Source organism: Salvelinus namaycush, chromosome 16, assembly GCF_016432855.1.
Source record: "Salvelinus namaycush isolate Seneca chromosome 16, SaNama_1.0, whole genome shotgun sequence".
Lineage (NCBI taxonomy): Eukaryota > Metazoa > Chordata > Actinopteri > Salmoniformes > Salmonidae > Salvelinus > Salvelinus namaycush.
This window is the reverse complement of record NC_052322.1, coordinates 4,820,701-5,048,187: the sequence shown is the minus strand read 5'-3', so window position 1 is coordinate 5,048,187 and position 227,487 is coordinate 4,820,701. Positions and strand designations below refer to the sequence as shown.

Below are 227,487 nucleotides of genomic sequence, written 5' to 3'. Positions count from 1 at the left end.
TGACGAACCCGCCACGATTGTTGCCTCTGCCTGTCGGAGGTGGAGTTCCAGAGCTCATAGGTGTACCTGACATGGATTGTGACTCCATCATCTCGTCCCTCACCCTCGTCAACGCGTCATTCTCCACCTGACTCTCCGTATCGCCCGTAGCTCTGGAATGTGTAGCGCCATAGAAAGAAGCTGGCTTGCTGAAAACTATGTCCATTCCATCTGTTCTCTTTGGTCTCAATGGAAAAATTTGGAGATAAGCTGATACTTTTTTTTAATGGTAACTGTTAAGGGCAGAGTTAAGGGTGGGGTGAAGGAGTACTGGAAAGGTGTGACTCCAGGTTACAATAGGCCGTAAGTATACAGCAGACCTCCCACGTCCTCACTTTGATTATGCTGTAGCACATACTGTAGCTATGATGAGCGATCTCTCTCAAATGCAGACAATGACTCAAAACACACTGCCACCTAGGTTTGCATTGCAAATGAGGGCATAAACTGGGTCAAGACTCCAGCAGAGTAAGTAAACCTACAACAGCACATTACTCAACACTAATGAGACTCACCTCACCTACAGTACATCTAGAAAAAAAAAAATAATCTCTACATGTAGGTCTCCTGATTTAAACCCGATCAAACTTGTTTGGCATCATCTGAAAACATGAATCCATAACTCTGCCAACCGTACAAGCAAAGGTGAACTGTTGCCATCAAGATGTTTAGGCGTGAGAAACTGACGATACAACAATGCAACAAATACATTGATCATCTCAGCAAGGTTTTACCTGTGGTTGTGGAGCTGGGGGGGAAGTGCATCTAAAATGTAGTTGAAATAAACATCTGCATTTTGAACGAGTCTTATTATTTTATAAACGAAAACATAAAGATGTTGATGAACAAATACTGTAAATGAGTCTTTTGGAAATATAAAAATCATTACCTATTATAAGGTTGATTTGATTATTATGTGGATTACAGTAAATTGACATATTTGTAAGTGGTTGATGCATTTTTCTTTAGGGCAAAGCAGGTCTGTGATATTGATAACTTTAGTCTTGTATCAGATTAACTGTTGTGTCCTCACATTTGATCTGATGATTGCCCCATAATCTCAAGTGTTCTTCGATATATATCATTCATTCGTTCAAGCATTTTATTTATATTAAACGAAATAACAAAGGGAGCCTTGAATAATTAAACAATAAATGAACCGCAACGTGAGTCTCGTGTTCATACTGTATTTCACAACCTCTGTGGGCGTTTGGAGTTGCCTATACTGTATGCGATGGAGCAAAATAATAGGCTCTTGTCACGGCCGTTTAAAGGAGTGAACCAAGGAGCAGCGTCTTGAGCGTACATACTTTTTAATTTACCGATGTCGCCCACAAAACAATAAATCGACACGTGACGCCAACGTAGTGCTCACAGGCAACTAAACATGGACAACTACCCACAAAACCCACATGGAAAATGTGTAATAAACAGCTGTCTCTGATTGGGACCCCATTTAGGCCACCATAAACCTACCTAACCCTAGACAACACAAAATCCCCATAGATGACCAAAAAACCCTAGACAATACAAAAAACTAAACAAACCACCCTTGTCACACCCTGACCTAACCAAATAATAAAGAAAGCAAATATAACTAAAGTCAGGGCGTAACAGCTCTCTCATTTATTTAGGCTATATTATTCCATAGCCTAATTGTAGTCTAACCAATATCCTAACGGAGATTCAGTGAAAAGCAAAAAACCTGACATTGACATTAAGGGTGGATGGCTTCTTTTGTATTCCAATTTATTGGCAGGCTGCTAAACCGTTTCCACCTGGCCCACAGCGTTGTAGCGTACTTACAGTACAGAACACTTTCACTCCATGCTCCACCAGATGCTCCACCAGATGCTCCACCAGATGCTCCACCAGATGCTCCACCAGATGCTCCACCAGATTCTTTCTATTGTTGTTATCTATTCAGGAACATTCCACAAGTGTAATGAACACGATGGGTGACAGAGAGCTGGTTTCAAGCACAGGGCACAGCAGGTGTTTATTGCAAATGGTAGCTGGGTCCAGGGGAAGGCAGAAGGTCATACACAGGGGGTCCAAAAAGGGCAACAGTACAGGCAGGGAAAAGGCTAGTAACTTCGTCCGGGAGATCAGGCAATAGGTTGATAACAGGAAATCCGATAGGCTAATGTACAGGCAGGGAATAGGCGTCGTTAGTGAGGCAGGCAAAATCTATCATACACGGGAGGATTAAATTATGAGCTCCGAATAGAAGTGTGTCACAAAACAAACAATACCTCACAATGATGGTGTGCAAAGAACTGAACTGAACTAAATAGTGTGTGGTAATGACATACAGGTGTGTGAACAGGTGATCAGAATTCAGGTGATTGGGATCTAGAGAGTGAGCTGTGTTCAGGGGATCTGTGTGTTTGAGAGTGTGAGTTGGAAGCAGATGTTACAACAAGTAAATGTAATAAATTAAACAAATCAATTAAATAGCTCAGGTCTTGAAAATATGTGAAACCTTTTTTGAGTTGTATTTTATCTGTGCCTAGTAGCTGAGGCCATATGACTGCGCCATCAACTTGTATATTTAGCAGACATCACTTGCTGCTGATATTCAGTCAACATATATTTTAAGAATATCATGGAATATAACTGAACATTTTCATTTCACTTAGAACAAAAACCTTAGTGTAACAACAGTTTTAATAATTAATATGCTACAGTCAAGTTACAGCTTCTTCTGACGAAGTAGAAACAAAAAAAGGGTATTTTTCAGGTGTGCCTGCGGGACAGGAATAGCAATTCTTACACTATTGTTCTAAATTCAATCACCCTCTTCTTCTTCTTCATCCTCCTCATTCAGCTAATTCAAATTCAATTGTGAAGTTGTGCACAATTATCAGTTTCTATTTGGTTTATATCGCCCATTCATTGACAGCATTCATTCAGACATAGTAGCACCTTGGGACCAACACTTTACACTGTACCCAAAAGCATAATCAGTGCTCTAACGCCCCCTTGCGGTGGTCTGGAGCAATGAAGCAGTGACGCAGGGTACCGTTCTAAACCACAAATTACCTCTAAATCCAGCAGCATAATCTCAAAACCTTTAATTGAGGAATTACTGTACGCATGCACACGCCAGTGAGAAAAATGATGTTGAAAAGTCACTTTTATGGACGTTGAAGTCACGTTCATTTTCAGTCTAAGTGAAAGTTGAAAAGAAGTCTTTTACAGATGTTGAAAATGCATATTTTTTGGGTCGTGGTTTCAACGGACAAATTTCAAACGTACATTATTTCACTTCAACATTTTAGGGATTGAAGTATAGTACAGTATATTTATTGAGGAAAATTAAATGTTCGTTTTATTGTCAGTCTGTATAATGGGTTATGTAATGAGATTGTACATTTTTCTACTAGTTGTCTACTGTGAAATGTGTTTTTCCAATGTATGCATTGTATATAGTTCCTTTTTTTGCTATTTTCTGAATATGAGAGAGAGTGATTAATTAGATTGTTGTCATTATGCAGGTCCCAAATTATGCGGTATGGCATGGCTATTTAATCAACTCTCTTCCATTGTGTACTACAGGGTTTCCCAAACTCGGTCCTTGATTTTACTTCACAGTACGTTATTTTAAAAATCTGATATTGACAAGATCAGAGATGTACTATATTTAACAAATCAAAATGTATTAGTCGCGTACACAGTTTAGCAGATGTTACAGCAGGTGCAGCAAATTGCTTGTGTGTCTAGCTCCTACAGGGCAGTAATACAAAATAACAACACAATACCAATAGCAATGCAAATAATCCAGGAAGTCTAAAACAAGAAAGAAATGTATCCCCAGTACAGTACACATTTATCCAGAAGGAAGTGGCTGGGGTATTCTTGTTGGGAGGGGGGGTTAAAACTACTTTACAAAAATTGCATTTGCCTATACAGAACTGTAATACATGCCATTTACTTAGCAGACATTTTTATCCAAAGTGCCAACCATCCACACATTTTGGTATGTGACCCCAGTGGCAATCAAACCCACAACTCTGGTGTTGCTAGTGCCATGCTCTTATGAACTAAGCCATGTACAGGACCACTACAAAACATAAGTACAATACTGTAAACTACAATACACGATTACAATCAGAGAAGAGCAGTATTTCTGTTACATGTATATATTTTGTAATTTGTATTACACTGGGCTGAACTACACTCCAATGTATTTTGTAACAAGATACTTTCGAGAGCTGTAATTTGTATTTTCAAAATACTTTTCTATACCATTTTTTATAGCGGTTCACAATTCTGTGGCCCCTTTTCACCCTGCATTGGTATCAGAAGTCTGATGGCACGTTATGGTGTGATAAGACTATCTGCTAAATGAACAAAATATAATTGTACACTGAATGTACAAAACATTGAAAACATCTTCCTAATATTGAGTTGTATCTTACATTTTTTGCTATTGGATTAAGTGGTTGTTAAAATAACTAAGTTAAGAAGTTATCATTATGTTGTGTTTTGGTGATTAAACCTATGTACTCATTATATTTCACAGAAAACTTTGGATTTTGAATCAGCGATTGTTTGATGAAAGGTGTTAATAAACTAAATGAATGGACAATGAAACGTTTTCAATGTAAGACTGACTGTGTTACAAGTATTAACAGTTTGGAGTTTTGTACTAAGTGTTTAGAAAATTTACCACATACTTGTTAAAATAGTAGTACCAAAAACCAAAACGAAAATGTATATGCACCAAATCTGAACCACTCGTAGACATCTGTTTTCGGGGCAAATCAAGGCCGATTAGGACTGAAAAATCATGGCCAGGGCGGACTGACCAAAGTTCAACAAATGTTCAATGTCCATGGATGACCTGCGACAGTCATTGCTCGCGTGCTCGCATACAAACACACATCTTTCCTTACTGGGCCTATACCCTGTGAAACAGCCATCTTCATCATTATTGGGGATCCTGAGTGGCGCAGCGGTCTAAGGCACTGCATCACAGTGCTAGAGGTGTCACTACAAAACCGGGTTCGATCCCGGGCTGTATCACAACTGCCCGTAATCGGGAATCCCATAGGGCGGCAGAAAATTGGCCCAGCGTCGTCCAGGTTAGGCCGGGGTAAGCCGTCATTGTAAATAAGAATTTGTTCTTAACTGACTTGCCTAGTTCAATAAAGGTTCAATAAAAATGTGCATCACCATCATCATCAGCACCACCACAACCTTCAGTAAAACAAACATGTTTAAAAAAAATAAAAAAAATAAACATATTTAAAAAAAATAATAATCATATGTTGGGCTCATACACATTTGAACTGAATGACTCATTATGGGCTAACCTTTGTGTGCGATGCGCATGCCATGACGTTTGGTCTCTTCTCTAGCGTACTCACAGTTAACACAAGCAATTTAACATAGCTGAATAAAATAGAAAGGATATTTTCTCCAAACGATTTCCAAGGAAGTGCGCACTTGCGGCTATTCTGTGTTGAGCAGATAACAAAGAAGCAGGCTCTCCTATATGCGACACTAGGGGGGCGCCATTTCGACTTTGTAAAAATTCGTTCCCAAATTAAACTGCCTCGTACTCAATTCTTGCTCGTACAATATGCATATTATTATTACTATTGGATAGAAAACACTCTCTAGTTTCTAAAACCGTTTGAATTATTTCTCTGAGTGAAACAGAACTCATTCTGCAGCACATTTCCTGTCAGGGAGTGAGATTTCAGAAATCGAGGTCCCTGTTCTGAGGTCAGTTTATAAGTCCCCATGTAAGCCATCGGGCTACATGCACTGCATACGCCTTCCTCTAGATGTCAGTAAGCGGGGAGAATTTGAATGGAGTGGATTGCGCAATCTGGGGCCCTATATAAGACCGTGGAACGGAGGTACCGTTCTTTTCAACGGGGCGCCTGGCGCAGCAGGGACATCACAATGGCCTCCTGCAAAGCTTTCGTTTTAGCAGTTCTATATCTCCGGTCATGTTTTTATTCGTTATAGTTGTTAAAGACATCATAAGGTAGTTAATTTAAACCGACTTATAGCAGTTTATATCAGTTTATTGCGATTTTCCTGGATTTCTTTGTGATGCGCTTTCACGAGTTGGACACCTCTCCAGTGGGTGGCTATCGTTAGCTGCTATTTCCACATGAGAAGAGGACATCTTTCAACCAAAAGACGATTGTTCTGGAGAAAGGACACCTTGCCCAAGATTCTGATGGAAGCTCGGCAAATAGTAAGCAATCTTTATGTTGTTAATTCGTATTTATGTTGACAAATGTCAAATAATAATTCCGCCATGAATTTCGGTGCGGTCTCGCTTTAGCGCACGCTGTATTGCGCAGTAACGTTCATTTTAAAAATGTAACACAGCGATTGCATTAAGAACTAATTTGTCTTTCATTTGCTGTCCAACTTGTATTTTTTAGTCAAGTTTATGAATAGTTTTCGATTAGAATAGGTGCCTCTCCAAGATGGCGCCGGACAGATTGCTTGAAGTTTTGGCCACTAATCACATTGTATAACCACAATTTGTGCCGCTAAATATGCACATTTTCGAACAAACTCTATATGCATTGTGTAATATGATGTTATAGGACTGTCATCTGAAGAATTCTGAGAAGGTTAGTGAAAAAATTAATATATTTTGGTGGTTTATACGTTATCGCTATTTTTGGCTTGAATCAATGCTGTTGTGATGTTTGCTATTGTGGTAAGCTAATATAACGCTATATTGTGTTTTCGCTGTAAAACACTTAGAAAATCTGAAATATTGGCTGGATTCACAAGATCTGTGTCTTTCATTTGCTGTACGCTGTGTATTTTTAAGAAATGTTTTATGATGAGTAATTAGGTAATACACGATGGTCTCTGTAGTTATTCTAGTCGCTTTGGTGAGAGTTGTGATGGTGGCTGCAATGGTAAACTATGATTTATACCTGAAATATGCACATTTTTCTAACAAAACATATGCTATACAATAAATATGTTATCAGACTGTCATCTGATGAAGTTGTTTCTTGGTTAGTGGCTATTTATATCTTTATTTGGTCGAATTTGTGATAGCTACTGATGCAGTAACAAAATGGTGGAGTAAGAAAAGTGGTGTCTTTTGCTAACGTGGTTAGCTAATAGATTTACATATTGTGTCTTCCCTGTAAAACATTTAAAAAATCAGAAATGATGGCTGGATTCACAAGATGTGTATCTTTCATCTGGTGTCTTGGACTTGTGATTTAATGATATTTAGATGCTAGTATTTACTTGTGACGCTATGCTAGGCTATGCTAGTCAGCTTTTTTACTGATGGGGGTGCTCCCGGATCCGGGTTTGGGAGGAATTAGAGGTTAATTTAGTTATTTATACAACTTTAGTTGTGATAAAACATATAGCCAAACGTTTGTGATGATTAATACATTTTAAGGCTGCATGATGCGACTCTAATGATGGTTTGAAAAAAGTTGCATGAAAAGCATGAGCTCTGATTTGTTTGTTGCGCAGGCTGCACAGACTTCATCAGTCTCTCATTCACAATTTGACAAGCACTTGATAATATTCACACCAGGCCTTTAATTTCCTGGCGGCATCCCCCTTGTGTGGCTGTAATGCCCCCTAAAAAATGCATGCCTTTTGTGGCCATTGTGCCTTTGGGCTGAATATAATAATTATAATTCCCTTCCCTCAGCTGCCGTGCTCCGAAGCACCTCTAACTCACATGGCTCTCTCAGATACATCAATTCTATTGGCCAATGCCGTTACGTGATCGGGTCCTTTTCAGAGGTAAGAAGTAGGCTACAAGTGAAGACCGACACATCGGGGACGCAACCATGTCCATCTTATAAGAATCCAAGGCGCATATTGAAGATATTAGAAGAACTGTCCACATTTAGCCTACTTATCGTCAGCCAACAACATGAGTAGGCCTAACAAAGAGCAACAGCACTAGCCTATGTCAATTTACTATCGCCCATAGTACAAAAATGTACCTATTCTATTGGTCAACTTGTCCTTCTGTGCAACAAATAAATATTCCAAACATACAGTACCAGTCAAGAGTTTGGACACACCTACTCATTCCAGGGTTTTTATCTATTTTTACTAATTTCTACATTGTAGAATAATAGTAAAAACATCAAAACTATGAAATACCACATATGGAATCATGTAGTAACCAAAAAAGTGTTAAATAATTCAAAATAGATTTTATATTTGAGATTCTTCAAAGTAGCCACCCTTTGCCTTGATGAGAGCTTTGCACACTCTTGGCATACTCTCAACCAGCTTCATGAAGTAGTCACCTGGAATGCATTTCAATTAACAGGTGTGCCTTGTTAATTTGTGGAATTTCTTTCCTTCTTAATGCTTTTGAGCCAATCAGTTGTGTTGTGACAAGATAGGGGTGGTATAGAGAAGATAGCCCTATTTGGTAAAAGACCATGTCCATATTATTGCAAGAACAGCTCAAATAAGCAAAGAGAAACAACAGTCAAGTGTGTGTGCAAAGCTGTCATCAAGGCAAAGGGTGGCTACTTTGAAGAATCAAAAATATATCTTGATTTGTTTAACACTTTTTTGGTTACTACATGATTCCATGTGTGTTATTTCATAGAATATAGTAAAAATAAAGAAAAACCCTTGAACGAGTAGGTGTGTCCAAACTTTTGACTGGTACTGTACGCTGGGACTGTTGTGGGACGCGCTAGATCCCAAATTAATACAAACACTCGAATCCAAAAAACTGTTAAAAGCAATGAGGCTGATGCAACAGATCAGAATGTTTAGCTTAAAATGTTGATGAACTATTAAGCTATTTCTTCACATTAAAAGCACGGCAATGCGCACATGGCAGTAGGCTATAAGCGCAAATGGTCTAAAATCAATTAGAGGGAAAACACTGTTCTCAAAAGTGACCGCAAATGTGATTACGCATGTAATGCTTTATTATAAAGGTGCATTATGGTGAAAATGATCTTCCTCAAAATTGAAACTCACGTGTCACCTATTTATACCAGTTAGGCTCTTCACCGGTTGTAAAGCGGATTAGTGTGCTTAATTTTTAGAAGGCATTTGGCCACTTTAGTTGTGATACAAGCCTTATCAAAACATATTGGCCTATGGGCTAGGCTACATGATGTGTGCGACTATGATTTGAAAAACTCTTGCCTTACTGCACACGCTGGGCATCATTCACAAGTGATAATACATCATTCACAAGTGATAGGCTAATATTGTCACCCATCAGACTATTCTTAATTAATTTAATGTTGTCTTTACATATACTAAATAATATATGTGTGAAATTAGTTTGATTTCGTCACAACATATTGGAGCCCCCGTGCGAGGAATCTAAGATAAAACTAGGCCTTACTGTTGACTTCTGTCTTTATGAATTGTGTAGCAAATTACGTTATACACCAATAGTGCTGTAGGCAGGATTATTGTTGAGAGTGGGGTGTGTGGATCCTTTTCATCCAGATACTAGGGAGAGATTGAATCTGGTGTTGTATATCTGACGAAGGGTCAGTGTGTAGGGTGAATTACTGAATGCCTATGAGCCAGGACATATGGGCCGGCCGATTTAGGAATTCTGAGAAATATACCTGTTGTGCCAAAGCAAAGTATTATTTCTGTCTCTCGTGCTTAACGAGCGAGCAGACTCGGTTAGTATGAGGACATATGGGCCGGCCAATTAAATACATTTGAGAAGATATGTTCGTTTGATCGAAGTGAAGTTAGAATCTCTCGCGTTTCAGTAGCGTGAGTAGATCATGGCGAGTATTTCTTTATGTTACCGCGAGTTGCAGAAAATTGCAAGATTATGTTATAATACTTTTATTGCATCAAATGGTTGTTTTATGCAACAGAATAGAAGATTCTTATAACTATTGTGTGTATGTTCTACTGAGGATGGGCCTCTGGGAGCTAACACTGACAGAGGAGATTTATGATGTCTTTTGGGTGATAAAACCTAAAGAGCATTCCAGAGCATGAGTTAATGTTTCTTTTATTTTACCTTTATTTAACCAGGCAGGCAAGTTGAGAAAAAGTTCTCATTTACAACTGCGACCTGGCCAAGATAAAGCAAAGCAGTGCAACACAAACAACAACACAGAGTTACACATGGAATAAACAAACATACAGTCAATAATAAAATAGAAAAAGACCAGTGAGCTGAGATAAGGTGGGGCTTTACCTAGCAAAGACTTATAGATGACCTGGAGCCAGTGGGTTTGGCAACGAATATGAAGCGAGGGCCAGCCAACGAGAGTGGTGGGTAGTATATGGGGATTTGGTGACAAAACGGATGGCACTGTGATAGACTGCATCCAATTTGCGGAGTAGAGTTTGCTCGCCAAAGTCGAGCATCGGTAGGATAGTCAGTTTTACGAGGATATGTTTGGCAGCATGAGTGAAGGATGCTTTGTTGCTAAATAGGAAGTCGATTCAAGATGTAATTTTGGGGTGTAGCGGGCATGTTGTTGCGCGGCCAGACCTCACTAGTCGCAGGATGTCATCTGGAGAGAGAGGGGAGAAAGAGGTCAAGGCATAGGGTAGTTCTGTGTGAGTGAGACCAGTGGACTCAATAGGCTGAGTGAATGACTAGCGGATGTCGTCAACCTTCTTTTCAAAGTGGTTGACAAAGTCGTCCGCAGAGAGGGAGGAGGAAAAGGGAAAGGATGGAGGATTAAGGAGGGAGGAGAAAACTTTCCGAGGGTTAGAGGCAAAAGCTTGGAATTTATAGTGGTAGAACATGGATTTAGAAGCGGATACAGAGGAAGAGAAGATAGAAAGGACAGAGTGAAAGGATGATAGGTCCTCAGGAAGTTTAGTTTCTCTCCATTTTCTCTCAGCTGCCCGCAGCCCTGTTCTGTAACACCACAATTAGTCACTCAGCCACGGAGAAGCAAGGGAGGAAAGGGCACAGTGCGAGTCATACTGTAGGACATGAAAAGGGAGGATAGTAGGGTCAAAAGAGGCAGAATCAGGAGACAGGAGGGAGAAGGATTTAGAAGGGAGAGATGATAGGATAGAAAAGGAGAGAGTCGTGGGAGAGAGAGAGAGCAAAGATTGCGACGGAGCATGGCCATCTGTCTACTTGTCAGGGACCAGTGGTGTAAATCGATCCTGGTAAGAGAGAGACTCTGTAGCCCCGACATTGAACTGCTGTCTGTATCACTGCGACCCTACTAGAGTGAGTTCCCCCAATTGTTTGTTACCGTTGTGTACATTCAACCGAAAGCTAATATAACAAAGGCATCAGAGACTATTTATAATCTGTCACAGAAACTGGAATCTATCTCCCCCGACGCACCCAAATGTATTTTAGGGGATTCTAACAACTGTACTTCGCACAAAGTCCTGCGCGCATACCCACCAGTATGTGAAATGTCACACTAGGAAAAACAAGACTCTTGGTTTGTGCTATGGGACAATACCAAATGCGTTCTCTGCCACCACCAGACCTCCCCTGGGGACATCAGACCACAATGTTGTCTACCTCCGGCCAACCTACTGTCGCCTCCTGGAGAGGGAGAAACCCTGTAACTTGTTTGTTTCATGGGATTGTTCTTGCTGGCTTGTGATGTCTGGTGCCTGTATTGTTATGTACGCTCCTCACTGCTTGCCTAGATTAGACTTGCAGATTGACTCGCCACCACACTGTTTGGAGCGGGAAAAGACCAAATGAGCACATTTATGGCAGAGTGCCTCCTACAATGGTTGTGTACTCTTCCTAACCTGCTGATTATTATCGAGTGCTTAAACCTCTGATTGTGTTTATGCTTCACACAAATCCCACCATCCTGCTCTCTGCCGTCCTCCGCAGTTTTGAGCTTTCTCCATTGATAATGAATGAAGAACGACTGCTTATTTCATCTGAGGCACCGCATGCACCGCGTTTTCCAGACAGAAATGCAATATATAGATCTGTACTCAATTCTCTATTCTACACGGCAAAGGATCTTGGCTGTTGTAGGTGATGTATTTCTATGTGAATTGCCATGTTGGATGGCCAGTAGATACTCTGCTGCTTAATTCATCTACAGGAGAGCAACCACCCCACACGACCCGACCCAGCCTACCACGCTTCTCCCGCTGTCACAGAGGGTCTTTCTCATGGCTACCCATGTATTTCCATGGAAATATAACGTTAATTCTGAAAGTAATAAATATATAGATATTTTTAAAAGCATCCATGATTTGCATAAATGTAATATACTAACTATTACTCTTGTTAAAAATATGAAAAATATTACATTTGGTGAAGAGCACATTATGACTTGTTTAGGACTCGAAACTCAAAGTTTAGGACTTGAGACTTGACTTGATACTTGACGGTCTTGACTTGGGACTTGAGTGCTAAGACTTGAGACTTACTTGTGACTTGTAAAACAATGACTTGGTCACAACTCTGCCATTCTTAATCTCCTCAACAAGGTCTACAGACATCTAGAGGGTGCCAAATCCCATGTCAGGGTATTGTTTGTTGACTTTTCTTCTGCCTTCAACACAATCCAGCCTTACATTCTGGCACAGACTCATTCGGGACTTCTCCTTAGATGGGGGGCTGGTTTTGTGGCTGTTGGACTTCCTGAGCCAACGGTCACAGCGGGTCAAAGTAGGTCCCCACGTGTCGGACATACGCAACACCAACACAGCCTCTCCTGTAAGTCCTGTAGGTCTCCAGGCTCTCTCAGAGATGTGTTTTGTCCACACTCCTGTATATCTTGTACACTAATAGTTGTACTAGTTCCCATCCTGACAGACACCTCGTTAAGTTCGCTGATGACACTGCCTTGATCAGCCTGTTGCATGATGACGAGGAACACCAAGGCCCGGTCCTAAATAACTTTGTAGAGTGGTGTGACGAATCACACTTGGTCCTTAAGACCAAAGAGATGTGCATAGACTTCAAGAAGCATGCAACACTTACCTCTGCAACATCTATCAGAGGTCAGAATATAGAGATTGTAGAGGAATACAACTACCTGCGTGTCCTCTTGGACAATAAGCTTCAGTGGAGTAAATGTACAGACCTGATCTACAAAAAGAGTCAACAGAGACTGTACTTTCTCAAAAAGCTTGGATCTTTTAATGTTACGTGTACTATACTTACTCTGTTTTACAAATCTTTCATTGAGAGTATTTATATTTTTTATATTGTTTGTTGGTTTGGCAATGCCACTGTCAGCCAGAGAAATATGCTGAGAAGGATTATCACCACAGCAAGCAAGGTACTTGGAGTCAAACAGACAGGCCTGGATGAGATCTTTAAGGCCAGGGCCCTCCGTAAGGCTCACAGAATAATTTTAGACCCAAGCCATTCCCTGTACCCGGACATTGAACTACTCCCCTCTGGGTACAGGGATAGGGCATCCATCAGCAGGAAAAACAGAACTAGACAATAATTTGTGCCAAGTGTGATATCCCTCCTAAACAGCTCGGCCTCATGTTCCTATAGACTCAGTAAGACCAGCAGGCTAATGTTCCGACTAATGTTCCTACCGACCCAGTAAGGCCAGCAGTCTAATGTTCCTATCCACCCAGTAAGGCCAGCAGTCTAATGTTCCTATAGACCCAGTAAGACCAGCAGTCTAATGTTCCTATAGACCCAGTAAGGCCAGCAGGCTAATGTTCCTATCCACCCAGTAAGGCCAGCAGGCTAATGTTCCTATCCACCCAGTAAGGCCAGCAGGCTAATGTTCCTATAGACCCAGTAAGACCAGCAGTCTAATGTTCCTATAGACCCAGTAAGACCAGCAGGCTAATGTTCCTATCCACCCAGTAAGGCCAGCAGGCTAATTTTCTTATCCACCCAGTAAGGCCAGCAGGCTAATTTTCCTATCCACCCAGTAAGGCCAGCAGGCTAATGTTCCTATAGACCCAGTAAGACCAGCAGTCTAATGTTCCTATAGACCCAGTAAGACCAGCAGGCTAATGTTCCTATCCACCCAGTAAGGCCAGCAGGCTAATGTTCCTATCCACTCAGTAAGACCAGCAGTCTAATGTTCCTATCCACCCAGTAAGACCAGCAGTCTAATGTTCCTATAGACCCAGTAAGACCAGCAGTCTAATGTTCCTATCCACCCAGTAAGGCCAGCAGGCTAATGTTCCTATAGACTCAGTAAGACCAGCAGGCTAATGTTCCTATCCACCCAGTAAGGCCAGCAGGCTAATGTTCCTATCCACTCAGTAAGGCCAGCAGGCTAATTTTCCTATAGACTCAGTAAGGACAGCAGGCTAATGTTCCTATAGACTCAGTAAGGCCAGCAGGCTAATGTTCCTATAGACTCAGTAAGGCCAGCAGTCTAATGTTCCTATCCACCCAGTAAGGCCAGCAGTCTAATGTTCCTATCCACCCAGTAAGGCCAGCAGTCTAATGTTCCTATCCACCCAGTAAGGCCAGCAGGCTAATGTTCCTATCCACTCAGTAAGACCAGCAGGCTAATGTTCCTATCCACTCAGTAAGGCCAGCAGGCTAATGTTCCTATAGACTCAGTAAGGCCAGCAGGCTAATGTTCCTATCCACTCAGTAAGGCCAGCAGGCTAATGTTCCTATCCACTCAGTAAGACCAGCAGGCTAATGTTCCTATCCACCCAGTAAGACCAGCAGGCTAATGTTCCTATCCACCCAGTAAGGCCAGCAGGCTAATGTTCCTATCCACCCAGTAAGGCCAGCAGTCTAATGTTCCTATCCACCCAGTAAGGCCAGCAGGCTAATGTTCCTATCCACCCAGTAAGGCCAGCAGGCTAATGTTCCTATAGACTCAGTAAGGCCAGCAGGCTAATGTTCCTATAGACTCAGTAAGGCCAGCAGGCTAATGTTCCTATCCACCCAGTAAGGCCAGCAGGCTAATGTTCCTATCCACCCAGTAAGGCCAGCAGTCTAATGTTCCTATCCACCCAGTAAGGCCAGCAGGCTAATGTTCCTATCCACTCAGTAAGGCCAGCAGGCTAATGTTCCTATAGACTCAGTAAGGACAGCAGGCTAATGTTCCTATAGACTCAGTAAGGCCAGCAGGCTAATGTTCCTATAGACCCAGTAAGACCAGCAGTCTAATGTTCCTATCCACTCAGTAAGGCCAGCAGGCTAATGTTCCTATCCACTCAGTAAGACCAGCAGGCTAATGTTCCTATCCACCCAGTAAGGCCAGCAGGCTAATGTTCCTATCCACCCAGTAAGGCCAGCAGGCTAATGTTCCTATAGACTCAGTAAGGCCAGCAGGCTAATGTTCCTATAGACCCAGTAAGGCCAGCAGGCTAATGTTCCTATCCACCCAGTAAGGCCAGCAGGCTAATGTTCCTATCCACTCAGTAAGGCCAGCAGGCTAATGTTCCTATAGACCCAGTAAGGCCAGCAGGCTAATGTTCCTATAGACCCAGTAAGACCAGCAGGCTAATGTTCCTATCCACCCAGTAAGGCCAGCAGGCTAATGTTCCTATCCACCCAGTAAGACCAGCAGGCTAATGTTCCTATCCACCCAGTAAGGCCAGCAGGCTAATGTTCCTATAGACCCAGTAAGGCCAGCAGGCTAATGTTCCTATAGACCCAGTAAGGCCAGCAGGCTAATGTTCCTATAGACCCAGTAAGACCAGCAGGCTAATGTTCCTATCGACCCAGTAAGGCCAGCAGTCTCGTCTTTTTTTATCGGTATGTAACTGTTATGAAAGTTGTATTGTCAATTTGTTTTGTTATTTAAACGCCACTTTAAACGTGTACATGACACTGCAACAACATTTCCCCAAGGGGACAATAAAGTCAGTAAAGTAAAGTAGATGACAATAACGTTAATCTTAAGAGGAGAAGTGACAGTGACGGCATGGAATTCAAATGAGGAGATGGACAGGTGAGAGAGGGAGAAAGAGAAGATCTCCAGTTAGGAGAATGAGTAGACATGTGCCACCTCCGCGACGACCAGATGCTCTCAGACTATGAGAGAAAACGTAGTTAGATGAAGAGTAGCAGTGTTCCCTGGGTTGATCCATGTCTCCATCAGGGCCAACAGTCAAGGGACTGAAGGGCAGCAGAGTCTGAGATGATCTAGGCGTTCTTGATAGATCTTATCTATTAACATTTATTCTAATTACATCATTTCTTTCTTTCTTTCGGGACATGAATACCGAGCATGTCCACTTCACCATCATTGGTAAACTACACAGTAATGCAAAATATATTATTTTGTGATCCAATACGTAATATACTTATACTTATTTCACCATTTACCATAGTGAGATACAAGTTTCAATTATATTTACCACAATGTGTTTGTAGACTTACCATTAAAAAGTACCGTGATGAGTGGGTGTCCATATAGCTGTACCATGTTATTTGTTCTGCTACTGAGTAAACCTTCAATTGTTCTCCCCTATTCCACCTGCCAAAACCTCCCCCCATCCCACGTTGGGTTGTCTTCCCAGTGACTGGCAGACCACCACTGTCCACCTGTATCCTAGGGCCTATGAGAGATTGGGACCCATCCTTTAAAAAGAGCACACAGTGCCATCTACACAACAGAAGCATATCAACTGCCAAAGAATTTCCAACGTTGATTGTATTGTATACAGTCATTTTAAAAAAAACTATTTTTGGTGTTGTTGCATATATTCATTTATTTACACAATTAACAAATAATATACTTAATGTTGGCAGTTCATGCAAAGGAATGTTACATATAACCAGGATTGGCATTACAAAAATTACACTTTTGGCAAGCAATTATTATTTTTGCAAACAATTATTGTGGTTCATCCTGTATTGTCCCTAACATCATTACCCCAAAGCAACAGATGTGGGATACACACACACACACACACACACACACACACACACACACACACACACACACACACACACACACACACACACACACACACACACACACACACACACACACACACACACACACACACACACACACTCCCCACAAACAACCATCAGCTCAGATGTTCAACAGTTGTTCCATCCCTGAGCCCAACTCAAGAGAAGACTTAATGTGCAAATGCATACAGTTGTAGCTGTTTGAGAAGGCATGCAAAATTGAGCAAGAATGGGAAGATTTCATTAACCAATGTCAAGTCCTAGCTGATGGCGCTTAGATACACCCCCCTACCCGGAGACACAGACACACTGGTCCCCCGTTGTGACCATTTTCCCAAGCATCTCTGTGCAGTCAGACCTTTTGATTATTTTGTGCCACCAGGGCCACAATGATTGTCCGAGTGTGACCCACTTTCCAGCACCGCCACTCCCTGGGTGGGGGCACCCCACCGGAATCCCCACCGGCTAGGTACAAGGTCATCAGCGAGCTAGGACGAACGTAGTCAATATAACTATTTATTCAGCACTTTAGAAATGTACAGCGACAGAATTCAGAACATGGGCTGTTCTTACAGTATTCTCCCGGTACACCAAGTCAGAACTGTAGGATAAGTTAAGGGGGCATATAAGCAGACAATGAAACCTCTTACAATATTCAATGATTACATGTCTCTAAAACAGGCTATAGGCTACATGTGCACCACCAAGTCAGAACAGTAGGCTAAGTTAAGAGGGGAAAAGGGACCAAATTATTAGGGTGAGGCACATGGGCTACTAATAGCTTACCACACAACATACACTTAGTATTATTTTCTTAGCTACAGTATACATATCTCCCTGGCATATTACATCATTATGCAGCAGCATACAATACATTTTTGGACTCACCTTGTTGTTCTGTGCTCACTTGAACAGAAAGGTGGTGTGGTGGTCCATCTTGTGGGCAAATTTTGTCATCAAACTTTGAACAAAGTCTGGCATTTTATGGATTTATGATGCCTTCAAGCATGACTTCTGACGCCTTCAAAACAACTGCAAACTCGCAACTGGGAAATCTCAGACAACTGGGAAAATAAGTTTTCAATGGTCATCCAACTCGGAATTCCATGTCGGGAACTCTGGCATTTTTCTAGAGCTCCGAGCTGAAGATCACTGACGTCATGATTCAACCTTGTTTTTTTCCGAGTTCCCAGTTGTCTGAGATTTCCCAGTTGTTGTCTGAGATTGTTGTCTGAGATTTCCCAGAAGTCATGCCTGATTGACATCATGGCCAATGTATTCAACCTTTTCTGGCCCATGGTGTTGTATGTGAATGTTTATCCTTTTAAGCTTGGAAAAGAGACCCTTAAACCCAGACTTGGACCACATACCCACTCCACTGAATAGCAGGTTATTGATTGCTTTGCAACACTTGCAGTTAGCCACTGATTCCTTCCAAACCACTCATTGTTGAATTTGCGATTTCCAATTTGTTGTGTAATGTCTAATGACTGCTTGTCTAGCTTGCTAGCTAAGATTTTGAAAGTATGATGTTGACATGATTAGTCCAATCAAAGCTACAGTAGATATAAAGTGATTTGACGTCATTTTATCTGTGGCCAATGACCTTGAGCCTTCTTGGATGGGCACTTCTAATTTAAATCTATGGCAGCACCCAAGGGGCTTGAATTGTAGATTTTGTAGATGATGTAGATTCTGTAGATTTTGCAGTGATGTAGTGTCCCGATGAGTGACAGAACACTGAGCCAATCACAGCACATACCAACCCTTATGCTCCATATTTTCCACTGGCTGCCCCATCACCACTAAAAGCACTGAGCTAAGGTGAGCGGCCTTACTCAAGAAAGCAAAAAAAGAGACCATGTTTGTATGCTTTTTTAAATTTTTTACATTGTCTGCAAACTGATATGTGACATCTAACTTTGCTGTTTTAAGTATAGACACCTGAGTTGCCTCACCCGTTCACGCGATTGGTTAATTCGAGGTTCCTAGGGTCTCCACCGAGCTATGTGAATCTGGTTTTAGCTTTATTGCGTACCGTTGGAACAAAATGTACAATTCATTTCATCTTGATGTTCTGGTGCCGTTCGGGCAATTTAAAGTATTGATTGGGAATTTATTTGTGGAGGAATGATTTGTGATGTTTTATTTGTGCTTTATTTGTTTTTGTATTTTAATATACAGTATGTAGTGTTTAATGTGTATTTTATATTGTATTATACAGGGCTAAAAGAGACCTCGGTCTCTATGTCTTCCCTGTCAAAATAAAGGTTCAATAGGCTGTACCCCTTTTAAAGCCTTTAAAATGTAACATTTGTTCTTTAATTGTTAAGATACTAATTTGTTAAACAGATCAATATGCTTCAAATAAGTGTCTGTGAAACGTTTCAAGGGTGTCAGTAACTAGAACTGCTTTCTTAAAGTGCAGAGTACTTCTATTTTGTGACACCCTTTCAACAAATAATTTGTTTGGATGATTTGGCTGGTTCAACAAAATGTGGAACTCACTGTGCAGTGGGATGCCCAGGGGAACTCCCCTCCGGTTGCCTAAAATCAGAATATTAACCTCCAATACTGCGTAAAGTATGAGAACCTGCAGTGTGGTTCCTTTATCTGCAATTTATTGAATTGGGGCCTAAGTGTTACCAGACACCAATCAAAATTATCCAAGGAAGGGTGCATTTTAAAAAGGGGAGAAGACTGTTCTACAGTCAGTACCAGTCAAAAGTTTGGACACACCTACTCATTCAAGGGTTTTTCTTAATTTGACTATTTTCCACATTGTAGAATAATAGTGAAGACATGAAAACTATGAAATAACACATATGGAATCATGTAGTATCCAAAAAAGTGTTAAACAAATCCACCCTTTGCCTTGATGGCAGCTTTGCACACTCTTGACATTCTCTCAACCAGCTTCATAAGGTAGTCACCTGGAATGCATTTCAATTAACAGGTGTGCCTTGTTAAAAAGTTAATTTGTGGAAATTATTTTCTTCGTAGTGCGTTTGAGCCAATCAGTTCTGTTGTGAGAAGGTAGGGGTGGTATACAGAAGATGGTATTTTACCAAATATGGATAAGTCTATATTATGGCAAGAACAGCTCAAATAAGCTAAAATAAACAACAGTCCATCATTACTTTAAGACATGAGGGTCAGTCAATCTGGAAAATTTCAAGAACTTTGAAAGTTTCTTCAAGTGCAGTCACAATTAACATCATGCACTATGATGAAACTGGCTCTCATAAGGACCGCCACAGGACCGTAAGGACCGCTCTCATAAGGACCGTCTCATAAGGACCGGTGTTTAGTGACACCGGCCCTATTCAATGGGTGCTGAGCCTTAGTAAATTCGTCAGTTATTTTGCGCTCTGGCACACAGACGAGAATGCTCTGAAATCGGAGTAGATAGCCAGAGTGAATTTACAACACACCCCATGTGTGTGCTGAGAGAATACATAATCCCAAGGGCCTTGTTAGTCATTGATGCCAGCAAAGGAAAGGACAACACACACAAAAGGCTGATAAAATATGGTTTTATTACTTTGTCCTTGTTACATTGCATAATAAAAGAAACCAGTTTGTAAAAAGCGCTGCCCTTGGAAAGTATAAAAACACACATGCCGGCCAGACAGCACTGGGGGTCTGAGGTGAAGCTGGGAAAGAGAAATCAGAATCCCCATTTACACCTGATACTAACATGCGTCCTTTGTCCTGATCTTGTCCACATTCCGATTGTGCCCAAAATGTTTTCAGGTGTAGCCGATTAAAAGACGCATTGTGATCCGATTGTGATCAGATATTCCTGACCACCTCTGGAGGTAGGCCTCATAAAAGGCATTATGAGTGCTGGTAACACTAACGCTGAAGGTAACACTAACGCTAAGCCCTCACTTTAGATTAGGTACAAACTAATGATTACTAAATGGTTTATAAGGACCTATATTAAACATCTTATTAATTATCTTATGAATCATTAATACATCAGTTAAAATATAAAAAGTTTATAAATGTGTGAATAACTTGGTTACTAACATTTACAAATGTGGGCGTAATGACTAAGTGTGAGGAAACTGTTTGTAAATGCCTTATGACAAAACCAACAGGGCAAAATTGGTTGAAATTTTATTTAATTGTAACCAGTTTTGCCAGCGCTGAAGTATTATTTAAGTAAGCAAGTTGGCTGGCACAAATCCAAGCCAGTCAGCAGACACAGTGCTGTGGTGGACATAAGTCTATGAAAGGTTTTCTAGAGGTGTTACGGAGTGCTTATGAATGTATTATGTAAACCTTATTTAGAGCCCACTTGTTTTCCCCCATCCATAAACACACAGTGAAGAGGAAGACGATACATGCACTTTGGTGCTGACATCTTGTAAAATAAAGACAGGGAATACTTGTGCAGAGAAAACCATGCACTCCCTCATGTGACATATAATAGTGACCCAATTCCATTTCGACCCCAAGTCTAGTTACCCTAATGCCCACCTAACAAAACGCTTCCCCTATATCTTTACTGGGAAGAGTTAATGCAATTAAAATGGTATTTCTCCCTCAACTGTTATACAGTACATATTTATTTATGACGAAGTCCTTTAATAATCAACTGGACTCGATTATAAACCCATTTATTTGGGAATTCAAAGCACACAGGATAAGTAAAAACCTTTTAAAATCTAAATTGGAAGAAGGATGACGCTGCTGTATTGTCCTGCTGGATTGATATGGAGTGCGAGGACTGCTACCCCTACCCAATTTGTGCAGTGATTATGTTCCCTATACGCCTTGAGACATCGGTTTATAGACCCGATCCCATTGTATATAGAACACAATCCGTATCTGGAAGCAAGTTAAGGTACATTTTGACCTCAGACTAATGTAATTTCTACTCCCAATAGTGGGAAATCCTTCCTTTGCACCCTCCAACGTAGACAAGAATTTTATCGCTGGGCAGAGGTTGGGATCCATAACATAGGGAATTTATACTTAGATGGGGTCTCTGCCATAGGCCCAGCCAATCAGAATGAGTTTATATCTACAAAAAGGGCTTTATTACAGGCAGAAATACTCCTCAGTTTCATCAACTTTCTGGGTGGCTGGTATCAGACGATCCCGCAGGTGAAGAAGCCGTATGTGGTCCTGGGCTGATATGGTTACATGTGGTCTGGGGTTGTGAGGCCGGTTGGATGTATTGCCAAATTCTGAAAAATGATGTTGGAGGCGGCTTATGGTAGAAAAATTAATGCTCTGGCAACCATTCCTGCAGGCAGCATGCCAATTGTATGTTCCCTCAATCTGTGGCATGGCGTTGTGTTACAAACTGCACATTTTAGAGTGGCCTTTTCTTGTCCCCCAGCACAAGGTGCACCTACGTAATGATCATGCGGTTTAATCAGCCACACCTGTCAGGTGGATGGATTTTCTTGGCAAAGGAGAAATGCTCATTAACAGAGATGTAAACAAATTTGTGCACAACATTTGAGAGAAATAAGCTTTTTCTGCATATGGAACATTTCTGGGATCTTTTATTTCAACACTTTACATGTTGCGTATATATATATTTATATATATGTTTGTTCAGTATAAGAAAACATCTACCTGCATTTGAGAATGTCAAACCTTCCATGTTTGATGGGTGCATTAAACTGTGCTCAGGATCAGACAAACTGATATCTCGTTTATATGACACATTTCAGTCCGTCTACCCACCCTCCACAGATCCTACTAAAGCAAAGTGGGAGGAAGAGCTGGACACCGAAATACCTGTGGCAGACTGGGAGGTTACCTTAAAATACATCAATACCCATTCAATTTGAGGGCTCCTGAGTGGCGCAGCGGTCTAAGGCACTGCATCTCAGTGCTAGAGGCGTCACTACAGACCCTGGTTAGATTCCAGGCTGTATCACAACCGGCCGTGATTGGGAGTCCCATAGGGCGGGCGCACAAATGGCCCATCATCGTCCGGGTTAGGGTTTGGCCAGGGTAGGCTGTCATTGTAAATAAGAATTTGTTCTTAACTGACTTGCCTAGTTAAATAAAGGTTAAATAAATCAAAAATATATAATAATTTACTCCAGGCATTGTTTGATACAATTTAAGGACTTTAAACTTTTTATTTATTTATTTTACCAGGTAAGTTGACTGAACACATTCTCATTTACAGCAACGAATTGGGGAATAGTTACAGGGGAGAGGAGGGAGATGAATGCGCCAATTGTACAGTACACTTATCTAAGACAAAGTTACATAGGATTTACCCCGAAGGGGACGGAAGCAAGTAGGGTGGGTGGGCTTATCCTTTTTGGGGGTATCCAAACTTCTTTGTTTGTTAATTGAATTAAGTCCGGGTTTGACCTTTTCTTCCCCTTTCCATACTATTTATGATATCTACTTTGTTTAAACATGTCAATCTGATAAATTATTTGTTACTGTTATCATATGTGTTCAAAAGGAGCTATCAAAAGGATTTGTACATTTGTAAACTTGAATCTTCATTTAAATATGAAACATATTTGAAACACAAAGCCCCAACGAGAGGGAAGGGCTAGAGGCTTGTTAAGTTAGAAGGCATGAGCCAGCGTCACGGTAACCGAGCCCTTCCTGGGTGTAGAGCCTATCTGGAGAGGTTGCGTGAAGGAGGCGGCTTTCATCATACAAGCCCCACCTCCTGCCAGACAGCAGTAAACCCAAACACTCAGGGTGAGGGAGGGGCTGGCCTCTGTCGCCTTGAGAACCGTTGGAAGTATGGCAGGGATGGAGAGGGGCTGGGAAAGATTTGGGATGTCCCCGGTCACCACCTGGTTCTCTACCAACCAATCGTTACCTGTACAACACAGGAAATAGTTAGGCAATATCCTATTTAATGGCACACATACAGTCAACTCATCATAGAATAATATAATATATAAAATAATGGATAACAAGCACACATTTCACTCTACCAAGACATAATATCTTAACACAACATAAATGGTAGTAGTATCTGTCGACAGACTGGGAAGCAACGACAATTTTTCGTCCCTAATAATTTGGACAAATCACGAATCACCAGTCATGCTTCTAAAATGCGCCACCATGTTTAAACAAATTCACCCTCAATCTGCATGTTAGTGTCAAAAGACTGTCGTTGACTCACTGTTTGTGATGGCTTATCAATCAAATTGAACGACTGCATTTAAAAAGCCCTACCATCCACTGATATTCCCTCAGAGAGCGAGAAACAAAGAGAGAGACAGAGATAAAGAGAGCTGCCTGACTTGCTGGCTGGCTCTGCTGAGTAATATACAGGAAATGTGGTGGGCTGTTACTCTATAGGGCTGAGTCACAGGCAGAACTAAACCTCCATACTTTCTTGGGCATGTGAACGCTCACTGACTATGTTCGCGTCCCAAATGACATTACTTTTGACCAGGGCCCATAGGGCTTTGGTCAAAAGTAGTGCTACAGTATACAGTGCATTTGCAAAGTACTCAGACCCCTTCCCCTTTTCTCCATTGTTACTTGACAGCCTTATTCATCAATCTACACACAATACTGCATAATGACATTGCGAACAAACAGTTAAAAAAAAAAAATGTTTGCAAAGTATTGAGGCTTTACTATGAGACTCAAAATTGAGCTCAGGTGCATTCTGTTTCCATTGATCATCCTTGAGAGGTTTCTACAATTTGATTGGAGTCCACCTGTGGTAAATTCAATTGATTGGACATGATTTGGAAAGGCACACACCTGTCTATATAAGGTCCTACAGTTGACAGTGCATGTCAAAGCAAAAACCAAGCCATGAGGTCAAAGGAATTGTCCGTAGAGCTCCGAGACAGGATTGTGTCGAGGCACAGATCTGGGAAGGGTACCAAAACATTTCTGCAGCATTGAAGGTCCCCAAGAACGTAGTGGCCTCCATCATTCTTAAATGGAAGAAGTTTGGAACCACCAAGACTCTCCCTAGAGATAGCCGCCCGGCCAAACTGAGCAATGGGGGAGAAGGACCTTGGTCAGGGAGGTGACCAACAACCCCATGGTCATATTGACAGAGCTCTAGAGTTCCTCTGTGGAGATGGGAGAACCTTCCAGAAGGACAACATCAATGCAGCACTCCACCAATCAGACCTTTATGGTAGAGTGGCCAGAGGGAAGCCACTCCTCAATAAAAGGAACATGACAGCCCGCTTGGAGTTTGCCAAAAGGCACCTAAAGGACTCTTAGACCATGAGAAACAAGATTCTCTGGTCTGATGAAACCAAGATTAAACTCCTTGGCCTGAATGCCAAGCACATTTATGGCCTGAATGCCAAGCTTCACGTCTGGAGGAAACCTAGCACCATCCCTACGGTGAAGTATGGTGGTGGCAGCATCATGCTGTGTGGATGTTTTTCAGTGGCAGGGACTGGGATCGAGGGAAAGATGAACGGACCAAAGTACAGAGAGATCCTTGATGAAAACCTGCTCCAGAGTGCTCAGGACCTCAGACTGGGGCGAACGTTCACCTTCCAACAGGACAATGACCCTAAGCACAGAGCCAAGACAACGCAGAAGTGGCTTCAGGATAAGTCTCTGAATGTCCTTGAGTGGCCCAGCCAGAACCCGGACTTAAAACCGATCGAACATCTCTGGAGAGACCTGAAAATAGCTGTGCAGCAACGCTCCCCATCCAACCTGACAGAGATTGAGAGGATCTGCAGAGAAGAATGGGAGAAACTCCCCAAATACAGGTGTGCCAAGCATGTAGCGTCATACCCTAGAATACCCGAGGCTGTAATCACTGCCAAAGGTGCTTCAACAAAGTACCGAGTAAAACAAAATACATTTGCAAAAATGTCTAAAAAACGGTTCTCTTTGTATTGTGTGTAGATTGATGAGGAAAGAAATCAATGTAATCCATTTTAGAATAAGGCTGTAACGTGGAAAAGGGGTCTGAATACTTTCCAAATGCACTTTATGTAGGGAATAGGGTGCTATTTGGGACGCTCCCATAGTCCCTGGGGACTCAAGCAGAATCTCTGGTGGTAGCATTCTACCCACAGGTTCCTGCAGCAGCTAACAAATTATAGGTGCTGTGTTCTTTCATTTGTCATTTCAAGTTAACCACTGTTCATACAGGTTGTGCTTTTAAATGTCCTCAGGCTCCCAGTGGAGACATTTAGAGGGAAATGGGATCTAAAATACTTGTTTTGACGCTGTGCATGGCTAACTTGACCGACTGTGATTCCTGTTCCATCATTGATCCAATAAATAGTTTTTTTTTTTAACCTAGATCGTATATCTCATAGACAGCAAGGCTTCTCCTCTTATCAAAATGAGCCTTGATGTCATTGTTGAATTCAATTTAATTATGTGGTCCCTTGTATTCTTGTGGTCGTGAATGAAGTAAATGTATGCATTTAAATCATTAGAACCTGAGGTGGCATTTGCAATCAATTGAGGGCCACAGAACCTCAATTACTTTATTACTTTTGATCAAAGCACAAATTATTGAACTTCACAAATAGTGGAAATAATTGATCAAGTAATTGACAAAGGAAAATGAGGTGTCCCGTCAATCCAACAGGATGGAATATCATTGACACAAAACCCCACTAACGCTGGTAGAACATCACTTTAACTCAGAGAACTGACGATGGGAGTAAATAAGGCCATTCACCGATGCAGTGAACGCTTCAAGGCATAGCCACGTTAGGCTATTTTGCCCAGCGGCACATTCCAAATATAAAAGATTGGAGTTTAGGCATCATTCATTGTAAGGGACGGGGCCATTGAACATAAGCTAAACAAATGCCTGGTTAGAGACAGCAGGAGCGGTAGAGATACTCTCAATGATCGGCTATGAAAAGCCAACTGACATATACTCCTGAGGTGCTGACCTGTTGCACCCTCGACAACTACTGTGATTATTATTATTGGCCATATTGGCCATATTCTGTTACAATCTCCACCCGGCACAGCCAGAAGAGGACTGGCCACCCCTCATAGCCTGGTTCCGCTCTAGGTTTCTTCCTAGGTTTTGGCCTTCCTAGGGAGTTTTTACCTAGCCACCGTGCTTCTACACCTGCATTGCTTGCTGTTTGGGGTTGTAGGCTGGGTTTCTGTACAGCACTTTGAGATATCAGCTGATCTAAGAAGGGCTTTATAAATACATTTGATTTAGAGAGAGACTGAGAACAGGAGTGCTTGAAGCTAAGGGTATGTCTGGAAAGAGGGAACAAAGCGAGAGAAAAGATGCAACTACATCAGTCAGCATGTCAATTTGTATTTCAACATATGGTGTGAGAGAGTGTGTGTGTGTCTGCTGCCTGGGACAATCTGGCACCATTTCTAAAATATCCTTCACTCCTATCCCAAGGGCTAGGCTGTTGTTTAACCATTTTAAAAAGATGGGTGTCGCCTGCCAGTGGGTTAGGTGGAGCTATTGAGAAGGCACGGCAAAAAGGGCCTAGGGATTGGGATGCCCCTACGACCTCCGATGTAAGGTTTATTTCATATCCAGGTTTGCTTTGACCTTGAATGGGGGAGTGGAAACTATAATGCCCCTCAAACCACAGCAATTTAACCAGAACATTCACTGGAGCCCATTACAGAACATTCAGATGAAAGGGAATGTTTTAATAATACTCTCTAACTTTTTCCAGCTTGAGGCATGAATGGGAACAGCTTCACAGTCACGTGAACAAGGTTATGTTTCAAAATGTTGACAACATTGTGCTCTACTGAACGTTACACTGGTGTAATTTTCATTACCTTCTGCTGACAGGGTCCAAAAGCTGGGTGCGTCTTCAGTGAGCTTGGTGCCCTCTGGTAGCGATAGCACCAGCTCCAAGTTGACAGTCTGTCCTGGTGACACTGCCAGTGGTGGCATCTTCACCCTTGAAGCAGATTTGGGGAGCTTGGGGACTTTACAAGGTCCAGAGGACTTAGTTGGTGCAGAGTCTACCGCGTCCTCCACTGAAATGGGGAACTACAAGAGAGGGAGAGAAGAGAAACACGTTTCTTTGGTGTTTCTAAAAGAGAAGCTGTATTAAAGAGTCAAAGGAAAAGCAAGCCCCATAACATCTATGGCTTTCCACTTGTTCTCTCTTAAAAAAAGTTTTCGAGCAGAGGTCCGGTAATTTCAAACCAAAATGTTTTCGGGCAAACGGTACTTTTTTTAATATGAAGGCTTCTGAAACAGATAGATAAATGCTTATTCACACACACAATAATGCTCTTTCTGTCACACACACCCCTCACCAGTGACACGGTCTTGGTGTCCAGGTCCAAGACTTTGAGGTGGTGGTTGTTGGTGTCAGCTACATACAGCACCCTGCCCCCCTCCCCGACACACAGGCCACCAGGCTCATTGAAGCTGGACTCAGTCAAGCTTGGCCCTAACACGTCACCAGCTTCCCCTGTCCCAGCCACAACCAGACACTGCCTGGTTTTTGGGTCCACCACTTTGATCTGAAACAAACAAACACAGCAAGGCTAAGAGGGATTTGATTTGTGAGTACTCTATACAACCAGTCCAAACATACATACACTCTGCCCTGGAGGCCTACTGTCTTCTCAAGAAGCAATCTCCAATCTCACAGCAGAGAATATGAAGGCTTTACATATGAATTGTCTATTGGCTGTTTCAGCGAAAACATCCAATGACACCCCACAAGCTCTTCCTCTTGATGCCTTTGTCACCGGATACTGATGTGAAACCACATGTCCATAAAATACAGTGTAAACATTACGTCTGAAAAACGGACCTTGTGGTTGTAGGAATCCGCCACATAGAGGAGGCCTTGGTCAGGAGCCCAGGCCACACCGAGAGGGTGCTGGAGCTTTGCGTCCACTCCTTTCCCGTCCACGTCCCCAAACGCAAACAGGTTCTGTCCCCAAAAAACACCACATGAACACCATGAGTCACGTTACATGTTTCAATTCATTTCAATGCCACTAGTCATCCATCCATCTAGGGCAGGGGTGTCAAACATACGGCCCAATTGGAGGGGTTCCAATCCGGGCCACAGATTTTTGGGGATATTTTGTTTTTGGGGGGAGGGGGACGACTCAATATACTTTCAAATAACTAAACCAAAATTTAAACTGTGTAGGAAGAATAATAGACCTACATTCATACAGTTTCTTGACTGTCCAGCTCGCTTAATAAATTACTCAAATGAAAGCATTGAAAAGTCACCAAACTATGGATAGAGGAAATGTTGCCAATTTTCAGTTTGAACCTCGTTGAAGAGTGAATGCGGCCCCTGGGGAAAAATTTGTTTGGCACCCCTGAACTAGGGCCAATTTCGATTCAGCAGCCTTGCCATTTCTCAGAGTATTAGGAATCTGAACTGAGTCAACTATTTGTTAAATGAAGCCTTCTGATTGGCCAGAGTATAAAGATTGACTTGATGATGAAGCAGTGCAGTCCTCGACGAATCATCTGAAGTTTCTAAAGACAGATTACTCTCATATGTATAAAACTGAAGAAAAAAAACATTGAAAACAATGCTCTGCTTGAGGGAGGTTAGTGTAGGTGTGTATTCATTGTGCACACCATGTAAAACATTTTGCAACAGTTTGCTAATGAAAACGAGTGTTTCTTAAAAAGGTCCAATGCAGATGTTTTTATATCAATATCAAATCCTTTCTGGGCAACAATTAAGTACCTTACTGTGATTGTTTTCAATTAAAATTGTCAAAAAGAAATAAAAATAGCTTTTTGGCAAAGGGCAATTTCTCTAGCAAGAATTTGGCTAGGATTGTCTGGGAGTGGGGAGGCGAAAACTGAAAATTAGCTGTTATTGGCAGAGAGGTGGAATTCTTTCTTATTGGTCTATTAACTAATTTACCACATGGTGATGTCACCATGGAATGCCAAAAGTCCATCCCACCAAAACAGGTTGAAATTTCAGGCAGTCTTTTCAGAAATATCCTACAAAATGTTATGCTGTTTTCAAATGAAACACAATACCTTGCTCTTGTTAAAGGGAGACCCAACCCGTTGCTGGCAGCAGTGCGATAAGGGACAGAGTGAGAAATGATTGCAGTTAATATGCAGCCATTGTCAATGGTAGAGGATGTCGGCTTCAATACCCTAATGGCATATCTAGAACCAGAATACAAGATGCCATGTTGAAAAACCGTGACGGCCATGATGGAGAAATTGTACAATGATTGTTCTGCATGTACAAAGCGCGAGCCATCAACAAAAGATTGTTGGACGTCTATGAACATCACTGCAACGAGCTTGGAAAATTCCAGAAAATGATGTCATGGCTTCTGATAGGCTAATTTTTATTTAATTTTTTTATTTTACCTTTATTTAACTAGGCAAGTCAGTTAAGAACAAATTCTTATTTTCAATGACGGCCTAGGAACAGTGGGTTAACTGCCTTGTTCAGGGGCAGAACGACAGATTTTTACCTTGTCAGCTCGGGGATTCGATCTTGCAACCTTTCGGTTACAAGTCCCACGCTCTAACCACTAGGTTACGCTGCCGCCCCTGGCATCATTTGAGTCAATCATTTGAGTCAACTGTGGATGTATTTCAAGGCCTACCTTCAAACTCGGTGCCTCTTTGCCTGACATCATGGGAAAATCAAAAGAAATCAGCAAAGACCTCAGAAAATAAATTGTAGACCTCCACAAGTCTGGTTCATCCTTGGGAGCAATTTCCAAATGCCTGAAGGTACCACGTTCATCTGTACAAAAAAATAGTACGCAAGTATAAACACCATGGGACCACACAGCCGTCATACCGCTTAGGAAGGAGATGAACGTACTTGGTGCGAAAAGTGCAAATCAATCCCAGAACAACAGCAAAGGACCTTGTGAAGATGCTGGAGGAAACAGGTACAAAAGTATCTATATAACCACAGTAAAATGAGTCCTATATCAACATAAGCTGAAAGGCCGCTCAGCAAGGAAGAAGCCACTGCTCCAAAACCGCCATAAAAAAGCCAGACTACGGTTTGCAACTGCACATGGGGACAAAGATCGTACTTTTTGGAGAAATGTCCTCTAGTCTGATGAAACAAAAATAGAACTGTTTGGCCATAATGACCATCATTATGTTTGGAGGAAAAAAGGGGAGGCTTGCAAGCCAAAGAACACCATCCCAACCGTGAAGCACGGGGGTGGAAGCATCATGGCATCATGTCACAAAATAGATGGCATCATGAGGGAGGAAAATGATGTGGATATATTGAAGCAACATCTCAAGAAAGTTAGATAAAGTTAGTCAGGAAGTTAAAGCTTGGTCGCAAATAGGTCTTCCAAATGGACAATGACCCCAAGCATACTTCCAAAGTTGTGGCAAAATGGCTTAAAGACAACAAAGTCAAGGTATTGGAGTGGCCATCACAAAGTCCTGACCTCAATCCCATAGAAAATTTGTGGGCAGAACTGAAAAAGCTTGTGCGAGCAATGAGGACTACAAACCTGACTCAGTTACACCAGCTCTGTCAGGAGGAATGGGCCAAAATTCACCCAACTTATTGTGGGAAGCTTGTGGAAGGCTACCCAAAACGTTTCACCCAAGTTAAACAATTTAAAGGCAATGCTACCAAATACTAATTGAGCGTATGTAAACTTCTGACCCACTGGGAATGTGATGAAAGAAATAAAAGCTGAAATAAATCATTCTCTCTACTATCATTCTGATGTTTCACATTCTTAAAATGAAGTGGTGATCCTAACTGACCTAAGACAGGGAACTTTTACTAGGATTAAATGTCAGGAATTGTGAAAAACTGAGTTTAAATGTAGTTGGCTAAGGTGTATGTAAACTTCCGTCTTCAACCGCAGTCCGCATTGTGTACATCTGTCATGTTTCCGAGGGGATCCATTTTAAAGAGCTATCATTGATAGCGTCGATGTGGATGGCGAGGTGCTCTCTCTGTCGTTTCCTGAAGTCCACTCCACTCCTTTGTCGACATTGAGTGAGAGGTTATTTTCCTGGCACCACACTCCCAGGGTCCTCACCTCTCGGCCTCATCATTGTTGGTAATCAGACCTACTACTGTTTAGTTGTCTGCCAACTTGATGATTGAGTTGGAGGCGTGCGTAGCCACACAGTCATGGGTGAACAGGGAATACAGGAGGGGGCTGAGCACTCACCCTTGTGAGGCCCCTGTGTTGAGGATCAACAAAGTGGTTGGTGTTGTTTTCTACCTTCACCACCTGGGGGCGGCACATCAGGAAGTCCAGGACCCAGTTGCACACGGTGGGGTTCAGTCCCAGGGCCCCGAGCTTAAAGATGAGCTTGGAGGGTACTATGGTGTTGAATGCTGAGCTATAGTCAATGAACAGGATTCTTACATAGGTAGCCCTCTTGTCCAGATGGGATAGGTCAGTGTGCAGTGCAATGGCCATTGCATCGTCTGTGGACCTATTGGGGCGGCAAGCCCCTAAGTGGGTCTAGGGTGTCAGGTAAGGTAGAGTTGATTTGATCCTTAACTAGCCTCTCAAAGCACTTCATGATGACGTAAGTGAGTGCTACGGGGCGATGGTCATTTAGTTCAGCTACCTTTGCTTTCTTGGGTACAGGAACAATGGTGGACATCTTGAAGCAAGTGGGGACAGCAGACTCGGATAGGGAGAGATTGAATATGTCCATAAACACTCCAGCCAGCTGGTCTGCACATGCTCTGAGAACGCGGCTAGGGATGCAGTCTGGGCCGGAAGCCTTGCGAGGGTTAACACGCTTAAATGTCTTACTCACGTCGGCCACGGAGAAGGAGAGCCCACAAGCGGGCCGCGATGGTGGCACTGTTATCCTCAAAGCGGGCATTTAGCTTGTCCGGAAGCAAGACCTCAGTGTCCCCGACGTGGCTGGTTTTCCTTTTGTGGTCCGTGATCGTCTGTAGACCCTGCCACATACGTCTCGTGTCTGGGCCGAAGAATTGCGACTCTACTTTGTCTCTATACTGACTTTTTGCCTGTTTGATTGCCTTACGGAAGGAATAGCGACACTGTTTGTATTCTGCCATATTCCCAGTCACCTTGCCATGGTTAAATGCGGTGGTTCGCACTTTCAGATTTGCACGAATGCTGCCATCTATCCACGGTTTTTGGTTAGGGTAGGTTAATAGTCACAGTGGGTACAACATCTCCTATACACTTCCTGATAAACTCAGTCAGTGTATCCATGTATTCGTTGATGTTATTATCAGAGGCTACCCGGAACATATCCCAGTACGCATGATCAAAATAATCTTAAAGCGTGGATTCCGATTGATCAGACCAGCGTTGAATCGTTCTGAGCACGGGTACTTCCTGTTTGAGTTTCTGCCTATAGGAAGGGAGAAGCAAAAGGGAGCCGTGATCAGATTTGCCGAAGGGAGGGTGGGGGAGGGCCTTGTAGGCATCCCAGAAGTTGGAGTAGCAGTGGTCGAGTGTTTTAGCAGCGCAAATACTACAGTCAATGTGTTGATAGAACTTCGGTAGCGTTTTCCTTAAATTTGCTTTGTTAAAAACCCCAGCTACAATAAATGTCGCCTCAGGATATGTGGTTTCCAGTTTGCATAAAGTCCAGTGAAGTATACACGGCTGTGACTATAACCGAAGAGAAATCGCTTGGGAGGTAATACGGTCGGCATTTGATTGTGACGTATTCTAGGTCGGATGAACAAAAGGACTTGACCATGAGTGGCTAATCGTGAAACATACACCCCTGCTTTTCTTCTTCACGGAGAGTTCTTTATTCTTGTCTGCGCGATATACTGAGAACCCAGCTGGCTGTATAGATAAAGACAGTATATACCCAGAGAGCCATGTTCTCATGAAATAAAGTATGTTACAATCCCTGGAAGGAGATTCTCGCCCTGAGCTTGTCTACATTTGTATCCAGAGACTGAACATTAACTAGTAATATACTCGGAAGCAGTGGATGGTGTGCGCGTCTCGTTATTCGGACTAGAAGTCCACTCTGAATACCTCTTCTCCCCCGGCGGTAATTTGGAATCAGTTCGTATTCCCGGTCGTAATGCTGGTGAGTTACCACCGCTCTGATATTCAAAATGTCTTTCCGGCAGTATGTAATAACAGAAACAATTCCCTGGACTAATAATGTAAGAAATAACACACACAAAAACGAAATACTGCAAAGCTACTTAGGAGCTAGAAGCAGAGCTGCCCTATCTGTCAGCGCCATCTTTATATTTAAATGTTTATTTAACTAGGCAAGTCAGTTAAGATCAAGTTCTTCTTTACAATGACGGCTTAACCCGGACGACGATGGGCCAATTGTGCGCCGCTCTATGGGACTCCCAATCACGGCCGGTTGTGATACAGGGTCTGTAGTGTCGCCTCTAGCACTGAGATGCAGTGCCTTAGACCGCTGCGCCACTCGGGAGCCCCATCTTGCTTTATTAACCATAAAGAATCACTGCTGTCATCGCTGCCAAAGGTCCTTTTACAGAGTACTGACTCAGGGGTGTGAATACTTACAGTACCAGTCAAACGTTTGTCTGCACCTACTCATTCAAGGGTTTTTTATTTATTTTTACTATTTTCTACATTGTAGAATAATAGTGAAGACATCACAACTATGAAATAACATATGGAATCATAACCAAAAAGGTGTTAAACTAATCCAAATATATTTTAGATTTTTCGAAGTAGCCACCCTTTGCCTTGATGACAGCTTTGCACACTCTTGGCATTCTCTCAACCAGCTTCACCTGGAAAGCTTTTCCAACAGTCTTGAAGGAATTCCCACATATGCTGAGCACTTTTTGGCTGCTTTTCCTTCACTCTGTGGTCCAACTCATCCCAAACCATCTCAATTATCAGATACTCTTCCTTGGGTCCAGCAGAATTAAGGCAGTTATACAATTTTAAAAACAAACATTAAAAACAAAAACAACTTTAGAGTGTTTTCTATCCAAATCTACCAATTATATGCATATCCTAGCTTCTGGGCCCGAGTAACAGGCAGTTTACTTTGGGCACACTTCTCATCCAGACATCGAGATACTGCCCCCAAGCCATAAGAAGTTAATTATTAATTAATAAATCCTCTACAGGATCGGTGGGTCCCCCATGGGACAGTTGAGCTAACGTAGGCTAATGCGATTAGCATGAGGTTGTAAGTAACATAGACATATCTGATATTGGCAGAAAGCTTAAATTCTTGTTAATCTAACTGCACTGTCCAATTTACAGTAGCTATTACAGTGAAAGAATACAATGCTATTGTTTGAGAAGAGTGCACAGTTATGAACTTGAAGTTATTAATAAACCAATTAGGCACATTTGAGCAGTCTTAATACAACATTTTGAACAGAAATGCAAAGGTTCACTGGATCAGTCTAAAACTTTGCACATACACTGCTGCCATCTAGTGGACAAAATCTAAATTGCGCCTTGGCTGGAATAATACATTATGGCCGTTCTCTTGCATTTCAAAGATGGTAAACGCATGGTTTTTGCTTTGTATTATCTTGTACAAGATCTAATGTGTTATATTCTCCTACATTCATTTCACATTTCCACAAACTTCAAAGTGTTTCCATTCAAATGGTATCAAGAATATGCATATCCTTGCTTCAGATCCTGAGCTTTGGGTAGATTTGGGTATGTCATTTTATGCAAAAATTTATTTTCATCTCCTGCTTCAGAAAACAAGAGTGACGCAACAAAGAAATCATATTGGTTTGACTGTAGTGGAATTTGGGGAATTTAAATAAATAGCCATATCTCCTTGTGAGCATGCTCAATAAATCAAAATTATTGGATAACACTCCCATTATAAAAATATTAAACATTTCAAAAGATTTGGAAACTTTCCACGACTGTCAACTAAACTTACAACAAATGTTACATGGCGCTAGTAATGCTTTTCAAATCTTGTCACGACAGATGCTGTAATAATTCAGTCACTGCTCCAATTAAATCGTAAAAAAACTCCCTAGTTGCTTGTTTTTTGTAGCCCCTACGGCACAATGATATGGTTTGTCCTTCCTTTATAAAGAACCAGATCTGTGGGGAGGAAGACAAAGTGCTGAGAGAGAACACTGCCTCACAGAGCACTGAGCGCTGAGCCTGTAATCAAGTTCTCCCTCCACCAGCCCCCTGCACCCTCGCCCTATTTAGAGAGAACAAGGCCCATAGGTGCCATTTGGGATGCGCCCCTACTGTATAGTGTTTGTCGGGCTCAGGAGAGAACAGCCTAACATCAAGGATCAGCTTAAAAGTATAAATCTTCATCTTTAGGTGAAAGGGGGTCAAAACTGCTCTGACCCTGGATCAGTGTCTAGGGGTGGCGTCATTCTACTAAGTGTGGGGAACTGGAACTGCAACTGCAACACTTGAACCATTGAGAGTCCCCAGTTGACATTGATACTAATATATTGATGATAAATTGAGATACAAATGTACAGCGGATTCCTTTGGGGTTGCAACTAGATTGTGCCCAGAAACATTGGTTTGGATTTAATTTTGGATTCATGAGCAAAAAACAAAACATACAACCCAGTGTCCCAATCCTTGACACTCAGAAATACCTCTAAGAATAAGTAGATGCTACCCCATAGATATAGATGACTATTGTTCTTGCTATATTGTCTATGGGTTACCCCTAACCATTGATACGGGCTCAGATATTTTTTCCTCCTCCTAAGGGTTAAGGTTAAGATTGGGGTTATGGTATTGTGGTGTGGTTAGGGGAATCTTTTACCTTGAACCCCCCCCCCCTAACCGTTCTATCACAGGACTGACTCACCAGGGGGTCTCTCTCGCCCCCCACCAGCAGTTTGACGGCGCCGTCCTTCAGCGCCAGGGAGCGCACAGTGCTGCTCTCACTGTCGGCCACGTACAGACACCCCCAGGGCTCCTCTGGAGCTGGGGCCAGGCCCGAGGGCTGGGCAAAGCCGGCCTTGTGGGGGTAGGCGTTGTTGCGGTTCTCCTCGTTGCCACTGCCGGCGAAGCGCACACACGTCCCCGCTTTGGACTCGCTGGAGGGAGTTGTCATGTTGTTAATATTGTCATCTGTGTGTATGTAGCCTATGTGATCCAGTGGTTAGTTCCGCGGAACCTGGCACATATGTATACCAGTCGGCATGGGTTCGAATCCGACCCGCCCGGCCTTTCTGACTCATAACATCGCCTAACTTTCCTGTCCCCTCTTCACCGTCCTCTCTCAATGAATACATAAAACCCTCCAAAATAAAATGATCATCCATCACAGCATTGGATGCAAATTGATAGGCACTAAAGCTTACAGTCAAATCTATGGAATGGTGAAATATCACAACATTGGTCTGTAAACCAATCCTAGCCTCAGGAGCCCCATCGTTTGATCCTAAGGAACTGGATTGGTGTACTTAAGCAATATGGTGCAAGCTCCCCTGACAGTGGATCTGTCACATTATTGGGTTCTCGTTCAGATTTGAAAACACCAAAAGGGTAGATAGAAGCTAATATCCTACTTGATTCTAGACTGAATATATGGAACAACAACATTATCTGGCCCTGAAACAGTTGCCAGTGCACAAAGCAATTATGTGCCAGTCGCTCACCTTCTTTTAGGCAGCTTCCCATTTTCCAGGAACAGAGCCCAGATCTGGTGTGTCCCTGCCATGGCCACCCACAGCATGTTATCCTCCTCACCACCTGGAAAGTAACACAGAAATAACACAGAAATACCCCTTTCACAGCTATACTGTACTGCTCTGGCCTGATCACACATCCACCTTTCTTTACCAGATCCATTGACTTGATCTGAGATTACCTCAAATAACCAGGAAGGATGGATGGATTTAAAAAAGTTTCAGGGCATATACCAGGACCATACACTTGAATATTTTAGATCTGCAATGAAACATTGAGTACACAGGACCCAAATATTTCAGAGCTTGTACAGATGCTATTAGTCATTGGATACAGTCCAAAATAAATCCTTTATATTCAAGCAAAACATCTCCCCTATACTGACATGCTACCCATATCAGCTTAAACAGAGTAATATTTTGCTAGCAAATCTCTATGGGGTCAATTTCACACCTTAAGTATTGAATTCAAAATACAGCCTGGATTCAAACCAGGGTGTCTGTATTGACACCTCTAGCACTGAGATGCAGTGCCTTAGACCGCTGCGCCACTAGGGAGCCCTTTATTAATCAAACCAGTTCTTTAAAGATGCTAAATGTGTTTTGTTTCATTCTCTTGATACATTTTTGTTGGCTAAATGGTAGAGGCACTAGCAGTTTCTTGATAATTGCTGCAATATAGCCTGTTCAAAACTTTGTGAAGGTTTAAAACCAGTTCAAGTGTTGTGTTTCATTCTGTTGAGCCATTTTCTTTGGCCAAATGAAGTCCAACTGTAATGTTGTATTTGTCACAATATACTATCCAGTTTATATTTTTCCTATCAGATTGAAAATGAATGAATTAGCCTCCTTTTGTAGCCTACGCCTATATCTGTTTAGCAATAAGTTTAAATAAAGTTTAGCCTATCTGACAAGGATAAAAACTGCATGTCGGTGTCGTAGCATGCCGCCGGCATATCTCTTGCTCTCTGGGGCCTAAGCTTCTCTTCCTTTTATATTTATTTTTTAAACATTAATATCATATAGTGCACGCCTAAGTCTATGCATGCAATGCCCTGATGCATTTAGTGCTCAAATCTCCGACAGCTGAACCAGGACATGGACAATTATTGTTTTAGGAAAGTAAAAACCAACAAAACAATAGTCTATAAAGTTTAACATATGCTACACATTGAAACAAAAAAGTATTTTTGTAATTTGTTATAGGCCATTAAGGACAAGAAAATGGGGCTCATTTGGCCAATATCCCTTGTTTATTGACGGCGCTGGCTGTGTGGGTGGATCCCCTAATGGGTTATGCACCCAATGCATAATAAAAATAAACTCATTTCCATTTTTTAGGAACACAAGCTGACAAGCTCTATTTAACTTCAAGTTACTTCTAGGGATGATTATTTTTCCGTAATTATTTTTTTTAAGGACAACTGAGTTCTGAACTCATGTGCTTTTTTTGTTGATAGAATAGTTATAAGGAAGAACGACAACGTAGGAGGACATACGGGTAATACGCTAAATAAGGACAGGGACAGCTGGCCGAACCAAGACCAGACTCCGACACCTAGGGATGCTTCTAACATGCATTGTAAAATGAACTATGCTGCATTCGAAAAGGGATATGCAGACTAATTCAGGCCATCAGTGGAAATGGTACAAGTAGTTCTGTCCCAGAAGCCTTTGTTTGATTCCACTCAGGTAAGGCTAGCAAGCGACCAACGTCACCATTAACATAATGGCCATTGACAACCAACAATAGACCATTTTCTACTAAACAAAGCGCCAAATTGTCTAGTGTCTATCATAAGTGTGTAAATCAAAACCCACATGAAAACATATTTAACAAGATGAAGGATCTAAGAACTTCAAAAGAAAAGGGAGATACAAACTTCATATTGATAACCTAGATATGGTGAACTTGATGCAAATTATAAAAAAGAAAAAGGAACTTAACTTGCCTCAAGGAGAATAATGAAAGCAAAGTATTATGCGAGGTATACCATTTTTTGAGGCTACTTAAACAAATTTAAGGAAGGGAGTGACTAAATTAGAAGTTGTAGCTTTACTTTGTTACACAGTCCATAACAATTGACTATGTGCCAAATCCCCACTAAACTTGAACTACACCCACATCTCACATTTACGTCCTTCATCTACAATGGCACTGTTGGAGTCATGGCCTGTTCACCCCGCTACCATCTAGAAGGCGGAGACTGTACAGGTGTGTCAAATCTGGGACGGGGAGACTGATAAACAGCTTCTATCTCCAGGCCATCAAACTGCTTGTTAAACAGTCATCACTAGTCGGCCTCCGCCCAGTACCCTGCCGTGAACCTTAGTCAACTGTTACTAGCTGGCTACCCAGCACCAGGACTGCTACCCTATGTACTGTACATAGTGTCATTGAACACTGGTCAATTTAATAATATTTACATACTGTTTTACCCACTTTATAGACACTACCGGTCAAAAGTTTTAGAATACCTACTCATTCAAGGGTTATTATTTTTACTGTTTTCTACATTGAGAATAATGGTGAAGACACCAAAACTATGAAATAACACATATGGATTCATGTAGTAACCAAAAAAAGTGTCAAACAAATCAAAATAGATTATGCAAATAATAATAATGAGCAAACAAAGTAGCCACACTTTGCCTTGATGACAGATTTGCACACTCTTGGCATTCTTTCAACCAGCTTCATGAGGTAGTCACCTGGAATGCATTTCAATTAAGAGGTGTGCCTTGTTAAAAGTTAATTTGTGGAATTTATTTCCTTCTTAATGCGTTCGAGCCATTCAGTGGTGTTGTAATAAGGTAGGGGGTGGTATACAGAAGATAACCCTATTTGGTAAAAGACAAAGTCCATATTATGGCAAGAACAGCTCAAATAAGCAAAGAGAAACGACAGTCCATCATTACTTTAAGACATGAAGATCAGTCAATCTGGAAAACCATCAAGTGCTATGATGAAACTGGCTCTCATGAGGACCGCCACAGGAATGGAAGACCCAGAGTTACCTCTGCTGCAGAGGATAAGTTCATTAGAGTTACCAGCCACAGAAATTGCAGCCCAAATAAATACTTCACAGAGTTTAAGTAACAGACACCTCTCAACATCAACTGTTCAGAGGAGACCGTGTGAATCAGGCATTCATGCTCGAATTGCTGCAAAGAAACCTCTACTAAAGGACACCAATAAGAAGAAGAGATTTGCTCGGGTCAAGAAACACTAGCAATGGACATTAGACCGGTAGAAATTTGTCCTTTGGTCTGATGAGTCCAAATTTGAGATTTTTGGTTCCAACCGCCGTGTCTGTGAGACGTGGTTTGGGTGAACGGATGATCGCATGTATATTTCAAATTGTAAAGCATGGAGGAGGCGTGATGGTGCAGGGGAGCTTTTCTGGTGACACTGTGATTTGTTTAGAATTCAAGTCACACTTAACCAGCATGGCTACAACAGCATTCTGCAGCGATACGCCCTCCCGTCTGGTTCAACAGGACAATGACCAAACACACTTCCAGGCTGTGTAAGGGCTATTTTACCAAAAAGGAGAGTGATGAAGTGCTGCATCAGATGACTTAACCTCCACAATCCCCCAACCTCAACCAAATTGAGATGGTTTGGGATGAGTTGGACCACAGAGTGAAGGAAAAGCAGCCAACAAGTGCTCAGCATATGTTGAAACTCATTCAAGACGGTTGGAAAAGCATTCCAGTGAAGCTGGTTGAGAAAATGCCAAGAGTGCGCAAAGCTGTCATTAAGGCAAACGGTGGCTATTTAAAGAATCCCAAATAAACACTTTTTTGGTTACTACATGATTCCATATGTGTTATTTCATAGTTTCGCTGTTTCACTATTATTCTAATGAAGAAAATAGTGAAAATAAAGAAAAAACCTTGAACGAGTACAGTGGTTCCTCCTTTAAACATTTTGAGATTATGCCAAGGGGCTAAGAGGTAATTTGTGGTTTAATACGGTGACCTGCGTGACCACTTCATTGCTCCAGACCAGCGGAAGGGGAAGTTAGAGCACTGATTATGCTTTTGGGTCCTACTGTGTCTCTAACTGACAATGAATGGGCGACATAAACCTAAACAGGAACTGATAATTGTGCACGACTTCAGTATTACTTACTAAAACTGTTGTTACACTAAGGTTTTTATTATTTTATTAGGATTATTTTGCTCTTACTGAAGTACTGTAGGCCACTCCCGACCGGTTACGTTGTACAGCGCCTGAGTGGCACAATGCATTGCAGTGCAAGCTGTGTTGCTACAGATGATGGTTCAATACCCGTGCCGGCCTCGACTGGGAGACCCATGAGATGACTGTAGGTTTTTAGTTAAAAATTGAAATAAATCATTCAAAATAACAAACGGGCTTTATTTACAAATGAGTAACATTGTCTCACAACATGTTCAAGAATGGCTCATTTTACGTTATCTGAAAATGAAATCTCCAAAATATGTAAGGGGCATTGCACTAATAATGGCGCTGTTCTTAGTGCCAGTCTGCACCTTCAAACTAAAACAATGTAACTAATAATGGCATCTTTATGCATTCATTAATAAAATAATGATAAAAATCCTCTTTCAAAATGCCAATGTTTATTTAGTTATGGATCCATAACGAATTACCATGGGAATAAATATCACTGAATTACAGAAATATCCTCCAATCCTCCAATATTGGCAGGGAGTCAGGTCATATTTTTCGATATATTGTAGACCTACCGTAGGTGACATGAGTCTCACTAGTGTTGAGTAATGTGCTGTTAAAAGTGGTGTAGGTCTTATTTATTTAAAGAGCATATTGAAGTTAGAAGCAATTGGATTTGAAGCAATAGCCTACAACTATTTTAGCACCGTTTCGCGCTGCTCTGAGACAAGCATGGGGACTGGTCTTTTATAAATCAATGAGATTTTTATTTTCACTTAATCTCCGTTTGGGTATTGGTTAGACTAGAATTGGAAAATTAGGGTGTACAAATGTTATGCTCTTAGTGTACCTTCATTTAACTAGTCAAATTCTTATTTACAAGGACAGCCTACTCCTTCCTCTCCGTCAGGGAACTGAGCCCCGGTCTCCAGCAGGACACTGGATTCTTTAGCTAAATAGCCCAGTACTGTACTCCCGACTATCACGTTGTATTTAACTAGGCAAATCAGTTAAGAACAAATTCTCATTTACAAGGACAGCCTACTCCTTCCGCTCCGTCGGGGAATTGAACCCCAGTCTCCCGCGTGCCCGCATTCTCTAGGACAGCCATTATTGAAGGTACTTGAGGTCACCGAGAAAGTCTGGACATGGCCTTCTCTCCCTTATGTAAGGAATTAGGCACTTTCCCATGTTAACTGCAGTAAATATGTTTACTTGTCAGACTGCACAGTAGCCTAATAAACAAATGCAGGTGGCTTATATCTTCAAAATGCTTTATTATCCAAATGTAAAGCATCTTTATGCTTTCATTGATAAAAATACTCTTTCAAAATGCAGATGTTGATTTAGTTATGGATTCATAACGATTTACTATGGGAATAAATATCACTGAATTACAGAAATATTGGAACAAAGTTGGCAAACAAATTGTTGCTTACTGGAAAATACTCTTTCAAAACACACATGGTCACGTTGTACAGCGTCATTATGGCTATTAGCAGGGCTATATTTTGGACTTCAGAAATATTATTTTGGCCTTTATTCAGATAACAATCGACAAGTCGTTTTAAAAAAAACGAAATAATCTCTAAAATATCGTTATATATAGCCTTCCCGCTGTGAATGTCTATTTCAGCACCATTTCGCGCTGCTCTGAGACAAGCATGGATAAACAAAAAATGTTCAACTATATTCCATTTATATATTCCATCTTGTCAAATAGCTGTCATATACGGCCATTATAAATCGCTGCCAGGTGGCATACCGCTACACCGGTTGACTGAGAAACAGTGGGTTTGAGGCCCCCCTTGCTTCAAGCTTTTTTATTAAAGGGGAAAAACTGTTCACTGCTAGTCGTGGATGCGCGATTCAAATAACACAATGTGACAAAGTGGATGATTATAATAAAGTACATGAAACGTAGTACATGTAAGTATAACAGATATAACACCACTAAGTGGTGTTTTTGTTCTAACAGTAACGTTATACTATGCTATTGTATTCGGTATGTTAGGCCTATGTAGAATACTAATTAATCATCAAGTGATATTGCTAGACATTGATTCAGTTTTGATCTAAACTTTATTAAACAAGCACCATTCTAAGAAGTGGTGGAGTGTCGCTCCGGTACCACTAACGTTAACCTGTAGCAATAGCCTGTGTCGGCTCCTCATGAAATATATTTGTAATCTCCATTTACAAGGTTTGGCTGCACTTCCTTTCGCAACACACTATCACAATAAATATAATTGTACATTTCACTGGAAAAAAACAATATCTCACCTGGGCCGCAAACGGCGAAAAGTACCTGGAGCCAGGCTGTGAGCTATTGGTTCAGTTGAAATTTGGCGCGTTTTAGTAACTTTGAATAGCATATCGTGCCGTTTGACTTCTGTTAAGGCCATTTTCATTAAAAGGTATTTGATCACGTCCACATTTGTAATTAAATGATGCAGAATGTGTTACCAGACATAATCACTGCCATCTGGTCAGGTTAGCATAAGGCTAAATGAGCCAGGTTATGTAATGGGAACAGCTAACATGTAGCATTTTATCATTTGCAAATACGTCCAAAGACGTATGACGTATGACGTATGACGTAAAGGTAACGTAAGGGTAATGGCGGACTGAAGGGATTTATGTAGAGCACCTCAAGATAAAACATAATATTCGAAATATCTGCTAAATTAGACTAAAATATTAGCACTACTTAATCTGGTGAGTGATAACCTTCAATCTGGACAATAACACAAAACAAATCCTAAAACTAGAGACATTTATCGACAAATATTACGAAAACAGGCAACAACCAAACATGACGGAGAGTAAGACAGGGGAACCGATTACAAAACGAAAACGTGACTCTTCTACAGACACTGATGATTTAATATTCTCACCACCGGGAATGGTAAAGGTCGAAACCGATCTGTTAAAATCAATAAATGACAAACTGGGTATACTTGAATTAGTTAGTAAGGATATAAAAGAGTTGAAGGCAAGCCTAGAGATGAGTGATGAAAAAGCTGCGACATTGGAGAAGCAAACACACGCGCTAAAAGGGACAGTCAATAAGATTGAAACCGAAATGAATGGAATTAAAAAGGAGAACACCGTTCTGAAGGAAACCTTACTGGACATACAAACTAGATCCATGAGAGAGAATTTGGTACTTACAGGTATCCAAGAAAAAGAAGGATAAGTTCCTGAATCTATAGTTAGAGAGTTCCTCCTTACAGCGCTTCAGATTCCACGCGAAGTTATCGACAAAATCCAACTTGAACGCGTTCACCGCTTCGGACAGAGAGGGCAGAGGTACGAACGCCCAATCGTTGCCAAATTTGCTTCATTTAAAGATAAAATAATGGTTAAAAGCCTGGGTAAAAGACTTGCTGGGACCAAAATTGGCATGAATGATCAGTTTCCGAAAGAAATTGCAGAACGGCGCAAAGTTCTGTATCCAATTTTCAAAGAAAATAGATTAAAAGCGAAACGAGTAGCTCTCGTCGTTGATAAACTATATATTGATAACCAGTTGTTCAGAGACACAAAGACTACTCCATGGTTATTTTAAAAATTACAAAGTTCTCATAGATGAGGAAAATAAACACAATTCAAGCCCGGTTATTGATTGTAACAATACAATACAAAATATAGCTTTTCTATAAATCTTCATATATAACTAATTGAACACAAGCACTATTTCTACATAGTGAAGATAAAAACTAAGTAAACAGAAGGCACAGTATGTGTGGATGGTGTGGTGTGTGTTTATTTTTATTTGTTATGTTTGGAAAGTTGAGTGCGGTCCATGGCCCTATACCCTAGACACCCACATGAATGGCCCAGATACTAAGGAGAAGTCCCTAACTGTTTTATGTGCATGCTGTAAGCGGTCTGTATGCAGCCAAAATGAGGTCAGGGACCAAGAGCAGCACTGCCCCCTCAAGATTCTGAGCCTGCTTGGCAGGGTTGGTCCTGCAAAGCCAAAGCCCCCTAAAGGGAGAGCATAATAAACAAGGAAATTCTCAAAGCTGCTAATGAGAACCTTGACGACCTTGTACCTAGCCGGTGGGGATTCCGGTGGGGTGCCCCCACCCAGGCAGTGGCAGTGCTGGCAACACTAGCTGCAGTAACCCATGGGGAGGGGGTCACACTCGGACATTCAGAGAGGGGGTATATTATTGTGGCCCTGGTGGCACGAAATCAAGTCGGACTGCATGGAGATGCTTGGGAACATGGTCAAAATGGATGACCGTATTGTGGGTGTTTCAGGAAGAAGGTGTACATTTGACCTCCATCATTTAGGATGTGACAATGGTAAATAAATCTCTACATTTATGCTCATTTTTTGCGCGGTCTTGCAGGCCTTCTCATGCAGCTGCAACTGCAAGTACATTTGTAAATCATGATCCATCTTGAGTTGGGCTCTGGGATGGTGCAATTGTTGAGAGGGTGAGCTTATGGTTGTGTGGGGGTAAGGGCTGAATGTGTGTGGGTGTATGTGTGTATCCCACAACTGTTGCGAAGGAAGAAGTAAAAGATGTTAGGGACTATAGAGGATGATTCACAGCAATATGTAATAAAAATAGAGGTGAGGGCGATGGAAATGCATTTGGCAATGGATCTGCTTCGGTTCGGTGGATGGCGCTGTGTGCACTTTTCGAAGGATGGATCCCAGTCGGTCCGGGGCTGTGCGATGCGGGGGGTCGGGGGTGGTCTGCCGGTCATTGGGATGACAACCCAACTCGAGATGGGGGCTTTTGGCGGGTGGAATAGTGGGGACCAATTGGAGGTTTGCTTAGTGGAGATGCAAATGTCATGGTACAACTATATAGACACTCAATCATTATGTTACTTTTTAATAGGACGTTTACAAACATATATTTTGATAAAAATAATTGAAAGGTGTGTCTCATTATGGTAAGTGGTGAAATAAGTATAGCCAGTTACAATTGTAATGGCTTAGCAGATAATAAGAAAAGACGATCAGTATTTACCTGGCTAAAAGAGAAGGATTATAATATCTACTGTTTACAGGAAACCCATTCGACAGTTTTAGATGAAGTTTTGTGGAAAAAGAACTGGGGGGGGCGAAATATATTTCTCCCATGGGCAAAGAAATTCAAAAGGGGTGATGGTTTTAATTAATAATAACTTTGATCCAAATGTGCAACTTGTCCAAACAGATCCTCAAGGTAGATGGATTATTTTAAATATGTTATTGGACAATAAACATATATGGCTTATTAACCTATACGGTCCGAATAATGATGATCCAAGCTTCTTTGACAATATATATAAGAATGTATCAACTCTACAAGCAACACTAGACTCTATTATTATAGTGGGAGATTTTAATACGGTCTTAAATACCTCTATGGACCGGAAAGGAAATCACACTACAAACTATCACCCTCAGGCACTTAAGGAAATCAGGAATGTCATGGATATATTGGAATTAGTGGATATATGGAGACTTAAATACCCTGACCTAGTGAGATATACATGGCGGAGGCTTAATCAAGCTAGTCGCCTTGACTACTTTCTTATATCATTCTCTCTGGCACCAAAAGTTAAAAAGTGTTTGATAGGGGACAGAATGCGGTCGGACCATCACATAATTGGCATATATATTACTCTTACAGAATTTCCACGTGGGCGAGGATATTGGAAATTTAATCAAAGCCTACTAGATGATAAATTGTTTAGAACTAGGACAGAAGAATTTATAACTGACTTTTTTAGACATAACATAGGTACAGCAGATCCCCATATTGTATGGGACACTTTTAAGTGTGGCTTTAGAGGCCATGCAATTCAGTACTCATCTATAAAACAAAAGCAATTTCGATCAAAAGAGTCCATATTAACAAAGGAAATTGAAGGACTAACAGTACAGTTAGATAACAATAAAAACGGTACCATAGAGGCACAGAATAAGTTAGAGGAAAAACAAAAAGAAATGGAGGAACTTATTCAAGAAAGATCCAGTGTAATATATTACAAAAATAAAGCGAACTGGATGGAATATGGGGAAAAATGCACCAATTTTTTTTTCAATCTTCAATATAGAAATGCTACCAAAAAAAACGTATTAAAACTTGTTACAAATGATGGAGTCACGCATGATTCACCAAATGATATTTTGAAAGAGGAAGTAAAGTACTTTAAGAATATGTTTTCGTTTCAGGCTCCTCCATCTCCACTAACTGAAACTAATTGTATGGATTTTTTCCCTAATAATAATGTAAAATTAACATCTGTACAGAAAGACTCATGTGAAGGCCTAATTACAGAGGAGGAACTACTTGATGCAATTGGGGCCTTTAAGGATGGGAAAACTCCAGGACTGGATGGCATACCAGTGGAAGTATACAAACATTTTTTTGATATACTCAAAGGACCATTATTAGCTTGTTTTAACCACTCCTATATAAATGATAGATTATCAGACACGCAACAAGAAGGTGTGATATCATTATTACTGAAACAGGACCCAAGTGGTATATATAAAGATCCAGTCCATTTAAAAAATTGGAGACCTCTTACACTTCAGTGTTGTGATGCAAAAATCCTAGCAAAATGCTTGGCACAGAATAAAAAAAGTTTTGTCATATTATTCATCCTAATCAGACAGGTTTTTTACATGGACGATACATTGGAGATAATATAAGGCAAGTACTGGAAACAATAGAACACTATGAAATATCGGGGACACCAGGCCTGGTTTTCATAGCTGATTTTGAAAAGGCTTTTGATAAAGTACGACTGGAGTTTATATATAAATGCCTAGAATATTTCAATTTTGGGGAATCTCTTATAAAATGGGTAAAAATTATGTATAGTAACCCTAGGTGTAAAATAGTAAATAATGGCTACATCTCAGAAAGTTTTAAACTATCTAGAGGAGTAAAACAAGGTTGTCCACTATCGGCATATCTATTTATTATTGCCATCGAAATGTTAGCTGTTAAAATTAGATCAAACATTAATATTAAGGGATTAGAAATCCAGGGCCTAAAAACTAAGGTGTCATTGTACGCTGATGATTCATGTTTTCTTTTAAAACCACAACTAGAATCTCTCCACGGCCTCTTAGAGGATCTAGATATATTTGCTATCCTCTCTGGATTAAAACCAAATTATGATAAATGTACCATATTACGTATTGGATCACTAAAAAATACACATTTTACATTGCCATGTAGTTTACCAATTAAATGGTCTGACGGTGATGTGGACATACTCGGTATACAAATCCCAAAAGAAAGAAATGATCTCACTCCAATAAATTTTTATAGAAAGTTAGCAAAAATAGATAAGATCTTGCTACCATGGAAAGGAAAATACCTGTCTATTTGTGGGAAAATCACCCTGATTAACTCTTTAATCATATCACAGTTTACCTATTTGCTTATGGTTTTGCCTACACCTAGTGACCTGCTTTTTAAATTATATGAACAAAAAATATTCAATTTTATTTGGAACGGCAAGCCAGATAAAATTAAAAGGGCCTATTTATATAACGAATATGAATTCGGAGGGCAGAAATTATTAAATATTAAAGCATTAGACCTCTCACTAAAGGCATCAGTCATACAAAAGTTATACTTAAATCCAAACTGGTTCTCTAGTAGATTGGTACGAATGTCTCATCCTATGTTCAAGAAGGGCCTTTTTCCCTTTATTCAGATTACACCTGCTCACTTTCGGTTGCTTGAAAAGGAAATAATCTCCAAATTATCTTTATTTTTTAAGCAAGCCTTAGAAAGTTGGTTGCAATTTCAGTTTAATCCACCTGAAAGGACGGAACAAATAGTACAACAAATCTTGTGGTTAAATTCAAATATAGTAATTGATAAAAAAACTGTATTTATCGAAGAAATGTTTAAAAAAGGTATAATTTTTGTGAATGATATCATAAATAGGACTGGTGGAGTAATGTCACACATGCAGCTAACGCAGACATATGGAAATGTCTGCTCTACCCAAAATTACAACCAATTAATTGCAGCATTACCACAAAAATGGAAGAGGCAGGTGGAAGGGGATAAAAGTAAGGAACTTGTATGTCGGCCTTATATTAAAGAACATAAATGGTTAAAGAAAAGTGTGATAAATAAAAACATATACCAATTTCATTTAAGGACCAAAAAACTTACAGCTGTGCCATATAAATTGCAAAATAGTTGGGAAGAGATTTTCGATGTACCCATTCCATGGCACATGGTGTATGAATTGATACGCAAAACAACGCCGGATTCAAAACTTCGAATTTTTCAATTTAAATTATTGTACAAAATTCTTGCAACTAATAGAATGTTATATATATGGGGGATACAATCTTCCCAGCTCTGTAGATTCTGCTGTGAGGAGGCAGAGTCATTAGACCATTTATTTTGGTATTGTCCGCATGTAGCTCGTTTTTGGTCACAGGTCCAGGAATGGTTGAAGAATTGCAACATTTGCGTAGAACTAACGCTACAGATAGCAATACTGGGGGATTTGAAAAGCCATAGTCAATCAATCAATAATATAATAATTATTTTAGCAAAAATGTTTATTTTTAATTTACAATCCGTGGAAGCTATGAGAATAGGAAGATTCAAATCTTTTGTGAAGCATCACAGCACAGTTGAAAAATATATGGCAAATAAAAATCCGAAATGGATGATGTTGGAAGATAGATGGGAAAGGTTGAGTGGAGCTGAAGGGTGGGACTAATAACAAGATAAACAATGTAGGGCATACGGGATCTGTGAAATGTGTATAGGTGCGGAGCTATTGTGAAATAGCACAGTTACAAGTGGAAATCAAACTGGATGGACAACAGAAATAGAGGAAGGACTAAGAACAAACAAGAGAGAACTATTATAAAGTAGACTGTGTCTGTAAAATGTGTATAAGATGTATAAATTGAAGGTAAAAACAGAAATGTTTATCAGTTTACTCCAATTGGGGGATCGGTGGTAGGGTTTGCGGGGAATAATAATAAAGGTATACTCTTTAAAAAAGTATGTATGTCTATGTAGGTATGTGTATGTATATATGTGTATATGTATGCATACGTGAATGGATATATATATTTACCCAAAAAAATATGGGGGATTGGAAATGATGCAGACAATTACATTGGAAGCAACATTCTTTCCGCAATATTAAGCTGATCCACCCCCCAAAAATAAAAAAAAAAATAAAAAAAAATAATAATAAATAAAAAAAATAATAAAAAAAAAATAAAAATAAAAAAAATACGTCCAATGATTGTGATTGGTTGATGCGCATTTTGAGATGAAAAAAAAAAAAAAACGAATGTTCACAAGTATAGACCCACTGGTTCTGATTATGTTGTATTTAATTTGGTACTTAGTCACCCCAAGTTGGATCAATTTAAATCCATTCTAAGTGGAGACCTACCAGTAAGTTGGCTCTAGACTTACCTGCAGTCCCAAGGGCCAAGTCCCAGGGTGAGCTGATAGGCTGCTGGGGTCCCATGGCCCCTCCCTCCATGTCTGTGCCTTGATATCCCACTCCTGCCAGGGTGCTGACCTGTCCCTTCAACAAGTCAATCTGAGAGCGAGAGATTGGACAGTAATAAAGATTAAAGAGTCTGAAGAGGTTCTATTTGGAAGTACTTAGGATCCATTTACACAGGCAGCCCAACTGCGATTTTTTTGGCCATTTATTGGTCTTTTGACCAATCAGATCAGATCTTTAGCCAATAAAAAGGCAAAAGACCATAATTGGGCAGCCTCTTTCTTACCTTTCTGATCAGATGGTTTTCAGTGTCGGCCACAAAGACAGTATCTCCTTTGATGACAATCCCCTGTGGGGAGCAGAAGGTTGCTTCGTCGAGATTACCGTCTTTCCTACCACTCTCAGGCCCTGTGACGTCACAGGATGACAGGTATGGAAGACTTCATTTGGGGTGCATGTCAATAGTCTAAAAGAGGCCTTTTAAGTTAGTATTTCCTTCATTTGCATTGACATGTCAATATGTCAAAGACCTGGGCAGGTTGGACAGACCCTTGCCTCCTAGCTAACAGACTATACATACGATTACATTTCTATACAAACACAGCATCTGGAATTCTGGATAAACGTGCGTTGCCATCACATCTTTCATTAGGTAGCAGTCTAGTAAAACACAAGGTTAACAAAATTGAATATTACCAATAAATAGACAAATGGCACTTACACGTAAATGTAAGTAAATGACCCATGAGGACCAACATATAATATCAGATTGGGTGTCAAAATGAAAACCAAGAGTCTATATTTTGGGGAAATTAAGGCATATATACATTTTCCAACCATTTTCCATTTTAGAAAATAGGAATAAGTAAAGGCTTTGATCTAAGACAACATATACCAGACATTCTAAAAATGTATTAGAAATGCATATTAAAACACAATAACATTGAAGTATTGACCCGTGCAAAACAATATCAACACTCAATCAACACTCAATCGTTAGTTTTGGAGAAATGATTTGCCTTCTGTAAGTTTAAGAAACTTTGCCTTGTGTCTTGTCATTTCATTACCAAAACCCCACATATATCTTTAAAGCCCCCATGAGATCTTTTTTTATTGCAATTTTAACTCATGTCTAATCAATCACTGAGTGTGTTTATTTATTGAATAACTCCAAAATATATATATTTCTTGACTCCTTTTTTTCTCCCCAATTTCGTGATATCCAATTGGTAGTTACAGTCTTGTCCCATCGCTGCAACTCCGATATGGACACGGGAGGCGCAAAGGTCGAGAACCATGCGTGCTCCGAAACACAACCCTGCCAAGCCGCACTGCTTCTTGACACACTGCTCGCTTAACCCGGAAGCCAGCCACACCAATGTGTCGGAGGAAACACCGTCCAACTGGCGTCAGTGTGCATGCACCCGGCCCGCCACAGGAGTCGCTAGAGTGCGATGGGACAAGGACATCCCGGCCGGCCAAACCCTCCCCTAACCCAGACGACACTGGGCCAATTGTGCACTACCTCATGGGTCTCCCGGTCGCGGCCGGCTGCAACACAGCCTGGGATCGATCCCAGGTCTGTAGTGCCTTAGACTGCTGCGCCACTCGGGAGGCCCAAAATATAATCCGGGGTGAAACAGTTTAATGAAAAAAGTAGAGCGAAGGGAAAAATAAAATAAGCAAAGCAGCAACAAACTGCACAGCAGCATGGAAACAAGTCCCTGTTCACTACTTTGTTTCCTTTTCTGTCTCCCTTTCCTCCAACCCTAACCACTCAGCCCCTACCCAGATAGTCATGTGCTTTCGCAATCTTCGCTCTCTCTCTCCCGCTACTCTCTCCTCTATCCTATCATCTCTCCCTTCCGCTAAATCCTTCTCCCCAGTCTCCTGATTCTGCCTCCGCGACCCTACTCTCCACCCTTTCCACATCCTATGACTTACACTGTCCCCTTTTCTCCCGGCTCGGCCCTCCCCTCTTGCCACATGGCTGAGTAACTCACTGCGACAGAACAGGGCTGCGGGCAGCTGAGGAAAGAAATGGAGGAAAACTAAACTTCTGGAGGCCCTACAATATCATTATTTCACTCCCTCTACCTTCTCTTCCTCTGTGACCGCTGCTAAAGCCATTTTTAACCACTCTAAATGTCAAGCTTCTGCCTCTAACCCAAGTAAACTCTTTTCCACCTTCTCATCCATCCTTAAACCTCCTCCCTCCCTGCGGACAACTTTGTCAAACACTTTAAAAAAGTGTTCAGTCCACTGGTCTCACTCACACAGAACTACCCTATGCCTTGACCTCTTTTTCCGCTCTTTCTTCAGATGAAATCTTGCGACTAGTAAGTTCTAGCTGCCCGACAACCTGCCCCATCTTCTCCTCCCTTCTCCAGACCATCTATACGGACCTGCCATTCCTCATCAGCTCATCCCTGACCCCTGGCTGCGTCCACTCTGACGACTTCAACATGGCCTGAGTCGCTCCCCTCCTCTAGAAATCAACACTGACATCAAAAACTATAGACCTGTATCCCTTTCTTTTCATTCAAACACTTGAGAGCTCTGGCTCTGAATTTTCTTGTTATCTCTCTCAGAACCCTAACCAGTCAGGCTTCAAGACGGGTCACTCAACCGAGATCGCTCTTCTCTGTCAGGGAGGCTCTCTGCACTGCCAAAGCTAACTCTCTCTCTTCTGTTCTCATCCTCCTAGATCTATCCGCTGCCTTCAACACCATAAACCATCAGGTCCTCCTCTCAGGGCTGGGCGTCTTAGACTCTGCACAGGTGACGTGGAGAGGATCTGTGTCTGCACCACTTACTCTCACTACTGGTGTCCCCCAGGGCTCGGTTCTAGGCCTTTTCTCTACACACCAAGTCACTCAGCTCTGTCATATTGGTCTTTGAGTGGGTCTGTGGACTTTTCCATGTGAATATTAGTCACCAAAATGTTTTATATTATCTGCCATCACTACAGGGTCTGTTGTCCTGAGTCTGCACAACACTGCCAGGACCTAGGATCAAGGGAGACACTCAAGTGTTTTAGTACTATATCTCTTGACACATTCATGAAAATAGTCATGGCCTCTAAACCGTCAAGCTGCATCCTGGACCCTATTTCAACTAAATTACTGAAATAGCTGCTTCCTGTGCTTGGCCCTCCTATGTTGAACATAAGAAGAGAAGGACACCAAATTCAAAACGAGCAACAATGTGTCTGTCGGCGTAATTAAACACTTGAGGCAAGAGGGGCGCAACAAAGCTGACCACTATTGAAAGGATACATATGGTATGTAAATGTTAGCAATCTAGCTAAATCCCTCTAATGTACCCTGACAATATAAATCGGTAGCTACAGTTGAAGTCAGAAGTTTAAATACACCTTAGCCAAATACATTTATACTCAGTTTTTCACAATTCCTGACATTTAAACCATGTAAAAATTCCTTGTCTTAGGTCAGTTAGGATCACCACTTTATTTTAAGAATGTGAAATGTCAGAATAATAGTAGAGAGAATGATTTATTTCAGCTTTTATTTCTTTCATCACATTCCCAGTGGGTCAGAAGTTTACATACACTCAAATAGCATTTGGTAGCATTGCCTTTAAATTGTTTAACTTGGGTCAAACATTTTGGGTAGCCTTCCACAAGCTTCCCACAATAAGTTGGGTGAATTTTGGCCCATTCCTCCTGACAGAGCTGGTGTAACTGAGTCAGGTTTGTAGGCCTCATTGCTCGCACACGCTTTTTCAGTTCTGCCCACAAATTCTCTATGAGATTGAGGTCAGGGCTTTGTGATGGCCACTCCAATACCTTGACTTTGTTGTCCTTAAGCCAGTTTGCCACAACTTTGGAAGTATGCTTGAGGTCATTGTCCATTTGGAAGACCTATTTGTGACCAAGCTTTAACTTCCTGACTGATGTCTTGAGATGTTGCTTCAATATATCCACATAATTTTCCTGCCTCATGATGCCATCTATTTTGTGAACTGCACCAGTCTCTCCTGCAGCAAAGCACCCCCACAACATGATGCTGCCACCCCTGTGCTTCACGGTTGGGATGGTGTTCTTCGGCTTGCAAGCATCCCCATTTTTCCTCCAAACATAACGATGGTCATTACGGCCAAACAGTTCTATTTTTGTTTCATCAAACCAGAGGACATTTCTTCAAAAGTACGATCTTTGTCCCCATGTGTAGTTGCAAATCGTAGTCTGGCTTTTTTATGGCAGGTTTGGAGCAATGGCTTCTTCCTTGCTGAGCGGCCTTTCAGATACTGTGGATATTTATACTTTTGTACCCGTTTCCTCCAGCACCTTCACAAGGTCCTTTGCTGTTGTTCTGGGATTGATTTTTTACTTTTCGCACCAAAGTACGTTCATCTCTAGGAGACAGAACGCATCTCTTTCCTGAGCGGTATGACGGCTACGTGGTCCCATGGTGTTTATACTTGTGTACTATTGTTTGTACAGATGAACGTGGTACCTTCAGGCGTTTGGAAATTGCTCCCAAGGATGAACCAGACTTGTGGAGGACTACAACATTTTTTCTGAGGTCTTGGCTGATTTCTTTTGATTTTCTCATGATGTCAAGCAAAGAGGCACTGAGTTTGAAGGTAGGCCTTGAAATACATCCACAGGTACACCTCCAATTGACTCAAATGATGTCAATTAGCCTATCAGAAGCTTCTAAAGCCATGACATAATTTTCTGGAATTTTCCAAGCTGTGTATGTAAACTTCTGACCCACTGGAATTGTGATACAGTGAATTATAAGTGAATTAATCTGTCTGTAAACAACTGTTGGAAAAATGACTTGTGTCATGCACAAAGTAGATGTTCTAACCGACTTGCCAAAACTACAGTTTGTTAACAAGAGATTTGTGGAGTGGTTGAAAAAACGAGTTTTAATAACTCCAATGCAAGTGTATGTAAACTTCCGACTTCAATTGTATATCGGCCTAACTATTAGCTAACGTTATTTTGTCTTATATATTTGAGGTACACATAAAGACCCGATGGGAGTGAACACCCTCGCAACACTGCAGCCAAAGATCTGTAAAATAGCTGGCAGATGTTCATTTTTATTCCACCTTTTTTTAACTAGGCAAGTCAGTTAATTAAGAACAAATCTTATTTACAATGACTGCCTACCACGGACAAACCCTCCCCTAACCCGGACGACGCTGAGCCAATTGTGCGCCGCCCTATGAGACTCCCGATCACGGCCGATTGTGATACAGCCCGGGATCGAATCAGGGTCTGTAGTGACACGTAGATGCAGTGCTTTAGACCGCTGCGCCACTTGGGAGCACAAACCACTGCCTCCGAACCACCATTATCCAGAAACAGTTGGATGCTTGACTAGAGGCAGGACAAATACTGTATGTCCGAGTACACAGAGAACCTTCCAGAAGGACAATCATCTCAGCAGCACTTCACCAATTAGGCCTTTATGGTAGGACTGGCCAGACGGAAGCCACTCCTTTGTAAAAAGGCACATGACAGCCCGCTTGGAGCTTGCAAAAAGGCACCTAAAGGACTCTCAGACCATGAGAAACAAGATTCTCTGGTCTGATGAAACCAAAATTGAACTATTTGGCCTGAATGACAAGCATCACGTTTGGAGGAAACCTGGCACCATCCCTACGGTGAAGCATGGTGGTGGCAGCATCAAGCTGTGGCGATGCTTTTCAGTGGCAGAGATTGCGAGAAAGATGGACAGAGCAAAGTACAGAGAGATCCTTGATGAAAACCTGCTCTAGGCGCCCAGGGCCTCAGACTGGGGCAAAGGTACACCTTCCAACCAGATAACGACCCTCAGCACACAACCGAGACAACGCAGGAGTGGCTTCGGGACAAGTCTCTGAATGTCCTTGAGTGGGCCAGCCAGAGCCCGGACTTGAACATTTCTGGAGAAACCTGAAAATAGCTCTGCAGCAACGCTCCCCATCCAACCTGACAGAGCTTGAGAGAATTTGCAGAGCAGAATGGGAAAAACTCCCCAAATACAGGTGTACCAAGCTTGTAGCGTCATACTCAAGAAGACTTGAGGCTGTTATCACAGCCAAAGGTGCTTCAACAAAGTACTGAGTAAAGCATCTGAATACTTGTGTAAATAAGGTATCTGTATTTTTTATATATTTGCAAAAAAAATTATAATAATCATGTTTTGCTTTGTCATTATGGGTTTTTGTGTGTAGATTGATGACAAACAATTTAATGAATTTTAAAATAAGGCTGTAAAAAAAATGTGGAAAAAGTTAAGGGGTCTGAATACTTCCCGAATGCACTGTAAATCATAACTGTAACTCGGCCACTCAGGAACATTCAGTGTCGTCTTGGTAAGCAACTCCAGCGTAGATTTGGCCTTGTGTTTTAGGATATTTGAAAGTTAAATTAATCTCTCAGTGTCTGGTGGAAAGCAGACTGAACCAGATTTTCCTCTAGGATTTAGCATGTGCTTAGTTCCAGTCTGTTTCTTTTCTATCCTGAAAAAATCCCCAGTCCTTAATGATTACAAGTATACCCATAACATGATGCATCCACCACTATGCTTGAAAATATGGAGAGTGGTACTCAATAATGGGTTGTATTGGATTTGCCGGAAACATAACACTTTGTATTCAGGACAAAAAGTGAATTGCTTTGCCAATTTGTTTGCAGTATTGCTTTTGTGTTTTGTTGCAAACAGGATGCATGTTTTGAAATATTTTTATTCTTTACAGGCTTCCTTCTTTTCACTGAGAGATAAGGTAGTCATTCAAAACTCCTGTTAAACACTTATTACACACAGAGGGTGTCCATGCAACTTATGATGTGACTTGTTAAACAATTATATACACCTCACATGCGTCCCATAATAAGACTATGCAATTACCGTATCAAAATGTTTCTGACAAAGATTATTTAGCAATATGCAAGAGACTATAGCTGAGATGTTCAGATTTAGGGAGAGGCAGACCGTCTCGATTCTACTTGCAGCAGAGGGTAGATTTGGAGCTTTCTCCTAAAACTTAGGATGTTGATTATTTTATGATGACGTGTTAATAATTTCTTCCTTTACAAATCAGTACTTTCTACACTGAACAAAAATATAAACGCAACATATAATGTGTTGGTCCCATGTTTCATGAGCTGAAATTAAAAATCTCAGATTTTCCATATGCACAAAGAGCTGATTTCTCTCAAATGTTGTGCACGAATTTGTTTACATCCCTGTTAGTGAGCATTTCTTTGCTAATATAACCCATCCACCTGACAGGTGTGGCATATCAAAAAGCTGATTAAACAGCTTGATCATTACACAGGTGCACCTTGTGCTGGGGACATAAAAAGCCACTTTAAAATGTGCATTTTTGTCACAACACAATGCCACAGATGTTTCAAGTTGAGGGAGCATGCAATTGGCAGAAGGAATGTCCACCAGAGCTGTTGCCAGAACATTTAAATGTTAATTTCTCGAACCCTAAACTGCCTCCAATGTTGTTGGCAGTGCGTTCAACGAACCTCTCAACCGCAGACCATATGTAACCACGCTAGCTAAGGACCTCCACATAGTAGGTGGGCCTAACTGCCAAGTGTGTGGGCCTATGCCCTCCCAGGCCCACCCATGGCTAATGAATTTATTTAAATTGACCGATTTTCTTAAATGAACTGTAACTCAGTAAAATCTTTGAAATGCATGTAGCGTTTATATTTTTGTTCAGTATATCACAGGAGGTTAGTGCCACCTTAATTGGGGAGAACGGGTTTGTGTTAATGACTGGAGAGGAATATGTGGAACGGTATCAAATACATCAAACATGGTTTCCAGTCGTTTAATTCCATTCAATTTGCGCTGTTCCGGCCATTTTTATGAGCCGTTCTTCACTCATTTGCCCCCTGTGCAGTATATATCCATTTGTGATGGCTACATAGGTTACTTTTGTGAATGTGCTTTATTGGATGTATACAGACTGCTAGACAAAATGTAATGGCTCCTGTTAAGAGACAAAGCAGTTTGTTTTCCCATGTGTAGTGCATATGGCCATCTAAATGTATAGATGTGTGTGTACTATGAGTAAAGTAATTGCCTTGTTTTCCACAAAATGGGCTTTCACCATTGGTATGTTAAAGTATTGTAAACTGAGATGATAACACACATACTTTTCTAATTGCTTGTGAAACCAGTTGCTTGAAAGTTGTGTTTATTTGACTTCGAGAATTGTTCTTGATTTTTTTTAAATTATGGTTATTTTGTTTATTTTCAAGGCAAATTTATTTTCTCACCAATGGAAGAGAGCTTTATTTTCAAATATACTGTCTTTTATGATGCAGTGATCGTTGATATAAACGCAACATGCAACAAGGAAATCAGTCAATTTAAATAAATTGATTAGGCCCAAATCTATGGATTTCACATGACTGGGAATACAGATATGCATCTGTTGGTCACAGATACATTACCTTAAAAAGGACATGAATCAGAAAACTAGTCAGTATCTGGTGTGTACACAATTGCCTCATGCAGCGAGACAGAATTGATCAGGCTGTTGATTGTGGCCTGTGAAATGTTGTCCCACTCCTCTTCAATGGCTGTGCGAAGTTGCTGGATATTGGCGTGAACTGGTACACGCTGTCGTACACATTTATCCAGAGCATCCCAAACATGCTCAATGGGTGACATGTCTGGTGAGTATGCAGGCCATTGAAGAAATGGAACATTTTCAGCTTCCAGGAATTGTGTACATTATCATGCTGAAATATGAGGTTATGGCAGTGGATGAATGGCACGACAATGGGCTTCAGGATCTCTTCACGGTATCTCTGTGCATTCAAATTGCCATCAAATAAAATGCAATTGTGTTCGCTGTCCATAGCTATGCCTGCCATACCTTAAAAGTACACAGAGAGCTAACATTAATGATATGCATGTCAATCTCTCATGGCTCATAGTGGAAGAGAGATTGACTTCATCATTACTTGTTTTTGTAAGAGAAGTTGACAAGCTGAAGGTACCGAGCTATCTGTTTAAATACTAGCACACAGCTCAGACGCCCATGCAAATCCCACAAGACATGCCACCAGAGGTCTCTTCACAGTCCCCAACTCCAGAACAGACTATGGGAGACACACAGTACTACGTAAAGCCATGACTACAAGGAACTCTATTGCACATCAGGTAACTGATGCAAGCAGTAGAATCAGATTTAAAAAGCAGGTAAATATACACCTTATGGAACATCGGGGACTGTGAAGACACACGCATACATTGTGATATTGTTGTATGTTGGTATTGAACATTTTGTGTTGTGGATATGTGGTGGTGTGGGGATGTTATATGATGTACCGTTTTACCTTTAGCTCATTCAGTACAAACATAGTTCACCGTTTTATATGTAATGTGGATTCTTTGGTGTGTTTCGACCCCAGGAAGAGTAGCATTTGCTTTGGCAGCAGCTAATGGGGATCCATAATAAATACAAATACCATGACCCCACTGCCACATGGGGCACTCTGTCCACAACGTTGACATCAACAAACCGCTCGCCCACATGACGCCATACACAAGGTCCACGGTTGTGAGGCCGGTTGGACATACTGCTAAATTCACTAAAATGACATTGAAGGCGGGTTATGGTAGAGAAATTAACATTCAATTCTCTGGCAACAGCTCTAGTGGACATTCCTGCAGTCAGCATGCCAATTGCACACTCCCTCAAAACTTGAGACATTTGTAGCATTGTGTTGTGTGACAAAACATTTTAGAGGGGGCTTTTATTGTCTGCAGCACAAGATGCACCTGTGTAATGATCATGCTGTTTAATCAGCTTCTTGATATGCCACACTTGTCCACTTGTGGGAGTCGTGGAGCAATTTTTTGTGAGGTCTCATTGTCTTATTAACACCGCTGTAGCTGAATCTTTTACCGCGGAAGTGCAACATCGGCAGATGCGGTGAATTGAACCGCATCCAATGCAAAAAAAACAACATATCTATAGCTTAAATTGATGGATTTTGATTTTTTATGTTACGTAGATTGACACACCAGTGCGTCATTCGACTCTAGGGGGTTAACAATTCTTTAACACTGCTCCATTTCTTATTCCTGATTTCAAAGCAGGGGTTAAGGTGTTGTTGGACATAAAAATCCCCTAATAGGTTGGCTACATAAATATGTCTAAGATTCTTCTGACACCCCACCCTTCAACTGGGTCAGAAAATACAGTTCTATTCCCCACTGGTATATTTGGATTTCTCACAACAAGCTCTGTCAAGCTTCGAGGCGATCATAAAATTAGGATGTGTAAAACAGGCATCCCCATTCATCTGATTTATTTTGAGGCGATGCTCATCCAGCCCTTACCTCCTATAGAGTAAAGCACCAGCCCAATGCTGGACACCACCAGTACCCGATGATGGCCCGTATCTGCTATAGCCAGTCTCTTCCTACTGGAATCCACTGCTACCTTCCCAGGAAAGGAAAGAAGCGATGGGGGCAGAGAGTCCCTGTAAAGCTTGGTCCCCACGAGGTGGCCACTGAGCAGGACCTGGTCCCTGTAGTGTCGAAGGGAGGTGTTGGTGAAGAGCGCTAGGCGCTCACGGTGGCCCTCTCCCACCAGCGAGAAGAGCAGGTTGCCCCTGGGCCCAACGAGCACCAGGGTGGGCCAACAGGTCACCTCCAGCTCATGCCACAGCCGAGCGTCTCCATCATTCACCACCGGGTGGGTGATGTTGTAGCGGAGCACAGCGCTCCGCACGTTCTGCAGCACCTTGAACAGGAGGTCAAATCCATTCCACTTAGTAAAACATTTTATGGTTAATGGTATAGTTGACTTGATATTACTTGCCGTTTCCACACACACAGACTTTGGATTTGTTTACCTACTTAGCTACTACCTCCAACAACTAACATTTCAATGTTATGAAATTAAGATTTTCCTACCATTCACTTTTATTGTTTTTGTTCAGTGCCAATGTTAGCAAATAGTACTTGTGACTATGCATACACACCCAGAGTGTGGATTGCAATCTGGCTTGGTCCTGTTCCAGAGTAGTTTCGAGGCAAGGAATTTTTAAAGTACCATGACTTAAATATGTGTGTAAACTATCCCTTTAATAATGGAGAAGCTGTGTTGCAATATTAATGAAGAATGTAATTATTTAGATCACATTTCAAATAAAACATGACAACGGCTTACCTTTTCGTTGGGGAACTTGGCAGAGTGGACACCCACGATAACAAGCCCATCTTAAAAGAGAGAAACAGATGGAGGGGGGGGAAAGAGAGAATGAGAAACAGAGGGAAAATAAAATCATATCAGGATTGGTCATGAACAGTTATATGCCTTTTATACTGAAACAAAATCCCGCAATCTTTATCATAGCGTCTTCCTTACAACGCCTTTTCTTTATATCTGAAAGGTGTAGCCGGGAACCAACGCGGTACATTAAATTCCGCAAACGGCTCTGAAAACCGAGCCTTAAAAACATTTCTAGGCTTTGGGACGACGCTCAATTGTGAGCCAATCACAAAGCTTCACAGAAATGCTTTTAATGCATTTAATCTCTCCTTTTAAATGTAAACTCATCAAAAAAAGAAACGTCCTCTCACTGTCAACTGCGTTTATTTTCAGCAAACTTAACATGTGTAAATATTTGTATGAACATAGCTAGATTCCACAACTGAAACATAAACTGAACAAGTTCCACAGACATGTGACTAACAGAAATTGAATAATGTGTCCCTGAAAAAAGGGGGGATCAAAATCTAAAGTAACAGTCAGTATCTGGTGTGGCCCCCAGCTGCATTAAGTACACACCAGATACTGACTGTTAAACTTGTTCAGTTTATGTCTCAGTTGTTGAACCTTGTTATGTTCATACAAATATTTACACATGTTAAGTTTGCTGAAAATAAACGCAGTTAACAGTGAGGACGTTTCTTTTTTTGCTGAGTTTATTTATCTTTTTTTTCTTTGTATATATTTTTAATCTCATTTTCCATCTACGGACTGCACATACTCTCTTGCAACCCGCCTCACCCGATGTGGTATCTGGGATCTGCTATTTTTAACACTTTAGAACCGGAACCCAGTTCAGACGCTAGCCAGCTAACTAGCTCGTAGTCAGTTAGCCACTGCTAGCGGTCATCACCGTTAACTCGGACATCTGCCAGCCAGGTCAACTCTTGCCAGCCTGCACAGCGCGATATCAACCAAGAGCATATCGGACTGCTTTTTCTCTACCACATCTCCGGATTCCTACCACAAGCTCTGTACCTTTACTCCGGATCATCGCAGCTAGCTAGCTGCTATCCGAGTGGCTACTCCTGGCTAACGTCTCTGTCCCGAAGCAAGCACCAGTTAGCCTGGAGCTAGCCTCGAACTAGGCCTATCTCCCGGCTAGCCGAAGAGATCCATCAAGCAATTCCTGGGCTTCAATTACCTCTTTTGCCAATTGGCCTGGTCCCTTTTCTGCCTACACGGAGCCCCGCCGATCCATCACGACTGGTCTGCCGACGTAACCGTCTAAGGGGGTTTCAACAGGCTCTCCCATTGCGACGTCCCCCTGAGGGCCATCTGCTAGCCTGCTGCTAGCCCTGGCCTGCTAGCTGTGACCTTATGATCACTCACCTACACATGCCTCTCCCTAATGTCAATATGCCTTGTCTATTGCTGTTTTGGTTAGTATTTTTGTCTTATTTCACTGTAGAGCCTCCAGCCCTGCTCAATATACCTTATGTTCCACCCCCCACACATTCGGTGACCGCACCTGGCTTAAATGGTGCCTCTAGAGACAAAACCTCTCTCATCGTCACTCAATGCCTAGGATTACCTCCACTGTACTCACATCCTACCATACCCTTGTCTGTACATTATGCCTTGAAGCTATTCTTCCGCGCCCAGAAACCTGCTCCTTTAACTCTCTGTTCCGAATGCACTAGACAACCAGTTCTTATAGCCTTTAGCCGTACTCTTATCCTACTCCTCCTTTGTTCCTCTGGTGATGTAGAGGTTAACCCAGGCCCTGCAGCCCCCAGCATCACTCCCATTCCCCAGGTGCTCTCATTTGTTGACTTCTGTAACCGTAAAAGCATTGGTTTCATGCATGTTAACATTAGAAGCCTCCTCCCTAAGTTTGTTTTACTCACCGCTTTAGCACACTCTGCCAACCTGGATATCCTAGCCGTGTCTGAATCCTGGCTTAGGAAAGCCAACAAAAATCCTGACATTTCCATCCCTAACTATATCATTTCCCGACAAGATAGAACTGCGAAAGGGGGCGGAGTTGCAATCTACTGCAGAGATTGACAGAACTCTGCAGGCTTACTATCCAGGTCTGTGCCCAAACAATTTGAGCTTCTACTTTTAAAAATCCACCTTTCCAGAAACAAGTCTCTCACCGTTGCCGCTTGTTATAGACCCCCGTCAGCCCCCAGCTGTGCCCTGGACACCATATGTGAATTGATCGCCCCCCATCTATCTTCAGAGTTCATACTGTTAGGTGACCTAAACTGGGACATGCTTAACACCCCGGCCATCCTACAATCTAAGCAAGGTGCTCTCAATCTCACACAAATTATCAAGGAACCTAACAGGTACAACCCTAAATCCGTAACCTTGGGCCCTCTTAGATATTATCCTGACCAACTTGCCCTCTAAATACACCTCTGCTGTCTTCAACCAGGATCTCAGCGATCACTGCCTCATTGCCTGCGTGCGTAATGGGTCCGCGGTCAAACGACCACCACTCATCACTGTCAAACGCTCCCTAAAACACTTCAGCGAGCAGGCCTTTCTAATCGACATGGCCTGGATATCTTGGAAGGACATTGACCTCATCCCGTCAGTAGAGGATGCCTGGTTGCTCTTCAAAAGTGCTTTCCTCTCCATCTTAAATAAGCATGCCCCATTCAATAAATGTAGAGCCAGGAACAGATATAGCCCCTGGTTCCCCCCAGACTTGACTGCTCTTGACCAGCACAAAAACATCCTGTGGCGTTCTGCAATAGCATCGAATAGCCCCCGCGATATGAAACTTTTCAGGGAAGTCAGGAACCAATATACTCAGTCAGTTAGGAAAGCTAAGGCTAACTTTTTCCAAACAGAAATTTGCTTCCTGTAGCACTAATTCCAAAACGTTTTGGGACACTGTAAAGTCCATGGAGAATAAGAGCACCTCCTCCCAGCTGCCCACTGCACTGAGAATAGGAAACACTATCACCACCGATAAATCTACGATAATCGATACTTTTTTTATTTGACCCCTTTTTTCTCCCCAATTTCGTGGTATTGGTAGTAGTTACAGTCTTGTCTCATCGCTGCAACTCCCGTACGAACTCGGGAGAGGCGAAGGTCGAGAGCCATGCATCCTCCGAAACAATACCCAACCTAGCCGCACTGCTTCTTGACACAATGCACATCCAACCCGGAAGCCAGCCGCACCAATGTGTCGGAGGAAACCCCGTACACCTGGCAACCTGGCCAGCGTGCACTGCGCCCCGGCCCGCCACAGGAGTCGCTAGTGCGCGATGAGACAAGGATATCGCTGCCGGCCAAACCCTCCCTAACCCGGACGACGCTCGGCCAATTGTGCGTCGCCCCTTGGACCTCCCGGTCGTGGCCGGCTGCGACAGAGCCTGGGCTCGAACCCAGAATCTCTGGTGGCACAGCTAGCACTGCGATGCAGTGCCTTAGTCCACTGCGCCACCTGGGAGGCCTGATAATCGATCATTTCAATAAGCATTTTTCCACAGCTGACCAAGCTTTCCACCTGGCTACCCCTACCCTGGCCAACATCTCAGCACCCCCTGCAGCAACGTGTCCAAATACCCCCACTTCTCCTTCACCCAAATCCAGACAGCTGATGTTCTGAAAGAACTGCAAAATCTGGATCACTACAGATCACCGACCATTTCGAATCCCACCGTACCTTCTCCACTATATGCAATCTGGTTTCCGAGCTGGTCATGGATGCACCGCAGCCACGCTCGAGCTCCTAAACGATATCATAACCTCTATCGATAAAAGACAGTACTGTGCAGCCGTCTTCGTCGACCTGGCCCAGGCTTTCGACTCTATCAATCACCGCATTCTTATCGGCAGACTCAATAGCATTGACATCTCAAATGACTGTCTCGCCTGGTTCACCAACTACTTCTCAGATCGAGTTTACTGTGTCAAATCGGAGGGCCTGTTGTCCGGACGTCTGGCAGTCTCTATGGGGGTGCCACAGGGTTATCCTGTTTAGGATTGGTGTTCCGCTAGCGGAACTCCTCCCACATTCCACTGAAAAGGCAAAAAATATTTTTGAGAAATATTTAACTTTCACACATTAACAAGTCCAATACAGCAAATGAAAGATACACATCTTGTGAATTCAGTCAACATGTCCGATTTTTTAAATGTATTACAGCAAAAACACCACGTATATTTATGTTAGCTCACCACCAAATACAAAAGAGGACAGACATTTTTCACAGCACCGGTAGCATGCAGGTAGCATGCACAAAGCCAACCTAACTAACCTAGAACCAACCTAACTAACCTAGAAACAACTCCCTCAGATGACAGTCCTATAACATGTTACACAATAAATCTATGTTTTGTTCAAAAAATGTGCATATTTGAGCTATAAATCAGTTTTACATTACTGCTACCATCATAGCTACAGTCAGAAATAGCACGGGAGTAGCCAGAGTAAATACAGACACCAACGTCAACTACCTAATTACACATCATAAAACATTTCAGAAAAATATATGGTGGATAGCAAATGAAAGACAAAGATCTTGTGAATATAGCCAATATTTCCGATTTTTTAAATGTTTTACAGCGAAAACACCACGTATATTTATGTTAGCTCACCACCAAATACAAAAGACAGACAGACATTTTTCACAGCACCGGTAGCATGCAGGTAGCATGTACAAAGCCAACCTAACTAACCTAGAACCAACCTAACTAACCTAGAAACAACTCCCTCAGATGACAGTCCTATAACATGTTACACAATAAATCTATGTTTTGTTCAAAAAATGTGCATATTTGAGCTATAAATCAGTTTTACATTACTGCTACCATCATAGCTACCATCATAGCTACAGTCAGAAATAGCACGGGAGTAGCCAGAGTAAATACAGACACCAACGTCAACTACCTAATTACACATCATAAAACATTTCAGAAAAATATATGGTGGATAGCAAATGAAAGACAAAGATCTTGTGAATATAGCCAATATTTCCGATTTTTGAAGTGTTTTACAGCGAAAACACAATATATCGTTATATTAGCTTACTACAATAGCTATCACAAAATAGCATTGATTCAAGGCAAACGTAGCGATAGCACAGTTCGACAGATATATGAAATAGCATCCCAAATTGGGTCCTTATCTTTGTTGATCTTCCATCAGAATGTTGTACAAGGGGTCCTTTGTTCAGAACCGTCTTTGTTTGGATCCAGAACGAACTATTTCCCTCTTGAAATAGCATGCGCACTGGCCATGCGGCGCTAACCTCTCCTTCTTGAACAAATTCCTCCAACGCATCACGTCTAAAGTCCCGAATAAATTTCAATAATATAATTAAACTATATTGAAAAAACATACTTTAGGATGATATTGTGACATGTATCAAAAAAAATCGAAGCCGGAGATCATATTCACCTATAACGACGGTTTTCCAGGAGGCGATTCCAGGTCCAACTTTGCGCCTTCCAAAAAAAAATAATGGCGGACCTCTCACTCCAAGAGGTTGTATTCAATCCCAGAACGAGATAATCAAGTCATTTCTGCTCTCACTTCCGCATGACACCCAGGGGAAGGTGTATGACGTGTTTCTACAGTCATAAGTGACATGCCCTTTTATAGACAAGCTCTTGAAGAGAGACCTCGCTTTTGGAAATCTCACTTCCGGATAGGAAATGGGCTGTAAAAAGAGTTCTGTTTCACTTAGAGAAATAATTAGAACGGTTTCAGAAACTAGAGAGTGTTTTCTATCCAATATTAATAATAATATGCATATTGTACGAGCAAGAATTGAGTACGAGGCCGTTTAAATTTTGAACGATTTTCCCCAAAAGTGTAAACAGCACCCCCTGTCCTTAATTAAGAAACTTTGGTATGGCAATTTTTTGCCTTAGCTATTGCAGGCCTGTGAAGGCAGTGAAACCAGCGCTCCAACTGTCTCCGACAGTTGAACTTGAAGAATGATGTTTTAGGCCTACCAGAGCTACTCCTTTAATCTAACAATATAATGCTGATTGAAAATGTATGAATTAGCCTCCTTCTGTACACCTATATCTGTATAGCAATAGTAGTCTGACAACGATAAAGAAATGTATGTCAGTGTCAGGAACATGGCGCCGGCATTCTTTCTCTCGGTCTCTCTAGGCCGGGCTAGGCCTAAGCTTCCATTCCGTTATAGACATTTTTTGGATATTAATATCATACAATGGACGTCTACAGGCCTATATGCATGCAATGCCTCAATGCATTTGTGTTCAAATCTCCGACAGCTGAACCGTGAGGTGGGCAATTTGTTTTAAGAAAGTAAAAACCAATCAAACAATAGGCTATGAAGTTTTGAATATGCAACACATCGAAACAAAACAAATTGTTTTTTGGGTAATTTGTTAAAGGCAGTTTAAGGACACGTAATTGTGGATAATTTGGCCAATATCGTTTGTGTATTGATGGCGCTTACAGCGCCCAGTAGGAGGTCTCTTTCTACTCTCGGATCCGAACCGGTACGGGCCTGTTTTTCCACTGGCCTTTTTGAAAAGGGTCTGACTGTCCTCGGGTCCATTTGGAACGTGTCCCCGTTTTGTGAAAATGTATTTATGCATCCAGGTTTGAAAGCCACGGATCCATTTTGGACCGCTGCCCTTCAAATACGTCACTCATTGCTTTAAGCTATAGGTCTTCACGGGTCCAAAAATTGAAGACCTCTAGCTTGAAGCAATGAGTGACGTATTTGAAGGGCAGCGGTGCATTTGGAACCCACGACCCAACCCCTCCCCACTACCCAACTGGTTGTTCATAACCGTTTGTTTAATTACTTCTTTTATTTTCTAACTGAACGCATCTCTGGTGACTTTCTTACTCCAACATTTATTTAAATAAAATGGTGAAACCATTCAAATATTATTTACCCCTGCAAAAATAAACGTAACAATAAACTGGTTCATATCAGGCTGGTGTTTTATTTATTTTTATTCAGGCAGGTTGCCTCTGACTGGGGAGAGAAACAGGCTTGCTTGAGCCTACTGCCTGAGGTTCAGACAAACAGCCCTTCTCTAATTCTGTAGCCTACTACAAACCAGTTGTTTCAAAGTTTATAATATTACCAAAGTTGTCTTTGAAATTACAAAATTTAGCCCAATTTAACCGTTACCAATTATCACTAATTTGTCACATTCGTCACTTCGCAATAGAAACCCTCTCCATTTGAAAAATACTATTTTTCTATATCATTCTTATTCGTGAATTTACGATGTTAAATGTGACTGTACTTCTTCATTGCTTACAAGTTAGCACACAAAATGAAGGGTTTTGTTCAGAAGAGAGAGAAAGAGAGGAGATATTGCTCTGTTCTCCTTATAAGACCTGTGCAACTTTTTCCCCTTTACAAACCACAGCCTCTTGAGGTCCAGGACAAACCAAGCATAACTGGCGGCGGGGGGATCCAATCATAAAATGTGGAATTGTGTAGTGTAAAGCCACCGAAAGCCAGTAGCTACGGTGGGAAAATAATTTCCAATCTATCATGGTTTATTATTGTTTAGAAATGTATCACATTATAGCACAAGGGAGTAAGCACAACGTGCTTTGGAACTTGGTCCCAAAAAATACATATAGCCTGTTTAAAAATTCAGTGCAATTAGGAGTTAGTAGCAGTGACATTGCCTAAAAAGCTTGTAATAGCATACCGTGCCAATAGGATAATATTCTAAACTCAATATATGGGGTCATTATTGTGCATTGTAAAAAGAGGGGGCAAGAACCAGTGTGTGTGTGTGTGTCCACCAGCAGCAGACATGAGTGCTGCAGCTCTGTGCCAAAACATGGCAATCTACTAACATAACTTCAGCACACCTGGTGTAAGTACTGTCGTTAATGCAGTAAAGGTCTGACGATGTTTTGGACACATTCGGTACAGATGTGTTTTGTATCCTTAAGTGTCCAAGAACTTTGACATGTTTTAATCCTTCTTGATGTAACAGGATTTGTGGATTCAAATAGTGTGTGTGTATATGTGTGCATATACCTTTGACAGAGTGCTTTTTCTCCAGCTGATGCAGGTCAGGTAGGATATGGATGCAGTTTATGCAGCAGTAAGTAAAGAAGTCCAACACCACCACTTTACCAGCAAGCTCTCTGGTGAAAGAAAGGGGACCTTCTGTGTTCAGCCATTCGAGACCTGCAGAAAAATATGCATTACCAAACAGTATCATTACCATTTCACAACCAATGGTATAATGACATTGAGCTGTTAAATATTAAATCAAGAAAGATCCTGTAGTCGCAGTGTTTGCATACTAGACGACAGTGAGAGAATGAAAATACAGCAAACATCGTCTGAGGCCACATTCTATTTTAGGCTACAATGTTGCAAGAAGAGCAAAACCTATGCATATTGCTTCATGTCAAAATATGCAGACCATTCAACACTGATTACAAAATGTGCAGCAACTGCCTGCCCATATACAGTTGAAGTCGGAAGTTTACATAGACTTAGGTTGGAGTCATTAAAACTTGTTTTCAATGACTCCACAAATTTCTTGTTAACAAACTATAGCTTTGGCAAGTCGGTTAGGACATCTACTTTGTTCATGACACAAGTAAATTTTCAGTTTACAGACAGATTATTTCACTGTATCACAATTCGAGTGGGTCAGAAGTTTACATACACTAAGTTGACTGTGCCTTTAAACAGCTTGGAAAATTGCAGAAAATTATGTCATGGCTTTAGAAGCTTCTGATAGGCTAAATGACATCATTTGAGTCAATTGGAGGTGTACCTGTGGATGTATTTTGAGTGTATGTAAACTTTTGACCCACTGGGAATGTGATGAAAGAAATAAAAGCTTAAATAAATCATTCTCTCTACTATTTTGACATTTCACATTCTTAAAATTAAGTGGTGATCCTAACTGACCTAAGACAGGGAATTTTTTCTAGGATTAAATGTCAGGAATTTTTAAAAACGGAGTTTAAATGTATTTGGCTAAGGTGTATGTAAACTTCCCGACTTCAACTGTACATACAGAACTAGTCAAAAATTGGACACACCTACTCATTCAAGGGTTTTTCTACGGTTTTCTACATTGTAGAATAATAGTGAAGACAAAAAAAACTATAATATAACACATCATGTAGTAACCAAATCAAAATATATTATATATTTTAGATTCTTCAAAGTAGCCAGCCTTTGCCTTGATGACAGCTTCACACTCTTGGCATTCTCTCAACCAGCTTCATGAGGTAGTCATCTGGAATGCAATTCAATTAACAGGTGTGCCTTGTTAAAAGATAATTTTTTGAATTTATTTACTTCTTGATATGTTTGAGCCAATCAGTTGTGTTGTGACAAGGTAGGGGTGGTATACAGAAGGTGGCCCTTGTTTGGTAAAAGACCAAGTCCATATTATGGCAAGAACAGCTCAAATAAGCAAAGAGAAATGACAGTCTATCATTACTTTAAGACATGGTAAGTCAATCTGGATCATTTCAAGAACTTTGAATGTTACTTCAAGTGCAGTCACAAAAACCATGAAGTGCTATGATGAAACTGGCTTTCATGAGGACTACCACAGGAAAGGAAGACCCAGAGTTACCTTTGCTGCAGAGGATAAGTTCACTTTTTTTGTTACTACATGATGCCATATGTGTTATTTCATAGTTTTGACGTATTCACAATTACTCTACAATGTAGAAAAGTCCAACTGAAGAAAAACCCTTGAGTGAGTAGGTGTGTCAACTTTTGACTTGTAATCTCCAAATACACAACAATATATATCTTCAGACTGCGCAAATGCTGCGCCAGCCGACGCTCGACAATTCTAATTTGAAATAACACCCAGCTTGCTGTCATTAATGTACATTTTCCTAACCTTCGTCAAAATCGGGAATCCTTAAGTCATCGTTGTCGTCTAGTTTTCTCAAGTACTGGTAGACAAGGTTTTCTTTCTCTTGTTGGTTCGTAGCGTTGTCCAGGGCGTTGTCCAACTGGCTCTGGATTGGAAATAAAGCAGAAAGGTTGCACTTGGACGCCATCTTTCCAACCACAATTTCATTGAGTAAAGCCAATGCTACATTCTGCACCAGTATTTTTCAACCGTGACAAAATTTGCAATATTTAGTATATGGAATTAATTCATTCAAAAATGGTGCTCTCATTAATATAGGATATCTTGGATACATATTTATTTTAAAAGTGCATTTATATAAAAAAAAATAACTATAATTGTTTGGAAACTGCTGTTGTAATTCCTAACAACAATAGACGAGGGTGTCGTCAATAGTTGCCACAGTCATAAACCCCATCTAATTTCTGTAATTTATCTTCTACAAATATATATATTTTAAACCTAACCTTGGCAGTGTGGTTAACGTTATGCATAACCGTAAGCACAAGTTAAGAACAAAAATACGTAGGTTTTTTTCATAAATATTTTGTGGCTGTGGTAACTAGTGGAAAACCAGGGCGAGCGCATCACCGTGATGTATCACGGGTAAATTGTGACTGACTGATGTACAAATAATATTTAGTAGTTATTCATGATGCACGGTGATATATAGATCAGTCAGTCTTGAATCGCCTTTAGTCGGATACGTTTCATACATTTTTACGAAATAGCAAATGTTTAGCATTGCATTGGCTTTAGGTCTGGTTGCTAGAGTTTCTTGTTGACAGGTTATTATTTAGAAAAAAATGCTAACACAATTAGCTGTTTTGATTTGGTGATTGGAGGGGATGCAACTTTTCCAAAACGGTATGGAATGACATCATTTGACTTTTTGCAGGATGTTACAGAAAAGCGCGGGTAAACAGGCTATATTGTAGCAACAACGAGGTGTTTTAAAACATTGTGTCATTTTTTTCTGCTGCTTCAAATGTCAAAGAAAGATTTGGAAGATGACATATGGGAATATAAGCCTCTCAAGAAGAAGAAAAGAAAGGACAAAGACACACCTGAAACTTTTAATGGACCCATGACTAAGTACAGACAAGCCTCAAAAAGTTTAACCAAAGGAGACACTTCTGTCCAAGTGAAGAACACAGTCAGAGATGTGAAGCTCACCAAAGTAGCTCCAAATAAAGCCCTCGGTGTGAAGGTAAATGAGTCTATTCAAAATAAACGTTCAACTCAAAATGTCGCCTTTCCACAGTCAACACAGGATAATGATAGTACACTTACTGCTGGAGAGAACGTGCACCAGGCATCTTCCACTGGAGGAAGTTACTGTCCGATCTGTCAGATGCCATTCTCTATATTGGTGGTGCAATCGCAAAGATGGCATGTCGCAGAATGTCTTGACACTCCTGGGGATGACCGCAAAGGTACAGTATTGTTGTTTCAGGTTGCGACGTGAGACGTTCCTCAACAAACTGGAACTGGATTTTTCTGAAATTCGATAGGCCTACATGAAAGGGCTTTTATTTAGAGTTGGATGTTTGGTATATATTTGACATTTGTATGTAAAAGTATTGTTTAGAAAAAAATTATTTAACAGGAATATTTGTAACATTTTCCCCTTACCCGGCCTCTTTAGTGCTGCGTTCTTAACCAGGTGGGAATTGACCAGTTGTGAAGTTTTTATTTATTTCATCACATTCCCAGGTGGGTCAGAAGTTTACATACACTAAATTAGTATCTGGTAGCATTGTCTTTTAAATTGTTTAACTTGGGTCAAACGTTTCGTGTAGCCTTCCACAAGCTTCCCACAATAAGTTGGCCCATTCCTCCTGACAGAGCTTGTGTAACTGAGTCAGGTTTGTAGGCCTCCTTGCTCGCACATGCTTTTTCAGTTCTGCTCACAAATTGTCTATAGGGTTGAGGTCAGGGCTTTGTGATGGCCACAAAGGACTTTGTCCTTAAGCCATTTTGCCACAACATTGGAAGTATGCTTGCGGTCATTGTCCATTTGGAAGACCCATTTGCGACCAAGCTTTAACTTCCTGACTGATGTCTTGAGATGATGCTTCAATATATCCACATAATTTTCCTACCTCATGATGCCATCTATTTTGTGAAGTGCACCAGTCCCTCCTGCAGCAAAGCACCCCCACAACATGATGCAGCCACCCCCGTGCTTCACGGTTGGGATGGTGTTCTTTGGCTTATTTACCTTTATTTATTTACCTTTATTTAGGCTTACAAGCCTCTCCCTTTTCCCTCCAAACATAACGATGGTCATTATGGCCGAACAGTTCTATTTTTGTTCAATCAGACCAGAGGACATTTCTCCAAAAAGTACAGTCTTTGTCCCCATGTACAGTTGCAAACCGTAGTCTGGCTTTTTTAATGGCGGTTTTGGAGCAGTTGCTTCTTTCTTGCTGAGCGGCCTTTCAGGTTATGTCGAAATAGGATTCGTTTTACTGTAGATACAGATACGTTTCTACCTGTTTCCTCCAGCATCTTCACAAGATGTGGTTGAAAAACGAGTTTTAATGACTCCAATCTAAGTCTGTCAACTTCCGACTTCAACTGTATATACAGTACCAGTCAAAAGTATGTTGGAGATTCCTCAAAGTAGCCACCTTTTACCTTCATGACAGCTTTGCACACTCTTCTCAACCAACTTCATGATGAATGCTTTTCCAACAGTCTTGAAGGAGTTCCCACATATGCTGTGCACTTGTTGGCTGCTTTTCCTTCACTCTGCGGTCCAACTCATCCCAAACCATTTGAATTGGGTTGAGGTTGGGTGATTGTGGAGGCCAGGTCATCTGATGCAGCACTCCATCACTCTCCTTGGCCAAATAGCCCTTACACAGCCTGGAGGTGTGTTTTGGGTCATTGTCCTGTTTGAAAACAAATGATACTCCCACTAAGCGCAAACCAGAGGGGATGGCGTATCGCTGCAGAATGCAATGACCCTTTGAAGAATCTAAAATACATTTGGATTTAACACTTTTTTGCTTACATGATTACATGTAGTTTTGATGTCTTCACTGTTATTTTACGATGGAGAAAATAATGATAAACCATTTTTGACTGGTACTATATGTCTTCCATGGAGGTATTGGAATTCTATGGGAAGGTCTGCTCAATCCAAGATTACAAACAACTGATAACAGCACTACCCCAAAAATGGAGGAGGCAGATGGAAGAGGTTAGGAACTGGTCTGTTTGCCCAATATAAAATATCAAATTTGGCAGAGGAACAGAATAGCATAAATAGGAAAGAATACCAGTTTCATTTGAGGACCAGGATGTTGACAGCTGTGCCATACAGATTGCAAAATAACTGGGAAGAGATTTTTGATTTACCGATTCCATGGCACAGGGTGTCTGAGTTGATATATAAAATGACGCAAGATTCAATATTTCGTGCTTTTCAGCTAAAATGATTGTACAGAATTCTTGCCACCAACACAATGTTGAATATTTGGGGCATAAAATCATCGCAGCTCTGCAGATTTTGTTGTGAGGATACAGAATAGACCATTTGTTCTGATATTGCCCTCAGGTAGTCTGTTTCTGGTCTCCGGTTCAGGAATGGCTGAAAGAGCATAATATTAATCTAAAATTGACCCTAGAAATAGCATTGTTGGGAGATCTGGAGAGACCTGGTCAGTCAATTACTAATATTCTTAGTAGGGATGAACATATCGGTGTCGGCCCGATGTCTAGTTTAATGCCAATGTCAAAGATGCCGTGCATACCTATATGACGTAATAACGCCACGTAAAGTTTTGCGCTACACATGCAACAACATTCCTAACCTAGCCCACACAATGTCTGCTGTGTGGATCGAGCAGTCAAGAAGTCGAGCAGTCATTTGAAAGAGTAAGACAACTTCAGCGAGACAACTCAAAGACGAAATCCATTAAAGCCAAGATAATGGAATTCATTGCCCTTGACAATCAATCGTTCTCTGTTGTGGGTGATGTTGGCTTTCGCCTACTAGTCGTGCACCGGTACACACTACCAAGTGCCCTATTTTTCAGATGTTGCCCTACTAGAGTTACACAGTAATAACGTCACTGCTATTGGCTTTACGACATACTTACTATTGAATGCCGTTTGGGACTTTGCTTGTCAAAAAAGATACAGTAGCACTGTCAAAGCTGTGCAAACACCGGCCACGAACGATGTGTTTACAATACCGCGTTGGTAATAAAGCATAATTTGTTCGACCGCAACTTCTGGGGTAGCTAGCTTTAGCACCAATACAACCAGCCTGAAAACAATGACCAGTAGAAACTGCAGTCATTTTCATTATTCTAGTTTTAGCTAGGTTGCCACTTGTTGTTCACCTATTGAAATTGAACTTCAGTTCATGAAAATAAATAGCTAGCCAGCTACTTAACCCTGTTGCCCAAAGCTAACGTTATAAGCAGCCAGTTAGCTTTATCTGGCTAGTGACGCTCGACCGGACTGCATTATGTGTTGTGAAGCTAGCCACAATAAGGATTAGGCACAATAGTGTAATTTGCGGTTTGCCTTCAAAATTAAATTATGACATTGACAGTGATGCAAATTAATACAAATAGTAGAATTATGTCATACTTTTATTTTGAAGGCTAACTGCAGAGTCCACTTGTGGCTAATCCTTATTGCGGGTAGCTTAACATAGATGGGTCCGACCACCAAATAAGAACTGTCTTATAAATTATGCTTGTTTTAGAAGATGACACCTAGCTATATAGGAACAGGTGTCGTTTTGCTATGTTTTTGGGGGAAGAACATTGTTTGCATCCATGAGCTAGCTAGATTTTTTTTTATGACCAGCACTGTAGGTGCGTGAGACAACTTTTCCAGCATCACAGCACACGTATCGATCAATCGTTGTGACATATGAAGTACGAGTGATGGTGTAATAACTACGTAAAAAAATGTATGAACGCGTTAAATTATTATGTGACGTGCAGTCATATTCAGGTGAATAGTAATATTCAGGTGAATAACCTTGGTCAACAAGGTTATTTGACACGTTAAATAGTGTTATTTGACGTGTATTTCTTTGACACGCAAAGACCCAAACGGCGTTCTGTAGAAATCCTGTTTGAAAATGACTGAACAACGAAACAGCACAGCAAGTAAGTGAAAGAAATTGAGGTTTTGATTATGTTTTACTGGTAACGGGGACAGTAAATGCAAATAAAATAGCTTGTGTGTGTGTGCTCTTTATTTAACTCGGCATGTCAGTTGAGAACAAATTCTTATTTAAAATGACGGCTACCACGGCCAAACCCGGACGACGCTGGGCCAATTGTGCGCCGCCCTATGGGACTCCCAATCACGGCGGATGTGATACAGCCTAGATTCGAACCAGGGACTGTAGGTACGCCTCTTGCACTGAGATGCAGTGCCTTAGACCTGTGTGTGTGTGTGTTAAATTCTTACGGCTGAGATCCCGTTAACAGGATCGACTTGACAACAGCCAGTGGAAGTGCAGGGCGCCAAATTCAAACAACAGAAATCTCATAATTAAAATTCCTCAAACATACAAGTATTTTACACCATTTTAAAGATAAACTTGTTGTTAATCCCACCACAGTGTCCGATTTCAAAAAGGCTTTACGACGAAAGCACGCCATCTGATTATGTTAGGTCAGTACCTAGTCACAGAAAAACACAGGCATTTTTCCAGCCAAGGAAAGGAGTCACAAAAAGCAGAAATAGAGAAAATGAATCACTAACCTTTGATCTTCATCAGATGACACTCATAGAACTTCATATTACACAATACATGTATGTTTTGTTTGATAACGTTCATATTTATGTCCAAAAATCGTAGTTTACATTGGCGCGTTATGTTCAGTAATGTTTTGCCTCCAAAACATCCGGTGATTTTGCAGAGAGCAACATACATTCATTATGCAGATAACATAATCAATCATGTCTAATATAGCAACAGGAGTAAGTATATTTCAAGTTATAACCCAACAATTCCAACTTCAATAAATTATTGTATTGAATTTCAGAAAGTTCCAAAAAAGCATGTCCTTTTTTTCCAGTTTCATGATGTCCCATGTCTATTTTATATTACATGCAAATGCCATTCTTAACCATAATCTCATATCCCTTGTAATTCCTAATCCTGCTCTGTCTTTGTGTTTTATGTCATGTGTGCAGAATGTCCCAATGGTATCCAGTGCTACTCCACCATTCTGAGCCACTACCAGAGATACAGCCACTCCCTGCTTGCCCACAGCCGAGCAACCAATGAGGCGCCCTGCCTCAGCTTGGAGTTGGTAACCAATGGCGGGGCCAATTTAAGCTTGGAGAGCTCACAGGACAGCCAGAGTTCTTCTCCTATTAACAGACACAGTGGAGCTACATCCCCCACAAAGCCAAATGCCCTTCTGCTGCTCCGGTCTCCTGCTCCAGAGGTAATCCGAAAAAAGAAAGGCTGGTCACCTTCTACCAAAGGCATGAAGTCTACCCTCCAAGACAATAAAACAAAAGTATCAACCCCCCATAAGGACAATAGTGGGGTTGAAGGCCTTGATGGTGGTTTTGTCAAAGCAGAGCCCTCAGCTTCTAGTGATGATGAGATCTCCTATTCCCCCATGTCTGAGTTTCCCCAAGATATAGAAGTTAATGGGACACAACCAAAAAAAGCTCTATTTCCAAGCAGTATGTTGGAAGATGGGGAAAATAATGACTCAATGTTGTTGTTCAGTGATGGAGTCTCAAGTGATGAGTTATTTTCCAACCTTGTGGCTCATTCTGAAACAAATGAAGTTGTAGGTTCTCCAGTATTCAGCAACAGCCAGGTGGTATCGATTGGCTCATTAGTGCATAGCAATCACCTACCTAGCTTCACAAGAGAAGAGCATACAGAGGATAACTGTAATGCCTTCAGTGCTAAGCCTCCACTCCAGTCTGCAAAAAGTACAGTATTAGAAAGCTTACGGGAGAGCCTGTTCAGCCCAAGCAGCAATTGCAGCCTACATTCCAAAAGCTTGGATCAGTGCCCCGCTCACACAAACACGGAGTTGAACATGTCATTACCTCAAGTGCCTCCATCTTCCCAAGCTTCCCCCACCCAACAATCTCAGGCAACCATGACAACTAGCAAGGGCAAGGCCTCTGGGCTCAAACAGACAGACATTGGGGTGTTTTTTGGGCTCAAGCCCCTGAAGGACAAAGGGAAGGAGCAAGAGGCTGGGAACGTTTTACCTGGGGTGAGTCTCCATCAGGGTCCTGTACTTGAAGAGCGCAAAGGGGACCATGGAGGACGTCAGAGGAAAGGCAGAAGTGCAAATGCCACGGAGACCCCTAAAGTTGGAGTGAGATCAGACGGTGGAAGTACACAGACTCCAAGTGAGGGAGGTAGGAAGAGGTGGAACAGGGGGAGAACCGATGGAGAGCAAAGGGAGTCCAAGCGATGCCCGTTTTATAAAAAGATTCCAGGTGAGTTGGTCGGTGACTAGTGTAAGTAGCATGCAGTGTGCCCTGTGGATGGCTAATTGGTAGAGGTCGACCGATTATGATTTTTCAACACCGATTATTGGAGGACCAAAAAAGCCGATGCCGATTTTTATATCCCTATTTGTAATAATGACAATTACAACAATACTGAATGAACAATGAACACTTATTTTAACTTAATATAATACATCAATAAAATAAATTTAGTCTCAAATAAATGAAACATGTTCAATTTAGTTTAAATAATGCAAAAACAAAGTGTTGGAGAAAGTAAAAGTGCAATATGTGCCATGTAAAAAAGCTAACGTTTAAATTCCTTGCTCAGAACATGAGAACATATGAAAGCTGTTGGTTCTTTTTAACATGAGTCTTCAATATTCCCATGTAAGAAGTTTTAGGTTGTAGTTATTATAGGACTATTTCTCTCTATACCACTAGTATTTCATATACCTTTGACTATTGGATGTTCTAATAGGTACTTTAGTATTGCCAGCCTAATCTCGGGAGTTGATAGGCTTGAAGTCATAAACAGCGCAATGCTTGAAGCACAGCGAAGAGCTGCTGGCAAACGCAGTAAAGTGCTGTTTGAATGAATGCTTACGAGCCTGCAGCTGCCTACCACCGCTCAGTCAGACTGCTCTATCAAATCATAGACTTAATTATAATAACACACAGAAATACGAGCCTTTGGTCATTAATATGGTCAAATCCGGAAACTATCATTTAGAAAACAAAACGTTTATTCTTTTGTGTATTGTTTTGACAAGCAAAGACCCAAACGGCGTTCTGTAGAAATTAGAGGTCGACTGATTATGATTTTTCAGCGCCGATACCGATTATTGGAGGGCAAAAACCGATGCCGATTTAATTTTAAAAAATCCTATATATATATATATATATATATATATATATATATACTGCTCAAAAAAATAAAGGGAACACTTAAACAACACAATGTAACTCCAAGTCAATCACACTTCTGTGAAATCAAACTGTCCACTTAGGAAGCAACACTGATTGACAATAAATTTCACATGCTGTTGTGCAAATGGAATAGACAACAGGTGGAAATTATAGGCAATTAGCAAGACACCCCCAAAAAAGGAGTGATTCTGCAGGTGGTGACCACAGACCACTTCTCAGTTCCTATGCTTCCTGGCTGATGTTTTGGTCACTTTTGAATGCTGGCGGTGCTCTCACTCTAGTGGTAGCATGAGACGGAGTCTACAACCCACACAAGTGGCTCAGGTAGTGCAGCTCATCCAGGATGGCACATTAATGCGAGCTGTGGCAAGAAGGTTTGCTGTGTCTGTCAGCGTAGTGTCCAGAGCATGGAGGCGCTACCAGGAGACAGGCCAGTACATCAGGAGACGTGGAGGAGGCCGTAGGAGGGCAACAACCCAGCAGCAGGACCGCTACCTCCGCCTTTGTGCAAGGAGGTGCACTGCCAGAGCCCTTCAAAATGACCTCCAGCAGGCCACAAATGTGCATGTGTCAGCATATGGTCTCACAAGGGGTCTGAGGATCTCATCTCGGTACCTAATGGCAGTCAGGCTACCTCTGGCGAGCACATGGAGGGCTGTGCGGCCCCACAAAGAAATGCCACCCCACACCATGACTGACCCATCGCCAAACCGGTCATGCTGGAGGATGTTGCAGGCAGCAGAACGTTCTCCACGCCGTCTCCAGACTCTGTCACATGTGCTCATGTGCTCAGTGTGAACCTGCTTTCATCTGTGAAGAGCACAGGGCGCCAGTGGCGAATTTGCCAATCTTGGTGTTCTCTGGCAAATGCCAAACATCCTGCACGGTGTTGGGCTGTAAGCACAACCCCCACCTGTGGACGTCGGGCCCTCATACCACCCTCATGGAGTCTGTTTCTGACCGTTTGAGCAGACACATGCACATTTGTGGCCTGCTGGAGGTCATTTTGCAGGGCGCTGGCAGTGCACCTCCTTGCACAAAGGCAGAGGTAGCGGTCCTGCTGCTGGGTTGTTGCCCTCCTACGGCCTCCTCCACGTCTCCTGATGTACTGGCCTGTCTCCTGGTAGCGCCTCCATGCTCTGGACACTACGCTGACAGACACAGCAAACCTTCTTGCCACAGCTCGCATTAATGTGCCATCCTGGATGAGCTGCACTACCTGAGCCACTTGTGTGGGTTGTAGACTCCGTCTCATGCTACCACTAGAGTGAGAGCACCGCCAGCATTCAAAAGTGACCAAAACATCAGCCAGGAAGCATAGGAACTGAGAAGTGGTCTGTGGTCACCACCTGCAGAATCACTCCTTTTTTGGGGGTGTCTTGCTAATTGCCTATAATTTCCACCTGTTGTCTATTCCATTTGCACAACAGCATGTGAAATTTATTGTCAATCAGTGTTGCTTCCTAAGTGGACAGTTTGATTTCACAGAAGTGTGATTGACTTGGAGTTACATTGTGTTGTTTAAGTGTTCCCTTTATTTTTTTGAGCAGTGTATATATCATACACACACATTTTTGTAATAATGACAATTGCAACAATACTGAATGAACGATGAACACTTTTATTTTAACTTAATTTGTCACTTCAGAGCTGTGTGTGTATTTATACACACACACACACACACAGCTCTGAAGTGACAATGATACTGAAGAGTCTGCTTAGGAGACAAATACTCTCAACTGTTTGAATAAAAATAGAGTACGTTACCTGTGATGAATGTTGAAAAGAAAAACTGTCATTTCTATATGCAGGAAATCCTATTTTAATAATGGGCATGGTAAGAATTGACAACCAAAGTGCGAGTCATAATTCCCATGACACCTTCTAGCAAAATCTGAAAAGCGGTTCCTTCATTTATTCCATAGGATATTTTTAGATTCACTTAAAATAAGGTCTGTGTTTCGTGTAGGCTTACACCACCTTGCCAATTTTATAACTGTGTAGATATCCATAGGACAATTTAACTCTGATCAACATTGGCTAAATATAAGCGAAGATCATTTTTTTTGTAGAGTGATTTATGAAAATATGTTGACAAACGTTACCTTATCCTAGTGAGATTTACACGGGTATCAAAACGCCGAGGCGGTTTAAGCCTGCACGAAACACAGAACTTATTTGAAGTAGATCAAGACATTCTCTATGGAAGACATGAACGGTAAAATAACGAAGGAACCCCTTTCAAGTTCAGCCGCAAGTTATTACAGGAATTATAACGCGTCGACTATTTCTCTCTAAACCATATACCTTTGACTAATCCGGAAACTATCACCTCGAAAACAAAACGTTTATTCCGTTCCGTATTTTATCTAACGGGTGGCATCCATAAGCCTAAATATTGCTGTTACATTGCACAACCTTCAATGTTATGTCATAATTACGTAAAATTCTGGCAGATTAGTTCGCAACGAGCCAGGCTGCCCAAACTGTTGCATATACCCTGACTCTTCGTGCAATGAACGCAAGAGAAGTGACACAATTTCCCTAGTTTAATATTGCCTGCTAACATGAATTTCACATATTGTATTGATTTTAAGGCATTGATATTTATGGTTAGATACATTCGTGCAACGATTGTGCTTTTTTCGCAAATGCGCTTTTGTTAATTCATCCCCAGTTTGACGAAGTTGGCTGTCTTTGTTAGGAAGAAATAGTCTTCACACAGTTCGCAATGAGCCAGGCGGCCCAAACTGCTGCATATACCCTGACTCTGTTGCACAGAACGCAAGAGAACGCATCATTGTGATTCAATGATAAATTAACAGGCACCGCATCGATTTTATGCAACGCAGGACGAGCTAGATAAACTAGTAATATCATCAACCATGTGTAGTTAACTAGTGATTATGTTAAGATGGATTGTTTTTTATAAGATATGTTTAATGCTAGCTAGCACCTTACCTTGGCTTCTTGCTGCACTCGCATAACAGGTAGTCAGCCTGCCACGCAGTCTCCTCGGAGTGCAATGTAATCGGCCATGATCGGTGTCCAAAAATGCCGATTACCGATTGTTATGAGAACTTGAAATCGGCCCTAATTAAATCGGCCATTCCGATTTAATCGGTCGACCTCTACTAATTGGTAGCAGGAACAACCTCCTGAAATCACTTAACATACTGCTAACAATGTGCAGTCGGAGACTGGCGTAGGCTATCCACAGGAAAGTATTATTAAACGGACTTATGGGGGACTTTTTGAAGATAGCGCCTTTCCATGAAACGTATTGTATTATACCTTAGTCTCCGACTGTAGATAGCTTAGAATACTGCTAGCAATATCAAGATGTTCCTGCTAACCCTATGCTACAGTGCAAAAGGTTTAGGCCTACCTGGCTTTAGCGTTTAAGGCAAAATACATTTAAAAAAGTGCAAATTCCGTCAGCTCCAGGAGAGCTAAATCAAGAGCACCTAGTGGAAATCTGTACATATAAAACTCATTTTATTCTGCAACATGTTTTTCTCAAGTATGTCTGGAAGTGACTCCTTCTCATGGCCTTATTGTCTAAAGCTGTGTTGTAATACTCAACACTAACCGTACTATTTGTGATGTAAATTGAGTATATAGTATGGATATAGTTAGTATGCCAAAGTTCACGAATGTCGTACTAAATTTGCCAATATACAAAGTATACAACCAGTGGACACTTTCTGTTCTTTTAGGGTCCATAATGCAATTCTTTTAAAAAATGGGCGTGGCTTCACAACATTTTCAGATTTGAAGAAAATGGCGGAAAATATGCAGACAAAGTCCGAGAGCGGATACAAATTCATTGCTTTAACTAATTATAACTAAAGTTAAGAAAATGTTGAGCAATGTAATAAAGTAATGCCTTTTGAAATAAGTTGTATTGGCTGACAATTTGTTACATTAGAGCAGTATGTAACGTTAGTTGGCTACTAATACATCGAACTTGCCAGGCAGTATATTAACTAACTATAACTACCCAATGTTTATTGACTTGATCATTCTTAGCTAAGTGGTATAGTCGTTGTGCGTTCAATGGACATTGTTAATTCTGGCTATCTACTCTGATTTCAGAGCACTCTCGTCGGAACGGGTGTTGAGCGTTCGTAAATGCATCAGTTATTCTGTGCTTTGGCACACTCGGTGCGTTCCTAAATTCACTCTGGCTATCTACTCCGATTTCAGAGCACACTCGTCTGAGTTTGCCTAAGCGCAGAATAACTGATGAATTTACTGAACGCTTAACACCCGTTGAATATGGCCGGTGTCAGTAAACTTCGGCAAAAAAGTGTAATTAAAATGTTGCCAACAGCACAGTTAGTCACCAACGCTCTGGATAACATAAACAGCCTAACCAGCTCTACTAGGGTGAGTAAAATGGTCAGAGTGAGGTGTTCTCAAATTTTTTTTGTCTGGAAGTAGCTAGCCAACGTTAGCCAGTTAGCTTGGGTGCTTGACTCCCGTTGAATGCTCGGTTCAACCCTACACCTCAGCCAGAGCATCCATTGTGCGCTCTCAACGCTCTGAATTTACAAATGAACAATCTGACAACACTCTGGATTTACGAACGCCCAGAGCGTACTCTGGCACTCCAGATTGAATGAATTTACGAACACACCCGGAATTGTAAAATGTCTAGTAAGTCATTTGTTATGCTAACAAGCTAGCCAGAGGTTGCATAGCAACAACATCAACTTCCGGTAGACAGGTGAAGCGCTAGTACGCTCAACTGAAACGATGCCGTTTGTTTATAGTATACTAAAATTAACTAATAGTATACATTGTTAGTATGGGTATTCAAACACAGCTTTATTTTTTTCTCTCTTTTTGCACAGGCACTAAGTTAGCTGTGGATGCTTTTCAGTATGGGCTGGTTGAGGGCATCACCACTTACTTCCTCACACACTTCCATTCAGACCACTATGGAGGCCTGAAGAAGAGCTCTACATTCCATATCTACTGTAACAGCGTAAGGGCACTTCCCAACTAAAACAGATGGAACATGTGGGGCAATGCATGCATGCTGTCAATCAATTTTATTTTTTAAAATCATTTTGATTGCGTCAGGAATCCCAATAGAGAGTTGGGGCCAAGCAGAGACGGCAAGGGTGGCTTGTCTCTCCAGTACCTTGCCGTTCACCTTCCCATCCCTGGGCCAGACTCAATCATAAGACTGACTGAAGAGATAAGTCTTCAGTCTTAACTTAACCACTCTCAAATTCATAGACAGAGCTATAGATGCAAGGACTGACCATCCATGATACCAAAATTATAGTTTTAACCATGTTTGGAGGCTATATAGTATTTGTTTACATTTACTTTGTTTACAAACATTGGAGTAAAACAAGCTTATATTATAGGTTCTGATGGGGTACAACAGTTGAACTAAGCTCATGAGACATTTAGAAGTTATATTCGTCAAGAATCAATGGGTATATATCATAAATGTATAAGTTCAAAAATGGATGTAGGAACTGCAGATTGCCCCTTTAAAGGGGTTTTTGACCTCATTAAGTAAAACTTGATTTGGGTCTTGGGCAGTGGTGGAAGAAGTACCCAAATGTCCTACTTCAGTAAAAGTAAAGATACTTTCATAGAAAGTGACCCAAGTAAAAGTGAAAGTCACCCAGAACAATACTACTTGAGTAAAAGTCTAAAAGTATTTGGGTTTTAAATATTCTTAAGTATAAAATGTAAATGTAATTGCTAAAATATACTTAAGTATCAAAAGTAAAATTATAAATCATATCAAATTCCTTATATTAAGCAAACCAGATGGCACCATTTTTATTATTTTTTTATTATTGACTCAAGACATTTCAGCTTCCATTTGGAAAAACATAATTCCACTTTGACAATATGAGGTATTGTGTGTAGGCCGGTGACAAAACAATCCCAATTTAATTTATTTAAAATTCTGGCTGTAACACAACAACATGTGGAAGAAGTCGAGGGGTATGAATACTTTCTGAAGGCACTGTATATGTGGTCCGGCACTGCAGCCCATTTATTGACCGCTCACAGCTGTGCGTCTCCCCAGATCACAGGTAACCTGGTGAAGAGTAAGCTGAGGGTGGCTGAGCAGTACGTCCACATCCTGCCCATGAACACCCAGGTCACTGTGGATGGGTTCAAGGTCACACTGCTTGACGCCAACCAGTGAGTATGAAGAAATCAAAAGGCTTTAAATAGACTGAATTATTGACCCATCTTGCCTCTTCTTCCCTATATTAGTATGAAAAATGTCATATGGTGAGAATTCCACTCAGGCTATCGGAGCGTGCGGTGAAACAATTACCATACAGAACCTATCCATTCCTTTCACATCTACTGGTCTTCTTAGGGGGTCGGATTCTATTTGGCATTCAGAAACGGTCTTCAGTTGTGATATGTTACCTGGTCCTCTCCTCTCTGCCAACAGCTGTCCAGGAGCTGCCATGCTGCTGCTGTTCCTGCCCGATGGCCAGACTGTGCTTCACACGGGAGACTTTAGAGCTGACCCTTCTATGGAGGCCTACCACGAGCTGCTGAGCTGCCGAGTCCAGACACTCTACCTAGACACCACGTTAGTTTTTTAAGCTAGGGTTAGGCTAAGGGTAGAGCCATGGTGTGGACATGAAACTATGTGTAGGGTTTGAGTTAGGGTTGAGCCAGGCTGTTGACATAAAGCCACTGTTAGGGTTATGGCTAGGGTCAGGCTTGAGTCGGGGTGTGGTCATGAAGATAGGGTTAGGGTTGAGCTGGGCTGTGAACATGAAGCTAGGGTTACGGCTCAATTTAACCACTGCTGTTAAACACCTCTCTCAAACCATTTCTCCTCTTTCACGCTCTAGCTACTGCAGTCCTGAATACACCTTCCCCACGCAGCAGGAGGTCATAAACCTTGCGGCCAACACAGCCTTCATGTGTGTGACCCTCAACCCTCGCACTTTGGTGGTGTGTGGCTCCTATTCAGTGGGCAAAGAGAAAGTATTCTTGGGTGAGTGCTGATTTTGAGTGTTTGATCACCTTAAATTAACTTTATTGAGCTACACCAGTGGTCACCAACCTTTTCTGAGTCAAGATTACTTTCGCAGTCAAAAAGGAAGCCGGTATCTACCGCTAAGATTTTTTTATTTTACATGAACCTAATAAAAACCATTCTGTTGGAATTAGGTTTGTGCAGTAGGCCTATTTATCACAGCATATTGGCTATAGGCCTGCCAATATTGTTCTTCTCAGACAATATTATATTTCAAAAGTCAAGCTTTTGTTAACAAAACACATGAGTTGGTGTAGCACTTGCGAGGCACAGCTGAGCATAAATTGCAAATAATTATCTTTTTTACTTTACTGGACTTATGGTAGAGATGCATCTGATGGTCATGGTGCTTTAAAGACAACTGGGAACTCGAGAAAAAAAACGAGGTCAAATCATGATGTCAGTGATCTTCAGGTTGGAAAGTTGGAGCTCTAGAAAGATGCCCCCCCCCCAGGAGTTCCCAGTTATCTTGAACACACTGATATCGGAAGTCTGAGATTTCTAAGTTCGCAGTTGTTTTTTTCTGAGTTCCCAGTCTCAGCGGAGGGTCTGCCTCTCACTGGTGCATGAAAGCCTCTGCTGGTGCATGAAATCTAAGGAAGTCTCAAGGTTTTGCTCGCCTGAGGTAGAGTATCTCATGATAAGCTGTAGACCACACTATTTACCAAGATAATTTTCATCTACATTCTTCGTAGCTGTCTATTTACCACCACAAACTGATGCTGGCACTAAGACCGCACTCAATGAGTTGTATATGGCCATATGCAAACAGGAAAACGCTCATTCAGAGGCGGCGCTCCAGGTGGCCGCGGACTTTAACGCAGGTAAACTTAAACCCGTTTTACCTAATTTCTGCATGTTAAATGTGCAACCAGAGGGAGAAAAAATTACTCTAGACCACCTTCACTCCACACACAGAGACGCGTACGAAGCTCTCCCTCACCCTCAATCTGACCATAATTCTATCCTCCTGATTCCTACTTACTAAAGCAGGAAGCACCAGTGACTAGATCAATAAAAAAGTGGTCAGATGAAGCAGATGCTAAACTACAGCACTGTTTTGCTAGAACAGACTGGAATATGTTCCTGATTCCTACGATGTCATTGAGGAGTACACCACATCAGTCACTGCCTTCATCAATAAGTGCATCGATGAAGTTGTCCCCACAGTGACCGTACGTACATACCCCAACCAGAAGCCATGGATTACAGGCAACATCCGCACTGAGCTAAAGGGTAGAGCTGCCGCTTAAAGAGCGGGACTAACCTGGAAGCTTATAAGAAATCTCGCTATGCCCTGCGAAGGACCAAGCAGGCAAAGCATCAATACAGGACTAAGATTGAATCGTACTACACCGGCTACGAAGCTCGTCGGATGTGGCAGTGCTTGCAAATTATTACAGACTACAAAGGGAAGCACAGCCTCGAGCTGCCCAGTGACACGAGCCTACCAGACGAACTAAATTACTTGTATGCTCGCTTCGAGGCAAGTAACACTGAAACATGCATGAGAGCATCAGCTGTTCCAGATGACTGTGTGAACACGTTCTCCGTAGCCGATGTTAGACCTTTAAACAGGTCAACATCCACGAGGCCGCAGGGCCAGACGAATTACCAGGACGTGTCCTCCGAGCTTGCCCTGACCAACGAAGTGTCTTCACTGTCATTTTATGTAATAGCAAAATGTTTCAAGCAGACCACCATAGTCCCTGTGCCCAAGAACACTAAGGTAATCTGCCTAAATGACTACCGACCCATAGCACTCACGTCTGTAGCCGTGAAGTACTTTGAAAGGCTGGTCATGGCTCACATCAACACCATTATACCAGAAACCCTAGACCCACTCCAATTTGCATACCGCCCAAACAGATCCACAGATGATGCAATCTCTTTTGCACTCCACACTGCCCTTTCCCACCTGGACAAAAGGAACACCTATGTGAGAATGCAGCTCAGCGTTCAACACCATAGTGCCCTCAAAGCTCATCACTAAGCTAAGGACCCTGGGACTAAACACCTCCCTCTGCAACTGGATCCTGGATATCCTGACAGGCCACCCCCAGGTGGTAAGGGTAGGTAACACATCCGCCACGCTGATCCTCAACACGAGGGCCCCTCGGGTGCGTGCTCAGTCCCCTCCTGTACTCCCTAGCCAGGCACGACTCCAACACCATCATCAAGTTTTCAGATGACACAACAGTGAGACAGCCTATAGGGAGGAGGTCAGAGACCTTTTGGGTGCCAGGACAACAACCTCTCCCTCAACGGGATCAAGACTAAGGAGATGATTGTGGACTACAGGAAAAGGAGGACTGAGCACGAACCCCATTCTCATTGACTGGCTGTAGTGGAGCAGGTTGAGAGCTTTGTGTTCCTTGGTGTCAACATCGCCAACAAACTAGCATTGTCCAAACACACTAAGACAGTCGTGAAGAGGGCACGACAAAACCTATCCCCCCTCAGGAGATTGAAAAGATTCGGCATGGGTCCTCAGATCCTCAAAAGGTTCTACAGTTGCACCATCGAGCGCATCCTGACTGTTTGCATCACTGCCTGGTATGGAAACTGCTTGGCCTCCAACCGTAAGGCACTACAGAGGGTAGTGCGTACGGCCCTGTACATCACTGGGGCCAAGCTTCCTGCCATCCAGGACCTCTATACCAAGCGGTGTCAGAGGAAGGCCCTAAAAATTGTTCTCTGTGCTACTGCAGGGCAAGCGGAGCGCCAAGTTTCTACCCCCAAGCCATGACTCCTGAACAGCTAATCAAAGGGCTACCCAGACCCCTCTTTTACGCTGCTGCTACTCTCTGGTTATCTATGCATATTCACATTAACTCTACCTACATGTACATATTACCTCAACTAACCGGTGCCCCCCACATTGACTCTGTACCGGTACCCCCTGTATATAGCCTCGCTATTGTTATTTTACTTAAGCTGTTTAATTATTCTAATTTTTTTATTCTTTTTATTTAATACTACTTTTTCTTAACTTAAAGCATTGTTAAGGGTTTAAGTAAGCATTTCACTGTAAGGTTGAAATGAACACACTGAATTACCTGTTGTATTACAACGATTACCTGTTGTAATGTGACAAATAAAATGTGACAAATAAAATTTGATCTGAAATACAGTACGTAGCTAAGCAAGTTATTTTTCCTGCAAGCTAGCTAGCTAACTTTAGTTTATCTACTGAAACCCATATTGTGTATTGCTGGCTCACATACTACTGTGTTAGTGGGGGAAATCAAATAATTTCTGTTTGCTAACTTATCTAGCTACATAGGTAGCTAGCTAAACAACTACCGTTAGCCATATCATGACTAAAAATATAAGTTTTACAATCATATCTTTTGTATCTCGATTGTAAAACCATCTTTTCTCTTTTTAGTCGTAGATACGACTAGCTACCAAACAGCAAGCTACAAAGTTAGGTTTACCAGCAAACGTTAGCACATGCCTGAAGTTGGCCAGCTAGTTAGCCTGGCACCTGCTAACTTGTTATGCTCCACTCCTTGCATTTATAACTTGTTAGCAAACGTTTAACATCAGCATTTCTTTCTATTAGGCTAGATATTGTTGTAAATGTAAAGCCTGTGCACATGTATGCATGTTCAACTAATCTACCATAATGTTGATGTTATGCTGGCACGGTTCAACTGTTGTTCAAACTGTACAATAGAGTATAATTGTTTTTGCCTTACAGGCAATACTGTGTAGAGCCTGGGCTTCTTCCTGGAGTGGATTCTAGATACATAATTCCTTTTCCTGCGTGTGTCATTATAGCAGAACTGTATCCTGTGAACTGTATCCCTCTCGAGCGATTAGATATTATGCTGCATTTCAAACAGATGACTCATGAGGAGCTGCATGGCAGTTTGATCATGACAACACTCCTCCCACGGCTTTACAAGTATTCCCTGAATGTTTCTTTGGTATGGCAATTTCATAATTATCACCTTTCCCATCTGCTGATCACCATTTCTCTTAGCTATAGATTGTTACACCAGATAATGTGATTTAACCAAAGATTTTTGGTATCCATTACTGGGAGTTACAGTATATAGGTACTGTTTGGTGTGGCACAGATAATTTGTTTTAGGGACAATGAGGGGACATTGGGAGCTGCTTTTGAGAGAAAAGATCAGTCAACAAAGTGAATGGGCTAGGAGGCTAAAGAAGGTGTTAAAAGTCTAAGGAAGGCAGTTCTAACACAGTATGACTTGTTGTGTATGGGAGATTGAGTAGAAATGGCACCTCAATCCCTCTCATACACAACAATACATTCACTATCTAAGCACAACCCTGCACAACCAAAACCCCTCATCTCAAAGTACTGTCTGTAAACCTTCCCCATCCCATTGACTTTGACAAATCATTCATGTCAATATTAGCCCTTTGCAGGAGAATTTTGTAGACATGTATTGTGTTTTGAGAATCTGCAGAGAGAATGAGGTGGTTGTGTCATTACTGTTGTAGTCTTGCTTTTATACCTTTGTGTCCCTTGCTGGTTTCTGCCCCACAATCTTGTTGTGCTCCATAACTGCAAGTTGTGTCCGCTCCCTCATGCTTTTGTACCCAAAATGCCCCCGCTTTGGGGGTTTTCAGTGGGGCACTGTGGAATGACTCCAGATCACCTGAGTTTTACAAAAAGAAAAAGGTAAAAAGAGAGGGGTAGATTAAATTGATTACATAGTCTGGAAGGTACGCTGTGGTCCTCAGGCTACCTCTAACCACCCCATAACACAAACATAAACCATACAAACACTACCCAATTCATGTTTATACCATACTTATTGTAAATAGAGCTATCTTAGCTGTCAGCTTGTAAATATTTTGGCCAACTTACCTTCACCTTGTGCAGAGCTAGTGGTTCGAAGTGCATGTTGGTGGAATCAGATTCTGTACCACCTACAACAAAATATACACAATTTAACCACCTCACTAATTGTGTTGATCTCTATTAGACTGGCTAGCTGAGACTGGCTGAAAACCAACTAACCAACCATATTTTTTTAACTTAAATAAAAGGTTAACTTTATTTACCATAGACGATTTATACACACTCATCATTGCTACCAACACACACAAGCTATAATCGACAATTCGATTTTTAGTCATTGAGTGTTTTCCAGACAACTGTGGAATAGATGGCTACCAAATTGATACTTTTTATTTGGTAACGTTAGCTAACATCAGTCAAAGATAGAACGAACAAACATGGTTAATCCGCTGAAGGTAGCTACCATTCTAGCAGTGACTACCATGGCATAAGTGAAATTGATTGACAGTGTGTATACCAAAAGATAGCTATATGATTTAGCTAGTTCAATACAGCACTGTAACGTTTGGTTACTGCATCATTCTTGATAGCCGCAAGCCACTGTCGGGGTGAATCTCTGGTAGTTAGAATGGTGAAAGATAACGCATTTTCGCACTTGTTTGTAATTAGCACAGCCAGGCACAGAACACCACACGGGCATGATGAAAAACAAAAGTTTTCAAAAACATCTTGCCGAGCGAAACTCTAAAATTACTTTGTGTTGGTTGGTCGAGGTAAACAACGCCATTCTAGTTTTTGTGGGCGGTATCAGCATTTGCTATGAATGCTGAACTTTGTAGTTCACTATGAGCACACCAGTCGGGAACTTCCCAATTCTACCAGTTAAATGGAAATGTGACTATATGCCGTGGCAGAGACAAAGTGAAATTCCCCTTTAAACTCATAAAAACAGCAGCTCTTTGCTGTATTTTTTGACAGTCTCTCTCTGGTCGTGGTTTTAAAAGTTATGAAATCTCACAGACTAGTATCAAGCTGTTGAGGCCGGGTTGGTGGAAGCTATAGGCACAGTGATTTGACGTATTCGATTGGCCAGCGCTGTAGGCGCACTCGATTTTGCAACAGATGTCCCAGTCCGCTGGGTTGGCTGAGTTTGTCTTTTCTGACAAATTAAATGGTTAAAAATGGGAACACTTTGCCTACCCGGTGCGCAGGGCTTCTGAATCAAGTGCATGTACCGTCAACAGCGCAATTCTGATAATTTTTTTAACTTTCCATAGCTTTATCGTTGACTTTTCTACAGAAATGTATGGTGATCGACAAGGAATGCCTTAAAGATCTACCAGTCGATCGCGATCGAACAGTTGGTGTCCACCGAGCTACAATCAATTTGAGACACTTTGGGATGATTTGGACATAAACCGCGAACAATGCTAAAATTTGACATGCATTGGAAGGTTGACAAAAATGCTTTGCTTAGAGCTTAAGAGAGAGTGTGGCCATTGACCATTTTAAAAAGCCACTTCCAGGATTTTAATCTTGGGTAGCCAACTGAACTACTAGAAGTAGAATCCAACAATACTCATCATGAATCTGTGACAAAAAGTTGGCTATACTCTCTGTGTATATATGACTCTGGCTTAACTGTCTTACTATGTTCTGTCCATAGCTCTAGCAGAGGTACTGGGCTCCAAAGTTTGCCTGTCCCGGGACAAGTTCAACACCATGTGCTGTCTGGAGTCGGAGCGCATCCGCCAGCTCATCACCACCGACTGGAAGGCCGCACAGGTCCATGTGCTACCCATGATGCAACTGAACTTCAAAGTGGGTCCTGTAGTGATTTTTACAGTTCCTATACAGTACCAGTGAAAAGTTCTGCACACCTACTCATTCAATTCGGGGCAACAGGTAGCCTAGTGGTTAGAGCGTTGGGCCAGGTTGCTAGATTGAATCCCGAGCTGACAAGTTAAAAATCTGTTCTGCCCCTGAACAAGGCAGTTAACCCACCGTTCCTAGGCCGTCATCGTTAATAAAAATTTGTTCTTAACTGACTTACCTAGTTAAAAAGGTTTAATGACATTTTTAAAAAGTAAAAATTCAAGGGTTTTTCTTTTTACGACATTGTAGAATAATAGTAAAGACATCAACTATGAAATAACACATATGGAATCATGTAGTAAGCAAAAAAGTATTTAACAACTCAAAATATGTGTTATGAGGTTCTTCAAAGTAGCCACCCTTTGCCTTGACGGCAGCTTTGCACACTCTTGGCATTCTCTCAACCAGCTTCGCCTGGAATGCTTTTCCAACAGTCTTGAAGGAATTCCCACATGCTGAGCACTTGTTGGCAGCTTTTCCTTTACTCTGCGGTTCAACTCATCCCAAACCATCTCAATTGGGTTGAGGTCTGATTGTGGAGTCCAGGTCATCTGATGCAACACTCCATCACTCTCCTTCTTGGTCAAATAGCCCCTACACAGCCTGGAGATGTGATGAGTCATTGTCCTGTTGAAAAACAATTGATAGTCCCACTAAGCGCAAACCAGATGGAATGGCGTATCGCTGCAGAATGCTGTTGTAGCCATGCTGGTTAAGTGTGCCTTGAATATTAAATAAATCAGACGGTGTGGGGAGGCTTTGCTGATGACACTATCACACCTCCTCCTCCATGCTTCACAGTGGGAACCACGCATGCGGAGATCATCCATTCACCTACTCTGCGTCTCACAAAGACACGTCGGTTGGAACCAAAAATCTCAAATTTGGACTCCAGACCAAAGGACATATTTCCACCGGTCTAATGTCCATTGCTCGTGTTTCTTGACCCAAGAAAGTCTCTTCTTATTTGTGTCCTTTAGTAGTGGTTTCTTTTGCAGCAATTCGACCATGAAAGCCTGATTGACGCAGTCTCCTCTGAACAGTTGATGTGTCTCTGAAGCATCTATTTGGGCTGCAATTTCTGAGGCTGGTAACTAATGAACTTATCCTCTGCAGCAGAGTTAACTCTGGGTCTTCCTTTCCTGTGGCGGTCCTCGAGAGACAGTTTCATCATAGCGCTTGATGGTTTGTGCGACTGCACTTGAAGAAAGTTTCAAAGTTCTTGCCGTTTTCCTTTTTGACTGACCTTCATGTCTTAAAGTAATGATAGACTGTCATTTCTCTTTGCTTATTTGAGCTGTTCTTCCCATAATATGGACTTGGTCTTCTACCAATAGGGATATCTTCTGTATACAATCCCTATCTTGTCACAACACAGCTGATTGCCTCAAACACATTAAGAAGGAAAGATCTTCCACAAATTAACTTTTAAGAAGGCACACCTGTTAATTGAAATGCATTCCAGGTGACTACCTCATGAAGCTGATTGAGAGAATGCCAAGAGAGTGCAAAGTTGTCCAAGGCAAATGGTGGCTACTTTGAAGAATTTCAAATGTAAAATATCTATATATATATATATATATATACTTTTTTGGTTACGACATGATTCCACATGTGCGGTTTTATAGTTTGTCTTCACTATTATTCTACAATGTAAAAATAAAGAAAAACCCTTGGATGAGTAGGGTGTCCAAACCTTTGACTGGTACTGTATGTCAAAAGTGCTTAAAGGTTGACTTAGTAAGACAACATTCTCCTACAAAGCAGGGCAGCAACCTCACAGAAATGCAACAATTCAAACTGCCACAGTTGTCTCTTCCCAATGTTGACATATTTCAAGGGAGGGCATACATTGTAAAAATACAATAGTGGAAGTCTTGACAGATTTTAATGATGTTGTTTGTAATCAGGTAATCACCCTGCTGTGTATATTGCTGAGTCTACCTTAAACAACAACCACTTTTGTGCTGTCCATATTGCAAAATAACATGATACGGTTAAAAACTAAATAAATAGAATAAACTTTGCGTTTTTTTTTATTTTTTACATTCAGAAAAATAGAGATTACTCTTATTCTGGATCTGGCATAACAAGCCATATCCATTACCAAACACTTTCCATAGAAGTGCTCATTCAAAACTGTTATACATTTAAAAAAATCCCTGTACTGCACAAGGGCATATAATTGAAATACCCTGGACAAAGTAAAAAAAATCCATCTTTTCCATCTAAAAATGTAATCCAAAATAGAATTTGAGAAGCTTTCGAAAATGTTTATTTTCTTTTGAGATTCCTCCACATTTTCATACAATAATGAGATCCAAGAATGATGCTTGCTGGCTTCATCTGCTCTGTTTGTTTCTGGCAGTTCTAACATTAGTTTGCAAGTGACTTTCACTTCCTCTCCAGCTCCAGGTTATTCGAGTAGGCGGGATTAGCACAAAGACACACCTTACCCAGAAGGCCAGCCCAAGGCGGCTCAGGACTCAACCCCCTTGTTTTCGTTCAAAGTGAAAACACTAGACAAGAAGTGGGGAGGCATCGTGTCGCCCACAACCTGCAGATTTCTGCTTTAAGTCTACAAAGAGAATATAGAAGCAATTCAAATGAATTATATTTTACAACTTGTACAGCAGCAAATACATTTTGAATGTGTCAATCTAAAGCAGTAAAACATGATTCCTGCTTTAACACTTTCGTTGCGCTTTTGGTGTTTCTGTGCATTTGATAGTGTGTGGGTAGGCAACCACAGAGTGCCAGACCCTGGAATGCCAAAAACACTTGTTTTGTAAACTATGTAGCTTTAGACCACTTGGGAGACCAAGTTGATGTAATACAGCCAATAACTGATATTGATGAATTGGCAAGGTAAGTAAAGTGTTGTTGTTAGTATTATTATACAGTGCCTTGCAAAAGTATTCATCCCCCTTGGCATTTTTCCTATTTTGTTGCATTACAACCTGTAATTTTAAATTGATTTTTATTTGGATTTCATGTAATGGACATACACAAAATAGTCCAAATTGGTGAAATGAAAGAAAATTTCTTGTTTCAAAAACTTCTCGAAAAAATTAAATCGGAAAAGTGCATATGTATTCACCTCCTTTGCTATGAAGTCCCTAAATAAGATCTGGTGCAACCAATTACCTTCAGAAGTCACATAGTTAGATTGCACACAGGTGGACTTTATTTAAGTGTCACATGATCACAGTATATATACACACCTGTTCTAAAAGGCCCTAGAGTCTGAAACACCACAAAGCAAGGGGTACCACCAAGCAAGCGGCACCATGAAGACCAAAGAGCTCTTCAAACAGGTCAGGGACAAAGTTGGCCTGAATGCCAAGCGTCACATCTGGAGGAACCTGGCACAATCCCTACGGTGAAGCATGGTGGTGGCAGCATCATGCAAAACGTTGTGGAGAAGTACAGATCAGGGTTGGGTTCTAAAAAATATCCAAAACTTTGAACATCCCACGGAGCACCATTAAATCCATTATTAAAATGTTTTAAAGAATACGGCACCACAACCAACCTGCCAAGAGAGGGCCGCCCACCAAAACTCAAGGACCAGGCAAGGAGGACATTAATCAGAGAGGCAACAAAGAGACCAAAGATAACCCTGAAGGAGCTGCAAAGCTCCACAGCGGAGATTGGAGTATCTGTCCATAGGACCACTTTAAGCCGTACACGCCACAGAGCTGGGCTTTACGGAAGAGTGGCCAGAAAAAAAAGCCATTGCTTAAAGAAAAAAATAAGCAAACACGTTTGGTTTTCGCCTAAAGGCATGTGGGAGACTCTCCAAACATATGGAAGAAGGTACACTGGTCAGATGAGGCTAAAATTGGGCTTTTTGGCCATCAAGGAAAACGCTATGTCTGGCGCAAACCCAACACCTCTCATCACTCAGAACACCATCCCCACAGTGAAGTATCCTGGTGGTAGGATCATGCTGTGGGGATGTTTTTCCATCGGCAGGGACTGGGAAACTGGTCAGAATTGAAGGAATGATAGATGTCGCTAAATACAGGGAAATTCTTGAGGGAAACCTGTTTCCTTTCAGCAGGACAGCAGCATACTGCTAAAGCAACACTCGAGTGGTTTTAGGGGAAACATTTAAATGTCTTGGAATGGCCTAGTCAAAGCCCAGACCTCAATCCAATTGAGAATCTGTACACCAGCGGAACCTATCCAACTTGAAGGAGCTGGAGAAGTTTTGCCTTGAAAAATGGGCAAAAATCCCAGTGGCTAGATGTGCCACGTTTATAGAGACATATCCCAACAGACTTTCAGCTGTAATTGCTGCAAAAGGTGGCTCTACAAAATATTGACCTTGGGGGGTGAATAGTTACGCACGCTCAAGTTCAGTTTTTTGTTTTATTTCTTATTTGTTTCACAATAAAAGCATTTTTGCATCTTCAAAGTGGGAGGCATGTTGTGTAAATCAAATTATACAAAACCCCAAAAAACTATTTTAATTCCAGGTTGTAAGGCAACAAAATAGGAAAAATGCCAAGGGGGTGAATACTTTCACATGCCACTAATAACTGAGGTACTCAAAGCGCTTTACATAGGAGGAAAATCACCTCAACCACCACCACTTTGTAGAACCCACCTGGGCAATGCACGGCAACCATTTTGTGCCAGAACGCTCACCACACGTCAGCTATCAGGTGGAGAGGTGAGGATTGATATACAGTACATTCCGAAAGTATTCAGACCCCTTGACTTTTTCCAAATGTTGTTACATAACAGCCTTATTCTAAAATGGATTAAATAAATGTTTTCCCTCAATCTACAAACAATACCCCATAATGATGAAGTGAAAACCAATTTTTTTGAAATGTTAGCAAATTTATTACAAATAAAAGTTTGTACAATAATTATTTACATAATTATTCAGACCCTTTGCTATGAGACTCGAAATTGAGCTCAGGTGCATCGTGTTTCCATTGATCATCCTTGATGTTTCTACAACTTGATTTGAGTCCACCTGTGGTAAATTCAATTGATTGGACATGATTTGGAAAGGCAAAAGAGCAAAAAACCAAGCCATGAAGTCGAAGGAATTGTCTGTAGAGCTCCGAGACAGGATTGTGTCGAGGCACAGATCTGGGGAAGGTTACCAAAACATGTGTGCAGCATTGAAGGTCCCCAATAACACAGTGGCCTCTATCATTATTAAATGGAAGACGTTTGGAACCACCAAGACACTTCCTAGAGCTGGCCTCCCTGCCAAACTGAGCAACCAAGAAGGGCCTTGGTCAGGAAGGTGACCAAGAACCCGATGTTCACTCTGACAGAGCTCCAGAGTTCCTCTGTGGAGATGAGAACCTTCCAGAAGGACAACCATCTCTGCAGCACTCCACCAATCAGGCCTTTATGGTAGAGGGGCCAGACAGAAGCGCTCAGTAACAGGCACATGGGTAACACATCAGTAACAGCTCGCTTGGAGTTTGCCAAAAGCCACCTAAAGGACTCTCAGACCTTGAGAAACAAGATTCTCTGGTCTGATGAAACCAAGATTTGAACTCTTTAGCGTGAATGCCAAGCATCACGTCTGGAGGAAATCTGGCACCATCCTTACTGTGAAGCATGGTGGTGGCAGCATCATGCTGTGGGGATGTTTTTCAGCAGCAGGGACTGGGAGACTAGTCAGGATCGAGGGAAAGATGAACGGAGCAAAATACAGAGATCCTAGATGAAAACCTGCTCCAGAGCGCTCAGACCGGGACGAAGGTTCACCTTCCAACCGGATAATGACCCTAAGCACACAGCCAAGACAGCTCAAGAGTGGCTTCGGGACAAGTCTCTGAATGTCCTTGAGTGGCCCAGCCAGACCCCATACTTGAACCCAATCAAATATCTCTGGAGAGACCTGAAAATAGCTGTGCAGCGCCATTCTCCATTCAACCTGACAGAGCTTGAGAGGATCTGCAGAGAAGAATGGGGAGAAACTCCCGAAATACAGGTGTTCCAAGCTTGCAGCGTCATACCCAAGAAGACTCGAGGCTGTAATCGCTGCCAAAGGTGCTTCAACAAAGTACTGAGTAAAGGGTCTGAATAGTTACATAAATGTAATATTTCAGTTATTTTTGCAAACATTTCTAAAAACCCGTTTTTGCTTTGTCATGAGTTAGTGTGTAGATGTTTTTTTTACATATATATTTTAGAATAAGGCTGGAACGTAATAAAATGTGGAAATGTCAAGGGGTCTGAATACTTTCCGAATGCAGTGTATGCCAATTAGGATTGAGGGGTATGATGGAATGGGGCCCTGTTGGGAGTTTAGCCATTTCCAGCTTGGCAAACACCCCTACTTGCCTTGTTAAATTAAAGAAAAGAAAATACTCTCATAAAATCCCATGGCAATTATCATAATGACCACAGAGGTTCAGGACACCGGTTTAACATCCTGTCCACGCAGGGCAATGTCCCCTTCACTGCCCTGGGATCTCCCCAGAGGGAAGAGTGCCCCCTACTGACACTCTAAACACCACTTCCAGCAGCATCTGGTTTCCCATCCAGAGACCGACCAGGACTGACCCTGTTTAGCTTCAGAGGCAAGCCAGCAGTGGGATACAGGGTGGTATGCCGCTGGTTGGGATTAAACTCTGGAGTACCTGCAGCATTACAGCACTAGGATTGCTTACCCCTGCACTAGTGGAAAGTTTGCACCTGATATAATACAACATTTTAAAATGTTAAGGGTGGAGCTAAAATACAAGAGTATGACAAAAACTCTAGGTCACATGTCGGTAATGCCGCTTTGGTTTTCATTCCTCTCAGAAAAGAACAGGCTCAAACTATTTGTTCACTCCTCACACGTACTAAACCAAAGTATGTACTCCCATGCCCTTTTTTCCTTTCCAGAACCTGCAGGCTCATCTGAGTAGGTTCTCGGGGCAGTATGACCAGCTGGTGGCCTTCAAGCCCACGGGCTGGACCTTCAGTCAGAGGGTGGAGGCTGTGGAGGATATCAAGCCTATGGTCCATGGCAACATCAGCATCTATGGTACAGCCCAGTATCTATACCATGTGTGCTCAGATCTGGCCCTTGAGGCCCAGAGCACTGCTGGTTTTGGTCCTAGGCATGAAATGTAAAGCATGCTAACTTGGAGACATTGACTCACATTAGCCATGTCACACCTACTACTTACTAAAATGAATCATACTACATACTATTTAGAATGTACTGTTTTTGTAAAAATGCATACAGTTAGCAACAAATATCAACATACTAGGCTCACCCATTATGTGAATGCGTCATCGTATGCTCAATTGTGCTGTTTCTATCCATCCGTTAATTTGTGTAGCATCCCCTGAGCTAATTATCAACTGCTGTCAATGTCACTCAGTCTGATAAATCTTCCTCAATGGCTCGCAGCGAATTATACTTGATGAAAAGCCGGAATGAGTATGACATCTGAGCATTTAAAGGGATAGTGCGAGTATGAAGGAAGTTTAGAGAGCCAATGACTGGAAGTCTACCGGTACAGCTAGCTAGCATTGGCTAACAAAACGACCTCTAACTTCCTTCAAACTGCATGCATATAAATGGTATCCATGAGTTCATCTGACTCTGGGTAAGTATGATTACCAGACTCTCGCATTATCCCTTTAAAGCATACTCAATGATTAAAATGTTAAATACTAAACAAACTTATTATAAAAATAAAATAAAAACAGCGGAGTCTCTGTCGTCCTTTTAAGGCACAGCTCAAGAACGTGCTGTTCAGAAAAGGTTTCAAGAACCTCTGCTAATGACGACACCTGTATATAGCTTTGATTGTCTGTGTTCTATGTTCTGGATTGTTTTGTTTTTTTTGCCTTGGGTGTGAGATCAAATCAAAGTTTTATTTGTCACGTGCGCCGAATACAACCGGTGTAGACCTTAGTGAAATGCTTACTTACAGGCTCTAATCAATAGTGCAAAAAAGGTATTAGGTGAACAATAGGTAAGTAAAGAAATAGGCTATATACAGACACCTGGTTAGTCAGGCTGATTGAGGTAGTATGTACATGAATGTATAGTGAAAGTGACTATGCATATATGATAAACAGAGTAGCAGCAGTGTAAAAGAGGGGTTGGGGGGGGGGCACACAATGCAAATAGTCCAGTTAGCCATTTGATTACCTGTTCAGGAGTCTTATGGCTTGGGGGTAAAAACTGTTGAAGTAATTTAGCTCGTCTGGTAGGCTCGTGTCACTGGGTAGATCGCGGCTGTGCTTCCCTTTTTATAGCACGTGTAATGGGGAAAATTAAGGACATTGTCTAGCTATAATTCTGAACGCATCCAAAACTGAGTAATCTAAACCCATTGGCCTGATTCCTCACTCACTACTCCCTTTATTTGGATTGGGGGGCCCCTGGAGGTCGGGGGCTCCCCGATTAGCATATGAACACGTCATAAACCATGGCAAAATAGGTAAAATTGCAGGAAATTTGCTTTGAATCTGCAAAAATGTTTTGGTGGGTTGGTGGGTCCCCATATCAGGCCCTAGGGGTAGGGGGGTGTTGGTCTATTTTGCTGCTCCTGTTTCTGACTTCTATTTTGATGCTCCTTTCTCACTTGCCCCCCCCTCTCTCTTACTCTAGGCATCCCCTACAGTGAGCACAGCAGCTACCTGGAGCTGAGGCGTTTTGTCCAGTGGCTGCGGCCCCTCAAGATAATCCCCACAGTCAACGTGGGCAGCTGGGCTAGCCGGAAGGCCATGGAGAGGTGCTTCAGCGAGTGGCTAACAGAGGCTAATAATGTTAAAGGAATCTAAAACAGGACACTTCAGTGTTCATACACAGTGAAAACAGTATATGACACAATACTTGTTACCAATTGGTTTATTCGGATCCCCGTTTGCTTTTGCCAAAGCAGCGGCTATTCTTCCTGCGATCCACACTAAAACACGACAAGTAACAAAACACTGATAGACAAGAATAGTTATACAAATTTAAAATGCAACGATATACAAACAATACAACTGAAGAATAATTTGTGTCTAAATTATGTTTGTTAGTGTGTGCCATGAGATGATTTTATCAATTCTTAAGGTAATTTTGCTGTTTGTTTGGGTAATTGGAGATGGGAGGTGCATTGCCGTGAATTTGTTTAGGACTTGGGGACTGTGAAGGGACCCCTGGTGGCATTTTTTGTGGGGTGTATGGTTGTCTGAGCTGTATGTTATTTGATTATGCAGGCAATCTGGGATTTTCATTCCTCATAAAAACTAGAAGAGAAGCAGTTAATCTCTTGTCATCCAGGAAACACTGGCATGCATGTTGTTATGTTAGTTAGGTATGTGCAGTTAAAGGTAAGGCGTGCTGCTCTGTTTTGCTGCACTTAACCATATTAACAAACAGTAATCACGATGGGACAAGACCAGTTCCTGAACAACTAGTATAGTAGAAAAATGCAGAACAGATTTTTGTAAACACATACCCCTACCCATCTTCACAAATTTGTCAATATTACTTTGCCCATGATAACTGAACATACAATGTTTTACCCAAGTTTAGCTTCCTCAACTTGCTTATGCACAACTCCAGTTGAGGTTTATCTCTTAGACAATGTTTTGAACCAAATACAATGATTTTAGATGTATTTAAGACCAGTTTATTATTAATCACCCATTCTGATACTACTAAGTCCTTATTTAGAATTTCAGTCAGCTCACTGGCTTTGGGTGCTGACATATAGTGTGGAATCATCTGCCTACATAGTAATTCTAGCTTCTTGTAAGACCAGTGGCAAATCATTTGTAAAAATAGAGAAGAGTAACAGCCCAAGGCAACTGCCCTGAGGGACACCACACTGTACATCTCTGATGTTATATTGGATAAATACCTCTCCAGGTGATGTAAAGCCTTAGCAAGTGAGTTTTTTTCCAATAACAATGTATGATCAATAACATCAAAGGCTGCACTGAAATCTAACAATACAGCTCCAACTAGCATCTTATCCATTTTAACAATGCAGTTTGCTACCATTCTCAATAGTTTCACATCAAGGTTGATTATCATGATTGATGGATAACAATACATTTTACAGCTCTTATATCTCACTTACTAGCAAAGATTAAGAACAAAATGTGCAAACGTCTCTACATGCAGCTCTCGCTTTGATCTCAAAACAAGCGCATCTACTCATGACCGCTCATGCTGTAAACTCAGTTCAAAGTGAATGGCACAGTCAGATACAACGAGAGAGAGAGTTGCTACAGAACACTGAGGGGTGGGGGAGCTGCTCAAATTTATTTGGCAGAGGGAGTCTCCAGAAACCTAAGTGTCCTCCGACAGGGAGGTTGTTAGAGAAATCACTGGATGATCGCTTGGGTCAACCATGTTTTAGTTATCTTTTGTTTTACCATGTAAATCAGAATTTTTAATGTTAAATCGCATTAAACAGATGGTGTGAAGTTATTAAGCATGTACTTTCTTTCTCTTTCCTGTTCAAGTCAATATGTTTTTAGGTTTCTTGGAACATGAGTGATCACTGTTCCAGAGTGACTGATATTTTTTGTATTGTTTGTTGGTTTGGCAATTCCACTTTAGCCAGAGAAATATGCTGAGGATTATCATCACAGCAAGCAAGGCACTCAGTGTCAGACAGGCCTGGATGAGATCTTTAAGGTCAGTGTCACGAACCGGCTCGAAGTTCGTAACAAAAAAGGGAGAAAACGTGGAGATAAGGAATAACAAAATATATTTATTAACTGAAGTAAACTAAATACAATTAACAATGGTGTGTAAGTGAGTGTTTGCATGCATAAATGTGATAATGAGGGGTGTTGAAAAGTGCCAAAGCAAGCAAACCAAACCGCCACAAAAATTCCACAACCAAAATCTATAAGTGTGTCTGCATGGAGAGTCTCCTCAATAAATGGGGAAGAGGTGTATTTATCCCTGGGACTCACCCGAGCCCAGTTGTGTCCCATTTCGCTGACAACCCTCCCGGCTCCGCCCACCGACATCCTATTAAGGAAAACGAGCAAAGAGAAAGAATACGGCAGACAGAGTGGGAGGGTCGTCACAGTCAGGGCCCTCCGCAAGACTCACAAAATCATTTTAGACCCAAGCCACCCCCTGTACCTGGACTTTGAACTACTCCCCTCTGGGCGCAGGTATAGGGCACCCCTCGGCAGGAAAAACAGAACTAGACAAACATTTGTGCCAGGTGTGATATCCCTCCTAAATAGCTCTTGCTAATGTTCCTATCCACCCAGTAAGGCCCCACTCCAACATCTGACGCATCCACTTCCACCACAATTTGACGCGAGGGGTCCGGATGGATGAGGATGGGTGCTGTTGTGAACCGACGCTTCAGGTCCACAAAAGCTTTGTCGACAGCTGGAGACCATTTGAATGGTACCTTTGGAGAGGTGAGTACCGAGAGGTGGGCCGCCAGGGTGCTGTAGTCCCGAATTAAACGGCGGTAGAAGTTTGCAAAACCAAGAAACTGTTGCAACTGCACCCTGGACATTAGTTTAGGCCAATCCACCACTGCTTTCACCTTTCCAAGATCCATCTGAACATTGCCCTCAGCAATGACCGATCCCAGAAAGGTAATAGAGCGGTGGAACTCATACTTCTTGGCTTTCACGAAGAGTTGGTTCTCCAGGAGGCGCTGAAGGACCTGTCTGTCTGACATGAAGAACATGTTCTTGTGCAGATTGGGGGAAAAACAGGATGTCGTCAAGGTACACGAACACAAACCGGTTTAGCATGTCCCGAAGCACATCATTGACCAAAGCCTGGAACAGTTGGTAAGTCATGACCTGGTACTCAATGTCCACTGGCTGTGTTGAAGGCTGTCTTCCACTCATCCCCCTCGCGTAACCGAACCAGGTGGTAGGCATTTCAAAAATCGAACTTGGAAAATATGGTGGCCCCCTGGAGAAGTTCAAAAGCCGACGAGAGGTAGTGGGTAACGATTCTTGACAGTAATGTTAAGTCCCCGGTAGTCAATGCAAGGCCTCAGGGTCTTGTCCTTCTCCACAAAGAAAAACCCTGTGCCGGCATGAGATGCAGATGGACGCACAGCCCCAGTGGCCAGAGACTCCTCTATGTACTCCTCCATAGCTTTGGTCTCTGGTCGGGACAGAGAATACAACCGACCCCGAGGTGGTGTAGTGCCTGTGAGAAGATCAATGGCAGTCATGAGGACAGTGTGGGGGAAGGGAAGTAGCACATGCCTTACTGAAGACCTTAAGGAGGTCATGGTACTCAGTGGGGATAGCAGAGACATCCACAGTCTTGCTAACATCCTGAGGAAGACGACTTGGGAAGGCTGTGCTGCTTGAAGGCAGTGGGAATGGCAAAATGGGCTCCAACCCAGGATGAAGCTTGTGGTCCAGTCAATCACAGGATTGTAATTTGTAGCCAGGAAAATCCCAACACAACCGGAACATAGGGAGATGCAATGAGGAGGAACTGTCACTGTGGTTACCAGAAACCTGTAATTGAACTGGCACAGTACTATGGGTGACTTCCCATATAGAGCGTCCGTCCAGTGCCCTAGCATCCATGGGCACAGAGAGAGGCTGAGTGGGAATACCAAGCGCCGAAGCTATCGTGGCATCCATAAGATTTATCAGCCCCAGAGTCAATGAGCACTCGGAGAGACTTAGATTGGTCTCCCCACCGAACAAGCACAAAAAATGTGTGCAGGTGATGGGAATTAGGGAACTCACAGTCTGACTCACCATAGTGCTGGTACCCACTAGAGACAAGGGTTTCCTAATAGGACAGGTAGCTATAAAATATCCTGCCCCTCCATAGTACAGACAACAGTTACTGTTCATCCTCCGTGAGCGTTACCCAACTGACAACCTAGCTCTTCCCAACTGCATAGGCTCAGGTGTTTCCAACTCACCCATCGTAGATTCATGAGAGTGCTTGGGTGGCTTCGAATCCTCTCGGAAAGCTGCCTTTGGAAACTTCCGGATTCTCTCAAAGGTGAACGAGCCATAGCGGGTGCACAAGTGTGCCAGAGACCAGACCTCCTCGCACTCCTACGTTCCCTTAGGCATCCATTGATTTTGATGGTGAGGGCGATAAGGGAGTCGAGGTCCACCGGTAATTCCTGAGCAGCATCCCTTGACATCCTCAGATAATCCATGCAGAAAGGTATCGAAAAGAGACTCCGGATTCCAGGCACTCTTGACGTCAACCCATGGTCGTGGTGTTCCATCAAGGACCTACGCCATTCCAAAAGGCCCTGTAACAACTCCTGATGTTTCCCAATGGTGGCTCCCTGCAGGGAGACAGCTTGGTGGTGCTGGTCCAAGTCTGCTAGTCTGTCATGGCCAGTTCGTACTAAACATGACACAAGGCGAGACCCAGATGCAGGAGGCAGATGGTTGGAGTCTTACAATGTTTAATAATCCAAAAGAATTAGGCAAGAGAATAGTCGTAGACAGGCAAAAGGTCAAAACCAGATCAGAGTTCAGGAGGTACAGAGTGGCAGAAAGGCTCATGGTCAAGGCAGGCAGGTACAGAGTCCAGAACAGGCAAAGGTCAAAACCGGTAGGACTAGAAAAAGAGAGAATAGCAAAGGCAGGAGTACAGGAAAACCACTGGTTGACTTGGAACATACAAGACAAACTGGCACAGAAAGACAGGAAACACAGGGGGAAATACACTGGGGGAAACAAGACGAACTGGCACAGAGAGACAGGAAACACAGGGATAAATACACTGGGGGAAACAAGACGAACTGGCACAGAGACAGGAAACACAGGGATAAATACACTGGGGGAAACAAGACGAACTGGCACAGAGAGACAGGAAACACAGGGATAAATACACTGGGGGAAACAAGACGAACTGGCACAGAGAGACAGGAAACACAGGGATAAATACACTGGGGAAAACAAGCGACACCTGGAGGGGGTGGAGACAATCACAAGGACAGGTGAAACAGATCAGGGTGTGACAATTATATTATTGGTCTCTCTCTTCTATAACCATGTCCAATTATCCTGGTATCGTTACTAGACCAATGTTCAATATGTTCAATTCAACATATGTAATAGCTGTTTCACCTTAGATTGTTCCTGTTGACCTTTCTAAATGTAATACTTTTTCCTGTCACAATTATAGTCAATTTCTCAGCTGAAGAAATCAGTGATATTTGATCCCAGGCATCAAATAAAAAGTTGTTTGAGACATGGTCTCCTATGTCTCCCTTAATTAACATACGTATTGGACTTCCATTTTTCCTGGAAGCAAGAATCCTATTCAAGACCCATCAGATAAGTGTTCCATTGAGTGGAGTCGACCCCATCTAAAATGAACAATCCCAGAGCCCCTTTCCGGTAATCCTATTAGTTTAACCTGTTGCATTAATTTAGTAAAATACAAAACAGTTGTTTAACAAATGTAGAACCTTTAAAAAGTTGATGCTGTCTTATCAGCTTAATAGTCAATACTTATTTCATTCTACTTTTATTACTGGACACTGCTCCACGTAATGGAAACAGATTATAATTTTAGAATACTTTCACTTCTGGCTCAAACTCACTGGTGTTACCTAACTATATAACCAAGCAACAATAATCAGAAACTGTCAAATAATGTTTCTCATACTTCTACTTCAAATGTCCCACTACCTGCTCGCTTTCAACCTCAGTTAATCTGTTTTTACAATCTCATGGCTCAATCACTCTACTCATCATATAACCTTGTATTGAAACCTCAGTTTTTCAAATAACTAAAATATCACATCAGAGTGCTATAAAAAACACTAATAACATATTAAAATTCACATACTGTCACTCATTACGTTTACATCAATCCTCCTTATCAATTACTATATTTTTTATCACTAACCACTGCTTCACACCCATTAAACATCTGTTATTTTAAGATTAACTTGTAATGCGCCAAATGTAGAAAATACGTCAGCCAATTTTTTATCAATCCAAACAACTTTGAAATTCTTATTTTCCAATTTACTAACTCTCTTTTGTTACCTCTTCCCTTAAATGTAGAAAATAGTAAAATAAAGAAAAACCCTGAAAAGTTTGGACACCTACTCATTCAACTACAGTACCCTAGCAGTAGTCAAGCTGCTTATGCTGAAAAGCCTTGTTAGTGCATAGGGTAAATTTGCTTTTGGATTTCCAGTTTTTTTCGGATTCAGACGAAAGCTAATATTTCACTTAACTTTTTTGTATTAATATGTTACAGGTTTCTAGTGATGCTTACAAAGACAATTTCCTCTGGGCTGTACATTAAATCACTAGGGTGCTTTCTGTGTAAGGGACAATACAAACAAGACAATAATGAAGAGAAACAAAGAGATTCATCTCTTTTATTCCCTGTAAACACCATATATACATATTGGATCCGGAATTGTAAAAACATTTGACCATTTTACAGAAGATCATATCTACAAATGTATAATAATCACAGTTTGAATATTCAATCAAACAGAGCACATCGAACAACACCAAGACAATCAACAGAAAATACCAACATCTCGCTATAGTCAGTCATAATTTTACACTCACAACACATCTGTTCATATTGCTAATTTCACTGTTACGGGAGACAAATTTGACACTCTCTTTGTGGACTGGTCTCCCAGGGAAATAACATATTCAATAAACATTGCTCCAATGTTTTCATGTGAGAATTTAGGCCTAGTTTGGACCACAGTGTTTGACCCTTTTCACAATTCAAATTGTACTTTCCAGCACGTTTAAAGTAAATGTTCCAGCAACTATGGTGGATGCGGAACCAGGCCAGTGCATGGCTCAGTAGTGTGAAACGGGTACTAGAGCTTTGCTTCCAATGTTTTCGTTGTCATGGAGGACACATTTCTTTAACCATAAGAGTACCACATTATCCACAGTCACTACATTTGTCTTACCAAGATATCTAGTATGTTGTTCATTTGACAATCAAATTAAACAGTAATGAAACGATTCAGGAAAATTATTTTGCTGTGTCAAATGAACATTAATTGTTGCCTTTGTAACATGACAAGTTACAAAAATCATTGATTGGTGAAAGTCTTCATTGGTTGAAGATAATCTACAACGTTAATCTTTACGCCATATCAACAGTTTGCTGATCAATGATAAACTGTTTTACCAATAGTGTATATAGCTCTGCTTCTGGGGTATTTGGGTACCTCAGTGCATAATAATGAGATGTCCGCAAGCCATTTCATTATGTTAATGAATTTATTCAGATTAATTCCTTGTATACGCTCTCAAGCTGCTCCTGAAAGATCGATTGACTCATTTGCCCACGCTGCATGTTCTCTACGCATTGTTGCGGAGTAGAGAGCCAGGTTGTGAATCCTGTGTTTTCGGTTTGCCAAGTTGAAAGGGTGCAAAAAGAACAGTAGTGTTTCCCCTAGATTTTTCCCCCCCTAGGCGGGAGTTAAAAGCCCTCAAACCAACAAGCCATAAACATCAAATTACACAAATCAAAACAAATCGATCCTGTGATTGTTCAATAGCGGGGGGCCAAGTGGACTTGTTTGAGGGAGAAGGCATCCCACCTAAATAATGGTGGGAGAAACACTAAAATCCCAGAGGCGTCGAGAGGGGCCTCCTTTACACTATAGTCAAAATAGTTACACATAGGTGACAAAAAACAAATAGGGGGAAAATAACTACAACCAAAGACTGCAGCTTAGGAGCTAGTCCTTCATCAGAATTCTCCATATACTTCATACTTCCGTGTGTGTGTGGTGTGTTTGTTGTGGACTAGGCAGCCGTGGCTGAGGAAAAGTCACTCTTTATCATGTCCTTGACAAAAGCATGGCCAGAAGCCAGTGTGTTGCAGGTGCATGTCAGCTCTTCTTCTCTGAGCGAGTGGTCGGGCTACCTTTAAATGTAAATGTTGTTAACACCCATCCCCGGGACCATACGCCTCCAGCTCGGCCAGGTGACCCCTCACTATGACAGCTGAAGAATATACTGGTGAAGAAGCAAATGTGGGCGGCTACAATGCTTCGTCCTACAAATTAATGAGAGTACAAACAAGGGTGTGTGAGAAAGGATGGCAATTGAATATACAATTGAAACAATTGAATATAAAATAATAATATTAAAAGATTTCCTTCATTGAATGGACAAAATGAAGAACAGAAAGGAGAGAGCGCAATGGACTTGATTTTAAACTCCAGAAAAGCTAAAGACAACATTAAATGCCAATCAAAACCGACAGAAATAAATAAATCACATTAAATTAACAACTAAAGACCAGCCCTAGATTCTCCAGCTGAACTCATTATTTATACAACTTCATAGTAGGACATTTGGGGTCAAGCCAGGAGTTCTTTTTGACATTGGTGTTTGCAGAATGTAGGCCAACTAGCGAATCCTGACTCCAAATACTTTGTCATAAATAGAACATTTGATGTCAATGGGAGATATGCATAGAAATACAAGTTATGAATGATCATCTCAAGTAATATTTTTGCCTTAAGTGCTTTGTAGGGCTACGGTGAGAAAGGAAAGTGGACCTGGTGGACAAATCTTTGAAGGGTTGTGCGTTGAGTGCATTAGTAGTCTTTAGTTACTGGTTCACAGTGAGAGTACTACTGTATGCGTTAGGGGTCACAGCGGTAATTCAAAAATATATTCAGCAAATTGGCACAAACACTTTTTTGGGAGAGTAATAAGGATTGGCATGCACACGGACCTGCATTAGCAACTGGCTTCAGAAAATGCTAATCAACATAATCCTTTCAATTCATTCATAAATAAAGCCATCCTTGGCATCCCAGGAAAGTGTATTAGATTATGCAAGGGGGGGGGATAGTAGGACAATCCATTGGTCAGAGGATCTGAGTACTCATCCCATTGGAGAGAAGAGTTGAGAACATGGGGGTTTTGAACAGGAGACTGGTATTCAACATTCAAATTGTTCCTTTACACTGCGTGTGTGCATGTGTGTGCGTGTGTGTGTGTGCGTTCGCATGTGTGTGTCTCAGTTAAATTCTTGATGTGGCACAAGATAGTTGGTGGGGTCTTCAACATTCCCTCTTCACTTGGTCCTCTATAATTTCCTTCAGACACTTTCGTCTAGCATGCGCCACTTCCTCTGAGCAATGTCCTCCAGCTATCGTTGCTGTTTGATAAGTCGCTCAATCTCCGCCCCTAACGTCTGAAGATTTTCCTACAGAGAGATAGAGAGAGACACACATCAGGCAACCCATTCAACAGTGAAATATTCTGAGCTGGACTACATTGTTTCCCGTGGGTCATTTGGAGTCCTTCGCCTTGCACATTTCTAGGTCATCAAAGTTAGACGACTGGAGAAATGGAAGATGAGAATGAGGACAGAGAGAGAGAGAGTACAAGACAGAGAGAGGGAACAAGATGGTGAAAAAGACACACAGAAGAAAGAACGAGAGAGGAGAGAGAGGAAAAACAGTGAAAAACAGAAAGTTGCTTGCAGCAGGGATGGATGCGTATCGTCTTGGTACTTTCCTCAGAGATTGTTTGATTGCCTGATCACCCCAGTAGACTAATCCTTCTACCACGGGCAATACTCTGCTGGTCAAACAATTGGGCATCAAACCTGCAACTCAAAACCACAATAACCCACTAGGCATTTGTTCTCGGAGCTAACATGAGATTTTGGGTTTCAGTCAAGGTAACTCATAATGCGAGGATAGTTCACCAAACCAGCGCTCTGTTACGCAGGTACAGTATCTTACTTGTATTTTTATTTTACCTTTATTTAACTAGGCAAGTCAGTTAAGAACAAATTCTTATTTACAATGACGACCTACCCCGGCCAAACCCTCCCCTAACCCGGAAGACGCTGGGCCAATTGTACTCCGCCCTATGGGACTTCAGATCACGGCCGGTTGTGATATCTGTGAAGCCAGCTACCATAATTTGTGGCTTTCCATAACAATATCCCAGTGAGCAATGACCAACGCAGGACATCCATGGATGTTAAAAGTGGTTGAAATTTGGTTCGTCTGCTCTGGCCTTGATTTCAACTTCTACAAACGTAGATTTTTGGTCAGGTCCGAACCGGCCTTGATTTGACCCAAACATAGATCTCAATACTGTTTTACTGTACTCTACTGTACAGTACTCTACAAACTTGTGAAACAGACATCTATGATTGGTTCAGATTTGGTCCGGTTTATATAATTGTCAGCCATTGTTGCCTTTAATGCTAGTTATTGCTAGTTTGACCACCAGAGGGCATCTTTGAGAAGCATTTGATAGTCTTCAATATTGGCTGTACTAGAGAATTTAAAACCTTTTTTTCTAAGAATATAGTATATGGGATTGATTTGAAGAAATGTAGCTTAATTAATTTGATTAACATTAGTGTTTCTATTCCAAGAAAAACGAAAAGCGAAACCCTCTGGGTTTCCGTTAGGAAAATATGGTGCTGTACAACATGACGGTCGGGACTAGGCTATAGTACTAAGAGCATAACATTTCCACACCCTAATTATAGTCTAACCAATACACAAACAGAGATTCAGTGAAAATAAAAATCTAATTGATTTACCAAGACCAGTCCCCATGCTTGTCTCAGAGCAGCGCGAAACGATGCTGAAATAGTTGACCACACGCGGGTAGGCTATTGCTTCAAACCCTATTGTTTCTAACTTCCATATCCTTTCAAAATAAATTAGACATACACCACTTTTAACAGCACATTACTCAACACTAGTGAGACTCGTGTTGTCTACGGTAGGCCTACAGTATATCTACAAATATATTTTTCAATGACGTGACTCTCCGCCAATAATTACATTTAGAGGATTGAAGGATTCTAAATTAATATCTAAGGGGCATTTTTAGTTAGGGCAAATCTGATATATGAGAATATCTAAGGGTTTTTTATATAATTCTAAATGAAATAATAATCGCTTTGTTTAAAAAATAACAATATTTTGGTGATTATTTCATTTTCAAATAACCGAAAGTGAGCGTTTGTAATCTGAATAAAGGCCAAAATTATATTTATAAAGGCCAAAATATTTATTTATAGTGGGAGAGAAACCAAAAGCCCGCCATGCCTATTTTTTGGACAAGGACATCCCGGCCGGCCAAACCCTCCCCTAACCCAAATGACGCTGGGCCAATTGTGTGCCGCCCTATGGGACTCAATCAATCAATCACGGTCGGATGTGATACATATATATTGTCCTGCTAATAGCCCTTGCTAGAAATGTTGTTTGCAGAATTCCCAGCCTGCTACGCTTGTGAAAAACAAGGTTAACTTCTTTCAGCTAGGGGGCAGAATTTTTATGTTTGGAAAAATAACGTTCCCAAGGTAAACGGACTATTTCTCAGGTCCAGATGCTAGAATATGCATATAATTGACAGATTAGGATAGAAAACACTCCAAAGTTTCCAAAACTGTCAAAATATTGTCTGTATAACAAAACTGATTCTGCAGGCGAAAACCTGAGGAAATCCAACCCGGAAGTGCTTTTTTATTTTTTTTATCCCTGTTCTGTTGCCTGCCCCTCCTCCATTTAAAGGCGTATCAACCAGATTCCCTTTCCAATGGCTTCCTCAGGCTGTGACCAGGCTTTAGACATAGTTTCAGGCTTTTATTTTGAAAAATGAGCGAGATTTTTCAAAACGAGTCAGGTGTTTGATTAGTTCCTGCGCGCGAGAGGGGTAGCTCGACATTTTCTTTCTCTCTTTTATTGAGTAGGTTATCGTCCGGTTGAAATATTATCGATTATGTATGTTAAAAACAACCTGAGGATTGATTATAAAAAACGTTTGACATGTTTCTACGAACATTACGGATACTTTTTGGAATTTGTCTGCCTTTCAGGAACGGAACGAGCATGTGGTTTTCTGACCATAACGCGCAACCCAAATGGCGTTTTTTTGTTATAAAACTAATATTTATCGAACAAAAATAACATTTATTGTGTAACTGGGAGTCTCGTGAGTGCAAACATCCGAAGATTATCAAAGGTAAGCGATTAATTGTATTGCTTTTCTGACTTTCGTGACCAAGCTAATATAAGGCTAACTGTTCTAGCATTGACTGATACACTCACAAACGCTTGGATTGCTTTCGCTGTAAAGCATATTTTCAAAATCTGACACGATAGGTGGATTAACAACAACCTAAGCTGTGTTTTGGTATATTTCACTTGTGATTCCATGATTATAAATATTTTTAGGATTATTTTTTAATTTGGCGCTCTGCAATTCAGTGGTGGTTTAGGAAAATGATCCCGGTAACGGGATCCGTAGCGCCAAGAAGTTAATGAGCGGGCCGTCCCTGTGTGTGCATAAAAGCATTTCCACTGCAATTTGTTGCTTAATCTTTATTCCAGACAAAAAAATGTACTGTACATTTTTCTAGTTTGCATCATGCCTGTTGTTTTATGTGTCAGGTAATTCATCTGCATAAAATGGTTGGATGGAAACATGGTTACTGACTGATATGTCAACCATAAAAACAGTGCAGGGGTAGGTAGTGTGAGCAGAAGTTAATTGTATAGCTTAATAAACTGAACTCTGGGGCTTTTATTCCCCGCAACACAAGGTGAGACAGTGTGTTTGGGGGACCCACCTTTAGTGTGATGTTCTTGAGCAGCGTGTCCTCCAGCACGGCCTGCAGCTTCCTGTTGATCTCCAGCGAGAGGTCAAGGGTCAGGCCGCTGTCAGCCGGGTGGGAGGTGTATAGGGAGGCCATGATGCCCCCCCGCCTGCCTAATTGGGCTTTGTTAAAGTCTGAGGCCTCTGAAGAGAGGGCGCCCGACTCCTCTCTCAGCACATAGCTCTGGATGATCCTGTAGGGGGCAGAGAAACAATAGTCCAGTCAGTTGCGCACATTAGACTACCATTTCAGGTGACTGCCATCCACACGCAATACTCAAAGGGCTGCCATTTTAAACTGTTGGGCACATTCAATCAGAGCCCTAATGGCAGTAGTTGTGCCCATAAGAGTTACTTAAGCAGGTCACCACAGGAGAGAGGGTTGCCAAGACCCTATTAATCAAAATCACCCATCTAATCAGTATGTGTGTGTGCGTAGGCTATAACGCTTCAATGTTTCACTTGTTCATTTCCTTAGCATCAGCTCCAAATCATAGTCTACGAACAAAAATAAATGCAACAACTTCAACTATTTCAGAAATCAGTCAATTGATATAAATTCATTAGGTCCTAATCTATGGATTTCGCATGATTGGGAATACAGATATGCATCGGTTGGTCACAGATACCTTAAAAAAATAAAAATAAAAATAGGGGGGCCTCCCGAGTGGCACAGCGGTCTATGATTGCTAAAGTATGAGTGTGATAGCTAAAGAGATGGGGAAAACACCTGTCTCCGGATTACATCTTCAAACTAAGGGCAACCATGGCATGGCATCCGTGACAGGGAGACGCGTCCATCATGCATGATGATGTATATGGGTAAGATAGTCTAGCTTCAGCTAGCTACCTTTTCAGATATTACACGTTTCTAATTTTGACAGAAAGTGGTTTCATTTCAAGCTAAAGTGTACTGTTAGCTAGCTAGCTAACATTAGCTGGCTGGCTCCCTAGCATATGTTATTATTTGTATCCCAGAGCTGTTTGCTTTGCTAGTTAGAGCCTAATGTTAACTAGCTAACATTGAACCTGGTTGGTTAGCTCCCAGCAGATTCATGCAGGGTAGCAATGACATGATTTGGCACTATGTTCATTGTTGTTTAACTACCTAACGTTAGCTGGCCTGCTCGTTAGCTAACGTTACGTGATGTGTGTGATCTTACAAGTTGTTTACCTAGCTAGGTTCATTGTTTCCCTAGCTAGCTACAAGTGTTACAACACCCGGTGAAACACCAGAGATTTCCTTGACCCATCACACCCTAGCGATTCCTTGTGGCGGGCTGGGCACCTACAAGCTGACTACGGTCGCCAGCTGGACGGTGTTTCCTCGGACAGACACATTGGTGTGGCTGGCTTCCAGGTTAAGCGAGCAGTGTGTCAAGAAGCAGCGAAGGGACAAGACTTTAACTACCAATTGGATACCACAAAATAGGGGCGAAAAAGGGGGGAAAGTACAAAAACATATTATAATAATTTACAATACAAATAAAGTGGGTGATGCACAGATATCCTGCCTACCGTTGTCTAGAGCCTATGCCCTCAAATGGCGAATGGGAGGCAAGCTTTAATTACAAGTTGATATTTAGATCGTTTTTTTTATATACAAGATTACATTTAGAATTGTTATTTGTTGCACAATGACTGGGATTATGAAAGCACGTTTCACTCCAATACCAGCTTCTTGAGGAGCTGACGGGTTATTGGCCATTCCGCTCCTAAAACTACGCTCTGTATGCTGTGAGTGTGTATCGTAGATACATGACGACTAACGAAAAGACACACGCACCAATTTAATTCCACTAAAGTATGCAAATTAACCTATAGACCGATAAGCATGACTGGTCAAATGTATTTTCGCTGGCTAACCGATTAACAGTTAACCATTAAAATCCCTACTTGCTATTGTCACAAGTTTCAATTATGCTTTTGATGAAAAAGTCTGTTCCAAAAGCATGCAAGTATTTTCTGTTGGTTACGTCATTTTACTATTTAGAATTCATTTAAACGGTTGTTTACTAGTTAACGGGGTCAGTTAGTCGACAGCAAAATTGACAGAAAATTGTGTCCCTAAAAAAACAATTGCATAACCCTAACTCTTCTCTCCAGCTATCACTCAATAGTCTGGCTGCTGATAACGTGTTTAATGTGATTAAACATGGTAAGGAGTGGCGTGTTCCCCTAGCTTGTGATGTGTTCCATACTGTCTGTTTGGCTTTGGAGGTGGGCATGAATATGGATATGCCATCGTTTGTGATCGACACTGACGCATCATGGACCAAGCAGCTATAAATATCCGATAGTCTTGTCTGTCAGAAGAGGGGGTGGACAAGTGTATGTGTGTTTGTGAGAGAGAGAGAGAAAGCGAGCGAGCGAAATGCTTACTGGCTGACAAGACACTGATAAACAGATGACGTGCCAATCACCTGCCAAAAATCACTCAAACACAGCCTTCAAGAATCCACCAAGCACTCTAAAAGGAATGACGTCACGTGACACCACCTGACTCTGTGACGGTGTCAGCAAATCAAAGCAGAGTTTGTAAGAGCAGAGTGAGTTAGCGGAGGCTAAAGCCAGGTTAAGGCTAAATTAAAGTTATCAGCTCCCATGGTAGAGACTCTCTGCTCGTCATTAGCATGCACTTTGGTTAGACCTCTGCTAAGCCTTACATTAGCATTAGTTTGCTGACTATTCTAACCATTAGCGTCATGTTTTTCTAGGCTGCTTGTATTAGCTGTTATAGCCATACTTTCCCAAGCATCCAGTGTGGCAAAACACAAACCATGCCAACAGCGCAAGTAGACCAAACAGTTTTGTAGAATAAAAATAAAAAAATTCAATGGCAAGCCAATTGCACATGGCAAGCCAAAAGCACATACTGCCAGTAAAAAAAATCCTTATCCAGCTCCATCATCTTTCTTTTGCGGCAAGGAGAAAAAGTCAAAATAGGAGTAGTACATGTGTGCTTTCTGCTGGGAGTGTTACCACTTCTCTCACTCACTTTGTCTTCTTGCGGATCTCCTCCACCAGCTGCTTGATGTGATCCTCCATGAACTCTATCTTCTCCTGCTTGCGGGCGTGGGACTTCTGCAGACGCACAATACGCTCCACAAGCATGGCCTTGTCCACCTCGGGGTAGCTGTCCACCACCGTCGGAACCGACTGGCTCTCCAGTGAGCGCTCCTCCATGCTGCTGCCGCCGTGCCGCGCATTCAGGGAGCCTGGAGAACATAACATACAACTTCATCGAAACGTTTTCCTATCTTAAATTCCCAACCCCATGCACGCACACACACACACACACACACACACACACACACACACACACACACACACACACACACACACACACACACACACACACACACACACACACACACACACACACACACACACGAGAGGCTGGAGCGGCACAGGCTCAGCCACAGAGGAGCGTCCGTGCAGCAGGTTAGGTGTTAAGTGCCTCAAGGGCACAAACATAGAATTATTTTTCAGTAGGTGGCACCAGAGATTCTGATGCCAGCAACACTCTGGTTCCCGGCTCATTCCCCCAGATTTACCCCATCAGCCCTGGGATTTGAACGAGAGGGATGTGGGAGAGCATAGGATTTAGGCAACGTGGGGCTAGTAATACTACTTCTGTAGATTACGTCTGCAGCAGTGCACCAACCCTGGTTCTGAAGAGCAGGCACTAACAGTTTTTCCAGTTTAGCACTAACACACCTGATTCAACTCATCCTGGTCTACATTGAGGATTGTTTGAATCAAGTGTGTTAGCGAAGGGCTGGAACAAAAGCACATACTGCAGTTCTTCAGGTCTGGAGTTATTAGTATTGGCCCTACTCCTCGCATCCTCTCTCATCTCCTTAAAACCCATTGGATAAGAAAGCCAGAGGTCCCTCCCCCCTGACCTTTCCCTCCAATGGGCTGTGAGAAAGCAATGAGGAAAGAGGACGTGAGGAGTATGCAATTGAGATCTTCCCTAGCACACGCTAGCTAGCTGTTCATTATGACAATGTTTTCTTATTTAAACCTTATGTGCATTACACTATGATATTCAATACAAAATGTATTGGCTATATACAGTGAGGAATATACAATGATACAACGACTACAAGGTTAAAGTGCAGACTGTCAGCTTTAATTTGAGGGCATTTTCATCCATATCGCATGAAGCGTTTAGAAATTACAGCACTTTTTGATTATTTACCAATGAATGGTAAATGTATTGTGTCATTACTAACAATTCATTGAGGATTATCTGTAGTCATAGCAGCATCCACTTTAATGTAGTTTTTAGAAAAATATTATATTGAAATTTACAATAACAGTGACTCCAAAATGACAAAATTAAGCAATAAGGTACATCAGGGGTTTGTGGTATATGGCAAATATACCACGGCTAAGGGCTGTTCTTAAACACGACGCAACGTGGAGTGCCTGGATACAGCCCCTAGCTGTGGTATATTGGCCATATAGGGGCGGCAGGTAGCCTAGTGGTTAGAGCGTTGGGCCAATAACCGAAAGATGGCTGGATCGAATCCCTGAGCTGACAAAGTAGAAATCTGTTGTTGTGAACAAGGCAGTTAAACCACTGTTCCTAGGCCGTCATTGTAAATAAGAATTTGTTCTTAACTGACTTGCCTAGTTAAATAAAGGTTAAATAAAAAAAATATACCACAAACCCCCGAGGTGCCTTATTAACTGGTTACCAACGTACTTAGAGCAGTAAAAATACATGTTTTGTCATTGTGATTATACAGTCTGATATACCACGGATGTCAGCCAATCACAATTCAGGCCTCGAACCACCCAGTTTATAATACATTATTTACTATTCATTTCTATTGGGCACAAAATAATCTGAAACACAACCAAAACAAACTGCAAATGCAAGGAATATGGGACCAAATAGAAAACTTTATGCTACTTTAAAACACATAAGTGAATTTTTCCAAATACTTTTGGTGCCATAAATATGTACAAAAAAACGGTTCACCCGATATGCATGAAAATACACGATAATTAAAACTGACAGTCTGCAGTTAGATCTGTTATGGTGACCGTATTAACGCCACACCGGCGGTCACGAGTCACGAAGGCCGTAAAAATCCACGTGACCGTTTAGTCACGGTAATCAGGCTTCTTCAAGCTCTGATGCGGCTGATAGCCTACCAAACGTGCTAACTGCCTGGTACTCAGCACTTTATTGTCCCTCTAATCACTCTGACATCAATAAAAATCTAAATCTAAAATCTAATCTAACACTTCTATAGGCTATGGAATTGCGTGAGAAAACAGTGATGGCCTCTATTACAGTAAAAAGAGGAGGATCCCATCAGCTTTCTATAGGCCAGGTCTACTATATTTATTTCTCAACGTTCCTAATATTTAGCACATTGCTTATATTTACAACAGGAGTATATAGCCTACCTGACTGGCATAAAAATGACACGGGAAAAGCGCCCTCCATTCGCTATTTAAGTGTATAGATGAAATGTATTTTTTCCCCGCTGCCCGTTTAGATACAGGTGCATGATAATGGTCCATTCGAAATCAAAACAAATTTCACACATATATTATTTAGTATATGTAAAGACAAGATTAAATCAAGAACAGTGTGATGGGTGACAATATTAGTCTATCACTTATTAATTATATATTATCACTTGTGAATGATGCCCAGCACTTTTTCGAATCATAGTCGCACACCTCATGTAGTCTAGCCCATAGGCCTATATGTTTTGATAAGGTTTGTATCACAACTAAAGTGGCCAAAAAACTGCTTAAAATGAAGCACATTAATCCGCTTTACAAGGGGTGTAGAGCCTAACTGGCATACATAAGCAGCGCGTGACTTTCAAGTTTGGGGAAGATCATTTTCACCATAAAAATGCACCTTTATAATAAAAGCTTTACCTGCATAATCACATTTGTGGTCACTTTTGATAATGGTGTTTTCCCGCTAATGGAGCATTCATGCTTATAGCCTACTGCATTGCTGCACTTACAATGTGAAGAAATAGCCTAATAGTTTATCAACATTTTAAGCTAAACATTCTGATCTGTTGCGTCAGCTCATTGCGTTAAAATATGCACTGATGCTAGTGGTTGAATTAATTTGGGATCTACCACATCCCACAACTGTCCCAAACTATATTTGGAATATTTATTTTTATTTGATTTATTCGCAAAGAAGAGGTAAACTTTTGTACTATGGGGGATAGTACACTGCTCAAAAAAATGAAGGGAACACTAAAATAACACATCCTAGATCTGAATGAATGAAATATTCTTATTAAATACTTTTTTCTTTACATAGTTGAATGTGCTAACAACAAAATCACACAAAAATTATCAATGGAAATCAAATTTATCAACCCATGGAGGTCTGGATTTGGAGTCACACTCAAAATTAAAGTGGAAAACCACACTACAGGCTGATCCAACTTTGATGTAATGTCCTTAAAACAAGTCAAAATGAGGCTCAGTAGTGTGTGTGGCCTCCACGTGCCTGTATGACCTCCCTACAACGCCTGGGCATGCTCCTGATGAGGTGGCGGATGGTCTCCTGAGGGATCTCCTCCCAGACCTGGACTAAAGCATCCGCCAACTCCTGGACAGTCTGTGGTGCAACGTGGCGTTGGTGGATGGAGCGAGACATGATGTCCCAGATGTGCTCAATTGGATTCAGGTCTGGGGAACGGGCGGGCCAGTCCATAGCATCAATGCCTTCCTCTTGCAGGAACTGCTGACACACTCCAGCCACATGAGGTCAAGCATTGTCTTGCATTAGGAGGAACCCAGGGCCAACCGCACCAGCATATGGTCTCACAAGGGGTCTGAGGATCTCATCTCGGTAACTAATGGCAGTCAGGCTACCTCTGGCGAGCCCATGGAGGGCTGTGCGGCCCCCCAAAGAAATGCCACCCCACACCATGACTGACCCACCGCCAAACCGGTCATGCTGGAGGATGTTGCAGGCAGCAGAACGTTCTCCACGGCGTCTCCAGACTGTCACATGTGCTTAGTGTGAACCTGCTTTCAACTGTGAAGAGCACAGGGCGCCAGTGGCAAATTTGCCAATCTTGGTGTTCTCTGACAAATGCCAAACGTCCTGCACGGTGTTGGGCTGTAAGCACAACCCCCACCTGTGGACGTCGGGCCCTCATACCACCCTCATGGAGTCTGTTTCTGACCGTTTGAGCAGACACATGCACATGTGGCCTGCTGGAGGTCATTTTGCAGGGCTCTGGCAGTGCTCCTTCTGCTCCTTCTTGCACAAAGGCAGAGGTAGTGGTCCTGCTGCTGGGTTGTTGCCCTCCTACGGCCTCCTCCACGTCTCCTGATGTACTGGCCTGTCTCCTGGTAGCGCCTCCATGCTCTGGACACTACGCTGACAGACACAGCAAACCTTCTTGCCACAGCTCGCATTGATGTGCCATCCTGGATGAGCTGCACTACCTGAGCCACTTGTGTGGGTTGTTGACTCCGTCTCATGCTACCACTAGAGTGAAAGCACCGCCAGCATTCAAAAATGACCAAAACAACAGCCAGGAAGCATAGGAACTAAGAAGTGGTCTGTGGTCACCACCTGCAGAACCACTCCTTTATTGGGGGTGTCTTGCTAATTGCCTATAATTTCCACCTGTTGTCTATTCCATTTACACAACAGCATGTGAAATTTATTGTCAATCAGTGTTGCTTCCTAAGTGGACAGTTTGATTTCACAGAAGTGTGATTGACTTGGAGTTACATTGTGTTGTTTAAGTGTTCCCTTTATTTTTTTGAGCAGTGTATATTGACATAGGCTAGTGCTTTTGTTGTTCGTTAGGCTTAGTCATCTTGTTGGCTGACGAAAAGTAAATGTGGACTTCTCCCAATATCTTCAATATGCACCTCGGAATTGGATAAGGACGCGCGCACAGTTGCGTCCCTGATGTGTCTGTCTTGTGAGTGAGAGGTGCTTCGGAGCATGCAGCACTAAGGAAGAAGGCAATTATAATTATTATATTTAGCCCAAGGGCACAAAGACCACTGGCCCCAAAAGGCATGGATTTTTTTAGGGGGCATTACAGCCACACAAAGGGGATGCCAACGGGAAATTTGAGGCATTATCAAATTGTGAATGAGAGACTGATGAAGTGTTGTGTGGAAGCCAGGAGATAAATGTGTTTATGTTCATTTATGTTCATTAATGGTCAATTACCGAGAGCTTGACAATCACCGGCTCACAACATTTAGTGACAGCCACAGCCCTATCTGCAGTTTAACTTCATAGTCATTGTATCATTACAAATCTGCTGGAGTACAGAGCCAAGATACAAACAAATGTATCACTGTCTAAATACTTTTGGACCTCACTGTATTTCAATTGTAAATGGCATGTGCTGATGACTGAAAATGTTTATGCATGAAAATGCTTTTAGTCACACACTTGCAGAGCAAAAAAACTTAGTGCACTAGCTGCGTCAGAAAACCGCAAATCAAACCATACCTGAGATAACTGACGAGCTGGGTAACAAATGTATTGATGATTTAGAGGTAAATTCATGCTTCGTAACTTTTACTCACAATTATACACTTCAGAATCTGCTGGTAATCCTACCTTACTCGACATCTTCTTTGAGAACTTAGATATTCCTACAGTTGAACCTGAGATAACTGTTTTTCTAATTCAGCAGCTATCTGTAGAAGAGATTGTTTTAGCAATTAAATCTATGCAGTGTGGCAAATCCCCTGGACCCGATGGATTTCCGAAAAAATATATATTTTTAATTATCCGATCAACTCTCTCTTCTCTTGCTTTGCGTATTTGAGGAATCATTCTCCTCAAACTCTTTACCCTCCACAATGAGACAAGCATGTATTTAAGTTATTCTGAAAAAGGGGAAAAAAACTTGAATGTGGTTCATATAGGCCAATTTCTTTACTGAATTGCGATGTAAGGATACTTTCTAAGATTGCCTGCTGTTGAGTCAGTCCTTCCCTCCATTATCTTAAAAATCGTCATTCTTTTTTCAACATCAGACGTCTTCACAATATACGTTATAATCCCTCTTCAGCTGACAGAGATAATGTAATCACTTGATGCTGAGAAGGCGTTTGATCGGGTGGAGTGGGATTATCTATTTTATACTCGAAAAACAATTTGGATTCGGTCCCAATTTTATGTCCTGGTTCAAAGTCCTTTACTCTTCCCCTATGGCTGCAGTGTGCACAAATAATGACCTTCCTATTTTCCAACTTCAACGTGGGCCAAGACAGTGTTGTCTTCTATCCCCTCAGCTGTTTGCAATCGCAATTGAGTCTTTAGCCATAGCAATACGTAATAACATCATTATCAAAGGTATTCAAAGAGGGGGCATAGAGCATAAAGTTACACTCTGTGGATGGTTCTACTAAAGACATTTGGTAAAATATCCGGGTATAAAGTTAATCTACAAAAAAGTGAATTGATGCCTATTAATCCTTCTGCCATGCAAACATCTTTTAGTCATGTAACGACACAGAAATGTATATATTTGTGAATTTGGGTCACACACAATTTCAAAAGATCTCTACAAAGCCAATTTCCCTCCCTTGATACTCCGCCTGAAACAGGATCTTGAACGCTGGGATTTAGTTTCTTTGGGTGGAAGAATTAACACTGTTAAAATTAATATATTACATAAGTTGTTAATGTATTCCTATCTTTCAGACAAAAAGAGATTTAAAATCTCCATAGATAAACTGATATCTGCTTTTATCTGGAACAAGAAAAACCATTGGATACGTAAGAGCGTATTACAGAGATCTCGTCCCCAGGGTGGTCTAGCACTTCCAAACTTCCAATATTATTACTGGGCAGCTAATATAAGAATCATTCTATATTGGATGACAGAAATCCCTGATGTTACAGGCCCATAATTGTTGACGTTGGAGATCTCATCCTGTGGCCCCACCTCCTTAGCAGTATTACTCTGCTCAAAACTTGCATTAGTAGTTTCCAAATACACTAAAAACCCTATTGTGAAACATTCTCTAAAAATCGGGAAACAGTTCAGGCCATCGTTTGGTCTCAGTGAATTTTCAACGTGTGCCCCATTATTAAAGAACCATACATTCTCTCCATCATTATTAGACCGGGTGTTTCATATCTGGTCTGAAAAAGGGATCTCCTCACTGAACGACGGTTTTCTAGACCGGGAATTGTTACTAGGATTAAATGTCAGGAATTGTGAAAAACTGAGTTTAAATGTAGTTGGCTAAGGTGTATGTAAACATCCGACTTCAACTGTAGATGGTAAACAGAAGGGGGCCTAATTTTGACCCTTGTGGGACGCCAATGTTATAGTAAAGAGAGTCCAACTGAGTGTCCCCCAGACGAACCCTTTGACTTTGGTTTGTCATCCAATTAGTGGCTTTAGTGGACACATTAAGGGAGGATAGTTTGGATAGGAGGACCTCATGATTCACAGTATCAAAGACCAATTTTAAAGATCCAAAAAGACTGCGCCGAATTCACAACCTATGTCCAGTTTACATTTAATGCACTCCAGAAAAAAGCAATTGGCTGTTTCAGTAGAATGGTTAGTTCTGAATCCAAATTGCATTTGATGTATGGAGTTGCCCTGATTGAGGTGATCAGTCAGATGATCAGCCACCCATTTTTCAGATACTTTTGATAGCCCTGGAAGAATGCTTATAGGTCGGTAATTTTCCACCAGTGTTGGGTCACGAGATTTTAAAACGGGTATCACTGCAGCATACTTCCAAGCATTGGGGAAGAACCCATATTTGATGGACAGATTAACTAGATGTACAATAGGGGCAATCCGAGAATATTTGTATTTCTTCAGGAATACAGTGTCTAGACCAAATACATATTTTGTTCTAGAGCTCCCGAAGAAGCTAATAATACTGTCCACTGCTGATGCTGAGATTTCAAGAGTTTTGAATATTGGTTTATTATTATCTATGGGAGTGACAACTGTGGTCTTGGTTGAAAATCTTTGAGCCAGTTCGCTGACAGAGTCAACAAAAAATTGTTAAAGGTGGTGGATATGAAATTGGAGTCTTGAATTAGAATCCCATTCATCTTTAATTCAGGATGCTTTTTGGACTTTTCAGCTCCTCTCCCTGTTAGTTTGTTGAGATTTTCCCAAATCACTTTGCCATTTCCTTTTGCTTCATTGATCAGGAAGAACTGAGGACTTTTTTATATGCCTTACCACCGTACTTCTCAGTGATGTTAAATCTACGTCTGTCATCATTCTTACCAGACTTCAGTGCTTTTTTCAAGGAAAGATCCCGTTCTCTCATCTGCCTCCAGAGGTCCTTGTTGAGCCATGGTAGAGAGGTTTTCCGTCTTGGCTTACGTTGAAATTTCCTGGTAAAAGAGGTATCCACTTTGTCAATAGCTGACAGAAATGTTGTGTATCCAGACTCTGGGTCTTCATTGCGTAATAGATCAGACCAGTCAACTTGACTTATAGCTTCATCACTTTTCGGGATTTTCAGACATGCCAGTTAGTAAGTCAATGGATTTAGTTATTCAATCAGGTCTGTTAGTGAACACCAGATCAATTATAGTCTGGGATGTCTGTGTTACTCTGGTTGATCCTTGTATTATTTGACTCAGGTTGAAATGCTCTGTGATCTAAGTTTTTTCCTGACAGTTTTGTTTTTCCAGTTTATATTGAAATCACCCATGAAGATGATCTCCTTCTTGTGATGACATTCTTTAAGCATGGCAATAACATGGTGAACAAATTAGATATCAGATGTTGGTGGTCGATATAATCCAATAATAGTTTAAGACATTAGGGGAGAGGAAGACATTCAGCCCCATACATTCAAGGTCATTGGCATGTTTACATATGATACGATTGCATTTAAAGTTATCGTTCATTTAAATAACGAATCTAACCCCCTCTGCCCTCTCCCTCCGGAATATGGGATATCCAGGGACAGTAAAGGCAAAAATAGGAGAGGATTTATTCAGCCATGTTTCAAACAGAAAAAAATCAAGATTAGAAATAATGTGAGGAATTTTCAGATGACCTCCTAATATTTCTCTAGGCTTGGAACGAGGGTCCCAGAGTATTTTAGCATGATTAACGGTTTGAAAAAGGTACATGGTACAATGTTTTCTAATAGCTGGGTTAAGGGAACTGAGTTTCTGTCTCGAAGGCGGATTTTGTTTGGGACACGTATCAAGAGTTTGCATTAAAATGAGATTATCTGCAGATTGCTCATTCTCTTGAAAAGCCATGTTGGTGACAGAGGTTATGCTCACATACACAGAATGTCCTTCTCTGAACCAGGTCATATAGGCTACTCAAATATAGATAATTTCAAATCATGCATGTTCCACCATTCATCAATGATTTCGGGTCTGGACGGCTAATTAGGTGGACTTTGCCACTTCTCCCAGAATTACATCCTCCATATCAGCCAAATTCTTCTGCAGGTGTCCTAACTCCAGACTGGGAGCGTGTTACCCTGGGCTGCTTGGGTGTTTGTTGATTCCGGATTGTTTGAATGAAGGCCAGTATTGATTTTTGGCTGCCTTATATTGTATTCCCCAGAGAGTTGCACCGCCTTCGGGGTCCCTTATTATCCTCAGAGTTGTTGGGTTATGATTGTCACTGGTCTCAGTAGCCACTTTACCAGCTTCATTTTAAACATCTTCCCTCTTCTTCTTCTTTTTCTTGGAATGAGAGGTCATTGCTGTAGACTCTGGCTCACCAGATACCAAATAAAATAATTAATTTACTCCACCTTTGTCCTCGGGAGCCGAGAAATTCTGTTCTTCAACCTGTCTCACTTTCTGTCATTTCAGCTGGGATATGTGATACGTCTGCCCTACTCATGGGGACTGGATTGTTGTCCTGCACATAGTGTGAAAAAGGTTCCTCTATGCACCTTATGTTGTCCAGTGTAGTAGGACTGTACCCTAACAGCTCCTGACCCCCTCTAGAGTGGGATTGTGTCTGCCAGTCCTGTCCACACGCATGGCCTTGTCCATTGTAAAATACTTTGATCCAGTGAGGGTCTACCTTCACAGACCGTGTCATGGGAGTGATGGGTGGTGCTTCAACATATACAAAACTATCTTCATAGGAGCAGTTTGTGAGTTGACCCTTGTATCTTATCATGCGCCTCAACAATCTCCCCACCACCTTACATCCAGCTTTAGTGAAAAACTCAGTCACAACGCTATCATCTGACAAAGGAGCTGATCGTGGACTACAGGAAAAGGCGGGTCGAACAAGCCGCCATTAACATCAACGGGGCTGTAGTGGAGCGGATTGAGAGTTCCTTGGTGTCCACATCACCAACGATCTATCATGGTCCAAACACACCAAGACAGTCGTGAAGAGGGCACGACAAAACGTTTTCCCCCTCAGGAGACTGAAAGGATTTGGCATGGGTCCCCAGATCCTCAAAAAGTTCTACAGCTGCACCAATCGAGAGCATCCTGACGTGTCAATTGGTGCAGCTATAGAACTTTTTGAGCATCTGGGGACCCATGCCAAATCTTTTCAGTATGGCAACTGCTCGGCATCTGACTGTAAGGTGCTATTGAGGGTAGTGCGTACGGCCAAGTACATCACTGGGGCCAAGCTTCCTGCAATCCAGGACCTACAGTTGAAGTCGGAAGTTTACATACACTTAGGTTGGAGTCATTAAAACTCGTTTTTCAACCACTCAACAAATTTTTTGTTGACAAACTATAGTTTTGTTTAGCCAGTTAGGTCATCTATGACAAGTAATTTTTCCAACAATTGTTTACAGACTACAGATTATTTCACTTATAATTCACTGTATCACAATTCCAGTGGGTCAGAAGTTTACATACACTAAGTTGACTGTGCCTTTAAACAGCTTGAAAATTCCAGAAAATGATGTCATGGCTTTAGACGCTTCTGGTTGGCTAATTGACATCATTTCAGTCAATTGGAGGTGTACCTGTGGATGTATTTCAAGGCCTACCTTCAAACTCAGTGCCTCTTTGCTTGACATCATGGAAAAATCAAAAGAAATCAGCCAATAAAAAATTGTAGACCTCCACAGGTCTGGTTCATCCTTGGGAGCAATTGCCAAACGCCTGAAGGTACCACGTTCATCTGTACCATCAATATTACGCAAGTATAAACACCATGGGACCACGCAGCCGTCATACCGCTCAGGAAGGAGACGCGTTCTGTCTCCTAGAGATGAACGTACTTGGTGCAAAAAGTGCAAATCAATCCCAGAACAACAGCAAAGGACCTTGTGGAGATGCTGGAGGAAACGCGTACAAATGTATCTATATCCACAGTAAAACGAGTCCTATATCGACATAACCTGAAAGGCATCTCAGCAAGGAAGAAGCCACTGCTCCAAAACCGCAATAAAAAAGCCAGACTACGGTTTGCAACTGCACATGGGGACAAAGATCGGACTTTTTGGAGAAATGTCCTCTGGTCTGATGAAACAAAAATAGAACTGTTTGGCCATAAATTATGTTTGGAGGAAAAAGGGGGAGGCTTGCAAGCAGCAGAACACCATCCCAACCGTGAAGCACAGTGGTTGCAGGATCATGTTGTGGGGGTGCTTTGCTGCAGGAGGGACTGGTGCAGTTCACAAAATAGATGGCATCATGAAAGAGGAAAATGATGTGGATATATTGAAGCAACATCTCAAGACATCAGTCAGGAAATTAAAGCTTGGTCGCAAATGGGTCTTCCAAATGGATAATGACCCCAAGCATACCTCCAATGTTGTGGAAAAATGGCTTAAGGACAACAAAGTCAAGGTATTGGAGTGGCCATCACAAAGCCCTGACCTCAATCCCATAAAACATTTGTTGGCAGAACTGAAAAAGCGTGTGCAAGCAAAGAGGCCTACAAACCTGACTCAGTTATACCAGCTCTGTCAGGAGGAATGGGCCAAAATTCACCCAACTTATTGTGGGAAGCTTGTGGAAGGCTACCCGAAACGTTTCACCCAAGTTAAACAATTTAAAGGCAATGCTACCAAATACTAATTGAGTGTATGTAAACTTCTGACCCACTGGAAATGTGATGAAAGAAATAAAAGCTGAAATAAATCATTCTCTCTACTATTATTCTGACATTTCACATTCTTAAAATAAAGTGGTGATCCTAACTGACCTAAGACAGGGAATTTTTACTAGGATTAAATGTCAGGAATTGTGAAAAACTGAGTTTAAATGTATTTGGCTAAGGTGTATGTAAACTTCCGACTTCAACTGTATATAATAGGCGGTGTCAGAGGAATTCCCATAAAATTGTCAGACACTCCAGTCACCCAAGTCATAGACTGTTTTCTCTGCTACCGTACGGCAAGCGGTACCGGAGCACCAAGTCTTGGACCAAAAGGCTCCTTAACAGCTTCTACCCCTAAGCCATAAGACTGCTGAACAACTAATCAAAGGGCCACCGGACTATTACATTGACCCCCCCCTTCCATTTGTTTTGTACACTGCTGCTGCTCGCTGTTTATTATCTATGCATAGTCACTTCACCCCTACCTACATGTACAAATGACCTCTAACCTGTACCCCCGCACACTGACTCGGTACCGGTACCCCCTGTATATAGCTTCGTTTTGTGTTACTTGTTGATAATTTTTTACTTTAGTTTATTTGGTAAATATTTTCTTAACCAACAGTGCAGTTCAAGAAGAGTTAAGGGCTTGTAAGTATTTCACGATAAGGTCTACACTTGTTGTATTCGGCGCATGAACAAATAAAGTTAGATTTTATTTGAAGTGGTTTGGATGAGTTTCATGTATGAGACTGTGGTAGAGATTCTCCTCAATGGGGTTGGCTACAGCCTCCTCCTTGTCAGGATTTCTCTCTCATGATAAAAATAAGTAAAACAGTCTCCTTTTTTGACATTTCGTCCCACAACCTTGCTCAAGGTCTCATTTTCCTTGACATCAGTTTTTGCATCGCTGGAAATAGCCACAACTACAGCAGCCATTTTAATTGTAGTGTTAATGTTTAAAGTAATTTGCTTAACATTGAAATGTATCAACAAGACTATTCAGCATTATACAGTGAAGATACTTCCTACTCAAGAATTGATGGATGGTTGATAAAAAAAATGTAAGAATTTGAAGTTAGTATAGCCTGAATATGTGAATCTTTGGTTTGGTGCCTCCAGCTTGAACGGTTCAAGAGTTACTGTTGGTGAGTCGTGTTATGCTAATTTATGCAAATGTATATACTTATTAGTTGATGAAGTGTTTAAGAAAATGTACTTATGATAGCCTGAACATGAGCAAAGTAGTTTAGAATCTCTAGCTTGAATATGTATAATGTATATAGTTATAGTTTATAAAAGTGTTAAAGAATTTGATAGCCTGAATATTTTAAAGTTGGTCTTGTAGCTTAATTTGAGAATATAGGGGGTGCTGTTTCGACTTAGTGAAAATTGGTCTCCAAATTAAACTGCCTAGTACTCAATTCTTGCTCGTACAATATGCATATTATTATTATTATTGGATAGAAAACACTCTCTAGTTTCTAAAACCGTTTGAATTATGTCTCTGAGTGAAACAGAACTCATTCTACAGCACTTTTCCTGCCAGGGAGTGAGATTTCAGAAATCTTGGCCTCTGTTCCCAGGTCAGTTTATAAGTCCCTGTGAATGCTGTGGGGCTACAAACACTGCCTACGCCTTCCTCTAGATGTCAGTAAGTGGTGACAATTTGAATGGGGTCGATTGCGCAATCTGGGACTTTATATAAGACCAAGATGCGGAAGTACCTTTCTTTTCTGCCCTGCGCTTGACGCACGATGGACGTCGGACTGGCCTCCTTCCAAGCTTTGGTTTAGCCAGTAATATATCTCCGGTCATGTTTTTACTCGTTATAGGTGTTAAAGACATCATAAGGTAGTTAATTTAAACCGACTTATAGCAATTTATATCAGTTTATTGCGATTTTCTGGCATTTCTGGCATTTTCTGGCATTTCATTTCATTTCGACAGGACAAGAGGACATCTTTCGACCAAAAGACGATTAGACCGGAGAAAGGACACATTGCCCAAGATTCTGATGGAAGCTCAGCTAATAATAAGAACTATTTATGCTGATAAATCGTTGTTCTGTTGAAAAATGTTTAACGCATAAGCCGCCATTTTTTGGGGGGTAGCTTCGCTTTGGCGCACCCTGTATTGCGCAGTAAGGTTAATTTTAAAAATGTAATTCAGCGATTGCATTAAGAACTAATTTGTCTTTCAATTGCTGTCCAACTTGTATTTTTTTAGTCAAGTTTATGAATAGTTTTCGATAAAAATAGGTGTCTTTCCAAGATGGCGCCGGGCAGATTGCTTGAGTAGTTGGACACTATTTCCATTGTATAAGCACGATTTGTGCCGCTAAATATGCACATTTTCGAACAAACTCTATATGGATTGTGTAATATGATGTTACAGGACTGTCATCTGAAGAATTCTGAGAAGGTTAGTGAAAAAATTAATATATTTTGGTGGTGATAACGCTATCGCTCTTTTTGCCTTGAATCAATGCTGGGGTAATGTTTGCACATGTGGTATGCTAATATAACGATTTATTGTGTTTTCGCTGTAAAACACTTAGAAAATCTGAAATATTGTCTGGATTCACAGGATCTGTGTCTTTCAATTACTGTACGCTGTGTATTTTTAAGAAATGTTTTATGATTAGTATTTAGGTAATACACGTTGCTCTCTGTATTTATTCTAGTCGAGTTGTGATGGTGGGTGCAATTGTAAACTATGATTTATACCTGAAATATGCACATTTTCTAACAAAACCTATGCTATACAATAAATATGTTATCAGACTGTCATCTGATGAAGTTTTTTCTTGGTTAGTGGCTATCAATATCTTTATTTGGTCGAATTGGTGATAGCTACTGGTGGAGAGAAAAAATGGTGGACTAAGAAAAATGGTGTCTTTTGCTAACGTGGTTAGCTAATAGATTTACATATTGTGTCTTCCCTGTAAAACATTTTAAAAATTAGAAATGATTGCTGGATTCACAAGAAGTGTATCTTTCATCTGGTGTCTTGGACTTGTGATTTAATGATATTTAGATGCTAGTATTTACTTGTGACGCTATGCTAGGCTATGCTAGTCAGCTTTTTTACTGGTGGGGGTGCTCCCGGATCCGGGTTTGGGAGGAACTAGAAGTTAATTGTCCAAGGAGCAGGACCATTTTTAATGCCTATTTCTGTATACCCATGGTTCTCATTCAAACCCATGTTAATTTAGGCACATTTTAAATGGTTATATTAATCAAATGGCCACCCAAACTATTTATATTTAACGCCCTCAACCTGTACCCCGGCACATTGACTCGGTATCGGTACTCCCTGTATATAGCCTCGTTACTATTATTTTATTGTGTTAATTATTATAATTTTTTTCTAATTTAGTTTATTTAGTAAATATTTTATTAATTACTTCTTGAACTGTATTGTTGGTTAAGGGCTTGTAAGTAAGCATTTCTTGGGAAGGTCTACACCTGTTGTATTCGACGCACCTTGGCTCCTGGACTCCATCCACGCATTTCAAGGCTACGTTGAAACAATGAGTCGTCATAATGCTGCATCAAATGTACATTATCCTAGGGGCGTTGGCAGACACAATGTAAGTAACTTCATTTATGTCCCCCTAATTGCCCTGAATACCTCTGTTGATCCTACAGCTATTGTATGCAGTAATCATGAGCCTATAAACCAGAGTTATACTGTTAGCACTGAGGCAGTGTGCCCTAGTAGGAAGACCAGAATGGGTAGCAAGGGATAAGTTTGTCCTAAATATTTCCAAAACTAAAAGCATTGTATTTGGGAGTAATCATTCACTAAACCCTAAACCTCAACCACATCTCGTAATAAATCATGTGGAAATTGAGCAAGTTGAGGTGACTAAACTGCTTGGAGCAACCCTGGATTGTAAACTGTCATGGTCAAAACATATTGATACAACACTAGCTAAGATGGGGAGAAGTCTGTCCATAATAAACTGTTGCTCTGCCTTAACAACACTATCAACAAGGCAGGTCCTACAGGCCTTCATTTTGTTGCAGCTAGACTACTGTTCAGTAGTGTGGTCAGGTGCCACAAAGAGGGACTTAGGAAAATTGCAATTGGCTCAGAACAGGGCAGCATGGCTGGCCCTTAAAAGTACACGGAGAACTAACATTAATTATATGCATGTCAATCTCTCATGGCTCAAAGTGGAAGAGAGATTGACTTCCTCATTACTTGTTTTTGTAAGAAGTGTTGACAAGCTGAAGGTACCGAGGTGTCTGTGTAAAATACTTACACACAGCTCAGACACCCATGCATATCCCACAAGACATGCCACCAGAGGTCTCTTCACAGTCCCCAAGTCCAGAACAGACTATGGGAGACGCACAGTACTACATAGAGCCATGACTACATGGAACTCTATTCCACATCAGGTAACTGATGCAAGCAGTAGAATCAGATTTAAAAAGCAGGTAAATATACACCTTATGGAACAACGGGGACTGTGAAGAGACACACACAAAGGTACAGACCCATTCATACGCACACGTTGTGATATTGTCGTATGTTGGTATTAAACAGTCTCTGTTGTGGATATGTGCTGGTTTAGGGATGTTATATAATGTACTGTTTTATCTTTTGTTTTATATGTAAGTGCTTTAATATGTTTGGATCCCAGGAAGAGTTGCTGCTGCCATAGCAAGTACAAATGTGAGAAATAAAATTGTATTTTATATAGTTAAAAAGTATATTTGGTTTCTAAAATCTTTCGACGAGTAATCTAAGTATGGTCAGTCTAAATATCTCAGCGTTGTTTTTTTACCATTCTAGTCTATGGCACTTTTTTGGCATTGAAATGTACTGGTGTCCATAGCAACGTCTCCATTTGGGCTGCTCAATGACATGATATGCTATTATTTCAGCTTTGAATAGCAGAGAAGTACAGGAAGATTTAATATGCCCCAACTTGTCTAAGTTGACTGCAAAGTGGGGAGCTTTAGAATGCTGAAAAAGCTCCCATTACAGTGAATGAAGACGGACAAAAGAAAGAACAAAGTGTATTAGTTTAAAAGATATCAAAACGCTGTATGCAAGCAATCAAATCCACAGTCTACACGTTATAAAGTTTGAATGGCGTTTCCAGCTTAAATGATGTAAGAGTAGCGTGAAGAACAATAAGAAGAAGAAGTACGACGAAGATCTAAAGGTCGGGACTATTGCTTTGTCCCACCTAATGATAATATGAAAGAAATCTAGAGTTGTGCATTGCTTTGCAGGCACACCTAAGAACATTGATTCAACCTATTTCTGCCAAATGTGTATACTGAGGTCTTGTGGGTAATGTAGTCAGAGATGAACAGGTGCCAAGTGAACATACCTGAGGAGCTGGAGCGACTTCCCATGCTGCTGACATCCCGGTCACAGCCACCATTCTCCACCTGCTCCAGCCTCTTACGGGCTGCTCACAGTCAGAGAAACACACCGGTCAATTAAACTGATACACACAGAAAGGGACACTCACTAAAACACTCAGCGCATAAACATACAGTATAAAGAATGCTCCCGATCACATGCACAAACACACAAAGATGCATCCTCACATGCTCATGATCACACACGCACACACAGTTGCGATCACACACACACACCTCGATTTGAATCAGTATATGTCATTCCAGAGTGATGGCAAAGGCTTACGACCAATGATAGTACTTTGTCCCGTGAGAAAGTCTGCCTACACTGCATGTCAAAATACCTTAAACTAAGGGCTTCTCCAGCTGAGGTAGGGGAGCAGCTGACGTGAATGAATTTCTATTAGCACCTATAGAGAAGGAGCAGTGTGGCTCTTTAAAAATATCCCCACCTTCGTCTTTCTCAACGTCCTAAGAGTGAGTCCCTGAGCGCTCTAGCTCGTGCTCTCTCTCTCTCTCTTTCTCACTCCATCTCACAGCGTATCTGGAGCAAAATCCTTACCTTCCAACCTGCTTAGCCCAACGCTAGTCTGCAACTTCATTGTTTGTTCAAATGTGATACATTTCTGACCTAGCGTTAAGTTCGCTCTTGAATAGCAGTGGTATTTGGGCATGGCATTTTGGAAAAAATTAAGTACGTTTCTAGATTTTGTATTTATTTAAATGTATTTGGGTACATCTTCCGACTCCAAATCAACAAATATGGGCGCTTAATGACTTACATAACATTTACCACTTTGATAACATTGTGCCACCGGTAGGATTAGTAACACCAAGGACACATTTTGGTAATTGAGGATTTTCATAAATGGAAGCCACAGAATCTATGGACATTAATTAGTAAAAAATGTATTTAGTGGCCTCTCGAGTGGCGCAGTGCGAGCTGTGCCACAAGAGATCCTGGTTCGAGTCCAGGCTCTGTCGCAGCCGGCGGCGACCGGGAGATCCATGGGGCTCCGCACAATTGGCCCAGCATCGTCCGGGTTAGGGGAGGGTTTAGGTGGCAGGGATGTTCCTGTCCCATTGCACACTAGCGAATCCTGTGGCGGCCCGGGAGCAGTGCACGCTGACACAGTCGCCAGGAGTAGTGTTTCCTCCGACACATTGGTGCGGCTGGCTTCCGGGTTAAGCGGGCATTTTGTCAAGAAGCAGTGCGGCTTGTTTGGGTTGTGTTTCGGAGGATGCACAGCTCTCGACCTTCGCCTCATATGAGTCCGTATGGGAGTTGCAGCGATGGGACAAGACTAACTACCCATTGGATACCACGAAATTGGGGAGAAAAAGGGGTAAAAAATTATAATATTTAGTGAAGTCATTTGATTAATCATTTTGCTCACAATGTAATTTCATTTCATTTAAATTGAGTAACACAGTAATGAACCTTTTCATTTTAACAGAATACCACCAAATTATCACTGGGAAGCTCAAATTTATGATTAACTAATCATTTACTTTAATTTAGACCCCTCCCACGATTATGGTTTCCCACTGGAGGAAATGGTCAAGGTCCTTGTCGATCTTTGTAATTAGTGATTTTCAAGGCGGTTACACCAATTACAAATCTTAGAAGCATTTCTTAAAATTGTTTTATTTTTATTTAACCTTCATTTAACTAGGCAAGTCGGGAGCCCCATTATATAAAAAAATAGAAAAGGTATTTTAATAGCCTTTGTTTTTATTGTTCTATACTATATATTAAATATATACTAGCATTCAAAATAATAGATAGATATCTCTAAATCCCCAAAATATGTGTCACTACAACTCTAATCATCACCACTGGGACAAGCCAATTTGCTTGCCCTGACTATATTAAACAATCGACAAAAAAAATAACGTTCTTTCAGTCGATATCTCAATATGGGACACGCCCTCGTGCGGGTCATTCGCTGAAGCCTTATTCAATCATGCCCAACAGGCCAATCAGGGCTTTGCGGGTGTAAGCCCCACCTTCCTATATAACGGGCCGTAGTAAGCCCTGGTTCCCTCATTCTTCTGTTTGCTTGTCTGTTTGCTTTTGAGCCTGTTTAGCAGCTTTCTTCAGAAAAAGTAGCTCTCAACTTTACTGTTCCATTCTGTTTGGGTTACAAGTTTCAAGATGTATTAGTCGTGTGTATGGGAATCATATGGTATACAGAGTCGAACAAATACTTACTTGCAGGTTTCTGTCTCAACAATGCAACAAAAACAAATAATATAAGAATACGCACAAAGTAAATGGGTAGAATTCAGACCACTTGACTTTTTCACATTTTGTTACGTTACAGCCTTATTCTAAAATTGAATAAACTGTTTTTCCCTCATCAATCTAAAAACAATACCCCATAACGACAAAGCAAAAACAATTTTTTGGAAATGTTTGCAAGTTTATGACGCTACAAGCTTGGCACACCTGTATTTGGGGAGTTTCTCCCATTCTTTTCTGCAGATCCTCTCAAGCTCTTGTCAGGTGGGATGGGGAGCGTCGCTGCACAGCTATTTTCAGCTACTCCTGCATTGTCTTGGTTGTGTGCTTAGGGGTCGTTGACCTGTTGGAAGGTGAACCTTCACCCCAGCCTGAGGTCCTGAGCGCTCTGGAAGGATATCTCTGTACTTTGCTCCGTTCATCTTTCCCTCGATACTGACTAGTCTCCCAGTCCCTTCTGCTGAAAAACATTCCCACAGCATGATGCTGCCACCACCATGCTTCACCGTAGGGATGGTGCCAGGTTTCTTCCAGACGTGACACTTGGCATGCAGGCCAGAGTTCAATCTTGGTTTCATCAAACCAGAGAATCTTGTTTCTTTAGGTGCCTTTTGGCAAACGCCAAGCAAGCTGTCATGTTCCTTTTACTGAGGAGTGGCTTCCGTCTGGCCACTCTACCATAGAGGCCTAATTCCTGGAGTGCTGTAGAGACGGTTGTCCTTCTGGAAGTTTCTCCCATCTCCACAGAGGAACTCTGAAGCTCTGTCAGAGTGACCATGGGGTTCTTGGTAACGTCCCTGACAAAGGCCCTTCTCCCCCGATTGTTCAGTTTGGCCGGGTGGCCAGCTCTAGGAAGAGTCTTGGTTGTTCCAAACTTCTTCCATTTAAGAATGATGGAGGCCACTGTGATCTTGGGGACCTTCAATTCTGCAGACATTTTTTGTTACCCTTCCCTCCCCAGATCTGTGACTCGACACAATCATGTCTTGGAGCTCTACGGACAATTCCTTCGACCTCATGGCTTGGTTTTTGCTCTGACATGCACTGTCAACTGTGGGACCTTATATAGACAGGTGTGTGCCTTTCCAAATCATGTCCAATCAATTGAATTTACCACAGGTGGACTCCAATCAAGTTGTAGAAACATCTCAATGATGATCAATGGAAACCGGATTCTCCTGAGCTCAATTTCGAGTCTCATAGCAAAGGGTCTGAATACTTGTGTAAATAAGGTATATCAGTTATTTATTTTTAATACTTTTGCAAAAGTTTCTAAAACCCTGTTTTTGCTTTGTCATTATGGGGTATTGTTTGTAGATTGATGAGAAAAAAAAGATATAATCAATTTTTGAATGAGTCTGTAAAGTATTTTTGTTGTTGTTGAAAAAGTCAATACTTTCCGAAGGCACTGTATATGTGTGTGTACGTGTGTGTGTGTATGTCTGTGTGGGTGTATGTGGGTGTGTGTGTGTGTGTATGTCTGTGTGTGTGTGTGTGTGTGTGTGTGTGTGTGTGTGTGTGTGTGTGTGTGTGGGTATGTCTGTGTGGGTGTGTATGTCTGTGTAGGTGTGTGTGTGTGTGTGTGTGTGTGTGTGTGTGTGTGTGTGTGTGTATGTCTGTGTGGGTGTGTGTGTGTGTGTGTGGGTGTGTGTCTGTGTGGGTATGTCTGTGTGGGTGTGTATGTCTGTGTAGGTGTGTGTGTGTGTATGACTGTGTAGGTGTGTGTGTGTGTGTGTATGTCTGTGTAGGTGTGTGTGTGTGTGTGTGTGTGTGTGTGGGGGGGGGGGGGGGGGGGGGGTGCATGAGTGATTGCATGTGTGCTAAGGTGCAGAAAATCAGAGCAGGTGGTCAGTCCAGTTCAATTTTTCAGCAGTCTGAGCAAGTTGAGGTGACTTGTAGATATAAACTGTCTCTGAGCCTGTTGGTATCAGACATCATGCTCCGATACCGTCTGCCCGACAGTAAGGGAGTGAACAGCTCGTGGCTGGGGTGTGTGGGGTCCTTGATGCTGCGGGCCTTCCTCAGGCAACATTTCGAGAAGATGTCCTGGAAGGGTGGGAGCACGGTCCCAGTGATGTACTGGGCCGTTTTCACCACCCGCTGGAGGGCCTTGTCATCCTGGACGAGCAATTCAGCCACTTTAGGAAGTAGCGACACTGTTGCACTCTCTTAACAAGAGCGGTGGTGTTGTTGGTACATGTTAAGTCCTCGGTGATGTGGACGCAGAGGAACTTAAAACTGCTGATTCTCTACTGCAGTCCCATTGATGTGGATCGGAGCATGTTCCCTCTGCTTCCTGAAGTCAACAATCAAAACTTTTGTTATGCTGATGTTAAAGGAGAGGTTGTAGTCCTGGAACAACAATGCCAATTCACCTTCCTCCTCCCTATAGGCTGACTCGTCGTTGTTGGTTATCAGGCCTACAACCGTGGTGTCGTCAGCAAACTTGATGTTGTGCAAAGCCACGCAGTCGTGGGTGAACAATGAGTACAGCAGAGGGCTGAGGACACTCCTGGGGTGCCCCTGTATTAAGAGTCAGTGTGGAGGAGGTGTTGCAATCCTCACCGCCTGTTGTCTGCCCGTCAGGCAGTCCTGGATCCAGTTGCAAAGGGTGGTGTCCAGACCTAGGGCTCTGAGCTTGGTGTCAAGCTTGGAGGGAACAATAGTGTTCACGAGTCTGAGTTGTCGAACATCAATTCAAGTTTGGGTCTGTGTTGTCTTTTTGCGTCCCTAATGGACTGTGGAGCACCTGCTTGCCTTGTACGCGTAGCGCGCCACTGAGTCGTCGGGGTTTGTTCTGCTGACATTGAATGCTGCAGTACAGGCTCTCACAGCATTGTATGGATACCTCTGATCATCGAGGGGTTTTTGGTAGGGGTATGTCCAGATTTTTATTGTGGGTACAACATCACCAGGCCGGACAGTTCCCTGTCCCTTCCCGGGACAAGTTGCTCACATGCACAAGGGAGCCGTACGTCAAATCAAATCAAAAGCTGTGTTCGAAAACCCATACTAACATACTGTATACTACATACTTAATGAGTATATACTGCATACTATATATTATTAGTTAATTTTAGTATACTGTAAACGAACACTATCCTTTCAGTTGAGCGTGCTAGCGCTTTGCCCGTCTACAGGAAGTTCATGCTGTTGCTATGCAACATCTCGCTAGCTTGTGAGGGTAACAAATTACTAGCTAGACATTTTACAACTTCGGGTGTGTTCTTAAATTCAATCTGGAGTGCCAGAGTGCGCTCAGAGTACGCTCTGGGCGTTTGTAAATTCAGAGCGTTGTCAGATTGTCCGTTTGTAAATTCAGAGCATTTCGCTCTCAGAGCGCACACTGGACGCTCTAGCCAAGGAGTAGGGTTGATTCCAGCGTTCTGACCTAACAACAGCAGTCAAGCACCCAAGCTAACTGGCTCATGTTGGCTAGCTTGCACTCTGACCATTTTACTCGGCCTAGCAAAGCTGGATAGGCAGTTTTCATATTATCCAGAGCGTTGGTGACAAACTGTACTGCTGGCAACAATTTAATTACACATTTTTGCCGCCGTTTACTGACACCGGCCATATTCATCAGGTGTTGAGCGTTCGTAAATTTTACTGACACCGGCCATATTCATCAGGTGTTGAGCGTTCGTAAATTCATCAGTTGTTCTGCGCTCTAGTCTAGTACATTGAAATTGGAGTAGATAAACAGAGCCAATTTACAAAAGCACCCGAATGTCCACTTAGCTAAACGACTATCCCACTTAGCTAAACTAAGAATGACGTGAATAATCAAGTCAATAAACGTTGGGTATTTAGTTAGATAGAATATAGTTAATATACTGTCAAGTTTGATGTATTAGTAGCCAACTAATCAAATCAAAAGTTAGCACATGAGTACGCAGTTCAGCAGGTGCTATAGAGGGTGCAGTGAAATACTTATATTACTAGCTCCTAACAATGCAATAAAATGTCAAACAATTAAAATAAGGAGAAAAAAATATACAAAAATACAAGAAATCAAGAACGCCGGGACAAATGCAATCAACAAGCCAAATAACACTGTAACAGTACTCAAATGCAATCTATACGTATGTACACCAGAAGTGACCAGTGGTTCAATGTCTCTATATCATGAGACCGCAGGAATGGCTGTGTGTGCGCACGAGTGTGAGTGTGTATGTAAGTGTGTGTGCACGGGTTTGTGAGTTTGACGTGTGTGTGTGATAGCTTGTGTGTGTGTTTTGTGTGAGTGAGTGTGCATCACAGGGCACGGTACTGGGCGGAGGCCGGCTAGTGGTGACTGTTAAACTGTCTGAAGTCCTGGTAATAGAATATGTTTTTTTATCTCTCTGTCTTAGTTCTGATGCACCTGTACCGTCTCCTTCTGTCGGACGGTAGCTGAGTGAACAGGCCGTGGCTTGGGTGGTTGAGGTCCTTAATGATCTTCTTGGCCTTTCTTTGACATCGGGTGTTGTAGATGACCTGGAGGGTAAGCAGTGCCCCCGGTGATGAGTTGGGCTGCCTGCACCACCCTCTGGAGAGCCATACGGTAGAGAGCGGAGCTGTTAACCATTCCAGGCGGTGATGCAGCCTGTAGAATACTCTCAATGGTGCATCTGTAGAAGTTCGTGACGGTCTAGGGCCATGCCAAATTTCTTCAGCTGCCTGAGGTTGTAGAGGTGCTGTTGCGCCTTCTCCACAAAGATGTTGGTGTGGCGAGACCATTTCAGGACCTCAGTAATGTGCACGCCAAGAAACTTGAAGCTTTTGACCCTATCCACTGAGGCCTGTCAACTGCGGTCAAAATATGCCTTTACAAGGTGTCAAAAGCGTTCCATAGGGATGCTGGCCCATGTTGGTGCCATTGCTTCCCACAGCTGTGTCAAGTTGGCTGGATGTCCTTTGGGTGGTGGACCATTCTTGATACACACGAGAAACTGTTGAGTGTGAAAAACCCAGCAGCGTTCCCGTTCTTGACACAAACCGGTGTGCCTGGATCCTACTACCATACCCCATTCAAAGGCACTTAAATCTTTTGTCTTGCCCATTCACGTGTCTCAATTATCTCCAGGCTTAAACATCCTTCTTTAACCTGTCTCTTCCCCTTCATCTACACTGATTGAAGTGGATTTAACAAGTGACATCAATAAGGGTTCATATCTTTCACCTGGTCAGTCTGTCATGTAAAGAACAGTTTGTTTTGTATACTCAGTGTATGTTGATAACGGGTAGAAAAAAAATATATATATATAATTTCTATTCTATATGAAATTTATTCCAACAAAAAAAACACCATATTAAATAAATGAAGAAGCCCTTAAATTTTCCTTATGCAAAACCATATCGGAGACTCTCGGAGACAAAATAATGGTACAATTACATCTAAACGGTTTAAAATGTAATTTGATACATATCAGGGTTAATTTGCTAATCGATGGCCATAATATTGGGTCAAATGACATTCATTAGACCTATGATTCATTTCAGCTAATTAATGTATTAAAGGAATAGTTTAGTTCCAAAACGACAACACTGAAGCTCATTTCTGAAGCTTCTATATTGCAATAGTCTACACACCATATAAATCGATTTTACCATCGATTTTACACAGCATACTATAATTCCCAGAGTGCATTTCACTTCCCAGGTTGCAATGCTCCTCACAGGGCTGCTGGCTGGCTAGTGGCTACTGCTAGCAAGCCCAGACAAATGCAAAGTAGTCTAAATATATTGCTGTCAAGTTATGAGTGCATTTCCCATTACTTTGGGTTGTGTAATCACATTATAATTCTCACATGAATGTGATGCTGAATGTACGTTCATGACTATAACCAGCTTTCCATCCAAACTTTTTATGCGAGTAAACTACATGTCAGATAAAACATTTTATGACAGGCCTGATGGAAACAAAACATTATTCTGTAAACTTTCCAAAAGTCGACAAAACAAAATACGCTAGACAAGATGGGATCTTTTGTGTCATTCAAATGAATTATGCGAGAAATATAGGTGGAAACACTTTTATGTACAAATATTGATATAATAACCATCATATCGAAGTAAACTTACAATCACGCGATGACATGTGGGATCCTCCCACTATGACTTGTCAGGAAAGCATGTAAGTTATGATGAACTTCACAGGGTGGTGAAAGCTTAATGCTGATTTCCAATAAATATTGAGGGTCTTATTCTGGTGACATGATCATTGACGCCTGGCTGCCGTTCGACAAATAAAAATAATCTTGCTCTTTTGTCCATAATAATCTCATCATGTAGGCTACACGTGCGCTCTAGCCAACAGCGCGCGCACTCACTACATAACACAACATTTTTGTGAGGAAAATCATCAGTAGAGTTGAAAATGCGATGGAAACCCATTTAACTTATATTTTTTATTTGGTACATGGGAATTTAACCGCAAAAGTTATTTGTATGCACTATGTCATCACGCACTGTTTTTTTATGCAGATTTTAAAATATTTACATAAAAATCTGTCGCCAATTGGACGGAAATCTAGCTATTGTCACTCAAAAAGGATTATAATTTAGTAGAATAACATGTTACAATGCATGTGTAAAATTGATTTCTATGTCGTTTTGGAACTAAACCGTCCGTGCACCGCACTGCGTTGTTCACCTTTTACTTTGTTGTTTCTGTGGGCTGGCCCTCATCAGCTCTGTAATCAATGTAATCCCATAGTTCGCTTCTGCAGCCAGTTTTGTCAAACTTCAGACATGAAGGCATGATGTTTTCATTAGAAGAAGCCATGCTGTTCGCAATTTCTCTCTCCTCTCTCCTTGCTTCTCAAAAGTGTCTCACGCTATCATCTGCATGTGCAAGTAGCCTGGCTAGCTACTGCTCCCATGAGAACATTCAGACAAATTACTAGACAGACTCGATGTACTCAATTCGTACATGACGTGACAGCAGTACCGAAAGTTACAGCGATTCTAGTACCGAACCGTTTTTCAAATTCTATTTCATGTTTCGGTATACTGTGCAACACTCACTATTCCATATGTTAGCGCCTAGTAGACCCCCCCTCCCCATCACTTTGAACCCCAGAAACGGTGGATTTTAAAGACTCACTCCAGTCTCCTTTTCACCTAATTTATCAACCGATTTACTTAACAAAATATATATCTCAATAGGTGGTTCAGGTATGTCATGACAGGGCTCAAGTGGGGAGGTGAGCTGCAAATTCGGTCCGGGACCTGGGAAATAACATTTTAGAGCCCCCAACCCCCATTTTGGCAGGGAAGAACACATTTTGCTGTTTTAAACCTAATTTCCTCCAATTCTACACATTTTGTCATGGAGCTGAGAGAATTGTGGTTTTAAAAGCTACACTGAACAAAAATATAAATGCAACATGTAAAGTGTTGACATGTCTCATGAGCTGAAATAAAAGATCCAAGAAAATGTCCATACGCTTATTTCTAATCAAATTTTGTGCAAAAATGTGTTTACATCCCTGTTAGTGAGCATTTCTCCTTTGCCAAGATAATCCATCCACCTGACAGGTGTGGCATATCATGAAGCCGATTAAAATGTGTAGTTATGTCACAACACAATGCCAAAGTTGAGGAAGAGTGCAATTGGCATGCTGACTGCAGGAATGTCCACCAGAGCTGTTGCCAGAGAATTGAATGTTCATTTCTCTACCATAACCAACGAGAATTTGGCGGTACATCCAACAGATCAGATCTAAAACTCACATTTCTATGTGAATTTGGTCAGGTCGCCCAAAAAAGTTACATATTGCAGTTTTAACTTTTCTAAATACTTTCTATCTGGTTTAGCTGTTTATGTTTACATGGAAACCTTGTTTATTTTTTGTCATTTTTAATTTAAAAAAATGACACCTAGATGGTCCGCCCAATACTTTTCTATGCAGGAAAAAAAACACCAAGTTGTCTAAAAACACTATTTTGCAGGGGCTTTTTTTTTTTACCCTTAAGTGTGTGTACATTACTGTATTTATACTTGGGAAATTGTTTGACCAATTGTTTGATTGCTTGCCAACCCTGCCCAGGGTAGGGCTTCATCCAAACAACGCCTTTCCCATTGGTTAGTGGAGGCTATCGCCAAGGTGTACAGTTGTTGGGGACTGCAGTCTCCCTGGCCGTCAGGGAGCATTCCATTGGAATTGCTACTTCATGGACACTGTTCAGGGGCATCTCCTCCTCTGAGATTTGTGCGGCGGCTAGTTGGGCTTCCCCTCACACCTTTGTGAGGTTCTATCGTCTGGGCGTCACTGTGCCCTCCCTAGCGAACACAGTCTTTGGCACTGGAGCTGAGTAGGATGGATCAGGTACATTACCATGTAACACAACACAAGCTTCACAGGAAACAAGCTATTGGCAATCAGGGCGTTTTGCAAGTGTTCAGTAGTCAGCGCACAAGGACCAGTTACTGTTGGAGGTGAACTGTTAACTGCTCAAGGGCAGAGTGTTCCACCTTGCCGCCTTGGGGATTTGAACCAGCGAGCAACCTTTTGGTTACCGGCCCAACGCTCTTAACCACTAAGTTAAGCTACCTGCCGGTTCCCCCGAAAGAGATGCACGACTTGCATGAGGGAACCATGGCTTGGGAAGTGTTATACAGTATAGGCAGGCAAGGCTTACACCCACAAATCCCTTATTTGCCTGTTAGGCGAGATTGAATATGTCTTTAGCGAATGACCCGCACAACGCCATTTCCCATAGTGAGACGTCTCCCTCAACTCCTTCAGAGAACCGGGGTTACATACCATAACTAGGGCTGTGATGGTCATGGAATTTTGGATGACGGTATTTGGCAATAGCATTTTATTTTTATTTAAATACTTTCAAATAGAAATTGCTAACTTGGCAACAGTATTAGAAAATAAGTGTTTAAAGAATTTATTTCACTACACATGTAATTGAATCCAGGTCTGAAACATGGAAGTTTTCTAACCTTGTGGTAACATCTTGATTTGAGTGTGGTTGATTTCTGACGCACAATCAACTATGTAGTTAAACTGTGGACGGTTTCTGACCTAGAGTTAGCTGCTTGGTCAGGTCCTTGATGTTGGCCGCCTGTTTCCTCTTCTGGGTATGCAACTCGTCCCTCTGCTCCTCCACACGGGTCTTCAGCTGGGCCATCTCCATCTGCAGTGTGGCCCTTTCCGCCTGCAGAGCCTGGACCTCATCCTGCCGCAGGGCCTCCTCCTTCCGGAGACGCTGAGTCTGCAAAATACATTGAATATGCAAGTCAGATAATAAAAGATAAACACACAAACAGAATCACATTTTTTAAGGGCAGGGGTGCTCAGCTCCAATTCTGAAGGTCTGCAGTCCTTGGGCCCGGTTTCCTAAATCATTAAAACCTTCATAGGAGCATGGTTATATCTGAGCTGTTTCTCAAAACCATTGTTACTAAAGTTGCACCTAACCCAAACGCTTGTAATTAAAGACTTGGGCTACTCGTAGAACAGATAAGTACATTGTTAAATTATGCTTTGCCCTCCCGCTAAAGTTGATATTACCTTGGGAGTCCCGCGGGACCCTTAAGACTCCTGCAGCAATGGGAGTGAAATTCTAAAGTCAATTTCGGGACAGGATGGGAAAGGAATGACAATCCACAGGAAAGGGCAGTACTGGAATCATTTTCAACTTTAAAAAAAATATATATCAATCAAAAGATTGGACACCTACTCATTCAAGGTTTTTTCTTTATTTTTTCAATTTTGTACATTGTAGAATAATAGTGAAGACAAAAAACCTATGAAATAACTCATGGAATCATGTAGTAACCAAAAAAGTGATAAACAAATCTCACAAGGTTCCACCCCTACCAGCTAAAAACAAGAACAAGCAGCTCCAGTGGTCACGCGATCACCAGCACTGGACAATTGAGAGCAAAAACATTGCCTTGTCCGACGAATCCCGGTTCCTGTTGCATCATTCTGATGGTAGTCAGGAATTGACGTAAGCAGCATGAGTCCATGGCCCCATCCTACATGGTAGGGCTGGGCGATATGGCCAAAATCTCATATCCCGATATAGGTCATTTCATATCCCGATAACGATACATATCACGATATAGCACATTTTCTGTAAATTCACTGAATAAAATTACCACATGTAAAGGACAATTTCTTGTTACATTTTGAATTATATTTAACAAATAAAAGGTACTTAGTCATATTTGATTATTTATCATTTTATTTAGAACCTTTATTTAGAACCATTGTGCAAAATATAAAATATGAATGTATAAAATCTAAAAAGTTCATTAGAAAACACTTTAACTATAGTTGCAAACAAAATAAATATAGGCATAAAATATATATATATATATTTTGGGGGGGCTTGCCTGTTTTGCATGTTATTTTGGCATTAATACATGTCACATATCAATTTGCATTTGGTGCCTTGGGTCGAGTGTTCGCACCAACTCATGAAACCCCTGTTTCTCGACAGTGTAAATTGGGGCCTTGTCTCTGCAGATGTAAGTTGTAACGGCAGCTGTTATCTCCTTCCATCTTCGTGATTCTTTGCCATATGGTGTGCCGCGGGCAAAAGACTCTTGCAACATCTGAGTTGGGGGTTGTTTTGAGCACTCGACTGTACTGTTTCACATGATACTTGCGTAGGTGGTTAAGAGTTTAGTGGTGTTTGAGCCTGTTGTCGGGACCGGCCTGCGGCATATTTTGCAGAGGACGGTTTTCTGGTCCATGACTTTTCATAGCCAAACCACATCCATGCGACCGAAATAGCCCCTCTTTAAGGTACGAGCTCCGTGTTTCCGTGTCTCCATGCTCTGTGTCACATTCACTCTCGTCAATGTTTGTTTGTGTTGCAAATTTCCTTCTACACGGGAGGTGTGGAAGAACGCGCAAGCGTCGTCCAATTGACAAGAAATATTGCCGTAAAGAGTGTAATTTGCGACACAAAGAAATAAACGATAGAAAAACGTCTTTCGTCACACAACATATATCGTCATATCGCCCAGCCCTACTGTCTGGTGTCAATGGTTCAGGCTGGTAGCGGTGGTGTAGGGAATGTTTTCCTGACACACGTTAGGTCCCTTGATACCAATTAAGCAACGTTTCCAAGCCCTGAAGAATTCAGGCTGGAGCCAAAGGGGGGCTCCAACCCGGTACTAGATGGGTGCACCTAATAAGTGGATTTCATGAAGAGTAACAACATGTGCAATGATGTGCCAAATATGTGATTTACTACATTATTATAGGCTAAGCCATTAGAAATAACAGCCTCAAAATGTGCAGCCCTAGATGATAGTCTATCCAGGAGCTGATCCGTTATCAGTATTGTGTATTCATTCTAATGTTAAGGTAAGAATTAAACGAAGAAAGCTGATCCGGGAGCATTGCTGCCTTCCTTTCGATCCTATCACTATGGACACATGTTCCAAAGACACTTAGTGAATGTTCTCTCTATGTGGTGTGGGAAATGAATGTTACATCTTTGGCTGTTATAGAAACGATGCATCATTAAAACACTCGTAAGCATAAGTACCATCCCTATCGGGAAACCTGGTCCTGCTCATTTAGTTTTTTAACTAAAGTGACCGACTTCGATCATGCACGACAAATAGATTATGTCCCCGTTTTGCATGAAAGAATGAGGTGCTGGAGGTAGTGGTCTTCACCTCTGGACAACGCAGGCTCGTAACAGGGGGTTTGAATCCTAGTAGTGCCAGTTTCTGTACTGTACTTCCACCTATTCCCCTACTCTCATTTCCATGCTCTCAAAATAAATCCCTTTAAAGAAAGATTCACCCATTTTGAATGTGCAATTGTTTTTGTGCATCTCTGAATGATGTTCTATCGATTCCAAGGGTAATTTCATGTTTTCATGTGTATCTGAGCTATTGCCTTATCATATAAACAAAATTCGTCATACCGGCTGTATATCTGCCTGCTTGAAATTCCTTTAATGGCCAATAGCTCAGATACACATGAAAACATGAAATGACCCCGGGAATCGATAGATCATCATTCAGAGACGCACAAAAACTATATAACATAAAAATAAAATAAAAATCGGTGAATCTTTCCTTTGAAGGTTCACTGCAGCCGTTCTTATCTCAATATCAAATAATAAAAATGGAAAAAAAATGGCTTCTTAATAAATTATTGAAAAGTCATTGTATCAACGCAGCCTTGAAATGTGTGGACAGAGTCCAGGAGCCAAGATGATTTTGATGGACTCCGTCATTCCTGTAGAGTATCTTCTGTTTCCAGAAGGTGTCAAAGTTATCTATAAAAGTGACACCAGCAGAGCTACAGTAGTCTTTTAGCCAGATGTGTAATGCCAGCAGTCTGCTGAATCTTTCACACCCGTGGCCCAACGATGGCACTGGACCTGAAATGATTGGCCGTGTTTTGGAGTGTTTTAATGCTAAAATCAGTTTCTTAAAATCAATTTTCCAAGCCCTCCTTATGTCGTTTGACCCCACATGGACTACAACAGTGTCAGCTCCCGGCATCTGTCGTAGAACAATCGGAAGAAGCCTTGCAAGGTCCTGTACTCGTTATCCTGGGTAGCACAGGGATTTTGCCTTGGGAAGCAAGATGTTTATCACCATAGAGCTGCCTATGATGACAGCTGGTGATGTTGAATGAGCCGGTCTCTAAGGCAGCCTCACGGTCTGATGAGGGTGGGAGCTCCGAAGATCTGAACCTGAGGTAGAAGCCACCGGTGAGGGAGACAGAACCGAGGACAAAGATGCAGGTACCTCCAGATCTGATCTTGAATAGGAAGCCCCCAGGGAAGAAGGCGCCAGAACCTCTGGATCCAGGGCGGCAAAGCTGTTTCTGGTCTGTGTCAGATATGGGCTCAACATCCCCCGTTGCCAGAGGATGTTTTCTTCGACTTCCACGGCGAGTTGGTTGGGTCGAGAACAGCTCCGTTTTCCAGGGAAGGGGAGACCCCTTCGGATTGGAATCCTGCTGAGCACCGGCCAGTCGGTTGTGGAGAGCCAACACGGCGGCGAAACTTCCACCAGACCAGAGCGGCATCCGGCTACTGGGGTGGAAGAAAAAGTAGGCAGGCGTGGATTCCCCAGTTCCCCAGTGGATTCCCCACCCTTGTGTAGGTTTGCTACTTGCTTGGTAAGAGGTGCCACTTCGCACCTGTAGTCCTCCGAAAGCAGCAGTTGGTACATTGAAAGTCAGAGCGGTCCACAATGTCCCGGAACAAAACAAAGTAAACAATGCTCCCGCAGCGCTGGAAATGTTCAATAGCGACCTCCATTTGAGACCGCCGAGCCAGCTGGGCTTTCGGGTCTCTCCCCCTATGCCGAATCTGGCAGGATCCCGGAACAGACTGCAGCGCTCACAGCAACTAACCCCAACAGAGTCACAGGATCCAAAATAAATAAAAGTATATAAAAACTCGAGGTCTCTAGTTCAGGTTTCGGCGTTCAACAACAACACACGTCGCGCTCTGAAGCAAAGAGAAACGGCAGGCCATCATTACTTTAAGACATGAAGGTCAGTCGATCCGGAAAATTTTAAGAACTTCACATTTTCTTCAAGTGCAGTCTCAAAAACAATCAGGCACTATGATGAAACTGGCTCTCATGAGGGCTGCCACAGGAAAGGAAGACCCAGAGTTACCTCTGCAGCAGAGGATAAGTTCATTAGAGTTAACTGCACCTCAGATTGCAGCCCAAATAAATGCTTCACAGAGTTCAAGTAACAGACACATCAACATCAACTGTTCAGAGGAGACTGCGTGAGCAGGCATTCATGGTCGAATTGCTGCAAAGAAACCACTACTAAAGAACACCAATAAGAAGAAGAAGAGACTTGCTTGGGCCAAGAAACACAAGCAATGGACATTAGACTGGTGGAAATCTGTCCTTTGCCCTGATGAGTCCAAATTTGAGATTTTTGGTTCCAAACGCAGTGTCTTCGTGAGATACAGAGTAGGTGAACAGATGATCTCCGCATGTGTGGTTCTCACCGTGAAGCATGGAGGAGGAGGTGTGATGGTGCTTTGCTGGTGACACTGTCTGTGATTTATTTAGAATTCAAGGCACACTTAACCATCATGGCTACCACAGCATTCTGCAGTGATACGTCATCCCATCTGGTTTGCGCTTAGTGGGACTATCATTTGTTTTTCAACAGGACAATGACCCAACACACCTCCAGGCTGTGTAAGAGCTATATGACCAAGAAGGAGAGTGATGGACTGCTGCATCAGATGGCCTGGCTTCCACAATCACCCGACCTAAACTTAATTGAGATGGTTTGGGACGAGTTGGACCGCAGAGTGAAGGAAAAGCAGCCAACAAGTGCTCAGCATGTGTGGGAACTCCTTCAAGACTGTTGGAAAAGCATTCCAGGTGAAGCTGGTTGAAGGAAGCATTATGGAGGAAAGAAATTCCACAAATTAACAAGACACACCTGTTAATTGAAATGCATTCCAGGTGACTACCTCATGAAGCTGGTTGAGAGAATGCCAAGAGTGTGCAAATCTGTCATCAAGGCAAAGGATGGCTACTTTGAACAATCTCAAATCTAAAATAAAGTTTGATTTTTGGTTACTACATGATTCCATAGTGTTGATGTCTTCACTATTATTCTACAATGTATAAAATAGTAAACTTTTTTTTTTTTACTTTAATGAGTAGGTGTGTCCAAACTTTTGACTGGTACTGTATATAAAACACAATCAAATCACGTTTTTGAATGCACTGGGCCTTAACAAAAAAAAAAGGAAAGAATGGGAGCCAGTACTTTTTGGGCTCTTTCTCTGTAGGTAATTGAATATTACCTTTTAGTACTGTGCGTGTGTTGTACTATGTATTTTCTCTTTCTATTCTGTTTTCTGCTGTTCTATTATAGTCAGTTTGATCATTGTTTCCTTTCCCCTGGGAAAAAAGTACTACCTGAAATAACCTTGAAAACCTCATATTCAAAAATTACAAAAACATTGAAAACAACAGTCTGTGTTGTGTCGACTCACCTGGTCGGCCAGTGCTGTCTGCGTCTCGTCCAAGCGGCCCTGCAGCTCCATGGAGTTGGTGCCCAGTCGGTCCAACTGGGCCTGTAGGCCATTGCTCTCCGACTGCAGCTGGGCGTTCTTGCTGCTTAGCTTCTCCGTGAAGCCCAAGAGCTCAGCCTCCCGCTCCCGGCTGCCTTGCACATCCAGCTGGAGGTCGCCGTTCTGGACGTTCACACTCTCCACCTCCTCGCGTAGACTGACCATCTCATGCTCGTCCCTGAGGAAGACACATTGCACGCACAGCACATTTAAACTTTTTTTTATCTCGCAGACAGATTTGTAGCGATTTACAGTCACAGTGCATTCAACTAAGGTAGGTGAGAAAACTACATTTCATACAAAATCACAGTCATTGCAATTCCTCAAAGGAGCTATCAGCAAAATCAGTGCTAGTAAGACACACACACACACACACACCATAAGTCAGTGTGCCCTCAGAAGTGTACGTGTGGACTAGTGCACAGGGATGTCAATACGGACAGTGACAGCCAAGTTGCTCCCTTTCCTATGGCAAATTTATTTGTCCAAAGAATGCTTTGACAGGTGAAAAAAATGGGATGGAAAGTCAACCTCTACTGTGTTGCGTTTCCCTTTACAGTGCTGTCGAATCAATGAGGATTGGGAGAGATAGGACAGGATGCCACTTCGGAGAATTGGCATTCATTCACAAGGTCACACACTAGAATCAGCCAAACGGTGCAGAGGCAAGCAATACAAGATCAACCGACTAGTCTGTGTGTGTGTGTGTGTGTGTGTGTGTGTGTGTGTGTGTGTGTGTGTGTGTGTGTGTGTGTGTGTGTGTGTGGAGGGAATGTGATAGTGTGTGAGAGGGAAAATGAGTGTGACTGTCTCTGTGTGTGTGCACAAGTGTTGGCTCACCGTTGGTGCTGTTCCTCCAGTGCGTGTATCTCTCCCAGCTTGTCTCTCTGCCTCGCGATCTCGGCCTTCTGCCTGTTGATGATCTCTCTGTACTTGGAGAGCTCATCCTCCCAGCGAGGCCTCTCATCCTCCAGACACTTCACCTGGGACCCAGCACCGCACATGCACAAGCGAGCGAGCGAGCACACACACACACACACACACACACACACACACGAGAGAATACCCATTTATACCTGGTGCTAACATGTGTCCTTTGTCCTGATCTTGTCCACACATTTTTTGACAGGTGTCAGTGTTTTCCCTATATGCATTTAGCAGCACCACTGCTAACTCGCAGCCGCCACTGCAATTTTTAAAAATAATAATACAAATGATTTAATTTCAATAATTTTCAGGTCGTAAAATGTTTTCAGTGTAAACTTAAACAACTAAAACCAGATATAAAGCATGTAGAAAATATAATGGAGCTATATATTTTGTAATGAGATCATCTTTGAAAACAAACAAATCATCCCCCCAAAAAATAGTCAGAGAGAATCAAAAATTCCAGACATGTCATGATGGCCCCCATTGATTTTGTTATAATGTTTGAGTCACTCAGATAGCATAAGAACAAGGCATAAACCATGGCAAAATGTGTATAATTGCAGGACATTTGCTTTAAAACTGCAATTTTCTCTAATACCCATGACTAAATGTGTAGAATTACAGGAAAATAGCTTTAAAACTGTAAAATGTTCTGTCTGCCCAAAGGCAAAATGTGTAGAATTGTAGGAAATTATATTTAAAATAGCAACATTTTGTCAGCAAAATGTTTTGTCTCTGGACGTAGTAAGGCACGTATCTAGATATCTTATAGGTGTACACAGACCTGGAAACCATTTTAATCATCATTACATTTACTCATCAAATAGAAAATCATAACTTTTTATATTTTTTTTATTTATTTTTTTATCCCATTTTCTCCCCAATTTTCGTGGTATCCAATCGCTAGTAATTACTATCTTGTCTCATCGCTACAACTCCCGTACGGGCTCGGGAGAGACGAAGGTCGAAAGCCATGCGTCCTCCGAAGCACAACCCAACCAAGCCGCACTGCTTCTTAACACGGCGCGCCTCCAACCCGGAAGCCAGCCGCACCAATGTGTCGGAGGAAACACTGTGTACCTGGCCCCCTTGGTTAGCGCGCACTGCGCCCGGCCCGCCACAGGAGTCGCTGGAGCGCGATGAGACAAGGATATCCCTACCGGCCAAACCCTCCCTAACCCGGACGACGCTATGCCAATTGTGCGTCGCCCCACGGACCTCCCGGTCGCGGCCGGCTGCGACAGAGCCTGGGCGCGAACCCAGAGACTCTGGTGGCGCAGTTAGCACTGCGATGCAGTGCCCTAGACCACTGCGCCACCCGGGAGGCTCCAGAAAATCATTACTTTGAAACAATATCAAATAAATGGGGCCAGGAAATGTGGTCACACTGCTGACAGAGTGGACGAAAAACAGACACATGTCAATACCATCTGTAAACGTGACAGAACTTAATTAGATAGTGATTGGATCATCTTGATCGGATAATGAAAGCCACGTTATTGCAAGGTGTAAATGAGGCTAGAGAAACAGACACACACACACGCAGAGACCAAGACACATACAAACACACACCTTTGCACGCAGAGTGGTCAGTTCATCCATCCCCTCATTGAATGTCCTCTTTAGGTCTTCTAGCTCCTTGGCCTTGGAACGGTGCATCTGTCAATCAAAGCAGAGCATTCGTTAGGTTAGCTAACAGTCTGAAAAGCTAGTGTTTCAGATCCAATTGCCACCTATACGCGATGATGTTACGAAATGCTTTCTAGAATATGTACAGTCATAAGAATAGCTCATTTAGCATCATTTTAAGAATATTTTTATATTGTATTATTACTTATTGTTATTGCATTGTCGAGAAGGAACCTGCAAGTAAGCATTTCATTGGACGGTGTATACCATGTGACTAATCAAACTTGAAACTACTGATGCTTTCCTACAACATTTTGGAATGTTCATTCAGATTGTCCACCGTTAACTGTTCAAAATTATTTAGCCAATGAGATATGGTTTTGCTTCCATTTCAGAATATCTGCTTTTGTTTTGGACACTGTCAAAGCTTGTTCATGTTAAAGCTTTCCTATTTCTCAGTAGCCTGAAGTGACTTTGGGATATTACTCAAGCAATACGTGAACGGTTTGAATCTGGAGAGCATAGGTGAGGTGAACCAGCAACAACACTTCCAGTAAAGCAACATTAATCAGATCGAAGCTAAAACCTCATAAAAACAAACTTCCCAAAATACTACAAATGAGCCCTTGAATTAAGTTGATTTCCATGGCAACGGGGCATTGCATAAATGAGAAAGAGCAGTTACGTGTTAAGTGTTTTGAGTTGTTTTGACCGATTGCTTAAATATTGACAATTTCACTGCGATATCTCTTAAGTGTTAATCTTAAAAGAGGGCAGTGGAAATGGGGCAGTGTGTAAGTGTATGTCGGTGTGTGTGTGTGTGTGTGTGTGTGTTGTGTTGGACCTCCAGCTGGTCTGTCTGTTCCTGTTTGTGTTTCTCCAGTTCGCCTTTAGTCTCGCGCAGCTTGGCATCCAATTCGTTCGACTTGATCTCCTCTGACTCCTGAGAAAGCGGGGGGGGGGGGGGGGGGGGGTTAAAGAGAGAAAGCACAGAGGAACAGGGGGAAGGAGCAACAGATGGAGGAAGGAGTGAGAGAGGATAGAGAGAGAGAATTGAAAAATAAATAAGGATGTGGTAAGAGAAAGAGGAGAAAAGAAGGATGGAGAGACATCATAAGAGAGGAAGGAAAGAAACAAGGAGTAAAGAGAAAAGAGATCGAATTAATGGAAAGATCGTTTCAGAATAACCAGTGATTTCCACAAGAACATAGAGTAGCCAGCCAAATAGAAAAAATAGCCAGCTTAGCGATGCCAGGCCGTAGGGGTCTGGCCCAAAAAGCTCTATTTGGGGCGACTTCTGGTACACTCTAATGCCTTGATTCCATCAAATACATAGCGAAATAATTTAATACTTTATAGTTCATCTCCCAGATGGGAAAAATGTGTTGTGGTATTGTGTAGAAAGACATGACTATACAATTGAAATGACTGTAAATGTATGAATTCAGTGAACTGTTCGTTGTTTTGGATATTGTCTTGGTCCAGGCCTACATGATCAGGAATAGTTTCGATAACATAGTAGTACGATAGTACTACTACAGTACGATAACATTAAACCTTTTTTAACATTTAACCTGTCTTCTCTTGAGATTAAAGTCTATTTACAGTTTTACTGCCAAATATTAATTGCCACAGTGATATTAGTTCTTCAAATAATGTATTTTCTTAAAACAGAAAAATGAAGTAAATAGCCCACATTATCTTTAAAAATAAAAGGTTTTGTTTTTCCAGGTAGAGTATGCAAAACAAATTTCCACTGGATTCATGAAAATATTCATGATATCATTCTGCCAGATAATCATAGGCTACTTCGTACTTAACATTTAATTGAAAAAGTTTTTGGGAAAGCATTTCCATCTACCAGAAGACTGTTTTCATTAGCATCATCGCTAACGGCTACACAGTGGTAGACACGCGCGCGCGCGCACACACACACACACACACACACACACACACACACACACACACACACACACACACACACACACACACACACACACACACACACACACACACACACACACACACACACACACAGTGGCTTGCGGAAGTATTCACCCCCCTTGGCATTTTTCCTTGGCATTTTTGCCTTACAAACTTGAATTCAAATGTATTTAAGGGTTTGTATCATTTGATTTACACAACATGCCTACCACTTTGAAGATGCAAAATATTTTTTGGGGGTGAAACAAGAAATAAGACCCCCAAAAAACTATTCACCCCCCAAAGTCAATACTTTGTAGAACAACATTTTGAAGCAATTACAGCTGCAAGTCTCTTGGGGTATGTCTCTATAAGCTTGGCACATCTAGCCACTGGGATTTTTGCCCATTCTTCAAGGCAAAACCGCTCCAGCTCCTTCAAGTTGGATGGGTTCCGCTGGTGTAGAGCAATCTTTAAGTCATACCACAGATTCTCAATTGGATTGAGGTCTGGGCTTTGACTAGGCCATTCCAAGACATTTAAATGTTTCCCCTTAAACCACTCGAGTGTTGCTTTAGCAGTATGCTTAGGGTCATTGTCCTGCTGGAAGGTGAACCTCCATCCCAGTCTCAAATCTCTGGAAGACTGAAACAGGTTTCCCCCAAGAATTTCCCTGTATTTAGCGCCATCCATCATTCCTTCAGTTCTGACCAGTTTCCCAGTCCCTGCCGATGAAAAACATCCCCACAGCATGATGCTGCCACCACCACCATGCTTCACTATGGGGATGGTGTTCTCGGGGTGATGCGAGGTGTTGAGTTTGCATAGCGTTTTCCTTGATGGCCAAAAAGCTAAATTTTTGTCTCATCTGACCAGAGTACCTTCTTCCATATTTTGGGTAGTTTCCCACATGCCTTTTGGCAAACACCAAACGTGTTTGTGTATTTTTTTCTTTAAGCAATGGCTTTTTTTCTGGCCACTCTTCCGTAAAGCCCAGCTCTGTGGAGTGTACGGCTTAAAGTGGTCCTATGGACAGATACTCCAATCTCCGCTGTGGAGCTTTGCAGCTCCTTCAGGGTTATCTTTGGTCTCTTTGTTGCCTCTCTGATTAATGTCCTCCTTGCCTGGTCCTTGAGTTTGGGCGGCCCTCTCTTGGCAGGTTGGTTGTGGTGCCATATTCTTAATGGATTTAAATGGTGCTCCATGGGATGTTCAAAGTTTCTGATATTTTTTTATAACCCAACCCTGATCTGTACTTCTCCACAACTTTGTCCCTGACCTGTTTGGAGAGCTCCTTGGTCTTCATGGTGCCACTTTCTTGGCGGTGCCCCTTGCTTAATGGTGTTGCAGAATCTGGGGCCTTTCAGAACAGGTGTATATATACTGAGATCATGTGACAGATCATGTGACACTTAGTTAAATAATGTCCACCTGTGTGCAATCTAATTATGTGACTTCTGAAGGTAATTGGTTGCACCAGATCTTATTTAGGGGCTTCATAGCAAAGGGGGTGAATACATATGCACGCACCACTTTTCTGTTTTTTTATTTTCAATTTTTTTTCATTTCACTTCACCAATTTGGACTATTTTGTTTATGTCCATTACATGAAATAAAAATAAAAATCAATTTAAAAATCCAGGCTGTAACGCAACAAAATAGGAAAGGAGGATGAATACTTTTGCAAGGCACTGTAACTACAACCAGTTAGCATGTCGGAGATTTTAGAGTTCCGACTTGCACATGAACGCGGCATAATTCCAACGTATGCATGCCAGCTGGAAATCTTTGCATAAGTTATTGTAGCCTACTAACGACGTTACAAGCGTAATTCCAAAATTAGGGAGAGGTTTAATTAAAGAAGAATATACTTTTTTTTTTATTTTTTAAATGCTAGTTAAAGGTCATCGAATTTCACATTGGATTTTTTAACAACAAAAAGGTAAGACGTGTTTTTAATTGTAGTGGCGCTCTGCACATACAAGCTTGTTAGCAAGCTAGCTAAAGTTTGCTCTGGTCCAACGTTAAACCAACTTGGAAGTTCAAAGACATTAAACTCTCCTCCATAGAAGCCTCTCATCTGTAAGTATAATTCTGTGGGCCTAATTCAGATAGTGCATGTCTTAACAAGATGCCCAGCGCTTCAAAGCAAGCTTCCTCCATCCTCTCTCGCTGTCTCCTCATCCTTATAATTTCTCGCACCCTACACTATGACTGGCAGCACAGCGTGTTTGTCTTTCATTATGCTTATACCACGCTGTTACGGGAAAATAAAATTTGCTCTTAATGAATTTCCTATAGAGATTAAATGGCTTACAAAGCAAGCTACTTTATCCGCATTAAATTTTTTAATGTTAGCCTAAATCATAATTTAAAAAAAAGTATATTTCAGAGGTTTAAAAAGGAACAGAAAGGAATGATATAAACCGGTACTTTTTGGGGGTTCGAACCAGTTCAGAACTTCGCTGGTCGGAGCAGTGGAATAGAACAAAAATATATATAATTCTGTTCAGAACAAAACGGACTGGCGAATTGAAACTTTTAAATTAACTTTTAAGTTACTATGAAGTGGAAAATGTAGCCGTCTGTAACTGGCCGATTTGCCGACAGCCGGCGCTAATGTAAAACACTGAATAAACATAATCAATTCCAAAGCAAAGATCTTGGGCCATCTGTATTAAGTGTCTCAGAGTAGGATTTCTGATCTAGGATCAGGTCCCCCCCATGGCCATGTAATCTTATTCATTGTGCTCTAAAAGGCAGAAATCTGCACTCCTATTGCATGTTGCTTGATACATAATACAGCACCAGGTGGCAAATGAAAGGACACAGAACTCTACTGGCCCCTAGTGGACAGAAGCCTGATTTCAGAATATAAGTCACATGATACTTTCTTGGATTTCTAATAAAGCTCATCAACACAGGTTTGCCATCTTTGAAAACACACAGACGCACACCTGATATGTGCGGATCATGTCCTGGCAGTTCTTGCGGATCTGCTCCGTCTCCTCCTTGGCCTGGGTGAGTTTGGCCGTGGTCTCTCGTAGCTTAACTTTAGTCTCCTGTGGTGAGAAGAAGCCAGTGAATGTTACAGTTTTTCGCAATCACGGACAAGCATTTTGTGAACAATGTCATACATTTTCAAAACGCTGTACATGACGACACAGAACTGTGGCCTTTTGCAAAACAGTAAATGTATTTTCAAAATGTAGTTGCCATCAAAAATAAAATGGTACCATAAAAATGGCAAATACATTCCACAAAAGAACACGACTGCAGACAAAAAGATGATCACAAACATGATCACACACCTGGGGCAAGTTGACAAAACAAAGTTAGCTTGTCTTAATAAAAAAAATCCCATTTAAATCAATATTTCTTTGCAGTCAATCAAAAATGCAGTCATACAAATATCAAAATGTGCAGAACTATGGGTAATTTGGCTACTCTCCTTTTATCCATATTTCACACGCATCAAATCAAAGATTACACCGATGGAACAATCACAAACCAATTACAATTACATTGCAGGGGTTGACATTAACGGTTGCCTGATGGCCCGGGGGTAAGGCAAACTGAACAGTCAGGCTGGTGGAATCTGGCAGGTGAAATTTGGTCCCGAAGAAAACCGTTACTTTGCGTTGACTATAGTGTTCCATTTGTTCATGTGCATCACACAACAACAAAGAAACAAGGCAATATATAAGCAAAGAGCTTATTTTTTATAATTTACTTTCTTTCATTTTGAACAAAAGCCTGACCACCTAGTTTAAGCTCACATATTAAACACAGGGGGAAAAATGTACGCCTGCCAAATGCGGGTAACTTGGTTAACCTTTTCTCAATAGGGGGTGCTGTTTTCACTTTGTAAAAAATTTGTTCCCAAATTAAACTGCCTCGTACTCAATTCTTGCTCGTACAATATGCATATTATTATTACTATTGGATAGAAAACACTCTCTAGTTTCTAAAACCGTTTGAATTATATCTGTGAGTAAAACAGAACTCGAGTTGGAGCAATCTTCCTGTCAGCAAGTGAGAAATCTGAAATCAGCCAGGCTGTTCTGAGGTCAGTTTATTAATTTGCATGTCTTCTATTGGTTGAGATGCACTGCATACGCCTTCCCCTGGATGTCAGCAAATAGTGAGAATTGGAATGGAGTTGCTAGGCAGATCTGAGGCCATATAAATGGACTGGGAACGTGGGGTCCAGTCTTTCCTCCATTCGCCATGACGCAAGACAGACCTCAGGATGGCGTTCTAGAAAGCTCCCGTTATAGCCCTTAGATATATCCGGCTCTGATTTTATTCGATATAGGTGTTAAAGACATCATAATGTTGTTATTTTAAACCGAGTTATATCAGTTTATATCAGTATATTGCGATTTTCGGATATTTCTTTGTGTTGCGTTCTAGTGAGTTGGGCACGTCTGGGCCACATGGCTAATGTTTACTGCTAATTCCAAAGTTGAAGGCGACAACCTACAACCGAGCAACGATTATTTTGGACAAAGGACAACTTGCCCAAGATTCTGATGAAAGTTCATCAAAAAGTAAGAACTATTTATGATGTTAATTCGTTGTTCTGTTGAAAAATGTAAAACTCATATTCCGCCATTAATTTCGGTGCGGTCTCGCTTTAACGCACGCTGTATGTCGTAGTAACGTTAATTTTAAAAATCTAACACAGCGGTTGCATTAAGAACTAATGTATCTTTCATTTGCTGTCCAACCTGTATTTTTTAGTCAAGTTTATTCAATTCAATTGGATTCAGGTCTGGGGAACGGGCGGGCCAGTCCATAGCATCAATGCCTTCCTCTTGCAGGAACTGCTGACACACTCCAGCCACATGAGGTCTAGCATTGTCTTGCATTAGGAGGAACCCAGGGCCAACCGCACCAGCATATGGTCTCACAAGGGGTCTGAGGATCTCATCTCGGTAACTAATGGCAGTCAGGCTACCTCTGGCGAGCCCATGGAGGGCTGTGCGGCCCCCCAAAGAAATGCCACCCCACACCATGACTGACCCACCGCCAAACCGGTCATGCTGGAGGATGTTGCAGGCAGCAGAACGTTCTCCACGGCGTCTCCAGACTCGTCTGTCACATGTGCTCAGTGTGAACCTGCTTTCATCTGTGAAGAGCACAGGGCGCCAGTGGCGAATTTGCCAATCTTGGTGTTCTCTGGCAAATGCCAAACGTCCTGCACGGTGTTGGGCAACGGTGTTGGGCTGTAAGCACAACCCCCACGTCGGGCCCTCATACCACCCTCATGGAGTCTGTTTCTGACCGTTTGAGCAGACACATGCACATTTGTGGCCTGCTGGAGGTCATTTTGCAGGGCTCTGGCAGTGCTCCTCCTTGCACAAAGGCGGAGGTAGCGGTCCTGCTGCTGGGTTGTTGCCCTCCTACGGCCTCCTCCACGTCTCCTGATGTACTGGCCTGTCTCCTGGTAGCGCCTCCATGCTCTGGACACTACGCTGACAGACACAGCAAACCTTCTTGCCACAGCTCGGATTGATGTGCCATCCTGGATGAGCTGCACTACCTGAGCCACTTGTGTGGGTTGTAGACTCAGTCTCATGCTACCACTAGAGTGAAAGCACCGCCAGCATTCAAAAGTGACCAAAACATCAGCCAGGAAGCATAGGAACTGAGAAGTGGTCTGTGGTCACCACCTGCAGAACCACTCCTTTATTGGGGGTGTCTTGCTAATTGCCTATAATTTCCACCTGTTGTCTATTCCATTTGCACAACAGCATGTGAAATTTATTGTCAATCAGTGTTGCTTCCTAAGTGGACAGTTTGATTTCACAGAAGTGTGATTGACTTGGAGTTACATTGTGTTGTTTAAGTGTTCCCTTTATTTTTTTGAGCAGTGTATATATATATATATATATATATATATATATATACACTGTATTCTATACTATTCTACTGTATCTTAGTCTATGCCGCTCTGACATTGCTCGCCCAAATATTTATATGTTCTTAATTTCATTCCTTTACTTTAGATTTGTGTGTATTGTTGTGAAATTGATTGGTATTACTATTAGATATTACTCCACTGTTAGAGCTAGAAACACAAGCATTTCGCTACAACCGCAATAACAACTGCTAAACACGTGTGTGACAAATACAATTTGATTAAAATCTTAAATTTGTTTTTAAATCTCCATTATACAAATAGTGCAAATTCAGATAATGACCTTGAAAATCATAAACTAAGTCACACACAATCATACTGTATTTGGGCGTATAATAGTGTAGACTATTATTCTTCTGCCACTTCCATCCTGTTTCTTCCTGTCTTTTAACTTTTGTTCTGATGCGATTAATATTCAGGCTTTGGCCACAGCGATTCTGTGTCTGAAAATCACAGATTGAGCCAATGGTTTTTCAAATGGGAGTCATCCGTTGATCATCAACATTGTCTGTCAAAAAACGCAATGTCCGCTTTTTTACTTGTCCAAAAATAAAACTTGAGTTGAACTTTTGACAGACAAAAATAGACAATTGAAGAACACATATAGGATTTCATCCATGTTCTTTCTTTGTGGCTGTCGCCTTACTATTCAACAGTGTAAAAAATGCAGTTGGTCTTACCTTATGGGCGTCGGTCTCACTATTCAGCTTGTTCTGGGCCCATTTGACCTTGATTAGGTGAGAGTTGATCCCCTCCTTGAAGTTCTCCAACTCCCGATTCAGCCTGCTCACCTCTCCCTCCTGAGGACAACAAGAGATGGGATTCCATTAGGATGTAACAGGCACGGTATGCCATTTCATTTGTAATTCATGTTAAAGGATCACTTTACTCCAAAAAACATATTTCAGTATTTTGTTCATTAGTCTACTGTTATGGTCAGCAGTAAAGTTTCAGTAAAAAGCAAAAGTTGTGATGATGCAAAACGCAGCGGGGACAAAGGAAAACATTCCACCACCATCATGTTCATCATCATCAAAAGCCTTCGAGCAGACCCTTTCCAATAACTTACAATAAATATGAAAGATTCATGGCAAAATAGATTAGCCAGTGCAAATAAAGCAGCGGTGTCAGAAAGTCCATCTAATATTGCGCCAGCGCCACCTTAGCAGCTGAACATGTGGAACTTTGATGCTTAAACATTAACCCTGCGTTACCTTGACGTCGTGGAGCTGCTGCAGCCGGCCTTTCTCCTGAGCCAACTGGTTTCCCCTGAGGGCCTGGCGGTCCACCTCCTTGGTGGCCTCCCTCAGCCTCCTTTCCAGCCCCTCCTTGTCCCTGCGCAGGTCCAGAGCCTCCTTCTCCCCGCGAACATACTTCATCACCATGGCCTCCTTCTCCAGACGCGCCTCCTCACACTTCTTCCCAGCCTGGACGGGACACATGAATTAGTAGCTGTTACATTGATTATATCATTATGTATTACATTGATTACATCATCAGTATAGGCTGGTGAGAGGAGGACGGCTCATAGTAATGGTGGATGGAATGGAATCGATTGAATGGTATCAAACACGTTCCATTAATTTCGTTCCAGCCATTAGTCCTACTATGAGCCTGTCCTCCGATGTAAAGTGCCACCAGCCACCACAGGTTAGTATGCAGTTATGTTGACAGAAAAAGACCGACATGAACAGACAAACATGCAGACACACATTCACTGATCTACACAGAAACACAGGTGCATGCATTATGCAAGTTTACACACAGACATGCAGAAAAATAGACAGAAATTATGCATGCTCAAGTGCACACTCATTCATGCTTAATTAAAACTCTTGTATTATATCTGGGGGCGTAGTGACGGTCTCCCTGATTGCATGTTGTAAGTGGATAGTGCTCCAATTGAATGTGGCAGTTTGGTTGAGGTTTCAATACAAAAATCCACAATGAGTATGTGTGAGATCTAAACTAGAGCCATACAAATGGTAGGGCAGTGCATTGATAGGTCAGCTTGTAATCTGCCCGTCAGGAAAATCATCAGTCATTGGTCAGGGTAAAAAATGCCAGCTGGCCCGAGGACAGTTGGGTGTTCTCACACAGGTGTGTTCATTTCTCAAGAGAACGCTTTCCCCTCGATCTGTCAGACAACATTGGCAAAACGTTACCTTGCTCATCCTCCCTCAATTGACATCTCCATCGACACAAACACAAGGGAAACTATGTGCGAGGGAAGGTGCGAAAGAGTGAAAGAGAAATAGAAAGAGAGAGAAAGACAGACCGAGAGAGAGGTGGTATATTGCAGTAGTGTTCATGTCTGTATGGCAGAAATTGTTTTAGAGACTTCTAGAGATTTAGTGAGGGTAGAATGTAGGCGTCATCTTGAGATATGGAGTAATATTTAGATGGCGTGAACAAGCGAATAAACTTCCCCAAAACGATCTTATATTGTTCAGCGAACAGTGAAATGGAATGTGTTATCCTTCCAAAGCTACCAGACAGTCACAGCCAGACCATTTTAGCCAAAAACCTGGTCGCCTCTGACAGCAGGCTGAAACTTGGCTTCAAGTGGATCTTCTAGCATGACAATAACCAAAAGCATACACCAAAATCCACAAAGAAATGGTTAATTGACCACAAAATAAAAAGGTTCAATGGCCTTCTCAGTCTCCAGTTGAACCCCATTGAAAACCTGTGGTTTGAATAGAAGAGGGCAGTCCATAAACGTAGATGAAGGACTTCAAGGATCTGAAAATATTCTGTATCGAGGAATGGTCCAAGATCCCTCCAAATGTGTTCTCCAATCTCATAAAACATTTTAGAAAAAGGATCAGTGTCATTATCCTCACAAGGGGAGGGTTCTGGAGTATTGAAGAGGGGTCCAATCATTTTGACCCCTATCTTTCGAGAAGAAAAATGTATTACTTGTTGAACAAAATCTCTTTCTCTGAGCAATTGTCTTAGTATAAAATTATATTTTTTTGCATACAATATTGGTCAGAAAAGTATTATTTATTTATAGAGTATTTGTTGCTCATCTATATCAAGGGATCCAATAATTCTGGTACCCACTATATAGGAATTTAATCGCCTTTTTCACTGCACCCCTTTGACTTGAAGAAAACATTTCCATACACGTTTACCCAAGGTAGAAGTGGTCAGGAAGATACCTTTTGGACCTGAATGCAAAAACATACAGGCGATAGAGGTTCTCTAAGTTGACCCATTTTGCATACCACACGCTACCATGTAACTTCTTCATCACTGAAAAAGGTAAAACCGTTGAGAATGATATCAGTTGATGCCTTACAAAAGAGGGTTGTCAAGTAATGTTTAAAAATAAAATGTTTAACGTCAACTAATATAAAAACCACAATCTCCACACGAAACAAAATCCTTGCAAATGTTGTAGCTTAGACACTATTTTAAATAATCTGAGGTGTTTGTGTTCTCATTCTCAACGGTTTTACCATCGGTTGAGACCCAGCATACACTTTAAATGGTGGGTTGTTGGTGAGTTTTACATTTTACCTTTATTTAACCTTTATTTAACAGTTAAGAACAAATTCTTATTTTCAATGACGGCCTAGGAACAGTGGGTTAACTGCCTTGTTCAGGGGCAGAACGACAGATTTTTACCATGTCAGCCCAGGGATTTGATCTTGCAACCTTTCGGTTACTAGTCCAACGCTCTAACCACTAGGCTACCTGCCGCCCCGTGTGTCATTTCAATCATAGAAAAATCCCTTCAGACCACCGTAAACTAGCTGGAACACAACTGACATTTTAATTGAATTGTCCACACACAGTCGAATATCAACTTGAATGGGAATGACTATTCTATTATCTGAGTTTCTATGATTTCAATTAAGTTTACTATGGAAGATTGACAATATAATTTAAAACAATGTATATTCCCATTCAAGTCAACAGTTTATAATGGGTTGGACCTTCAGCTATCTTGTGGTAACATTTTAAAGTTGAAATTTCAAATATTTTCACATTTTAGTACATTTATCAGCCAAACATGACACCCACCCTGCATTCAAGAATATTCTTAGTCTCATCCGATGGCGGGCAAAACACCTACTTCTCAGATGATGTGGAAATAAGTGGTGAACTAAAACATATGCGAAGATGACATCTGAATTTACGTGTTTTTAGAATATTGACTTCAAAAATACATTTGAGGGCTCATTCAGGTCCAATATTCACATTCTGACCTTTTCTACCATGGGCAAATATGTTTGTACAGTTTGTTCAAATCAAACGGGTGTGGTCAAAATTCCCCTTTTTGATTGATTTCATGTGGAACGACGGGACTAGAAAGGTGAATGAACATGTTGATGCTTTATGCAATGAACCACTTTACAAAATAAAATTCATCATCATCATCGTCATTATTACCATACAGAAAATCAGACAACAATGTAGGATAACCTCTTGGCTTCCTTGTATATTCAAGCCTGCCTCACCATACAACACCGCTCTGTAACAGTTCATGTAATAACACTGGTTATTGTAATAATAAAATGTAATAGCGTAACTTTCCATTTTTTTAATGTAATAAAACCTGTTAATGTAATACCTTGCCGAATGAAGTAATAGGTAAGGGATAAACGCAGACGTTGTGTACATGGTCTGGAAATAATGGAGGACGTGGTAGGTTCCTTAGAACTCCGTGGAGTTCCTTAGTTCCAGATAATGTACAGAGTGGAGGCGTTTATCCCGCTTATACCAAGGTTGCCAAAGAAAACAATACCAAATCACACATTCAACAATAGAAATTGAATGTTTTCATGAATATTTTAATAAGTCCTACCATTTCATCCTTTCACTAAACCTGGTCGTTAATTCTATCGCTCGAGAAGCGGAATGGTCGTTCATTCGATTTGAAATGTTGCTAGAGAAGAGGACTTTGATTTGTTCGATTGCTATGCAGACTGGCAACGTTCTTATCCCTTGCTTGCTAGCAAGCCAACTACAGCTAACACAGTCACGTCAAACTCTGCAAATAGAATAAGAGTAAAGGACCTGCACTTGCTTTTAGGCTGTTTTCTAGTGACATCTATTTGGATACATCTAAGTCAAGTTTTAATGGCACATGCACAAGTACAGTGAAATGCCTTTCCTGAAAACTCAAAACACAACAAGGCAATAATCAATAACAATGTACTACAAGACAAATAACACGTGAAAAAATAAGAAAGATTGAAGAACACAATAAGTAAGTAAGTAAGTAAGTAAGCAAGCCTACTATATACAGGGTCAGTTCCAATACCATATTTACAATCTGCAGGGATAATGGAGTGATGGAAGTACAGTTGAAGTTGGAAGTTTTCAAACACTTAGGTTGGAGTCATTAAAACTCGTTTTTCAACCACTCCACACATTTGTTCACTTGTTCAAACTATAGTTTGGCAATTGTTTATAGACAGATTATTTCACTTATAATTCACTGTATCACAATTCCAGTGGGTCAAAAGTTTACATACACTAAGTTGACTGTACCTTTAAACAGATTAGAAAATTCCAGAAAATTATGTCATGGCTTTAGAAGCTTCTGATGGGCTAATTGACAACATTTGAGTCAATTGGAGATGTACCTGTGGATGTATTTCAAGGCCTACAAACTCAGTGCCTCTTTGCTTGACATCATGGGCAAATCAAAAGAAATCAGCCAAGACCTCAGAAAATAAATTGTAGACCTCCACAAGTCTGGTTCATCCTTGGGAGCCATTTCCAAAATCCTGAAGGTACCACGTTCATCTGTACAAACAATAGTACGCAAGTATAAACACCATGGCCGTCATACCGCTCAGGAAGGAGACTCGTTCTGTCTCCTAGAGATGAACGAACTTTGATGCGAAATGTGCAAATCAATCCCAGAACAACAGCAAAGGACAGTGTGAAGATGCTGGAGGAAACAGGTACAAAAGTATCTATATCCACATTAAAATTAGTCCTATGTCGACAAACTTAATAGCCGCTCAGCAAGGAAGAAGCCACTGCTCTAAAACCTCCACAAAAAAAGCCAAACTACAGTTTGCAACTGCACATGGGGACAAAGATCGGACTTTTGGAGAAATGTCCTCTGGTCTGATGAAACAAAAATAGAACTGTTTGGCCAAAATGACCATCGTTATGTTTGGAAGAAAAAGGGGGACGCTTGCAAGCCGAAGAACACCATCCCAACCGTGAAGCACGGGGGTGGCAGCATCATGTTGTGGGGGTGCTTTGCTGCAGGAGGGACTGGTGCACTTCACGAAATAGATGGCTTCATGAGGAGGGAAAGTTATGTGGATATATTGAAGCAACATCTCAAGACATCAGTCAGGAAGTTAAAGCGTGGGCGCAAATGGGTCTTCCAAATGGACAATGACCCCAAGCATACTTCCAAAGTTGTGGCAAAATGGCTTAAGGACAACAAAGTCAATGTATTGGAATGGCCATCTCAGAGCCCTGACCTCAATCCTATAGAAGATTTGTGGGCAGAACTGAAAAAGCGTGTGCGAGCAAGGAGGCATACAAATCTGACTCAGTTACACCAGCTCTGTCGGGAGGAATGGGCCAAAATTCACCCAATTTATTGTGGGAAGCTTGTGGAAGGCTACCCAAAACGTTCAACCCAAATTAAACAATTTAAAGGCAAGGCTACCAAATACTAATTGAGGGCCCATGTCAACCTCCTGAGGAGGAAGAGGCGCGGTCACTCCTTCACGACTGTGTGAGTGTGTTAGGACCATTTTAAGTCTTTAGTGATTTGGACACCAAGGAACTTAGCTGCTCTCGACCTACTCCACTGCAGCCCTGCAGCCCCCCCCCCCCCCCCCCCCCTGCCCCGCCTTATGGACTGAGAGAGAGGTTGTTATTCTGGCACCACAATGCCAAGTCACTGACCTCTTCCCTGTAGGCTGACTTATCGCCGCCGGTGATCAGGCCTACCACCGTCGTATCGTCAGCAAACTTGATGGTTTTGAAGTCGTGCGTGAACAGGGAGTACAGGAAGGGACTAAACACACACCCTGTGGGACCCTGTGTTGAGGCACAGTGTGGCAGAGGGACGGGGTTGCCTTCCCTTACCACCTGGGTTCGGCCTGTCAGCAAGTCCAGTATCCAGTTGCAGAGTTCTAAGCTGAGCTGTAGTCAGTGAATACCATTCTCACATAGGTATTTCTCTTATCTAGGTTGGTGAGGGCAGTTTGAAGAGCAATTGAGATTGCATCAGCTATGGATCTGTTGGGGCGGTATGTGGGTCTAGGGTGTCTGGGATGGTGGAGTTAATGTGTGCCATTACCAGCCTCTCAAAGCACTGATTACAGAGGTGAGTGTTACAGGGCGCGAGTCATTGTGCCACTACCATTGTGGGGAGGTTATTCCTGAGGCTGGGGGAGGGACACAGCTGCATGTGGGCTCTCGCATAATGCAACATGTTTTCTACAAAAGGATAGATTTGGGGCCTCCCGGGTGGCGCAGTGAACTAGGCACTGCATCGCAGTGCTAGCTGTGCCACCAGAGATTCTGGGTTCGAGCCCAGGCTCGAGCGGCGCACAATTGGCCCAGCGCTGTCCGGGTTAGGGAGGGTTTGGCCGCAGTGCACGCTGACCAGGTCGAGAGGTGTACGGTGCTTCCTCCGACACATTGGTGCGGCTGGCTTCCGGGTTGGATGTGCATTGTGTCAAGAAGCAGTGCGGCTTGGTTGGGTTGTGTTTCAGAGGACGCATGACTCTCGACCTTTGCCTCTCCTGAGTCCGTACGGGAGTTGCAACGATGAGACAAGACAGTAACTATTACCACGAAAATTGAGGAGAAAAAGGGGGGTAAAATGTTTTTTTTTTTTTTTTTAAGGATAGATTTGGAGTTAGATAAACTTGGATTTTTCGGCAACGCTCACGGTGTGGACAGCATGTTAGAGCCGTCCTGACACTGAATTTATCACAGTGGGGATTGCTGCGGTCTGCAGGAGCGTGGTCTGTGTGAGGGTAGAAATAAGAGTTAATCTTAAGTTTGGATAATAGGATATAGACATTAGCATAATAAGATGATTGAAATTCATGGCTGTGTTCTTAGACAAAATTGTGAGTGAGCCCACTCCCTTGGCTGAGAAGCAACCCCACACATGAATGGTCTCAGGATGCTTTACTGTTGGCATGACACAGGACTGATGGTAGCGCTCACCTTGTCTTCTCCGGACAAGCTTTATTTCGGATGCCCCAAACAATCAGAAAGGGGATTCATCAGAGAAAATGACTTTATCCCAGTCCTCAGCAGTCCAATCCCTGTACCTTTTGCAGAATATCAGTCTGTCCCTGATATTTTTCCTGGAGAGAAGTGGCTTCTTTGCTGCCCTTCTTGACACCAGGCCATCCTCCAAAAGTCTTCGGCTCACTGTGCGTGCAGATGCACTCACACCTGCCTGCTGCCATTCCTGAGCAAGCTCTGTACTGGTGGTTCCCCGATTCCGCAGCTGAATCAACTTTAGGAGACGGTCCTGGCGCTTGCTGGACTTTCTTGGGCGCCCTGAAGCCTTCTTCACAACAATTGAACCGCTCTCCTTGAAGTTCTTGATGATCCGATAAATGGTTGATTTAGGTGCAATCTCACTGGCAGCAATATCCTTGCCTGTGAAGCCCTTTTGTGCAAAGCAATGATGACGGCACGTGTTTCCTTGCAGGTAACCATGGTTGGCAGACGAAGAACAATGATTCCAAGCACCACCCTCCTTTTGAAGCTTCCAGTCTGTTATTCCAACTCAATCAGCATGCCAGAGTGATCTCCAGCCTTGTCCTCGTCAACACTCACACCTGTGTTAACGAGAGAATCACTGACATGATGTCAGCTGGTCCTTTTGTGGCAGGGCTGAAATGCAGTGGAAATGTTTTTTGGGGGGGATTCAGTTCATTCCAGCAAGCACCTCCACCACAATTAATTGCAATTCATCTGATCACTCTTCATAACATTCTGGAGTATATGCAAATTGCATTTATGCAAACTGAGGCAGCAGACTTTGTGAAAATTAATATTTGTGTCATTCTCAAAACTTTTGGCCACAACTGTATTATCTGATGTGTCTTGAGTAGGATTCTTTCTTCCAGGATTGATGGAAGTCCACTCTGTTAACGGAGACTTTTTAATAGATGCCTGGGATCAAATATCACTGATTCCTTATGCTGAGAAATGGACTACATTTTCGACAGAAAAAAGTATTACATTTAAGGGGGGTAACAGGAACAATCTAAGGCAAAACAGCTATTACATATGTCATTGAACATTGGGGGCGGCAGGTAGCCTAGTGGTTAGAGCGTTGGGCCAGTAACTGAAAGGTTGCTGGATCAAATCCCTGAGCTGACAAGGCAAAAATCTGTCGTTCTGCCCCTGAGCAAGGCAGTTAACCCACTGTTCCCCAGGCGAAAAAGACGTGGATGTCGATTAAGGCAGCCCCCCCCCCCCCCCCCCCCCCCCCCCCCCCCACGCACCTCTCCGATTCAGAGGGGCTGGGTTAAATGCGAAGACACATTTCAGTTGACTAGGTATCCCCCTTTCCTTTCCTAGTAACAATACCAGGATAATTGTACATGTTTATGTAAGAGAGAGACCAGTCATATGATATGGGAGTGAATTGTTATACTTGGTGGCAAGATATATGTTGCTAAATTAAGTGCACATAAACATTGGGATATATTAAAACAAACTATGAATGATTCGGGGGAGTACAGTGCATAAAAACCTTATGATATATTTTGTCTCTCTTTAAAATGTTTCCTGGGGCTATGGTCTTGGGAGAGCAGTGAGTGAAATTCTGCAGTGTTGTTAGTATAAAGGTATCCGAACTTACCAAATTATATAAACGCATGGCTATTTTTGTTTGTTTTTGCCATATGGTTTACAACACACACACACACACACACCCCTTACTGGTTATGAATATGGGTTAGTGCCGAGGTATCTTAAAGGGGCACACACACACACGCAGAATTTTCTGAAGTCTTTATTTTCTGAGTTTTAATTAAACGTGAATTATTTTTGATAAGAAATGTACTGGAAACTTAATGTCAACTGGGATATGAAATGTATGAAATGTTTGACTGTTTTTCATTAATTAGTCTAATACAGTGAGAAACACTTCTTTGAAGGGTTTGTATGACCTCTGTCCTGACTTTCCAGTGTGGTTTGATCGCCTTCAATGGAAAAGCCATTTGGATGATGAATTTAAGGTAATTTGCAATACTGATTTGAAGGTAATTTGGAATACTGATAATTATGATGAAGTTTATAGTTCATAGCCATATTTGTAATTCGGACCATCGGGAAGAAGGAGAGGGCGTTGCCTTTGATTAAGGGTAGGCTGTCTTAAGTCTATTTTACTATGACCGTATGGGTAAAAAAATATATATATTTATGGAGTTATTATGGGTAGTGATCCTAATTCGATTTTGTTATTTGCAATTGTTTTGTTTTATTTTTAACCATTAGTGTTTATTTTACATGACTCACATTGTGAGTCGTATCAAAATGGGGGAATTACCAGTCCTCTGGGGGTTTGGATTGAAGTTTACACACCTCAAGTGATATGTAGGAGTGTTTTGAGTTATTTGAAGGAGTATATTGTTGTGTTGCTTGTTCTGTTCTGTTTCGATACAAATCTCCCAGATTGTGTCTGCTGGATTGTTGGGATTTCTCCTGGTGGGTTAGAGGTCTAACTTCCTGATCCTGTGGCTCTGCGATGAGGGGAGTATAAGCCAACTTGAAAAAAACTGTTCCAATAGAATGTGTTGTTATTCTCTTTCACGTATGTTTAGAGATTTGTAGTAAGAATAATTGGTAAAAGTAATAATTTGTCATATAGTGAATGTTTGTCTGGATTTCCTAAATCAGAAATGAACTGAACTAAACTGTTGTTCTGATCTGTCCTCTCTCGAGGTTATCATGAAAAGTGGTAGATGGTGGTCAGATGGTGTCTTGATGCATAGCAGGGATAATTTGGCCGAGAACGGTGTGAACCTCAAAACCCCCTCTAACCGGCTGAAGAAGAGTGACAAAGGCGTTCAATAAGGCCCTGTCCGCACCACTTCTACCGAGAGACCTGAGTCTGAGCCAACAACCAGTGTACAGCCTCCAATCGAGACTGTCAACTGTTTTTTCTCTCATGCTTTTTATCTCAGGAGTGTGACAGGAGTCCACGTGGAGTGAGCATGGAGAGAGATCCGTTCCAAAACTTCGCTCATGTTGCTGGTATACTGGTTGGGAAATGGATAAGACATAATTGGTGGTAGAGGTGTTGGCGGCCCAGGTGAGATATTGAAATTGGGCCATTATCATGGGCCATCCACTTTAAACTGTAAAGCTACCTGAAGAAGACAATGAAGAAGACGCCAGAAGAATCAGTGCCTGATGGGGGGGGGGGGGTCAACTGTGCTCATAATTGATTTAGACTTGTCTAAAATTGTTTCTTTTGGAGTTTCAGGTTGATTGTAGAGAAATTATAAGATGAATTATACTGTATGTCAATATAAATGTACATTCTGCCATTGTCAATGTGTGTTAAATTGAGGATTTTCACATTGAGCGATATGACCAATGTGAATCACTGAAGAATGTCATTCTACATTTTTTAGTAGGTTTTGATTATGATTTGGAAAATGGATGATTTTTTAAAAACTGACTGATTTGAGTTTAGTATGTTAATAACTATATGAGAGAAGCAATTCATGTATTATAGCTTGATTGGTGAATGGAGAGGGTGAACTCTGATCCTGAGAGTGAGACTGATCCTAATCTATTTGCTCTCTAGGAGTTGCCTTATAAATAGTGGAATCATGATGCTTGTCCTGGGTCATATTCATTAGGCACCAACACAACATATACTTAAACGTTACACAACTTTACTTAAACCAGGAGTCACTACCTGGATTTGTCCAACAAGATATGCTAATTTTAGTTTCTGGGATTATTTCCACCATGCTGGTCCATTGGAGTGTGCTAGATAACTAAAGCTTATTTTCTTAAACTCCATTGTTGCATGCACTGCATTATGCTTTTAATATGTGCTTTTCACTGTCTATGAAGATATAGCCTTGAATCATATAAACTGTATGCATCTTTTGTTTTCTTCATGGGTTCGTGCAGATGACTGCGTAGCATGACCTCCCCAGACAAATTAGTAGAATGCTTAGAATATGTGTTGGAGGTTTAAATTGGAGACGATGCTAAGATTCTTGGGCTTAGCCCGTGCTATAGCAGCCGGTCACATGCAGGAACCCATGAAATGAAATATTGCTTTTATGCTTCTGGTTTTATGAAGAATGTATGCATTTTCTACGAATATTAATGTCTCTTTAAACCTTGTCATTTCCTTTTAAGTTGCAAGAATTCGCAAAATGGGGGAATGTGAGAGTGAAATTACAAGATTGTTATAATGCCGTTATAGCATCAACTGATTGTTTTATGCAACTGAATAGGGTTCTTAAAAGTCTATTTGTGTCTGTGTGAACTGAGAGTGGGCCTCTGGGGCTTAATGCTGACAAGTAGATGTACGATGCCTGTACATTCCCATTCATGTGAGGGAGATTGCGCTGGTTTGACTGGAAGGTACCAGGGAGAGATGGCTCGGGTATGGATCATTATGAGGAACCTTGTTTTGGGGGCCAGACCCTGGTTTCTATACAATAAGAACAGTATTCACAGCAGATACTGTCTGCTGTGAATTATTAGTATCTTTCATACGAATCCTAACCGTGTGACGATTCCAAACATCTGTTGTTTGTTATGAACATTCAGGAGGGTGTATCTTGGCTATAAAAAGGTGTTGTATTCTTTGTGTCGGGGCTTTCAACGAATCACCTACGGGGGTGGGTCATCGACCAGCCATCGTTATCGCAGAGCACTCAATCGATTCACTTTGTATGTGTGTGTTGTATTGACCTGCTCCCTTATTAATAAGTGAATACAGATTTAGTATAACTGACTTGTGTGATAAGTTTGTCTCTCCTCATTTGATAATACATAAAATAACCACCACAACACCTACTCCCGTTGCCTGCTGCACTGCTGCTTGGATTCCACCTGGTGATCTGTTCACCATCTACCCTGGCCTGTCTCCCCGTCTGGTTCAGCTACCCCCACCACACTCACCCCTCTCTCCCGAGAAATAAGTGCACTCAGGTTATCCACAAGGCCAAAGTTAGTTACTTTAAGGAACAGTTCTCCCTCTCTGGGTCTAATCCCAAGAAATTCTGGAAAACAGTTAAATACCTCAAGAATAAAGCATCCTCCTCACAGCTGCCCATGTCCCTTAATGTTGATGTGGTTATTACTGACAATAAGCACATGGCTGAGCTCTTTAAATCACCACTTCATTAAGTCAGGATTCCTATTTGACTCAGACATGCCTCCTTGCCCATCCAGCATTTCCTCATCTCCCACCCCTTTCAATGTCACTAGCGTCAATGCTCCTCCCACTTTTCCCCCTGCCCTGCTACAAAGTTTCTCCCTGCAGGGGGTCACCGAGTCCGAGGTGCTAAAGGAGCTCCTTAAACTTGACCACAAAAACACATCTGTGTCACGGTTGCTGCCCCTATCATTGCTAAGTCTATCTCTGACCTTTTTAACCTGTCTTTCCTCTCTGGGGAGGTTCCCATTGCTTGGAAGGCAGCCACAGTTCGTAGTTTATTTAAAGGGGGAGATCAAGCTGATCCTAACTGTTATAGGCCTATTTCTATTTTGCCCTGTTGATCAAGTGTTGGAAAAACTTGTCAATAATCAACGGACTGCCTTTCTTGATGTCTATCATATTCTCTCTGGTATGCAAGCTAGTTTCCGCTCAGTTTATGGATGTGTCACTGCAACCTTAAAGGTCCTCAATGATGTCACCATTGCCCTTGATTCTAAGCAATGTTGTGCTGCCAAAGCTTTTGATACGGTAGACCATTCTTGTGGGGCGGCTAAGGAGTATTGGTGTCTCTGAGGGGTCTTTGGCCTGGTTTGCTAACTTCCGCTCTCAAAGAGTGCAGTGTATAAAGTCAGAACATCTGCTGTCTCAGCCACTGCCTGTCACCAAGGGAGTATCCCAAGGCTCGATCCTAGGTCCCACGCTCTTCTCAATTTACATCAACAACATAGCTCAGGCAGTAGGTAGCTCTCTCATCCATTTATATGCGGATGATACAGTCTTATACTCAGCTGGCCCCTCCCCGGATATTGTGTTAAACGCTCTACAACAAAGCATTCTTAATGTCCAACAAGCTTTCTCTGCTCTTAACTCCTCCAAAACAAAAAGGTATTGTGGTTTGGTAAGAAGAATGCCCCTCTCCCCACAGGTGTGATTACTACCTCTGAGGGTTTAGAGCTTGAGGTAGTCACCTCATACAAGTAATTGGTAGTATGGCTAGACAGTACACTGTCCTTCTCTCAGCACATATCAAAGCAGCAGGCTAAATTTAAATCTAGACTTGCTTTCCTCTATGGTAATCGCTCCTCCAGCTGCCAAACTAACCCTGATTCAGATGACCATCCTACCCATGCTAGACTACGGAGAAATAACTTATAGATCGGCAGGTAAGGGTACTCTCGAGCGGTTAGATGTTCCTTATAGGACACGTCACTGCACTCTATTCTCCTCTGTAAACTGGTCATCTCTGTATCCCCGTCTCAAGACCCACTGGTTGATGCTTATTTATAAAACCCTCTTAGGCCTCACTCCCCCCATCTTAGATATCTACTGCAGCCCTCCTCCTCCACATACAACACCTGTTCTGTTGTCGCCACCTTCTTGCCCTTTGTGCTGTTGTCTGTGCCCAATAATGTTTGTACCATGTTTTGTGTTGTTGTCATGTTGTGTTGTCATGTGTTGCTGCCTTGCTATGTTGTTGTCTTAGGTCTCTCTTTATGTAGTGTTGTGTTGTCTCTCTTGTCGTGATGTGTGTTTTGTCCTAAATATATATATATTTTTAAATAATGTTTAATCCCAGCCCCGGTCCCCACAGGAGACCTTTTGCCTTTTGGTAGGCCTTCATTGTAAATAAGAGTTTGTTCTTAACTGACTTGCCTAGTTAAATAAGGATTAAATAAAAATGAAGCCTGATTAACTTCTTGTCAATATGGGGGCGCTGTTTTCACTTTGTAAAAATTCGTTCCCAAATTAAACTGCCTCATACTCAATTCTTGCTCGTACAATATGCATATTATTATTACTATTGGATAGAAAACACTCTCTAGTTTCTAAAACCGTTTGAATTATATCTGTGAGTAAAACAGAACTCAAGTTGGAGCAAACTTCCTGTCAGGAAGTGAGAAATCTGAAATCGGGCACTCTGTTCTAGGGTCAGTTTATTAATTTGCATGTATTCTATTGGTCGAGATGCACTGCATACGCCTTCCCCTAGATGTCAGCAAGCAGTGAGAATTGGAATGGAGTTGCTAGGCAGATCTGAGGCCATATAAATGGACTGGGAACGTGGGGTCCAGTCTTTCCTCCATTCGCCATGACGCAAGACAGACCTCAGGATGGCGTTCTAGAAAGCTCCCGTTATAGCCCTTAGATATATCCGGCTCTGATTTTATTCGATATAGGTGTTAAAAACGTCATAATGTAGTTATTTTAAACCGAGTTATATCATTTTATATCAGTATATTGCGATTTTCTGAATTTTCTTTGTGCTGCGTAATGAAGAGTTGGACACGTCTGGGCCACATAGCTAATGTTTGCTGCTAATTCCTAAGCTGAAGACTACATTCTACAGCCGGAGCAACGATTATTCTGGACAAAGGACAACTTGCCCAAGATTCTGATGGAAGCTCATCAAAAAGTAAGAACTATTTATGATGTTAATTCGTTGTTCTGTTGAAAAATGTCAAACTACTATTCCGCCATTAATTTCGGTGCGGTCTCGCTTTAACGCACGCTGTATGTCGTAGTAACGTTAATTTAAAAAATCTAACACAGCGGTTGCATTAAGAACTAATGTATCTTTCATTTGCTGTCCAACCTGTATTTTTTAGTCAAGTTTATGATTAGTTATTGATTAGATTAGGTGCCTCTCCCAAGATTTCTCCCGACATTTTCTTTGCAGCTTGGCTACTATTCTCATTGTATAACCACGATTTGTGCCGCTAAATATGCACATTTTCGAACAAACAATATATGTATTGTGTAATATGATGTTATAGGACTGTCATCTGATGAAGTTTTGAGAAGGTTAGTGAAAAATGTAATATCTTTTGCTGGTTTATTCGCTATCGCTAACGTGCATGAATCAATGCTGCTGTGTGGTTGGCTATTGTAGTAAGCTAATATAATGCTATATTGTGTTTTCGCTGTAAAACACTTAAAGAATCTGAAATATTGGCTGGATTCACAAGATCTTTGTCTTTCATTTGCTGTACGCTGTGTATTTTTCATAAATGTTTTATGATGAGTATTTAGGTAATTCACGTTGCTCTCTGTAGTTCTAGCAAGAAACCATATTGATTTAGCAATGCTCCAAAAACACACCTGCTCCAAAAGGACGCACTTAGAATAGAGTACTATTTGTACAAATTGACTGCTTTTTCATCAGCCCCAAACAAAACTAAAGGTGTAATCATAATGATATATAATAAAATGAAAATCACCATCCTTGGTAAAAGCAAAGTCCAAGAAGGCATTATCACTTTCCTTTCCTTAAACGTATCCATAATGGAAATAAAATTGCCTTTATTAATGTGTATGCTCCAAAATCATATGATCCTAAGTTTTCTGATTCTTTTCTGATTCTCTGAACATTATACGTGTTAGACTTAACTTAATTCCAACTGGTTATTGAGACAGACATGAATGCCATTCTGGACATGCGGAACAAATCTAATAAGACCAACTACAATCCAAAAGCTCTCCAACGTATGTGACCTGTTCCAGGAAGCTAGGTATATGTAGCACGTCACTACTTCACAGCAGAGGAATTTGAGAATTTCTTTGGGGCAGAAATGCCATCTGGAACACGTTAACTTTCATGTGCCTTAAATAACAAACTTGTATGCCATATGTAAATATGAATAAAATTGTTAAATTATTAGCCTAGTTGGTTTAGCCACAGAAAAAGACAGGAAGTTAACCGTTCGCCATGATTGGCTAAGATAATGGGTGGGCTGGACATGCCAAGAGATGAGTTCGGATTGGTCTGCCATGGAGCAAACGTTCATTTTATTTGATATAGTGTGTGTTTACCAGAAATAGTCATTCAAATTTTGCTACATAGGACCGAATGAAGGTGGTGGGTCACATATACTCTCGGATTGATGCCTGGCGACCTCATAACCCTAAAAAAATATAAAAACATTTTTTTTTAAAGAGTATACTTTCTATTCAAACAGGCACTCCCGAATCAATTTCGTACGATTATCTACTCCTCATTTTTTATTCATCAAGAAAATACATTTGACATATGATCATATCTGATCATTAGGTTAAGATGGGGCAAGGTTTTAAAGATTGCACCAACAAATATGGCCACTCTGTTTCTAGGTCCTTTACAAGCATTTCTCTACACCCACAATAACATCTGCTAAATGTGTATGTGACCAATAAAATGTGATTTGATTATTACTGCCATATACAAATGTCTGAATCTTGTAAAATAGCCACAAGCTAGCATGAGGGACAAGCAGTAGCTAGCAACATTGAGGTTTGCTAAGAGAAAAGTCAGCTTAACCTTGTACGCTAACTAGGTATAATTAGATAGCTAATAGCAAGTTAAATTTCTCTTATGATTAAAAAGCCAACAACATTTTTATAAAACAGCATATTATTGACCTAAAAGTTTAGCTGTGTTAGCCCTGTCGCTAGCTTATCCAGGGTCAGTCATACATAGAACAACCATGTACTGTCTATCTATGGGAACAACTGCAACCTTTTTGCAAGCAACATTGCTAAAAATAAAATAAAATGAATATGTAATGTTCATTTTCTGTAGTCTAATTTTCATCTCCATACTGTACCTAAATTACAAGGGTGCACTAAACAATTTTATGTCAGCACTTAAAGGGCATGTACAGAATCTGGTATATGGTTTGCCTATATATTGTCTATTGGTATCATTTTAAATTGAGAACATATAGTTCAACATGTAAACAATGTGCGAGTTTACCTATTCTCTGCTTCAGATGGCAAATGACCAGTAATGCCATCATACTGTAGGCCTATGCATGCCATATGTTAAAACAGATTGTATATCTTACAATTAGACAAAAAGGAAAAGTTCATTTGAGAATATAACACAGACACATTGGACAGAACCCCGTTCCCTCTTTATTGCAGGATTAAGTGATTAATCAACATTGACACTAGTTCATTATTAATAACAGTTTTCTTAATTTTAAACACTTCACTTCAAATAATCAACACTTCAAAATGTACAAATAAGCTAATTTATATGTAAAGATTAGACATCTTAGTCTAAACAACAATAGATAAATGAGTAGTAAGAAGTAGGCTATTATTACTAAAGCATCATTGCAGGTAAAAAACTCCATACCAGTGGTGGCCAACCTTGCTCCACTGATCCCTGATCTACTGGGTGAGCAGACTTCTATTCCAGCCCAACAATAGCGCACTTGACTATCAACTCATTAGGTTTGTTAAATTGAATCAGGTGTGTATTGCTGGGCTGAAACAGAACCCTGCACACCCAAGCAGACCTCCAGCAGGGTTGGCCTGCTCCAAAGGTTAAAGGTTTATACATTATGCGTGATGTTTAACTGTATAAAACATTTGCTAACATAGGTAGGCCTACATATATAACCCATGGCATATAGGATATACCTTTAGTCTCTTGGGACATTCATTGGACCTCGCACTTCATCTCCATATCTAAGGACATAAAACATCAAAGAAACAGGCTTCATTATATTCCAATTAGACAGCACTGAATATTATGTTGCTATTGTCTCTGTCCTCAAAGTTTCCCCCTCTAGGAACTGTGGAATCTTTTCATAATGTCCTACCACAAAATGACCTCTCTATCCAGTAGCCTACACTGTCCCTTTGCTGATAACTGGCAATCATTATCTACAAATGCATTGAGACTTTTTACATGATTACATCAAGATTGCTAGCTAATAGGACATTAGCTAGCTGAATACATTTAATTAACTTAGCTAAACAGTGTGCAAATTGGCTAGCTAGCTATGTAGCAGCTCAGTTGAGTTAGCCTACAAAGTGGCCTACTGTAGCCAGCTAGCTAGCAAATAAAACATTGTTTTTTAACATTGAAAAATAATTATTTACTTACTTGAATAGGTTCTCCCACTGCCTCCATTTTATTGGGTTCTTAAAAGAACGAAATAAATGGGCAATCTTGCCGGTGGTAGCAAAGCCTGCAGCCATGTGGACGAATGCAGGCGAGCCAAAAAGTGTGTTTGTCACCAGAACGGTTTAGAATGTGTTGTGACGTTTCACTTAACCAGCATAATCCATTTCCCAAAAATATAAAATCGCACTGTAGGCCACACTTGACTTGAAATCTAGCACACGTATTAACTTCCCGGACGGAAAACAGTGACACACATAACACATAGCACATCTTCTATGGGTGTGTGGGAGAAGGGTGCTTGAAATATAACATTCAATCAAAATCTTGCAACTGGGAGCCAGCCGACCATTCAAACCATTTTTGCAATACAAAATTCTCCTTACCGCCAAGTGATGCGTGGCAAAGATGTGATTTTGGAGGTATGGAAATGCGAGACTAGTAATACTGTAATGAAAACAGGACTTTTTATTTTATTTTAAGTTACATATGAATGATACAGCAACATTCACAAAGGGGTTATGAAGGCATTATGTATACCCCTTCATATGAAGTGTTACTTGAACAAAATCTAATTTTATTTGTCACATGCTTCGTATAAAACAGGTGTGAACTAACAGTGAAATGTTAATTTACGGGATGTCCCAACAACGCAGAGAGAAATAGAAAAGTAAAAACATGTAATAATAAAAGTAATAATAGATACACAATGAGTAAAAAATAATTTGGCTAGTGTGTGCCGAGTCGAAGTGCAGGGGTACGCAGTGGTCTAGAGCACTGCATCGCAGTGCTAGTTGCGCCACCAGAGTCTCTGGGTTCGCGCCCAGGCTCTGTCGCAGCCGGCCGCGACCGGGAGGTCCGTGGGGCAACGCACAATTGGCTTAGCGTCGTCCGGGTTAGGGAGGGTTTGGCCGGTAGGGATATGTGGATATTGTAAAGTGTAAAGTGTAAAGTGTGTAAAGTGGATATTGTAAAGTGGTTGTTCCACTGGATATCATAAGGTGAATGCACCAATTTGTAAGTCGCTCTGGATAAGAGCGTCTGCTAAATGAATTAAATGTAAATGTAAAATGTACGAGGAGTTGGAATCAGCTAAACTTTGAACATTGAGATATTAAATAAATTATAGATTAGAAGCATAGAATATAAGGAGTGAAATAGACTGGGTTTTATGTCAGAAGTTAATGGTTCTCTGTAGAAACACAGATGGCTTTGAAATGTGTTGGGTGGACGGGGGGAGATCAAAGGATAGGGGGAGCAGATGGACATCTGTGGATTAGGCGAAGGAGGGGTTGAGGTCAGGAGGTGAGATCAGATCCCCTGAAGGGAGTAATAAGGGTTTTACGACCCTTTTCCTGTGGAACCATAAGATGTAAGGATTGGAGCGAAGGAGGAGTGTCATAAGTGGAATATATATACCTGTGATGGTGAGAAATGTTTTGATGTCTGAATACAGCTGTGTCGACCCTTTGGGAAGAATTAAACTTGGTTAAGCTTCTCTAGTGTCCGTGAGTTATTTACAAATTGAGTTATTTAAAAATAAGAACCTAACAGAGGTAATGTAGATACTGTACACATGTGCATATACAGTGCATTCGGGAAGTATTCAGACCCCTTCACTTTTTCCCACATTGTTACATTACAGCCTTATTCTAAAATGGATTAAATAAATGTGTTTCCACATCAATCTACACACAATACCCCATAATGACAAAGCGAAAACAGGTTGAGAAATGTTTGCAAATGTATTAAAAGTAAAAACTCAAATTAAAATAAATACCTTATTTACATAAGTATTCAGAACCTTTGCTATGAGACTCAAAATTGAGCTCAGGTGCATCCTGTTTCCATTGATAATCCTTGAGATGTTTCTACAACTTCATTGAAATCCACCTGTGGTAAATTCAATTGATTGGACATGATTTGGAAAGGCACACACACCTCTTTATATAATATCCCACAGTTGACGGTGCATGTCAGAGCAAAAACCAAGCCATGAGGTCGAAGGAATTGTCCGTAGAGCTCCAAGACAGGATTGTGTTGAGGCACAGATTTGGGGAAGGGTACCAAAAAATGTCTGCAGCATTGAAGGTCCCCAAGCACACAGTGGCCTCCATCATTCTTAAAATGGAAGAAGTTTGGTTACTACCAAGATTCTTCCAAGAGCTGGCCGCCTGGCCAAACTGAGCAATCGGAGGAGAAGGGCCTTGGTCAGAGAGGTGACCAAGAACCGATGGTCACTTTGACAGAGTTCTAGATTTCCTCTGTGGAGATGGGAGAACCTTCCAGAAGGACAACCATCTTTGCAACACTCCACCAAATCAGGCCTTTATGGTAGAGTGGCCAGACGAAATCCACTCCTCCGTAAAAGGCACATGACAGCTCACTTGGAGTTGGCCAAAAGGCACCTAAAATATTCTTAGACCATTAAGAACAAGATTCTCTGGTCTGATGAAAACCAAGATTGAACTCTTTGGCCTGAATGCCAAGCATCACGTCTGGAGGAAACCTGGCCCCATCCCTACGGTGAAGCATGGTGGTGGCAACATCATGCTGTGGGGATATTTTTCAGCGGCAGGGACTGGGAGACTAGTCAGGATCGAGGGAAAGATGAACGAAGCAAAGTACAGATAGATCCTTGATGAAAATCTGCTCCAGAGTGCTCAGGGCCTCAGACTGGGGTGAAGGTTCACCTTCCAACAGGATAATGGCCCTAAGCACACAGCAAAGACAACGCAGGAGTGGCTTCGGGACAAGTCTCTGAATATCCTTGAGTGGCCCAACCAGAGCTGGGACTTCAACCCGATCGAACATCTCTGGAGAGACCTGAAAATAGCCTGAGTAACGGTGAAACCTAACAAAATGTGGAACAAGTCAAGGAGTCTGAATACTTTCTGAATGCACTGTAACTAGGAATAAAGTGACAGATAGTAAACGGTAGCAGCAGCGTATGTGATGAGTCAAAAAAGTGCAAAAAGGTTCAATGCAGATCGTTAAATAGTTAACCAAATAGCTGCCCGGACAAACTACTGTATTTAGCCGTCTTATGCCTTGGGGCTAGAAGCTGCTCAGGAGCCTTTTAGTCCCAGACTTGGCGCTCCTGTACCACTTGCCATGCGGTAGCAGAGAGAACAGTATGACTTGGGTGGCTGGAGTCTGAAAATTCTTAGGGCCTTCCTCTGACACCGCCTGGTATAGAGGTCCTGGATGGCAGGGAGCGTGGGCCCCAGTGATGTACTGGGCCGTACAAACTGCCCTCTGTAGCGCCTTACGGTCGTTTCACCAAGCAGTTGCCACACAAAGCAGTGATGCAGCCAGTCAAGATGATCTCAAAGGTGTAGCTGTAAAACTTTTTGAGGATCTGAGGGCCAAATCGGTTCAGCCTCCTGAGGGAGGAGAGGAATTGTCATGCCCTCTTCATGGCGGTGTTGGTGTGTTTGGAACATGATAGATCCTTAGTGATGTGGACACAGAGGAACTTGAAACTCTTGACCTGCTCCACTACAGCTGTGAATGGGGGCGTGCTAGGCCCTCTGTTCCCTATAGTCCACAATCAGCACCTTTGTCTTGCTGACATTGAGGGAGAGGTTGTTGTCCTGGCACCACACTGCTAGGTCTCTGAACTCCTCCCTATAGGCTGTCTCATTGTCAAGCCTATTACCATTGTGTCATTGGAAAACTAAATGATGGTGTTGGAGTCTTGCGCGGCCACGCAGTTGTGGGTGAACAGCAAAAATAATTTAGACAGGTTACCTTGGTGTTCTAGGGCACATGGACTATGGTGGTCTGCTTGAAACATGTAGGTATTAGAGACTCGGTCAGGGAGAAGTTGAAAATGTCATTGAAGACACTTGCTAGCTGGTCAGCGCATGCTCAGAGTAAGCGTCCTGGTAATCTGACTGACTGTTAACCTGTTTAAAGGTCTTACTCACATTGGCTACGGGGAGCATGACAAAATCACACACAAAAAATTAAAAAATATAAATAAAAGTCTATTGCATAATGGAAACGTGTTTTTGCTGTCCCAGTACCCACTCCATGACACACCAAACACAGAACAGGCTTGGAGCAGTACAGTATTGCCCTTGTAGCAGTTTAGGGACAAAGTGCCTTACTCAAAGACACAGAGGCAGTAGGGGATGGCACTTGAAAAGGTGATGTAGGTGTGTAGTAAACTTGTCTGAGACCTGGAGACTTGTGTACACTTCCTGAGCTAATGTCTACGCTTAAGCTTAGCAGGGTAACACAGTCTTGTGGCCTGCAGGAGACCTAGGTTAGAAACCAGTCTGTACCATTGGTGCCGTGACCGGGATCTGTGAGGAGGTCAAATGGGTGGTGGTGTAACGAATGTAGTTCTGTAAACCATGATTGCATGTTGAGTAACCTTTTTTGATAACTAAAGAGGTTAGAGTGGCAGGCCAGTAAATGGAAAGTTTAAAGTTTAAATCCCAGGGCTGACAACAAATCTTGCAGGTTTGAGCCAGACAGTTCGCATAGAGTTGATCAGACTGTTGATTGTGGCCTTTGGAATGTCGTCCTCTTCGATGGCTGTGCGAACTCGCTGGATATTGGCGGGAAATGGAACATGCTGTCATACACATCGATCCAGAGCATCCCTAACATGTTCAATGGGTGACTATGCAGGCTTTGGAAGAAAACACTATAAAGTTTCCAAAACTGTTAAAATAATGTCTGTGAGTATAACAGAACTGATATGGCAGGCGAAAACCTGAGGAAAATCCATCCAGGAAGTGCTATTATTTTGAAATGCCTGTTTTTCCATTGAAAGCCTATCCACCATACAAAGACTTAGGACCAAGTTCACGATCCCTATGGCTTCCACTACATGTGGCCAGTCTTTAGGCATTGTTTCAGGCTTTTACTCTGAAAAATGAGGGAGAAACACCACTTTCAATGAGAGGACAGTGGAAATTTCCAGACATGAGTCCTGCGCATGACCAGGAGCGTGCCTTTCTTGTTTTTCCTTTTCTATTGACGAAGCCATTGTCCGGTTGAAATATGATCGATTATTTATGACAAAAACAACCTGAGGATTGATTATAAACATTGTTTGACATGTTTCTACGAACTTTTACGGTACTTTTTTAGATTTTTTGTCTGCATGCTGTGACCGCGCTTTGTTCCAATGGATTACTGAACAGAACGCACCAACAAAACTGAGGTTTTTGAATATAAAGAGGGTCTTTATTGAACAAAACAAACATTTGTTATGTAACATGGAGTCTTGGGAGTGCAACCATATGAAGATCATCAAAGGTAAGCAATACATTTTATCGCTATTTCTGACTTTTGTTACTTATCTACTTGGCTGGTTTGTAATGATTTGTCTGCTGGGCGCTGTTCTCAGATAATCGCATGGTTTGCTTTCGTAAAGTCGTACCCAGAGTAAACGGCCTGCTACTCAGCCATAAAAGCTAGAATATGCATATTAGTAGATCTGAATAGAAAACACTCTGAAGTTTCTAAAACTGTTTGAATGATGTCTGTGAGTATAACAGAACTCATATGGAAGGCAAATCACCTGAGAAAAATTCCTACCAGGAAGTGGGAAATCTGAGGTTTGTAGTTTTTCAACTCTTTGCTTATCCAAGATACAGTGGAGATGGGGTCATATTGCACTTCCTAAGGCTTCCACTAGATGTCAACAGTCTTTAGAACCTTGTTTGAGGCTTCTACTGTGAAGTGGGGGCGAATGAGAGGGGAATGAGTCAGAGGTCTGCCAGAGAGCCACGAGCTGACCAGGCGCGTTCACGTGAGAGAGTTAGCTTGCATACCATTGCATTTCTGAAGACAAAGGAATTCTCCGGTTGGAACATTATTGAAGATTTATGTTAAAAACATCCTAAAGATGGATTCTATACAACGTTTGAAATGTTTCTACGGACTGTAACGGAACTTTTTGACTTTTCGTCTGCACCTAGTGATCGCGAGTCATGAATTTTGATTACTGGGCTGAACGCGCTAACAAAAAGGAGGTATTTGAACATAAATTATGGACTTCATCGAACAAAACAAACATATATTGTGGAACTGGGATTCCTGGGAGTGCATTCTGATGAAGATCAGCAAAGGTAAGTGAATATTTATAATGCTATTCTGACATCTGTTGACTACAGAACATGGCGGATATCTCTTTGGGTTGTGTTGGTCTCTGAGTGCTGTACTCAGATTATTGCATGGTGTGCTTTTTCCGTAAAGTTTTCTTTTTTAAATCTGACACAGCGGTTGCATTAAGGAGAAGTGGATCTAAAATTCCATGCATAACAGTTGTATCTTTTAGCAACATTTATGAGGCTCTCTGCAAAATCACCGGATGTTTTGGAACTACTGAACATAACGCGCCAATGTAAACTCAGATTTTGGATATAAATATGAACTTTACCGAACAAAACATATATGTATTGTGTAACATGAAGTCCTATGAGTGTCATCTGATGAAGATCATCAAAGGTTAGTGATTAATTTTATCTCTATTTCTGCTTTTTGTGACTCCTCTCTTTGGCTGGTGTTTTTCTGTGACATGGCTCTGATCTAACATAATCGTTTGGTGTGCTTTCGTCGTAAAGCCTTTTTGAAATCGGACACTGTGGCTGGATTTACAACAAGTGTATCTTTAAAATGGTGTAAAATACTTGTATGTTTGAGTAATTTTAATTATGGGATTTCTGTTGTTTTGAATTTGGCGCCCTGCAGTTTCACTGGCTGTTGAAGAGGTGAGACGCTACCGTCCCACATACCCTAGAGAGGTTAAGCAGAGCCTTACAACCTCTGGGAATTGGTCAAAGCTTGAGTGATAGTTGAGTTCAACCATTGAGATAGCAAAATTCTTGTGACATGCCCTGAATGCCTCTACTGATCCTACAGCTATTGCATGCAGTAATCATGTGCCTATGAACCAGATTAATACTGTTAGCACTGAGGCGGTGTGCCCTAGGAAGAGGTCCACTGTGAGGAGCTCACCGTGCACTAACATGAATAACATGAGCACATTCTGCTAAGCTTCCCAGTAAAGAAATGAAAAGTAAGAATCCCTCAAAATAGCCCACGTTCACATATATAGCTTAAGAAACAAGGTCCATGAAATCAATAATTTGCTAGTAACAGATGACATTCATATTTTGACTATGTCTGAAACTCACTTATTTTACCTTTATTTAACTAGGCAAGTTAGTAAAGAACACATTCTTATTTTCAATGACGGCCTAGGAACAGTGGGTTAACTGCCTTGTTCAGGGGCAGAACAGATTCTTACCGTGTCAGCTCAGGGATTCAATCTTGCAACCTTTCTGTTACAAGTCCAACACTCTACCCACTAGGCTACCTGCCGCCCCCATACCTTTGATGATACAGTGGAAGCAATACAAGCTTATAACATTTACAAAAAATATAGAAATTCCGATGGTGGAGGTGTTGCTTTTTATATTCAGAACCAAATTCCTGTAAATATTACACAGGATCTTATGTTAAATACTGATGAAGTAATATGGCTACAGGTTCATCTGCCTGATTTGATTTGACCTAAAGCCCATTCCGGTGGGAAGCTGCTATAGACCACCAAGTGCTAACTGTAAGTATCTGGAAAACATGTGTGAAATGCTTGATAATGTATGTGATATCAACAGAGAAGTATATTTTCTGGGTGGTTTAAATATTCACTGGCTCTCATCAAGCTGCCCACTCAGGAAAAAACTTAAAACTGTAACCAGTGCCTGCAACCTGGTTCAGGTTATCAGTCAACCTACCAGGATAGTTACAAACAGCACAGGAATGATAACATCAACATGTATTGATCACATCTTTACTAATGCTGCAGAAATTAGCTTGAAAGCAGTATCCAGATCCATCGGATGTAGTGATCACAATATAGAAGCCATTTCTAGGAACACCAAAGTTAGGCTGGGCCTAATATAGTGTATAAGAAGTAATACAATACGTTTTGTGGTGATTCCTATGTTGTTGATGTAAAGAATATTTATTGGTCCGTGGTGTGTAATGAGGAGCAACCAGACGCTGCACTTGACACATTTATATGATTGCTTATTCCAGTTACTAATAAGCACGCACCCATTAAGAAAATGACTGTAAAACTGTTAAATCCCCTTGGATTGATGAGGAAATTAATAATGGTATGGTTGAGAAGGTTGAGGCAAAAGGAATGGCAAAAAAGATTGGCAGCCAGACTTTTGCAAATTCAAAAGATTGGCAGCCAGACTTTTGCAAAAATGTCATGTGAATAAAAAAATAATAAGAAACTATACTATGAAACAAAGACAAATTACAAAGAATGATAGTAAAAAAGCTATGGAGCACTTTAAATTACATTTTGGGGAAAAAGGCAAACTCAGCTCCAATTCATTCATTCATAAAATCACAAAACCAACTGATATTGCCAACTACTTTAATAGTTTTTTCATTGGCAAGATTAGCAAATTTATGCATGACATGCCAGCAATAAACACTGACATTACTATTCTTGGGTAGCGGAATTACTTTTGGTTCCCTTCAGGCCTGGGGGCACACTTTCTAATAGGCTGAAATTGAAAATATGGTAAATAGGAGTGGCAATATCGTGCGCTATTATCCTCAGTAATTTTTCATCCAAGTTGTCAGACCCCGGTGGCTTGCCATTGTTGATTGGCAACATACATTTTTTCACCTCTTCCACTTTACGTCATTCAAAATTACAATGCTTGTCTTTCATAATTTGGTCAGATATACTTGGATGTGTAAAGCACACTTTACTGGCTCAAATAGCCAACCAATTAGCCTGTTACCAACCCTTAGTAAACCTTTGGAAAAAATCATGTTTGACCACATACAATGCTATTTTACAGTAAAGAAATTGACAACAGACTTTCAGCACGCTTATAGGGAAGGACATTCAAATGACTGATGAATGGCTGAGAGAAATCTATGAGAAAAAAGATGGTGGGGGCTGTTTCGTTAGACTTCAGTGTTTTATTATCGATCATTGTCTGCTGCTGGAAAAATGTGTTATGGCTTTACACACCCTGCTATATTGTGGATAAATAGTTACCTGTATAACAGAATACAGAGGGTGTTTTTCAATGGAAGCCTCTCCAACATAATCCAGGTAAAATCAGGAATTCCCCAGCTGTCTAGGACCCTTAATTTTTCCTGTCTTTACTAACGACATGCCACTGGCTGCAATAAGTTAGCCCTAAAATGTCTAAAACTAAAAGCATTGTATTTGGTACAAATCATTCATTAAACCTCAACTAAATATTGTAATATATCATGTGGAAATTGAGCAAGTTGAGATAACTAAACTGCTGGTAGTAACCCTGGATTGTAAACGATGAGTAGGGTTGATCCGAACGGTCTGACCTCACAACGACAGTCAAGAACCAAAGCTAACTGGCTAACATTGGCTAGCTACTTCCAGACAAATAATGAGAAAACACCCCACTCTGATGTTATCCAGAGCGTTGGGGACTGTAACTGCGCTGCTGGCAACATTTTAATTCGCTTTTTTGCCAACGTTTACTGACACCAGCCATATTCAACGTGTGTTGAGCGTTCGTAAATTAATATGCGCTCTCTGGCACACTCAGACAAGAGTGCTCTGAAATCGGAGTAGATGGCCAGACTGAATTTACGAACGCACTCAAAATGGTTACTTGCATAATCTTTTGTAAAGACATGTAGTTATCTAGGTAAACAACGAACCATAATCACAACTCATGACGATACTACCCTGCATGAATCTGCCGGTAGCTAACCAACCAGGTTCAATGTTAGCTAGCTAACATTAGGCTATAGCTAGCTAAGCAAATAGCTCTGAGATACGAATAAGGTCATACACGTAACGTTAGCTAGCGAGCCAGCTAGCTAACGTTAGCTAGCTAGCGAGGTAAACAATGAACCAATCACAACTCACTATATTACTATCCCGCATTAATCTTTAGGTAGCTAACCAACCAGTTGCAATGTTAGCTAGCTAACATTAGGCTACAGCTAGCCAAGCAAATGGCTCTTTCTGTCAAAATTAGAAACATGTAATATCTGATAATGTAGCTAGCTAGACTTTCTTACCCCTATACATCATTCATGGTTGGATGCGTCTCATGTCGGATGCCATGGTTGCCCTTAGTTTGAAGATGTAACTCCTTAGCTATCATACTCGAATTCCACTGATTTCAAAACTCAGTCCTCCAGAAAGTGGAGTTTTAATACACGATACATTCAAAAAACGCAGTGTTAGACAGGATTACCAAGACATACTGACCAGCTCAAAGACACAAGCGTGCTATATGGCAAGCCAATCCGAACTCATCTCTCAGCATGACCAGCCCACTCACTATCTGAGCCAATCATGGCTAGCTGTAAGGTTGCTTCCTTTTTCTGTGGCTAAACCAACTAGGCTCGTCATTTAACAATTGTATTCGTATTTACAGATGGCATACAAGTTTGTTATAAACGCACATGAAAGTTCACAGGAGAGCCTTTTGAACGTAGACTTTACATTTTTATCAAAATGTTTTTTGGGGGCATAAATGCCTTCACGAACATGTGAAGTAGTGACCCGTGACATATGCCTAGTTTCCTAAAACGGGTGACATATTTCCATAGTGATAGGTGTAATGGAATGGCAGAGATAGGGAGTTGACAGTGTGAAACTCATTGCATGCTGAAGACACATTGAGCTAATTTAAATCTATTATACTGCTCGTCTGACAATTTTTTCTACCTGTCTCGGACTGTCGTGCACTGCTATGCAAGGGTCTTCTTGACATCCTCTTTCTCCGGGAGCTTACCTGCTCCAGCCGGTAGGCAGTCTCTCTGTGCAACTGCTGCAGGGCGTTCTTCGCGGCGCCATCCTGGTAAACCAGTTTGTCTCTGGACTCCTTCAACTCCCTCAGAAGCTCCTCCACCCGGCCCTCCAACTGGGAGAGACACAAAAGACATTGTAGGGTGAAGTTGCCCCTAGACACTGATCTTAGGACTGTTTTGCATTTAGCACTAATTGCTAAGATTTGGAGGGGAAACCGATCCTAGAGCTGTATCTAGGAGAAACATCACCCAGGAGCAGCAAAGAGTAGAGGACAGGTCCGTCAGGTTAGACAGGGACAGACCTGGCTTAACCTGCCTGACTGACAAGCATGCAAACATACATAACAGTGCTACAGAAAGTATTCAAAACCCTTCACTCTATCCACATTTTTCTGTGTTACAGCCTGAATTTAAAATGTATTAAATTTAGATTTTTTTGTCACTGGTCTACACACAATACTCCATAACGTCAAAGTGTAATCACATTTTTCAAAATGTTTACAAATTATTTTAAAATTAAAAGCTGAAATATTTGTAGTCAATAAGTTTTCAACCTCCTTATTTACGTTTGCAATAACAAATTCTGGAGCAGAAATCAATCTGTGATTACCTCATCTCTGTACCCCACACATACAGACAAATGTAAGGTCCCTCAGTCGAGCAGTGAATTTCTAACACAGATTCAACCACAAAGACCAGGGAGGTTTTCCAATGCCTCTCCAAGAAGGGCACATATTAGTAGATGGGTGAAGAAAAAAGCAGACATTGAATATCCCTTTGAGCATGGTGAAGTTATTAATTACACTTTGGATGGTATATTAATACAACCAAACACTACAAAGAAACAGGCGTTGCCGGAGAAGAAGGAAACCGCTCAGGGAATTCACCCCGAGGCCAACGGTGACTGTAAAACAGTTACAGAGTTAAATGGCTGTGATAGGAGAAAACTGAGGATGGATCAACAACATTGTAGTTACTCCACAATACTAACCTAAATGACAGAGTGAAAATTAGGAAGCCTGTACAGAATAAAAAATATTCCAAAACATGCATCCGGTTTGTAACAAGGCACTAAAGTAATACTGCAAAAAATGTGGCAAAGCAGTTAACACTTTGTGTTCCGGACAAAAACGTATGTATGGGGCAAATCCATTACCGAGTACCACTCTCCATATTTACAAAAACGTATGTATGGGGCAAATCCATTACCGAGTACCTCTCTCCATATTTACAAGCATAGTGGATCATGTTATGGGTACGCTTGTAATCATTAAGGACTGCGTAGTTTTTCCAAAAGGCCAAAATGTCATTGGAGATGCTTACCAAGAAAACAGTGATTGTTCCTGAGTGGCCGAGTTACAGTTAAACCTACTTGAACATCTATGGCAAGACCTGAAAATGGTTGTCTAGCAATGATCAACAACCAATTTGACAGAGCTTGCAGATGGGTGAGAAATAAATGTATTTAATTAATTTAAATTCAAGCTACAACATAACAAAATGTGGAATAGATCAAGGGGTATAAATACTTTCTGAAGGTACTGTACCTCCAAAAGGCTACAGACAGGAAATATTCAAAAAGTTTAATACAGATTTTTTATAATAACAGCGGTAAATGACAACAATTGTTTTTTAATATTTTTAGCTCTTTCATGGCGATGGGTAGTTGAGAAGACTTGGTCTATCTAAAATGCACACGCACAGACAGCAATACGTCTCATCAATGCTCTGAAAAGACAACAAACTGAAGGACGGACAGACAGCAATACGTCTCGTCAATGCTCTGAAAAGACAACAAACTGAAGGACGGACAGACAGCAATACGTCTCGTCAATGCTCTGAAAAGACAACAAACTGAAGGACGGACAGACAGCAATACGTCTCGTCAATGCTCTGAAAAGACAACAAACTGAAGAAAGGACAGACAGCAATACGTCTCGTCAATGCTCTGAAAAGACAACAAACTGAAGAAAGGACAGACAGCAATACGTCTCGTCAATGCTCTGAAAAGACAACAAAATGAAGGACAGACAGACAGACAGCAATACGTCTCGACAATGCTCTGAAAAGACAAACTGAAGGACGGACAGACAGCAATATTACAGATTACAGAGATTTGAAATGAATGTCCCAGTTGGGCTATAAAAGGTTCCCTGGTTTCCATTCAAGCTGACCCATGTTTAAAAAGCGGTCGAGATAAAAAATCATATCACCTATTTTGGCATTCTCAAATGAAGAGTCAAGGTGTACTGAAAATCACCAATCACGACTCAAGATTCACTGGAATCTGGTGCAGTATAAAAGCTAGTCTACATTATTTATTTATTTATTCTTTAACTAGTCAAGTCAGTTAAAAACAAATTCTTATTTACAATGACGGCCTACCCCGGCCAAACCCTAACCCGGACGACGCTGGGCCAATTGTGCGACACTCGGAGCAACATCAAGAACTACAAGACATGAGTTTAGTTGGCATACAATTTTTGTGCGTTCTGGATACACCGATTCTGCTAATATTATCAGATTTTTACAATGAAGCATATAATCTGCAGAGATCTTCACTGAATTTGAGCATCTAGAATGCACTCTTTGTTTAGTCCTGGCCCTGCTATGACTATGCCTACTAAGTTAACTCCACCTGGCTTTGAAGGTCAACCGGTCATATCATGAGTTTGAGTTTATTTTTACAGGGACAGTGCACATTAATCAATGTTTCAGTAAAAGTGCCGGTTTTAGCCAGCCGGCTAATTTTCAACCGCAGTCCCTGGGCAGGTTATAGGAGGTCTGAACTTCTACCAGGGCCCGTGTTCATAAAGCGTCTCAGAGTAGAAAGGCTGATCTAGGATTAGGTCACCCTTGTCCATATAATTATGATCTAAAGAGCAACATTTATCCTAGATCAGCACTCCAATTCTGAGATGCTTTGAAAAATACAGGCCCTGGATAGGGCTGTTACGGTGACCGTTTTACCGCCACACCAGCAGTCACAAATAATGACCGCAGTCAAATTCCACGTGACCGTTGAGTCACAGTAACTAGGCTTCTCCAAAACTGCGCTCTGATGCCGCCAATGGTCATTAGTAGCCTACCAAATCAAACACTTCATGAGAGCCCTGGCATTCAGAGTCTGAGCGGAATAGGATCACGTTGCACAGCGAGAGCCAACTTCTCATAGCTGGCTGACGCATGGAATTAAATAAGTGTTCTTATAAACCCATGTTGCGCAACATTTCTATAGGCTTATACAATTGAGTGAGAGAACAGAGTTTTGATGGCCTCAATTAAAAAGCGGAGGACCACATCAGGATTCTATAGGCTAGACCTACTATATTTATTTCTAAACGTTCCTAAAATTATGCACATTGCATCGTTTTTACAACCAGAGTATACCTGGCTGGAATGAAAATGAGCCATGGTTCTTTTCGCAAATCAAGTGCATACGGATGACATGTCTTTTTTTTCCCGTTCCGACCAAAAAATTCATTTACTCTAAAATTAAATTTCGAGTCTCATAGCAAAAGGTCTGAATACTTATGCAAATATTGTATTTAATTTTTAGGTTTTTTACATTTGGAAAAAAAAAAGTTTTTTTTCCTTTGTCATGATGGGGTATTGTCTGTATTCATGAGGAAAAACAATTATTTAATACATTTCAGAATAAGGCTGTAAACGTAACAAAACATAAAAAAGTGAAGGGGTCTGAATAGTTTCCGAATGTACTGTAAATACCTGTAAATACCAGAGCACAAATCTCTGAGATCTACAGACATTTCCTTGGACTTCATGGTATAGTTTGTGCTCTGACAGGCACTGTGAACAGTTGGAACTTAAGACCGGTGAGTTATTCTAAATCAAAGGAAATTGGATGCACCTGAGCTCAATTTAGCGCTGTCAGAGGAAAGGGGTGAAAAATATACAGTCGAAGTCATTAGTTTACATGCACTTAGGTTGGAGTCATTAAAACTCATTTTTCAACCACTCCACACATTTCTTGTTAACAAACTATAGTTTTGGCAAGTCGGTTAGGACATCTACTTTGTGCATGACACAAGTAATTTTTCCAACAATTGTTTACAGACAGATAATTTCATATAATCACAAATTCCAGTTGGTCAGAAGTTTACATGCACTAAGTTGACTGTGCCTTTAAACAACTTGGAAATGGCTTTAGAAGCTTCTGATAGGCTAATTGACATCATTTGAGTCAATTGGAGGTGTACCTGTGGATGTATTTCAAGGCCTACCTTCAAACTCAGTGCCTCTTTGCTTGACATCATGAGAAAATCAAAAGAAATCAGCCAAGACCTCAGAAAAAAAATGGTAGACCTCCACAAGTCTGGTTCATCCTTGGGAGATATGTCCAAACGCCTGAAGGTACCACGTTCATCTGTACAAACAATAGTACGCAAGTATAAACACCATTGGACGACGCAGCAGTCATACCGCTCAAGAAGGAGACGCTTTCTGCCTCCTAGAAATGAACGTACTTTGGTGCGAAGGGTGCAAATCAATCCCAGAACAACAGCAAAGGACCCTGTGAAGATGCTGGAGGAAACAGGTACAAAAGTATCTATATCCACAGTAAAACGAGTCCTATATCGACATAACCTGAAAGGCCGCTCAGCAAGGAAGAAGCCACTGTTCTAAAACCGCCATAAAAAAGCCAGACTACGGTTTGCAACTGCACATGGGGACAAAGATCGTACTTTTTGGAGAAATGTCTTCTGGTCTGAAAAAAAATGACCATTGTTATGTTTGGAGGTAAAAGGGGGAGGATTGCAAGCTGAAGAACACCATCCCAACCGTGAAGCACGGGGTGGCAGCATCATGTTGTGGGGGTGCTTTGCGGCAGGAGGGACTGGTGCACTTCACAAAATAGATGGCATCATGAGGGAGGAAAATGATGTGGATATATTGAAGCAACATCTCAAGACATCAGTCAGGAAGTTAAAGCTTGGTCGCAAATGGGTATTCCAAATGGACAATGACCCCAAGCATACTTCCAAAGTTGTGGCAAAATGGCTTAAAGAAAACAAAGTCAAGGTATTGGAGTGGCCATCACAAAGCCCTGACCTCAATCCTATAGAAAATGTGTGGGAAGAACTAAAAAAAGTGTGTGCGAGCAAGGAGGCCTACAAACCTGTCTCAGTTACACCAGCTCTGTCAGGAGGAATGGGCCAAAATTCACATAACTTATTGTGGTGTGGGTAGCTTGTGGAAGGCTAGCCGAAACATTTGACCCAAGTTAAACAATTTAAAGGCAATGCTAACAAATACTAATTGAGTGTATGTAAACTTCTGAACCACTGGGAATGTGATGAAAGAAATAAAAGCTTAAATAAATAACTCATTCCCTCTACTATTATTCTGACATTTCACATTCTTAAAATAAAAAGGTTTTTAATCAAAGTTACACAAATAACTCTAAATTAAGCACACAGTGCATTCAGAAAGTATTCAGACCACTTCCCTTGTTCCACATTTTGTTACATTACAGACTTACTCTAAAATGCATTTAAAAAATAGAGGATTTTATCTACACAAAATAGCCCCATAATGACAAAGCAAAAACAGTTTTTTTTAATTTGTCTAATTTATTAAAAATAAAAAACAGAAATACCTTATTTACATAAGTATTGAAACCGTTTGCTAAAAGACTCGAAATTGAGCTCAGGTGCATCCTGCTGCCATTGATAATCCTTGAGATGTTTCTACAACTTGATTGGAGTCCACCTGTGGTAAATTCATTTGATTGGACATGATTTGGAAAGGCGCACACCTGTCTATATAAAAGGTCCAACAGTTGACAGTGCATGTCAGAGGAAAAACCAAGCCATGAGGTCCAAGGAATAGAACGTAGAGCTCCGAGACAGGATTGTGTCGAGGCACAGATCTGGGGAAGGGTACCAAAACATTTCTGCAGCATTGAAGGTCCCTAAGAACACAGTGGACCACCAAGACTCTTCCGGCCAAACTGAGCAGTCAAGGGAAAAGGGCCTTGGTCAGGGAGGTGACCAAGAACCCGATGGTCACTCTGACAGAACTCCAGAGTTCCTCTGGGAGAACCTTCCAGAAGGACAACCATCGCCTGCAGCATTCTACCAATCCGGCCGAGTGGCCAGACAGAAGCCACTCCTCAGTAAAAGGCACGACAGCCCGCTTGGATTTTGCCAAAAGGCACCTAAAGGACTCAAAACCAAGAGAAACAAGATTCTCTGGTCTGATGAAACCAAGATTGAACACTTTGGCTCACCTTTCAACAAGACAACGACACTTAGCACACAACAAAGACAACGCAGGAGTTGCTTTGGGACAAGTCTCAATGTCCTTGAGTGGCTCAGCCAGGGCCCAGACTTGAACCCGATCGAACATCTCTGGAGAGACCTGAAACATCTCTGGAGAGACCAGCTTGAGAGGATCTGCAGAGAAGAATGGGAGAAACTCCCCAAATACAGATATGCCAAGCTTGTATAGCATCATACCCAAGAAGACTCAAGGTTGTAATCGCTGGCAAAGGTCCTTCAAAGTACCGAGTAAAGGGTCTGAATACTTATGGTAATGTATTTAAATTTAAAAAAGTGAAATTACATTACCCCCCCCAAAAAATGACCTGTTTTTGCTTTGTTATTATGGGGTATTGTGTGTAGATTGATGAGGGGGGAAAAAACTATTTAATCAATTTTAGAATAAGGGCTGTAACATAACAAAATGTGTAAAAAGTCTAGGGGTCTGAATACTTTCCAAATGCATTGTATAGGAGGACCCGTTTCAAATTATAAACTTTAACCGCTCAATACAGAATAGCCGTGTGGCCGCAGTCCCTTGGAAATCGGGTGGGAACAATATACTTTGTATTTTATTCAGCTATGTTCAATTGTATACTTCTTACTATAAAATAATGCCACGGGAATTACAAGCACATCTTTCTACTAAATGAACAAGTGTAGCCCACATTGCCAGATCAAGGCCTAACATAAGGACGACTCAGAATATGCTATTCTGTTCTTCTGAAATAGGCTACATTTTCTTCATATCATGTTTCTTTAGACCTGCCTAAAATAAATAGATTTACTGTGATGGTGTAGGCTATATTAAATAGATTTATTAGACATTTTAAAATGTAGATGTTCCAAAAGGTCTGCATCAGTGGCTTTTAGGCTATGCATGGAAGCCCGGAGATGCTAAAAGTGTTTATTAACAGTCGATTACCATCAGACCGGCAGTTATTTGCATTACCGACAACAGCCCTAGCCAGGCAAAAGAGGATGGGCTCCACCTCAAGAGTAAGATTTCTCAACAGGCAGTTTTCTCTTGCCATCATGGCTTGATCTTTGAAAGTTCAACCTGGGTTTTCATTAGTACTGTAGGTTGAGATGCATTTGTGGGGGGAAAAAACAGTATTATTACGGCATCAGTATCATTATTCACAATTGAGTGAACTTGTAGCATCTCCGTAAACTACCGATGTTAGATGATTCAAATGGGAAACTCAGGTGAGAAGAGAGCTCTTCACTGATGTCTAAATGGAAACCGTTGGGAGTAAGAAGTAAGCCAGCCTTGTCCGAGCCAGACAGCCCATAAGGGAACAACCATGAGGCAGCTTGATGGACGTGACACCAGTCTGGAGTTGGAGTGCTCACCTTCTTCACGGTGCCCATGTGCTTTTTCTCAGTCTCCACCCTCCTCTTCAGTTCTTCCCTCATGGTGTCCTTCTCTGAGCAGATACCCAGGACCAGCTCCTGGTGCTTGTTGTTTTCATCCAGTAGCCTATAAGGTAAGGGTACAGCCACACAGACGCATGAACAGGGATGGAAATTGTATATGAAGTATGTTTATGTCCTTCAAAAGTACAAGATCTCTATTAAAAAGCATAACTTAGCCTAACTTTTCAAATAGACACGAGGGCATCTTCTACAGAACAAGTTTGGGATATTTCAGCTTGTGATTACAGAACGTGCATAAAAATATCATAGGATAATTCATCTATCCACAAAAAAGGCAGGGATATACAGTAGACCTACACTGGTATCATGTGAATGTTTACTTGGCACATAATATACCAAATTATAGCGACATACAACTTGTAAGAATATTTTTAAGATAAATACACCACAAATACTAAAGGTCAAGAGGGAATTAACGATCAATGGAAATAGTGTTTTTTCTGTAAAAGGGAATTAATGATCAATGGGTCAGAGACATGGGAGGAATTTGTCTAGGCATTGAGCCTGAAACAAGATACTTGTTATCTCGCCATTGGCCAAGTTTTATTGCAAGGAATTCTAATTGGTCAACCACAGGCTAGGGTTGGGTTATAAAACTACGTCCTGTCCCTTTGTTCTGTAGAGAGAATCACTGAGGACAGGGGAGAATGAACATCTACCTCTCAGTATAACATCTATGATTTGTCCCCTTTGAATAAACCCATTTTTCTCCCCCTGATTTGCTTTGGGGTCTGTGTTATTGAAGAGTAACATAAACTGCTAACAAACTTCATGACTTTGTTACACATCCCCATGGTATTTATTACCTTTTGATGGCCTTTTCCTGCTGCACATACTTGTACTGGATGCACTTCTCGAAAACCATTGGGGAGCCGTCCTGGTCAGACTGCATGCCATTTACATGGGATCCACCCTTGCGCCCCCCTCCCCCTCTCTCGGGCAGCTGGCAGGAGAACAACTCCTGCTCCAGCTCATCCAATAGGGACTCCTGGGAGACCGACCGCTGGATCTGAGTCATGAGCTTGCGGCTGCAGTCCGTGTCGTAGGGGCTGGGCGAAGAGTTGGTGTTCGTGCGGGCCATCGTTCGTGGACTGGAAAATCCAGGGTCTGCAAGGGCAGAGCTGGGTGTGGAGGGCGTGGCTGGGCTATTGGTGACTACTGAACCTTGAATGACGTTTTCCTTTGTGGGGGAGGGTTCCACGGAGCATTTGAGGAGGCCATCGACAACAGCTGGTTGAGATTCTGCGTCTCTGTTCGGAATAGAGGTTGAGCAGTCACCCACTCCAACTAGAATAGCGGGTGGAGATTCCACTGCCTTGCCCAGAAGCGACGACAAGCTTTCTATCGTCACCTCCAAAACCGTGTTGGTGCTTTCCATTACCTCATCCAAGACCGAGAATGGACGTTCAGTTGTCCCATCTACAAGAGTTATTGCGTCTTCCATTGAGGCTGTCCCAATGTCACAGCTAATGTCCACATTGACAGACTCCTCTCCACCCTCTTGCTGGCACTTTTTCTTCTTCTTGTGTTGTATCCCATCTCCCTCCAGACTCTCCTGTTCAACGTCATTCCCCCTTTCTGCACAGACCTCATTTTCCTCCATCGTTGTGTCACTCCTGTTGCTCCCTGATAACCCCTTCGGCAGGGAGTTGACCTCTGACCCCTGGGTCAGGTCTGAGGCAGAGGCTGGGTCAGACTGCTCCATGGTTTTCCTCAGCTTCACACCTGACAGACAGAGACAGAGAGGGATGATGGGTAGAGAGAGATGAATGGGAATGAAAGTCTGACATCACTAACTAAGTTATATGAAACACTTCCAGCATAAATTGCACATATAGCCTAGGCCTAGAGGATACTAGAGGTCGACCGATTAATCGGGGCCGATTTCGAGTTTTCATAACAATCGGAAATCGGTATTTTTGGGCACCGATTTGCCGATATATATATATATTTTTTAACACCTTTATTTAACTAGGCAAGTCAGTTAAGAACACATTCTTATTTTCAATGACGGCCTAGGAACGAGGCAGAACGACAGATTTTTAACCTTGTCAGCTCGGGGTTCCAATCTTGCAACCTTACAGTTAACTAGTCCAATGCTCTAACACCTGATTACATTGCACTCCACGAGGAGCCTGCCTGTCACGCGAATGCAGTAAGCTAAGGTAAGTTGCTAGCTAGCATTAAATTTATCTTATAAAAAACAATCAATCAATGACTGTCATTGCTCCAATGTGTACTTAACCATAAACATCAATGCCTTTCTTAAAATCAATACACAAATATATATTTTTAAACCTGCATATTTAGCTAAAATAAATCCAGGTTAGCAGGCAATATTAACCAGGTGAAATTGTGTCATTTCTCTTGCGTTCATTGCACGCAGAGTCAGGGTATATGCAACAGTTTGGGCCGCCTGGCTCTTTGCGAACTAATTTGCCAGAATTTTACGTAATTATGACATAACATTGAAGGTTGTGCAATGTAACAGGATTATTTAGACTCATGGATGCCACCCGTTAGATAAAATACGGAACGGAATAAACGTTTTGTTTTCGAGGTGATAGTTTCCGGATTAGTCAAAGGTATATGGTTTAGAGAGAAATAGTCGACGCGTTATAATTCCTGCAATAACTTGCGGCTGAACTTGAAAGGGGTTCCTTCGTTATTTTACCGTTCATGTCTTCCATAGAGAATGTCTTGATCTACTTCAAATAAGTTCTGTGTTTCGTGCAGGCTTAAACCGCCTCGACGTTTTGATACCCGTGTAAATCTCACTAGGATAAGGTAACGTTTGTCAACATATTTTCATAAATCCACTCTACAAAAAAAATGATCTTCGCTTATATTTAGCCAATATTGATCAGAGTTACATTGTCCTATGGATATCTACACAGTTATAAAATTGGCGTAAGCCTACACGAAACACAGACCTTATTTTAAGTGAATCTAAAAATATCCTATGGAATAAATGAAGGAACCGCTTTTCAGATTTTGCTAGAAGGTGTCATGGGAATTATGACTCGCACTTTGGTTGTCAATTCTTACCATGCCCATTATTAAAATAGGATTTCCTGCATATAGAAATTACAGTTTTTGTTTTCAACATTCTTCACAGGTAACTTAAACTCTATTTTTATTCAAACAGTTGAGAGTATTTGTCTCCTAAGCAGACTCTTCAGTATCATTGTCACTTCAGAGCTGTGTGTGTGTGTGTGTGTATTTATGTATTATATTAAGTTAAAATAAGTGTTCATTGTTCATTCAGTATTGTTGCAATTGTCATTATTACAAAAATGTTTTTTTTTTTCTTTTTTTTTATTTATAAATCGGCCGATTAATCGTTATCGGCTTTTTTTGTCCTCCAATAATCGGTATCGGCGTTGAAAAATCATAATCGGTCGACCTCTAGAGGATACCCTTTGGAATTTGACAGGGCAGGAGGTAGGCTAATAGTTTTAATGGGACTTTTGCTTTAAATGGGACTAACACCACTTCCTTTTACAGTAACAGACAGCGATAATGATGCCACTTTAATTTCCTTCTTACCATTAACCCAGCTGGGCAAATCAGGGGTTCTACACTAACTTTTTCCACAGCACATGATTTGGTCACACCATTTTAAAAATAAATACAAATACAATTGATAATGACTTGGCCTGTGTCCCATAATGTGCCTGCACTCCATACAGAACCTGATGTGCCTGCATTCCATACAGAACCTGATGTGCCTGCATTCCATACATAGCTAGCTAGCTAACGTCAACAGGTTAATGTCAACACACCATAGTCATGGGTCCACAAAATCAATCGAATGGTACTCTACTCATGACAAAAAAATCTGATTTGACATTGTAGTGGCTATCGCTGTTTTGGTTGTTTGTTTTTTGCTTAGTGACATTGCGAATATAATATTTTTGGTATTGCCACAACAATGCCAGAGTGCTGGGAGCTAACCAACCATGTTCAATGTTAACTAGCTAACATTAGGCTCTAACTAGAACAGCAAACGGCTCTGGGAAACAAATAATAATGTCAGCTATCAGCTAGCTAGCTAACAGTACACTTTAGCTTGATGGGAAACCACTTTCTGTCAAAATTAGAAAACGTGTAATATCTGAAAATGTAGCTAGCTAACGCAGGACTATCTTAACCGTATACATCATCATGCATGATGGACGTGTCTCCCTGTCACGGATGCCATGCCATGGTCGCCCTTAGTTTGAAGATGTAATCCGGAGACAGGTGTTTTCTCCATCTCTTTTGCCATCATACTGAAATTCCACTGATTTCAAAACTTGATTCTCCAGAAAGTAGAAAGCAACACTTATGCAGCTTCACTACAAAATACTTTTTTTTTTTTTAAAGCCGCGTTCGACAGGATTACCAACACAGACTGACAAACTCAAATAGACAAAAGCCATCTACGGCTGACCAATCCGAACTCCTCTCTCAGCATCTCTCGGCACTCATTATCTCAGCCAATCATGGCTAGTGGGAAGGTTGCTGACTTTTTCTGTGGCTAAACCAACAAGGCTCGTAATTTATCAATTTTATTCGTATTTAAGGCACTTGAAAGTTCACATGTTCCAGAAGGCATTTCTACAAAAAACTGCATTTTGATTAAAAAAATATGTTTTTACGTTCAAACGGCTCTCCATGGAAGTCGTGACTTGCGACATACGCCTAGTTTCCTGAATCGGGTCACATATAGGCCCTACACACACCGCACACAGCAGGGCTTGACATTCAGGTAAATTTGCCAGTGGCACACCGGGCCAGTGCCAAAAGAAAGCTACTGGCACAAATGACAAAAAAAATACTGACACGGGTCAAGATGACAGGAAAGCCAATAATGCATTCATCATTTCAATAGCAGGTGATTTTGTCTTTCATTTGAGGGCTGAGAAAGTAGCCTATACAGGGTTCATACAGTCATTTGCAAGTCAAATTCACGCACTTACAATATATTCTTTAAAGCACTTAACCCTACAACCGATGGGTGTCAAACTAATGAGCAGTCATTCTGACTGCAACATTATAACAGTGTAATTAAAATATTTCAAATATGCTATAGCAAAAACAATAATTTGGTTGCGTTTATGAAGGCCTTGAGTAACAGAATACGATTTGTATGTTATTTCCAATAACACAACAGCATTTATTAGTTTATGTTACTGTAGGCTTTATGAGGGGAAAAAATTAAAGTGTTCAATCAAGGTTATTATTCATGGAGTGCCTTTGTTACAACTATGAAACAGAAAGCATGTGTTGGAAGATGGTAACAACTTATTTTTAATAACGACAAAATAACATTTTAAAAAACCAACCACGGTCAAAATACGGGCAGTCAAATGATGAAAACATCAGCAGCTTAAACATTATTATAAGCACTAAGTGGCCTTGATAAATAGTGAAACTCAACCCAAAATAAATAATGGCATTATAATGAATATACAGTACCAGTCAAAAACTAAACACACCTACTAATTAAAGGGTTTTTCTTTATTTGTACTATTTTCTACATTGTAGAATAATAGTGAAGACATCAAAACTATGAAATAACACGTGACCCGATTCAGGAAACTAGGCTTATGAAACGTAAATTAAATTTTTATCAAAATGTTTTTGGGGGCAGAAATACCTTCTCGAACATGTGACCTTTCATGTGCCTTAATAACAAACTTGTATGCAATCTGAAAATACAAATACATTGTAAAATTACGAGCCTAGTTGGTTAAACCACAGAAAAAGACAACAATCTTCCCGCTAGCCATGATTGGCTCAGATAATGAGTGGGCTGGACATGCCGAGGGATGAGTTTGGATTGGTCTGCCATTTAGCACGCTTCTGTCTATTTGAGCTGGTCAGTATGTATAATTAATCCGGTCTAACGCAACTTTTTTTTAAATGTATTGCGTAGTAAAAAAATAAAATAAAAAGACTCCACTATGCAAGTATCCATTTCAATAGAATGTCACTGCAACAACTGTTTCAGAGCACTCTTGTCTGAGTATGCCAGAGTACAGAATAACTGATGAATTTAAGAACACTCAACACCAGTTGAATATTGTGTGTGTCAGTAAACGTCGGCAAAAAAGCATAATTAAATTGTTGCGGGAATGTTAGCTAACTAACATTGAACCTATTTGGTTAACTTTAGCTAGCTATGACAATCAGTTTGTATTGCTAGTACTCTATGGATTAGGATTATGGTTCATTGTTCAGCTAGCATGTCTAAACGAAAGACTCCACTTCGCCAGATGATTACATGACCCATCAAATTAGCCAGGTGTGTATGACGGTGATTACAGCGATCTGGAATGTCTTTCAGCATCCGTAGAACACGCCGGACTCTCCTTCACAAATCATACAAGGAGAATGGTCTAATGCCTCCCATCAAACAACTAAACTCAGCAACAAAAGAAACGTCCCTTTTCAGGACCCTGTCTTTCAAAGATAATTTGTAAAAATCCTAATACCTTCACAAATCATTGTAAAGGTTTTAAACACTGTTTATGGTTCATTGAACAAGCATGGGAAACAATTAATTAACATGCACCTGTGGAACGGTCATTAAGACACAAACAGCTTACAGATGGTAGGCAATTAAAAGGTCACAGTTATGAAAACTTAGGACACCAAAGAGGCCTTTCTACTGACTCTGAAAAACACCAAAAGAAAGATGAGGACTGCAGATGTGGCCAGGGCAATAAATTGCCATGTCCGTATTGTGAGACGCCTAAGACAGAGCTACAGGGAGACAGGACGGAAGCTGATCGTCCTCGCAGTGGCAGACCACATATAACAAACACCTGCACAGGATCGGTACATCCGAAATTCACACCTGCAGGACGGGTACAGGATGGCAACAACAACTGCCCGAGTTACACCAGGAATGGTCAGATTCGCGTTTATCGTCGAAGGAATGAACGTTACACCGAGGCCTGTACTCTGGAGCGGGATCGATTTGGAGGTGGAGGGTCCGTCATGGTCTGGGGCGGTGTGTCACAGCATCATCGGACTGAGCTTGTTGTCATTGCAGGCAATCTCAACACTGTGCGTTACAGGGAAGACATCCTCCTCCCTCATGTGGTATCCTTCCTGCAGGCTCATCCTGACGTGAATCTCCAGCATGACAATGCCACCAGCCATACTGCTCATTCTGTGCGTGATTTCCTGCAAGACAGGAATGTCAGTGTTCTGCCATGGCCAGCGAAGAGCCCGGATCTCAATCACATTGAGCACATCTGGGACCTGTTGGATCGGAGGGTGAGGACTAGGGCCATTCCACCCAGAAATGTCCGGGAACTTGCAGGTGCATTAGTGGGAACTTGCAGGTACATCTCACTACAAGAACTGGAAAATCTGGTGCAGTCCATGAGGAGGACATGTACTGCAGTATTTAATGCAGCTGGTGGCCACACCAGATAGTGACTGTTACTTTTGACCTTTGTTCAGGGAGACATTCAATTTCTGTTAGTCACATGTCTTTGGAACTTGTTCACTTTATGTCTCAGTTGTTGAATCTTGTTATGTTCAAATAGTTTGCTGACAGTAAACGCAGTTGACAGTGAGAGGATAATTCTTTTTTTGCTGAGTTTATATATTAGATAATGCAATAATGTTACCAGGACGCCACCCAGGACAAACACTTTGGTGGAAAGCTGCTGCCATCCCATGTGACAAAAGCAGCAGTGTGGCGTCTCTACAAGGAATCGATAACAACTAGGGTTGCAAAGGGTCAGAAACTTTCCGGTAAATTTTCTGAATATTTCTATTATTATATATTATTTTAGTTAAGCCCGGGAATTTGGGGAATTTTACTTAAATTCATTTTAAAAAGTTAGATTACAACATTGAACCTTTTTTGTGGAATACACAAGGCAATTCTAGGTCTTCTAGCATATTTTGGTTAACCTATCCACTATTCAAAGTAATTGCAACCCTCTGCATGCACAGTGCATTCTTCCATCACATGTGTAGTGCACTCTTCCATCACATGTACAGCTGATTCTCAAGATCTTGCACACTAATGAGATGCTATTGAGCCCACACTACTACAGTCGTGGCCAAAAGTTTTGAGAATGACACAAATATTAATTTCCATAAAGTTTGCTGCTTCAGTGTCTTTAGATATTTTTGTCAGATGTTACTATGGAATACTGAAGTATAATTACAAGTAGAGGTCGACCGATTAATCGGAATGGCCGAATAATTAGGGCCGATTTTGGACGCCGATTTTGCCGATAATATTATTATTATTAAATTTTTTTACACCTTTATTTAACTAGGCAAGTCAGTTAAGAACACATTCTTATTTTCAATGATGGCCTAGGAACGGTGGGTTAACTGCCTTGTTCAATGGCAGAACGACAGATTTTTACCTTGTCAGCTCAGGGATTCAATCTTGCAACATTACGGTTAACTAGTCCAATGCTCTAACCACCTGCCTCACGAGGAGCCCGCCTGTTACGCGAATGCAGTAAGAAGCCAAGGTAAGTTGCTAGCTAGCATTAAACTTATTTTAGAAAAAACAATCAATCAATCATAATCACTAGTTATAACTACACATGGTTGATGATATTACTAGTTTATCTAGCGTGTCCTGCGTTGGAAATAATCGATGCAATGCGCATTTGCGAAAAAGGACTGTAGTTGCTCCAACGTGTACCTAACCATAAACATCAATACCTTTCTTAAAATCAATACACAGAAGTATATATTTTTAAACCTGCATATTTAGCTAAAAGAAATCCAGGTTAGCAGGCAATATTAACCAGGTGAAATTGTGTCACTTCTCTTGCGTTCATTGCACGCAGAGTCAGGGTATATGCGACAGTTTGGGTTGCCTGGCTCATTGCGAACTAATTTGCCAGAATTTTACGTAATTATGACATAACATTGAAGGTTGTGCAATGTAACAGCAATATTTAGACTTATGGATGCCACCCGTTAGATAAAATACGGAACGGTTCCGTATTTCACTGAAAGAATAAACGTTTTGTTTTTGAGATGATAGTTTCCGGATTCGACCATATTAATTTCTGTGTGTTATTATGTTATAATTAAGTCTATGATTTGATAGAGCAGTCTGACTGAGCGATGGTAGGCACCAGCAGGCTCGTAAGCATTCATTCAAACAGCACTTTACTGCGTTTGCCAGCAGCTCTTCGCAATGCTTCAAGCATTGCACTGTTTATGACTTCAAGCCTATCAACTCCCGAGATTAGGCTGGTGTAACCGATGTGAAATGGCTAGCTAGTTAGCGGGGTGCGTGCTAATAGCGCTTCAAACGTCACTCGCTCTGAGACTTGGAGTAGTTGTTCCCCTTGCTCTGCATGGGTAACGCTGCTTCGAGGGTGGCTGTTGTCGATGTGTTCCTGGTTCGAGCCCAGGTAGCGGCGAGGAGAGGGATGGAAGCTATACTGTTACACTGGCAATACTAAAGTGCCTATAAGAACATCCAATAGTCAAAGGTATATGAAATACAAATCGTATAGAGAGAAATGGTCCTATAATTCCTATAATAACTACAACCTAAAACTTCTTACCTGGGAATATTGAAGACTCATGTTAAAAGGAACCACCAGCTTTCATATGTTCTCATGTTCTGAGCAAGGAACTTAAACGTTAGCTTTCTTACATGGCACATATTGCACTTTTACTTTCTTCTCCAACACTTTGTTTTTGCATTATTTTAACCAAATTGAACATGTTTCATTATTTATTTGTGGCTAAATTGATTTTATTGATGTATTATATTAAGTAAAAATAACTGTTCATTCAGTATTGTTGTAATTGTCATTATTACAAACAAAAAAAATAATAAAAAATTTAATCGGCCGATTAATCGGTATCGACTTTTTTTGGTCCTCCAATAAATCGGTATTGGTGTTGAAAAATCATAATCGGTCGACCTCTACTCACAACAGCACCAAAGCTAACTGGCCAACGCTGGCTAGCTATTTCCAGACAAATGAGAGAACACCTCACTCTGACCATTTTACTGACACCAGTCACATTCAACGGGTGTTGAGCACTCGTAAATTCATTATTCTGCACTCTGGTACACTCAGACGAGAGTGCCCTGAAATCAGAGTAGATAGCCAGAGCGAATTTACAAAAGCACCCGAGTGTCCAGCTAAGAATGACAGGAATAATGAAGTCAATAAACATTGGGTGGGTAGTTAGATAGTTAATATACTGGCAAGTTTGATGTATAAGTAGCCAACTAACTTTAGCTAACAACATACCGGTACATACTGCTGTAATTATACGCTATGTTGTTCGTAAGGACAGCGTAGCTAACAAATTGTCAGCCAATATAACGTGAAAGGTAAATTATTGTTAAAGTCATTAATTTATTACATTGCTCAACATTTTCTGAACATTTCTTATAATAGGTTAAAGCAATGAATGTGTCCCCTCTTGTTGTACTTCCGCTGCATATTGTCCTCCGTTTTCTTCAAATCTGAAAACGTTGTGAAGGCACGCCCATTTTCTTAAGCATTGCATTATGGGCCCTAAAAGCACGGAAAGTGTCCACTGTTGATATACTTCGTATTTTGGCGAATTTAGTACGACATCCGGGAACTTTTTGTATACTAACTATATCCATACTATGACCAATAAGCATACTATATACTCAATTTACGTCACAAACAGTATGGTTAGTATGAGTATTCTAACACAACTTAAGTATTTTGGAACCCCATGACTGAAGGTCCTCTAGAAAAGGATGTGGGCAGTGTTAATTCAAGATGGCACGAGTTCCATATAACTAGGATTCTTGTAATGACTGCCTGTGTCAAAAGTCAATAACGTAACTTAGCTACATACCCTATATAACAAGTACAACCAACGTTTGTATACAAGCCTATCTACCTTAAAAAGCTGCAGGTGGATTGACAGCTTACGTTAGCTAGCTCATATGCTGCGTTTAGAACAACTGGGAACTCGGAAACATACGAAATCATGACGTCGGTGATCTTCAGGTCGGAGAGTCGGAGCTCTAGAAATTGGCCCGAGTTGGGTTAACGTTCAAAAGATTTTCCTAGTCGGAGTTCGTTTTTTCCCCGAGTTCCCAGTTGTTTTGAATGTGGCAATATGATGCATAGCTGGTATTCTGGCTAGCGCAAGTCATATTGAATGCCATATCTATTGAATATTGATGTTGAAGTCATTTTATATCTAGTAATAATACAACGACCAATAGAAATAGCTAGCTAAAAACATCTAGCAAGTTAGCTTACGTTACCTAGCTAACGTTAGCTAACGATAGCTAGCTAAACAACGCGTTAGCTACCACTAAAATGTATTCTGTTAAGTAGACAGAAAATAAGATACATTGATAGTTTGCATTGCAAATACCCACCTTATATGATATATCCATTTTGTAAGGTTCCGATGTTACAAAAAAATCGACACTTTCCTTGACAGCTGATCCAGCTCAGCTGGTTACCCCCAACAAGTCGCTAAGGTGACAGTAGCACCAGAGACGGAAAAGATAACGAGACACCCCTCACGCTTTTCCCCCAGTTTTTTTTCTGGTTGAATGAAAGTCAATGAACTAAGTAGACCAACCCGGAAGTGACAATCGTAAAAGTCCTGAGGGAACTATTGACCACTATACTACGACCACGTGAAGGTCCTATCTTCATTAGTCCACCATCTTTGGTGACACATCAACAAATATGGCCACTGCAGGAAAGATCCTTGCTAGATTGAAGTGAACGGGAAGATGGCGGAAGTGGATGCTGAGTTCGAATTAAGCAGCGCGTCGAGTAAATTTGGTGAAGACGAATGTTGTGAATCGACAACAGAAGTAGCGAAAACTGGAACTAAAAGGAAATTGTCTAAAATTGGTTAGAGGATACGTGTCTAAATGATAATGAATCGCTTCTTGTTGCGATGCGTTTGTTGAGTAAGGATGCATATGTGGGAAACCCGTTTGAGGTGTCAAATGGTGAAGTATGGAAAAGTGGAGTCTATCAGAGTGACCAGGAGTGGTCTTATTTTGATTAACTGTATTCATGAAGAACAGAGGAAGATTGCATTGGGCAAAAGAATCTGGAAAACAGAAGTTGTGTTTTGAACTTCCGGTCCCGTGTAGCTCAGTTGGTAGAGCATGGCGCTTGCAACGCCAGGGTTGTGGGTTCGATTCCCACGGGGGGCCAGTACAAAAAAGTATGAATGTATGTACTTGTAAGTACTTGTAAGTCGCTCTGGATAAGAGCGTCTGCTAAATGACTTAAATGTAAATGTAAAATGTAAATGAACTTCGGAAGAGAGCACCCGTCCAGTGGTGTAAAAATACTTTCAAGTACTACTTAAGTCGTTTTTTGGGGTATCTGTATTTTACTTTACTATTTATATTTCTTACAACTTTTACTCCACTACATTCCTTAAGAAAATAATGTACTTTCTACTCCATACATTTTCCCTGACACCCAAAAGTACTAGTTACATTTTGAATGCTTAGCAGGACAGGAATTCATGCACTTAAACACAAACTACCTGGTCATCCCTACTGCATCTGATCTGGCGGACTGACTAAACACAAATGCTTTGTTTGTAAATTATGTCTGAGTGTTGGAGTGTGCCCCCTGGCTATCTGTAAATGTTTTGTTTTTTTAAATAAAGATTTGTGTTGTCTGGTTTGCTTAATACAAAGAATTTGAAATTATTTGTACTTTTGATACTTAAGTATATTTAAAACCAAATACATTTAGACTTTTAATCGAGTAGTAATTTACTGGGTGACAAACTTTTATTTGAGTCATTTTCTATTACGCTATCTTTACATTTCCTCAAGTATGACAATTGGGTACTTTTTTTCCACCACTGCACACGTCAAATTAGTCATCTCCGGGTTGACGACATATGTTCGGGTTGAATAACTGAAAATAATTCCTGGTGAGGTTGGTGCCCAGTGTCTGACCCGGTGAGTGAATGGAGACAAATAAGAAAGTCTGTCGGTCCTGTTGTTTTTTTTATAAAGAGCAAATACCTACACATGTGAAGTGAACAGTGTGATGAACCCATCATCGTTGCAGTGATTATTGAGTATCAAACATCTAAAGAACAATAAATACCCAGGTATTGATGGAATTACGTCAGAATTTTGCACGTTATTTTCTGAACAAGTAGCTCCCCTCAGAGAGAATTAAAAACAATGTTCTCCCGTCTACAATGAATCAGGGTTTAGTAACACTGATCCCTAAGCCTAAAAAATAAATGCTTCTCATTGATAACTGCCGTCCAATTTGTCTTCTTAGTAATGACTATAAGATATTAGCCTACCTACTTGCAAAGAGAATAAAGAAGTCCTGGATTCAATCATTGATGAAACACAGTCATATCTCTAACAATATCAGATTAGTACAAGACATAATTGATTACTCAGATCTAATATGTTATTGATGTAAACAATATGTAACAATATCTGTTGGTCCGTGGTGTGTAGTGAGGAGCAAACACACTGCACTTGACACATTTATGAAATTGCTTATTCCAGTTGTTAATAAGCATGCACCCACTAATAAAATGACTGTAAATACTGGAATTGAAAAATTGTATGGTTGAGGGATGAGGCAAAATGAATGGCAAATAAGTCTGGCTGCTCAACCGATTGGCCAACCTTTTGCAAATTGAGAAATCATCTGACTAAGCTGAGTAAAATAAGAAACTACACTATGAAACAAAGATAAATTAAATAAAGAATGCTAGTAAAAAGCTATGGAACACCTTAAATTAAGTTCTGGGAAATAAGGCAAACTCAGCTCCATCATTCATTGAATCAGATGGCTCATTCATCACAAAACCAACTGATATTTTCAACTACTTTAATGATTTTTTCATTGGCAAGATTAGCAAACTTAGGCATGACATGCCAGCAACAAATGCTGACACTACACATCCAAGTATATCAGACCAAATTATGAAAGACAAGCATTGTAATTTTAAATTCCAAAAGTTAGTGTGAAAGAGGTGAGCAAATCATTGTTGTCTATCAACAATGACAAGCCACCGGGGTCTGACAACTTAGATGGAATGTTACTGAGGATAATAGCGGACGATATTGCCACTCTTATTTGCCATATCTTCAATTTAATCCTACTAGAATGTGTGTGCCCCCAGGCTTGGAAGGAAGCAAAAGCCAATCCTCTACCTAAGAATAGTTAAGCCCCCTTTACCGGCTCAAATGGCTGACCAATCAGCCTGTTACCAACCCCTTAGTAAACTTTTGGAAAAAATGGTGTTTGAGCAGATACAATGCTATTTCACAGTAAACAAATTGACAACAAACTTTCAGCATGCTTATAGAGAAGGACATTCAACAAGCACAGCACTTACACAAATGACTGATGATTGGCTGAGAGAAATTGATGATAAAAAGATTGTGGGGGGCTGTTTTGTTAGACTTCTGTGAAGCTTTTGACATTATCGATCATAGTCTGCTGCTGGTGTCGTGGAAATATTCAGTCAATAATAATTCTCAAATAGCGGAGCATGTGCGCTCAAATAGACTTTTATTACAATATAACAAAAGCCGAGTTGATTCATGAAGCAACTCCCTTTCCAATCTTGGCACAGACTTCTTATACATTTTTTCCTCCTTACGTCATACCTATAGTAACTCCTCTTAATGACTCATCCCCTCTGGCATTTAGCCACCATTATCTTATTGCCTTGCACTAAGTTTAGTTTGGTTTCACATTAGAGCATGGAACCCAGAGCCACAGAAATAGTTCAAATAAACAGACATGTTTTCGACTAAGACAGGTGCATAAATGTAGGATCCTAGCAACAGTCTTAGGTACTTTACATAAATAACCAGACATGTCATCCTGCTAACTCCTCTGAAAGGAACACCCATGTTCTGGAAAAAACCTAAGAGGTGTAACCATAGCAACAATACATAGTAGGCCATAACACAGTTACAGGAATAACCAGTCATGTCCACACCCCTGTCACGTTCCTGACCTTATTTCCTTTGTTTAGTCTTTGTTTAGTTGGTCAGGACATGAGCTGGGTGGGTGATTCTGTAACGGCTGTCTTCCCCCTCTTCCTCTGAAGAGGTGTAACAAGGATCGGACCAATACGCAGCGTGGTAGGTATCCATGTTTTAATATAGAAAACTGAACTATGAACACCAATACAAAAACAATAAACGTGAACAAACCGTGTGGCACAAACACTGACACAGGAAACAATCACCCACAAAATACCCAAGGAACATGGCTGCCTAAATATGGTTCCCAATCAGAGACAACGATAAACACCTGCCTCTAATTGAGAACCAATCTAGGCAACCATAGACTTACATAAACACCTATAATGAACACAACCCCATAACTCTACAAAAAAAACCTAGACCAGGGGTGTCAAACTCATTCCACGGAGGGCCTAGTGTCTGCAGGTTTTTGGTTTTTCCTTTCAATAAAGCCCTAGACAACCAGGTGTGGGGAGTTCCTAACTAATTAGTGATGTTAATTCATCAATCAAGTACAAGGGAGGAGCGAAAACCCGCAGACACTCGGCCCCCCGTGGAATGAGTTTGACACCTGTGCCCTAGACAGTACAAACACCCTAGACGAGACAAAAACACACAAACCACCCTCGTCACACCCTGACCTAACCAAAATAATAAAGAGAACAAAGATAACTAAGGCCAGGGCGTGACAACCCCAGACAGGTGCATGTCTAATGGTGTCTAATGACCCAGAGCACATATAGAGTGCACCCATCTTACTAGCTCTTCTACAATTAATAATTAACACAAATGGTCTGGAAAATTCTCAATACTGGCAAAACTTGTGTTATGGTTTTACACTCCCTGCAATATTGTGAATAAAGAGTTACCTGTCTAACAGAACACAGATGGTGTTCTTTAATGGAAGCCTCTCCAACATAATCCAGGTAAAATCAGGAATTACCCAGGGCAGCTGTCTATGTAACCGATGTGAAATGGCTATCTAGTTAGCGGTGGTGCGCGCTAATAGCCTTTCAATCGATGACGTCACTTGCTCTGAGACCTTGAAGTAGTGGTTCCCCTTGCTCTGCAAGGGCCGTGGCTTTTGTGGAGCGATGGGTAACGATGCTTCGTGGGTGACTGTTGTTGATGTGTGCAGAGGGTCCCTGGTTCGCGCCCGGGTCGGGGCGAGGGGACGGACTAAAGTTAAACTGTTACATCTAGACCCATTATTTTTTCAATCTTTACTACTGACTACTGTCTATGTATGCGGATGAATCAACACTATACATGTCAGCTACTACAGTGACTGAAATGACTGCAACACTTAACAAAGAGCGGCAGTTATTTTCAAGGAAGGCAAGGAATAAGTTAGTCCTAAATATTTCTAAAACTAAAAGCATTGTATTTGGGACAAACACTCACTAAACCCCAGACCTCAACTAAATCTTGTAATAAATAATGTGGAAATTGAGAAAGTTGAGATGACTAAACTGCTTGGAGTTACCCAAAATTGTAAACTGTCATGGTCAAAACATTGATACATATTGATGCTTTGCCTTCTTAATAACACTCAACAAGGCAGCTCTTACAGGCCCTGGTTTTGTCGCACCTTGACTACTGTTCAGTAGTGTGGTCAGGTGCCACAAAAAAGGACTTCGGAAAATTGCAATTGGCTCAGAACAGGGCAGCACTGCTGGCCCTTGGATGTACACAGAGAGCTAACATTAATAATATGCATGTCAATCTCTCCTGGCTCAAAGTGGAGGAGAGATTGACTTCATCATTACTTGTATTTATGAGAGGTATTGACATGTTGAAAGCACCGAGCTGTCTGTTTAAATACTAGCACACAGGTTACTGAAAGATGAATGAGTTCGGTGGCGGTAATGCACCTAATTTATGAAAGTCCCTGTCCCGCAGGTGTGATGTTCGGATGTACCGATCCTGTGCAGGTGTTGTTACACGTGGTCTGCCACTGCGAGGACCATCAGCTGTCCGTCCTGTCTCCCTGTAGCGCTGTCTTAGGTGTCTCATAGTACGGGCATTGCAATTTATTGCCCTGGCCACATCTGCAGTCCTCATGCCTCCTTGCAGAGTGCCTAAGGTACGTTCACCCAGATGAGCAGGGACTCTGGGCATCTTTCTTTTTGTGTTTTTCAGAGTCAGTAGAAAGGCCTCTTTAGTGTCCAAAGTTTTCATAACTGCGACCTTAATTGCCTACCGTCTGTAAGCTGTTAGTGTCTTAATGATCGTTCCACAGGTGCATGTTCATTAATTGTTTATGGTTCATTGAACAAGCATGGGAAACAGTGTTGAAACCCTTTACAATGAAGATCTGTGAAGTTATTAGGATTTTTATGAATTATCTTTGAAAGACAGGGTCCTGAAAAAGGGACGTTTCTTTTTTTTGCTGAGTTTAGTATCAACAGGAACTGAAAGTATAGTTTCAACAAACAGGCATATGACTTTTGTACAGTTGACCTCTTCATGCATGTCACGTTCCTGACCTGTTTTCTGTTAGTTTTGTATGTGTTAGTTGGTCAGGACGTGAGTTTGGGTGGGCAGTCTATGTTTTCTGTTTCTATGTTGGTTTAAAGGGTGACCTGATATGGCTCTCAATTAGAGGCAGGTGGTTTTCATTTCCTCTGATTGAGAGTCATATTAAGGTATGTGTTTTCACACTGTTTGTTTGTGGGTGGTTGTCTCCTGTGTCTGTGTCTATGTACGTTGCGCCACACGGGACTGTTTTCGGTTTGTTTGTTCGGTTGTTCGGTTTATGTAGTCTGTTCCTGTTTCATGCGTTCTTCGTGTCATGTAAGTTCTTATGTTCAGGTGCGTCTACGTCGTTTGTTGTTTTGTAGTTTGTTAAAGTGTTTTCGTGTTTTTTCGTCTTTTATTTAATAAATCATGTCATATCAAGAAGCTGCATTTTGGTTCAATCCCTGCTCCTCCTCTTCGGATGAAGAGGAGGAGGAAAGCCGTTACAGAACCACCCATCAAATTACCAGAACCAAGCAGTGTGACTACGAGCAGCGACCAAACAATCAGGACTCGTGGACTTGGGAAGAAGTCTTGGAGGGAAAAGGACACTGGGCACATATTGGGGAATATCGCCGCGCTCGTGAGGAGATGGAGGCAGCGAGAGCCCAAGAGCGGTGGTATGAGGAGGCAGCAAGGAGACGTGGCTGGAAGCCGGAGAATCAAGCTCAAGACCGGAGATATGAAGGTACACGGCTAGCAAGGAAGCCCGAGAAGAAACCCCAAAAATTTCTTGGGGGGGGGGCTAAGAGGTAGTGGGCCAAGGGCAGGTAGGAGACCTGCGCCCACTTCCCAGGCTAACCGTGGAGAGCGGGAGTACGGGCAGACACCGTGTTACGCAGTAGAGCGCACGGTGTCTCCTGTACGTGTGCATAGCCCGGTGCGGGTTATTCCACCTCCCCGCACTGGTAGGGCTAGATTGAGTGTTGAGCCGGATGTCATGAAGCCGGCCCTACATATCTGGCCACCAGTACGCCTCCTCGGGCCGGCTTACATGGCACCAGCCTTACGCATGGTGTCCCCGGTTCGCCTACATAGCCCGGTGCGGGTTATTCCACCTCCCCGCACTGGTCGGGCGACGGGGAGTATTCAACCAGGTAAGGTTGGGCAGGCTCAATGCTCAAGGGAGCCAGTACGCCTGCACGGTCCGGTATTTCCGGCGCCACCTTCCCGCCCCAGCCTAGTACCACCAGTGCCTACACCACGCACCAGGCTTCCAGTGCGTTTCCAGAGCCTTGTTCCTCCTCCACGCACTCTCCCTATGGTGCGTGTCTCCAGCCCAGTGCCTCCAGTTCCGGCACCACGCACTAAGCCACCTGTGCGTCTCCAGAGCCCTGTACGCACTGTTCCTTCTCCCCGCACTCGCCCTGAGGTGCGTGCCCTCAGCCCGGTACCTCCAGTTCCGGTACCACGCACCAGGCCTATAGTGCGCTTCGAGAGGTCAGTGGGCCCTGTCCCTGCTCCCCGCACTAGCCTTGAAGTGCGTGTCTCCAGTCCGGTGCCTCCAGTTCCGGCACCACGCACCAGGCCTACAGTGCGTCTCAGCCGGCCAGAGTCTGCCGTCTGCCCAACGGCGCCTGAACTGTCCGTCTGCCAAGCGCCGCATGAACTGCCCGTCTGTATTGAGCCTTCAAAGCCGCCCGTCTGCCATGAGCCTGCAAAGCCGCCCGTCTGCCATGAGCCTACAGAGCCTTCCGCCAGACAGGAGCCGCTAGAGCCTTCCGCCAGACAGGAGCCGCTAGAGCCTTCCGCCAGACAGGAGCAGCCAAAGCCTTCCGCCAGACAGGATCAGCCAGAGCCATCCGTCTCCGCAGCGCCATCTGAGCCATCCGTCTCCGCAGCGCCATCTGAGCCATCCGTCTCCTCTGAGCCATCCGTCTCCCCAGCGCTGTCTGAGCCATCCGTCTCCCCAGCGCCGTCTGAGCCATCCGTCTCCCCAGCGCCGTCTGAGCCATCCGTCTGTCCCGAGCCATTAGAGCCGCCCGTCTGTCCCGAGCCATCAGAGCCGTTAGTCAGTCAGGAGCCGCTAGAGCCATTCGTCAGTCAGGATCTGCCAGAGCCGCCAACCAGACAGGATCTGCCAGAGCCGCCAACCAGACAGGATCTGCCAGAGCCGCCAACCAGACAGGATCTGCCAGAGCCGCCAACCAGACAGGATCTGCCAGAGCCGCCAACCAGACAGGATCTGCCAGAGCCGCCAACCAGACAGGATCTGCCAGAGCCGCCAGCGAGCCATGAGCGTCCAGAGCCGTCAGCCAGCCATGAGCGTCCAGAGCCGTCAGCCAGCCATGAGCGTCCAGAGCCGTCAGCCAGCCATGAGCGTCTAGAGCCGTCAGCTAGCCATGAGCGTCCAGAGCCGTCAGCTAGCCATGAGCGTCCAGAGCCGTCAGCCAGTCATGAGCTGCCCCTCAGCCCAGAGCTGCCATTGATCCAGAACTGTCCCTCAGTCCAGAGCTGTCTCTCTGTCCGGAGCTGCCCTTCAGTCCGGAGTTGCCCCTCTATCCTGAGCTACCTCTCTATCCTGACCTACCTCTCGGTCTTGAGCTATCTCTCTATCCCGGTGCTACCCCTTGTCCTGGTGCTGCCCCTTATCTTAAGGTTAACATTTAAATTAAGTGGGTGTAAGATGAGGGTGGTCATTCTAAGGGGGAGACGTAAGCTGGGATTGACTATGGTGGGGTGGGGACCTCGCCCAGAGCCTGAGCCACCACCGTGGTCAGATGCCCACCCAGACCCTCCCCTAGACTTTGTGCTGGTGCGCCCGGAGTTCGCACCTTGAGGGGGGGGTTATGTCACGTTCCTGACCTGTTTTCTGTTAGTTTTTTTCTGTTAATTTATGAAAGTCCCTGTCCCGCAGGTGTGATGTTCGGATGTACCGATCCTGTGCAGGTGTTGTTACACGTGGTCTGCCACTGCGAGGACCATCAGCTGTCCGTCCTGTCTCCCTGTAGCGCTGTCTTAGGTGTCTCATAGTACGGGCATTGCAATTTATTGCCCTGGCCACATCTGCAGTCCTCATGCCTCCTTGCAGAGTGCCTAAGGTACGTTCACCCAGATGAGCAGGGACTCTGGGCATCTTTCTTTTTGTGTTTTTCAGAGTCAGTAGAAAGGCCTCTTTAGTGTCCAAAGTTTTCATAACTGCGACCTTAATTGCCTACCGTCTGTAAGCTGTTAGTGTCTTAATGATCGTTCCACAGGTGCATGTTCATTAATTGTTTATGGTTCATTGAACAAGCATGGGAAACAGTGTTGAAACCCTTTACAATGAAGATCTGTGAAGTTATTAGGATTTTTATGAATTATCTTTGAAAGACAGGGTCCTGAAAAAGGGACGTTTCTTTTTTTTGCTGAGTTTAGTATCAACAGGAACTGAAAGTATAGTTTCAACAAACAGGCATATGACTTTTGTACAGTTGACCTCTTCATGCATGTCACGTTCCTGACCTGTTTTCTGTTAGTTTTGTATGTGTTAGTTGGTCAGGACGTGAGTTTGGGTGGGCAGTCTATGTTTTCTGTTTCTATGTTGGTTTAAAGGGTGACCTGATATGGCTCTCAATTAGAGGCAGGTGGTTTTCATTTCCTCTGATTGAGAGTCATATTAAGGTATGTGTTTTCACACTGTTTGTTTGTGGGTGGTTGTCTCCTGTGTCTGTGTCTATGTACGTTGCGCCACACGGGACTGTTTTCGGTTTGTTTGTTCGGTTGTTCGGTTTATGTAGTCTGTTCCTGTTTCATGCGTTCTTCGTGTCATGTAAGTTCTTATGTTCAGGTGCGTCTACGTCGTTTGTTGTTTTGTAGTTTGTTAAAGTGTTTTCGTGTTTTTTCGTCTTTTATTTAATAAATCATGTCATATCAAGAAGCTGCATTTTGGTTCAATCCCTGCTCCTCCTCTTCGGATGAAGAGGAGGAGGAAAGCCGTTACAATGCACTTATCAGTCTACCACTGATTCTTAATCTCAAACTAATGCAAAACATTAATCATTGTACTTTTGTAATTACAGGTGTTCCTATAATGTACAGCTATTATAAAATTCCTTTCAGCTTATTTTCTTACTGCCAACTCGTGATAGAAATGCTGTTTTTTATTTGTATCAATTTGTGTGAATGTATATAGTGATTTTTCTAATACATTTTCTCCTTTCTGTATCTGTTACAGTTTTACAAACAAAATATATTCTACTAAAGATTCTTAACGGCACCAGTGTCTCCCTGATTCTTTATTGGAAGAGTGTAAGCTGTCTGCCAAGCTTTGTAGCTTACACATTGTGAGGGCAGAACACAACGTTTATTAATAGTATGACTATCTGTAGAGCATCTACAGATGAAAAATCCGGACTATCCAAATAAATGTGACCCAGTGTATCGATGAAAATCATTTTATGAATTGAATATACACTTAACCCATTCCAGCAGTGCATTGTAAACTACACCATAGCTTTCAATTGTGGCTCGTTCCATTGTGCTACATGATTTCTCCATATAGGCGAATGGCTCGTTCCGTTTCAAGCCAATCGGCTAATAGATTTTAGTACCCTATCATAATAATACAAATCATACCAACCTTTAAAGGTTTTATTTACAACCTCTGGGGTATCTCGTGTTGGGCTAAGTGGTATAGGACAGTCTGACATTAAATATAACCCCTAACTTGAGTTCACTGTCGGCAGCCATTTCCAGTGTGAAATGCTCAGTCTGAAGCCAATCGGCTATGGGTTTCAGAGCCCTATCATAATAATACAAATCATACCAACCTTTAAAGGTTTTATTTACCACCTCTGGGCTATAATGTTTTGGGCTAAGTGGTATAGAACAGTCTGACCCATATGATGTGGATCATTGTCATGTTATTTGATATACCGTATACACTTCAGTAAAAATGAACACCATGGTTGCAATAAAACTTTAAAAAGGTAGTTTATAAATGTGAAGAATGTGTTTGTTTTGGTTCCACGCCGGTAAGTTAATCAACCTTATGTAAATTAGACACGAGGATTTTCCTTTGAATAACTGGTCAGGGCATAGCACTTTCCATTCCGCTTCAGACAACTTTGATGTAAGGGTTGTAGTGACAACTTCTCTCCGTCACGCCCAACCAGTGCAGTTCAGTATTGCTTATCCAATGTTCACTAGATCTATCAATGTAATTACACCCAACACAATGTTGAGTAACAAATCATTGTGGCTAAGTAATAATGAAGTTCATTGCAACTGCAAGGATGACTGTGTATGTCTGGAAGAAAATAAATACAGAGTAATAAATTGTGAGGTATTACAGTATGTTCTTCATAATCAAAGACAAAATATAGGTTGACTTGTTGGCTACATTCACAGTACATTTGGAAAAAATACCGTCAAACAGATGTGTTTTTAATATAGTGTCTGCACTGAAACACCTCATCCATTACGTAGTGTGGTAAATGAGTTTCCACACATTTACCCCATATCTAATTCTGAACTGACTTTCTACGCCAGCAAAGATTCTGGTCATTGACTACAATTACTCTTTTACTCTTTTATCATGCAGTACACATTTGCTGTGCAAAGTCAGGTGCAGTGCACTGTTGTTTATCTGGAATTGAGTATTGAACTAAGCCAAGCATCCTTCATAACATCCAAAACATACACACTGTAACTACATAACATACAATTACACTGAGTTTATAAAACATTAAGAACACTCTCCTAATATTGAGTTGCACCCCCGCCTCCCCTTTTGCCTTCAGAACAGCCTCAATTTGTCAGGGCATGGTGTCGAAATCGTGTCGAAAGCATTCCACAGGGATGCTGGCCCATGTTGACTCAAAGACTTCTCATAATTGGCCGGATGTCCTTTGGGTGGTGGACCATTCTTGATACATACAGGAAACTGTTGAGCGTGAAAAACCCAGCAGCGTTGCAGTTCCTGACAAAAACCAGTGCGCCTGGCACCTACTACCATACCCCATTTAAAGGCACTTAAATAATTTGTCTTGTCCATTCACCCTCTGAATGGCACACATACACAATCCCTGTCTCAATTGTCTCAAGGCTTAGAAATACTTCTTTAACCTGTCTCCTCCCCTTCATCTACACCACAGGTGTCAAACTCATTCCACGGGGGGCCGAGTGTCTGCGGGTTTTCGCTCCTCCCTTGTACTTGATTGATGAATTAACATCACTAATTAGTTAGGAACTCCCCACACCTGGTTGTCTAGGGCTTTATTGAAAGGAAAAACCAAAAACCTGCAGACACTAGGCCCTCCGTGGAATGAGTTTGACACCCCTGATCTACACTGATTGAAGTGGATTTAACAAGTGACATCAATCATGGATCATAGCTTTCACCTGGATTCACCTGGTCATTCTATGTCGTGGAAAGAGCAGGTGTCCTTAATGTTTATTATATTCTGTGTACATGCATATATTATTACCAACCTCCAGGGAATTAGACACAGGTCCTGGTGCAGCCCAACCTTCAGCTCCAGCCTCAGCCCAACCTCCTGCATCAGCCCAACCTCCTGCCTCAGCCCAACCTCCACCCTCAGCCCAACCTCCTGCCACAGCCCAACCTCCTGCCTCAGCCCAACCTTCAGCTCCAGCCTCAGCCCAACCTCCACCCTCAGCCCAACCTCCTGCCTCAGCCCAACCTCCTGCCTCAGCCCAACCTCCTGCCTCAGCCCAACCTCCACCCTCAGCCCAACCTCCTGCCTCAGCCCAACCTCCTGCCTCAGCCCAACCTCCTGCCTCAGCCCAACCTCCACCCTCAGCCCAACCTCCTGCCACAGCCCAACCTCCTGCATCAGCCCAACCTTCAGCTCCAGCCTCAGCCCAACCTCCACCCTCAGCCCAACCTCCACCCTCAGCCCAACCTCCTGCCTCAGCCCAACCTCCTGCCTCAGCCCAACCTCCAACCTCCACCCTCAGCCCAACCTCCACCCTCAGCCCAACCTCCACCCTCAGCCCAACCTCCTGCCTCAGCCCAACCTCCTGCCTCAGCCCAACCTTCAGCTCCTGCCACAGCCCAACCTCCTGCCACAGCCCAACCTCCTGCCTCAGCCCAACCTCCTGCCTCAGCCCAACCTCCTGCCTCAGCCCAACCTCCACCCTCAGCTCAACCTCCACCCTCAGCCCAACCTCCACCCTCAGCCCAACCTCCACCCTCAGCCCAACCTCCTGCCTCAGCCCAACCTCCTGCCTCAGCCCAACCTTCAGCTCCTGCCACAGCCCAACCTCCTGCCACAGCCCAACCTCCTGCCTCAGCCCAACCTCCTGCCACAGCCCAACCTCCTGCCTCAGCCCAACCTCCTGCCTCAGCCCAACCTCCAGCTCCAACCTCAGCCCAACCTCCAGCTCCATCCTCAGCCCAACCTCCACCTCCATCCTCACCCCAACCTCCTGCCTCAGCCCAACCTCCAGCTCCATCCTCAGCCCAACCTCCACCTCCACCCTCACCCCAACCTCCTGCCTCAGCCCAACCTTCAGTTTCAGCCTCAGCCCAACCTCCATCCTCAGCCCAACCTCCAGCTCCATCCTCAGCCCAACCTCCAGCTCCAGCCTCAGCCCAACCTCCAGCTCCAACCTCAGCCCAACCTCCAGCTCCAACCTCAGCCCAACCTCCAGCTCCAACCTCAGCCCAACCTCCAGCTCCAACCTCAGCCCAACCTCCAGCTCCATCCTCAGCCCAACCTCCAGCCTCAGCCCAACCTCCTGCCACAGCCCAACCTCCTGCCTCAGCCCAACCTCCTGCCTCAGCCCAACCTTCAGCTCCAGCCTCAGCCCAACCTCCATCCTCAGCCCAACCTCCAGCTCCTGCCTCAGCCCAACCTCCTGCCTCAGCCCAACCTCCTGCCTCAGCCCAACCTTCAGCTCCAGCCTCAGCCCAACCTCCATCCTCAGCCCAACCTCCAGCTCCTGCCTCAGCCCAACCTCCTGCCTCAGCCCAACCTCCTGCCTCAGCCCAACCTTCAGCTCCAGCCTCAGCCCAACCTCCATCCTCAGCCCAACCTCCAGCTCCTGCCTCAGCCCAACCTCCTGCCTCAGCCCAACCTCCAGCTCCAGCCTCAGCCCAACCTAATGTCTGTTTTTTTTCATGTACTTTTGCTGTTCTATATTATTTTGTCTCTTGGAATTCAAGAGTCAATGCAATTCACACTGGGCCTTAAAATGTTCTACTTGTCTACTAATAAATTCAAACTAATTAATTTTTTTGCCTATCATGCTGTACCAAAATAAATGACCACCAACTCTGTTCGTGTGGCAATAAAGAGTC

General features: G+C 41.8%; 3 protein-coding genes across 5 annotated transcripts; 1 reads left to right on the top strand and 2 right to left on the bottom strand.

Moving 5' to 3' along the window:
- Window positions 1–22,810: 22,810 nt before the first annotated feature.
- nhlrc2 (NHL repeat containing 2) lies at window positions 22,811–72,285 on the bottom strand. The gene is made up of 12 exons (XM_039010360.1): window positions 72,092–72,285; window positions 70,246–70,398; window positions 62,174–62,223; window positions 61,339–61,744; window positions 51,285–51,406; window positions 50,962–51,091; window positions 37,330–37,423; window positions 36,534–36,765; window positions 28,570–28,692; window positions 28,064–28,273; window positions 27,575–27,791; window positions 22,811–23,663 (listed from the first exon to the last, which is right to left on the bottom strand). The coding sequence occupies exons 1-12, from the start codon at window positions 72,252–72,254 to the stop codon at window positions 23,401–23,403; spliced, it is 2,163 nt and encodes a 720-aa protein (XP_038866288.1). The 5' UTR covers window positions 72,255–72,285; the 3' UTR covers window positions 22,811–23,400.
- Window positions 72,286–72,669: 384 nt separating this feature from the next.
- Window positions 72,670–104,860, top strand: dclre1a (DNA cross-link repair 1A (PSO2 homolog, S. cerevisiae)). Of its 2 annotated transcripts, XM_039010358.1 has the most exons (9): window positions 72,674–73,542; window positions 78,287–79,570; window positions 85,372–85,505; window positions 86,577–86,695; window positions 86,958–87,101; window positions 87,370–87,515; window positions 94,007–94,161; window positions 101,089–101,230; window positions 102,815–104,860. In XM_039010358.1, exons 1-9 carry the CDS (start codon window positions 73,095–73,097, stop codon window positions 102,985–102,987), a joined length of 2,745 nt encoding a protein of 914 aa, XP_038866286.1. In that variant the 5' UTR covers window positions 72,674–73,094; the 3' UTR covers window positions 102,988–104,860. The 2 variants fall into 2 exon arrangements, with proteins under 2 accessions (XP_038866287.1, XP_038866286.1); XM_039010359.1 differs by lacking the exon at window positions 101,089–101,230 and having other exon boundaries at window positions 72,670–73,542; window positions 102,815–102,968.
- Window positions 104,861–109,498: 4,638 nt separating this feature from the next.
- On the bottom strand, window positions 109,499–213,411 carry ccdc186 (coiled-coil domain-containing protein 186). Of its 2 annotated transcripts, XM_039010355.1 has the most exons (16): window positions 213,099–213,411; window positions 202,528–203,446; window positions 201,638–201,764; window positions 193,982–194,110; window positions 165,120–165,332; window positions 164,586–164,705; window positions 160,937–161,041; window positions 156,901–156,999; window positions 156,000–156,086; window positions 154,338–154,480; window positions 153,420–153,675; window positions 147,473–147,662; window positions 136,171–136,251; window positions 118,778–118,997; window positions 115,754–115,973; window positions 109,499–112,351 (listed from the first exon to the last, which is right to left on the bottom strand). In XM_039010355.1, exons 2-16 carry the CDS (start codon window positions 203,424–203,426, stop codon window positions 112,295–112,297), a joined length of 2,946 nt encoding a protein of 981 aa, XP_038866283.1. In that variant the 5' UTR covers window positions 203,427–203,446; window positions 213,099–213,411; the 3' UTR covers window positions 109,499–112,294. The 2 variants fall into 2 exon arrangements, with proteins under 2 accessions (XP_038866283.1, XP_038866284.1); XM_039010356.1 differs by lacking the exons at window positions 109,499–112,351; window positions 115,754–115,973 and adding an exon at window positions 127,038–127,147 and having other exon boundaries at window positions 118,893–118,997.
- Window positions 213,412–227,487: the final 14,076 nt, after the last annotated feature.

Excerpts from the sequence above, each read along its gene's own strand:
- ccdc186 (XM_039010355.1), bottom strand. The coding sequence starts at position 203,426 with ATGGAGCAGTCTGACCCAGCCTCTGCCTCAGACCTGACCCAGGGGTCA. Across the intron at positions 157,000-160,936 it reads ACATGATCCGCACATATCAG|GAGTCAGAGGAGATCAAGTC; the intron begins GTGTGCGTCTGT and ends CCGCTTTCTCAG. Across the intron at positions 112,352-115,753 it reads TCAAGAACATCACACTAAAG|GAAAATCTTCAGACGTTAGG; the intron begins GTGGGTCCCCCA and ends ATCTCTCTGTAG.
- dclre1a (XM_039010358.1), top strand. The coding sequence starts at position 73,095 with ATGTCAAAGAAAGATTTGGAAGATGACATATGGGAATATAAGCCTCTC. Across the intron at positions 86,696-86,957 it reads ACACTGCTTGACGCCAACCA|CTGTCCAGGAGCTGCCATGC; the intron begins GTGAGTATGAAG and ends CTCTGCCAACAG. Across the intron at positions 87,516-94,006 it reads CAAAGAGAAAGTATTCTTGG|CTCTAGCAGAGGTACTGGGC; the intron begins GTGAGTGCTGAT and ends TTCTGTCCATAG.
- nhlrc2 (XM_039010360.1), bottom strand. The coding sequence starts at position 72,254 with ATGGCGTCCAAGTGCAACCTTTCTGCTTTATTTCCAATCCAGAGCCAG. Across the intron at positions 36,766-37,329 it reads GGGAAGCTGCCTAAAAGAAG|CGAGTCCAAAGCGGGGACGT; the intron begins GTGAGCGACTGG and ends AACTCCCTCCAG. Across the intron at positions 23,664-27,574 it reads TTGGACCCTGTCAGCAGAAG|GTAACGATTGGTTGGTAGAG; the intron begins GTAATGAAAATT and ends TGTGTTGTACAG.